Source organism: Microcebus murinus, chromosome X (assembly GCF_040939455.1).
Source record: "Microcebus murinus isolate Inina chromosome X, M.murinus_Inina_mat1.0, whole genome shotgun sequence".
Classification (NCBI taxonomy): Eukaryota; Metazoa; Chordata; class Mammalia; order Primates; family Cheirogaleidae; genus Microcebus; species Microcebus murinus.
The window spans coordinates 1,387,551-1,675,908 of NC_134136.1; the positions used below are offsets into that span (position 1 = coordinate 1,387,551).

The following is a 288,358-nucleotide window of genomic DNA, read 5'->3' on the forward strand; positions in this document are numbered from 1 at the left end:
CCTCAGTGCCAGTCGTCATATATCATTCTTCTTTTGGAATAATCCACATAAATGTAGTAGTCTCAAAAGTGAATTGATAGGCTTACCTCACTGACATGATCAGAGTCATAATTCATTTTCTTTCTAGATAGCAATGACTTTAGCTCCACCAGATTAGCTTCAATAGAGTGCATGTGCATCTCATCCCTTAAATGAAAAATGGAGAAGTGGGGAATCAACAAGCTCTGCTGCCAAGCAGGGTGAACATGGATGCAAAAAATGGTAAATGAGCTGCCGGGGGACAATCTTTGAGAAAATAACACAAACATAATAAATTTCACAGATTATAGCAGATCCTTGACCAAGAAACAATAAACCATATAGCATTTTCCAGTTAGAGATATTTTACTTCCAGACTATAAAGCCTTCTGCTATTCAGAAGATTTCAGTACATAATTCACTGGTTATGATTTAGCCAGAGTGGCCTGCATCCAAGTAACATGCCAGAGTTTTCAATCTGAAGAGGCCCAGAAAAGAAGGGTGGAGAAAAAAACACATTAGTTTGTTTGCTAGGAATCCTGAATAGGAAGTACCCTTTGACTCAGGAAAGCTTTTAGCCCACAGGATGCCTTTTTACCCAGGTGATTCCAGTTACAAATTATAAATCACTTCACTATCCTCAATTAGAAAAGAGTGAGATATGAGGTACTGCAAAATGTAACTAGCTAATCCAAATGATCATTAGGGTTCTTCCATCTATGAGATTCTATATACTTGCAACCTAGGCTTTGCAATTACTATATTCCTCCCAATGAACAACACTCAGTCTGAATCTCATCAATAGATGAGAGTCACAGACTTCAGGGAGTGGGACAGTTGTCAGTGCACAAAAACTTGTATATTTTGACTTTATAGTACAGCTCTTGACTGCATTTTATGGTGCCATTCATTAGGAAAAGCAGGTTCTCTGAGGACCCCTTATGATATTACTGTCAACTATTATTACTTAATCTGATTTCAAGAGCCCCAAATACCAGTAAATTGTTATAAGTCATTAACACAGGGAGTCTTTGGTCTTCCCGTTGGTGTTTTTGTTTGTTTGTTTGTTTATTTTTTGAGACAGAGTCTCACTCTGTTGCCCAGACTAGAGTGCCGTGGCATCAGCCTAGCTCAGAGCAACCTCAAACTCCTGGGCTCAAGCGATCCTCCTGCCACAGCCTCCCGAGTAGCTGGGACTACAGGCATGCGCCACCATGCCAGGCTATATATATTTGTCCAGGTAATTTCTTTCTATTTTTTTAGTAGAGATGGGGTCTTGCTGTTGCTCAGGCTGGGATTACAGGCGTGAGCCACTCCACCCGGCCCATAGCTTTCTCAGTGTAGCAGAACTTGAACTCAGCTTTGGTGACCAACTCAGGCATTTAGTGTTAAAGCTACTCAGAATAATCATTTCAGTTCACAGAGTTTCCATGATCAGATAAGGCTGTGAGATCCAGTGCCCTGAAGAATGATTATTTCATTGCTTAGAATAGTTCTGAAGTTTGAGATCAGGCTGAGCAAGCTCACAGGGCCCCCTTTTAGGTATATTTTTCAGAAGACTTCTATGTGAAAAGGTCTATCAAGGCCTACACCTGACCTTTTTCTCTCTGGAATTGGACAATAAATGAGGGTCAGTAGTAGGGAATAATACAAATATAAAATGATAAAGCATGTAAACAGACAAATGTAAGCCACTGCTGATGAAGGTGAAACTCAGACAGACACCCTTCCCCCACAACATGACACTCAGCATTTTCATGGGTAGAGATTTGCTGATGATAGTGCCTTTCTGGCTCCAATTTAGTAGTATTTCTGCTGAAGCACACACAACCTCCTAGTTTCAGGAAGTAAAGAAATCTCTTTTTTTGCCTGTGCCAAGCAGGTGGTTTTAACCTACTTATAGAGCTAATTTCAGATATAAGATGGAGGAGGAATTTACACTACAAATATCTGGCTTTCATTTTCAGAAGGTCACAAAGGGGGAAACCCTAAATATATTACCAAAAAGTGCATTTGTGGTATATACGAAACAACAATGTTTGGGAGGGGAGGTGCAAGGAAAATGTTTCCTTAATCACGTCTTGTTCCTCTCACCATAATATGACACTTCGGAATCACAGGTAATTTTCTAACCTCAGAAGAATATGCCTAAAAATCAACATCCAGATTTTGTCAGAAACACAAGCCATACATGAGAGTTAAGTTCCCAGTATGAGGCAGTGATTGTAATTTTGTACTTCTCTCAAAAAATGTCTGATTGGTTAAGATTTCAAAGTGATTGTAGACTCAATGTTCAACTGTACATCCATGAGTGTAGCAGAGAATTATGCTACCTATCAGCTAGATTTGAGAGCCACCAGCTGTATACTTGGATTTCCAAGTCCCTAGCACCATTCTAAATCATGTTTCTGGGCTTCTTAGAAAGGAAAGTGAAAGAATGGGCAGTGGTACCTTTCGAAGTCTCTATATGCTCTTGTTAATATAACCTTGACTTTTCTCAGGGATATATCCAAAGTGATTCCCAGACTATGATAAAATTAAAAAAATAAACATTTTCTTCAAAAACATGTGTAGGACTCCCTAGGTTACAGAAGGAAAAAATTCTATACCTGTTCAATATAGTATCACATTGAGTATCTGACTTGTCTTCAGTCAAGATTGGATCATTGACTTGAGAAGGAGAAGACACTAACTCCAAAGAAATATTTTTAGTTTCCTGTCCAAATGATTCCATGGTCATTAGTCCTTGGAAATCTGGTATAACCAAATCCAAATCAATGTCCAGTGAATCTTCACCCATAGGTACATCCTGAATTGGCATTTCAGGTTCTTTTCTGAGAAATAATCAACACAGAAAAATATTAATCCAATGTGTTGCAAGAACTCAAATTATATGGGCTGTAGTATATCCATTAGTTACATAGTATCAGCAGATTTGCAATATTTAGGCCAAATAACCAATAATGTGCCAACAAACCCTCATTTCATTTTATTTACATATCATATGATGCAATGTCCAAACATTCTGACAGACCAACCATTCAATTACCTTAATTTAATGAAAAAATAAAGACTTACCATAGCCAGAATGGCTCTTATAAAAAGGACAGACAGTAACAAGTGTTAGTGAGGATATAGAAAAATAGGAACCCCTACACATTGCTGGAGGAAATGAATGTGAAATGGGATATCCACTTTGGAAAAGAGTTTGGCAGTTTCTTAAAAAGTAAACATAATTTTCCATTCAATTCTATTCATTTCCAGAAATTCTATTTTAAGGTATCTACTCAAGAGAAATGCACAGACATTTCTGCATGAAGATTTTCCTGTGAATGTTCAGGGCAGCATAATTCATAATAGCAAAATAAATTTGGAAAACAACCAAAGTGCCCATTAACTGATGAACAAGTAAAATGTGGTATATCTATACAATGGTATATTATTTGGCAATAAAAAGAATTGAAGTACTGATCCATGCTATGCCATAGATGAACTTGAAAACACTATGCTAAGTGAAATAAGCCAGACACAAAAGACTACTTATTGCATTATTCCATTTATATGAAATGTCTAGAATAGTCAAATCTACAGAGACAGAAAGCAGATTAGTTAATGACCCTTATGGGGTGATGAAAATGTTCTAATATGGTATTATGGTTAAGGTTGCACAGCTTAGTAAACCCACTCCAAATCATTGAATTCTACACTTAAAATGAACAAATTTTATTATATATAAATTATATCTCCATAAAGTTTATTTATACACATATAAATTTTAGCTATATGTACGTATGTGTATATATGTATCTATCATACATATATTGTTTATCTATTTATTCATATATAGAGAGTTTAGTTTACTATATAGAGTTTATATATAGTTAAGTTTACTATGTAGCATGTATCAAATCACATAGCAATGCAATGGCACCACCAAATTCAGCACTCACAGCTCACAGCCCAAGTTTCCATTCTGTGGTTTAGGCACTAAATTCTGCCATCTCAATTTTGACTAGGAAAGAAAGAGAATGGGACAACTATTTGCTTTTCATTTAAAGGAGGAAGTCTAAAGAGAAGAAAAATGATTCCTGGATTGTTTCTTATATTGTTGACCACTTTATATAGGGCTCTGAAAAGAAGGATGAAAAGTTAAACTATAGCTTAGGAACTAGCATACAGATATAGTAAAGGTTAATTCTTTCATAGGATTAAATGTTTGTTTTCAATAGGATAATTTAGATAAGTAACCATATTCCATATTCTTTTTTATTTGATATTTTAGAAAACTTTGCTAATTTAGCTTCTAAGGTTCAATGTATGGATGTTCAAATATCATTTATTACTATATTTTATAATAATCTATTGTGTATTTTGAAATACTTAGAAGAGAATAATTTAAATGTTTAAATATTTAACATGATGGAAATCCCAATTACACAGATTTGATCTTTACAAATTATATTAATTTATTAAATTATCACATGTTCTCTGAAAATAAGTTCATCTATTATATATCAATAAAAATAAAATTAAAAAAATAAACATTTATTATAACATTCTAGATGCCATAAAATCTGCAATCTAGTAACTTCTTTTTCTCTGGTCTCTAGGAAAGCTTTTCTGGTACACTGTTTTTCAGATGTCATTAGTATATTCTGTGCCTCTGTGCACCTGGTGGATGTGACAAAAAGAATGTATACATGCCACTCTTCTGGGCCAACACCCAGCTAGATGGTTTTCATGCTGTTGGCTTTAGCAGGCAATACCTGTGCAAAAATTTAATTTAGGAACTGATGTTCTATATTCATATCTCCTCCTCCAAAAATATGACCTTCCCATTGTCTTGTTCCTTAAACACCTCAGTTCCCAGACACAATTGACTCAATGGCTTGCTTTTCTTTGTAATACCCAGGCTGTAGGATAGTCCTACTCATATCTGTAATGATCTTTCCCTCAAATACCTGATCTTTCCCAAAAGATTCTAGCCCCTCAGACTTCCTTTGAATACTCAAAAGATATTTAATAATATTTTGCTTCCTAAATAATCTTCCACTAGAAGCCTACTACTCTTGCAGTCTCCTCAGATATCCTCTTCCAAAATTCTCATCCTCCCCCACCAGACTTAATGATTCTCCACCTGGCCCTTCCTTCTACGCAAAAAGGCATCACTGTAACCTAGATGTTTAAACAAAGAACCCTCCTCAAAAGACATCTAGGTATCTGCCATCTATACAACACACTTAAAATGATATTTATATTTATTTTCCTATTTTCTTTAGCATGTACAGAAAATCCCAAATTTGCAGATTTATTTTTCCCAAATAGGTACTCCATATTTTATATTAAATTTATAGTATTTGCTAATTATGTTTTTGGTTTTTGTGAATGGAATATCTTTTTTTCCACCAAAATTTTTAACTGGCTATTGCTGACATATAGCAAAGGTCTTGATTTTAAACATATATTTTATATTAAGTAAGCTATATTTTAATATTTTATTTCAATAATCATACTACTGTATATATTTTTAACGGGCCAGCTGTCATTGCTTTGTTCTGCAGTTACAGGTCAAACTATTAACAGCTATTTTGCAAGTGTTTTTTGGTTGTCATAAGGGGAATTAGGCAAGAATATTGTTGGCAGTAATATTACCACTACTAAGAAATGCATGCATAATATATTGACAAGGTGTCAGGAGTATTATTTTTGTAACTGAAGAAAATCACTATTTGTTCACTTGAAAATAAAATATGCCCCATGTTTTAACTTAGCTGCAGTCCACATTGTATTTCATTACCAACACACTGCCAACAAGGTTGCTTACCCATCATCTCCACTTGCTTGGTCCACAGATGAAACTAAGTTTTTGGATTCATCTTTCAAAGTAGATAAGACACTGTCAAGGAGACTTTTATTTCTGTCTTCAAGAAGTGCATAACCATTTTTTAGAATCTCCATCTAAATAGGAGGGTTAGAGGAAATGACAGTTGATTATGTACTTCTTTATACATCTGGTCTTTCTCAGATCATATTTGATGTAATTTCCATTGAGAATATTTAACAATGGTATAAGAAATAATAGCAACAAGCACTGGAAATTTTATTGATGGTAAATGTTCTTCCTTTACCCACCCACCACCATCTTATCTCAGAATCGTACAGCTTCTTTCCTCTTCTCCTCTGGAATATGGAAATACTGACGAGCACATTTGGAAGTGGAAGCTCCAGATGTGACGGGTAATGACCTGTAATGAGACCCACATTTCGTTCCTGTTAGCTACCTGAATGTTGCAATTGTTAGACAACTCTGTTGTATGGAACTTAAATTTTAATCATTGTTTGTCATAATGGTTTCCATTAGACATAAATGTTTTAGGATCTCAAGCATCAAAGTGGGAAAAGGAAAAGATCCAGAACACTTAAAGGGGAGGTAGTTTACAAGAATTAGTGACAATTTGGAATTGTCCCTATATGTTAGCCTCCTTCTGAGTGTTTACATTAAGACATCCTAAAAGTTTGGATTTTTAAAGATACATTGGGTCAGATAAAACTAAAGCAAAGACCAAAAGGGGAAATCAGGTTCCTGGGAATAATGCCTGATTCCAGGGCTGGGGCAGGCAAAGTACAAATTGAGCCTGAGACATTCCTATTATGTCAAAAGTAAATGCTCAAAGGTAATGAGGATATATCTGTCAATGGATATATTCTAGTAATGGATTATAATCCTTTGAGTAAAATAAGAATCCATGATTCTATAGAGATACAAATAAATGAATAAATAAATAGGAAAAGCTCTTCATTATAGTAGAATGCAAAACAAAAACTTAGAAGAATGATGTAACTAGAAAATCACTGTTGTATAACCATTATAGTAATACACAATTTGGTTAAGTCATCAACGGATGCTAAAACGGATACAATTTTGAAGAACAGAACATTTATATAGACTCAAAGTATCTCACCACTATTTACTTATTAATTGCAGAAAATAAGGTAGTAGCTTAAGAGTGGAGAAACTTGGGGGACACAACCTTAAATAAGTGATCAAAGTTAACATCACCAATAATGAGGCAAACTGACATCAAGTGCCTCTGATATGATGCACCAAGAAGAACACAGTATCACTTCTTGGAATTACTCCCCAATATATTAATACACAGTCTGATTCTACTCATGACACTATACCAAATTCAAAGAGAGGGGAATTCTCCAAAAATTACTGGCCTGTACTCTTCAAAAATGTTGAGGTCAAGAATAACAAAGACAGGCTGAGGAACTGTTCCATATTAAAATAGAATTAAGAGACATAAGAACTAAATGCAATGTATAATCCTGGGTTGAATCATAGATTGGGAACAAGAGAGAAGAATGTGGCTATAAAGAACATTAGGAAGGCAACTGGTGACATTTAAGTATGGACAAGGGATTCACAAATAGCATTAAATCAATGCTAAGCTTCCTAATGTTGCTATTGTACAGTAGTTATATAAGAAAATGCCATTGTTCTTAGGAAATACACATTAAAGTATTTAGGGGTAAATGGGTACCATGTCTGCAATGTACTCTCAAAAGGTTGAGAAAAAAATGTGTGTACGTGTGTACGTGTGTATGTGTGTGTGTGTATGTGGATATGTGTTTAGAAAGAGGGATGAGAGGAGGAGAAGGGGAAAGTGAGAACACAATAAATAAAACAAAACATAAAGTTGGAAAATCTTGGGTAAAAGCTATATAGGAATGCTTCATAGCATTCTCATAAATTTTCTATTTTAATTACATCAAAATTTAAAATTACCAAGAAAACCAAAGATGGGAAGAAGGGCCCACTCAAATGGGAGGCAAATCTCTACAGTCAATGAGCCCATGGCTTTTAATTTTGACTCTATCATGTATTAACTATCTGACTTTGTACAACGGAGTTAAACTTGCCATGACTCAGTTTCCTCATCTGTGAAATGAGAATAATATTAGAGCCTATCTAACAGCATTTTTCTGAGAATTAAATGAGATAATTCATGCAAAGCACTAAGCATGGTATCCAGCACACTGTAAGTACTCAATAAACAGTAGTCATTAATTATAACCCATTCATTCTAAATTGCTTAATCAGGTCAGATGAATCAATCCAATAATTTAGGGCTTTGTGCCTGAAATACAACTAGATGGTATCCTACAATAAAATATCGTACAATTAGATACTCTGTATTCTAAGGACTTACACAAAATGCTACAAGCTTTGGTTGCAGAAGACCAGTTAGATAGAGCTGGGAACTCCTAGTCATATCAGGAATCGTAGGTGAAATGGTTTTGTTTACTCTGGGAAGGCTGATCTCTTGTGTATAAAACCTCTAGGGAAGTTCCATGGCTCCTTAACAAGGTGGAGTTAAGGAGTATCTTCCGATTCTAGGAGAATCTCAGGGGAGGTGTAAGAAGGGATCCAGTTCTACTTGGCTCCTTATAGCTGACTAGAAGCCTTAGAATGACTGGTACTTTATAGGCCTACATTAATTTCAGTAACACTCCTAGAATCACCTTAAGGATACAGACAGAAGCAACCTACAACCAAGAGCCAGCAACTAGGGTGCCCCTATTATGATCATGTCAGGGCAAGTTAGCTTGCTATCATTTTAAAAGTATGAAACCAAAAGGAAAAATACTATATACTGAACTGATGATGATATGTTTGGCTTTCCTTGGTAGGTATACTTTTTATTCTGACACAAAATTTATACATGCTGATTAACTGTTCTGATGTAAAAGATAAGAATAAGCTTGGAAAGAGAAAAATTATGAGACATGAGAGTAAAGGGGACTTCTGTAAACAAGAAAGTACTTGTAGTCAATAAATTCACCTTTTTCTATTCATGTCTACTATATAGTTTCCATTCATCAAACTCAAGATAAACTGGAGAATCTGAAAAATAATAGAATATTGTAATTAGGATATGACACTCAATATTTAGAAAAAACAATATTAAAGAAGAAGGTTTTAACATCCAACTAGGCACAACTAAAAATTTGTATATTTTCTTTTGGCCTTCACGGGACTTTACATTATAATTATTTTATATCTAAGCCAAAAATGTCATAGAATAGCTCTAATCAGTAATTTACAGAAAAGATTACAGAAAAGAATGGATAAGAACGCTTCAAAAGACTGAACCGGTACCTGTGTTAACAGCTGCTGTTGCTCGCAGTACTTCTGTCTTAGATTTGTCATTTCAATCCAAAGGGTTGCATATTCCCTGAAATATTAACAGATTCCCCAAATGAATCAGGACAGAAAGATGTCTATAGAATTTTGAAGATACAATATCTAATAATATATTGAACTTAGTTAATAGCATTCACAATTTTCTTCATGAGGATTATCCCTCTATTACTCTAACGAAATATTTCAAGCTTAAAATTTAACTACTTTCAATTTTTGTCAGTCAATAGTCCATACAAGTATCACATTAACATTACTGAAAGCACAGACTCCCTTAATACTCTTCTAGACTTGAGAATATGAGAATCATTGCAAACCAAGATAATACTAATGCAGATTCCTTACTAACAATCACAGGGGTAGAAAAATACTTCATAAAAAGCTGGAAAAACAACTAAATCTTGAGGCCAGTGAGTTTACACCAATATCTGTACTTCCACTGAATGATATGACAAGAGACACCTTGTGTCAGATTAAGAGACCACAACTTTCTTATATAGAATTAGTTTTAAATGTGATCTAACATAATCCAAGTAAAATATTTGGCTAGAAGAAACCTCAAAAGGCCATCTAGTTAACTACTGACCAACAGATTTTGGTCTGGTTTACCTATAAAACCAGCCAGAACTCACTGAAGCATCATCAACCACATGATATATAATATATGTATGTTAGGGTTAACATTGAACAACAGGCTGATATCCAAAATTAACATGAAGTGTTGGCTCATGGTCAATGTAAATGAAAACCTTGGCTTATATTCAATATTGATGAAAATGGAAGAAAAATACTTCCATTTCCCTCATTCCTTTTGTCTTTTCTCCCTCACTGGATGTGAAAAGTTTAATTTGCTAAGTCAACTGCAAAAGACAGAATCATGAAATTAAGAGTACATTTCCACTTCACTGAAAGATTGGCAGAGGAGTTCAAGTTTAATTTGAACACTGATGAACTTTTGCTGGCACATACACACACATATCTACTTTAAGGTAAATAATGGGTTAGTAACCTTTTTTCACAGGTATTATTGTGCAACTGTTTAACCATTTAAATTTTGCCTGAACAAAGATCTAGTATTAGAGGCATTGTATGCTATATTATTCACTCTGTGGTTCCTTATAAAGCACTGAAAAACATCTGAAAGTATCCATTTTGTGGAGAAAGTTGAAAAAAAGGCCAGAGAAATAAGTCATAGATTATGCTTGGACTTACCAAGAACTAGCAAATAAGCCAGGAATATAGTTCAGAGTACTTAAATCCAGAACCTATATATTTAACATCTTTTTCTGTTTTTCCAGTTTCAACTGGAAATTGCTATTTGATTACTCATACCTACATGGCAGTCTTGGATGCTGGTAATTTTATTTCTGATTTATACAGTGTTCTCCAGTCAGCCAGAGTTATGATCTGACCCACTGGAACATTAACAGCAGTCCAAACACTAAAGCATTTGATTCAGTGCTGTGGTTTTACTTAAAAGAAGTAAACCTCACTAAAGTGCCATGGAAAACAAGAGTTCAGTTTCTCAACTCAGAAGCAATCATCCTTAAAAACCTTGAGAACAGGCATTGGAAATCTTGATAGATACTCACTTCTTTAGTTCTGCAAATTTGGCATCCATATTGCTCTGCTTCTCTCTCATCTCTTGCACTTCAGCCATCATTCTCTGGAACTCATCAGGGTAGATTCTGACATCCTCAATTTTCATTGTTGGCACCTAAAATGGAAACAGAGTATAATTGGGTTGGTTAGAAATTTCACATACCATCTACTCTCCATTATGGTCACTAATGGAAGGGAAAAGAGGCATGACTAATTTAAAACATTAGACTAAAATTAACAAATGTGCCTCTTTTATAGCACTAGGCAAAGTATGCCTCATATTATATTTATTTCATAATTCTCATCTCTCCCGTTAATTTGAAAGCTTCTGGAATATTATAAATATAGTCTCCCATACCCTTCTTCCCAATTCCCAGAACAATATCTTACACATAGTAGGTAGACTTGCAATAAATATTTACTAAATTCAGCATATATTTTTGAATAAATTTTACATGTTAAGTAAGAACTGTAAGAGGACTGCAAGGATGAATAAGTCAGAGTTTCTATCCCTAAAGAATTTGAAATATCCTATAGGAAGAATAAAATATGTATACAAAGAACTATAATTCAATATTGAAAATATGAAAAAAATTTAGTGGAAGGGGGGAGGAGGGGAAAGGGGAAAGGTATGCACTTACACGGTGGGTGTGGTGCGCACCACCTGGAGGCTGGACACGCTAGAAGCTCTGGCATAGTGGGGTGGGGGAGGGCGGCAGGGGCAAGATATGTAACCCTAACAATATCTGTACCCCCATAATATGAAGTAATAAAAAAAGTAAATTAGGTTCAAGGAAGTAAAATTCTACAACACTTAAAAAAAATTTAGATGTGACTTTGACAGGCAGGGAAGTATATTAATTTAAAAACACAACCTCACACATGTCTCATTCTATTTAGACTTGAGCGCTGACCCTCTCACCCAGCTCTTTCCTGTTGAAAGTGATTATGAGCAGTGTTGAGGAGGAGGCTTTATCTCATGGATAATCTATAATGTGGTTAATTTTCAGAAAAATCCAAAGTAGACTATATAGTTTCATTTTATAGGTCCACTGGAATAGAAGCATGCTGAACTAGGTGTTTTATAAAATGAAGCACCATGAGAAAATTATATAGGTTACAGAATAAAGTCAGAATAAAGTCTGTAACAATGATGTGGTTCCACAAGTGGTGACTAAATAGACTTTAATGATTTGGATCTGCACTGTTTGAGTTTTCCTATAAGATACATTATCATTATATTTAATACATCTTTTAAAATCTTATTCATTAAGAATCTCATGATATATGCACAATAAAAATTTTCATTCAAATAGTTAATATAGATAAGAGAAACAATAAAAATAAAACTTTAGCAGAATGAAGCAACATATCACATTATCAATTACTCTAAATTGAAGCTTTATATTGTAATTACTGTGAATAGCCTGGGTTTAACAAGCAAAGAACTGTAGACTCTAGGTACCTCAAGTTGAAACTTGGGAAATATAAATAGAGACTTCCAACTTGTTTTTACCTGTTGTAAAGGTGTCTGAAGAGTAAGCTGAACTGTCAATGATCCCTCATGGAGTTAACAGATCAAGAGAGAAGGTTAGATATTTAGACATAAAAACATGAATATGAAAAGCTGTATATGATAAATGGCAAATGAGCAGCACAGATAATACATTTTATCAGCATTAAGAAGAGAAAGAAATCACATTTGAAATGAACCAGATGTCTGTTTTGATTCTGTGATAAAAAATGAATTGCTTATCATCTATTTAGTCCAGAACCTGGACTCAAAAAAAAGGAATTGCTTGTCATCTATTTAGTCCAGAACCTGGACCTGGTCATCTCTTTTGTGGATGGCATGTCCCAAATGCTCACTAAACCAATGGATGCAAAAGCCAACAAGCCATACAATACTAGAAAAATTATTTGAAATTTTTGTTTTCTTCCATAAGAAAATAGAAGAAAAATCTGGTATCTCTTTTAATATACCACAATTGTCATTTCATTAACTAATGGGATACAAGACCTATTGTTGCCTATGTAGAAGCTTTAAACTCAAATTAGTGGCCAGTTCATACATCTAAATATTAATCTCAATGAAACCAAAGAGATGAAGTGCTAAGTAGACTCAGATACATCTATATTTAGCTCCTTTCTAAATGGGATTGATACTGATTCATCCTAGTTTAGCTTTCTCCTTCATTATTTTATTTCACATAATGGGGAGGGTCATTCCAAGGTCACCACAACTAAAATATAGACCATAATGCTATGATATTATGAAAAAAGTACCATGTGAACCAAGTTTGATCTATTCTAATGGTTCTTAATCATCAGTCTTAGGACCCTTTTACACTCTTAAAACTTTTTAGGAACCCAAAGAGCTTCTGTTTATATGGGTTATATCTATCAATATTTACCATGTTAGAATTTAAAACTGGTAAAATTTTAAATATTTATTAATTTATTTAAATTATAATAATATGCACATTGCATATTAACATTACAATGATGACATTATTGTATATCATGTATCCTTAGGAAAATTCCACTGTAGTCATAAAAGAATGAAGAGTGAAAAAAGCAAATAATGTCTTAGTACTATTATGAAAATAGTTTTGACCTCGCAGGTTCCCTGAAAATGTCTCAAGATCTCAAATCATGCTTTGAGAACCACTGGTCTAAGTGATATTCCAAATCTTTCTGGTTTTGCTTTTGGTCTTGAGCTTCCAGTGTACAGACATCATCTGTATATAAAGTTCATGCAAAATATCAACACACATATCTCATAAGTGAGAAACTTAGTATTTTATATTCTGCCTTGACTTGTAAGAAGCTCTGAGTGTAAGCAGGTAGGTTCAGCAGATATTTTTCTCATTAAGAAAAATATCAAAATAAAGTTATTACTTCATAACTTATCCTAATCTCACGTGACTACTTCCTAAAATGGGCATATATCCCATCTTCATAGTAAAAAGCTACAAAAGTAATAAAACATGCCTTAGGAAGGGTGGTCATAAGTCTTTAAATAAATTGATATCTAAAGGTCATCTTTCTGGAGAACTAGAAAATGTACCTAGCAAATGAGTTTCCAATTGGCAAATTCCAAGTGCCAACACCTTGACCCTTAAGACTTAGAGAGATTGTAAAATGTTTAGATCAAGGAAATACAGGCTATAGCCCAAAATGCTATGAAAAATTGTGTGGCAATAGCTCCCCTACCTTGCGCTTAATATTTTCCAAAAGGCCAGATTCCCCCTTTTTGAAGAATGGATGTTGAAATTCCATAGCTACTTTCTTCACCTGGCCAGTCATTCTGCTATCCAATGTAATCACCTTTCGGAAACCATCTAGCAAAAAAACCAAAAACAAAACAATATAAAGAAAAAGGTAATAAAATAGACTGACAGGAGAGCTAAACTTATCAGAATAAAGAGACAATACTGCAAAATATTTGACTGCTACAAAGTACTGAATTGGTGCATAATAATAGCCTAATTTCAAACTTGGAAACTGAGATATCAATAACTCTTTCTACTGTTTTTACAGAACTTATAAATGATTCTAAGGTACTAATGGGAAAGCATGTACAGTCGAAATCTATATATAATCCTCAAGCCTCAGTTTAACCAATAACTTCAAATTTCTGCAACACCCACTATATCTTGCCCAAGGATTATGAGGTAAGAGAAAAATAAACTGACATGAAGCTTATCTCTTTTTAGTGCTCTGCTCACCTTTTTGGAAAAGACACAAAGGAAGACAGTATGAGAAGGGAGAAGAAACAAAGGGACTTGAAGAGTTAACAAATTAGAGCATTTGCAGCTGAATAATCAAGAAGTGGAGGGATTGCATATGTATGTGTATGTAGTTTTGATGTAAGAAAAAATGCTACAACCACGACTATATAACTAATCCAGAGGAGGCAAAGTAAGAACCAATAAGATATACTTTTTAAGAAAAGCAGAACTGCCACTTTCCAGGTACAATCTGGTGTACTGATTAATAGGGATTTTGGAAAGGATGGCAATGATAGCATAATGAGGTACTTTGAATTATTTGTTGAAACTAGATATGGCTTACCCATCTTGTTCCTTTAAGCTCATGTAGGAATCTAGATTTATGAACACATACAGATTCATAGTTCAGAGAAACTAAGCAAGGAAAGAAGAAAAGTATACTAGTAATTGTTAATCAGAGTGTATGTGTGTGTGTATACAAAAATACTGTTTCTTAAACATTATCACTTAATCATGTGTTAAGAAGTCTAACTTTCCCTATGTGCTTCCCCTCAGGAGGCAGTAGTTTCCAAAGATATCTGGAGAGATTCTGTCCTATTCCAGTTCAAGTAGTATTTCTTTTGTTTTTGTAAATGCCCTGATGAAGATGTGAATCACATCCTTTATAGCACCATAGTCTAGCAACAATACTTGGCATAGAAGTCTCATTCTTGGGCTTGAAATACCACTCAAAACTGCTTTTCTGGGTAGCAAAATGAAACTTCTTATTCGATATTTGAAACACAAGTCTGAAGAATTATTAAAATTTATGCTTTTAAATTGTCCTAGCTTTCAGAATTTTATAATTAAAAGATCAGCATAATTTAAGTGATAGAATAATAAACTCCTTCATAGTCTCCACTGTCTAGCATGAGGCATTTAAATGTATCTTGCTAGGGAGAAATCTACAGCTGAATTTAACCAAAGGCAACTTCAACTTTATAATTACTTCCTTTGAAATATTAGACTCTAGGCATTCATATGTCAATTCATTTAAGTAGTGATTATTTTCATTCTGTGGCCTAATTAGTCTCTATTTCCTGGTTAACTTGGAACAATAAATAAAATGTTCTTGCTATGGAAAAATCTGCAAATCAGACTACATTATCTCCATCTGGAAATCCCTCCACTGACTAAACTGGATATGGGAGGAAAACATAATTTTTTTCCTTAATCTTTTTTTAGATGCTGTATCACTGTATCTTTTCCCCTTATTTTTCTTTAGCAGTTTCCCCCTTTTAATCCTTAGCCATGAGCCCCACTATCCTCTATGCACTCATTTGAACTATTAATATCTTGTATACAATATTTTAAACACCATCCCACTACCTAAAAGAGTGAGAAATCCAAGGAGTTCCAGGTTGGAAAATGGCAGAGTAAAGGTGACCTCCTGGCTTCCCGCTCCCAGAGAAACAGGTGTAGAACTTGGCCTGCTATGCACGAAAGGATCACTACCCTGCAAGAACAGCATTGTAGAATAGCAGAGAAACAGTGTGGGGCACACAAAACAGGAAAAAAAGGTGAATGGGAGATAGGATCATGAGGTCTGCAGAATGGGAGAGAAACAATAGAGATTAGAGCATAGGACAACTGTGTTGGCCCGGCCAGCAAGTGAAGTGGGATCAGACCCACGGGAGATCTTCTTGCTTTTCCACTGACCTCCACACCCACACAGACAGGGACCTGCCTGAAGTCGGTGCAAAATCATGACATGAGACATGGGGCTCTGTGGAGCGGGGACAATAGCGGGAAGCATCTTGAACTCCCTAGAGCTCTGTGCCAGGACTGCACTGCGTCGGGGAGGGACTGGCCTGAGCTACCGCTTGAGGGAATTAGGAGACAGGCACCTGGCCTCTGGCAGTCAGCAGGACCAGAACAACGGAGTTGAACACTAAAAAAGGGACTCTATTCTGGAAACTGCTGCGAGTGAATAGGCCCGCTCAGGGTGGGTCAGAAAGAGCAAGAGCTCCTGATGGACAGGTACAAGATTGCTGGAGAGAGACAAAAAACAGACAACGGGCCATCCTGATGACTCAGCTCCCCAATCCAGCACCTGCCAACTCCTGAACAGTCGCCCCCAGTGCTAGCACTCTGCAAGATGGGTGGTCTCCATTTTGGGGGTCCACAACCCAGATGCTGTGGTGCACCATGGTGTTGGGCAGCACCCTTCTCCCAGTCCAGGGACTCTTGAGACAAGCTCCATCATTCCACGACCTATGGTCAACTAGCTAGGACCGTTTTGATAGGTGAATTCTGAATACTTCCCTAGTCATGGGAGGCCAACACCTGTAGGACTTACAGACACTGGGGCACTGGGTGGACTGGGGCACCACCCCTTTCCCTAGTAAGCAACTTTCACACTGAAAGTGGTAGGCTCCACTCTGGGAGGTAGAGAGAGACAAGAAAAGCCACTTTCCCTGTGCAACTGGTGTGAATCTGTGGGGCCTTGGCACAGATCAATAGTTGACAGCCCAGTGACTCTGCTTATCAAAGCAGCTTAGGTCATCCAGTAGGATTATAACTCCGGGACTGGATTTCCATGTCCTGTAGGCTGCCAACAGCAGGATTCGCAGTCAGGGAAGGAATATACTAGCAAGAGGCCACTGCAGGTACACCAAGTAACCCCTCCCATCAGGAGCAGTCTCCCAACTGTGGTAGAAGAAACCTAAACAATATATTAGTGGCTCTCCCAGCAGCAGATCAAGCAACCATAGAAGTACACGCATCCAGGCTGGTAGGCAGCAGCTGCAATCTGTCTTGCACCTAAACAACACCTACTGGTGCAGAATCCAAACAGGGCATGTCATTTTCCAAATGAAAATCGAAAGGTGGGAAGCAACAGTTGATCCAGATGGAAAGGAATCAGCAAAAGAACTCTGGAAATATGAAGAATCAAACAGAAAGCACAGCCCCAAAGGGGAACACCAGCTCTCTAGCAATAGACATTAACCACATTCAAAACACTAAAATGACAGAAGAATTTTGAACATGGATTGTAAGAAAACTCAGTGATATGCAAGACAAAATGGATAACCAACACAAAGAAACCACACACAAAAAAATTCATGTCTTGGAAGAGAAATTCACTAAAGAAATTCGAACTCTTAAAGAAAATTCAAACCGAACTCCTGGACATGAAGAATTTATTCAAGAAACTGCAAAACACAGTGGAAAGCCTCAAGAACAGGGTAGATCAAACAGAAGAAAGAATCTCAAGGAATGAAGATAAAATCATTCAATGAAATAAGTCAGTCACAGAGATACAGCAGAGAAATGAGAAAAGAGCAAAGCCTACAAGAAATGTGGGACTAAGTGAAGAAGCCTAACGTGAGAGTTATAGGCATCCCTGAGGGTATAAAGAAAATACACACTGTTCCATAAGCTATTTGAGGATATAATAGAGGAAAATTTCCCAGGCCTTGCTAAAAATCTAGATATCCAGGTACAAGAAGCTCAAAGGACTCTGAAGACACCATGACACACAGTCATCAGACTGACCAAAATAACCACCAAAGAGGCCCTCCTATGAGCTGTTAGGCAAAAGAAGCAGGTAACATATGAGGAAAGTCCATCCAAATAACGCCAGACTTCTCAACTGAAACTTTACAAGCAAGAAGAGACAGAAGCACCATTTTCACTCTTCTCAAACAGAATAATGCCCAGCCTAGAATCTTGTACCCTGCAAAACTAAGTTTTATATATGATGGAGAAATAAAGACATTCTCAGATAAGAAAAGACTGAGGGAATTCACCAAGACAAGACCTGCCCTCCAGGAAGTACTCAAAACAGTGTTACACACAGATTAGCACAATAAACACTGACGAATGTAAAATCACCCAAAAGCTAAAGGTCAATGCCAGACAGCACAATGGCTCAAGGGAGAAAACATGTACTCACCATCAAATTGGTTTAACTGATCAACACTTAAGTGCATATATAGGAATAACATTCATCAGGTGTCGGACAGATGGGAAGGGGTAGGATGGGATGCGTATATTCACACATAATGCATGCGATGTCACCATCTGGGGGATGGACACACTGGAAACTCTGACTCGGGTAGGGCAAGGGCAATATATGTAACATAAACATTTGTACCCATAATATGCTGAAAGAAAAAAGAAAAAAAGTGAGAAATCCTCTCTGAATTCTGAATTCTTGAATCATTTCCAATTTATATTTTACCACAGAAAAGGAAGAGCTATTACGGTCCCCTCTCTTTTGTGCCCTACCTTTCCAAACGGTATTTAGGACCCTCTTGAGTAGATCATACACTTTTGTCCTTATGTTTATATGCATAGCCTATCTGAGTGTATTTCCCTGACAATATACCAAAGGGAATTTTCTAGATAATATCTGTCCTCCATGGCAGGGTATATTATGCATAGTACAGAGACTTTGCTGGTACTCACTAAAACTAATAATAAATTTAAAAGGAATTTTCTAGCATAAGAAATTTATCATTTGCTTCAAAATGAGAACTGCTCCTGAGGTTTTCTTGGATTATGAGTTAAAGGCAAAAAAGAAAATTTAGGTAAACAGAGCCTGACATCCCCACCTTTTGGGGGAAAAGGAGTTAAACATGAGCTTCTGTAAGTCCATGCCTAATAGGGGAAGTTGCCCAGCTATATTTTAAAAGGGTACATATCTCTTTCAGGAATCACTTTCTGAAGCATTATTTATCCCTCATGTGGTGAAAGGTTTAATTTTCATTTGCAATTCCTGCATCCTCTATCAGAGAAGATAGCATAAAAGTTAATCACGTGGGGTTCTTACTTTTTCTTTTTGAAGACCCATATTTTTAAAAGAAAGATATATTTCCTTTTGACTTAGAATACATTCACAATAAATAAGGTAACATATGCCCCCATGGCCACTCTACTACAAAACTTTGAATTTTACGATCATTCATCCATTTAACAAACATTTATTGAACACTTATTCCATGTCAGGTAGTTGGCTAGTCTCTGTGGAGGATACACAGGTCAATAAGATGAAATTCCTCTCTGTAAGAAGCTAACAGTCTAGCAGACTGTTAGCAAAGACAAACACTTCACACCTATTGTAACACAACATGGTTGACCACTAGAGTAATGGCATGGACAAGTGCTTGGGAGCATGTAGGAAGGAACAATAAATTATGCTTGGGATGGATTGAGATATATCGGATATCTTCACAATGAAGTCCACAAAATAGGAAAATCCAGACTTGTCTTTCTGGAAAATTTGTCACAGGAATAAAAATACTCTCATAGAATTTCACAGGAAGAAAATCTGCACCAGAACATTTGATGAATCCAATGTATGTTGCTTTAATTTAAAACCCCTGCTAACATGTTGACATAGAAAATGAAAAAAAAAAAAACTAAAGAAAAGGCTAAGTCATTTGAGAGTGGATGATCATTAGCAGATGTAGTTTTCCTTCACATCTGTAAGTTCTCAAGGAACAAAACTGTGAGAAATAAATGCTGCTGTTGACCAAAGACATTTCTAAAGCAGAGATTTTTGAATCTTATAATGGCTGACAAATAATTTGTCTATAAAATAAATAATTTAATAAATAGGGAATGTGTGATAATAATTGTTATAAAAACACTATATCCTATCTAGACTCTTCAAAGTTTCTGCTTTAGAGATGAATAAGACACCCCACTCATCTCCCTCCTCTAAGAATTCACAACCTTTTAAAGGAGACATATATATACAAATAACTATAATAAAAAGTCAGGCTATATGGGGTGGGGGGGTGGGGAGTGACTGATATTCAGCACTGAGCTTCTTTTTGGGGTGACAGAAATACTCTAAAACTGTATTGAAATTATGGTTGCACAACTCTGGACATACTAAAAATCATGGATTTGACCACTTTAAATGGATGAATTGTACAGAAGGTGAGCTATATCTCAGTAAAAACAATCAGCCTATGATAAGCACTGTGTTTGTCTTATGAATGAAGTACTGTGGGCATATGTGAAAAAAAATTAATTCTGACTGGGAGCATATGAGATTTCTTGAAGGAAGTAATATTTGAGCTGGAACTTGAAAGATGAACAGAACTATGCTAAGCAGATACTAGGAATGTAGTGGGGGATGAAGGGTATTTCAGGCAAAACAAATGACATGAAAAAAGGCACTGATACAAGAAAGTCCATGATTGTGCAACAACACAATGTGTGGTCCATGGACGGGTGCTGGTCTGCAAACCATTTGTTATTGGTTGGTGATGATATAAGTGTAAAAACTGAGAGAAGTCCTTTAGAAACTTTTACAGTAATTTGTCATTGCTGTGAGCGAACATCATCACTTTTTTTAAAAATCAATTTTTATTGTATTTTTACAAAGTACAGGTTTGTCATAGTGCAGTGATGTCATCATAGCTTACTGCAACCTCAAAATCCTGAACTCAAGCAATCCTTTCACCTCAGCCTCTTGAGTAGATGGGACTACAGGCACATGCCACCATGCTTGGCTAATTTTTCTATTTTTTGTAGATACTGGGTCTCATTATGTTCCCCAGACTGGTCTCAAATTCCTGGACTCAAGCAATACTCCCACCTCTGCCTCTCCAGGTGCTGGGATCACAGGTGTGAAGCACCATGCTCAGCCTTGGAAATTGTTTTAAAAAGTGTCCTTTTCTGTAGTTTGAGAAAAATTGGCATAAGGCATGTAAAAGAGAATAACTATCCTGTATCCTGTGTGGTGGAAAGATGTGTGTTTGTGTCTGCGTGTGCGCATACACACACACACAACATGAATGAGAGCAGAGGTAGGGCAAGAAGGAATGTAAAACAGAGGGTAAGTCTGAACTGTAAAAGAATGTGAATGCCAGACTGAGGAGTTAGAGTTTATTTTGTGTACTCTGGTGGATACCAACTGAGATTTTTGAATGACACAATCAGATTTGTATTTTAAAAATAAAATAGACAGTAGTATGTATGACTTATTAGAACAAACAATGTGTATAATTTATTAGAATGAGGTAAAGGCTGGGATATCAGCTAAGAAGCTACTCTTGGACAGGGAGAGAGTGGAAAGGAAGGGTACTAGGAAAAAATAGGAGCTTGCTAATATTTCCTACATAAGCAGTAAGAAAATTAGGTTATATAAAATATTGTCAGTACGCAGTTGACTTTAGATTATAAGGCTGAGGGTGATTCCCACTTCTCCTTTTGTGGTTTTATTGTCTAAATTTTCTCTAATGGACAATTATCAGGTTCACACAATCTATGCAAATGCACACACACACATATATTAACCTTAAAAGGGAGGATTATTAATCTTTTACTGCCTATCCTAATAGTCAAGATGCATTTTCTTACCATGAACTTAGACTAATTTACTGTAATTTCTCATTCTTGAAATAATAAGGAGTATTTTTTCTTATCTATAAGCCACAACAATAAATACCAAATTCAAAATTTTTATAAAGGGAATGTATGTTACTCTAAAGCAAATTAGTTTAGAAATATGATATATCATAGAAGAGCAATAATTCAATGTAATTTTTCTATTTGAAATTCTTATTGAGTATATAACAACCACACTGTAGAATATTTAACTAAATATAAAAATAAGTTAAGTGTTGAAGAAAACACTAGGATGGTATGAGTAAGTGCATAAATGGTTTTCTATTCTTCAAAGTAACTAGGAAAATGCATTATGTCTCTAGTTATGTTGAGATAGGTTCAATAGCAAAGGCATAAAGTTGGAAGATGAAAATAAGAATGGGGGGTAACTATATTAACTCATTAGTTAATGAAGCAATCCTTAAATTAAACTTGTAGCAATATATATACCTTTGGTTGATATTCCTAAAATATTTAAAATGAAAATATTGTGTGTTGTTAATAAAGGTTCTGTGCTTCTAAACCTGTATGATTTAAAGCAGTGTATATATCCTATACTCCCTCCCATCGCCATTTTGAGGCTATTAAAATAACATTTTAAAGCAATTTTATATAAATGTTTATTTTTATTATAAAAATATGCTTATTATAAATATTTGAGAAAAATACAGAAAAACTGAAGCATCTTTTAAAAAGTGTATAAAGATGAGAGCAGCCTTGATAATGGTCTCATAGTATTACATAAGATGATAAAATATTATTTTAAATGTGGGAAAATATGACACAATGCTAGGTTAAAAATATGCAAGACACAAAATTTACAAAGAGTGTCCTAAGGTTACATATATACATATTTTTGTATACATTTATATATTTCTCAATTTTTCTATAATAGTAACTAAAAAGTTACATAGAAAAAATGGGGTTCCTGGCAGCAGTAAAACTCACATCTATGCAATTCCAAAGATTAGAAAGAGAAAAAAAATCTACTTAAATCAAAGTAATGGAGTCCAAACATGACTTGGCTAGTCGTATGACCTGGAACAAATATATTTAATCTCTTTGGGCCCCATTCCTTAGCTGTAACATAATAGGATTGAACTAAATAAATGCTTAGGTACCATTCAACTTTAAGATTCTTTAACTCAAAAGGATTAAGGCAGGTCTTGCCAGAAAGGAAATTTTTATGTTTGGAACCCCAATCAATAAACCAAGCTAAGCAGAGTTTTAATAATAAACTGTAGTAAAAACTCTGACTCAACTCAGAGTAATATTCATATGTTTAAAATGAAAGTGCTAATTTTTCTGTGATATTCCAATGAAATCTACTAATGCTTGCAGTAAGAAAACAAGCATACTTACACATATTGAGCTGCCGTATGAAGCTAGAGATATTGTTATGTTTGAAGTATTTTGGAAGTAGATCTTTGGCAAAGATTTGTTCATTCACAATGCGAAAGGTCTGACCATTCTAGAAATAAAGAAAGATAAAAAAAAAAATAGCCTTGAAATGTTGAAATGAAGTTTCAACAAAGCAACAATGCATCAGGAACAAAAAACTGGAAAGACTTATGAAAATGTAAAGCCATAAATATTCTCTCGTAGAGACAGAATATACCACAAAGAGAAACCATGTATAAATATGCAATGGATTTGACCACAAACCATGAAAACATATGTACATAAATAGCATACATTTAAAAATAGAAAGAAACAAAATTAAAAGGCAAAATACAAAATGGGGAAAATATTTTCAACACATATAACAAAGAACTGCTATTATTAACATGCGATGAGCTTTTACAAATTATTAAAAGACGATAACTCTATTAGAAAAAAAATGGAAAAAGACATGGAGAGGCAATTCAAAGATTTAGCCAATTAAGGTGTGAAAAAAAATTCAAAATGTAAATTAAAGCAGCAATGTGATATAATCTTTTGCCTATCAAATTGGCAAATATTAAGAACAATGTTAATCTACAGTGTTGGCAAGTTGGCAAGTGTCCATATAAACAGGAAAGCACACATTGTTGGTGGCAATTTAAATTATATTAACATTTCTATCAATATGTATTTAAAGCCTTAAAATAGTCAGTGTTTAGCTTAGAAATTTCACTTCTATAATGTATAGGGAATAATTATGGATATGTATCAAGATTTAGCTATAAGCTGTTACTTAAACAGTTTTCTATAATATTAAAAATTGGAAACAACCTAAATATTGTAAGAATGACTAAATTTTGATATATCCATACAAATGAATGTTATATATAGCCATAAAAATGAAGCTGTAGAATATTTAATGAACAGAAATATTCATAATGTATTTTAGGTAAAAAAAGCAAATTTCCAGACAGTATAAAATAAAATATTAATATATCATTTTATAAATAATAAAGATACCCACATATACAAAAGAATATACTGCAATTTTAATAATGGTTATCACTGGATGGTAACATTAATATTTTTGATTATTTTTATTTTCTAAATTTTCTACAACAAAAGTATACTACTTTTATAAAAAAGTTATTTTAAAGGTAGGCAAAGGTGATATACATATATTCTTGTATAATTGCTAATTCTCTTAAATTAGAAATTCAATAAATTTAATGAAATTATAGCAAAATAAATTAACTTTGATATCCTGTTACTAAAATTTCATTGTCTAATTTAACTAAAATTTAGATAAAACTTATTTGTCATTTCCCTATATTACCTAACAGATCAGTTCTTCAGAGATGAAATGGATCATCATAATCCCAAAAGGCACCAAGGGGACAAATCCAGGAATTTTAATTCATTCTATTTGTTCTCAGACTCCCCAAGACACTTTTATTGAAGGAGTGTATTATTGGCGAAAGGGGTTGTCTTTAACTGGCTTTGCTTCTCAAGAACACTTGGTGCTATTGATAAACCAAACTAAATTATTCTGAGGACCAGAATCCCCAGAATCTACTTCAGCTCAGGCTTATCCCAAAATTGACTGGCCTTCAGAGATAAGAGAGAATACCAGGGAATATCTGCAAAATGTAACATTAGTCTATCTATCTTCCCTTGATCAACCTTCAGTGGAGCTACAAATGATGACTCAATTAAAAGTAGTCAGGAAGTGAAAAAGCCCTAGAGCAAATTATCTGTAAACTGGATAAATGGTATATGCATAGTTAGTTGTTTGATAATATGTAATAAAAGTGAAAGCAAAATATGATGATGAACATTCTAATTTAATCACATTGTGGATTTTGGTCATTCTTAACTTTATGGAAATTAAAAAATGAATATTAAAAAAGAAACACATGAAAAAGATGAATTAGAAAGTGATTATCCATATTACAAAAAAAATGATAGTATAGGATGCCTTTAAGGGGTACACTTCCCTTCCCATGTTTACAACATTATTTGACTGAAAAGAACTCAAATGTCCAACAAATAGGGGTAAAAGATTAAGTCACCTATAGCATATTTGTATTATGGAATATTATGTAACTATTAAAAATGTTGTTTTAAAAAATAATTTCATGAGAAAATTTTCACAATGTAAAAATATACAAAATTTTTTTTGTTTGCTGTTTTAAAATATACAAAATTATATGCATCATATAATCTTTTATTTTTTTTCTTTCTTTCTCAAAATAAATATTGGCTTTATTCTGATTGTGAAAATGATATATTATTAGTATAAAAAATAAATAATACAGAAAAATAAAAGGTCAATGTCATAAAAAAAATCCCACCATCTAGAGATAACCACTGTTAACATTTTAAAGGACTCCCTTCCAAGATATCTGTCTACATATACACCGAACTATATGAATATATATACACACACAGTGAAATCTATATGTATACTGAAATGTATATATGCACACACTGAAATTTGTATACACACTGATATATACATAATAATCATATAAAAATGAGATTTTATTATAATAATTAAGTAGACTTAAGTAGAATAATGCTAAGTATGCTGTTCTACAAGTCTAATTCTATACAAAATTTATAAAAAATGTAAAGCAAATCAAGGACTCACTGCTCAGAAATAGCCACTGTTTAAAATTTTGTTATATTTACTTAAATCTACATTTTACAAAGTTTCTACAGTAAGTACACCTTATATTTAGGATTTTAAAACACTTAAAACTATTACTTGATTTTATAAACATACATACACAACTTTTCAGGAACTCAGCTACACCATAAAAGTTACCTGTATGATTATATCTCTGTTCCCAACAAACAATTTGTAAAAAATGCCTTATTACCTTACATTACTTTTTGTAGACTATAACTTTCCATTTCAGCTCCAGTCAGAGAGCTAAAATACTGCTGACAAATTTGCAAAGAAAAAGCTGGCTTCCACTTGGTCCTGAGTTAGCTTGGGAAGAAAGTATGCCAGCAAAGTAGGCAGATATACATCTCTAATAGAAACTTATTTTTTTAAATAAGGAGTGCCACTTCTAAATCACTACTGGTCCTGTAAATCAGTGCTTTCTGGAAACTCATTTGGCAATAAGAATTGTCTTTAAAATGTTTCTATCTTTGAACTTAGTACCTATTCTAGGGAATCTATTCCAAAGAAATTGAAACTATGACAAATATTTCTGTACAAATGTACTCATTGTGTCATCAAGGAATTATTTTATTTATTTATTTATTTTTGAGACAGAGTCTCACTCTGTTGCCCAGGCTAGCGTGCCGTGGCGTCAGCCTAGCTCACAGCAACCTCAAACTCCTGGGCTCAAGTGATCCTCCTGCCTCAGCCTCTCGAGTAGCTGAGACTACAGGCATGCGCCACCATGCCTGGCTAATTTTTTCTATGTATAATTTTAATTGGCCAATTATTTTCTATTTTTAGTAGAGACAGAGTCTCGCTCTTGCTCACGCTGGTCTCAAACTCCTGAGCTCAAACGATCCGCCCGCCTCGGCCTCCCAGAGTGCTAGGATTATAGGCGTGAGCCGCCATGTCCGGCCTGGAATTATTTTTAACAGTCGAAAATTAAAAAGAATATAAATACCTAAAATAGGTTTGCTAAGTAAATTCTTATACATCTAGATGGATTATTATATAGTCAGTAAAACAATATTTTAAAATGTTTAATACCATAAGAAATTGGTCAGAATACACTAATGAAAAAAATTACAAAAGTCTGCAGAATATGACCTCAATTTAGTAAATAAATGCATATTTGTAAATATATAATTACACACACATTATACACATAAAAATATGCAGGAATAAATAAATACATAGCTATATATGTAGATAAATATGTGTATATTAATACATATACCAATATAGAAAAGAATACTTAAAATTTGGGTTATATTTGAGTGCTGTAATTATAGTTGCTATTTTTTCCTTTCTGTGCCATATACATAAAATATACACACAGTTTTTCGAGATTCAGTGCTCTAGTACTTTCATTCATGGTATCTGAGGGAGCAATAATTCTAAAGATGATGTCGGTTTCAGTGAGTGTACCCAAATATCAATAGTTTTAACAAACATAATAACTTGCTTACCAGAAAAATCCAGGGTCACAAGCAATAGCTCTTAACTCAGAAAGGCACTAGGTGGCACTCTCTCCCACCCCACCCACCAACATCAGCTAGCTGCCTAAAAATGTTCTAGGTCCTCTCCCACTCCAACAGGAGCAACAGAGCTATACACATCCAAGTTTAATAACTTAGGTGCAGAGCCTGATTAGTACACAATGGAATGAAAACAGTGTTTTGTTTCACATGGGACTAAGACTGGGCTCAAAGTCCTTTTCATAATAATAAAAATAAACAAAGAGGATCATGCCATCCATTAGCACTATGCCAGAGAGCAATGATATCCCCTTTCTATGGCATAGCCAAACCATTAAAAAAAAAAAAAAACTCAGTTCACAAAGTGATGTATAAAGTAAACTGCTTCCTAAACTAACCAATAGCTTGATTTTGGGAGACAACAGAACTCTTGTAGGTTTATCCTCTATAGATAAACTAAAAAAAATCAACTTGATTTAATTAGTATTTTTCTTGTATCTTTCAACTTCTTAATTTGAAGTCCAAAGCTATAGGTATATGAGGTGATTGATGAGGTAAAGTGGATTGAAAAGTTAGTTACCAGCCAGGCCCAGTGGCTCATGCCTGTAATGCTAGCACTCTGAGAGGCTGAGGCAGGAGGATCACTTGAGGTCAGGAGTTAAAGACCACCCTGAGCAAGAGCAAGAGCCTGTCTCTTCTTTTAAACAAATTTAAAAGGTTAGTTACTACCCCCAATGCACTTTTAATGTAATAAGAGGCATAAAAACAATACATAAATAATCATAATACATGGGTGAATAAAATCAGTGAGGTACAGAGAAAGCATTTGAAATTCTTAAAGGAAGAGGAAATCTAATGTCTAACTTGGGCAGATTTTTCTTCCTTGAGGAGGTAGGATTTGAGGAATTTTGGAAGTTGGTTAGGATTTTAATAAGGAAAATATAGGTATATTCAGAGAGCAGCAAGCAATCTAATTTGGCTGGAACATAGAATACATGCAGGAAAGTAAAAAAGATCAGGAATTTTTGAGGAGTTTTTCTGTAATGAGGAGAGAAAAGGGATGGTAGATGGAGGGGGTAATGATATCAAAAGAAAATAAATTATGATGAGAAATAACGGCATGTTTGTGTGCTGATAGAGAAAGAGTTAAGGAAAATTGATAATACAGGAGAGAGAGAAAAGTTTCTGGAGAAATGTCCTTAAGAAGAGAAAATGAAATTAAGCATACATGTGGAGGGGTGTGCTCATCTAGTAGCACAGCAGGTCATCTATAGTAACAGGAGGTAAGGCAGAGTAAATAGAAAACTGATAACTAACAGTTGGATAGATGTGGTGTGGGATATTATAAAAATTCCATTTGCCCATTTATTTACTCAGTAAAACAACAAACAAAGTAATTGGCTGAGAGTAAGGCTGGGGGTGAAGATGCTGGAATTCTGAGAAAAGAAGGCATAAGAGTCATCTATGAAAGTTAGTGAATGAACTAGAGGAAAATGTAGTGTTATTCCCAGGTGGCTTTAAATACCTAACTGATGTTAGTTATCATAAGTTTGAAGTGAAACTACCCATCCATCATGGTTGTGTATTTTTATACAGCTACATTCAGCTGTGCAGGCAGAGGCATGGAGTAGATAAAAGGTTGGAATTGACTAGGGTGAGGATTGACTATTGAATATGAAAAAGTAAAAAACAAAAACAATTGGGGTGAGGGATTTAAGGGTCTATGCAAAGAAGAGATTGTTATTGATCATAGAATTTAGGTGGGAAAGGGGAAGTGGGGACATAAGGGAGAAGAGGGGCAGTGAAAAGGCAGTGGAACCAATGGGTATGAAGTTATACTTGGTGTGTTTTCCATCAGCACTGAATAATATAAATTAAATAGTGTATTTATTTATTTCATCCTAAAGTTAATAAGGTTAAATAACAAAACAGAATTTCACACACATCTTAACCTTCCTTGTATAATTCCAACTTTAAAAATGGCAACCCAATATACATGAATCCCATATTGATATAAATAAATGAATGACTGAATAAAGGAATTAGAGAGAAGAGACACATTTTTACAGAATAATCTAAAATAATATATGTAGGTATACTGCCATTCAGGAGGTGGAGCCTAATTCAACCTCCACCAACCACTTTGAGTATGGTCTGGACTTAGTGACTTACTTTCAAAGAATAGAACGTGGAAAGGTGAAGAGTAACTTTACAGGGGATAAACCTGAAAGATACTACCTCAGCCAGGTGATCAAGGTTAACATCACCAGTGGTAAATAATGTTGACAGCATGTATCCCTGGATATGATGTGATGCGGACAACACTTCACCTCTGTGGTATTCTTCCCCCAAATCTATAACTCAATTTAATCATGAGATAAACATTTGGTAAATACAAATTAAAGAACATTGAGGAACATCTTCAAAACTGTCAGTGTCACAAAAAACGAGAAAAGACTGAGAAGTTTTCACAGATGTAAATTATGCCCACCATGGCCAATTTCACTCTGTGATCAAATCACTGAATGCAAAGTTAGGGGATGAATGAAACTGGTTTTCATGAGTTCTTCTGAGCAGAATCAGCCCACTCCAGTGTACCACTGTTGATAAAGCATGAGTGCTTCAACATACACATTTACATGTCACATAGGGCAAAAATCATACAAAGCATAAAGAACAACTTTTGTCTATCATGTGTAAATGTGTCATAACATTTCAGTAGATCTTGTTGTGAAAGGCTCTAAAAGTTCAGTGATTGTAAAGAGGCTTACTTAAACTTCAATGCTTTAAATCAATAATATATTTTCTTCAACTATTTATTATAAAATGTTTTAAGTATATAGAAAAGTTGAACATTTATATCTTTATCACATAGATTCTATAATTAACTTTTTACTCTATTAGCTTTATATCAAACCTCTCTATACATTAATCCATCTTAATTTTTGAATGTTTTCCAAAGATGCAGACATCAGCACACTTCACATTTAAACACTTCAGCATGCATATCATTAACTTGGAGTTTGTTATTCACTTTTAAGTTTTTTAGGAAAAAAATAGATAAAATTTACATTTAGCAAAATGAACAAGCCTTAAATATACATTCAATGAGTTTTGGCAAATGCACATACCTGTAACCCAAACCTCATCAAGGTGTAGACTATTAGCGTTTCCTGAAAAAGTTTCCTCACTCGCTTTTCTAGTCAAACCTGGGTCCCTCAACAGAAGTATCTACTGTTTTGATTTTCTTTAACCATAGATTATCAACATGGTATTTACAAAAAATATGTTCCTAGGCTTAAAGAATTGGAATTAATTTTTAAAAAAGGCGATAGAACTGGAGAAATGGATCAGGAAAGAATGAAATGTAATGGAAAATAGTACTGTGTTGTGTAAACACACATTTTTCAAAAACTATCAGTTAAGTCATGAAGCTTCAAAGGCTCATGTTTCTCTTCAATTATGCTAAAAATCTCTTGTGTAACTAAAACCAATTGTTTATTGCTTTCATATTTTTTCTCAGAGTAGTTGTTTAATAAATATGAGCAACTAATATAAGGCTCTATACTTCACAATAAAGAATATCACATATATAGAGAGAGAGTTTTATCATTTACAAAGCACTTTCATATACATTCTTTCACAAATGCTTAGGCTGAAGCCATCTGGGCAGATGCATAGTCATGAAAATCCCAGAGAAAGGTACTAAAAGACTCAGTTTTTCCAAACTGTCTGAGCACACTTGTTTCTTTCCATGTTAAATAGTTTGCCTCAAGAGTTCTTGCCTTTTAGCCATATGTATAAAATAATTATAATTAAATGATATGACATCCAGGATTTGCTTCAAAATAATTATAGGGGGAGTAGGAAATAAGAAAGGTCATTAGTTGATCATTACTGAAGTGTCCTATGGATATTTGGCAGTTCATTGTACCACTTATTCTATATTTGTGTATGTTTAGGGTTTTTTTTAAGTAATAGAAAGTTAAAGAAAAAGTTTTATCCCAATTTACATAGATACTTTGCAAAGGTGAGTATCACCAGTTAGAGAATTGGCCATATTTCCCTTTAACGGATCTTACAGGGTTCTGTGAGTCCCAGTCAGGGTGATTAGAGGCTAGTACAAATCAGAATCCTAGCACACTGTCTGAGCAAGTATATGGTTGCCTGATTGGGCAACGTGCAAAGCTCACTGGGCGGGAAGAAGCTGACAATGCCTGGCGAGGCACGAGGTCCACCGCAAGAAAATTCTCTTAAGAACCTGTGAGAAAAGCTAGCCTTGCTAAAAGCATATAAGACACTGAATTTAGGTCAGCTTGGCAAGAAAGCTCCCATTATTTAAGAAAATAAACAACACAAAAAGTAACTTGTACGCCGAGAAGGGCAGAGCGCGTTGCTCACTAGTGTGTGTCCAGACACTTTCATTGTGAGGAGTTCCTCTTCTGGGTGAGAGACCTTTTACTCATATGCCACATGCTTAGCAATTCTGACAAGAATATATGCAGAAAACAAGGTTATCTTTTGTGGGGAACCATAGGGAAAGCCATGAGGTGAAACTGCCATATTGAAGAAAACTGAATTTGTGCGCCAAAGGAGTGTGGGGTAGGGAAAAGTTCCTCTGCCTCTCTGACTGACTAGACACCAAATCTTCCCACATTTGTGGGATGACCTTTTCTGAGTCCGCATCCCTCTCCTCACATTCATTCTTCTTCCTACACAGGCCTTTACCTCATTCCAGCCGATCACATCGTCCAAGACAGTGTCGTCCACTAACGCCCACAGCTTGGCGAGAAAGCCAGGAACGGCTAAACTGCAGGCTGCTTCCATGGTTCTGAGTGCTAGACCACGAGGAAGGCAAAGGCAGTAGTAACTGCAATGGTATGGGCTACCACTTTACTTGAGAGAACACGATGGGTCAAGGCAAAGAGTAGCGTGACTAAAAGCCAGTTAAGTCTTTCCCCACTTGGGGGCGGTGCCTGATTGCCCAAAGCTTAAACCTCATTGGCTGATTAAGCTATGGCGATTTCGAAGCCCTACTGCCACGTGACTGTTAGGTAACTTTGGGTAGAGGGCAACTTTTAAAGGGGCAGGGAAACATAGCCATGAGGAAACTTGTGTATGGGGCATAAGTTTTGACATTGCTTTTCTGTTTGTTCCTTCTCTGGCTCTCAGTACATAAGCAATGAGCAGGAACGACTTAAGCTTTTTTGAAACCCCCTTGTTCTCTTTACCGGTGGTTAGCAACTTATGGGTATGCCAATGCAAGGAACAGCATTACATGACGTGGGTCATACCTTTACACTGCACAGGGAATCACATTGTATGGCGTAGGTCACGAGCTGGCACCCAAGGGGCATGGCACTTCACTAGCTTAGCATCACATTACCTTTATGTTGCATGTATCTTGGTTTTGAACTTAATGGCATTACAAGGTGTTGCATTGCAGTGCATGGTTTTAATTGTTTCTCAGAAGAGATGGTGAGCATTCATGGCATACATTTTTGTCAGGAAGAAAGACTTCTGGAAGAAAGACTTAGGAGAGAGGCCTTCCCCTCCTCCTAGTGGTAAGATTGGGAAGAAGGAAATCGATGAGAAAGGAACTTGGGTAAAAAAGCCTAGTGTTTTTCATTTCTTATTTCCCTTTTCATTAGAAAATATTGGGTGGTTAAAATGCTATTTGTTCTATGAAGTCTTCTTGGATCTCCCTGATTGGTTCTGAAATTTGTCACTCCCTCCCTTATAGAGCTAATATTATTAATAATAACAATAATAAAAAGTAGTAGTAGTTTTCTCACTTATACATTGCTTGGATTTTAGTAACTTGTAGGCACGCATTCATACAATGTTAGAGGTGGAAGGGAACTTAAGGCTCAGTTCTCTCAGTTTTAAGGGGAGATAATTGAGGCCCAGCGCATCTTTTTGTTGACTAAATAGTAAATTGATTAAGGGTAGGCAGTGTGCCTCATTTTAAAAAATAAATGGTCATTCTTCAATGAAAATTGAATTACCAATTCCTAAGAGTGTTAATTAAAATTTAGAAAAAGATTGATATTTAGATTGAGATATATTTTCCCTTTTTGTACTTTTTATCCAATATTTATTATTTAATCTGTACCTCCCACTGTTCTTTGACCAATACTATTTGCTCAGTTGAATTCCCTTACTTATTTCTTAAAATCTTTTCAAATGAACTAAAGTTATATATAAATTAATACCTTTCCTTTTTTGTGTCAATGGTTTAGTGATCTCTAATAATAGAACTGGTTGGATTTAAAGGTCTCATGACTTCTCATGATTCCTTGCCTGAGAGCTTCATTTCTCTTTAATTTCTTCCTACCTCCTCCTCATTTGCTTTCTTTATTCTATGTCCCACCCATCTATCATTCAAAAATAAGCTAAGGAAGGCTTTGTAGGCCTTCTTTCATTCCAGCCTTCCCTAGTCTTGGCCTTCTCTAAGGGAAGCTCTACCAGACAATTAGCATGTTTGTCATGTAACATTGTATTATTTGTTTTTGCTAATAATTTAGATTTTTCTATCAATAAATAATTCTTATTATATATGATAATGCTTCATTTGTGAATTATTTCTCAAGTTAATGTCTTCACTCCCTAACTGGATTATAAACTTGTTAAAATCAAGACTATTTCATATAATATACTTTTTTGACATCTCCTTATAGCATAGCGCTAGGTACATAGTAGGTGCTCAGTAAATATTTGTTGATTGAACAGTGCTCTCTAGGCCATCCTTTCCTTTACAGCAATACTTCTCTATGTTCAATAATATTGGGATTGCTTTCCAACTGGTCTTTCTACCTCTATATTTTCTTCTCAAGGCCATCCTGTATACTTCTGCCAGATATAATTCCTCTGCTCAGAAAAATATGGTGGCTTTCCATTGTGTACCATATAAAGTTCATATTCCTTAGCATGGCATTCATTTCTCTCTTCACGGTGATCTAAATGTTCATTTCCTGCCTTAGCACCCACTATGTCCCCTCACATGATGTGTGATCCAGCCAAAAGGAAACACACACACACACACACACATTCCCCTAGGTGTATACTCTGAATTTTAAGTATAGTCAATCCTCCATATCCACTAGTTCCACATCTATGAATTCAACCAACCACAGATTTAAAATATTAAAGAAAACACAACAAAAATAACAATGTGACAATAAAAATAATGCAAATTAAAAAACAATACAGTATAATTACTACTTAGCATTTACATTGTATTAGTTATTATAAGTAATCTAGAGAGTATTTAAAGTATGCAGGAGGATATATACATAGGTTAGGTTATATGCAAATACTATGCCATTTTATACAAGGGACTTGAACATCCACAGATTTTGGAGTCCGTGAGGGATCCTGGAACCAACCCCTACAGATAACAAGGGACAACATAGGGAAAAGATCACTAGATTTGTATTTATAAAAATTATTATGGTTTCATAGCACAAAATTTATTTCAGGAGGAGTTTCAAGACTTTAGACAGGAAGCCCAGTTAGGAGATTGTGACAACAGTTCAGGTGAAAGATGATGGCATCTTAAACCAGTAGTAGCACACAGGATGAGCAGAAGTAATCCAAGTCTAGAAATATTTAGGAGGAAGGATCAACAGGACTAGATGATTGACTAGATGTGAGAAGTAAGGGAAAGGGGAGTATCAAATCAAGAATGACTCCTGGGTCTCTGGAGTGAGTGGAGGGTGGTACAATTCACTGAGATAGAGACTGCAATGAAAAGCAATATTGTGTGAGGGAACTGACAAGATGATGGATGCAGAAATGGAACCTTGAGTCTTGAGTGTTTGTGGGACATTTAAGTAAGAGCATCTGGTATTTGTATCTTCAAGCTCTGGAAAGACATTGAAGTGGGGATATAAATTAAGAGTCCTCAGCATGGTACAGCAAACCATGGCAGCAGATGAGCTTGCCCAAAGGGGGTGAATAGTAAGAGAAAGAAGTTTAAGAGAGAGCCAATATTTGAAATCAGCCTTTGAGGATGGAGGTAGAAGGAAAACTGAGACAGTGCAATGTCACAGAAGCCACTGGGTGAGTGCTTCAAGAGGTAAAGAGTGAATGACAGGGCTGGGCGCGGTGGCTTACACCTGTAATCCTAGCACTCTGGGAGGCCGAGGCGGATGGATCACTTGAGGTCAGGAGTCTGAGACCAGCCTGAGCAAGAGTGAGACCTTGTCTCTACTAAAAAAATAGAAAGAAATTAGCTGGACAACTAAAAAAAAAATAAATAATAATAATAATAAAATATATATATATATAAAATTAGCTGGGCATGGTGGCGCATGCTGTAGTCCCAGCCACTCAGGAGGCTGAGGCAGGAGGATTGCCTGAGCCCAGGAGTTTGAGGTTGCTGTGAGCTAAGCTGATGCCACAGCACTCTAGCCTGGGAAACTATCTTAAAACTAAACTAAACTAAAATAAAAATAAATATAAAGCATGATTGACAATGTTACATTTGAAAGATACTGACTGAGAAGTATTCAATGTATTTAGCAATAAGGATTCCTTCAGTGAGAACAGTTTCAGTGAAGTGATTGTGATGGAAGAGGAAGTAAAAATTATCATTGTGGGCTGAGGAATGTATAGGAGGTGAGGAAATGCTGTACATTGTTCTTCTGAGAAATTTGTCTCAGAATATGAGGAAAGGAAATAAAAGCATGTATGTTCTTTTCAGGTGGCAGACACTTGAGCATGCTTAATGGCAGGAATAATCCATTATAGAGAGATTAAAGATAGAAAAGGACAATATCAGGGATTGGCAAACATTTTCAGAAAATGGCAGATAGTAAATACGCTTGGCCTTGCAGGTCATTCAGTCTCTGTTGTAATTACTCCACTCTATCATTTTAGCACAAAAGCAGCCATACACAGTATTTAAATGGATGATCATGGGTTTGTTCCAATGCAACTTTATTTATAGATAATGAAATTTGAATTTCATATAAACTGCACATCAAAAAATATTCTTCTTTTTATATTATTTTCAACCATTAAAAAGTGTAAATTTTATTCTTAGCTTGTGAGCCTTACAAAAAGAGATGCCAAGCCATATTTGGCCCATGGACCTTTGTTTCCAGACCTCTAGATTAGGCAGTAGAGAAAGAGGATGCAAGTCATGGGAGGCCGACAAACCCAGAGAGAGGAACCAATCTTAGTAAGGGGGACATTTCTTCCTTTGTAATGGAAGGTAAAGAAGGAGAATGAGTGTAGTTGAAGTTAAGTTCTTGTATTTGTTGAGACAGTTTCTATCTGAGGGTACTTAACTTTAACAACACTCATTTGAGGGTTACCTGTTTTATTTAATTTAATCTTCACAACAATCAGTGTGTGGCGGGGTGGAGGATGGGGAGGGGATGACAGAAAAGGATTGAGTCTAAAATTTGAACGGAGAGATGACTAGACAGTAAACTAGGGAACTACAGAAGGCTGATAATCCAGTTGAGGTTAAGGAGTAGTTTGTTGGTTCAGTTAAAGATTGGGTAGAGTTGAGGATTTGGGCAAGAGATAGTTGAAGTGATATACTATTAATTATAACTGTTAAGGGAAAGAAATGAAAACACAAGAGGCCTACAAAATAAAAAGTAGTATATCATAGTACTTAAGAAAGTAGGTTCCGAAGAACTGGGTTCAAATTTTAACTCTACTGCTTATTATTTTTGTATCTTTGGGCAAATGACTTCACTTCTATGAGCTTCTGTTTCCTCATCTATAAAAGAATAATAAGAGCTCTTCTCTTATTGTTGTGAAGATTAAATTAGATAAAACAGGTGACCCTCAAACAACACAGGCTTGAACTGTGTGGGTTCACTTATATGTGGATTTTCCTCTGCCCTCTGCCACTCCTAAGACAGCAAGACTCACCCCTCCTCTTCCTTTTCCTCCTGAGCCTACTCAAAGGGAAGATAAGGAGTATGAAGACTTTTATGATGATCCACTTCTACTTAATGAATAGTAAATATATGTTCTCTTCCTCATGATTTTCTTAACAATATTTTCTTTTCTTGAGCTTTCTTTATTATAAGAATGCAGTATCTAATGCATTTAAAATACACCAGTCAACAGTAGCCTATTAGTAGTTAAGTTTTGGGGGAGACAAAAGTTATACACAGATTTTTGACTATATGAGAGTTAGTGCCACTAAACCTGGTGTTATTCAAGGGTCAACTGCACATGTAAAATCTTTAGTATAGCATCTAGTAGCTAGAAAATGCTCAACAAATCTTTTTATACATAGTGTGCCAGGGAACCAAAGCTGTTAGATATATGGGAAGTTATTAAGTGAAAGAGAAAGAAAAATAGGAGGATATGGTGAGTGAATAAGATTTTTGGTGAGCATTTGTGTTGTTTCCAAATCTTTGAAATTGTGTACTGTGTTGCTATAAACATTTGAGTGCAGGTGTCCTTTTTATAGAATGTCTTTTTTTCCCCTTTGGGTAAATACCCAGTACTGGGATTACTGAATCAAATGATAGTTGTATGTCTTTGAGGTATCTCCATACTGCTTTCCATAGAGGTCGTACTAATTTGCAGTCCCACCAGTACTGTGTGGATGTTTCTATTTCTGTGCATCCATGCCAACATTTATTGTTTGGGGACTTTTGTTTTCCTTTTTTGTTTTGTTATTTTGTTATTTTTTTATTTTAGCGTATTCTGGGGGTACAAGTGTTAAGGTTATGTATATTGCCCATGCCTACCCTCCCCCCTCGAGTTGGAGCTTCAAGTGTGTCCATCCCCCAAACGTTGCACATCTTACTCGACGTGTTTGTATATGCCCATCCCCCCTCCCCCCTCCTACCTCCCGACACCCGATAAATGTTACTCCTATATGTCCACTTAGGTGTTGATCTGTTAATACCAATTTGCTGGTGAGCATATGTGGTGCTTGTTTTTCCATTCTTGGGATACTTCATTTAGTAGAATGGGTTCCAACTCTATCTAGGAATATACAAGAGGTGCTATATCACCATTGTTTCTTAAAGCTGAGTAGTACTCCATGGTATACATATACCACATTTTATTAATCCACTCATGAATTGATGGGCACTTGGGTTGTTTCCACAGCTTTGCAATTGTGAATTGTGCTGCTATAAGCATTTGAGTGCAGGTGTCTTTTTTGTAGTGTCATTTGATCTTTTGGGTAGATGCCCAGTAATGGGATTGCTGGATCAAATGGTAGATCCACTTGTATCGCTTTGAGGTATCTCCATATTGTTTCCACAGAGGTTGAACTAGTTTGCAGTCCCACCAGCAGTGTAGGAGTGTTCCTCTCTCTCCGCATCCACGCCAGCATTTATTGTTTGAAGACTTTCTGATATAGGCCATTCTCACTGGAGTTAAGTGATATCTCATTGAGGTTTTGATTTGCATTTCCCTGATGATTAGAGATGTTGAGCATTTTTTCATATGTTTGTTGGCCATTAGTCTATATTCTTTTGAAAAGTTTCTGTTCATGTTCTTTGCTCACTTTTTAATAGGGTTGTTTGATTTTTTCTTGCTGATTTGCACGATTTCTTTATAGATTCTAGTTATCAGCCCTTTATCAGATGTGTAACATACGAATATATTCTTCCATTCTGTAGGTTGTCTGTTTGCCCTTGTGATAGTTTCCTTGGCTGTGCAGAATCTTTTTAATTAAATCAGGTCCCATTATTGATTTTTGTTGTTGCTGTGATTGTCTTTGGGGTCTTCTTCGTAAATTCTTTGCCTAGGCTGATGTCTGTAAGAGTTTTTCTAAAATTTTCTTCTAGAATTCTTGTGGTTTCTTGTCTTAATTTCAAGTATCTTATCCATCATGAGTTGATTTTTGTGAAAGGTGAGAGGTGTGGATCCTGTTTCAGTCTTCTACATGTGGCTATCCAGTTTTCCCAGCACAATTTATTGAATAAGGATTCTTTTCCCCAGTGTATGTTTTTGTCTGCTTTGTCAAAGGTTAGATGGCTAGATGGTTTTATATCTGGGTTCTCAGTTATCCATTGGTCTTTCTCCCTGTTCTTGTGCCAGTATCATGTTATTTTAGTTATTATAGATTTGTAGTATAGTTTGAAGTCTGGTAAATTGATGCCTCCTATTTTGTTCTTTCCAGTTAAGGTTGCTCTGGCTATACAGGGTGTCCTGTGGTTCCATACAAACTGTAGAGTTATTTTTTCTAGATGTGCAAAAAATGAAGTTGTTATTTTAATAGGGATTGCATTGAATGTGTAGATCACTTTAGCTAGTATAGAGATTTTAACAGTGTTGATTCTGCCAGGCGTGGTGGCTCATGCCTGTAATCCTGGCACTCTGGGAGGCAGAGGCAGGCAGATTGCTCGAGGTCAGGAGTTCAAAACCAGCCTGAGCAACAGAGAGACCCCGTGTCTACTATAAATAGAAAGAAATTAATTGGCCAACTAATATATATAGAAAAAATTAGCTGGGCATGGTGGCGCATGCCTGTAGTCCCAGCTACTTGAGAGGCTGAGGCAGTAGGATTGCTTGAGCCCAGGAGTTTGAGGTTGCTGTGAGCTAGGCTGATGCCACGGCACTCACTCTAGCCTGGGCAACAAAGCAAGACTCTGTCTCAAACCAAAACAAAACAGTGTTGATTCTACTTATCCATGAGCATATATTTTTCCATCTGTTTATGTCCTATACTATTTTCTTCCTCAAAATGTATAGCATGGAGTACTACTCAGCCATTAAAAAAAGATGAACTAATATCTATTGTATTATCCTGGATGGAGCTGGAAGCCATTCTTCTAAGCAAAGTATCACAAGAATGGAAAAACAAATACCACAGCATTAAATTGGAACTAATTGATTAACACTTATGTGCATGTATGGAAATAACATTCATTGTAAACCAAGCAGGTGGGAGGGTGGAGGAGGGGATGGGTACATTCGCACCTAATGTGTACAATACATACTATCTGGGGGATAGGTACACTTATAATTTTGACTTAAATAGTACAAAAGCAATTTACATAACCAAAATGTTTGTAGCTCTTAACATTCTGAAATAAAATAATTAAAATTAAAACGAAAAAATAAAACAACAACAGCAAAAGATTTTTGAATTCACTGTTTCTGAAGTAGGCCAGTTTTTTCTTCTTATTGGGTATTTGTGTATATTTTTTATATGCACAAAATATATGGGCCAGATGGACCAGAGCAGGAATCTACTAACTATGTCCCTGAAGCTCAAATCCAGCCTGTGATATATATGGCTTTTGAGACAAAAATGTTTTTTTATTTTTAAGGATACAAAACTAATAAAAAATAGAGGTAAGGTTTAAATTCCATTCTTTCTGTACCTTCTTTGTTGTAACAAAATAACAAAGATTATGTAACAGAAACTTAATGTGGCCTGTGAAGCCTAAAATTTACTCTCTAGGTCTTTATATAAAAGGTTTGCCAACTCCTGAACTAGAGCTATGATGTTCAGTAGGGTAGCCAGAAGCCACATGTGGCTATCTAAATTTAACTTAATTAAAATTAAATAGTATTAAGTTTCTCAGTTGCACTTATCATATTTCTAGTGCTCAATATCCATGTGTGACTAGTAGCTATTTTACTGCACATCATTGGATTAGAGGATTTTTGATAATAAGTAGCATGTATTTTAATTTATTCCTGCTCAGAATTGTACCTCAGTAAGTAGATCCTCAGTAAATATTGTTGGCTGGATGACCATACCATAATTTCAGCACTGAGCATTGATTAGGTATTGTATGTAGAGTGCTTGGAACTGCACCTGGGACATGCTAAGTATTTGGTACATTTTAGATAATATTGTTGTTGTTGCTGCTATTGGTATTATTTTAAGGCTTTGGTAGGGAAGGGGGTTTGTTCGAAGAGTTTAATAACTGCTCTTAAGGTGCTAATGTTGAAGTGAAGAACTGAAGATCACTTGCCCAAATGGCTTCCTGGTGGAATGGGGGACCCAGTTCCTAGCTTTACTTATTCTCTCCCCAATGGCCCTTTCATGAAAGCAGCTGCTCTGAGCTTCTGTTGGACAGACTGAGGACACATTTTGGACCACTGATCTGTTCTCAAGGGCGGCTCATGTATAGGGCCTAAATAGCTTTTGTTTAAGGTCAGTGTCATGGGCAGCAGGGACTGTAGGGCAAGAAGTAGTCTGTCGTCAGACTCCTGAGCTATAGTGAGTCCTGTAAAATATTGACTCAAAAATGAGATTCTAATTTCTATATTATCTGCATTGAGGTTGAAGGAAACTTCTAAACAATGTAATCCAGAGCTACTTGCTATTGATACTTAAAGCAGGAAAAGAAAATCATTAATTCTTTATAGCATTTTTACTCATTGTTCTGTGGTCAGAGCAAATTATTGATATGATGATGATGGTGGTGATTATGATGACAGCTAAGAATAGCTAATATTTATAACATGCTTAAACTTATGTCATTTAATGACTCTGTAAGGTAAGTTGTATTGTTAGGTAGGTAGGTACTGCTGTTAGATGAAACAAATGCAGCACAGAGAAGTTAAATAATTTGCCCAAGGTCACATAGCCAATTAATAGAAGAATCAGGCTCCAAACCTAGGCTGTCTTACTGCAGAGCCCATACTCTTAGCCACTCCAACATAATGCTATATATTTATGCTATATGTCTGCCTTAGTTAAAATCAGTAGCGCCCCATGAATATATGGTAATGTGATTTAATTTTATAATTCATTAAAAATATGTATTGAGAGCATTCTATGTAATAAATACTAGGCTTAGTCCAAGAGATGCAAAGGGGCATAAGGCTTGGTTCTTGCTCTTAAGAAGTTCATAAATCGAAAAAAGAGATGTAGACACATAAACAATTAAAAAGCAAAGAATTTAGTAAGTGATTTAAGGGAAATTTGACAAAGAATCAAAATATTTGCTGGGATACAAATGACTGTTGACTGTTGATTAAATGAGGTGGATCAGAGAAAGCCTCTGAGTCACATTTCATCTAGTTTTTGAAGGATGCTCAGGCTTGGAAAAATGTGGAAAGTGCATTCCAGGTAAAAGGCACAGTAGAAGCATAAATATTTAAGAATGACTTGGTGATAGTGCATGTGGTGAGTGGCAAGAAATGAGGCTAAGAATATAAAAAGGACATGAGATACTCTCCCATCTCCACCTCCTGTTGTGTGAGGATACAGCAGGAAGGTTGTCATCTGCAAACCAGGAAGAGTGGTCTCATCAGACCTGAGATCTGCTGATACCTTGATATTGGGCTGCCCAGACTCTGGAACTATGAGAAATAAATATTTGTTGTCTAAGCCACCCAGTTCATGGTATTTTGTTATAGTAGCATGGGATTAGTGGCAAGAAATAAGGCTGAGAATATGGATCCTTCCAACCAATGCATTTTGTTTAATTTGCTATTACTTCTTTCTAGAAACTGGTTGTGTTCCCCCTTTTTGAATAATAAAAATAATACACAATTATAGTAAATAGTTCAAACTGTATGGAAGGGTGTAAAGTAGAAAGAAAATGTTCTCCCCTTCCCCAACCTAAACCCTGTTAACACTAGCCAGTTTTATTATAAACTATATCTTATGTTTACTTCTAGCATTTTCTTTGTATGTATAAGCATATATGCCTGAATGTATGCATGTATGTGTTCAGATGGACCTGTTTTATTTGACATAAATGAGATAATATTAAATGTAATGTTCTGCAAATTGCTTTCTTAGTAAGTTCTACAAAGGTTTCTAGATAGCCCATCTCGTGTTTTAATTATTGCATATTTTTGTCAAATATATATAATTTTGCTTATATAATTACTATGGAACTTTGGTTGTTATATGTTTTCTTGTGATTATAAACTACTCAATAATTATGTTTGTGAATAAATATAAATATGTATGTATATATGTATGCATATTTGTGGACATATCTGCAGGTTAGATTCTTTGCCCTAGAATTAATGGGTTAGTGGGTATGGGTGTATCTATTTAGTATTTTTATCTATAATCACAAATTTTTCCTCAAAATTTTGTACTAGTTTCTAGTTGTGTCAGTTGATTGTTTTTGAAAGATATTTTCCAATATTCTAGTTAACACTAAGAATTATCAATCTTTTTGATCCTTGTCAATCTGATAGGTAAAATGTTCTTTGGTTTTATGTTGCATTTCTTTATTTTATGTTCATTGGCCATTTATATTTTTTATGACCTGCCTTTTTGTGTCCTTTGTATATTTTTCTATTGAGTTTGTTTCTCTTTTTCTTGCTGAGTTATAAGAAATCATTGTATATAAGGAAATGTATTAATTTTTTTATGGCTTCTGGATTTTGTCTCTCCCTCTCCAAGAATTCTAAAATATTTTACATGTTTTCTTTTAGTACTTTTATCTGCATTCATTTTAAAAATTGATTATTTGATCCATGCAAAGTTTATTTTGGCATAAGGACAAAGGCAGAGATTTCATTTTGTGTGTGTGTGTGTGTGTGTGTGTGTGTGTGTGTGTGTTTGTCAAAATGGCTAGCCAGATGTCCCAACAATCTATCTTTCTGCTATGTATTGAATCTATTTCTGGGCTCTGTTCAGTTGATTTTTTTCTCTCTCTTCCTTTGCTGGTACCAAATCCCTTTAATTGCTATAACTTTATAACATCCTGTAATGTCTAGTAGGGCCAGTACCTCTTTATAACTTTTCTTTTTCAGAAATTTTCTGGCTCTTCTTACATGTTTCATTTTCCAAGAGAACTTTAGTATCATTTTGTCAACTTCTTTAAAAAAATCATGTGTTTGTAGAGGGTGCTATCGTTGAATGTACAGATACGTTTAAAGAGAAAAACAATTTTGAGGCTTTGATCTTAGAATATGATGTGTCTTTTCAATTTTTTAAATTTTCATTTATTTTCCCTTGGTTGATTTTTAAAGTCTTCTTTGTATGGGTACAAATTTTTATCTTCTTATGTCATGGGAAAAAGCTATGTAAAGAGGCTCAGATCCTAACATCTTTAATTATTCTTATCTGGTCTAGACATCTCATTCATAAGGTATCTATAAAAGTGACACTATCCTTGTGTGACTGAAATAAATGTCTGGTTTGTGATGAGAAATTCTTTCTAGGTTACATACACATAGATCCTGGACTTTGGTTTACACCTACAACAATTTGCAGAGGCTGATGTTAACCTCTTCCTATCAGTTTCACATCCATCCTATCCCCATGTTTGGATGGACCCACCCCATTCCTAGCATGATATATGGATAAAGTACTTTTTTGCAGGGAGCTTTGGGGTGAGTCACTTACCTTTCTTGGAATTCTTATAAATTGTATTAATTAACTGTAGGCATGTCTGTTTCCTCTCCATCTGTCATTTTCTAGAAATTCATGGCTATTCTGCACCATTTGAAGTTGTACTTCAATGTATTTTTAAAGTATTTTCTTCTTTTCAAACTGTTTTTATTACCTCCACTTCAGCTCAGCACTCAGCTGCTGATTGCTCCACTTACTGCCATCCACTCTTTCACCACCCAGTCACAGTTTAAACCCTGTCATGTAGCTTTCATTATGACCTCTTCATGGAAATGGTTCTCTGAGAGGTCAGCAGTGACATTCTAATAACCAGAACCAATAGCCTTTTTGATGTCTTCATTTTCCTTGATATCTGTTGCATCTGACGTTGCTAATCACCCCCTGCCTCTTTAACTTTCGTTTGTAGCTCTGTTACTTTCCTTATTGTGCTCTCTCTCTCTCTCTCTCTCTCTCTGATAGGAGTGTTTCCAATTTTAGTCTTTTGCCATGGCTCTTGGATACCCTACCATTACCTAAACTTCAGCATTTTACCATACCTACACCACTACCCACCCTATCTCAGTTAATGACATTGCTCTTTTACCAATTACTCAGATTTGTAATCTTAAAGTTGAAAATTCCTTATCCATTATTCCCTATAACCAGCCAATCATTTGGTTCTCTCAATTTTTCCTTTATAATCTTTTTTCTTTTTAAAAATTTATTTCAACAGATTTAGGAGGTACATGTGGTCTTCTGTTACATGGATGAACTGTATAATGGTAGCTTTTAGTGTATCCATCACCCAAATATTGTATATTACAATCTTTTTTCTTAAAAAATATATTATGTGATATGTAAGATACACAAAGAGGTATAAAGAATCATCAAAAAAGTTTACCTCCAGCTTAATCAATGTAATATTACTGAAACAGTTAACATCCCTTTATTTTATCTATACCTCCCCTCACTGGAGGTAACTGTTATCTTGAATTTGATGTATATCATTTTCATAATTTTCTTTATTCTTTTACTATCTAGAAAGATATGTCCAAAACATATAGCATTGCTTTGCGTGTCTATATGTTTTATATAAATAATATCAGACTACATGCATTCTTCTATAACTTGTTTTTCATAAACACAAAACTGTCAGATTCATTTATGTTTATATATATAAACATATATAAAATAGGACTCTAGTTACTCCTTTTTGCTGCTATATAATATTGCATTGCATGATCTTTCATAGTCTATTCTACTGTTCATAGCCATTTGAATTATTTCTGATTTTTTGCTATTACAATATTGCTTCTGTATATGGGCAAGAGATTTAAGAGGTCTATGCCTAAGAATGAAATGACTATATTGTACATTATATGCACCCGCAACCTAACTAGATTTTGCCAAACATTCTACAAAGTGGTTATACCAATTTACAGTATCATCAGCAATGATTAAGAGGTTTCTATTATTTCATATCCTTGCCAATACTTTATATTGTCATTTTTTGTTTTTTACTTTTGACTTTCAAACATATACAAAAGTAGAGATAATAGTATAATGAACTTCTATGTAGAAATTACAGTTTCACCAATTATTAATACATCTATACTTCTTACATACCACTCAAACGACATATATAATAGCAAATTTCAGACATTAAATCTTCTCATCTATAAATATTTCAATAAAATATTGAAATTTTGAAATTTTCAATAAAATATTGAAATTTTGAAATTTTCAATAAAATATTGAAATATTTCAATAAAATATTATCTCTAAAAGATAATGAATTAAAAATGCATAACCCCAATACCATTACCACACCAAAATTTTTAATTATAATTCCTTAATATCATAAAATATTAAGTCAGAATTCAGATTTCTCTGATTTTCTCAATTTTAAAATAGATTTATGATTAAGTCAAGATCAAAACAAGGTTCATTTGGTTGATTTGCCTCTTGAGCATTTGGTTGATTTGCCCCTTGAGTCTTAAATCTATAGTCTCCCTCTCCCTGCTTTTCATTTCCATTTTTTTTTTTTTTTGAGACAGAGTCTCGCTTTGTTGCCCAGGCTAGAGTGAGTGCCATGGCGTCAGCCTAGCTCACAGCAACCTCAAACTCCTGGGCTCGAGCGATCCTTCTGCCTCAGCCTCCCGAGTAGCTGGGACTACAGGCATGTGCCACCATGCCCAGCTAATTTTTTATATATATATCAGTTGGCCAATTAATTTCTTTCTATTTATAGTAGAGATGGGGTCTTGCTCTTGCTCAGGCTGGTTTTGAGCTCCTGACCTTGAGCAATCCACCCGCCTCAGCCTCCCAGAGAGCTAGGATTACAGGCGTGAGTCACCGCGCCCGGCCTCCATTATTTTTTTTTTTTAAAACTCAAGTCTTCTGTAGAATTTCACACATTTTGTATTTCGGTTATTGCCATTTTATATGTTCATCTTTATTCCACCTTGTCTTCAAAGTGGTAACTTAGAACTGGTAGCTTTATCATATTTGGGTTTGATTTAGGGGGAACAATTACTTTTGTCACCTTAACTTGAGTCTCCGGCATTGTCATAAGGTTGTATGGTGTCCAATGTACCTGATTAAAATTATACTTTTATGACATTAAAAATACTAAAGGTGTACTAATTAAATGGCTTTTTAAATAAAATTATACTTTTATCACATTTCTTTTCTGGCATAAAATCTTCAGTGTCTCCCTATCATTAATCAACTGAAAAAGTTGTAATGTGCCAGGTTTTTATTCAAAGCCCTTCAAATCTGTCCCCAAGCTTGCATATCAAACTCACTCCACTTCTCTCCCCCAACCCCAATTTCCTAATGCCTTTTGAGCTCTGTGGCCTTCTTCTCCATCAAAATGCCATCCTTCCACCTTTAGCATAGTGCCTTCTTTTTTTTTCTCTATTTCCATCACTAAATCTTGGTCCCCAGTTTAGCCCTGCCACCTTTGTAAAACCTTCTCTAATACGGACAATCCACAGTAGTCTGACTCACCCGTCATCCATTAATTAATTTTATTCCCCAACCATTTTTGAGCATCCACTGTGAACTAATATAAAATTTTAAGGCTCATCCCACTCCTCACTGGCTGACTGAATGGATCCCTCGTGGCCAAAGGAATACCCTAAAACTAAATTGCCTGCCAGGAGGAGGGAGGTCAGACAGGCCTCATCATGTCTCCCTCTCTTCTTGGGCACATCCTTTGTAACCCATTAGCAAGCCTAAGGGTATGCAAGACAAACCTGCAGGTCCTTAATTTGCACAACAAATCTATGACCTGTAGCTTGTCTCTGATAACAGCTCCTTATCTTAAAACATTCCAAGCTTTTAGACAAAGCTTCATGTCTCTAACCTATTACAAGCCAAAGAATCTTTAACTCCACCTATAACCTGTAAGACCCCCTTTAGAGATGGCCTACCTTTTTGGGCCAAACCAATGTTTGCCTCCCACGCATTGATTGATGGCTTTACGTGTAACCCCTGTCTCCCTGAAATGTATAAAACCAAACTGTAACCCAGCCACAGCGAGTACCTTGCTCAAGGCTTCTTGGGCATGGCTCTGGGTCATCATGGTCCTCAAATTTGGCTCAGAGTAAATCTTTTTAAAATTATTTTGCTGAGTTTGGCATTTTTTTTTTCCATTAACACCACTATCAGCTGGGTCTGCTAAACTACTGCTTTTCCAAAGGATCATTTATTAATTTATTTGTGCACCAAAGTGTTTTTTATTAGTCACTATTTGCCAGACACAATGATTAGGTCTGGGTTATAGTCTAACATAGAAGACACACTAGCAAGTTGTTATAAAAGTGTTGATGAGTGTCTTGACAAAGGAATTCAAGATTACCCATCTATGGGCCATCACAAAGGTATGGCTCTGGAGTGGTTAAAAAGATGAGGGGATCCGAGGGGCCCTCACATTAGGAACTACATTCTCTAGTGTGAGAAGTGTCAATGGAAAAGCAGCCAAGCTCTGTAAAATAATTTAAAGAGGTTTTGTTCTGAGCCAAATTTGAGGACCATGGCCCAGAGCCATGCCCAAGAAGCCCTGAGCAAGTGGACTTGCTGTGGTTGGTTTACAGTTTGGTTTTATACATTTAAGGGAGACAGGGGTCACAGGTAAGGCCATAAATCAATGCATGGAAGGTGTATATTGATTTGGCCCAAAAAGATGGGACATCTCAAAGCTGGTGCTTATAGATTATACGTGGGGTTAAAGACTCTTTGATTTGTGGGTTGGTTAAAGAAATGAAGCTTTGTCTAAAAGCTCACAATGCTTTAAGTTAAGGAAGGAGGTCTTTTAATCAGAGAGAAGCCACTGCACAAATGCCCAGACTCAAGTGATTTGCTATGTATATTAAGGACCTGGGTTTGTTAATGAGTTACAAAGGATGTCTCCAAGAAGGGATGGGGCATGATGAGGCATGTCTGATCTCACTTCTCATGGATAGCAACTCAGTTTTAGGGTATCCCCTTGGCCAAGAGGGAGTGCATTCAGTCAGCTGGGGGTGGGGAACCTTAAGATTTTATTTTAATTCACAAAATCATGCACTTTGGAGTCAGAGAGAACAGAGTTTGTATCCTGGCTGGCTCCTTCTGAGCTATGTGACTTTGGGCAAGTCACTTAATCTTTCTGAGCCTCTGCTCTGGTTCCTCATTTGTAAAATAGACACAATAATGCTTCTACGATTGGAATATTGTGAGGATTAAATAAGCTGGCATTTGTGTGAACCCATACCACAGTGCTCAGCATGTTGGGGACCCCCCTCAAAGAATGTTCTTTTCCTTCCTATCTTCCCTACAGTAAAATTTCATGACAGTATAAGGCATCCCTGAGACCACACTTCTAAAGCCACAGCCCTCTCTTTTCACTCCCCAGACTACCCACGTCTGACCAGCAGACTCCCTCATGCTTTGGAAAGGTTACTCTGCATTGCTGTAATGTGTGACTGTCCTGAGATCACTCTAAGGACAGTGGTTCTTGAACTCTGGTTCCTGAATTGCACTTGCTGCCTTCTCCAGTCCTCCAAGGTAGTAGGGCTCAAACTTGAGCATGTGTTAGAATCCCTTGGACAGTTTGTTAAGACACTGAGTTTCTGTTTCCTATTAAGACACTGAGTTTCTGTTTTCATAAATCTTGGGTGAGGCACAGGAAATTGCATTTCTGACAAGTTCCCAGGTGATGCTAATGCTGCTGGTCTGAGGACCACACTTTGAGGGACACTGCTCTAAGGCACTGTTGCTCTGAAGCTCAACTGCACCAGCTCACTTGCATCTGCAGATTGATCCTTGAACTCCCAACTCTCCTAGTCTTGAGGCATCCACTTTTTGGCCTGTTAACTCCAATAATAAGTGGCATAAAATGAGAGTCACACTTAATTGAAGTTTATTAAAATAAGATTTTGAGGTGGTGCAGGGGAAAAAATGAACTGCAGACAAGCTGTGAATATTTTTCTAAAGGGGAAGTTGGAACCTTTAGCATTTTAAGATATGCAGAGACAAAGTGGTTACATTCTTGTGAAGCTCAGGAAATCTACATTTTACATAAAATAGGAAGAATGTTAAAAGGGAAAATGTTAGAAATGAAGCATCATTTATGTAGATGATGCTGGGTAAATGGAAGAGTGTCTGATTCTGTCTTGTCTCCAGTTCTGTTACCGATAAACTTGTAATTCATTATTAGTGTGGAATCAGATAGGCTTTAGTTTTAGGTGCTAGACATAGGTACAATTGGCATGTCCTTGCGTTTGGGAGGTTAGCAAGGAATTTCCTTAATGAATGATCTGTGTGAGGCCAGTTCTTCACAGGTGCCTGAGGCTTTTACCTTCCCTTTTGCATAAGGAGTTTGCAGGGGTGGCCCTGAGACTTTGATTTTCTTTTTACATTCTCCTCTGGTCTTCAAAATTCTTTCAGAGAAGGCATCGTAGAAGGCATGAGTTCATGGTTGCATTTCTTTAAATAGAATCCCACATCACTAGGAAGGTTCATTTTTAGGAGATCATGTTCCCCAGAGGAGAAAAAATTATTTCAAGAAGGACCAATGTCAAAAAAATTGTAAGTAAATAATAAAACTCAAAAATGATGGTAAGGATAGAATCTAATGAGTTCACCATATTTTTCTCTGAAATGTATGTAATTTTCTCTTCCTGCTTTTTCATTTTTATTAGAGACAATTCACAGTAAGACAAATTTTTTAAATAAATTTCAGTGTCATAATTGGTCTGATTATTTGCATGAAGTACAGGAAGAATAATTACTGGTCATATAGGCTTTTTTTTTTTTTTTAAATTGGCTTTGCTGGAACGTTTTTTCATAAGGAATTTCAGATTACTTAAAGTTCTGAGCCAAGCACTACCTATAGATATCTCTATGAATTGGGTAAATTCCTCTTTTCTCGAGGTCCCAAAAGTAACTTCAGGTTCCTGGCTCTGTCAGATAGTGACATTCTTTACCACATATCAGGAAATGTTATAGATGAGGTATCAGGTCAGTATTTTTATTTCCAGAGGGCTTTTTATTGGCCTTATAAAGTCAACCTGATTCCTCAGAGCAGTCTTGGCATATCTTAAAATGTGTCATACAGTCACAGCCTTGGTAAAATAACAAGAATCTCTAATTCTGTCCTGTTGTAAAAGAAAAATAGATTATTTTTTTTTAATAAGAGAAAGGTTTATTTACCAATACCATATGTGTAGAGAGAATCACATAGTGATCACCCAATATCCCAATGAAGGTCAGATTTTTTTTAAGTTCAGATGAAAAATAGATTCTTATTGAACTTATACAAATATCTATATTGACATAAAATAAGGATACTTATGAATAGTTTCCAAATTCTGGAGAAATGAAGTAGAAAGAAAAATAAATGTTTCAAATTGTTCACACAATATACTTTACCAATTTGTTGTAAGCTATGAATAACTGAAAAGGAAAAAAGTTTTCTTGACTTCTGCAAAACAAAACATAAAACGAATTAGCAATGTTTTAAATAGTCAAAAAATTTAGTTCAGTTCCATGTAATTAATTCTTGTTCTGCTTGAGGTTGAGTTAAAAATCCTCAAGAATGCATCAGGTTTTTTTTTATTATTATTAAAATAAGCCAGTTTCTTAGAGTCTAGATGAAGGTGTCCTCTAACTTTTTAAACAGGGGGCCAGTTCACTGTCCCTCAGACCATTGGAGAGTGAGCACCGTGAGCCCGGGACAAGTTGGCTGCTAAGCAGGACTGGCAGCAGCAGCAAAAACACCCAGTGGGCTGGACAATTGTGCGGGCCGTAATTTGAGGATGCCTGGCTGAAGGGCATCTAGCTCAGGTATCATCTAGATGCTAAACTCAAAGCACCTTCAGTTCAAATGGAAGTAGCTTTTAAACATAAGAACAAATGTTAATATTATATTTGCAACAGTTTATCCTGGAGTTTGGATGTCAGAAGGTGTGCTTTTAGGGACTCAAGAAAAAGGTGGTGGTAATTTCATTGAGTTCAAGTCAGAGAAATGGAAGAAGAGTTTGGAGACTTAAACTGGGAAATAATTCAGGATTTAGTACAAACTGAATGATCTCTAAAGAAAAATGCAGAACACCTGAGACTCATGATATCAATTATCTGGTAACATCCCACACCTTCCCATAAGCCTTTGATTGAACTGGTCTGGGGCAGGGCTTATGGGAAGGTGTGGGATGTTACCAGATAATTTCTTTGTCAATTGTGTCTTTAACCACAGTTATTCTAAGACTTTTTGCCATCCATAGACAATTATTATTTTACTTTAATTCTTCTAAAAAATAAATTTTTAACTAACCACAGTCCAAAATTTGCATATTCAAGAAAATTCATAAGAAGGACGCTGACAAGTATTCTTAAATACAGAAATTTGGTTATTTTTGTGACATACAACAATTTAACATAATAACCATAATTATTACTAATAACACATATCAAAGCATATCAGAATTTTAGGAATCTCATATAATTTTAGAACACATTAATAACAGGTGTTCTGCATTTTCCTACAGTCCCTTCCCCTAATTTGTGCCCCTTATTCACCCCTAGGAACTGCCCTCCTGCCCTGTATCTGCCACCTGCAGATTTGATCCCTGTCTAACATTTGCCCTGAAAGATATGGAGCCTGAAAAACTTTGGGGCTTGGGTCTGAAGGCCCATCTTCTGTAACTGCTTCAAGCTGAACAGGGATGATGTATTTCTCAGGCTCCATGGTCCCTGTAATAACAAAAGGCTATAGGCGGAAGACATGTGTGGTGAAGTCAAGTGGTTCCAGAGGTGTTGGTTGTGTAGGTTGTGAGATCTCTTGTCCCAGGATAGGGTGGAATCCTCAGGCCAACATAAATTTCACGTTGAATTGTTGAGCCTAGAAGTCAAACTTAATAAGCAAATTGAAAATGCAGGGACCAAATAGAAGGAGTAGCAAGATTGAGACTATTGGCCCAGGAGTGGCAACAACCAGGTTAGGCTTGATAGCCATTTAGCCTATTCAAATAGTTGCTTTACATTTGTTTTCACTACTACACATTATTAACGTAAGGGTAACAAGTTTTGTTAATGACTATACACATACCTCCTTGTTTTGCTAAGATGTAATCCAGGGCAATATAATTATTAAGAACCATATCATTAACAGATTTTGCCACCATCTCTTGGGCTCCTGAGTAGCTGGGTGAGGCTGTGCAGCAATAGCCACTCCCAACAATTTAGCCTTTTGGCAGTCCCTCTGTGTTATTTCCAGATCCTGGTTGTTGTAGACAGTGGAGGCCACTGGCAACAGTTGAGTAGTACCCATTTGGAGTCCTGATGTTAACTTTTGAAATTTCCTAAGGATTTAAAAAAAGACAGATTAATGAAATGGGTGTTAATCACTACTGCTGCCTTTGCCAAGTTAGGGTCCATGGTGGTAAAGGAGTCAGGGAGAGAGGGGTAGAGAGGAGGAATTGGCCACTCCCCTCTCCTTTACCTGATTTCTAAAGTTTGAGGCTTGTCCAGAGCTGAAGAGGCTCCAAGACTTTTTCCTGTCCCCCATGAACAGACACCTTTCCACACAGGATTTGCAATATTGGGGTTTATCTCTCAGGTATTTAATATATAAAAGCCTGAATATAAGGAGTTTCTGACCATTTCTCTTTCCCTCAAAAAAAAAGGTCTAATTGTAAGATGGTATTTGGGTTAAGACCCCTGTTCTCAGGCCAGGATTCTCTGTCTGGCAGCTGGTACTGGGACCAGGCTGTATTGCCGAATAATATTATTAAATAATTTCTTTTTACAGAGGCTGGCAAGTCCAAGGATCTTTCAGTTTTTTTAATAGGCATTCCAGAGAAGAGCTGGTGGGAACTGAGGCTCCTTGTCCCATGGAGCTTGCTTAGTTGGGCTGTGACCCATTCTATGGCGAAAGAAGAGAGACTAGAGAGGAGAGAAGGTAGTGGGCTACCTGGTGAACTAGGAATCCCCATGTCTGTCAGGTCAAGTTGCTTCGCAGTAGTCAACACCAGCCCAACAGCCAGGCATCCCCAGCCCAGTGTATCAGCTGGCTGACAATTCAGGTGTCCCTCTCCAGGGTGGCCTGGTTTACCACAGCAATACCACATACCATTTCTAACTGTCAGAGCTCTGAGGGCCCCAGTGAAACCTTTGCACCCGAGACCATGTGGCAGATGTTGGGGGCCAGAGGCAGCATAGGCTGCCCTTGGACATGCTGCTGTCCCCACTTACCCTCATTCCTTTGCCTCTGAGGCCACCCAAACCTTTGCCTCCCTATGATACCTGGCCCACACTATTTCCTGTTCTGCCTGGCCCATGCTATTTCCTGTTCTGCCTGGATCTCCACCAGCTTCCACAAGGCAAGGGCTGACCACTGGCTTAGCCAAAGGGGTTGCTGGGACCCCCTTTTTGGTCACACAACATAGCCAAAGAAATGTTTAAGGACTGCCCTCTTTGCCTCCATGGAATGAGGAGTAAAGAAAGTAGGTTGCCAGCTTAAACAATAACAGAGATAATGAAGGAGAGCAATAGAAGCCTGCCAGGTGGACAGGTCAGATTCCAGTACCCTATCCTGGTAAGCAAAGTTTCTTAAACAGAAAGGACAGGGACTCTTAGGTCTTCCCCATAATCTGATACCTTCCAGCGTGTCTGTGGTCCAAACCTGAGAGAGAAGAAAAGGAAGGAGTTGTTGCTTAAGTGAAGTAGTCAGACATATAGATTTTGTCATCTTACATTACTGAGGACCTGCAGAGCTTCAAAGAAACATTTCAGAGAGCTTTTCCCAGGATCTGCCCTTACAAAGTACATGCCCCCTTTTTACCCTTAGGGCCTATGTATGACCCACGTATTCCTAATTCCAGGGTGGAGAGCATGACTGTGGACATCTTTCAATTCCCAAGAGTGTTCCATCACTTCTTCAGCCTTTAAACAACTCACTCTCCATAAAGATTGGGCAGCCCATTGACTGAGAGTGGGGGGCCTGGGAGACCTGGTCCTTCTGAGGGCCTCTAAATATTTGCTCAAAACAGAGTTTATCTTTTTAATTATAACCAACTTGATCACATACAAAATTGTGTTAAAGGAGTTAGGTGCACTAACTTAACCATTTTATTTTCCCAGTGGGAAACACAAAAAGGAATGAGCAGAGATCTGATCTCTCAGCAACCAGAGAAGAGGTGGAGTACACAGGGGGTTTGTGTTTTACCTCCCACTCCAATTATGGAGATAGGAAAGAGAGGGAAACATAGGTCTGGGAAGAGCAGAGTGATTTGCTCTAATGTTAATAAAAGTTGATTTGTTTACCTGTAACAGAGAGACAGTTACCCAAGGCTCAGTCATCCCAGTGAGATGAAGTTGAACTTGTTTCAAAGCCAGGACTATCAGGCTGAAGTAGTCCTAGAGGGTTCATGGGTGTGAAGGATGCCAGCTCAGGGGGGCTCCCAATTCAGTGTCCCTACCTTTTGAAGACTGTAGAGTGCATAGCCTTAGTGAGCTCCACTCCCTGGGCCATTTGTTATTCTCGGGACCCAGAATTGTAGCAGAGGCAGGACACATTTCCTCAAAAAAAGCATGCTCCTGGTGTCTTATTGGCTGAGCCTCCAAGGTATTTCCATCTCTGAAAAACCTCTCCTATTGCAGTAGCCACCATTTGAAAAACTTCATTCTGCTCTGAGGGATGCTGTCAACTCCGCTTCCTTTCCCTCAGATCTTAGTTATCAAAGACCTTAAAAGCCAGGTTTTAAGTTCCACTTGTAGAGTCTGAGGCCCCTTTTGGCTTTTGGAGTTTGTGCCAAGTATCGGGGGCTGACTGGGAGATGAAATGCAATGCGAGGATAGTTTGCCTCTCCTTGGTGCCAGGACTTAAGCAATAAAGAGGTGAAAGGCTCAGGCAAGCATTAAAGGCTGAGTGATTTATGATGCCTCCTGACCTAGCAGGCTCCAAGTGAGAAAGTGGGTGCACAGGTGGGGTAGGAGTTTGGCTGGCCTGGGAAGTTGTGCAGGGATGAGAATGACAAGGGGTGGGGGCAGGGAGGCTGAAAGAAGGAAGTGAAAACAGTGAGAGAGAAATGTGAATATTTCTCCCAGGTTTCAGCACCAAAATGTCAAGGTTGGTTTTTGAAAGAGAAATGTTGTCCTGTTTCTTTGGCTCCTTGCTTAGAAGAATTGCAAGCAGAGTTGGTGTGACAGAGTGACCACAGATAGGAAGCAATTCCACATAGTTTTCATTGTAAAAAAAAGAAGAAAGAAAGAAAAATCTATACAATTGTAGAAAAGAAAGAAGCTACACAAAGTGAAACTATGTTCTAGAGAGAGGAACGGGCCAATATCCACAAGTGGAGAAAGATGTAAAGGACTCCCAGGTGGTTTCCTTTTATTGGCTTGGTCAGGGTTAGCAGTATGGGGGTGTGGGATATTGCCAGGTGATTGATAAATATGATTGTCAGGTGTTCTGTGTTTTCCTGCAGTCCCTTCCTCAAATTGGTCTCCTCCTTCTCTGCCCCTAGGAACCACTCTCCTGCCCTGTATCTGCCACCTGCAGATTTGATCCCTGCCTAACATATAAACCATATTTTGTTTGTCCATTTATTCATCAATGGACACCAAGGTTGATTCCATATCTTGACTATTGTGTATAATGCTGCAATGAACATGGTCATGTGGATAAGTCTTTGAGATCCAGATTTCATTACCTTTGGATATATATCCAAAAATGCGATTGCTGAATTATATGGTAGCTATATTTTTAATTTTTTGAGGAACCTCTGTACTGTTTTCCATAATGGCTATAACAATTTACATTCTCATCAATAGTGTACAGGGGTCCATTTTTACTACACCCTCACTAACTTTTTATCTTTTGTCTTTTTGATAATAACCATTCTAACAGGTGTGAGGTGATGTATCATTGTCATTTTACTACTGGGCATCTACCCGAAATATCAAAAGTCACTTTACGAAAAAGACACCTGCACTCAAATGTTCATAGCAGCACAATTCACAATTGCAAAGTTGTGGAAACAACCCAAGTGCCCATCAATTCATGAGTGGATTAATAAAATGTGGTATATGTATACCATGGAGTACTACTCAGCTTTAAGAAACAATGATGATATAGCACCTCTTGTATTTTTCTGGATAGAGCTGGAACCCATTCTACTAAGTGAAGTATCTCAAGAATGGAAAAACAAGCACCACATGTACTCACCAGAAAATTGGTATTAACTGATCAACACCTCAGTGGACACATAGGAATAACATCCATTGGGTGTCGGGCAGGTGGGAGGGGATGGATATATACATACACAATAAATGAGATGTGCAACGTTTGGGGAATGGTCACACTTGAGGCTCTGACTCGAGGGGGGAGGGGGGCATGGGCAATATTCATAACCTTAACACTTGTACCCTCATAATACACTAAAATAAAAGAATCATTGTCATTTTACTTTATATTTCCCTGACGATTAGTGATGTTGAGAATTTTTTATATACCTGTTGGCTATTTGTAAGTTTTCTTTTGAGAAATGTCTATTAAAGTCCTCTGCTCATATATTTTAAATTTCAAAATATTAATAGAATAAAAGTGTTTTTGTAACATGGATTAATTGAGTAATGCTGAAGTTAGGGCTTTTGTTATTTGTTTCCTTGCTATTAAGTTCCTTAGATTTTTTAATATTAGCTGCTTATCACATATACAGTTTACAAATATTTTTTCCAATTCTGTAGATTGTCTCTTTACTCTGTTGATTTTTTCCTTTGCTGTGCATAAGCTTTTTAGTTTGATGTAATTCCACATGTCTATTATTCCTTTTGTTGTCTGTGCTTTTGGAATCATATCCAAAATATCATTGCCAAGACCAATGTCAAGAAGTTTTCTCTTATGTTTTCTTCTAGTAGATCTATATTTTTAAACCTTATGTTTAAGTCTTTAATCCATTTTGAGTTGATTTTTTTTATTTTGACATATTATGGGGGCACAAATGTTTAGGTCACATGTGTTGCCTTTCCGCCCTTCCCCGCGGAGTCAGAGCTTCAAGCATGTCCATCCCCCAGATGGTGCCCATCACACTCATTATATATGCATATACCCATTCCCTCCTTCCCTCTCCCATCTGCCTGACACATGATAAATGTTATTCCTATACATCCACTTAGGTGTTGATCCATTAATAGCAATTTGCTAGTGAATACATGTGGTGCTTATTTTTCCATTCTTGGGATACTTCACTTAGTAGAATGGGTTCCAGCTCTATCCAGGAAAATACAAGACGTGTTAGATCACCATTGTTTCTTATAGCTGAATAGTACTCCATGCTAGACATACACCACATTTTATTAATCCACTCACGTATTGATGGGTTGTTTCCACAGCTTTGCAATTGTGAATTGTGCTGCTATAAATATTCAAGTGCAGGTGTCATTTTTATAGAGTGTCTTTTGTACTTTTGGGTAGATGACCAGTATTGGGATTGGTGGATCAAATGGTAGATCCAATTGTATCACTTTAAGGTATCTCCATATTGCTTTTCACAAGGGTTGAACTAGTTGGTAGTCCTACCAGCAATGTAGGAGTGTTCCTATTTCTCTGCATCCATGCCAACATTTATTGTTTTGGGACTTTTTGATAAAGGGCATTTACACTGGACATAAGTGATATCTCCTTGTGGTTTTGATTTGCATTTCCCTGATGATTAGAAATGTTGAACATTTTTTCATATCTTTGCTGGTCATTATTATGTCTTCTTTTGGAAAGTTTCTTATCATGTCCTTTGCCCACATTTTTTAGGGTCATTTGATTTTGTTCTTGCCGATTTTCCTGAGTTCTAAATAGATTCTAGTTATCAGCCCTTTATTGGATGTGTAGCTTGGGAAATTTTTCTCCCATTCTGTGGGTTGTCTGTATGCTCTCTTGACAGTTTCTTTGGCTGTGCAGAAGCTTTTTAACTTGATCAGGTCCATTTATTTATTTTTGTTGCTGCAGTGATTGCCTTTGGGGTCTTCTTCATAAATTCATTGCCTAGAGCAATGTTTATTTCCAACGTTTTCCTCTAGAATTCTAATAGTTTCACACCTTAGGTTTTAGTCAGATAACAAGCGTGAGTTGATTTTTGTGAGAGGTGAAAGATATGAATCCTGTTTCAGTCTTCTACATGTGGCTATCCAGTTTTACCAACACCATTTATTGAATAAGGATTCTTTTCCTCAGTGTATGTTTTTGTCTGCTTTGTCAAAGGTTAGATGGCTATATGAGGATGGTTTTATATCTGTGTTCTCAGTTCTGTTCGACTGGTCAATGTCCCTGTTCTTGTGCCAATCAAAGCTGTTTTAATTACTGTAGCCTTGCAGTATAGTTTGAAATCTGGTAAATTGATACCTCCCATTTTGTTTTTATTGCCTAGGATTGTTTTTGCTATGTGGGGTCTTCTCTTGTTCCATATGAAGCATAAAATTATTTTTTCTATATCTGTGAAAAATGACATTGGTATTTTAATAGGGATTGCATTGACTGTAGATCAATTTGAGTAGTACAGACATTTTTAAAATGTTGATTCTGCCAACTCACAAACATGGTATGGTTTTCCTTCTGTTTGCATCCTCTGCTGTTTCCTTCCTCAGTGCTTCATAGTTCTCCCTGTAGAGGTCTTTTACCTCCTTAGTTAAATGTATTTCTAGGTACTTTATTTTCTTTGTTGCTATTGTGAAGGTAATTGAGTCTTTGATTTGATTCTCACTAGGACTGTTGTTGAATACCTCTGATTTGTGTGTATTGATTTTGTTCCTGAGACTTTACTGAATTGATTTATCAATTCAAGGAGCCTCTTCGTTGAATCCTTCAGTTTTTCTAGATATAATGTCATATCATCAACAAACAGTGAGAGTTTGATCTTTACCGCCCCCATTTGGATGCCCTTAATTCCGCTCTCTTGTCAGATTGCTATGGCAAGGACTTCCAGCAAGGACTTTTATGTTGAATAGAAGTGGAGGTAGTGGGCAATCTTGCCTGGTTCCAGTTCTAAGTGGTAATGGTTTCAATTTTCACCCATTCAGTATGATGCTGGCTGTGTGTACGTCATATATGGCTTGTATCATTTTTAGGTAAGCCCCGTCTGTGCCTATTTTGTTAAGCATTCTTATCATAAAATGGTGTTAAGTTTTGCCAAATGTTTTTTCTGCATCTGTTGAGAGGATCATATGGTCTTTTTTTTTCTTCTTTTTTTTTTATTTCGGCATATTATGGGGGTACAGATTTTAAGGTTTCAATAAATGCCCATTTCTCCCCCTCCCCCCACAAGTCTGAGTCTCCATCATGACCATCCCCCAGATGGTGCACATCTCACTCATTATGTATGTATATACCCGCCCCCCTCAACACTGCCCAACACCCTATTACTGCAGTACCTATGTGACCACTTAGGTGCTGTTCAGTTAATACCAATTTGCTGGTGAGTATATGTGGTGCTTATTTTTCCATTCTTGGGAAACTTCACTTAATAGTATGGGTTCCAGCTCGAACCAGGAAAATATAAGATGTTCTATATCACCATTGTTTCTTAGAGCTGAATAGTACTCCATGGTATACATATACCACATTTTATTAATCCATTCTTGGATTGATGAGCACTTGGGCTGTTTCCACAGCCTTGCAATTATGAATTGTGCTGCTATAAACATTCGAGTGCAGGTGTCTTTTTTGTAGAGTGTCATTGGATCGTTTGGATAGATGCCCAGCAATGGGATTGCTGGATCAAATGGTAGAATCACTTGTATCGTTTTAAGGTATCTCCATATTTATTTCCACAGAGGTTGAACTAATTTGCAGTCCCACCAGCAGTGTAGGAGTATAGATTTTTTTAATTTCCATCTTGATTTCTTCATTTATGAAGTAATCATTTAGTATGAGGTTGTTTAATTTCCACGTTTTTGTGTAGAAATGTGAGTTTCTGTCAGGGTTGATTTCTACTTTTATTCCACTGTGATCTGAGAAGGTACATGGTATGATTTCTATTTTTTTAAATTTCTTGAGATTTACTTTGTGTCCTAGGATATGGTCAATCTTAGAGAATGTCCCATGAGCTGATGAGAAGAACGTATATTCAGTGGATTTGGGGTAGAATGTCCTGTAGATGTCAGTCAGACCCAGTTGTTCCAAGGTTTTGTTTAAGTCCATTATTTCTTTATTAATTTTCTGTTTGGAGGATCTATCTTGTGTCGTCAGTGGGGTGTTGAAATCTCCGGTGATTATGGAGTTGCTATTAATCCATTTGCTTAGATCCAGTAAGGTTTGCTTTATGAAACTGGGTGCCCCTAAGTTGGGTGCACATATATTTAAAATTGTTATCTCTTCTTGTTGAAGTGCGCCCTTCACCATTATATAATGACCCTCTTTGTCTTTCACTACTTTTGTTGGTTTAAAAACTAAATCATCTGAAATTAGAACTGCTACGCCAGCCTTCTTTTGGCTTCCACTTGCCTGGAATACTGATCTCCACCCTTTTACTTTTAGTCTATATGCATCCTTGCAGATTAGATGTGTTTCCTGAAGACAGCATATACTTGGCCTGTATTTTCTTATCCATTCAGCCAGCCTATGTCTCTTGAGTGGAGAGTTTAAGCCATTCACATTTATTGAGAGAACTGATAGGTAAGGTACATTACTGTTCATTCTGTTGGGTTGAATGTTGTTGCTTTGATTTCTCTGTTGAGTCATTGTATTATCTGGCCTTTAATCTTTTGGTTTTGGTTGTTTTTATATTCGTGAGTTTTTATTATGGTGTTCCGTGCCTAACACTGTTTTGAGTACTTCTTGTAGGGCTGGTCTTGTCTTGGTGAATTCTCTGAGACTTTGCTTGTCTGAGAATGTCTTTATTTCTCCTTCATATATGAAGCTTAGTTTTGCAGGGAATAAGATTCTAGGGTGGGCATTGTTTTGTTTGAGAGGAGTGAGATTGGAGCCACAGTCTCTCCTTGCTTGTAAAGTCTCATTAGAGAAGTCTGGTGTTATTAGAATTGGCTTTCCCTTGTATGTCACTTGCTTCTTTCATCTTACAGCTCTTAGAAGGGCCTCTTTAGTTGATATTTTGGTCAGTCTGATGACTGCATGTCGTGACGTCTTCCTGTTTGCATTGAATCTCCCAGGGGTCCTCTGAGCCTCTTGAACTTGTATATCGAGATTTTGAGCAAGGCCTGGGAAATTTTCCTCTGTTATATCTTCAAATAGCTTGTCCAACCCTTGGGTGTTGTCCTCTTCCCCTTCTGGTAACCCTATGACCATCACATTAGGTTTCTTCACATAATCCCACATCTTTTGTAGGCTTTGCTCTTTTCTCTTGTTTCTCTGCTATATCTCTGTGATGGTTTTATTTAGTTGGAGGGTGTTATCTTCAATCTCTGAGATTTTTTCTTCCGTTTGACCTACCCTGTTCTTGAGACTTTCCACTGTATTTTGTAGTTCCTTGAGTTGATTCTTCATTTCCAGGAGTTCAGTTAAACTTTTCTTCATTGTGTCTATTTCTTTAGTGAACTTTTGTTCTAGATCCTGGAGGCTTTTTGTGGTTTCTTTGTGTTGGTTATTGAGTTGTTGTTGCACGTTGGTGAGTGTTCTTATGATCCACATGCGAAATTCCTCTTCTGTCATTTTGGTTGCCTGATTTGGGTTGGTGTCCGTTTCTAGGGGGCTGGTGCTCCTCTTTGGGGGTGTGTTTTTCGTTTGGTTCTTCATATTTCCTGAGTTCCTTCGCTGATTTCTTCCCATGTCGATCAGTTGTTGTTTCTTTCCTTTAAGTTTTTGTTTGGGTATTCACACACCTTGTTTAGTTTCTGAACTGTTAGGTGGTGTCTGTGGGTGAGATTCGACCACTCCCTGTATAATGAGTCAGTGGGTGCTGTGAAAAGGCTGTGCAGGGTGCCGTCACTGTCAGTAGGTGGTGCTTGCTTGGAGGAACAGGCTATGCTGTTGTTTTTGTGTCCTGTTATCAGCTCTTGATCTGGGCAGAACTGGGTTGGGTAAGCCTGCCCTCAGGCACCTTCAATGCCATTAGCAGGGGTCAAAGTTCTGTTCTCTGCTCCCAGGAAACGCTGTCAGGGCGGGGCTGGAATGGCCCGGCTCAGCCAGAAAGTCTGCTTGTGGGGGTGGGGCCGTCTGAGACCCGCAGTCTGGAGTGGGTCTTGCTTCTTTCCACCCTCCCCAACTCCGCAGCTACTCCTGGGCCTCTGCCAGCAGGCCAGACCACACGCCACCAGGCCTCCCTGGACTGTGATGCGGGCCGGTAGGTTCCCTGCACAGGAACGCCACCTGGGCTGGCTGTATGGCCTCCTTTTGGGAGGAGGGTTGCCCTCTAGGATGCTGATCTGCCCCTGGTGGCACACACACCTCAGCAGGCTGTTCTCAAATATTCCTTCTGTGCCCCGGGAAATGGTAGACCTAGGTGCATGGGATCTGGTCTGCAGGTCTGACCTCTGGGTCCCAGAGTTCAAACTGTATCCCCACCAGGGAGAGGAGTTCCGGTCCCAATTCACCCAGAGGGAGCCCAAGCTGGGTCTATGTCTCTCAGCCTCTGAGTCGGCACTGTTCTCCTGGGAACACCGTGCCAGCAGCACCTGGGAGGGCGGGCGGGTAGGGAGCTCACAGTCTGAATTCCCCTGAGTCAGCTGTAGGGTCCCAAAAGGGAAGGTCCCATTCCCTGGAGGTGCCTCTGGCTGGTGGCTGTATTGTCTCTCTGGGCAGCCGCGGGTAGGGTCGGCGGAGGGGAGGAGGAGGCAATATGGCGCCTGCCGCACGGCTCGGGTCTGTGCACACGGAGGTGTCCCGAGGGATTTGGGAATCTGGTGCTGCATCTGCTACAGGCTCACCGCTAGCTGGCGGCGGCCGTCTTGGGCTGGTGTCCGCAAGTCTCTCCACCTGCTGGGGAGCCCACCAGCAGTCCCAAATGCAGGGGAGCAGAAAGATGATATATCCACCTACCCTTGCCGCTGGTCTCCAGGCTGCTCCGGTGGTCTCAGCTTCCAGTTTTCCTCCGCAGCCTCCTTCTGTGGAGTCTCCTGGGGTCTCAGGTACCCCTCCTTCCGGCCTCATCTGCTGTATGCTCGCTTTCTTGCTTCTTTTTTCTAATTTCTCCTATAATCTGTCTTTTCTGCAGAGACACTCTTTCTGGTGATGTTTCTCATCCGCCATCTTGATCCTCCTCTCATATGGTCTTTGTTTTTGCTTCTGCTTTGTGGTGAACTACATTTATAGATTTGTGTATGTTGAACCATCCCTGCATCGCTGGGATGAAGCCCACTTGGTCATGATGGATTATTTTCATGATAAGCATCTGGATTCAGTTAGCTAGGATTTTGTTGCAAATTTTTGCATCTATATTCATAAGGGATATTGGTCTGTAGTTTTCTTTTTTTGTTGTTGTTGTGTCCTTTCCTGGTTTTGGTATCAGGGTGATGTGGACTTCATAAAATGTGTTGGGGAGATTCCGTCCTTCTCGATGTTGTGGAATAATTTCTGCAGTATAGGCACCAGTTCTTCATAGTAGGTGTGATAAAATTTGTTGTAAAACCATCTGTTCTGGGACTTTTCTTTTTAGGAAAGTTTTTTATTGCTTCAACTTCAGTGCTTGATATTGGTCTCTTCAGGAATTCTGTTTCTTCCTGGTTGAGCCTAGGGAGGCTGTGTGTTTCTAAACATTTGTCCATTTCTCCCACATTTTCCAGTTTGTGTGCATAAAGGTTTTTGTAGTATTCATAAATTATATCTTGTATCTTCGTGGCATCAGTGGTAATTTCTCCATTTTTTCCCTAATGGAGCTCATTAGAGATTTCTCTTTTCTGCTTTTTGTTAGTCTAGCCAAAGGCGTGTCCATTTTGTTTATTTTTCAAAGAACCACCTTTTTATTTTATTAATCCTCCGTATAGTTTTCTTGTTGTCAATTTCATTTAGTTCTGATTTGATCTCATTAATTTCACATCTTGTACTGAATTTGGGTACGATTTGTTCTTCATTTTGCAGCTCTTTGAGTCAATTCATTATGTTGTCTATTTGTGACCTTTTTGTCTTTTGGACATAGACATTTGTGGAAATAAACTTTACTCTCAGAGCTGCTTTAGCTGTGTCCCACAGATTTTGTTAAGATGTTCTCCTTTGTCATTTAGTTCAAAGAATCTTTTGATTTCCATCTTGATTTCCTCATTTATGAAGAAATTGTTCAGCAGATGGTTATTAGTTTCCACAACTTTGTGTAGAAATGCGAGTTTCTGTTAGGGTGGATTTCTACTTTTTTTCCACTGTGATCTGAGAAGTTTCATGGTATAATTTCTATTTTTTGAGACATGCTTTGTGTCCTAGGATATGGTCAATCTTACAGAATGTCCCATGAGCTGAAGAGAAGAATGTATATTCAGTGGTTTTGGGATACAATGTCCTATAAATGTCTGTCAGGCCCATTTGTTCTAGAGTTCTGTTTAAGTCCATTATTTCTTTGTTAATTTTCTGTTTGGAGGATCTGTCCTGTGCTGTCAGTGGGGTGTTGAGGTCTGTGACTATTATGGTGTTGCTGTTTATCAATTTTTTTAGGTCAAGTAGAATGTGCTTTATGAATCTGGGTGCACTGACGTTAGTGCATACTTATTTAGAATTGTTATGTCTTCTTGTTGAACTCTACCCTTCATGATTATATAGTGATCCTCTTTGTGTTTCATTACTTTTGTTGGTTTAAAAACTAAGATATCTGAAATCAAAACTGCCATGCCAGGCTTCTTTTGGCTTCCATTTGCCCGAAATCTACTCCTTTACCTTTAGTCTAAATGCATCCTTGCAGGTTAGATGTGTTTTCTGAAGGCAGCAGATACTTGGCTTGTATTTTTTTTTTTTATCCACTTGGCCAGTCTATGTCTCTTGAGTGGGAGTTCAAGCCATTCATATTTATTGAAAGAACCGATAGGTGGGGGAAATTTCTGTTCATTCTGTTGGGTTCAACTTTGTTGCTTTGTTTTCTCTCTTGAGCCATTGTGGTATCTGGGCTTTGATCTTTAGCTTTGAGTAAATTTACATTCATGAGTGTTTATTGTGCTGATCCGTGGGTAACACTGTTTTGAGTACTTCTTGGAGGGCTGGCCTTGTCTTGGTGAATTCCCTCAGTCTTTGCTTATCTGAGAATGTCTTTATTTCTCCTTCATATATAAAACTTAGTTTTGCATTGTACGAGATTCTAGGCATTTAAGTTGATTTTTTATATATGACATAAGATAAGGGTCCAATTTCATTTTTCTGCATGTGGATACATAATTTTCCCTGTATCTTTTACTGATGAAACTATCTTTTCTCCTTTGTGTATTTTTGAGAGCTTTGTCAAAGACCAATTAGCATAAATGTGTGAATTTATCTGGGCTCTCTATTTTCTTCTATTGGTCTATATGCCTATTTTTATGTCAGCACCACAGTTTTGATTACTATAGCTTGGTAATATGTTTTTAAAATCCGTAAATATGATTCTTCCAGCTTTGTTCTACTCGATCAAGATCACTTTGGTTATTCTGGGTCTTTCATGGTTCCATGTGAATTTTAGAATTTTTTTCTCTATCTTTGAAAAATGCAATTAGAATATTGGTAGGGATTACACCAAACCTGTAGACTGTTTTGGGTAGTATGGATATTTTGACAATATTAATTTTTCCAATCAGTGAACATGGAAATATATTTCAATTTATTTATGTCTTCTACAACTTTTCAACAATATTTTATCATTTTCAGTGTACAGATCTTTCACCTTTTTGGTTAAATTTCTAAATATTTTATTGATTTTGATGCTATTGTAATATGAGCATATTCTTACTTATTTGGATAGTTTATTGTATATAGAAATGAAATTGATTTTTGTATTTTGACTTTGTATCCTGCAACTTCATTGAATATTTTAATTAGTTCTAATAGATTTTTGGTGGCATCTCTAGGGTTTCTATATATAAAATCATGTCTTTTGTTTGTTTGTTTTTTGAGACAGAGTCTCGCTTTGTTGCCCAAGTTAGAGTGAGTGCTGTGGTGTCAGCTAGCTCACAGCAACCTCAAACTCCTGAGCTGAAGCAATCCTGCTGCCTTAGCCTCCTGAGTAGCTGGGACTACATGCATGCAACACCATGCCCGGCTAATTTTTTTTTCTCTATATATTAGTTGGCCAATTAATTTCTTTCTATTTATAGTAGAGACAGGGTCTTGCTTTTGCTCAGGCTGGTTTTGAACTCCTGACCTCAAGCGATCCGCCCGCCTTGGCCTCCCAGAGTGCTAGGATTACAGCCGTGAGCCACCTCACCCAGCCTAAAATCATGTCTTTTGCAAACAGATAACTTTACTTTTTTCTGATTTAGACACTATTTCTTCTTGCCTAATTTCTCTGGCTAGAACTTCTAGTACTATTTATATATTGATTAGAACTAGCAAGAATGGCCATCGTTGTCTATCCCCTGATCCTAGAAGAAAACTTTTGAGATTTTCATTATTGACAATGATGTTAGCTGTGCTTTTCTTGTAAAAATTCCTTTATTATGTTGAGATATTTTACTTGTGTACCTAAATGTTGAGAGTTTTTAATCATGGAATAATACTGAATTTTGTCAAATGGTTTTCTGCATCTATTGAGATGATCATATGAGTTTTATCATTCATTCTTTTAATATGATGTGTCACATTTATTGACTTGCATATGTTGAACCACCCATGTATCCCTAGGTAAATCCCACTTCATCACAGTAGATGATTCTTTTAATGTGCTGTTGAATTTGGTTTGATAATATTTTATTAAGATTTTTCATGTATGTTTATGAGTGATATTCTACTGGAATTTTCTTTGCTTGTAATGTCCTTGTGTGGCTAGAGTATTAGGGAATGCTGGCCTTGAAAAGTGAGTTTCAAAGTATTTTCTCCTCTTAAATAATTTGGAAGACTTTAGAACGATTGGTGTTATTTTTTCTTTTCTTTTTTTTATAATTTTTCCTTTTATTTCCTCATATTATGGGGGTACAAATATTGTTAGGGTTACATATATTGCCCCTGCCACCCCTCCCCCACCCCACCATGCCAGAGCTTCAAGCGCGTACAACCCCCAGGTAGTGCGCTCCACACCCATTATGTAAGTATACACCCTTCCCCTCCTCCCCACTCCCACCTGCCCACCTCCCCAAATAGTTTTTTTTAGACATTTTGCTTACAATGTATATCTTTGTCTCTCCATAAAAAGGGTTAGAGGTAATCCCTTCCCCCTGACAATGCTTGCCACATCCCTAAAATGTGAGTCTCCCCACCCCCCAAATCCCTGGTGAATGCTACCATTATTTGAGCATCATAGTTTTAATCAGTCAGTACCAATTTGATGGCAAGTACATGTGGAGCCCATTTTCCAGATCTTGTGTCATCTTGCTTTGTATAACAGGCTTAAGCTTAATCCAGGATAGCATAAATGGTGCTAGCTCACTGTCGTTTCTTAGAATTGAGTAATATTCCATTATGAGCATATACCAAATTTTAATTATCCACTTATGAATTGATGGGCACTTGGGTTGTTTCCATGACCATGCAATAGTGAATTGTGCTGCCATAAACATTCGGGTGCAGATGTCTTTATAATAGAGTGACTTATGTTCTTTTGGGTAGATGCCCAACAATGCTATTGCTGGGTCGAATGGTATTTCTATTTGTAGCTGTTTGAGGTATCTCCAAATTCTTTTCCACAAAGGTTGCACTAATTTGCAGTCCCACCAGCAGTGTAAGAGTGTTCCTGTCTCTCTACATCCTCACCAGCATTTGTTGTTTTGGGATTTCTTGATACAGGCCATTCTCACTGGTGTTAAGTGATATCTCATTGTGGTTTTGATTTGCATTTCTCTAATGATTAGAGATGTTGAGCATTTTTTTATATGTTTGCAGGCCATTATTCTGTCTTCTTTGGAGAAGTTTCTGTTCATTTCCATTGACGTTATTTTTTCTTTAAATGTTTGTTAGAATTCACACATTGAAGCCATCAGGTACTGGGCTTTACTTTGATGGCAAGTTTTTGATTACTGTTTAAATCTCCTTACTCATTACTGATCTGTTCAGATTTTCTATTTCTTCATGATTAAGTCTTGGTAGGTTGTATGTGCCTAGGAATTTATCCATTTCTTCTAGGTCATACAATTTGTTGGCATATAATTGCTCATAGTAGTCTCTTATGATTCTATGGTATCAATTCTAATATATGTACTTTAATTTCTGATTTTATTTGAATATTTTATCTTTTTTCTTATTCTAGATAAAGATTTTTCAATTTTATCTTTCTTAAAAAAAGCCAACTCAGTTTTATTGAATTGCTATTGTTTTTCTAGTCTCTATTTCATTTATTTCTGCCATGAGCTTTATTATTTTCTTCATTGTAACTTTGGGCTTAGTTTGTTCTTTTGTTGTTCCCTGAGATATAAAGTTAAGTTGTTTATTTGAGATCTTTCTTTTTTTTTCTTAATGTAGTTGTTTATTGCTATAAACTTTTTTTCTTAAAACTGCTTTTTTGGCATCCCGTAAGTTTTAGTACGTGGTGTTATAATTTTCATTTGTCTCAATTTTTTAAATTCTCTTTTGATTTCTTTTTGACTTCCTGGTTATTCAGAAGTGGATTGTTTAGTTTCTACATATTTGCAAATTTTCAATTTTCCTCCTTTTATTGATTTTTAGTCTCATATCACTGTGGTCAGAGAAAATATTAACTTTGTGGTTTAGCATATGGTCTATCTTGGAAAATGTTCTGTGTGGACTGGAAAAGAATGTGTTATCTGCTGCTTTTGGAAGGAATGTTTTATAAATGTCTGTTATATCCATTTTGTCTGTAGTATTCAAGTCCATTGTTTCCCTATGCTTCTGTAAATATTCACATACCAATTTTTGTGTAGACATATGTTTTCTCCTCTCTTGGGTAAATACCTATTAGTGAAATTTTTAGGTTATATGATAACTCTATCTTTAACTATTCCAATAACTCCTGACTATTTTTCACAGTGGCTGTACCATTTTGCATTCCCACCAGCAATGTATAAGGGTTCCAATTTTTCCATATGCTTCCCAACATTTGTTATGTTTCATTTATTTATAGTCATGCTAGTGGATGTAAAGTAATATCTCATTGCATTGTGGTTTTGATTTGCATACTAATGTATGTAATGTCATTTGTATATATTCTTTGGAGAAATGTCCATTCGTGTCCTTTGCTTATCTTTCAACTGCATTATTTTTCTGTCCTTTTATTATTGAATTGTAATAGTTCTTTATATATTCTAGATACAAGTCTTTTATCAGATCTCAAATGTCAAATATGTAAAAATTTTCTTCCATTCTGTGAGTTGTCATTTTACTTTCTGGGTGTCCTTTGAAGCACATAATGTTTTATTTAGTTTTGATGAAGTCCAATTTATCTATTTTTTTCTTTTGTCTCTTGTGCTGTTATTGTCATATTAAAGAAATGTCTGAATTTCTGACTCAATGACTGACTCAATGTCATGAATATTTAAACCTATATTTTCTATTATAGGTTTTATAATTTTAGTTCATATCTTTAGGTCTTTGATTCATTTTGTGTTAATTTTTGGTATAAGGTAGGGGTTGATATTATTTCTTTTGAATGTGAATATCCAGTTGTCCCAGCAACCCTCATTGTGAAGATAATTCTTTCCCTGTTGAATTTTCTTGGCACCTAGTTGAAAATCACCAGATATCAAACCTGTTGGTGCCTTGATCTTGGACTCCCAGCCTCCAGAACTGTGAGAAATAAATTTTTTTCTTTATAAATTACCCAGTCTTAGGTATTTCATTATAGTAGCACAAATGGACTAAGATAAATCTGTAGATCAATTTTGGGTAATATTATCATCTTAAAATATTAAGGATCATGATCCATGAACATGGGACGTCTTTCTGTTTATTGAAGTATTCATTAATTTTTTAAACAAAGTTTTGTTCTTTCAGAGTATAAGTTTTACACTTATTTTGTTAAGTTAATTCCTAAGGGATTTTAAAAATGCCTATTGTAGATGCAATTGTTCTCTAATCTAATTTTCAGCTTGTTTACTGCTACTCAACTTTCCTCCATCTCCTTCTGCCTCCTTGATACTGGGTGATATTGACACTATCTTGCTGAGGCAATCGGACCACTGACTGCTTCTTTCAGGCAGGAATGGAAGAGCAGCTACTTGCTGGGACCTACTGACAGCACTAGAGCACTGTTAGGGGAAATCCAAGTTCCTCTGCCTCTGCCAAGTGGGAGATAGAAGATTAGCTCCCTTTTGGCCTCACTAATGTCACTTGCTTCTTTGGGGCAGGATTGGGGGGTGGGGTATTGGGTTTGAATATTAGCTAGAAGTGTGGCTGTGTTTTTTCCATTGGTGTTTGGCTAGAGTGGGGTAAGAATTGCCAGAAAGACTTTCTGTTGTTAGGCCAATCTTTGCTCAGGCCTTTGGATATAGGAAACAGACGTTTCTTAGAGCTTTTTTTAGTATGCCTATTGATAGTTGTAAGTAGGAGGATTTTGGAGTGTCTTGTGTAGTATGTATGGGGGCAATAAATAAACACAGGGAACTCACTGCCTTGTTCCTCAAGCCCTGAGGTTTCTAGATAGCCTGTCTTCTTTGTTCCAACATTTCAGAGACTTCCTATGTCTTTGTTGTTGTTGTTATGTTCGGGATTTTTTTAGTTGTAAATGGGAGAGCCTAGGAGGAATGAGTTATTCCATCTTGGCAGAACAGGAAGTTATATTCACTATTTTCTAGGAAAAAAAATTGTTCCATTATACCTTTATAATTGGTAGGCATCAAGACTTGAAAGGAAAACCAAAAAACAGTTCAACTAAAATGTCTCATCTTGTTTGTCATTAACTCATAGAACTCCAGAGCAGAAGAGACTCTTACATAATCTAGCCTCACTTTTTTAATTTTAAAGAGGGGAGACCAAGGCTCAAAAAAATAAGACTTCTGTAGTTTCCTGATCAGTCACTGGGGTGGATTAATAAAATGTGGTATATGTATACCATGGAGTACTATTCAGCTATAAGAAACAATGGTGATATAGAACCTCTTTGTATTTTCCTGGATAGAGCTGGAACCCATTCTAGTAAGTGAAGTATCCCAAGAATGGAAGCAATATACTCACCAGAAAACTGGTATTAACTGAGCAACATCTAAGTGGACACATAGGAACTACATTAATTGGGTAATGGGCAGGTGGGAGGGGGAGGAGGATGGGTATATACATACATAATGAGTGAGATGTACACCATGTGGGGTATGGTCATGCTGGAAACTCAGACTTGTGGGGGGAGGGGGGAAAGGGCATTATTTGAAACCTTAAAATTTGTATCCCCATAATATGCTGAAATAAAAACAAAAACAAAAACAAGACTTGCTCTAAAACATACAACAAATCAGAAATGTCATCAAGACTACAAACTAGTCATCTGAACTCTTAGCCCTTTTCACTAATCCATTTTGCCTCTCTCATCTACATTACTTAATATCTTCAAATGTCAATATATTATTTTTTAAAACTCATTTTTGTTGTTTGTCTTAGATTGTAAATGATCAGAGGGCACTTACATTTGTACCAGGCTTGACATAGTACCAGGAAGAACAAGGTGTTTAATTGTTGCTTTTTAATGATGATGATGATGATACACATTAGGGAAAAGGAAGAAAAAAGACCAAAGGTTTATTTACTTTCTAATAACTATTTAAGGAAGCCATTTGTCAACCACAGCCAATTCATCAAAGGCAAAGCCATCAGAAAGAATTTCAGCATTCCAGCTTCGAGTGTGGATTCAGGCTTGGGAATATTCAACACTGGCTCCATCTCAAAATCCTTTCACTCTTTATGATGGTGAAACTAAGCTTTTAGGTAAGGATCCTATATCCTTTCTCAGTTGAGTGAGTTATCAGAGTTCAGAAGAACCTGAATCTCTATATAAAAGTCTTGTTCATTATGATAACACTTTCTTATTCAAATTATCTCATTTGATCTTGAGAGACTCCAGGATGTGGATCTGGTGGCTAAGATTTTTTATTCCTTATTTAGAGGATGAGGATTGCAAGGCTATATTACTATTACATGAAAATTCTGAAGTCATAAGGAGAAGAAAATAGTGCCAAAGCCAGGACTAAATCCAGGCCTCCTGACTTCCCCCTATAGTATCATGTCACAGAAAAGAGAAATGAAGCAGAAAATACACATAATCATAATTTCTTAGTGTTTTCTCGGCCTTTTGAAGCAATCTTCCTCAATGACTTGGTTTACCCTGGGCAGCTATTTCCTGCCCAGCTATTGTAATATCTAGAGCAATTCCATTTAGTGTCACCAATTTTGCAAGAATGCAAAATTAATTTTTAAGGGAGAAATCTTTTAAAAATCACCATAAATAAGAGTGTGTAGCTCTAAGAGGAATGGAGATTGCCATTAAACACTGCAAGTTGATGAAAAGTTATATTTTAGAAAGGTTGGGAGATTGCAGTTTATAGTAAGTAGCCTAGCATTACAGATATTTGATCTCAGTTGGAGTTGTGTTAAAGATAAAGTCAGTGACAAATAAGGAAAGACAGAGACAGAGAGGCCAACAGAGATGCAGAGAAACAAAGGCAGAGACATATGCAGAAGCTAGCAACAGAAAAAGGAGAGAGTGATGAGAGATGATAGAGAAGGGAGTGAGATAGCTTGCAAAGTTGAAGAAGAAAGAGAAAATATGAGTGAGGAATAAGAGAAAAGAAAGAAAAAGATAGAAAAGAAAAAAACTCGGTAGAAAGTAGTGCAAGGAAATGGAATTAGTAGGAGAGAGGAATGAATGAGAAAAAGGAGAGAAGACAGATGGAGAAGGAAGAAAATACATATTTTTTAAGTAGGAGAACTATAGAATATACAAAAAAGAGGTAATCATGGTCATTTTTATTTTTTAATGCATTTCAGATATAGAACTATGTAATCAGGCACTAAGTTGTGGTCATAACCATGGCTGTAGAATGGTAATATAGGTGACTGGGGATGGTGAGCAGTGGAAGAATTTTAACAGAAGTCTTCTAAGTTACCACTTTTAAATATACAAAGCCTCATAAACACATTATCTTATAGAAATGACGTATTTAGGGTGCTCAGAGTTTATAACCTTTTTCTTTAATTTTGTTTTACCTGATAGCTCTGAAAGGAAAATTTACATGAGGCCTGTAAATTTACAGGGGGCTTGTAAATTTACAGGGGACTTGAAAGGAAACTAGTATAAAAATTCAAGTCATGGTTACATGTGTTTAGGTATTACATCACTGGTTTTCTTTCTAGCCTACTAATGGAATGGAATGTTTTGCTTAGTACTAAGTCATTTCTATGAATGATGGGAATTTTGATTTTGTATTTTACACTGATGACCCTTCATATTTCAGATCACATAACAGGTCTCTTTTTTCTAGAAAGTTCCCTTGTTGGTCAAAAATACTACATAAAAGGGGCTCAGCCTCACTTCTAGAAATTTCACTATATCCATCAAAAACTTCTCTCTTGATCAAGATTTATCTAGTAAAAAGTTTTGTTTTAAAAAACTGAGACAAAGTCTTTGCATTACCTAAAACCATGCCTTTTGCCATCATAGCCACTTTAAGCATTCATAAGACCATTAGATTTGAGTGGATCTACTTTATATGCTTTGTATTGTGTGCCAGCATTACTATTATATGGTCCATTCATCCAACAGATATTTACTCTCTGCAGAACATTATACCAGATTTTAAGAGATCCCAGTAATCCTGTTTTTACATAATATTCATATATTCTCATTCACATTGGGCTTGGAAATCAGACTTCTGCATCTATTCAATGGCCACTGTTCTTCTTTCTAGCAACAGGGGCAGTAAAGAAGGAAAGGTAAACATTTATGTGAGTCACCTAGCTAAATCCTGGTGATTAGGGAGGTGGTAGATAGCTAGATCACCCTCACATCTAAGACAAAACTCCCAAACTGAATTACTTACGAAATGTTATTGGACTAAAAGCTATACTACTTGGCACCAATACAAAATGCTCTAGGAATTTGGAGGATAAAGCAGTTCTTGAAGGCTGCAGTCAGGGAAGATTTTTCTGAACAAGGTGGGACTTCAATTTGTCTTTGAAGGATAGGAAGGAAATGGATTAGTGGAAATTGAGGGGAAGAACATTTTAAGTGGGATGAGGGTGGTGGGCAAAAAGGTTTATCCTCCTAAACTAGGCTCTGGGCATAAACTGACATTGCTTTTTGGCATCTATAATGTTCTTTTGCCTTACATTATTTTTATATCTGACCATTGCCTAAGAATGAAAAGTATCCTCGGGGGAAAGGGCATTTATTGAAACCTTAAAATTTGTACCCCCATAATATGCCGAAATAAAAAATAAATAAGAAAAAAGAAAAGTATCCTAAAAATTTCTTATAAAAACTGAAATGAATTAGAGGAGTAGAAATGATGGCTTCCTTTGACTAAAACATAGCAGTCAGAATTACTGGTCAAAATTATGCAGATTTCACAGATAATGCCAGCTGACCTTTATTGAGAAGCTTCCATGTCCTAGGAGTTCTTTTACATACCTACCATGTATTATTCGTGTAATCTTCACAATCTTCTGAGGTGCCTACTATAGTTATATCCAGTTTATAGATAAGGGAACTGAAGCACAGTGAGGTTTAAATAACTTCCTTAATGTCCACACCTAGGAAGGGACAGAAAATTGAAGTATGAGTGAAAGATTCAATTCCAGGTTGGCTGTCTCCAGAGCCTTAACACTAAATCAGTTCATTGGTTTGATTAGAAGTAAAAGGGACACTTTCTTGTCTTCTGAGGGCTATATATCAAGTATTAGGCCAAGTATTAGGAAAGGGTTGGTGGTAAAGAGCAGTAAATACTCATAGATCATGCCTGCCACATATAGTGTAGGTTCCTAATGGAGAGAATTATTTTCTCTCTCTCTCTCTCTCTCTCTCTCTCTCTCTCTATATATATATATATATATATATATATATATATAAAACATATAATTTTAATATTTTCAGATTTTATATTTAAAATTTTTGATTGACATATCATATACATTTCTGGGGTACCATGCAATATTTTGATATATGCATAAAATGTAGCATGATTAAATCAAGCTAATTAATGTATCCATCATATTCCTTATCTATCATTTTTTATGATGAGACATTTGAAATGTACTCTAGGTTGTTTCAAAGCTCACAATAACATTATTATTGTTTTTTTCTTTTCTTTTTATTTTTTTTTTGGTTTTTTTTTTATTTCGGCATATTATGGGGGTACAGATTTTAAGGTTTCAATAAATGCCCATTTCCCCCCCTCCCCCCACAAGTCTGAGTCTCCATCATGACCATCCCCTAGATGGTGCACATCTCACTCATTATGTATGTATATACCCGCCCCCCTCCCCCCTCCCATCTGCCCAATACCCTATTACTGTAGTACCTATGTGACCACTTAGGTGCTGTTCAGTTAATACCAATTTGCTGGTGAGTATATGTGGTGCTTGTTTGTCCATTCTTGAAAAACTTCACTTAATAGTATGGGTTCCAGCTCTAAACAGGAAAATATAAGATGTGCTATGTCACCATTGTTTCTTAGAGTTGAATAGTACTCCATGGTATACATATACCACATTTTATTAATCCATTCTTGGATTGATGAACACTTGGGCTGTTTCCACAGCCTTGCAATTATGAATTGTGCTGCTATAAATATTCGAGTGCAGGTGTCTTTTTTGTAGAGTGTCATTGGATCTTTTGGGTAGATGCCCAGCAATGGGATTGCTGGATCAAATGGTAGAATCACTTGTATCGCTTTAAGATATCTCCATATTGCTTTCCACAGAGGTTGAACTAGTTTGCAGTCCCACCAGCAGTGTAGGAGTGTTCCTCTCTCTCTGCAACCACGCCAGCATTTATTGTTTGGAGATTTTTTGATAAAGGCCATTCTCACTGGGGTTAAGTGATATCTCATTGTGGTTTTGATTTGCATTTCCCTGATGATTAGAGATGGTGAGCATTTTTTCATATGTTTGTTGGCCATTCTTCTGTCTTCTTTAGAAAAGTTTCTGTTCCAGTCCTTTGCCCACTTTTTAATGGGGTTATTTGATTTTTTTCTTCCTGATTTTCGTGAGTTCTAAGTATATTCTAGTTATCAGTCCCTTATCGGATGCACAGGATGCAAAAATTTTCTCCCATTCTGTAGGTTGTCTGTTTACTTTCATGACTATTTCTTTGGCTATGCAGAAGCTTTGTAGTTTGATCATGTCCCATTTATTTATTTTTGTTGCTGCTGTGATTGCCTTTGGGGACTTCTTCATAAACACTTTGCCCAGGCCGATGTCTAGGAGAGTGTTTCCAACTTTTTCCTCTAGAGTTCTAATAGTTTCATACCTTAGGTTTAAATCTGTTATCCAGCGTGAGTTGGTTTTTTTGAGAGGTGAAAGGTGTGGGTCCTGTTTTAGCCTTCTACAGGTGGCTATCCAGTTTTCCCAGCACCATTTATTGAAAAGGGATTCTTTTCCCCAGCGTATGTTTTTGTCTGCTTTGTCAAAGATTAGATGGCTATATGAGGATGGTTTTATATCAGGATTCTCACATCTGTTCCACTGGTCCATATTCCTATTTTTGTGCCAATACCAGTTTGATTTAATTACTACAGCTTTGTAGTATAATTTGATATCTGGCATATTAATGCCTCCCATTTTGTTTTTGTTGCCTAGAATTGCTCTTGATATTCGGGGTCTTCTTTGGTTCCATACGAAGCGTAAAATTATTTTTTCTATATCTGTGAAGTATGCTGATGGGATTTTAATAGGTATTGCATTGAATCTGTAGATCAGTTTGGGTAGTATAGACATTTTGATGATATTGAGTCTACCAATCCACGAGCATGGTATGGATTTCCAACTGTTTATATCCTTTGCTATTTCCTTCCTCAGTGTTTCATAGTTCTCCCTGTAGAGGTCTTTTACGTCCTTGGTTAAGTATATTCCTAGGTACTTTAATTTCTTTGTTGCTACTGTGAAGGGAATTGAGTCTTTGATTTGGTTGTCAATTGGATTGTTGTTGGCGTATATGAATGCCTCTGATTTCTGTGTATTGATTTTGTATCCTGAGACTTTACTAAATTCATTGATCAGTTCCAGGAGTTTCTTGGTTGAGTCTTTGGGGTTTTCTAGATACAATATCATATCATCAGCAAACAGTGAAAGTTTGATCTCTTCTGCCCCTATTTGGATACCTTTGATTCCATTTTCCTGTGTGATTGCTGTAGCCAAGACTTCCAGCACTATGTTGAACAGAAGTGGAGATAGTGGGCAGCCTTGTCTGGTTCCAGTTCTAAGTGGGAATGATTTCAATTTTTCCCCATTCAGTATGATGTTGGCTATGGGTCTGTCATATATGGCTTGTATCAATCATCATCATTCTATGCCTATTTTCTTAAGTGTTCGTATCATGAAAGGGTGTTGAATTTTGTCAAAAGCTTTTCCTGCATCTATTGAAAGAATCATGTGGTCTTTGTTTTTGCTTGGGTTTATGTGGTGAATTGCATTTATAGATTTACATATGTTGAACCATCCCTGCATCCCTGGGATGAAGCCCACTTGGTCGTGGTGGATTATTTTTTTGATAAGTGTCTGGATTCGGTTGGCTAAGATTTTGTTGAAAATTTTCGCATCTATATTCATTAGGGATATTGGTCTGTAGTTTTTTTTGTTGTTGTTGCATCCTTTCCTGGTTTTGGTATCAGAGTAATATTCACTTCATAAAAGGTGTCAGGGAGGTTTCCGTTCTTCTCGATGTTGTGGAATAGTTTCTGCAAGATAGGTACTAGTTCTTTGTAAGTGTGGTAAAATTCAGGTGTGAAGCCATCTGGACCGGGACTTTTATTTTTAGGGAGATTTTTAATTGCTGTTTCTATTTCAGCTCTTGAGATTGGTCTGTTCAGGGAATCTATTTCTTCCTTGTTGAGCCTAGGGAGGCTGTGTGTTTCTAGAAATTTGTCCATTTCCTCCATATTTTCCAGTTTGTGTGAATAAAGATTTTTGTAGTATTCATAAATTGTATCTTGTATCTATTTGGGATCAGTTGTGATATCTCCTTTTTTGTTCCTGATGGAGCTTATTAGAGATTTCTCTTTTCTGCTTTTCGTTAGCTTAGCCAATGGTGTGTCAATTTTGTTTATTTTTTCAAAGAACCAACTTTTTGTTTTATTAATCTCCTGAATAGCTTCCCTGTTTTCAATTTCGTTTAGTTCTGATTTGATCTTGTTGATTTCACTTCTTCTGCTGGGTTTGGGGTTGGTCTGTTCTTCTTTTTCCAGCTCTTTGAGTCGTTTCATTAGATTGTCTATTTGTGGTCTTCTTGTCTTTTGGTTATAGGCATTTATGGAGATAAACTTTCCTCTCAGAACTGCTTTAGCTGTGTCCCAGAGGAGTTGATAACTTGTCTCTCCATTGTCGTTTTCTTCACAGAATTTTTTCATTTCCATCTTGACTTCTTCATTTATGAAGTAATCATTTAGTAGGAGGTTGTTTAATTTCCACGTCTTTGTGTAGAAATGTGAGTGTCTGTTAGGGTTGATTTCTACTTTTATTCCACTGTGATCTGAGAAGGTACATGGTACAATTTCTGTTTTTTTAAATTCCTTGAGATTTACTTTGTGTCCTAGGATATGGTCAATCTTAGAGAATGTCCCGTGAGCTGATGAGAAGAAAGTATATTCAGTGGATTTTTGGTAGAATGTTCTGTAAATGTCAGTCAGACCCAATTGTTCTAGAGTTTTGTTTAAGTCCATTATTTCTTTATTAATTTTCTGTTTGGAGGATCTGTCTCGTGCCGTTAGTGGGGTGTTGAAATCTCCGGTGATTATGGAGTTGCTATTAATCCATTTGCTTAGCTCCAGTAAGGTTTGCTTTATGAATCTGGGTGTACCTACGTTGGGTGCATATATATTTAAAATTGTTATCTCTTCTTGTTGAACTGTGCCCTTCACCATTACATAATGACCCTCGTTGTCTTTCACTACTTTTGTTGCTTTAAAACTAGATCGTCTGAAATTAGAACTGCCACACCAGCCTTTTTTGGCTTGTATTTGCTTGGAATATTGATCTCCACCCTCTTATTTTTAGTCTATATGCATCCTTGCAGGTTAGATGTGTTTCCTGAAGACAGCATATACTTGGCCTGTATTTTCTTATCCATTCAGCCAGCCTATGTCTCTTGAGTGGAGAGTTTAAGCCATTCACATTTATTGAGAGAACTGATAGGTAAGGTAGATTACTGTTCATTCTGTTGGGTTGTATGTTGTTGCTATGATTTCTGTCTTGAGCCATTGTAATATTTGACCTTTAATGTCTTTGGGTTTTGGTTGTTTTTATATTCGTGGGTTATTATTATGATGTTCCGTGCGTAACGCTGTTTTAAGTACTTCTTGTAGGGCTTGTTGTCTTGGTGAATTCTCTGAGACTTTACTTGTCCAAGAATGTCTTTATTTCTCCTTCATATACAAAGCTTAGTTTTGCAGGGAATAATATTCTAGGCTGGGCATTGTTTTGTTTCAAAAGAGTGAGAATGGGGCCCCAGTCTCTTCTTGCTTGTAAAGTCTCATTAGAGAAGTCTGGTGTTATTCGAATTGGCTTTCCCTTTTATGTTACTTGCTTCTTTTGTCTTACAGCTCTTAGAAGGGCCTCTTTAGTTGATACTTTGGGCAGTCTGATGACTGCATGTCGTGATGTCTTCCTGTTTGCATTGAATCTCCCAGGGGTCCTCTGAGCCTCTTGAACTTGTATATCAAGATTTTTAGCAAGGCCTGGGAAATTTTCCTCTATTATATTTTCAAACAGCTTGTCCAACCCTTGGGTGTTGTCCTTTTCCCCTTCTGGTAACCCTATGACCCTCACATTAGGTTTCTTCACATAATCCCACATCTCTTGTAGGCTTTGCTCTTTTCTCTTGTTTCTCTGCTCTATTTCTGTGACTGATTTATTTAATTGGAGGGTGTTATCTTCAAGCTCTGAGATTCTTTCTTCTGTTTGATCTACCCTGTTCTTGAGACTTTCCACTGTATTTTGTAGTTCCTTGAATTGATTCTTCATTTCCAGGAGTTCAGTTAAACTTTTCTTCATTGTGTCTATTTCTTTTTCCATATCCTGGAGGCTAACATTATTATTGACCATAGTCACCATACTATTCAATACATCTCAAAACCTATTCTTCCTATCTATCTGAAACTTTGTACCTTTTGATCAACAACACCTCATTTCCTCTCCTCTCTTCCCAATGTTTGGGAACCATCGTTCTCCTCTCTACTTTTATGAGTTCCACTTTATTAGATACCACATAGAAGTGAGATAATGCCATAATTTATCTTTCTCTTCTTGGCTTATTTCACCCAGTACAGTGTCCTACAGAGTCACCCATATTGTTGCAAATGACAGATTTTCCCTCCTTTTTAAAGGCTATGTAATATTTCATTATGCATATATACCACATTTTCTTTTTCCATTCATCCATTGATGGACACCTAGATTATTTCCATATCTTTGCTATTGTGAATAATGCTGCAATGAATGTGGGAGTGTAAATGTTCCTTTGACATATTGATTTCAGTTCCTTTGAATATATAGCCAGAAGTAGGATTACTGGGCCATATAGTAATTTTATTTTTATTTGTTTAAGGAACCATCACATTATTTTCCATAATGGCTGTATTAATTTACATTCTCACCAACAGTATATAAGAATTTCATTTTCTCTGGATCTTTTCCAATACTTACCTTTCATCTTTTTGTTAAAAGCCATTCCAACAAGTGTGAGGTAATATCTCATTGTGTCTTTAATTTGCATTTCTTTAATGATTAGTGATGTTGAGAATTTTTTTCATGTGCCTATGGGTCATATGTATGTCTTCCTTTGGGAAATTTCTGCTCAGGTCCTTTGCCCACATTTTAATCAGGTTATATTTCTTGCTATTGAGCTGTTTGAGTTTCTTATATATTTTGTGTATTAACTATTTATAAGATATATGCTTTGCAAATATTTTCTCTCATTCTGTAGGTTGTCTCTTCACTTTATTAATTGTTTCTTTTGCTGTGCAGAAGCTTTTTAGTTTGATGACATATCATTTGTCAATTTTTGTTTTATTGCTGTGTTTTGGGTGTCCTATACAAAGAATTATTTCCCAGACAAATGTAGTGGAGATTTCCCCATATTTTCTTCAGTAGTTTTACACCTTTGGATCTTACATTTAAGGCTTCAGTCCATTCTGAATTGATTTTTGTACATGGTATATGATAAGAGTCCAATTTATTCTTCTGCATGTGGATATCCTGTTTTCCCAGCACCATTTATTAAAGAGATTGTTCTTTCTTCACTGTGTATTCCTGGCATATTTGTTCAAATCAATTGGCAGTAAGTGAGTGGGTTTATTACTGGGTTTTGTAGTCTATGCCATTGGTTGATGTGTTTATTTTTATGCCAGTACTATGCTATTTTGATTACAATCACTTAATAATATGTTTTGAAATCAGGGAGTGTGATACATTCAGCTTTTTTCTTTTTGCTCAAGGATATTTTGGTTATTCAGAGTTTTTTGTGGTTACATACACATTTGAGGATTGTTTTTTCCATTTCTGTAAAAAAATGACACTGGAATTTTGATAGAGATTTAATTTAATCTGCAGATCATTTTGACTAGTATGTACATTTTCACAATATTAATTGGCTTACCTAGACAAAAGTAGATAAATTCTTAAACACATACAAACTACCAGACTGAATCATGAAGAAATAGAAAAATCTGAATAGACTAATAATGAGTAAGGAGATTGAAATAGTAATAAAAAATTTTCCCATGAAAGAAAAGACCAGGACTGGACAGCTTCACTGCTGAAGTCTACTAAACATTTAAAGAAGAACTAGTACCAATTATTCTCAAACTCTGTCAAAAAAATCAAAGTAGAGGGAATATTTTCAAACTCACTTTAGAAGGGTAGCATTACCCTGATACCAAAACCAGACAAAGACACTACAAGAAAAGAAAATTATAAGCCAATACTCCTGATAAACATAGATGCAAAAATGATCAACGAATTATTAGCAAACTAAATAAAGAAACACATTAAATGAATCATTCACCATAATCAAGTGAGATTTATCCCTTAGATGTAAAGATGGTTCAACATATGCTAATTAATAAATGTGATACACCACATCAACAAAATGAAGGCTGAAAATCATATGACCATCTCAATAGATGCAGAGAAAGAATTTGACAAAATCTTACAAATTTTCATGATAAAAACACTTAGAAGATTAGGTACAGAGAGAATTTTCATCAACACAATAAAGACCATATATGACAAACCAATAGATAAAATCATTCTCAATGGTGAAATGTTGAAAATTTTTCCCCTAAGATCATGGACATGATAAGGATGTCCATTCTCATCACTTCTTTTCAACATAGTATTGGAAGTCCTAGACAGAGCAATTAGGCAAGAAAAAGAACTAAAAGATATCCTAATAGGAAAGGATGAAGAAAATTGTCTCTTTGCTAATGACATGATTTTATGTATAGAAAACTCTTAAGACTCCATAAAGAAACTTTTAGAGCTGATAAATTCAATAATGTTGCAGGATGAAAAATCAACACAAAAAACAGTAATGGTTATATATATTAGTAATGAACCATGTAAAAAGGAAATTAAGAAAACAATTACATTTACAATAGCAACAAAATTAAATACTTAGTCATAAGAGACTACTATGAGCAACTATATGCCAATAAATTAGAAAACCTAGAAGAAATGGATAAATTCCTAGACACATACAACTTACCAAGATTGAACCAGAAAGAAATCTAAAATCTGAATAAACCAATAACAGGTAACAAGATAGAGGCAGTAATAAAAAATCTCCCACCAAAGAAAAGCCTAGGACCTGATGGCATTACTGCTGAATTCTACCCAGCATTCAAAGAACTAATACCAATATTACTTAAACTACCCAAAAAGTCAATGAGGGAGGAATACTCCCAAACTCATTCTACAAGGCCTATATCAACCTGATACCAAAACCAGAAAAAGACAAAACAAAAAAAGAAAACCATAGACCAATATTCCTGATAAACTTGGATGCAAAATACTAGCAAACTGAATTCAACAACACATTAAAAAGATTATTCATCATGATCAAGTAGGATTCATGCCAGGCATGCAAGGATGGGTCAACATATGCAAATCATTCAATGTGATACATCATATCAACAGAAGGAAACACAAAAACCATATGATCATTTCAACTGATGCTGAAAAAGTATTTGATAAAATTCAACACCCTTCATGATAAAAACCCTCAAAAAACTGAGTATAGAAGGAACTTAGCACAACATGATAAAAGCCATATAGGACAGTCTCACAGCTAGTATCATTTTGAAATGGGGAAAAACTGGGAGCCTTTTCTCTAAGATCTGGAAAAAGACAAGGTTGACCACTTGCACCACTATTATTCAGCATAGTATTGAAAGTGCTAGCTAGAGGAATCAGACAAAAGAAAGAAAGAAAGATATCAAACTTGGAAAGGAAGAAGTCAAATTATCTTTGTTTGCAGATGATATAATCTTATATCTAGAAAACACAAAAGATTCCACAGAAAAACTATTAGAAAAACTATTAGACATAATCTTATATCTGGAGAAAACTGGAGATTCCACAGAAAAACTTTATTGAACTTATAAACAAATTCAGTAAAGTTGCAGAATACAAAATCAATATACAAAAATCAGTAGCATTTCTATATGTCAACAGTACACAATCTGAAAAAGAAACCAAGAAAGTAATCCTACTTATAATAGCTACAAATAAAATAAAATATCCATGAATAAACTTAACCAAAGAAGTAAAAGATCTCTATAATGAACACTATAAAACATTGATGAAAGAAATTGAGGATGGCATAAAACAATGGAAAGATATTCCATCACATGGATTAGAAGATCACTATTGTTAAAATGTCCATACTACCGAAAACTATATACAGATACAATGCAATCCCCATCAGAATACCAATGACATTTTCTACAGAAATAGAAAAAAATAATCCTAAAATTTATATGGAACCACAAAAGACTCAGAATAGCCAAAGCCATCCTGAGAAAAAAGAACAAACCTGGAAAAATCATATTACCTGACTTCAAATTATACTACAGAGCTTTAGTAACCCAAACAGCATAATACTGGTATAAAAACAGACATACGGAACAATGGAACAGAATAGAGAACCAAGAAATAAATCCACACATCTACAGTGAACTTATCTTTGACAAAGTTGTCAAGAACATAAAGTGGGGAAAAGACAGTCTCTTCAATAAATGATGCTGGGAAAACTGGATATCCATATGAAGAAGAATGAAACTATACCTTTATCTCTTGCCATATACAAAATTCAAATGAAAATGTATTAAACACTTAAATCTAAGACCTAAAACTATGAAACTACTAAAATAAAATATTGGTGGAAACACTTCAGGACATTGGTCTGGGCAAAGACTTCTTGAGTAATACCCTCAAAGGATAGGCAACCAAAGTAAAATTGGACAAAAGGGATCACTTTAAGCTAAAAACCTTCTGCACAGCAAAGGAAACAGTCAAAAAAGTAAAGAGACAACCCCAAAAATGGGTGAAAATATTAGCAAACTACCTGTCTGACAAGGGATTAATAACTAGAATATATAAGGAGCTCCAACAACTTAATCAGAAAAAAATCAAATAATCTGATTTAAAAATGTCCGAATAAACATTTCTCAAAAGAAGACATACAAATGGTCAATAGGTATATGAAAAAATGTTCATCATTAGTCATTAGAAAAATGCAAATGCTACAATGAGATATCATCTCACCCCAGTTAAAATGGCTTTTATCAGAAAGACAGGCAATAACAAATGCTGGCAAGGATGTGGAGAAGGGAATGCTCACACACTGTTGGTGGGAATATGAATTTGTGCAACCACTGTGGAGAACAATATGGAAGTTCCTTAAAACCTGAAAATAGAAATAACATATGATCCAGCAATCCCACTACTAGCTATATATCCCAAGAATGGAATTCAGTATATCAAAAAGATATCTGCATTGCCATAGTTATTGCAGCACTATTCACAATAGCCAAGATTTGGAATCAAACTAAGTGTCCATAAACAAATGAATGGCTAAAGAAATTGCAGTAGAAATTCAAGATGGCAGACGAGAAAAGCTGCCAGCAAGAGGGTTTCTGCAGAAAGACAGATTTTAGAAGAAAGTGAAAAAAAAAATCAATCAGACAAACATAGATCAGATGAGGGTCAGAAGGAAAGGTGCCTGAAACTACAGGAGACTTCACAGGAAGAAGTTGTGGAGGAGAACTGGAAAGAGAAAGGCACTGAGAGGCTTGGAGACCAGCGACAAGAGTAGGTGGAGCAGTTAACTTTTCCCTCCCTTGCATCTCGGACTGCTGGTGGGCTCCTGAGTGGTTGGAGAGACCTGCCAACACCAGCCCAGACATAGCTGCTGCCAGTGAGTGGTGAGCCTCTTGAGGACAGGGCACCAGGCTCCCAGCTTCCTCGGGTCACTTCCCTGGGTGCAGACCCTAGATGAACAGCAGGCGCCATATTGCTTCATTCTCTCCTTCCCCTTCCCTACCCGTGGGTGCCCAGAGAGACAATTTAGCCACCACCCAGCAGCATCTGCAGGGAACAAGACCTTTCCTTGTGGGGCCCTACAGTGGACTGAGGGCTACTCACACTGTGAGCTCCCTACCCAATACCCCTCCCAGGTGCTGCTTGCCTGGTGACACCAGGAGAGCACGAAAAATCCCGAGGTGGAGAGACATGGAAACAGCTTGGGCACCCCATTGGTGACTGGAGTCCAGCACTCCTCTTACTGGCAGGGTCAGGGATTGATCTCCAGGGCCCAGGAGACAGGCCTGCAGACCAGATCTCATACACCAGATCTCAATCACATTGCCCCGGGGCACAGAAGGGGTACTTGTGAACAAGCCTCTTGAGGTATGTGTGCCTTCAGGGACAGATTAGCATGCTTGGAGGGCAGACCTCCTCCCACAGGAGGGCCGCGTGCCCAGCCCAGGTTGTGATCATGGGCAGGGTACCTCCCAGCCTGCATCACAGCTAGCGGAGATCCACTAGCTTGAGGTACTGCCTACTGGCAAAGGCTCTGGAGAAACTGCAGAACAGGGGAGTGTGGAAAGGTGCAGGGCCTACTCCAGATTGCAGGTCTCAGCCCCACTCCCACACACAGACTTTTCAGCTGAGTGAGGTCATGTCAGCCTCTCCTTGGCAGCTTTGTCCAGAAGCAGAGAACAGACCTTTGCCCCTACTAGCACCATTTGTAGAACTTGAGGGTAGGCTTACCCAACCCAGCTCCACCCAGACTAATTCCCGGACCTGCCTTGACTGAGGTGGAGAATAAGGACACACCTGGAAGGCCCAAGGCCCCAGCCACCACCTGAGGCACAAGAGTGCCTCTCCAGAGGAACAAGAGCTGGTTAAAGGACCCCAAAACAACACTGCAAACTGCTCCTCCTAGCAAGCACCATGTACTGACAGGGAGCTTATTCAGCACACACGTTTAATGCATCTAATGACTCATCATAAAGGGTGTGGTCGAATCTCACCCACAAACACCACCTCCTGGCTCAGAGACTAAACAGGGCATGTCATTATAAAAAGTAAAATCTAAAGGCAAGAAGCAACAACTGATCCAGATGGGAAGGAATCAGTGAAAGAACTCTGGAAGTATGAACAATCAAATGGAATGCACACCACCAAATAGGAACACCAACTCTCTAGTAATGGACATTAATGAAATTCAGAACACTAAAATGACAGAAGCAGAATTTCAAGCATGGATTATAAGAAAACTCAATGATATGCAAGAAAAAATGGATAACAACACAAAGAAACCACAAAAAAATCCAGGACTTGTAAGAAAAATTCACTAAGGAAATTGAAATATTCAAAAAAAGGAAAGGAAAGGAAGGAAGGAAGGAAGGAAGGAAGGAAGGAAGGAAGGAAGGAAGAAAGAAAGAAAGAAAGAAAGAAAGAAAGAAAGAAAGAAAGAAAGAAAAGAAAAGAAAAGAAAAGAAAGAAAGATAGATCAACTGAACTCCTGGAAATGAATAATTCATTCAGGGAACTACAAAACACAGTGGAAAGCCTCAAGAACAGAGTAGATCAACAGAAGAAAGAATCTCAGGGATTAAAGATAACATCTTTCAATTAAATAAGTCAGTCACAGAGATAAAGCAGAGGAATAAAAGAAAAGAGCAAAGCCAATAAGAAATGTGGGATTATGTGAAGAACCCTAACGTGAGAGTTATGGTCATCCTGGAGGGTGAAGAAGAAAGCATGCAATGCTTGGATAAGCTATTTGAAGATATAATACAGAAAAATTTCCCAGGCATTGCTAAAATCTAGATATCCAGGTACAAGAAGCTCAAAGAACCCCTGGGAGATTCAATGCAAACAGGAAGACACAACAACATGCAGTCATCAGACTGACCAAAACATCCAATAAAGAGGTGCTTCTATAAGGTAAAAGAAACAAGTAACATACAAAGGAGAGGCCATCTGAATAATGCCAGACTTCTCCAGTAAACTGTATAAGCAAAAAGAGACTGGGGCCCCATTCTCACTCTTCTGAAATAGAATAATGCCCAGTGTAGAATCTTCTACCCTGCAAAACTAGGTTTTGTATACAAAGGAGAAATAAAGACATTCTCAGATAAGCAAAGATTGAGGGAATTCACCAAGACAAGACCAGCCCTCTAAGCAGTACAGAGTTACACAAAACAGAGTTACACACAGATACGCACAATAAACATGAATGTAAAACTACTCAAAAGCTAAAGATCAAAGCCAGATACCACATGACTCAAGAGAGAAAACAAAGAAACAAAGTTGAACCCAATAGAATGAACAGAAATTTCCCCCACCTATCGGTTCTCTCAATAAATTTGATTGGCTTGAACTCCCCACTTAAGAGACATAGGCTGGCTGAATGGATAAAAAATACAAGCCCAGTATCTTCTGTCTTCAGGAAACCCATGTAAGCCACAAGGATGCATTTAGACTGAAGGAAAAGGGATAGAAAACAATATTTCAAGCAAACAGAAGCCAAAAGAAGGCTGGCATGGCAGTTTTGATTTCAGATACCTTAGTTTTTAAACCAACAAAAGTAATGAAACACAAAGAGGATCACTATATAATCATGAAGGGTAGAGTTCAACAAGAAGACATAACAATTCTAAATAAGTATGCACTAACATCAGTGCACCCAGATTCATAAAGCACATTCTACTTGACCTAAAAAAATTGATAAACAGCAACACCATAATAGTCACAGACCTCAACACTCCACTGACAGCACAGGACAGATCCTCCAAACAGAAAATTAACAAAGAAATAATGAACTTAAACAGAACTCTAGAACAAATGGGCCTGACTGACATCTACAGGACATTGTACCCAAGACCCACTAAATATAAGTCCTTCTCATCAGCTCATGGGACATTCTGTAAGATTAATCATATCCTAGGACACAAAGCATGTCTCAAAAAATTTAAAAAAATAGAAATTATACCATGAAACTTCTCAGATCACAGTGGAAAAAAAGTAGAAATCCACCCTAACAGAAACTCGCATTTCTACACAAAGTTGTGGAAACTAAACAACCTTTTATTGAATGATTAATTAATATTTGAGGAAATCAAGATAGAAATCAAAAGATTCTTTGAACTAAATGACAAAGGAGACACAACTTAACAAAATCTGTGGGACACAGCTAAAGCAGCTCTGAGAGTAAAGTTTATTTCCACAAATGTCTATGTCCAAAAGACAAAATGGTCACAAACAGACAACATAATGAATTGACTCAAAGAGCTGCAAAAAGAAGAACAGACTATACCCAAACTCAGCACAAGACGTGAAAATTAATAAGATCAAATCAGAACTAAATGAAATTGACAACAAGAAAACTATATGGAAGATTAGTTTTAAAAAAAGTTGGTTCTTTGAAAACTAAGCAAAGTTAACACACCTTTGACTAGACTAACAAAAAACAGAAAAGAGAAATCTCTAATGAGCTCCATTAGGGAAAAAAAGGAGAAATTACCACTGATGCCATGAAGATAGAAGATATAATTTATGAATACTACAAAAACCTTTATGCACACAAACTGAAAATGTGGGAGAAATGGACAAATGTTTAGAAACACACAGCGTCCCTAGGCTCAACCAGAAAGAAATAGAATTCCTGAACAGACCAATTTCAAGTACTGAAATTTAAATGGAAATAAAAAACTTTCCTAAAAAGAATAGTCCAGGACCAGATGTTTTCACACCCGAATTTTACCAGAGCTACAAAGAAGATCTGGTGCCTATCCTGCAGAAATTATTCCACAACATCAAGAAGGATTAGATTCTCCCCAACACATTATATGAAGCCAACATAACCCTCATACCAAAACCAGGAAAGGACACAACAAAAAAAAGAAATGTACAGACAAATATCCCTTATGAATACAGATGAAAAATTTTCAACAAAATCCTAGCCAACTGAATACGTATGCTTATCAAGAAAATAATGCATTATGACCAAGTGGGTTTTATCGCAGCAATGTAGGGATGCTTCAACATACACAAATTTATAAATGTAACTCACCACATAAACAGAAGCAAAAACAAAGACCATATGATCCTCTCAATAGATGCAGAAAAACCATTTGACAAAATTCAACACCATTTTATGATAAGAATGCTTAACAAAATAGGTACAGACGGGGCTTACCTAAAAATGATATAAGCCATATATGACAAACACACAGCCTACATCATACTGAATGGGGAGAAACTGAAAGCATTCCCACTAAGAACCAGAACAAGGCAAGGTGGCCTACTAGCTCCATTTGTATTCAACAAAGTGCTGGAAATCCTAGCTATAGTAATCTGACAAAACAGTGGAATTAAGGGCATGTAAATGGTAGTAGAAGAAATCAAACTCTCACTGTTTGCTGATGATATGATATTATATCTAGAAACACCCAAGGATTCAACCAAGAGACTTCTGGAATTGTTAAATGAATTCAGTAGAGTCTCAGTATACAAAATCAATACACACAAATCAGAGTCATTCAAATATGTCAATAACAGTCAAACTGAGAACCAAATGAATGACTAAATTTCCCTGCACAATAGCAACAAAGAAAATAAAGTGTCTAGGAATATATTTAACTAACAAGGTAAAAGACCTCTACAGGGAGAACCATGAAACGCTTAGGAAGGAAATAGCAGAGAACATAAACAGGTGGAAAACCATACCATGCTCATGGGTCAGCAGAATCAACATTGTTAAAATGTCTATACTACCCAAAGTGACGTACAGAGAGTCAATGCAATCTCTATTAAAATACCATCATCATTTTTCACAGACATACAAAAAATGATTTTATGCTTCGTATGGAACCAGAGAAGACCCCATATAGCTAAATCAATACTAGGCAATAAAAACAAAATAGGAAGTATCAATTTACCAGACTTCAAAGTATACTACAAGGCTATAGTAATTAAAACAGCTTGGGACTGGCACAAGAACAGGGACATTGACCAGTGGAACAGAACTGAGGACACAGAAATAAAACCATCCTCATATACCCATCTAACCTTTGACAAAGCAGACAAAAACATACACTGGGGAAAAGAATCCATATTAAATAAATGGTGCTGGGAAACTGGATAGTCACATGTAGAAGACTGAACCAGGACCCACACCTTTCACCTCTCACAACAGTCAACTCATGCTAGGTAACAGACTTGAACCTAAGGTGTGAAACTATTAGAATTCTAGAGGAAAACGTTGGAAATACTCTTCTAGACATTGGCCTAGCCAAATAATTTATGAAGAAGACCCCAAAGGCAATCACAGCAGCAACAAAAATAAATAAATGGGACCTGATCAAATTTAAAAGCTTCTGCACAGCCAAAGAAACTGTCAAGAGAGCATACAGACAAACCACAGAATGGGAGAAAACTTTCCCAAGCTACACAACTGATAAAGGGCTTATAACTAGAATTTATTTAGAACTCAGAAACATCAGCAAGAAAAAAATCAAACAACTCTATCAAAATGTGGGCAAAGGACATGAATAGAAACTTTTCAAAAGAAGACAGAAAAATGGCCAACAAACATATGAAAAAATGCTCAACATCTCTAATCATGAGGGAAATGCAAATCAAAACCACAATGAGATATCACTTATCTCCTGTGCAAATGGCCTTTATCTAAAAGTCCCAAAACAATACATGTTAGTGTGGATGCAGAGAGATAGGAACACTCCTACACTGCTGGTGGGACTGCAAACTAGTTCAACCTCTGTTGAATGGAATATAGAGATACCTTAAAGAAATACAAGTAGATCTACAATTTGATCCAGCAATCCCATTACTGGACATCTACCCCAAAGAACAAAAGACATTCTATGAAAAAGACACCTGCACTTGAATGTTTATAGTGGCATCATTGCAAAGATGTGGAGTCAACTCAAATGCCCATCAATTTATGATTATGTTAACAAATGTGGTATATGTATACCGTGGAGTAGTACTATTCAGCTATAAGAAACAATGGTGATCTAGCACCTCTTGTATTTTCCTGGATAGAGCTGGAATATATACTACTAAGTCCAGTATCCCAAGAATGGAAAAATAAGCACCACATGTACTCACCAGCAAATTGGTATTAACTAATGAACACCTAAGTGGACATATAGGAATGACATTTATCAGGTGTCAGGCAGATGGGAGGGGGGAGTAACGGATGGGTCCATATATCCATAATGAGTGCAATGCACACTGTCTGGGGGATGGACTCACTTCAAGCTGTGACTGGTGGTGGAGGGGGGCAAGGGCAACTTATGTAACCTAAATAATTATACTCCCATAATATGCTGGAAAAAGTATATATATAAATATAAATAGCGGTACATATACTCAATGGAATATTATATGGCCATAAAAAGGAATGAAGTCTTGCCATTTGCAACAACATGGATAGATCTGGAGAATGTGGTGTTAAGTGAAATAAGCCATGCCCAGAAAGACACATCTCACATGTTCTCAGTCATATGTGGGAGCTAAATATTAAAACCAATTGTTCTCATGGAGACAGAGAATAGAATGATGGTTACCAGAGGCTGGGATGGTAGTGTGGGGAGTGGGGGATAAAGTGAGGATGGTGAATGGGTGCAAAAATATTGTTAGATACTTAGAATGAAAATATTTGCTAGCACAACAAAGTGACTATAATCAACAATAAGTTAGTGTATACTTTAAAATAAGTAACTAAAAGAGTGCAATTGGAATGTTCCTAACACAAAGAAATGATAAATTCCTGAGGTAGATACCCCAATTACCCTGATTTGATTAATTCACATTGTATGTATGCCTATATCAAAATATCACACGTACCTATAAAGATATATACAACTATTATCTACCCATAACAATTAAAACATTTAAAAATTTTTGAAAAGTAAAATAAAAGAAAAACAAAAATGAAGAAATGAAAGTGGAGTCTTTGTAATAATGATATTATTTAGTCATTTATGAAACTTATTCTGATAAACCACCTATTTATAATAACCTCTATCCCCTCTGAAATGTCATACCACTTTACATAGACCTCTATTCTCTCATTTACCATGTCTTTTGATACCAATGAAGTATTTTATTCATGCATTGTTTTATCCTTCTTATTTGCTGTGAGCTCCTTAGTATTGAGAGTGTGATGAAGGCAGAAGAAGAAAAAATAAGACTAACATGTACTGATTGCTTAGTACGTGCTAGGAATTTTTACAAAAATATTTCCATTTTCTTCTCACAGCCTGGTTTTCTGGATGACAAAACTGAGGCTTGAAGAACTCAACCGACTTCCCAAAGATTACATATTTTAGGGAGAGGCAGAGCCAAGAGTTAAACCAGGCTTGCCCATCCCCAGAGTCCACTATCAGTAAGCTAAATGAGAAAATAGAGGATGGTTGAAAGAAGGAGCTGATGACATTTATAGACCTGCTTTAGGAAGGTAGCTGGAAAGGAAGACATATTCAATGAACAGGGAGGGGAGAGGGAGCTTCCCCCAGTCAGGCAGGAAGGGTCTGGGGCAAAGGTGTTGGGAAGACTCTCAGAAAGACTCCACATGAATGAGGTACCAGGAGGATGAAGAAAATATTTTTTTTCTTTTGGCATATTATGGGGGTACAGATTTTAAGGTTTCAATAAATGTCTATTTCCCCCCTTCCCCCACAAGTCTGAGTCTCCATCATGACCATCCCCCAGATGGTGCACATCTCACTCATTATGTATGTATATACCCGCCCCCCTCCCCCCTGCCCAATACCCTATTACTGCAGTACCTATGTGACCACTTAGCTGCTGTTAAGTTAATACCAATTTGCTGGTGAGTATATGTGGTGCTTGTTTTTCCATTCTTGGGAAACTTCACTTAATAGTATGGGTTCCAGCTCTAACCAGGAAAATATAAAATGTGCTATGTCACCATTGTTTCTTAGAGCTGAATAGTACTCCATGGTATACATATACTACATTTTATTAATCCATTCTTGGATTGATGGGCACTTGGGCTGTTTCCACAGCCTTGCAATTATGAATTGTGCTGCTATAAATATTCACGTGCAGGTGTCTTTTTTGTAGAGTGTCTTTGGATCTTTTGGGTAGATGCCCAGCAATGAGATTGCTGGATCAAATGGTAGATTCACTTGTATCGCTTTAAGGTATCTCCATATTGCTTTCCACAGAGGTTGAACTAATTTGCAGTCCCACCAGCAGTGTAGGAGTATAGAAATTTTTATTTCCATCATGATTTCTTCCTTTATGAAGTAATCATTTAGTAGGAGGTTGTTTAATTTCCACGTTTTTGTGTAGAAATGTGAGTTTCTGTTAGGGTTGATTTCTACTTTTATTCAACTGTGATCTTAGAAGGTACATGGTATGATGCCTATTTTTTTAAATTTCTTGAGATTTACTTTGTGCCCTAGGATATGGTCAATCTTAGAGAATGTCCCATGAGCTGATGAGAAGAACGTATATTCAGTGGATTTTGGGTAGAATGTCCTATAGATGTCAGTCAAACCCAGTTGTTCCAAGGTTTTGTTTAAGTCCATTATTTCTTTATTAATTTTCTGTTTGGAGGATCTGTCTTGTGCCATCAGTGGGGTGTTGAAATCTCCGGTGATTATGGAGTTGCTATTAATCCATTTGCTTAGATCCAGTAAGGTTTGCTTTATGAAACTGGGTGGACCTAAGTTGGGTTCATATATATTTAAAATTGTTATCTCTTCTTGTTGAAGTGCGCCCTTCACCATTACATAATGACCCTCGTTGTCTTTCACTACTTTTGTTGGTTTAAAAACTAAATCGTCTGAAATTAGAACTGCAATGCCAGCCTTCTTTTGGCTTCCACTTGCCTGGAATACTGATCTCCACCCTTTTACTGTTAGTCTGTATGAATCCTTGCAGGTTAGATGTGTTTCCTGAAGACAGCATATACTTGGCCTGTATTTTCTTATCCATTCAGCCAGCCTATGTCTCTTGAGTGGAGAGTTTAAGCCATTCACATTTATTGAGAGAACTGATAGATAAGGTAGATTACTGTTCATTCTGTTGGGTTGGATGTTGTTGCTTTGATTTCTCTCTTGAGCCATTCATTGTATTATCTGGCCTTTAATCTTTTGGTTTTGGTTGTTTTTATATTCGTGAGTTTTTATTATGGTGTTCCATGCATAACACTGTTTTAAGTACTTCTTGTAGGGCTGGTCTTGTCTTGGTGAATTCTCTGAGACTTTGCTTGTCTGAGAATGTCTTTATTTCTCCTTCATATATGAAGCTTAGTTTTGTAGGGAATAAGATTCTAGGCTGGGCATTGTGTTGTTTCAGAAGAGTGAGAATGGGGCCCCAGTCTCTCCTTGCTTGTAAAGTCTCATTAGAGGAGTCTGGTGTTATTAGAATTGGCTTTCCCTTGTATGTCACTTGCTTCGTTCGTCTTATAGCTCTTAGAAGGGCCTCTTTAGTTGATATTTTGGTCAGTCTGATGACTGCATGTCGTGATGTCTTCCTGTTTGCATTGAATCTCCCAGGGGTCCTCTGAGCCTCTTGAACTTGTATATCGAGATTTTGAGCAAGGCCTGGGAAATTTTCCTCTGTTATATCTTCAAATAGCTTGTCCAACCCTTGAGTGTTGTCTTCTTCTCCTTCTGGTAACCCTATGACCCTCACATTAGGTTTCTTCACATAATCCCACATCTCTTGTAGGCTTTGCTCTTTTCTCTTGTTTGTTTGCTCTATCTCTGTGATGGTTTTATTTAGTTGGAGGGTGTTATCTTCAATCTCTGAGATTCTTTCTTCTGTTTGATCTACCCTGTTCTTGAGACTTTCCACTGTATAATGTAGTTCCCTGAATTGATTCTTCATTTCCAAGAGTTCAGTTAAACTTTTCTTCATTGTGTGTATTTCTTTTCTTTTTTTTTTTTTTTTTTTTTGAGACAGAGTCTCGCTTTGTTGTCCAGGCTAGAGTGAGTGCCGTGGCATCAGCCTAGCTCACAGCAACCTCAAACTCCTGGGCTTGAGTGATCCTTCTGCCTCGGCCTCCCGAGTAGCTGGGACTACAGGCATGCGCCACCATGCCCGGCTAATTTTATATATATATATCAGTTGGCCAATTACTTTCTTTCTATTTATAGTAGAGACGGGGTCTCGCTCTTGCTCAGGCTGGTTTTGAACTCCTGACCTTGAGCAATCCGCCCACCTCGGCCTCCCAAGAGCTAGGATTACAGGCGTGAGCCACAGCGCCCGGCCTGTGTGTATTTCTTTAGTGAACTTTTGTTCTAGGTCCTGGAGGCTTTTGGTGGTTTCTTTATGTTGGTTATTGAGTTGTTGTTGCAGTTCGGTGAGTGTTCTTATCATCCACATATGAAATTCCTCTTCTGTCATTTTGTTTGCCTGATTTGCGTTGGTGTCCGTTTCTAGGGGGCTGGTGCTCCTCTTTGGGGGTGTGTTTTCCATTTGGTTCTTCATATTTCCTGAGGTTTTTCGCTGATTTCTTCCCATGTTGATCAGTTTTTGTTTCTTTCCTGTAGGTTTTTGTTTGGGTATTCACACGCCTTGTTTAGTTTCTGAGCCGTTAGGTGGTGTCTGTGGGTGAGATTCGACCACTCCCTGTATATTGAGTCAGTGGGTGCCGTGAACAGGCTGTGCAGGATGCCGTCCCTGTCAGTAGGTGGCGCTTGCTTGGAGTAACAGGCTATGCTGTTGTTTTTGTGTCCTGTTATCAGCTCTTGTTCTGGGCAGAGCTGGGTTGGGTAAGCCTGCCCTCAGGCACCACCAATGCCATTAGCAGGGGTTAAAGTTCTGTTCTCTGCTTCCAGGAAAAGCTGTGAAGCTGTCAGGGCGGGGCTGGAATGGTCCCGCTCAGCCAGAAAGTCTGCTTGTGGGGGTGGCGCTGTCTTAGACCTGCAGTCTGGAGCAGGCCTCGCTTCTTTCCACCCTCCCCAACTCCGCAGCTACTCCTGGGCCTCTGCCAGCAGGCCAGACCACACGCCACCAGGCCTCCCTGGACTGTGATGCCGGCGGGGAGGTTCCCTGCGCAGGAACGCCACCTGGGATGGGCACATGGCCTCCCTTTGGTGGAAGGGTTGCCCTCTAGGACGCTGATCTGCCCCTGGAGGGACACACACCTCAGCAGGCTGTTCACAAATATCCCTTCTGTGCCCCGGGAAATGCTAGACCTGGGTGCAGGGGATCTGGTCTGCAGGTCCGACCTCTGGGTCCCAGAGTTCAAACTGTATCCCCACCAGGGAGAGGAGTTCCGGTCCCAATTCACCCACAGGGAGCCCAAGATGTGTCTGTGTCTCTCAGCCTCTAAGTTGGCACCGTTCTCCTGGGAACACCGTGCCAGCAGCACCTGGGAGAGCTGGCGGGTAGGCAGCTCACAGTCTGAGTTCCCCTTAGTCAGCTGTAGGGTCCCAAAAGGGAAGGTCCCATTCCCTGGAGGTGCCTCTGGCTGGTGGTTGTATTGTCTCTCTGGGCAGCCGCGGGTAGGGTCGGCGGAGGGGAGGAGAAGGCAATATGGCGCCTGCTGCGTGGCTCGGTTCTGTGCACACGGAGGTGCCGGGAGGGAGTTGGGAGTCTAGTGCCGCGTCCGCTACAGGCTCACCGCTAGCTGGCGGAGGACGTCTCTGGGGTGGTGTCTGCAGGTTTCTCCACCCGCTGGGGAGCCCACCAGCAGTCCCAAATGCAGGGGAGCGGAAAGGTGATTTATCTACCTACCCTTCCTGCTGGTCTCCGAGCTGCTCTGGCTGTCTCAGCTTCCAGTTTTCCTCCGTAGCCTCCTCCTGTGGAGTCTCCGGGGTCTCAGGTACCCCTCCTTCCGGCCCTCGTCTTCTGTATGCTCGCTTTCTTGCTTCTTTTTTCTTATTTCTGCTAGAATCTGTCTTTTTTGCAGAGACACTCTTTCTGGCGGTGTTTCTCGTCCGCCATCTTTATCCTCCTCGAAAATATATTTTTGAGCTAGGGCCTGAGAGTTGATGCCTCAAGACTAGGGAAGTTGGAAGCTCAAGGATCAATCTGCAGATGCAAGTGAGCTGGTAGGGTGAGCTTCAGAGCAACAGTGCCTTAGAGCAGAAGGAGCCAGCCAGGATGCAAACTCTTTCTGACTCAAATGTTCTTTCTGACTCAAATGCCATGTTTCTCGTACTAGACTATGTTGCCCTAAATATGAGGGTCGCTGGGATTCTCTCATCCTTTTAGCCACCACAGGGTCATGCTCTTGTGATGATGAATACACTGATAACCTGGAAGTACTGATTGACTAAATGAATGAATGAAAGAATGGGTTAGTGACAGAATTTAAGGACCTTTAAAGACCTTTAAGGGCCCCATTAAGGACCTTCTTGTTTTGTGCTTCTCAACTTGTTTTTAGTGTCCTAGAGGTTGCTGGTGCTCCAGCACTAACCACATTGTCTGTGAGGGTAGGCATGTCCAGTTCACAGTTCTCTGGGTCCCTTCAGCCTTACCTATTTCCTGTTTCCTTCCCAGCCTTATCTAGAATAGCTCTACTTCCGTCTTCCATAGATAGTAGGTGTTTACTAAGATACTGTCCGGGGAAAGGGTTCTGCTGTCAAAATTAATTTTTGAAAAGGGAAAACCTAGACAATATTTTTCAAGTTACAGGTGAAGAAACTGAGTCCCAGAAAGGCAAAAAGACTCATTCAGGATTACTAGGTGCTCTTTAGTAGCATTACTAGAATGTAAAGCTAGAACTCTTGAAACATTCTTCTTTTTTGCTATGAATTAATATAACTTGTAAGAATGAGAAAACAATAGTTTATATTTTTTCATTAAAATTTAAAAAATGACTCTCTTGTTAACTTTACCATGTTCCAGTGACTGTGCTAAATAGTTATTGTGTATAACCTTAAGTCTTCATAACAGCCTTATAAAATAGGTAGTTTTATTATCCCCATTTTACAGAGGTGAAAGCTGAGGTTTAGAAGGATAAAATTACTGTAGTCACAGAATCAGGAATGGCAGAGTTAGGATTTCATTCCATGATGTCTGATTCCAGTTTTCACACTCTTAATAATGATACTGTATTTCAAATGTCTTTATTACAAAAAAATGTCTATAATCTAACCTGCTTTTTATTTTTTGTAAATTAATTTTTACTGGAGTATATAGACAGACCTTGTAAGTTATAATTGTAGATTTGAGTAGTTATGACAGACAGAAACTGGATATTTGGCAAATAAAATATTTACTATCTTGCCCTTCACAGAAAATAATTTGCCAACCCTGGTCTACAGGCATCAACTTTAAAATGTTTTCCAAGTGACCCCTGAGAGAAGGCACCAGAAATGTGCCCAACATTTGATGAAGAGGTGGTTAATGTGTATCCTCTTAGTGAAATTGGTGAATAAATAATACAAGCCTGGAAACATGGCCTAGCTGGCCTCCTGCAGTCTTCACTATGTTGACTCACGTGAGTCTATAATGACCTGTTTCTTGTCTTTATGAGTCAGAGCAGAGGCCTTATCTCTCTTCCCCTCCCTGTCATAAATGACTTAGAGCCTGGACTTGGATCCCAGCTTAATGGGTTTGGTCCCCACCTTACTCCTCTAGTTTCAAGGTTCCCATCTGTGCCAGGCAGATATTGCCAGGAATTGCCGTGGTCTGATCTAGCTTTCTTTGACCACTGAACATTTCTGAGGGAGCCAAAGCTGGTGGCTCCTCCTTTCTCCTTACTGGTGCTTCTCCTTGGCTTGGCCTGGGCTGTAGTCCGTGGGGCAGCTCCTAAGTGTCTGAGCACCCTAAAGAACCTCTCATCGTTTATGACCTAGACTAAAGTTATCTTCCCTGGACTCTGCTCCAGATGCTTTAAATCAAGGAGAGAAAAATGTGTCGAGCCTGCCTGGAGAACAGCATCCGCTCCTAGCCAAGATCTCCTCATCACAAAGTAAGGATACCAGGTGGTAGAACTGCCATCATACCTGTTCTCTTCCTATACCTGGGTCTGGTGGGTAAATATAGTCCTTTTCAAAGAGACATATTTTTCTCAGCCTTATCATCATTAATTACTCTCCAACTGTTCTTTCCTTATACTTTGTGTCTTTAAAACCTCTTTCTCATCTACCTGTGATTTGTAGAACGTACTTTTTTCATGGACTCTAGATATGTAAATTTACAGAGCTGAGAGGTCCCACATCTAGTTCAAGGTCCTCATTTACAAATTTAGAGAGGCCCAGAGAAGGGAAGGGCCTGAGCTAAAGCCACACAGCCAATTACTGCCAGAACAATTGGAGCTGGAACCTAGGTCATTTGACTTAGGTCAGTGATTTTTCACTACCCTCTCTTTACAGCAGGCATAGGGATGACCTCTGGCTTAAAAAAAAAAAAAAAAAAAAAAGCAGATGCCAATTTCTCCCTGTATTTTTAGGGCCCATTTTGCTTTTTTTTTTTTTTTAAATTTCCTATTCTTCTGTGTCTTTTTAGATTTTAGGCTATTGACCTGTGTTAATACAGACCATCTTCTAGCTGCATCCTTTTCCTTCAGATGGAAAATGTTAATACAGGCTCAGGGTTTTACTCCAGAATCTGCTAGAAGTTACACAGGCAGAGTTAATGTATATTTAAAAAATCTAGCACTGACTGGTGGACAGTAGGAACTCAATAATTGTGAAGTCCCTTCCCCATACCTCAAAAGGGCTCTCTCGGTTTCTCTCCTAAGCAGAACAGTGTGGTAGTTTTGTGGCTAAAAGTCTAGACAGACCCAGCACAATTCTCCCCTCTTTTACTTCCTGTGTGACCTTAAACAAGTTACCACCCCTCTCAGAGCACTTTTTTCCTTAGTTATAAAATATAGAGAATTAGAGTATCCATTTCAGAGGATAGTTGTGAGACTTAAAATGAGTGGCTAACATGGGGCCTGGCTAGCATGTAGAAAAAAAGCTGTTTGCTTTATTGCCAGTTTTATTTTTTATCTATCACCAAGCAGCCATCACCCACGAAAATCAGGCAGGGCTGATAATTGTACTTCAGAGAAAGAAGGGAAAGAGTTGGTGGGGATGAAGGTTCTTCCTACTTCTAGTAATTCTTGCAAAGGGCCCCATTTCTTAAATGGGGCTGTTGGAATCTGCCTGTGAGCTTTGGTTGGCCACATTAACAATGTATTCTCCTCCGGATCTCAGCACAGGCCAACTAGCAAGCTGCGATAATAGAAGTGAAACCCACCCCGTTGTAATTCCTCCTGAGATCCTAACCAGGATTTAGAAAACACCCGGATATGCTCAAAGAACCGTCCCGGGTTTTGTACTAAACCAGGTCCTGGAAGGAACAGGACATTCCAGTAGTTTAGTTTCTGGAAAAGAGGGCACTTACCCTCCCCCTACTCACCCACATTAACCCCCACCAAATTTGAGTCCCGGATTTAATTTATGAGGAAGACCCTGTAATCCAGGATACTGACTGAGCACAGCTGGAAGGCTCAGGCTGGGGTCTGCAGTTCAGCATCAATGGTCCTCTGACATGAATATAGAAGGGTTTTCTCTAGCAAAGGTAAGCTTTCTTTCCTCTTTTTTCAAACCCTACCTCACATGCCTTCCTGTGTAAAAAAAAAAAAAACAAAAAAAACTTTATTCAGCTGGGTTTAGGGGAGTCCTGGACACTGGGAGAGAAAGACAGTGGCCGAGAAGCTAAAGCAAGTTTGTCTGGGGTGCAGGAAAGTTAAAGGAAACAATAGCTTCCTTTTGTTTCTCTCCCCCAAATGGCCAGGACCACAGTGGCTTGACTATTTCAGGGCCAATCCTGTAGTCATGGAGAATAGCTCATTTTCCTGTTGAAACAGCTTGCTTATCTTCTGTTTCACCGGTTGAGGAGTTTATTGAGGTAATGGATCTGAGAACTTCATAAATGGGAGGCTCAAACACTTACAAACAGCCATGTTTGGTTTCGTATTTTGAGACTAAATTAGTATAGAGCCAATAAATGCTAGCTGAACCAAGCTAAACATCTGAGTAATTTTTTTCACTCTGTAGTTAAATACCAGGAATCCTTTAGGAAACATGGGTTCAAATTCCGGTGTTGCCAGTAAACGGCTGCCTGACTTTGTGCAAACCCCTGCACCTCTTTGGTCCCAGTTTTCTGTATATCACATAGGGTGGTGGAAAAGATGGTTTCTAAAGGTTTTGTGGATATGTGAATCTATAATGCATCGTTTTTTCATTACTGATCATCTATTGTATGCCAAGAAAGCCCTTTGCTAGGGGCTCAAATATCCATTATTTTGTTTTAGCCTCAAAATGAACTGTGAAATAAATATCCCCATTTTTTTGGATGAGAAAACTGAGCCTCAGGTGAAATGATTTATTGAAAGGCCATACAGCTATTACAGGCAAGAGATAGTATTTGAATCAAGGTCTTTAACTTCACACCAGTCTGTTTTGTATAACAGAGTTAATAAAGCAAAGGACCAAAATGTGAATCTTGATGGAGGGTTCTATTAGGAAAGCTGCTGAGAGATTGGAGACAGGGCCCAAAGGATAGCTCAGTATTCCTTTATTGCATTGAGTAATACTTTGTCTAGTATGAGCCTGTCCAGTCCAATGTAGCCTAACTCAGAAGGAAGATGGAGGGAGAGAAAATAGCATTATCACGTTGAATGTACTTCTTGCAAATTCTAGCGGAAACAATGATGCAAATTGTCATCGATGATGGGAACCAGGCCCAGGTGACACTGGGATGACAGGAAAGTAAGGTAAAGGCAGGGGAGGCTTGACTTAATGCTGGCCAACCTTTTCTCCAGGTTGTAGCAAGGTCTCAGTGTACATTAACTAAATGTTAACTAATGTTAACTAAATGTCTAATTCCAAGTAGTCCAGAAATTCTTTCTTTTTTTCCCTTCTTTTGAATGTCTCTTCCTTCTGCCTTCCTTTTTACTTTAAAAAAATTTCTTTTTAACTTTTCCCCAGGATTCTTGCTCACCTTACCTATTTCAATCCTCCTTTACATTTCCTTTTCTCTTCTCTCATCAGTCTTGCTCTTCTCTGTGGGCTCAGCTGAGGAAAACATATCCTTGCCCAAGTGAAACATTTACACAGGGCTTTGATGTCTTTTATCTCATTTGATCATAATAAACTCATGAGGGGCCCAGAGATAGTCCCCATTTAAGAGATGAGGAAACTGAGGTACATGAATTTAAGTGACTTAAGGTCATATAGCCAATAAATGATGAACCCAGAGCTAGAATCTATTTTTTTTCCAGTGCCTGAACTCTTTCTACTTCACCATGAAATATACAAGTGGTTATAAAGAAATTTCACGGATTCTCCTTTTCTTCTGCTCCTTTTCTTCTGCTCTTATGGTGTATGCTATAACCAAATTCAGCAACAACAGCAATAACAACGACAAAGTCAGCTTTGAAGAGGAAAGAAAGGAGGTCAGTAATTAGAAGGCAGGAAAACTAATATTTATCAGGTGCTACTAAGTCCCCAGATGCTATGTAAATTTATTGTATTTAAGCACAGCTTAAAATGGCACTCAAACCTAAATTTATCTGACTCAAAAGTTCTGGTTCTTTACATTATACCATGTTGCTTCCAATGAGAGAATAATCTCAGCCGGGGATATATGCATTCTCATACCCATGTACATATGTCTGTATACATAGTCTGTGTCACTGTATATGGAAACTTATGAGTGTTATGTATGTTTGTGGCTACACATAAAATGGAAAATGTTTGTGACCCTGAGACGTTTCATTTCTAAACCGTTTTCTCATCTGTAATAATTATAGTCACTAATACTTTTTGATCACTTGTGCACTTAAGCACTCATTTGTGTTTTATGCACTTATAGGTCTGAATTTATTTAATCCTCACAACTCCATAAGGTAGCTAATAGTATTAGTTCCATTTTAAAGATAAAGATACCATGGCTAGAGAAATGAAAAAGTTTTCCAAGTTACACAGCTAGGAAAAGTGGAGCCAGGATTCATTTAGGTAGCCTAATTCCAAAGCCCATGCCCTGGATGCAAAATGGGAAAGAACAATCCTTATCTCTCAAGATCTTGAGAATTCAATAAGAGGGCAGATAGGAAAAAGACACTGATAGTGGCTTTTCTGCTAGGAGAATGCTACATAGCTTCTCTTGCCTCCCATATTTTATAGTCTAAGGTCCCTGGGGCCATTCCGAAGGCCTGTTCTAATCTCTCCCAGGAACATTTCCAAGTTTACCATGTACTTCTCTAATTGTGGAACTCTTACCTGGGACAATTTTCCATCTAGGTAGATGAGTTCAAGGTACAACTGCCTTGCTGACACCTCTCTGAGAAGGAAGCTTGTGTGACCATTGTATGTAGGTGCATATGATTGTACGTGTGATTCATCAGTGAATATGCATATTGGCAGCATGTGAGAACAGGAAGGGCTCTTTGAGAGCTCTTTATATACCACATTTTGTAGTTCTGCACTTGTGCATTTCATTACATTATCAAATTTCTGTGAACCCAAATGGCAAGAACTATATATTCCAGCTCTATATAGTCCATGAGTTTATAGATGAGGAAATTAAGGCTCACTAATGTGAATAAACTTTCCTAATGTCACTCTAAATGAGTGGCAGAAGTTGAACTAGAGTCAACTGGTGGGAAAATGTATGCTTGTGCCTCTTTATGTCACTTTAACAGTATCTGTTATGGCCCACCTACCAGACCCTTATCACCACATCTGGTACTAGATACACAGAGACCCCTAAGACATGATATCCTCTCAAAGAGTCTATAGTCTAATTCGGGAAATAAATACAGTTCACAAGGCAGCGCATCAGACAGCAAGATAGCAATAATACAAAGTCTGACTTAATCTAATTGGGTGCTATAGAGAATAAGTAGTTCTTCACAGGACAGTGATATGGAGAGGCTAAAGGTGGCCTTTTAGAGCAGTTGGGATTTAAGTTTGCCCTTCGACTAGAAATATAGAAAGTATGGTATGTGGGAGACTATAAAAATAAGTTAATAAACTGTAGCTAGGAGGGAGAAGGAAGAGAAAGGAAACTAGAAGTTACTGTTTGCTATGTTGCAAACACTGATTATACTGGGACTCTTTAATGTAAACTTTCTTAATTATTTCTCCAAGGCTAATATTAACATACCCACTTAAGAAAACAAGTTCAGAGTGGTTCAGTTCAGAGTGGTTAAGTAATACCCAGGGCTATACAGTGGTCAGTGGGAGAGCCAGGTTTTGGCAACAAGAACACAGAAATGAGTCCTTCCTTACACCAAGGGCTTTCTGCCAAATGTAATATGGAAACTGGGGATTAACATTTGAGTCACCTCTGTGTTTGGAAGGGCCTGAGAGTTTGTAAGGAAGTTTATAGGTCTGTTTCTTAATTAGGGTAAATATCTGAGCCTAGTTGGTATAAATATCTGAGGATTTCCTGTCTATATGTGAATGTGTACATAGCTTTGATTCTCTATTTTTTTTTTTTTATTTTGGCATATTATGGGGGTACAGAGATACCTTAAAGCGACACAAGTGAATATACCATTTGATCCAGCAATCCCATTGCTGGGCATCTACCCAAATGATCCAGTGACACTCTTCAAAAAAGACACCTGCACTCGAATGTTTATAACAGCACAATTCATAATTGCAAGGCTGTGGAAACAGCCCAAGTGCCCATCAATCCAAGAATGGATTAATAAAATGTGGTATATGTATACCATGGAGTACTATTCAGCTCTAAGAAACAACGGTGATATAGCACATCTTATATTTTCCTGGTTAGAGCTGGAACCCATACTACTAAGTGAAGTATCCCAAGAATGGAAAAACAAGCACCAGATATATTCTCTATTTTTGATTAATAGTGCCTATTTCATGTGTTTGGGTTGAAGATTTAGTGAAATAATTTATATAAAGCACTGAACATAGTGTTTAGTATGTAGTAATCTGTCAATGAATGGTAGCTATCATCATTATCATCATCATGATGAATGTAATCCATTCGGTATATCTCTGCCTATCTGAGCATGTATGTCTGCTTTTAAAGTGATCGTAGCTGTATGTAATTTCATGTTTCAGAGTGTATGTGTTTTTTCCTATATATGGCCATAGCTGTGGGCATATGTATGTTCTCTGTGTATATACATGTGAGTAGGCAAATATGTTTTTTTAGAAGGTTGTATAGCACAGTGATTGAGATCAGAGATGCTGGAGTCATACTTCCTAGGCTCAAATCCCAACTCTACCAATTGTTAACTAAATGGCCTTGTGTAAATTACTTTACATGTCTGTTCTGCAGTTTCTGCACTGTAATATCAGGATAAAAATGGCATCTACTTCATAGGGTGGTTGTGAGGATTAAATGATTTAAACTATGTAAAACACTTAGAATGGGTATACCAGGCACATACAATAAATATATAAATTTATTAATATTATTCTGAAAGTGACTAAGGCTTGGTGTGATAGAGTGGTTTTATGTGCAAATGAAAGTGTGTACATCTCTGCTTTTAGGTAAGACTGTGGGTGACTGTGTATGCAGGCATATGCATATGTGTGCTTACATGATATAATCTGTGTTTCTGAGTTTGACTGTAGCTGTGTGTGGCATGACTATTTCATCCCAGCCCCATGAAGTCTAACCTCTTGGCTTATGTAATGAAATGAGAGGCTAAGGTCTGTTTCTGACTCAGGATTACACCTGTGAAATGGGTTTGTGCATAGCTTTAGTAATCAGAGAACATTTCTCCTGAGAAGTTCAAAATATTTCCCTCTAATATTCTCATTTATTTTTTAACTTTCAAAGTATAACACACATTTAGAAAAGCACAAATTCTAAATTTATAGCTCAATGTATTTTCACAAGCTGAATACACTTATATAACCAGCATGTAGATCAAGAAACAGAACATCACCTAGAAGTCTTCCTCCTCTTCTCTTCCCAGTTACTGAGTCCTACTTGAAGGGCAAACACTATCCTTACTTCTGAGAGCATAGATTACTTTGACTGATTTTGTACTTTACATGAATGAAATCATACAGTATGTACTCTTTTGTGTCTGGTTTCTTTCTGCAACATTACATTTGTGAGAGGTACCCATATTGTGTGTAGTTGTAGCTTGTTCATTATTATTGTAATATAGAATTACAATATATGAATAAAATACAATTTACTCATTCATTCCAGTATTCATGGACATTTTGGCTGTTTGCATTTTGGGTTTATGAATATTCTAGTAAATGCCTTTTGTTGAATTCTCATTTGTTTGAAAATACAATTTATAAAGGGCAGGAAGTGGCAAAAGTGAGTCTTCCCTTTTTGCTTGTGGAAAACTAGAGGCAAAGGGAGAATTAGTGACTTGATTTAGGCACTGAGTATGTCAGTGGCCCAATCAGGCTTCTGGTGTCCATTTCCTGATTCTTGGGCCACAGCACATTCTTCTTTCTACACTGCTGGAGGAACTGGATGCAGATTTCTCTTCTGGAGGAAGTCACACACAATAATCAGCACAGCTGACTTTTTAACTTTGCCCTCCAAAGTCCAATGTACAGAGATCATTTAACACTTGTTGAACTGAAAGAAATCAGGTAAGTTAAAGAAACTGAACTAATTGGGATTTGCTTTCTCAGTTACTTATCTGGCTCTTGCCTTGTCAGTTTTCCAGACACATTCAAAACCCCTTTGTTCTCTTTCTTCCACATCATCAGCTTTCATTTGCCTGTTTCCCGGAGTAAATTGGGCTATGGAACCAGGCCACCTCCTCTGGGCTCTCCTATTCGTGCAATCCTTGTGGCCCCAAGTGACTGATGGTACCACTCGAGTTTACTACCTGGGCATCCGGGATGTGCAATGGAACTATGCTCCCAAGGGAAAGAATGTCATCACAAACCAGCCTCTGGACAATGACACGTAGGTTTAATCTCTAGTTAGGTTTAATCTATCTAGTGTTAGAGTCACAGAGTACTTGTATTAAAATTTTCCTTGAGGGAATTTATCCCCTATACCTAATATTTTGAAGTAATAGTCAACATTTATTAAGCTTTTACTATTTGCCAAGCTCTGTCCTAAGCTCTTTATGTATTCTTTTAGTCACCAATAACAACTGTCTGAGTTAGGAACTATGATTATCTCCATTTTACAGATGGGGAAATTGTACACAGAGAAGTTAAGTAACTTGTTCAATATGCCACAGATTTGGAAGTGGCAGAGTCAGCATTTAATCCAAGTAGCCTGGCTCTAGAGCTTGTGGTCATAACCACTATGCTCTAAGGCCTCCCATATATAGCAGGGCGATGCTAAGTCAGGCCACATCAATGAGGAGTTGACCATGTAAAAAGAGTAAGTCCACAATTGGTTGTCTTCTCATTACTATATATTACATTGAACCATGTGAAATTGCCTTTATTTTTTGTAGGTTAAAAGTGTTCAAATATTAGCAATTTCATATGCTTCCCATTTTCTAATGGTTAAACCTAAAGATTTCATGTTTTGATCAGTACAATCCCATTTATTCTTATTTTGTCTTATACAAAGAAGGACACTTTTGGTCAACCTCCTCTGGAAAAGAAATTTCCAGAGGTTTGAAGATGGGAGCAAAATTGTGACTCTCCTTTTTTGTCTTTCCCAGAGTGGCTTCCAGCTTCCTAAAGTCTGACAAGAACCGAATAGGGAGAAGCTACAAGAAGACCATCTATAAAGAATACAGGGATGACTCATACAGTGATGAAGTGGCCAAGCCTGCCTGGTTGGGCTTCCTGGGGCCAGTGTTGCAGGCTGAGGTGGGGGATGTCATCCTTATCCACCTGAAGAATTTTGCCACTCGTCCCTATACCATCCACCCCCATGGTGTTTTCTATGAGAAAGACTCTGAAGGTAAAGCATTCTACCCCTTCTTTCTCCCATTCCCAGCAAATATCATATTTCCTTTACTGCATCTGAGAGAAGAGATGGGAGCAAGGATTGTCTTTTCTTCCTTATTGATCTGAGGTGACAAAGACTCTGCTTAGAGTAAGCATGGCTGGGTCCTGGTATTACTTCTTCTTGGGCAAGTCATTACCTCTCTCTGGGCCTCAGATTCCTTATCAGGAATGTGAAGATACAATCTGCCTTTTGTCACAAGGAGCTACGTGAATGACATTTCCATAGGATATTTTAATATGCTTTGAAAAGAAAAGAGAGTACAGTGAATGGAAGGGATTATTTATTCTAGTGTCACAGTCTTCAGAAAGTTCCATACTTTTTACTAAGAGTGAGGTCAGCTTATTTATGTATAACTCCCATTGTCTCTGGCCCAATGGTCTATAATACTGACAACAGTGAGTAAGGAGAATAGAGAGGGAAGTAAGAAGATTCCAGCTTGGCCACTAACTCCCTATATGACCTTCATTGGACAAGTTACTCAGTTTTTTCTTTCCTACAATGGGGGAAGTAGACCAACTAATCACTAAGTTGACTTTAGAATGCAATTCTGATTTTCTGCTTTTTATTTTCCAAAGTGAGTGCTTGAAGGGAGGGAATTCTGTCTTCTCCTTTGCTTCTATGCTACTAGCTTTGCACTACCAGATCAGGCCAAGCAGCACTTTCCCTGGCCACAGCTCTTTCCCCGTGACTGCAACCTATCTCCACCTATGGTTGATGTGAGGACTGGGTTTTTGTTTTGTTTTGTTTTGTTTGTTTTTGGCTAAATATTTCCTGAATTTGTATTCTCAGGTTGTGAGGAATGTTTTGCTGGGCCTTAGAACACTATGTTTTACAAGACTGGGCCTACATGTCCCATATGTCAACCCTCTCTTGGTTTCTATATCTGCCATGCTCCCTCTCACTCATTCTAGGACTAGGCATGTGCAATTTCATTTTCTAGGCTCCCTATACCCAGATGGCTCCTCTGGACAGCTGAAAGCTGATGACTCTGTTCCCCCGGGGGGCAGCCATGTCTACAACTGGACCATTCCAGAAGGCCATGCACCTACCAATGCTGACCCAGCATGCCTCACCTGGATCTACCATTCACATGTAGATGCTCCACGAGACATTGCAACTGGCCTGATTGGACCCCTTATCACTTGTAAAAGAGGTACGGGCACCAGGAATGAGCTATGAGATGCAGTTTGGGATATCTGGGGAAGCAGTGATGTGGTTGAACCACCTATATGTAGGGAAGCAGCCCGAGTAGTGTTAATTCAGCACTCTTCTTTATTAGCAGGAATAAACCTTACCAAACTCCCTTTCCACTATTTTTTTTTCTATTTCATTACTTTTTTTCCTAAAAACAACCTGACAAAAAACAAAACAATATTTCTTCTTTCTTTTTTTTATTATTTTACCTTTAAATCTCAGATTAGTCAGATGAGAGTCAGGCCACATTGACGTAAGGTTTGTGATATGAGTTTAGGTATGGATAAGATGGAAAGTGTGGCCATAAGAGTTTGGGGTGGATTGAGGACTTAGTTAGGAATAGGATATGTTCAAGGAATGGTCAGGCCACCAAGGTGGCCTGCAACACCAGGGTGTTGCAGGAATGTGGTCAGGTTCAGGCCCTGGGTTGAATACATGGGCAGTGGTGGTAGAAAGGAATTATTCTGGATCCTCTGTGTCCCACCTTTAAGTTCTAGATTTAACTTAATTGATGGTTTTATCTAAGGGGGTTGGAAATAGAAATGAGCACCAGAAGGCTAATTCTGCTTTTCTGTTGCTGATGGATTCCCTAAGGCCCCTTTTCTTCCTATTCCTTTCTTATGAGTACCCCTTTCAGCTTACTGTTGCTAAGGAAGGGAGGTTCTCAAGAACACCTTTCTTACTTGCCCTAGGAGCCCTCAATGGGAACTCCCCTCCTCGGCGGCAGGATGTGGACCATGATTTCTTTCTGCTCTTCAGTGTGGTAGATGAGAACCTTAGCTGGCATCTTGATGAAAATATTGCCACTTACTGCTCAGATCCTGCCTTAGTGGACAAAGAAGATGAGGCCTTTCAGGAGAGCAACAGGATGCATGGTGAGCTGGGAGGAGGTGGCCACATTGTGACAGTGAACAATGATGGACGGCCTCCATTGGGCCTACTATTTGGTGGGTGCTTTCACATACCTGGTCCTTTTTAATACTTATAAGGACCAGGAGGAGTAAATGGTTTTTCCCTATTTTACCTGTAAGGACACTGTGGCTCCTAACACAATGTAGCAGATTAATGGCACAGCTAAAATTATAACCTTAATCTCCAGCTACCTTGTTTATATCCCCTGGCCTACTCTGGGCTTATATCCATTATGGAATTGACCATATTAATTAAATTAAAAACAAACTAAAGGCATGAGTGGAGAACCTGAGGCATTAGTGGAGAACTGATCTTGGGAATAGAAACAAGTTGATTTTGTTTTTGTTTCATTAAGGAAGTGATTTACTTACCTTTGGTGACAGGGGTGGGCTCAAAGCCACTTTGTCCCAAGGGGAGGTGAACATTCAGAGGTAAGATGTAAACGATGGCTTGGACAGCTCAAATTTCCCTTGAGTTTTTTTTTTTTTCCTTGAGTTTTATACCAATTGATTATAATAGCTACATTAATTAATCAGCTAATTAGACAATTGTCCTGTGGAAATTTCAGAAGAAACCTGTCTAAAAGGAAAGAATAGCCTACAAAGTAATCTCATTCCTTGGAGAGTTTCTTCAGATTATTGGTTTGGAATAGTGGCTTTAACTACTTAATAGTTCTGTGGACTTTGGAGAGGAGTAATTTCACCTCTCTGAGTATTAGTTTTCTCATTTTTTTTTTCTGTTGAATGACACTAATGACATCTGCCTATTTCTCAGGGCTATTTGTGAGATTTAAATAAGATAATGCATATGGGTCAGCACACTGTGTTCCTTAAAGCCCCATCTAAATGTTACCTGTTATTATTGTCTAATGGTAAGGCTTCTCTCTTTGGGATGCAGTTTCCTAACTCTGATATTTTCTTTGGGTTTTCTTTTGCAGCAATCAATGGCTTTGTCTTTGGGAATTTACCAGAGCTGAACATGTGTGCACAGAAGCGTGTGGCCTGGCATTTGTTTGGCATGGGCAATGAAGTGGATGTCCATACAGCTTTTTTCCATGGACAGATACTGACCACCCGTGGACACCGCACTGATGTTGCTCACATCTTTCCAGCCACCTTTGTGACTGCTGAGATGGTCCCCCAGGAGCTGGGCACCTGGTTAATTAGCTGTCAAGTGAATAGTCACTTTCAAGGTGAGGTCAAACATTTCTGACTTTTGGGGTGTAGGAGAGAGGTATCAATAATGGTCACCAGGAGCCTGGGCTTCTGGCCTAGAGCCATAATATAGGTTTTCTAGGTGAGGCATCTTAGTATAAAGGATGAAACACTAGACTAAAAGTTTGGGGACCTAGGTTCTTTCCTGGCTCTGCCATCAAATTGCTGGATAACCTTAGGTATGTCTCTTTGGGTTTAATCTTCCCAATTCAAATGTAAGGTGGCCTAGAGATGAATAGGTAGGCTCTTTTTTTTTTATTTCAGCATATTATGGGGGTACAGATTTTAAGGTTTCAATAAATGCCCTTTCCCCCCCTCTCCCCACAAGTCTGAGTCTCCAGCATGACCATCCCCCAGATGGTGCACATCTCACTCATTATGTATGTATATACCCGCCCCCCTCCCCCCTACCCAATACCCTATTACTGTAGTACCTATGTGTCCACTTAGGTGCTGTTCAGTTAATACCAGTTTGCTGGTAAGTATATGTGGTGCTTGTTTTTCCATTCTTGGGATACTTCACTTAGTAGTATAGGTTCCAGCTCTAACCAGGAAAATATAAGATGTGCTATATCACCGTTGTTTCTTAGAGCTGAATAGTACTCCATGGTATACATATACCACATTTTATTAATCGATTCTTAGATTGATGGGCACTTGGGCTGTTTCCACAGCCTTGCAATTATGAATTGTGCTGTTATAAACATTCGAGTGCAGGTGTCTTTTTTGTAGAGTGTCATTGGATCTTTTGGGTAGATGCCCAGCAATAGGATTGCTGGATCAAATGGTAGATTCACTTGTATCGCTTGAAGGTATCTCCATATTGCTTTCCATAGAGGTTGAACTAGTTTGCAGTCCCACCAGCAGTGTAGGGGTGTTCCTCTCACTCCGCATCAAGGCCAGCATTTGTTATTCGGAGAATTTTTGATAAAGGCCATTCTCACTGGAGTTAAGTGATATCTCATTGTGGTTTTGATTTGCATTTCCCTCATGATTAGAGATGTTGAGCATTTTTTCATATGTTTGTTGGCCATTCTTCTGTCTTCTTTAGAAAAGTTTCTGTTCAAGTCCTTTGCCCACGTTTTAATGGGGTTATTTGATTTTTTCTTGCTGATTTTCGTGAGTTCTAAGTATATTCTAGTTATCAGCCCCTCATCGGATGCATAGGATGCAAAAATTTTCTCCCATTCTGTAGGTTGTCTGTTTACACACATGACTCTTTCTTTGGCTGTGCAGAAGCTTTTTAGTTTGATCGTGTCCCATTTATTTATTTTTGTTGCTGCTTTGATTGCCTTTGGGGACTTCTTCATAAACTCTTTGCCTAGGCTGATGTCTAGGAGAGTGTTTCCAACATTTTCCTCCAGAATTCTAAAAGTTTCATACCTTAGGTTTAAGTCTGTTATCCAGCGTGAGTTGATTTTTGTGAGAGGTGAAAGGTGTGGGTCCTGCTTTAGCCTTCTATAGGTGGCTATCCAGTTTTCCCAGCACCATTTATTGAAAAGGGATTCTTTTACCCAGCATATGTTTTTATCTGCTTTGTCAAAGATTAGATGGCTACATGAGGATGGTTTTATATCAGGATTCTCAGATCTGTTCCACTGATCAATATTCCTATATTTGTGCCAATACAAGATTGTTTTAATTACTACAGCTTGGTAGTATAGTTTGATATGTGGCATATTAATACCTCCCATTTTGTTTTTGTTGCCTAGAATTACTTTGGATATTCAGGGTCTTCTTTGGTTCCATACGAACCGTAAAATTATTTTTTCTATATCAGTGAAGAATGCTGATGGGATTTTAATAGGTATTGCATTGAATCTGTAGATCAGTTTGGGTAGTATAGACCTTTTAATGATGTTGAGTCTGCCAAACCACGAGCATGGTATGGATTTCCATCTGTTTACATCCTCTGCTATTTCCTTCCTCAGTGTTTCATAGTTCTCCCTGTAGAGGTCTTTTACGTCCTTGGTTAGGTATATTCCTAGGTACTTTAATTTCTTTGTTGCTATTGTGAAGGGAATTGAGTCTTTAATTTGGTTCTCAATTTGATTGTTGTTGGCATATATGAATGCCTCTGATTTCTGTGTATTGATTTTGTATCCTGAGACGTTACTGAATTCATTGATCAGTTCCAGGAGTTTCTTGGTTGAATCTTTAGGGTTTTCTAAATATAATATCATATCATCAGCAAACAGTGGAAGTTTGATCTCTTCTGCCCCTATTTGGGTACCTTTAATTCCACTTTCCTGTCTGATTGCTGTAGCCAGGACTTCCAGCACTATATTGAATACAAGTGGAGATAGAGGGCAACCTTGTCTGGTTCCAGTTCTAAGTGGGAATGATTTCAATTTTCCCCCATTCAGTATGACGTTGGCTATGGGTCTGTCATATATGGCTTGTATCATTTTTAGGTATGTCCCTTCTATGCCTATTTTCTTAAGTGTTCGTAACATGAAAGGGTGTTGAATTTTGTCAAAAGCTTTTTCTGCATCTATTGAAAGAATCATGTGGTCTTTGTTTTTGCTTCTGTTTATGTGGTGAATTGCATTTATAGATTTACATATGTTGAACCATCCCTGTATCCCTGGGATGAAGCCCACTTGGTCGTGATGGATTATTTTTTTGATAAGCGTCTGGATTCGGTTAGCTAAGACTTTGTTGAAAAATTTTGCATCTATATTCATTAAGGATATTGGTCTGTAGTTTTCTTTTTTTTGTTGCATCCTTTCCTGGTTTTGGTATCAGAGTAATATTCGCTTCATAAAAGGTGTTGGGGAGGTTTCCGTTCTTCTCGATGTTGTGGAATCGTTTCTGCAAGATAGGTACTAGTTCTTCTTTGTAAGTGTGGTAAAATTCGGGTGTGAAACCATCTGGACCAGGACTTTTCTTTCTAGGGAGGTATTTAATTGCTGTTTCTATTTCAGCTCTTGAGATTGGTCTGTTCAAGGAATCTATTTCTTCCTTGTTGAGCCTAGGGAGGCTGTGTGTTTCTAGAAATTTGTCTATTTCCTCCACATTTTCCAGTTTGTGTGAATAAAGATTTTTGTAGTATTCATAAATTATATCTTGAATCTCTTTGGGATCAGTTGTGATATCTCCTTTTTTGTTCCTGATGGAGCTTATTAGAGATTTCTCTTTTCTGCTTTTCGTTAGCTTAGCCAGTGGTGTGTCAATTTTGTTTATTTTTTCAAAGAACCAAGTTTTTGTTTTATTAATCTCCTGAATAGCTTCCCTGTTTTCAATTTTGTTTAGTTCTGATTTGATCTTGTTGATTTCACTTCTTCTACTGGGTTTGGGGCTGGTCTGTTCTTCTTTTTCCAGCTCTTTGAGTCGTTTCATTAGATTGTCTATTTGTGATCTTTTTGACTTTTGGTTATAGGCATTTACGGAGATAAACTTTCCTCTCAGAAGTGCTTTAGCTGTGTCCCAGAGGAGTTGATAACTTCTCTCTCCATTGTCATTTTCTTCATAGAATTTTTTCATTTCCATCTTGATTTCTTCATTTATGAAGTAATCATTTAGTAGGAAGTTGTTTAAATTCCACGTTTTTGTGTAGAAATGTGAGTTTCTGTTAGGGTTGATTTCTACTTTTATTCCACTGTGATCTGAGAAGATACATGGTATGATTTCTATTTTTTTAAATTTCTTGAGGTTTACTTTGTGTCCTAGGATATGGTCAATCTTAGAGAATGTCCCGTGAGCTGATGAGAAGAACGTATATTCAGTGGATTTTTGGTAGAATGTTCTGTAAATGTCAGTCAGACCCAATTGTTCTAGAGTTTTGTTTAAGTCCATTATTTCTTTATTAATTTTCTGTTTGGAGGATCTGTCTTGTGCCGTCAGTGGGGTGTTGAAATCTCCAGTGATTATTGAGTTACTATTAATCCATTTGCTTAGCTCCAGTAAGGTTTGCTTTATGAATCTGGGTGCACCTAAGTTGGGTGCATATATATTTAATTGTTATCTCTTCTTGTTGAACTGTGCCCTTCACCATTATATAATGACCCTCTTTGTCTTTCACTACTTTTGTTGGTTTAAAAACTACATTGTCTGAAACTAGAGCTGCCACGCCTGCCTTCTTTTGGCTTCCACTTGCTTGGAATACTGATCTCCACCCTTTTATTTTTAGTCTATATGCATCCTTGCAGGTTAGATGTGTTTCCTGATGACAGTATAGACTTGGCCTGTATTTTCTTATCCATTCAGCCAGACTATGTCTCTTGAGTAGAGTTTAAGCCATTCACATTTATTGAGAGAACTGATAGGTAAGGTAGATTACTGTTCATTCTGTTGGGTTGGATGTTGTTGCTTTGATTTCTCTCCTGAGCCACTGTAATATCTGGCCTTTAATCTTTGGGTTTTGGTTGTTTTTATATTCATGAGTTTTTATTATGGTGTTCTGTGCATAACACTGTTTTGAGTACTTCTTGTAGGGCTGGTCTTGTCTTGGTGAATTCTCTGAGACTTTGCTTATCTGAGAATGTCTTTATTTCTCCTTCATATATGAAGCTTAGTTTTGCAGGGAATAAGATTCTAGGCTGGGCATTGTTTTGTTTCAGAAGAGTAAGAATGGGGCCCCAGTCTCTCCTTGCTTGTAAAGTCTCATTAGAGAAGTCTGGTGTTATTCGAATTGCTTTCTCTTGTATGTTACTTGCTTCTTTTGTCTTATAGCTCTTAGAAGGGCCTCTTTAGTTGATATTTTGGTCAGTCTGTGACTGCATGTTGTGACGTCTTCCTGTTTGCATTGAATCTCCCAGGGGTCCTCTCAGCTTCTTGAACTTGTATATCAAGATTTGTAGCAAGGCCCGGGAAATTTTCTTCTATTATATCTTCAAATAGCTTGTCCAACCCTTGAGGTGTTCTTCTTCCCCTTCTGGTAACACTATGACCCTCACAATAGGTTTCTTCACAAAATCCTACATCTCTTGTAGGCTTTGCTCTTTTCTCTTGTTTCTCTGCTCTATCTCTGTGAATGATTTCTTTAGTTGGAGGGTGTTATCTTCAAGCTCTGAGATTCTTTCTTCTGTTTGATCTACCCTGTTCTTGAGACTTTCCACTGTATTTTGTAGTTCCCTGAATTGATTCTTCATTTCCAGGAGTTCGGTTAAACTTTTCTTCATTGTGTCTATTTCTTTAGTGAACTTTGTTTCCAGGTCCTGCAGGCTTTTTGTGGTTTCTTTGTGTTGGTTAATGAGTTGTTCTTGAGGGTTGTTGAATTTTCTGATGATCCACATTCGAAATTCCTCTTCTGCCATTTTTGTTCCCTGATTTTGGTTGGTGTCTGTTTCTAGGGGGCTGGTGCTCCGTTTGAGGGTGTGTTTTCCATTTGGTTCTTCATATTTCCGGAGTTCCTTTGCTGATTTCTTCCCATGTCGATCAGTTTTTGTTTCTTTCCTGTAGGTTTTTGTTTGTGTTTTCACATGCCTTGTTTAGTTTCTGAGCTGGTAGGTGGTATCTGTGGGTGAGATTTGACCATTCCCTGTATAATGAGTCAGTATGTGCCATGAAAAGGGTGTGCAGGATGTCCTCCCTGTCAGTAGGTGGCGCTTGCTTGGAGGAACAGGCTATGCTGTTGTTTTTGTATCCTGTAACCAGCTCTTGTTCCTTAGAGAGGCACTCTAGTGCCTCAGGTGGTCGGTGGGGCCCTGGGACTTCCAGGTGTGTCCTTTTCTCCCCTTCAGTGAGGACTGGTCTAGGAGAGAGTCTGGGCAGAGCTGGATTGGGTAAGCCTGCCCTCAGGCACCACCAATGCCATTAGCACTGGTCAAAGTTCTGTTCTCTGCTTCCAGGAAAATCTGTCAGGGAGGGGCTGGAATGGCTCTGCTCAGTCAGAGAGTCTACGTGTGTGGTGGGGCTGTCTGAGACCCGCAGTCTGGAGCGGGTCTGGCTTCTTTCCACCATCCCCAACTCTGTGGCTACTTCTGGGCCTCTGCCCGCAGGCCAGACCACATGCCACCAGGCCTCCCCTGGCTGTGATGCCAGCCGGGAGGTTCCCTGCGCAGGAACGCCACCTGGGTTGGGTGTACGGTCTCCCTTTGGGAGGAGGGTTGCCCTCTATGACACTGATCTGCCCCTGAACGACACACACCTCAGTAGCTGTTCACGTATATCCCTCTGTGCCCTGGGCAATGCAAGACCTCAGTGCATGGGATCTGGTCTGCAGGTCTGACCTCTGGGTCCCAGAGTTCAAACTATATCCCCTCCAGGGAGAGGAGTGCCAGTCCCAATTCACCCACAGCTGTGTCTATGTCTCTCAGCCTCAGGGTCTGCCCTGTTCTCCTGGGATCACCGTGCCAGGGGCACCTGGGAGGGCTGGCGGGTAGAGAGCTCACAGTCTCAGTTCCCCTTAGTCAGCTGTAGGGCCCCAAAAGGGAAGGTCCCGTTCCCTGTAGGTGTCTCCGGCTGGTAGCTGTATTGTCTCTCTGGGCAGCTGCCGATAAGGTTGCGGGAGGGGAGAAGGAGGCAATATGGTGCCAGCCGCGCAGCTCGGGTCTGTGCATACAGAGGTGCCCCGAGGGAGTTGGGAGCCTGGTGCCGCGTCCGCTACTGGCTTACGGCTCACTGGTGGCAGCTGTTGCTGGGCTGGTGTCCGCAGGTCTCTCCACTCGCTGGGGAGCCCACCAGCAGTCTGAGATGCAGGGGAGGGGAAACGGCATATTCACCTACCCTTCCCGCTGGTCTCCGGGCTGCTCCGGCAGTCCCAGCTTCCAGTTCTCCTCCATGACCTCTTCCTGTGGAGTCTCCCGTGGTCTCAGGTATTCCTCCTTCCGACCCTCGTCCGATGTAGGCTCATCTTCTTGTTTCTTTCTTCTAATTTTTGCTAGAATCTGTCTTTTCTGCAGAGATACTCTGTCTGGTGGTGTTTCTCGTCATCATCTTGATTCCCTCCTCAATAGGTAGATTCTTAAGCAGCCTTTTTTTCCTCAGAATTCTAAGGAATTAAGACCTGGAGGCATTTTCATCTAATTGAACAAGGAGTGAAGGAGAGATTAGTAAAAGGAGAGTTTGGTTTCTGCAGGAGATCATTGAGTATTGTGGGTAAGTGATGACACTCTAGTTGGAACTCAACAGCAGTAGTAGAAGTTTTTTTTTTTTTTTCAGAAAAAAGTTAAAGTAATGGCATTTCAGAGAAATGCAATGAGGAGCAGCAGAGGGGAGAAAGAACATATAAGGCAATGGAAAGAGCACTAGATAAGTGACTGGACGGTTTGAGTTGTGGTCTTAGCTTTGTGAAAAACTCACTATAATGACTTCAGTCAAGTACTTTCCCATTTCTAGGCCTCATTTGCCATATCTATAATATATGGGGTTGGTCTAGATAGTCTCTAAAATCCTCTTTAGTTCTCACTTTGCAGAATTATTTGATGTGTTTAAGAGGATATAAGAAAAGTGATATGTATGTGTAAGTAGATTTCAATGGGTGAGGAGTTATAGACTGGTGGGACAATGAGTCTTGTGTGTTAGGTTTGACCTAAATAGGGGACAGTTATTTATGCTCCATCATACAGGGTCTGTCCTCAGCTACCAAACTTCCTGAGTAAGTGAGTATGAATATGGATTAGGGCCAGGGATGTAGCATGATAGTGGAACAAGCATGGACCTTAGAGCCAGACAAGCCTGGATTCAAATCCTGGTTCCACCACTTGCTTAGTCACCTTTGGTAAGTCATGTCATTTTTCTCTGAGTCACTGTTTCCTCATCTGGTGTTAACAATAATAATGCCTACCTCATAAAATTGTAATGAGGATTTAAAGAGATAGTGTGGTCTTGAATCTTAGAGACTAGGGGGATGATGTGACCAAGATAGTGGATATCTGTAGTTTAAAGACGGGAGCTGAAGTCTCAAATCCACTGATGACTACTTGTGTGATCTTGGGCAACTTAATCTCTCTGATCTTTAGTTTTCTTCATCTACAAAAGAGAATATTAAAAGTCTATTTCATACAATGGGTGTGAAGATTGATAGAAATAACCTATGTAAAGCACTCAACACAGGGCCTGGCATATAATATAACACATGTTCCTTCCTCCTCCTTCATATCTCAGATTTCTAATTTATAAATTTTGAATCTCCTTGTGGTGGTGGGACTCTAATGAGATAATGTATCTGAATGACTTCTGTAAGCTGCAAATCAGATATAAAAGACTGTCATCTATTGTCATTATGCCTCAATGTAGTATCTTCCAAATTTGAAGACATTACTTAGAATCTACATTTTCCTGGCAGTCAAAAGTCTGAAACTTCTTCATTGATAGAAGATTTTCAATTATTTTGGGAGCTTCCCAGTTTCTAAATAATTTGCTACTCCTTAATTTGATACTCCACCAGCCCCATGAAGTGGATTTTCCTATTCTCCCCATTTACAAAAGAAGGAAGCTCAGCCTGAGGAAGTGACTTGCCTAAGGTCCTATAGGTAGTGGTAAAGCTTGGGCTTGAAATCAGGTCTCCTCTCTTCATTCTCTGTAGTATTGCTATAATGTGAGCCTTATGGAATGGCAGGAATTAGGATCTGGTAAACCAGTCAGTGATGAATAGATGGAGGTACTTGAATTCCCTCACTTTCCCAGTCAAGCTCTTTAGGAGTAAGAGAAAGTGGCCAATTTCAGGGCAGGGATAAATGGACTAGTGGAGAGTGGGAGGAGGAAACACTAGAAGAAGGAGGAAGGTGAGTCCTCTGGGTAGAAATCGTATTGGGTAGAATGGGACCAGCCATTATTTTCTTCCTCCAGATGGCATGCAGGCACTCTACAAAGTCACGTCTTGCTCCACGGCCCCTCCTGTGGACCTGCTCACAGGAAAAATTCGGCAGTACTTCATTGAGGCCCATGAGATTCAATGGGACTATGGTCCAATGGGGCATGATGGGAGTACTGGAAAGAGTTTGAGAGAGCCGGGCAGGTAAGAGACAGTGGACTCCCTATCCCTATTCCTAGGCCCAGTCCCAAATGCCTATTATCTCCCTCCCCAAAATCTCTCACTTCACTTGGGGGTCTGAATCATTGTCTGGCTGGGGTTACATGACACAACTGTTAGCCAAGTATGTGTGGCTCCTTAGAGGGCTTGCTCTTGGGGAGCTATAAGTAGCAAAGCTTTTTGTAGGGTTTGTCATATCCCCAGCAAAGTGTCTAAGCAGAGTTTGAGGTTGGTTGGTCCTGCTATAATTACTGGCCATGTTCAGAAAGGAAATCCCAGGTGGGACCAGTTCTTGCATTAGTTGAACTGCCTTTCCTCTAGCTTTTCTTCATTTTAGCCATTTACATTCTTGCTCCTTCCTTTCTTTTCCATAGTCTGAAGGAAGCATTTCAGCAGGTGTATTAAAAACCATTCTGAAAGAAAAAACACTCTGAGAAATGTAGGAAGAATAGAAGCAACCTGCCCTGTGGGTATTCCATGCTCATCTTTTAGAAGGAATTTCTCCAAGTTCTCCTGACTCATCCATGACCCAGATGTGGACAGGATAGAGCAGGATGTTAGTGCCCTGCTCATTTGCTAGGTCTTAATTTATACTAACTCACTGGGCAATCAGTGATACTGGGTCTTTCACAGAAGAGGCCATTAGTAAATGACTAGGAGAGGGGAAGATACTAGGGCATTCATTATGTTTATTCTTGCAGCAGGAAATAATGGAATGAATATACAGAAAACTTGGGAAAGTTTTCAACTTGGCTCTTGAGTCCCAGCACAGTTTCTAGAATCTCTGACTGGGCTTGTTAACTTAGTGGGCTTTGATTAGCGTCATTAATAGTTAAGGATGGTTAAGGACAGATGTACATTGTATAATTCTGGAGGGCAGAACTGGTACCAGTGTCTGGAAGTTTCAAGCAAGAATATTACATCATACCTTAAAGAAGAACTCCAATAATTAAAGCTATTCAACAGTAATAGAGATTGCCTTCTCTGAAAAATGTGTTCCCTGCCTTTGGAAAGGCTCAAGCACAATCTATATGTCACTTACTAGTAGTGTCACCAAAGGATATATCTTCACGGATGAGAGTTAACCAGGGTGATCTCTGAGGTGCTTCCTGACCATAAAGATCCATAACTTGATGAGACTAAGGGTGATATTGGAGTCTATTTGATAATCAATAAAATCATATGACATTTGCCTCTTTATATGCCAGTGACTCAGACAAGTTCTTCCAGAAGAGTTCCAGCCGAATTGGAGGCACTTACTGGAAAGTCCGATATGAAGCCTTCCAAGATGAGACATTCCAAGAGAAGGTGCAGCTGGAAGAAGATAAGCATCTTGGAATCCTGGGTGAGGAATCTTTAACTTATAAAATTCATTGACTAGAGACAGAGGAATGAGGAGGACTTAGAAATTGGAGGCTAGACATGGCTCAGGGGCACACCGTAGAACAGCATCTTCAAAGTGAGTTCCAAGAGATAAGTGTTTTGTGGAAAAAAGTTATGGGTCTGAATTTGTTTGAAAAACATTAGATTAAAATAGTCAAATAGTATTTTTTGCTGTAGAACTTGTGAGAACCTTGGATTTATTTTTATTCATCATGAATCTTCATTGAACCTTTTCTTTGGTGAACATCTTCCTGTACCATTGTTGGACAGTTCATACTTCTAAAATTGCTTCTCTAGGAGTATTCTTGGAAGACTATATAAGGAAGCCATACTGGCCAGGTTCTTGACACTCTGGAGCCAGGAGCAGATTGGCATGACATACAGACATGGTTGCTGTCTCACCATAGTGAGGGACATAGAGCCATACTTAAAGTTTGACCTTGGAGACAGTATCCAGAAGGTCTAAAGCACAGTATTAAAAGAGTATAGAAAAGTTAGGTGTGTTTTAGTAACATGGTGGAACCAGGAAATAAAATAGATGAGATGAGAAAAAGGATTTGGAGATGAAAGTAACATAATGGACCGTATTCTGGGGATAGGTATGTGCCAGTTGATTCTAGATCTGAAAATGGAAAATAGGCCCTACATCAGCTGGATAGAAAGATATTAGGATGAGAAAACCATCTTAGGAAAGAGGGATGGTGGTGATTATGAAGGATATATCATTGGCCAGGGTTCCATATGGGTCTCTAGTCTTTGAGCAGAGGTGAGCATTAGATATGAAAATTGAGTAGGAAACCAAGTTAGAAACTCTGACCTAGTGTTAGAACCAGCATAAATGCTCAGTCTTGGTACTTTTGGTTAGCATCAAAGGTATCTCAAGCTAGGTTAGAGGTGGTGGGTAGTGAAGGATAGAAATGTCCAGGAGTTGTTGTTTGTGGCTAGATTGCTTAGTCTAGGACCCGGATAGAGGGTTTAATAATTTTCTTTTCTCAGAATTGGTTTCAGATTGAAGTCAGCTGACATCTTAGATGGGTCCCAGTAGGAAATGCATCTATGGGAGCTGGGACAATAAAATTAGGGGAAATGGGATTGGACCTGACATTGAGTAGAGTGAGAGAAAATCATGGCCTCAGGTCCTGGTTCTGCAGCTAATAAGCCTTTTAAATTTGAGTAGGTAAATTCTAGCTCTTTGAGCTGAAGTTTCCTCATCTATAATCTGGAAATAATAACCCCTGCCCTGTATGCCTTAGAATGATACTTGACAGTCAAAATGAGATAACAGATTTTATGGTCCATTTTATAACTATAATTTGAAATATATTTGGAAGGGATTATCTTATTATTGTAAAGAAAAGTTTTCTATCTTTTTCACTTTCTTTTTTTCTCTCTCCGTCTTCTATTGCCTTCCTCTCCTTTCATGTCTATCTTCATTCTCATTGACTCTCCTTCCCTTTTTCCAGGGCCAGTGATCCGGGCGGAGGTGGGTGACACTATCCAGGTGGTCTTCTACAACCGTGCCTCCCAGCCATTCAGCATGCAGCCCCACGGGGTCTTTTATAAGAAAGATTATGAGGGCACTGTGTACAATGATGGTGAGCCAGCAGGGTTCCTAACAAATGTGGGTTCCAGGTGGTAGCAGGTGTCTATAGAGGACAAATAAATGAGGGGTGGGGAGGGAGAAGGAGGTAGAATTAGTTGCCACATGTAGACATTGTTGAATGAATGAGTGAAATAATAGAAAAGCAGAGCTGGGCTCAATAATAAGAGATAATTTCTTTTAAATATATTCTAATTATAAATTACGTATATTATGGAATTTTGAAATACATAAAATTACAAAATAAATAAACATCATTCACGGATAAATTTCCATGTACATTTTGATATACCTATTCATGTTTTTCCGTGCTTATAAAGTATAGATAGGTATGAGATCATATGGTTTGTACAGTTTTGCATCCTACTATTCTTATCATTCTATTGTGTTTGTTTTCCCATGCCATTATAATCTTATAAACATTTTAATGACTGTATAATACTCTATCACATGGATTTGCCATAGTTTATTTACCATTATCCTCTATTATTTGGACATATGAGTTTTTTCAGTATTTTTGAATATTGTAAATCAGGTTGCAATGAATGAATGCATGCATCCTAGTTCACATTTCAGATTATTATCTCAGGAAAGAATCCTAGTAGTGGAATTATTGAGTAATTCATTTCTTGTTTTCTCTGAGACTATTAACACATGTTAATTCTAAGCCAAAAATATAAAAAAAATACTGAAAGCATAAAGGGCAAAGTTGCAGATAAATCCAAAATAAAAGAACATTCTACAAGGCAACTGGTCTAGTCTCTTCAAGAAATCAGGGTGGAGGGGATTAGAGACATAACAACCAAATGCAATCTACAAATCTTAACTGATTCTGGTGATAAAAATAGCTTTATGAGACATTTTGAAGATAATTGGAAAATGTTTTATTTATTTATTTATTTTTTTGAGACAGAGTCTCACTTTGTTGCCAGGCTAGAATGAATGCCATGGCGTCAGCATAGCTCACAGCAACCTCAAACTCCTGGGCTCAAGTGATCCTCCTGCCCCAGCTTCCCGAGTAGCTGGGACTACAGGCATGCACCACCATGCCTGGCTAATTTTTTCTATGTATATTAGTTGGCCAATTAATTTCTTTTTTATTTATAGTAGAGACAAGGTCTCGCTCTTGCTCAGGCTGGTTTCGAACTCCTGACCTTGAGCGATCCGCCCACCTCGGCCTCCCAGAGTGCTAGGATTACAGGCGTGAGTCACCACGCCCGGCCGGAAAATGTTTTATATAGACTGGATATTAGATAATGATGGGGAATTTTCTTAGTCATAATGGTATTTATATTAACATAGGAGATGCTTGCTGATGTATTTAGCAGTAAAATGTCATGATGTTTGCATTTTACTTCCAAATGATTCAACAAAAGCATACAAACAAAAATGGGGGTGTTTGTATAAATATACATACACAGATGTAGATAAATTAAAGATGGAAAAGTGTTAACAATAGACTCTGGATGGTAGGATGATCATTGTACTATTCTTTAGAGTTTTCTGAATGTTTTAAACTTTAAGGAGTTAGGAATAGTTAATGAATAGAAAAGACAGGTTAAAACCATCCCAAATTATACCCCCCCCATTGTTTTAAGCTATATTACAAAATATATCCTTGTATATGCTTCTTTGCACACTTTTATGATTATTTCTTCGGAATATATTTTTAAGGTATGGAATTGGCTGAGCACAGTGGCTCATACCTGTAATCCCAGAACCTTAGGAGGCTGAGGCAGGAGAATCACCTGAGCCCAGGAGTTTGAGGTTACAGTGAGTTGTGATTACGCCACTGTACTCCAGCCTGGGCAATGGTGCAAGACCCCATCTCTATTAAAAAAAAAAAAAAAAGATAAGGTATTGTTGTGTCAGAGGGTACACATATTAAAATTTTTGGTACCTACATTCAAATTGCTCTCAGGAGAGATTTGCAGTGTTATCAATTTGGATTTGAATCATTGAGGATGCCTTTTCTCACCTCACCAGCACTGGGGCAGTCTTTTTGATCTTGTCAAAATGATAGTTTTGTAGGGAAAGAATAACATCAATAAAACTCACTGTTGTTTTGATTTCCATTTGTTTGATTACTTTAGGTTGAACATTCTTTTCAATATTTAGTGCATATCTTTATTTGTGGACATGAACTTTTTATTTATTTATTTATTTCAGCATATTGTGGGGGTACAAATTTTAAGGTTTCGAATAATGCCCTTGCCCCCTCTCCCCCACAAGTCTGATCATCAAGCGTGATCATCCCCCAGATGGTACACATCTCACTCATTATGTAGCGGACTTGAACTTTTAAAATAAACAGCTTTTGATAAATTTTGTCAACATTATTTCCAAAATGGTTATTCTCATTTATACTCATCATTTTTATGGGTGAATGAGAGGGGTAGATGCCATCTGAACCACTCTTTGCCATCAATGATTATTATAAATTATAAAATCTTGGCTAATTTAATAGATAAAAGTTATCTAGATATTTTTATTTATATTTCTTTGTTTACTGATATCTCAAAAATTTAAAAGTATATTCCTGTGTATTGCTTTACCATGTCCTGCATCCATTTTAGAAATTATAGCATTAGTGTTTTTTCTTTTTTTTTTTTTTTTTTTTTTTTTTTGAGACAGAGTCTCGCTTTGTTGCCCAGGCTAGAGTGAGTGCCGTGGCGTCAGCCTAGCTCACAGCAACCTCAAACTCCTGGGCTCAAGTGATCCTTCTGCCTCAGCCTCCCGGGTAGCTGGGACTACAGGCATGCGCCACCATGCCCGGCTAATTTTTTTTTTATATATATATCAGTTGGCCAATTAATTTCTTTCTATTTATAGTAGAGACGGGGTCTCGCTCTTGCTCAGGCTGGTTTTGAACTCCTGACCTTGAGCAATCCGCCCGCCTCGACCTCCCAAGAGCTAGGATTACAGGCGTGAGCCACAGCGCCCGGCCAGCATTAGTGTTTTTTCATATATATACACACATACATATATAACCTATATGCACCCATACATACATGCATACATATAGAAAGGAAAAAGTACTCAACAATCAGACCTACTGAAAGGTGAAGTAGATTATAATGGCAGGTAGCAAATCTACCATCTCTGGAGAGTTTTAAGCAGAGGTAGGGAAATAAGAGCAGATCAATGTATTTTTTAAGTGAGGGGCATTCCAAATATATCTTAACATTCCTTTTAGTCCTGTGATCTATGGTTTTGGAAAATTGAAACAGGGAAGTTTAAATTGCCTTAGTTTATATAGCAAGCAATGGAAGAAGGATGAACTATAAACCACACTCTGGTCTCTTGTCTCCTAGACCAGTGTTCTCTACAATATTCAACATTCCACGTTGCTGCTGGTGCTCCAAAATGTCTTTGTAGTTTATGATCTTTATTCCACTGTTTGGAGATTATAGTTCTCACTCTCGTTAATGTAAGTAATGAATTTCATGTTTTCCCTGCAGGATCATCCCACCCTGGCTTGGTGGCCAAGCCCTTTGAGAAAGTAACATACCGCTGGACAGTGCCCCCTCATGCTGGTCCCACTGCTCAGGATCCTGCTTGTCTCACCTGGATGTACTTTTCTGCCATGGATCCCATCAGAGATACAAATTCTGGCCTGGTGGGCCCCCTGCTGGTGTGCAAGGCTGGTGCTTTGGGTGCAGATGGCAAGCAGGTAGTGCCAGGATGTCTAGCTGGGAAGCCTACTGGGAGGAGGATGAAGCTGTGTTGCTGGGTAGGAGTTAAGCAAGGAACTGGGTGAGGGAATAGAAGAAAAAATAATCAAGCTGCTGTATCAGAAATTAGTAATTGGTGACCATACACATCTTTCTTAACCTCTATTTCTATTTCATATCCACCCGTCATTATCATCATCTTCCTTCCTTCTCTCCTTCTTCTTTTTTTCTTTCTGTTCTTTCTTTCTTTTCTTTTCTTCTCACCTCTATGGCCCCTAACCCTTATATTTGCTGTCTACTTTTGTACTCAGTCCATCATTGCTAGCTGTAAAACCTTGGACAAGGCTACTTAATCTCTTTTTGACTCCGTTTTTCTCATCTGTGAAAAAGGGATTTACAATCTAAGAAGGTACCTTGGGTTTCTGTGAGAATTAATTTAAATAATCCATATAAAGTGCTTAGCACAGTGTTTGGCACATAGTAAGCACTCAGTAAAGGTTAACTATAATAATTATTAGTATTATTACTTTTCTTTTCTAATTTCCCTCTAGAGCCCTCCCCCACTCTCCTGGCCACCTTCCTCTACTTTTCTCCCCGACTGACTCCAGGCACTCTCCTATCAAATTCTGTACCTCTTACAGTCCTCATTCTGTGCTTTTTCCATACCCCCTTTCATAAATTCCTCCCCTCCAGTCTTGTCATTTTATTCTGAACTCTTTTTTCCATCTGTAATTTGTGGTTACCTGAGGAAAAACTGCCTAGAGACAATGGAAAGTTTGGGCAGGAGGTATGGGCTTGGCTCTGAGTCTGGAAAACGAAATGGGAAAGAACCAGGAATCCTTGGATCTACAGCTACACAGTCTGCAGCTATTGAAACCATTGTTATTCCTTCTCCTACTTTCCTCCACTGGGCCTGCAGAAAGGAGTGGATAAAGAATTTTTTCTCCTGTTCACTGTGTTGGATGAGAACAAAAGCTGGTACAGCAATGCCAATCAAGCGGCAGCTATGTTGGATTCCCGACTGCTCTCAGAGGATGTCAAGGGCTTCCAAGACTCCAATCGGATGCATGGTATGGGGAGTGCTTTTTCCCTGGGCTACAACTGAGATGTCCCAAGTAAAATCTAGCCCTAGCCATAATCATGACCAATCCTGAAAACACTGATTTCATTGACCACCTCTGTCCAAGATACAAGCTAGATTGAGGGATTCAACCTAAGACAATAGATCTTATACTTAGTACCTTCTTTTGCTGTGTCCTGTGTTACATACTACAGGGGGCACTGGATGAAAGTACTTTGAGAGGAGAACTGTGTACAAGTAGATTTACTAGAGAGTGTGAAGAATAGCTGAGTGATACTTTTCTACACTTATTTCCCTCTCCCCTTGCTCCTATCACCCTTTATCCCCAACCTCAAACTCCAGCCAAGTGGTGCTATTTTTTTGTCCATGAAGATACGTTATACTTTGCTGATTTCACATTTTGCAGTGCTATGCCCTTCACTTGAAATGTCACTCGTTACATCTTTGTCTTCAGCCTGTGGGAAATTCTGCCCTTTCTCTAAGGTCCTACTCAGAAGCTACCTCCTTCATGTGATAATTTCTTTATCATCCATACCCAGGGTGATAATACCCTCTTCTGAACTACCATTGTATTTTGATCAGACCATTTTAATAGAAAGATCCATATACTGCTCAATAGACTTCTGCTACAGTGTAGTCTCTTTAAAGATGAGTATTGTATGTTGCTTGCTCTGTATCCTCCACACTGTTTAATACATAATGTTTATTAAATTAGTGAACTACCAGATGAATTGATGGATGTGTGGTAAGTGAATGACGGAGAAGACATGGTCCTCATTTGCAAGGAGCTCCCAGCAATTTGCAATGAGATGAGACTAATAGCACCCATGATAATAATTATAGAATAATTTAAGATAGACTTTAATTAAGTACCGAATTATGTGGAGCAGCTTTTAAGAGACATAAGAGTTCAGAAGAGGAGAAAATTGCTGAGGAGCAATCAAATTAAAAGATTCTTGGAAGAAAGGAGTGCTTGAGGTAGGGCTTGAAGACTGAATAGGTTTGCAACCAATACATTATAGACAGGGGAAGCAAAACCAGGGCTTAGCAGTATTCCCATCAGCATTCCAGAGGCTTATCAAACTGGGTGACTCATTAAAGTTGATTCTAGTGGATGTGAGAGCATTAAAAAAGAGATCAGCATCAAACAGGTATCCCTGTATTTGGGGGAAGGGAGGAGAGAGTGTGGAACGTGGGAGGAGGACAAGAATGAGTGTGTTCTATTTTGGCTCCATCTCTTCGTTCCCATCACCACTTAGTTCCATTATTTGGAAAAAAGTAAGACAGTCTTGTGAACCAGGTTCACTTAAGTTTGAATTTACTGAGCATCTAATTGATATCAGGTAATGTGTCAGGTGTTCAGGCAGTCATATGGATACAGAAAAATATGATATGCTTCCTGCTAGGTCAATCTAGTGCAGGAAATAAGATTTCTAAGTAAATCATTAGACTCTGTGGTAAGTGATATTATAGAATTTCTAGGGTAAAATTCATGGAAATCAAAGACAGGCTTCACAGAAAAGATGATAATTGAGCTGGGACATGATGGATGAGTGGTAGGTTGCCATAGAGAGAGACTAGAAGGGAAATTTATTCCAGGAAGAGCAAATAGTATGTGAAAAGTCAATGGATGTTTTCTAAGCATATACTGTGTTTAAAGCCTTGGGGATGCAGAGATAGAACTCATAGGATAATGGTGTGTGTGTGAGAGTAGGTGGGAGGACAGACTGCAGGTAGGGGTACCAGGGAAGAGGCTATTGCAGTTCAGGCAAGAACCAGGTCAGTATCAGTGAAGATGAAGAGGAGGAGACAGACTAAGAGCTGAGGATGGAACTTTAGGGAACCCTAACACTTTATGGATAGGTGGAAAATGAGAACAAGATGAAGGAGCAATCAGAGAGGTTATAAGAGAACCAGAAAATGTAGTGCCACAGAAATCAAGGGAGAAGACTTTCAAGAGAGTGAGGATAGGAGACATTGGTATGTGAGTATATGTGTGTGGGGATTGGTGGGTAGGGAGGAGTTATGGTACTGGAGAGTAGTTCAGTGTTGTCAGGATATGGAGCATGGGAGAGGAGGGAGGAGTACCAGGTGAGGCCAGAAAGGCCAGTTGAGCCCTCATCCTAAAGACACAGATCTTCACAAGTAGAACTAAAGTGGCTTAAAGAAGAAGGCAGCAGAGTTGAGGATGACTGAACATGTTCAAATTGTGTACAACCATAGTACAGTGCTGATGCCATGCTGCTGGCTAGTAGTATGGTCTCATCTCCCCATCTTGTCTTGTGCTTTTGTTTTCCAGCCATTAATGGGTTTCTGTTCTCTAACCTGCCCAGGCTGGACATGTGCAAGGGTGACACGGTGGCCTGGCACCTGCTCAGCCTAGGTACAGAGACTGATGTACATGGGGTCATGTTCGAGGGCAACACCGTACAGCTTCAGGGCATGAGGAAGGGTGCAGCCATGCTCTTTCCTCACACCTTTGTCATGGCCATCATGCAGCCTGACAACCTTGGTAAGTACCTAAGCAGCTGGCCCTAGGCTCAGAGGCTTCCTTGGGTATGAGGCTGGGGATGGGGAAGAGGGAGGTCTGGGAAAGAGAAAAAAAGAGGGATGTTGAGAATGCTAGGGACATTTTCAAAATACTTTTGTCTTTTCCCTCTTCAATGTGCTCTCCATGTTCTGTTTATTTGGATTTTCTCCTTAGCTGAAAGCAGAATATAGTGCGTAGAAGACTGAGGAAGCTATTTTCCGGAACAACAGGAGAGAAGTAGGGATGCTGCTCAGCTTCAGGGCACTTCTTATGTGACAGAGGGTAGACTTGGCCACATAGCCCCTTGACCACATAGAGATTTTATATATACAGTCCTTATATTGGGGGGAGGTCGATGGGATGTACTTATGAGCACTCTCAACTCTGATATTCTGCAAAGATTTCTGCAAACTCTCTTCTGGTTGTGCGTGTGTGTGTTGCCATAACAGTTTCAGTCCAGGAATCAGAACACAGGATCCCTGGTCCAGGCTTTCATTAACTTGCTCTATAACATTGGTCTAGTGGGGTGGGGAACCTGCAGCCTTAAGGCGAAATGTGGCCTTTTAGGTCTTTAAGTGTGGCCTTTTGACTGAACCCAAATTTTGTAGAAAAAATTCTTTTATTAAAAGGGGTGCAGCAGAGAAAGATGAAGCTTTTATTCCCTCCTTTGGTGCTTATAAAAAAGAATCTTGAAATTAGAGGGCTGCAGGTTCTCCACCCCTGCAAGATATTTGACTAGACTACTTCTTCAGATGCCATCTATTTCTGGCATTTCATGAGTTATTTTTTCTTCGGTCCCTAAGGTGTATTCTTTTTCCAGCCAGTAGGTGGCAATAGTGTTTGTAAGAAAAATCTGTTGGTTCCATGCAGTTCCTACTAAGCTATTATCTTAGTTCGTAAATTCCATTCTCATTTGGGGAAAAAAATCCTTAAAACAAACCTTTTTGATAATTTAATAATTTCAGCCTGTCCCTGAGTTTGACAATCAGTGGACGTAAAGCTGGGGTCACCCTAGATGTCTTTAGGTCCTCATTTCTGCCCATCTATCCAGAATACTTTCTTGGACAGGGAGAGTTGTTAGCAAATTAAAAACATCAGTTAATGGAGCTGAAAGAAACAAAAGGAACAAGTTCTTGCTGTGTGATGTCGGAAACTTCTGAATAAGAAAGACCCTATTCTGTCGCCTTAGCCCCAAAGCAAAATCCCAGTTTTAAATTCCCTTCCTGCAAAACCAGCCAGACTCCCCAGCCAGGTCTATATGCCTCCCTAGGGCTCACTCTTACTTTGGATGAATTAAATTATTTTTGTGCCATACTAAGGCTCAAGGAGGGTGGCAGTGAATGACTTAAAAACATTCTGATGTGTAGTCTGGAAGGAGAGGAGGAGAATAGGTTTATAAAAGTAAAGGTTTCAAAGGTTACCCCCTTGGTCAAGATTCCAGAGTTTTCTTACTAGCAAAAGCACAAATCCTTCATTACCTTTGCATTTCCAGACCTTTAAAATTATTTCCTTTTTCTGAAGAGATCTGAGTCATAGAATATTGAAACTCATAGAGTTCTTTTGAGATAATCTCAATTCACTTGTTTTACTAATGGAGGGAAGGGACAGACCAGGAGGAGGGAAAATGTTTAGGTCAGTTAGAAATGTTGGCTCTATTTTTTTCACTTCTCCCTTTTGCCCCTTTTCTATCAAATTCTATTGATCCTTATTCCTAGCTAATCTCTTGAATCTGAGCTCTCCATTCTGTCCCTGGGGACTTGCTCTCTGATTAAGATTGAGAGAAACCAATGTGAGTACTTCTCCAAAGACAGAGCAAAGGTACCTGAGTTAATGGAAGAGTCAAGACCAGAATCTGGCTTTGGGATTCTGGAGAGAGGGATAGTGATGGGCAATAGTAAATATACATATGTGTTTGAGCAGCTCTGCAGATGGTTTGAAAACATCACCATGGAGATTTTTCAACGTGCTAGGTTTTGGATACTTATAATTATGTTTTAAAAAAATAGAAAAAAATGCCCAGAAAACATTTAGCAAAATGTTAAGAGTTTGAGTTGTGTAGGTCTCTTGGTAATGTTTTAATCCTCACCTCTTTTTTTCTTTGCTCTAAATTTTAATAATATTATATTTAACAGATAAATGGCATATTGTATTTTAAAATGTCACCCTGCATAATATGTCTCAGCTCTTCCAATAGAACTACTGGTACTAGGTCTTTACTAGCCAGGGGAAAGTGGTAAATAAAAAGGGTAAAGCTTGTAACATGTTACTTTACACCTAATTCATGTTAGATTTCTCAGCAGCAAAGACAATATATATTACTTCCCTGACCCCTGTTTAGGGTTTCTTTCCTCTCTTTTGCTCTTGGAGCTCTTTATTATTGCCCTCTTTTTCTCCTTTTCCCAACTTCTCTTTTCCTCCAACTCCTTTATCCTCCCTTCTTTTATTTTCTCCTTCTTCTTTCATTCTTTTTTCTTACCCTTTTTATACCATTCATCTTTCTTCTTCCTCCTCTTCGTTCCCTCCTTCATTCATTCTTTTTCTTCCATCTGCTTGTCTCCCATATTGCTCTTCATCTTTCTTTTCTTGTCATTTCTTCCTTCAGTTCTTTCTCTCTCTTATCTTCCATTTCTTATTTTACCTTATTTATTTTTCTTCCCTTGTCTCTTTTCTCCTTTCCCTATTTTCTTTCTTTTTTGATTCTTTCCCTCCTTTTTGCTTCCCTTCTCTCCATCCTCCTCCCTCCATTCTTCCTGTTTATTTTCTTTATCTTATTTTATTCATTTTATTTTTAATCTTTATTTCTTTTGCCTTTACCTTTCTCTTATTTTATTTTCTTCTTTTTTCTTTTCCTTAGTTCTATATTTTTACTTTCCTCTCTCCTTGTATTCCTCTATTTTTCTTCTTTTTTCTTCCTCATTTTTTAAATTTTCTTTTTATATTGCATTTTCTCAAAACATAGTAGAGACCTGTTCTCTTTCACTTGTTGGTTTAGGTGCTAGAGAATGTAAGGGTCAATAAGGCAGAGACGGTTAATGTGAAAGGGAGATAGGTCTGTGAACTTTAGTTGTCATAATGACTGGGGGTGTGGAGAGTATCATACTAACATTAGAGGGTAGGAATCAAAGATGCTAAAAATTTTCTGCAATATGTAGGACAGTCCTATGTAATGAAGGATAATCCCACTCAAATTGCCAATTGTGTTCCTGTTAAGGAATACCAAGATGTAGTGTTTAAGGGACATAGGAAATGACTAATGAGCCAGTTAGGAAAAGAGGAAAGCCCTTGCTGAGGAGTTAGGACTTTATTTTCTGGGTCATAAGAAGCCATAAAAGATTTTATTTCTTTTATTAAGATGATGAGTGACAGGATATGATTTTCATTTTTGTAAGTTTACTACAGGACAGTATGGATAATGGCCCTGAGTTCAAAGGAACCAGAACCAGGAAGGCACAGCTGAAACCCCTTGAAAGAGATGATAAAAGCCTGCCAATGAGTGCAGGCAGTGGGAATAGAGAGAAGGACAGGGTTAAAAGATATTTGGGAGAGAAGTGATAGGATGTTGCTGAGGGGCTGAGCAAAAAGAAAAGATGCCTGAGGTTTCCAGCTTGTATGCTAGGTGGGTGGTGGTGCCATCAACCAAATAAGCAAATACAGAAGCAGGGGTAGGATGGTAAGGTTTGGGTAAAAAGTATTCATTTGGGGGCATTTTAAGTTCCTGGTGAAATCCAGCTGGTGGGGAGTTCATGGTAGGTAGTTGTGGGTAGAAATTTAAAGCTTGGAGGAGAATGTCTTCTACTTATTCCCATCCCCTCAAGTGATCATCAGACTTTCTTCACACCAGACCCTGAGCCATGACTTTTGGACAGTGTATACAATCATCCCTTTGAATGCACATTAATTCACTCAACACATATTTATTGCTCATCTTTTAGGTACAAAGACAGGCACCGAGGTAAACAAGACAGACATGATCTTTGCTCTCTGTATATCCTCAACAAACACATAAATAAGATAATTTCAGATAGTGATACATGTCATGAATGAAGTAAAATACAGAAATGTGATAATATAATGGAGGCATTACTTTAGACAAGTTTTTCCAAGAAGGTCTCTCTAAGAATGTGACATTTAAACTGAGATTTAAATAATAATAATGAGTGTGGTGCGCACCGTCTGGGGGATGGACACACTTGAAGCTCTGACTCTGGTGTGTCAAGGGCAATATACGTAACCTAAACATTTGTGCCCCCATAATATGCTGAAATAAAGAAAAAAAAAGAAAGAAAGCCTGTATGGTTGGAGTGTTATGAGGTAGGGGAAGACTGACATGACATGAGGTCATAGAGGTTAGTAAGGGTCATATTATGTAGGGCCTTATAGCCCATAATCAGGAGTTTGAATTTTATTTTGGGTGTGGATGGAGCACTTAAAGCAAGGGAGCAATGTGCTCTGGATTATATCTGTTAAAGAACATCTTGTATCCTGTGTAGATAATAATTGAAGAAGCAGAAAGGACAATTGGGGGTCTATTGCAATTTTCCAGGTAAGAGATACTGGTGGCTTGAACTAGAGAAGTGGCAGTGGAAATGAAATAATTTTGAAGGAATTGCTGATAGGATTTACTCATGGAATAGATGTGGTGATGTAAGGGAAATAGAAGAGTTAGGAAGTAGATATGGAAAGGAGTTGTCCTCTTCTTTCAAGGTGCCCATAAACTAGTAGAAGGGACCATTTTAGAAGAGAGGAACACTTAGTCCTTAACCATGTGATATGATTCGGTAAAGTGCATTAGCAGTGGAGAGGCTAAGAATATAGAGGTTGATTTGGGCCAGAATAGTCAGGGAGGGCTTTCTGGAAGAGAAGAAGCATGAATTAGGTCTTGGATAATGAGTGAGCTCATATATATATATATATATATATATATATATATATATATATATATATATATATATATATAGTGGATGGGTACCTTCCAGATAGAGGGTAACAACATGAGTAAAAATGCCAAGATAGACGCAAAATGTTTGAGAGAAGTAGTTAGAAGTAGATTTAGTTGGAACACTAGTTGAGTTTGAGACGATATGTGGGAAGTGGGACTGGGTTTGGGACAAGCTGGTAGAAGGCTTTGAAAGCCAGGAAAAATAATTGTAGTGCTGGATAGACAGTAGGCAGCAAAGATAAGGGAATAATGAGAGTAGTGTTCTAAGAAAGTTAGCTTCTCTTGATCAACATTCTTTGAGTCTGAATGTCCTTGGCATAGACACCTGGAGCTTGAGACCTAGTCCAGGCATCTCCACAGTACAGATATTCAAGACTGATATCTGAACATTGTAATGTAAAGAAATGAGCAAAGTCACTTCTAAAGCTCTCTTATGTAAGCATCCTTGTGATCAAGAAGTAGTACACTAGTTTTTCATTACATGGATGAATTGCATAGTGGAGAAGGCAAGACTTTTAATATACCTGTCACCTGAATCCTCTCCTTTCCTCCCTCTTCTGAATCTCCAATGTCTATTAAGCCGCTCTGTGTGACAATACATACTCACTGTTTAGCTCCCACTTAAAAGTGAGAACATACAGTATTTGGTGTTTTGTTCCTGGATTGCTTCACTTATAATAATAGCCTCCAGTTCCATTCAAGTTGCTGCAGAAGACATTATTTCATTCTTTTTAATTAATGAATAGTATTCCATGGTGTGTGTATGTGTGTGTGTGTGTGTGTGTATCATGTTTTCTTTATTGGTTCTGTATCTTTGCAATTGTGAATTGTGCCACAATAAACATATGGGTGAAGATGTCTTTTTTTAAAAAAATAAAATGACTTCTTTACCTTTAGGTAGATCCCCAGAAGTGGGATTGCTATATTGAATGATAGATCTACTTTTATTTCTTTGAGAAATCTTCATACTGTTGTCCATAGAGGTTGTACTAATTTACATTCCCACCAAAGTATATATGTGTTCTCTTTTCACCACATACATGCCAACATCTATTGCTTTTTGACTTTTTAATAATGGCCATTCTGACAGGGGGAGGATGGTATTTCATTGTGGTTTTATTAATAATTTATATTTTCATAGGTATGTTGACCATTTGTATATCTTCTCTTAAAAAATGTTTGAGTCTTTTGCCTGCTTTTTAATGGGGTTATTTGTTTTTTTCTTGCTGATTTGAATTCCTTGTAAATTCTGGATATTAATCCTTTGTCACATGTATAGTTTGTGAATATTTTTTCCTATTCTGAAGGTTGTTTATGTACACTGTTGATTATTTCTTTTGGTGTGCAGAAACATTTTAGTTTAAGTCTCATTTATATATTTTTATTTTTGTTCTGTTGTATTTGCTTTTGGGGTCTTTGTCATAAATTGTTTGCCTAGGCCAATGTCCAGAAGAGTTTGTCCTGTTTTCTTCCACAATTTTTATGTTGTCGGGCCTTACATTGAGAAGTTCTTCTGTCTTTTTAAAAACTAACTATTTAATCCCACTTTTATTTATTTGGTACTTGGTAATAAAGGGACACAACTGGTCACTGCCTTTTTTGGAATAATTATTATAGCTTTATTATTTATAGCTTCACTTATTGAACATTTACTATGTACTGTGCTAAGCACTGTACATATATCATTGTGATTAATTCTAAAAACAACCAAATGAAGTGAGTAAAATGATCCTTGTTTTACTGATGAGGGAATTGAAACATATACAGGTTTAGAAATTGCCATGAGGTTTTTTTTATATATATATATATATATATATATATATATATATATATATATATATCAGCAATAAGTGACAGAGTTACCAACCATCCCACTTTGCCCAGTACTGAGGAATTTCTAGGGATATAGTACTTACAGTACTAAAATTAGAAATGCCCTGGGCAAACAGGAAGGTATTGATCATTCCAGTGGCAGAGTTTAATTTTTAGTTTTTATTGATGCATAGTAAACACACATAGTTTCAGGGTACATGATAATTTAATACATTCATATAATTTGTAAATCAAATTAGTGTACTTGGGATATCCATTACCTTAAGTATCTGTCTTTTCTTTAGGTTAGAACCATTTGAATTCTCCTCTTCTAGCTATTTTGAAATATACAGTAGATTATTGTAAACAATGTATCTTTGGAGCTGGAGCTCTTAACATCTGTGTTCATTAGTCTTAATAAACTTGTTATACTCTTTTTATCTAGTGCATAGAAGAGCCTTATCTGAGACTACCCATTCTCTGCAGTATGCCTGGGGAGAGGCAGGAAATCCCCCAGGCACTGCTCAGGGGTGTTCTGACACAGGTTTTGCTCTCTGATCCTCCCTCAGGGACATTTGAGATTTACTGTCAGGCAGGCAGCCATCGAGAAGCAGGGATGAGGGCAATTTATAATGTCTCCCAGTGTCCTGGCCGCAAAGCCACCCCTCGCCAACGCTACCAAGCTGCAAGAATCTACTACATCATGGCAGAAGAGGTGGAGTGGGACTATTGCCCTGACAGGAGCTGGGAACTAGAATGGCACAACCAGTCTGAGAAGGACAGGTAAGTCTTTAGAAAAGGAGAGATCCTACTTTCAGAGAATCACTTTACAGATGAGGATACTAAAACTGAAACGAGGAAGCACTTATCTAAGGTCGCCTATTATGATACCAACAGATCTGGGAGTAGGGACTAGAATGCAGGTCTTCTGAATTACAGCGCGGTGCTTCTATATTGGTATAATGTGGGGCTAAAGTAAAAGACCTTGCTCACACCTTCATCCTCTTAATATTTGCCTCTATTCCTTGAGTTAGCTGGAAGTACCTACCCTGGGACTTAAATTTCATATAGAATTTACTCAAGGGACTGAATGCCCCAAACTCACCTGTCCCTTGACAAAATGGCATTGCATTCATTAAGCACACTAGATATTAAGCAGAAAAACTCCAAAATGGCATAGTTTAAATAAGATAGAATTGTATTTCTTATTCATGTAATAGTACAGATATGAGCAGTCCAGGGCTGGTAGGTGAACTGTGTCATCCTCAACACTTATATTTGTCTCTGGAACCAAGATGCCTATTCTTCTTGTAGCCACTCCAAGCTATCAAGAAGGGAGAAAGAAGTCCCATGCTTAGCTGTAAACAAATCTGGGAAACATAATCTTTGGTTAGGTAGCCATGTGCTCAGCTAAAACTTAGGTGATTCTATTACTAAAGAGGAAGGAGGAGAAAATGGAAACTGAGGTTCAGATTAGCAGTTTCCACTAGTTTGTTTTCAGTGCTCTTACTGTCCTTTGCCAATTCTTGCCCTTTATATTGATTGTTGAAGGTTGAAGTCATCTTGCTAACTTGCTCTGGAAATTAGGGAAAATGACTTCCCCTCTCTGAGCCTGGGTTTAGTCATCTTTAACGTGATGTAGTATAGTTGAAAGAACAGGAATAGAGAGGAGGGAAGGAAGGAGCAGCAGACTTGAATCTAAGTCCTGGCTCCCTTTCTGGCTGATGGTGTCACTGTCAATAATTCTTGACATCTCTGGACCACTGAGTACACCTCTGGGACCTACCTACCCGATGGATCAATTAGGAATGTCAAATGATAAAATAAATGATAAAGCTGCTTGTAAACTGGAAAGCATCCCATAAGGAGAAATCTGTAACATTTCATTTCCTCCCTATTCTTTATCACTCACTATTCTTTATCCTCCAGGAGCAGCAGAAGTTAATACTTTTCTGTCACCTTGTACCTTGTCCTTTTATCAAACTAATTCCATCTGAGATATCATTAAGGCTGGAGCTGGAGCCCAGGGCTTCTGATTCTTAGCCCAGTGATCTTGCCATATTAATTGTACAACAAATTCCTAACTGGATGATGGCAAACAAGAAACACAAATAGATACTGAACCCTGTGATCTTTAATTATAGTTATGCAGCCAATGTATGAGCAATCCGACATTAGAAAGAATAGGTCCCCTTCTTTTATCTGTGACAGGAAGGTGGTTCTGACTTAGCTTCCTCATATATGAAAATGAGGGGATGAGGGTTGGGTACTGATACTACTCTTTGAATTTCTCTAGTTATGGTCACATTTTCCTGAGCAACAAGGACGGGCTCCTGGGTTCCAGATACAAGAAAGCTGTATTCAGGGAATACACTGATGGTACATTCAGGATCCCTCAGCCAAGGACTGGACCAGAGGAACACTTGGGAATCTTGGGTAAGGGAATTCCACTTCCCTCCTATTGTCTAGCAGCCTGAGCTGTTCCTAAGGCAGCTATGTCATATTAGGAAGGCCTCCCATCCCCCATTATCAATCTTATGATGTACTGGAATTATGGTCATATTTTATAAAACAGTCATGAAAATAAGCACTGAAAGGGGAAGAAGTGAATCATGAATTCTGCTGCAACTTAAACCAGGTTTTTCTAGGCTTTTTTTAAACCTTTGAAGTATGGAGGGCTCTGAGCATGATAGATTTTAATAGATACTAGAGGCAGGAGAACTTAGGAGCAGGCAAAAGTAGAAAAAAAAATGACACAGGGAACTAGTTTTACCCGTGAACTCCAGTTTAATTATTGCTGGAGATTGTTTTTCCTGAGGTATATCATTCAGACATTGCTGTAGATTTTCTTTTTTACCATTGTAGGGATCAATAGGTTTCTTCATTCTCATCCTGGCACAGAAGGGCCCGACTGGCCCCTGAAGAGATCCCAGCTATTTGGTATTCTGTGTCAAACTCTCCTTATCATCAATGATTCCACAGAGCCCTGATTCTCTATGGTCTTGGGCTATTATACATAGAGGGTTGGGGTGGGAAAAGTGGGGGTAATTGAAGGCATAGTCCTGTTATTGACGTACTTTCATCCTGTGGGTAGCAGTGTCAGTTTAAGGGCTTCTGAATCTAAAAATGGAGCCAGCCATGACTTTTGGTCTTCATAGGATCCTTTCTCAGGGCAAACTCCTAATACTATGGGGCTGCCATGTATGCCCCTTTGTTTAATGCCTCCTGTTCCACTCCTCCGCTAATGAGACTTTTACTCCTTTTGCTTATATTAGGTCCACTTATCAGAGGAGAAGTTGGTGATATCCTGACTGTGGTGTTCAAGAATAATGCCAGCCGTCCCTACTCTGTACATGCCCACGGTGTGCTAGAATCTAGTACTGGCTGGCCATTGTCTGCTGAGCCTGGTGAGTGGGGACACTTAGTAAAAGGATGAAGGATATGCAATACCTCTGCTTCACTCTTCTGATTTGCTCCTTAAAAAAGTATATTCTTAGACCCTGAAACAGGAACATTAGCAAAACTAAGCTATAGCCTGAGTTTGTGTCTATGAAATACTCATTCTCTCATTCCCAGAATAGGCTGTGGCTTAGTCTTGGCTAATATTCCTGTTTCAGATGTCTAAGAGCATACCCTTGGCTATAGTCTGAGTGCCTAATCTTGGCTAGAGAGTGATCTGGCCCAGACCCCAGACTGATCATGAACCCCTGCCATAGATAAAGTTCTTGTCTCCTTAGTACAAACTTAATTCTAACCCCACTCACATACTAAGCTCCTAATACTAAATGTAGAGTGGCCATATCTTGGCTACATTCTCTTCTTTTTTTTTTTTTTTTTTTTTGAGACAGAGTCTCGCTTTGTTGTCCAGGCTAGAGTGAGTGCCGTGGCGTCAGCCTAGCTCACAGCAACCTCAATCTCCTGGGCTTGAGCGATCCTTCTGCCTCAGCCTCCCGAGTAGCTGGGACTACAGGCATGAGCCACCATGCCCGGCTAATTTTTTATATATATATCAGTTGGCCAATTAATTTCTTTCTATTTATAGTAGAGACGGGGTCTCGCTCTTACTCAGGCTGGTTTTGAACTCCTGACCTTAAGCAATCCGCCCGCCTCGGCCTCCCAAGAGCTAGGATTACAGGCGTGAGCCACCGCGCCCGGCCTACATTCTCTTCTATTAATTTATTCATTGAGTAAATACTTACTGGAGGCCTATTTCTAGATTAGGAGATATCTCAGCTGAGACCTAAATCAATTTAGTAAAGAAGTTTTCAAATGTTAGCTTGCATTGGGATCACCCAGAAGGTTTGCTAAAATACAGGTTGCTGGGATCAACTCCCAAAGTCTCTAATTCAGTAAGTCTATGATAGGCCTCAATAATTTGCTAGTTCAAACAGGTAATTTGCTAGTTCAATCCAGGTGTTGCTCATGCTGTTATTTCAGGAACTACACTTTGAGAACAACTGACCTAAAGGATGAGAAGGAGGTGTGTGGATGAAGGGTAGTGTAGAAGAAATGCAGGTAAAAAGAAGTTCTAGAGGCAGGGAATGCAATGCATAAAGGCCCAGTGGTAAGAGAGATGAAAGTTGAAGTAGAGGAAAAGGGATGATTCTAAAAAGAACAGTGAGGTAACATAAATAGGATTTAGTGATTAATTGGATATTGAAGGTGAGAGAGATAAGGATTCTTGAATTACACCCATGTTTTTGTAGGAAAATTCTTTAATAATATCCAGATTTTGGGCTTGGACAAGCAGGTAAATAGTGATACTGTTCATCAAGATAGGGAACATGGGAGGAAGCTGACTTGAAATGGGGAGGGATTGGATGATGATAAGTTCACTTTTGAAGTTGTTGGATTTGGGATGTCTATAAGATGACCAAATACAGGTATCTATTAGATATAAATATCTGGAGTTCAGGAGAAAGGTATACTCTGAAGGAATGGATATAGGAAGCATTCACAGGTAGTAATTAAAAACATTGGAATGAACATATCCACCCCAGAAAAGTATATTAAATGAGACAGTAAGAGTCCTAAGATGAGACCCTGAATAAGACCATTTTTTTAGAATTTATAAATTATTTTATTTGATTTTTTAACTGACAAAAATTGTACATGGTGATGTTTTGATACATGGAATGTACAGTGACCAGATCAGGGTAATTAGTATATCCATCATCTCAAACATTTGTTTTTTTGCGTTGGGAACATTCAGTATCTTCCTCCTAGCTATTTGAAACTATGTAATACATTATCAGTAACTGTAGTCATCCTACATGGTATAGGACTAGGGTCCCCAACACCCGGACCATGGACTGGTATTGGTCCATGGCCTGTTAGGAACCAGGCTGAACAGCAGGAGGTAAGCAGCAGGCAAGCAAGCAAAGATTCATCTGTATTTATAGCCACTCCTCATGGCTGGCATCACTGCATAAGTTCCACCACCTGTCAGATAAGCTGTGGCATTAGATTCTCATAGGAGTGCAAACCCTACTGTAAACTGAGTATATGAGGGATGTAGGCTGCATACTCCTTATGAGAATCTAATGCCTGATGATCTGAGGTGGAGCTGAGGCGGTGATGCTAGTGCTGAGAAGCAACTACAAATACAGATTATCATTAGCAGAGAGGATTTGACTATACAGTAAATGTAATGTGCTTGAATCATCCCCAAACTATTCCCCCTCCTCAGTCCATGGAAAAATTGTCTTCCATGAAACGGGTCTCTGATGCCAAAAAGGTTGGGGACCTCTGGTATAGAACACTAGAACTTATTCTTCCTATCTAGCTGTAATTTTATATTCTTTAACAAATCTTTCCCTGTCCCTCCCTTCCCCCTACCCTTCCCAGCCTCTAGTATCCTCTATTCTGCTTTTTACTTCTATGAGATCAAACTTCTTTTTAGCTTCTATATGTGAGTGAGAACATGCAGTGTTTAAGTTTTTGCTCCTGATTTATTGTACTTTTTATAATGCCCCCTAGTTCCATCCATGTTGCTGCGAATGACATGGATTTCATTCTTTTTATGGCTGAATAGTATTCCATGGTGTATATATAAAACATATTTTCTATTTTAACATTAAATGTTTATTTGAAATAAAATTATTTTGTACATAAAGTTCAATAATATAAAAGTTGTATTCTGAAAAAAAGGCAGTAGACTCATCCAGGAAAAGGGGAAAAGCTTGTGCAGACCCAGAAAGGCACATAATATTCAGGGAAAAATAATCAAGATACCAGGATTAAACACTAGGCAGAAAAAGTTCATAAACCACCTCTGGGTAGTTATATGACATCACTCCTTATTTTAGTGAGGGGGGCCATTAAAGTTTTTTTTTTAGGAGGTGACCTTCATTTTATTTTATTTGTTTTAATTTTTATTTCAGGATATTATGAGGGTACAAACATTTTGGTTATATTTTCTGTCTTTGCTTCACCCAAGCAAGGATTAGAGATATGCCCTTCCCCTCTACAATGCTCACTGTGTCAATTAGTTGTGAATTTACCCCCCTAACCCCTTAATCCCTGAGGAATATTACTACTGTGTGAGTACCATAGTGTTGATCAGTCAGTGCAAATTTGATGGCGAGTACATGTGGAGCCTTCTGATCTTCTGATCTTGTGATACCTCACTTCGAATAATGGGCTCAAGCTCTATCCAGGAAAATATAAGAGGTGCTAGGACGCTGTCATTTCTTATAATTGAGTAATATTCCATTGTATACATATACCAAATTTGAATAATCCACTCATGAATCAACGGGCACTTGGGTTGTTTCCACATATTTGCAATAGTGAATTGTGCTGCCATAAACATTTGAGTGCAGATGTCTTTATTGTAGAATGTCTTCTTTTTCCCTTTGGATAGATGCCTAGTAGTGGAATTGCTGGATCAAATGGTATTTCTATTTTTAGCTCTTTGAGGTATCTCCAAATTCTTTTCCACAGAAGTTGTACTAATTTGCAGTCCCACCAGCAGTGTAAGAGGTTCTAATCTCTCCACATCCTTGCCAGAATTTGTTGTTTTGGGACTTTTTGATAGAGGCCATTCTAACTGGAGTTAGGTGATATCTCATAGCAGTTTTGATTTGCATTTCTCTAATGATTAGAGATGTTGAGCACTTTTTTATATGTTTGCTAGCCATTAGTTTGTCTTCTTTGGAAAAGTATCTGTTCATGTCCTTTGCCCATTTATTGATAGAGTTGTTTGATTTTTTCCTGTTGATTTCCTTAAGTCCTATATAGATTCTTGTTATCAGCCCTTTATCGGATGTGCAGAAAACAAACATTTTCTCCCATTCTGTAGGTTGTCTATTCACTCTATTGATAGTTTCCTTGGCTATGCAGAAGCTTTTTAAGTTGATCAGGTCCCATTTGTGTATTTTTGTTGCTGCTATGATTGCTTTGGGGGTCTTCTTCATAAATTCTTTACCTAGGCTGATGTCTAAAAGAGTCTTTCCAACATTTTCTTCCAGAATTCTTAAGGTTTCACACCTTAAGTTTAAGTCTGTTATCCAATGTAAGTTGATTTTTGTGAGAAGTGAGAGGTGGGATCCAGTTTTAATCTTCTACATGTAATTATCCAGTTTTCCCAGGACTACTCATTGAATAGAGATTCTTTTCCCCAATGTATACTTTTGTCTGCTTTGTCAAAGATTAGATGACAATATGAGGATGGTTTTATATCTGAGATCTTCGTCCTATTCCAAAGGTCTGTACCTCTGTTCTTGTGCCAATGCCATGCTGTTTTGGTTACTATAGACTTGTAGTAAAGTTTGAAGTCTGGCAGACTGATGCTTACCAATTTGTTCTTTTTGCTTAAGATTGCTTTGGCTACATGGGGTCTTCTCTGGTTCCAGACTAGAGAAGCGTAGAATTATTTTTTTCTAAATCTGTAAAGAATGATGGTGAAATGTTGATAGGGATTGCATTAATTCTGTAGATCACTTTAGCTAGAATGGACATTTTAATAATACTGATTCTACCAAGGAAGAACAAATTAATTCTAAACCTAGCAGAAGAAAGGAAATAACTTAGATCAGAGCAGAATTAAATGAAATTGAGAACAAAAGAACAGAAGATGGATAAAACCAAAAGCTGTTTTTTTGAAAAGATAAACAAAATTGGTAGCCCTCTTTCTAGATTGACAAGAACTAGAAAGGAAAGGAATTTAATAAACTTAATCAGAAACGGAAAGGGAGAGATCACTACAGATATCATGGAAATACAAAACATTATCTTTGAATACTATAAAAATCTATATGCCCCAAACTACAAAATATGGAGGAAATGGACAAATTCTTGTAAACACACTATCTCCCTAAGCTCAATCAGGAGGAAATAAAATTCCTGAATAGACCAATATTAAGTACAGAAATTGGAGCAGCAAAAAAAAAAAAAAAGTTTCAAAAAAATAAAGTCCCAGACCAGATGGGTTCACACCTGAATTTTACCAAACCTTCAAAGAAGAACTCATACCTATACTGCAGAAATTATTCCAAAATATTGAGGAGGATGATGTCCTCCCCAGCTCATTCTACAAAGCCAATATTACCTTGATGCCAAAGCCAGGAAAGGATATCATAAAAAAAAGAAAACTACAGAGCAATATCCCTTATGAATATAGATGCAAAAATCCTCAACAAATTTTAGCAAACGGAATCTAACAGCACATCAAAAAAATAATTCACCATGATCAGGTGGGCTTTATCTCAGGCATGCAAGACTGGTTCAACATATACAAATCTATAAATGTAATTCACCACATAAATAAAAGCAAGAACAAAGACCATATGATTCTCTCAATAGATGCAGAAAAGGCATTTGATAAAATCCAGCACACTTGTATGATAAAAACCCTTAACAAAATAGGCATAGATGGGACATTCCTTAAAATTATTAAGGGCATATATGATAAACCCACAGCCAATATCATATTGAATAAGGAAAAATTGAAAGCATTCCCACTTAGAACTGGAACCAGGCAAGTTTGCCCACTATCTCCACTTCTATTCAACATAGTGCTGGAAGTCCTTGCCAGAGCAATCAGACAAGAGAAGGGAATTAGGGAATTAAGGGTGTCCGAATGGAGGCAGAAGAGGTCAAACTCTCACTCTTTGCTGATGATGTGCTATTATATCTAGAAAATCACAAGGATTCAACCAAGAGACTCCTGGAATTGATAAACAAATTCAGTAAAGTCTCAGGATACAAAATTAATGCACACAAATCAGTGGCATTCATATATGCCAATAACAGTGAAGCCAAAAATTCAATCAAAGATGCAACACCTTTCACTATAGCATCTAAGAAAATTAAATATTTAGGAATATATTTAACAAAGGAGGTGAAAGATATTTATAGGGAGAACTACAAAACACTGAGAAAAGAATTTGTAGAAGATGTACACAGATGGAAATCCCTATCATGCTCATAGATTGGTAGAATAATTTCAAAAAACTATTTAATTTATATTTTTATTTCTTTTCTTGTTAGTTGATTTTTAGTTGTTTTATAGTTTCTTTCTTTCTTTTTCTCTGTCTTTGTCTTTGTGGTTTGCTGAGTTTCTGGCATGTTACCATTTAATTCCTTTCTCTTCTTCCTTTTTGTGATTGTTTTATAAGACCTTTGGGTTTTATGTTTTTGTGTGTTTTCATCATAGTGAATATTGACCTTTCATTTCCATATTTAAGACTACTTTGAGTATATTCTGTAAGGCTGGTCTAGTGATGATGAATTCTCTCAGCACTTGCTTGTCTGGGAAAGATTTTATTTCTCTTTCATTTATGAAGCTTATTCTCACAGGATATAAAATTCTTGGTTGACTTTTTTTCAGCACATTGAAAATGCCATCCCTTTTCTTCTGTTTTCTAAGGTTTCTGCTGAGAGATCTGCTATTAGTTTGATGGAGTTTCCTTTATATATGATTATATGCTTCTCTTTTACTAACCTTAAAATTCTCTCTTTCGTTTTGACTTTAATCATTCTGGTTACAATATGCCCTGGTAAAGTCCTTTCTGCAATGTATTTGCCTTGGGATTTGGCCTCCTGCATCTGAGTGTCTATATCTCTTGGTTGTCCAGGGAATTTTTCATCGATTATTTCCTGAAATAGTTCTTATAAACTTTTTGGTCTCTCTTTACCCTCAGAAACACCAGTAATTTGTAACTTCAGTCACTTTATGTAACACTAGATATCTCAAAGGCTTTGGTCATTCTTTTTAAATCTTTATTCCTTATTTTTGCTTTACTGGATTATTTCAAAAGACCTATCTTCAAGTTCTGAGATTCTTTCTTATATTTGATCTAGTCTATTCTTGAAGCTTTCACTTTTTCTCATTGAGCTTATTTATAAATAATATTTGGAATTATTTATCTGGCATTATGAGGAATTCTGTTTTTTGGGGTTTTTTTGTTGTTGTTTGTTTGTTTGTTTGTTTGTTTGTGACAGAGCCTTGCTCTGTTGCCCAGGCTAGAGTGCCATGGCATCAATCTATCAACCTAGCTCACAGCAACCTCAAATTCCTAGGCTTAAGCAATCTTTCTGCCTCAGCCTACTGAGAAGCTGGGACTACAGGCATGCACCACCATGCCCAGCTAATTTTGTTTATATATTTTTAGTTGTCCAGCTAATTTGTTTCTATTTTTAGTAGAGACAGGGTCTCACTCTTGCTCAGGCTGGTCTTGAACTCCTGAGCTCAAACTATCCTCCCTCCACAGCCTCCCAGAGTGCTAAGATTATAGGTGTGAGATACCGCACACAGCAAGGAATTCATTTTGATTGGGATGCATTGCTGGGCAATTGTTGTGATCCTTTGATGGTATCATATTTTCTTGCTTTTTCACATTTCCCGTGTCCTTCCATTGATATCTGCACATTTGATGTAGTGCTTGCCTGTTCTAATTTTTTGAAATTGTTTTCAAAGGGAAGAATATTTTCCTGAAGGTGTATATATATTGTTGGTTGAGTAGGAAACTTTGGCTTTGAATCTGGGTGTCTGCAGTAGTGTGACTTCTTGGGTAGTACACAGGATCAGTAGCATCTGTGATTTCCTTGGTGGCTTAGGGAATGGTTATTTGTTGGGGATGTGGTGAAGTTTTGCTGGGCATTTGAAAAGAAGCTGAGCCAGTCTTTGGACCCCGGTGGTGGAAGCAGTAGGCTGAATATGTCTGATTTTAGGCCTCAGAGTACTTATACTGGCAGCAGTATTGGTTTGTCCTAGAGGAACTTTTCTTTGGTCTTCGGGTGGCTTGCTCAGAAGCTAGTATTTGGAGCAGGGTACCAAGTATGTGGGTAGGTTCTCTAGTCCCCAGTCCCACAGCTGCCTGTAACAGGGTAGTGGGTATTTTTTTTTAAGTGTCCTTAGGATAAGCTGGTCCTCCTGTCTCTTCCTGGCCAGGTGGCAGCTACAGTCATATTACCTTGAACTCAGCCCACATGCAGGGCATGGCCCTGTTTTAAACTCTCAAAATGTTACCAAGTGTGGGCTTCCAATCAAATAGGGCAGCGCCCCTTTTAAGTAAGTTGCATGGGAATGAAACTGTGGGGAGTGCTGTCTACTCACATGTTTCACAGGACCCTGTAACAGGGTGGTAGAAATTTTTCTAGGTGTGTATAGGAGAGGGTGGACTTACCCGCTCCTTCTCAGCTGTCAGGGCTTCAGTTGCATCAGCCTGAACTCAGCCGGAGAATGGGGTGCTGCCCAGATCTAAACTCCCCAAATGGCATCTTAGACCTGTGACCAGAAAATATGAGGCCACTTCTAGGCCAACAGCATATAAAAGATGTTGAATGGAGTGCCGTCTGCTCATATCTCAGTCTCACTGCAGCTTGTAACTGGGCAGTGAGAATTTCCTCGGAGTAGGTAGAGAGCTTTGGGCTCCCTGTCCCTTATCAGCTGGGTGGAGCTATGGCTGCATCAGCCGAAATTCATTCCAAGGATGAGATGGTGCCAGGCTTCAAACTCCCAAAATTGTGCCCTGGGCCTTTGACCAGAAAGGGTGGGGCCCTTGTCAGGTGGCTGCACTGGCAAGAAACTGTGGGGAGCGTGTTTTTTTGAGACTTGGTCCCACGGCAACTGGCTGCAGGATGGTGGACACTGTCCCAGATGTTTTCTGGAAAGCCTTATTTCCCTGTCCCCTCCCAGGCAGGCAGAGGCTGCAGCCATATCAAGTCCAAACTTACTCTTTAGGATAGACATAGATCAATGGAATAGACTTGAGAGTCCAGAAATAAATGCTCACATTTATGGTCAATTGATTTTTAACCAGGATGCCAAGACCATTCAATGGAGAAAGACTAACATTTTCAACAAATGATGCTGGGGCAACTGGATGTCCATATTTCAAAACAGTGGAATTAGACTCCTACCTCACAGCATACAGAATAATAAACTCAAATAGAATAAGGCCTAAATGTGAAAGCTAAGACTATAAAACTCTTAGAAAATAACAAAGGAGGAAATCTTCATAACTTTGGATTAAGCAATGGTTTCTTAGATTCAACACCAAACGCACAATTGACCAAATAAAAAATAGGTAAATTGAACTACTTCAAAATTGAAAACTTCAATAAAAAGGACACCATAAAGAAAGTGAAATGACAACACACAGAATGTGAAAAAACTTGGCAATCATATATCTGATAAAGGACTTGTATCCAGAATACATAAGGAACTATAACTCAATGTCATTGTTGTTTGACAGTATTATTGTAAAAAATATAACCCGATTAAAAATGGACAAAGTATTTGAATAAACATTTCTCCTAATAAAATACTAAAAATGGCCAATAAGCACAAGAGAAGATGCTCAACATCATTAGCTATCAGAGAAATGTAAATCAAAAGTGCAATGAGATAACACTTCTGACTTGCTAGGATATCCAAAATAAATTTTTTTTAAAAGTAGACAATAGCTAATTTTCATGAGGCTGTTGAGACATTGGAACCCTCATAATGTTGCTGATGAGAATACAAACTGATACACTTGCTTTGGAAAGCAGTTTGGCAATTCCTGGAATGGTTAAACAGTTACCATATAAATCAGGAATTATACTCCTAGGTATATACCCAAGATAAAGGAAAACATATATCCACACAAAAACTTGGACACAGATGTTGATAGTGGCATTATTCATAATGGCCAAAATGTGGAAATGACCCAGATGTCCATCAACTGAATAATGAATGATTAAAATATTGTAGTATTAATATATTCATACAATGGAATACTGTTTGGCAATAAAAAGCAATTCAGCACTGACACATGCTACAATATTGGTGGACCATGAAAACATTATGCTAAATGAAAGAATCTAATCACAAAAGAAAATGTACTGTATAATTCAATTTTTACAAAATGTTCAGAATGGGCAAATCTATAGAGACACAAAGTAGATTAGAGATTGCTTTGGTGTGGGTAGGTGGATTAGGGAGTGAGAGGGGTAAAGGGGTTTTTATTGGTGGTAACAAGATATTTTAAAATGGATTGTGGTGGTGGTTACAAAATTCTGTGAATATACTAACAACACTGAATTGTACACTTTAAATGGGTGAATTGTATGGTATGTAAATTATATCTCAATCAAGTTGATATAAAAAAGATTAAGATAGCATAAATTGAAAGATAGATTGGAGAGGGCAAGGCTAGAAGCAGAGACATGTGTTAGGAGGTTTTGTAATAGCCCAGTTGAGAAAACAAGGGTCTAAACTAGTACAGGAGTAATGGGATTTAGGAGGTGGAGAGGATGGCTATAAACTATATTATAAAAGTAGAATCAATAAGACTTGTCATTTGGATAATGAATGTATGACGGTGAGGAGGCAAAGAAGACTAAAATTTTGAGACTGGGTAAGTAGGAGAGTGATGATGTTATTTGTAGATTCTGGGAGGACAGATTAAGAAACAGGGTTGTTTTTCAGAGGAAGCTGAATTCATAACACTTTCAGCTTTTGAGGTATTGCTAGGACAGTCTTTAAAAGATGCATAGTATCTAGTTGAAAATTTGGGATTGGAGGTTAGTAACAAAAGATGTTTGGCTGGAGCTAAATATTTAAATCATTAATGCATAGATCATAGTTTACATCAGAAAGTGACTGAAAGCATGCATGGAGAGACTGTGAAAAGAGAGAGGAAGAAAACAAGACAGGGCTTTGTGGAAACAACTGCATTTAGAAGGCAGCAGCAGGAATAATAGACCAAAATGGAGCCAAAAAGAGGACATTAAAAGTAGATAAAACAATAGCAGGGCTGCCTTACTGAAGGATTGTACCTGAGACTTTAAGGACTGGGAGAGAAGATGAGAATGGTTGAGAGGTTGAGGGTATCCTAGGAGGGAGAAGAGAAAGATCATAAAAGTGCTGGGACCTATCCACAACAGCCCCTTAGGGAGACCTGGGAGTTGAGAGAAATTTCTGATCTGGTCCAACTGGAGGTCTCCTGTTACCTTTTCTAGGTGAAGTACTCACTTATCAATGGAACATACCAGAGAGATCTGGCCCTGGTCCTAATGACTCTGCTTGTGTTTCCTGGATCTATTATTCTGCAGTGGATCCAATCAAGGTAAAGACAAAGTTTGCTACTTGGAGTTGAGTGTCAGAAATGGGCAAACTGCCTGGGAAAAAGAAGTTATTAACTAGATGTAATAAGAAGCCCACTCCTAAGATACTAGAGCCTAAGGTTTCGGAAAAATTCCTCAAATAGAGAGATGAAGGGAATAGGTAGCACCGGATATTTGTCCTGATGATTTTCTTCCTTGTCTCTTCTTTTTGCATCCTGTAAAGCAATATGCTTTCACTAAAAAAACCTAGGATTAGTTGTCTTGAGATTGGGATTCTAGTCCCAAATTTCGTTCTAGCATGCCTTCGGAGTGACTTTAGACAAGTCATTTTGCATGTGTTTACTTATCTGGAAAGTGAATCTATCTATCTAGCCACCTATCTACAGCCAGTCATCAGCAATCATTTATTGAGTGCCTACTACATTTTAGGTATTTCACTTGGTGCTTTAGATGATATAGATGTAAGATAACATTTTCCACCTTCACGGGGGAGAAGGTGATGGGTATATTCACACCTAATGGGTGCAGTGCGCACTGTCTGGGGAGTGAACATGCTTGAAGCTCTGACTCAGGCGGAGCAAAGGAAATATGTATAACCTAAACATTTGTGCCCCTATAATGTGCTAAAATGAAAAAAAAATAAATAAAAAAACCCATTCCCCACCTTCAAAAAGCATGGTCTAGTTGAGGAAGAGGGGAGCTAGAAAAGGCATCACAATAGAAGGTACATGTAGTCTGGGCCTTAAAAGCTGTATAACAGTATACTATCAGGTAAGGGATATGGTGAAGGGGAGGGCATTGCAGACAGAGAAAACAGTATGAAAAATGACACTGGGTTGTGGAAGTGCTTAGTTGATTTGGAGATCAATGGATAGTTCAGCCTAGCTAAGGCATAGGCTAGATAACATATCCTACCCAAGTTCAAAGATGATTATGAGACTAAATTTAGATAACATAGTGGGGTGCTTATAAGAAATTATGATGAAATGATGATGGGTACAGTGGGCTCGTATAAGAGTCTGGCTCCCTGCAGAGAGCTGCTACCTAGTACCAACCCCATCTCTTTCTTTCTCTGTCACTTCCTCCCTTCCTCAGGACATGTATAGTGGCCTGGTGGGGCCCTTGGTTATCTGCCGAAAGGGAATCCTGGAGTCCCATGGAGGACGGAGAGACATGGACCGGGAATTTGCATTATTATTTTTGATCTTTGATGAGAATCAATCTTGGTACCTGGAGGAAAATGTGGCAACCCATGGGCCCCAGGAGCGAGGCCATGTTAACCTACAGGATGAAACTTTCTTGGAGAGCAATAAAATGCATGGTCTGTAGAAACGAACCTACTCCTCTTCTAATGAAGTCCCTGCTGGTTGCATGGGGATATTTAATAGGCCCATTACTACTTAAGAGAGCATAATTCAAGAAAATATGGGAAGGTGGAATGGGGACAAATTAGAAGAAATATTTATTATTTTATACACACACACACATACATACACACACATATATGCACACACAAAGCAGATGTATGGTCTAGATTAGATCAGGTCCCTAGAAAGCAGGAAGCTGATGTAATAAATTTGCTGTAGTAGCACTGCAAATTTTAATGTATTAGAGAAGGCAAAATGGACATTTATGACCCTTAATGTACCTAGTATTATTAGTCTTCCAATATCATATTTTTTTTTACCACTCAAAATTTGGGATTTGCTTTCTCACTGGACTCCTATATAGACAGATGAAGACAGCTCATCTTTTATTCTGTTTTTAATACAAAGGTTCAATTTACAGATTGAGGAATTAGGGAAGAAAGCCTCAGAGAATAGCATACTAGATTTATGTGAGGTGCAAGAGAGAACTTTTTGATGCTTGAATAGATTTTGGAGGGAAATTATGCATCAAGCCTTCCTTTGCTCTAGAGGTCTGTGATCTGTGTAGCTGTAGCTTTTCAAAAACAAGAGAAAGAGAGAGCTTTAGTGCAGTAGAATGTATGAAGTGATCTCTCACCATCCCCTTTAGCCCAAGACTTCTTTGATCTAAGGATGAAGTGTAGCTTTGATGGTGACTCTAACAGAACTCAAAAGTAGTATTTCATTGTCCCACAGATTTTAGCTCTTTCTCCTTTATGGAGAGATGAGTGATTCACATTAGAACAGATAATTCAAAACTTACAAGGTGAACTTTTTAGCTCTTGTTAAATTGGAGAAATGACTCAGGACAAAAAGGGAATGAGGACAGAGTTAGGTCCTGTTAATGCATGTGTTTGGCTAATGCCCACATTAATCTGTTTATTTATATGTCTATTCATCCAAACTATTCAGGTATCAATCCATCCACCTATCCATCTAGCAGGTATTTATTGATAATTTTCTGAAATGATAGCACTGGAGATATAAAGATAAATAATGTTAGGGTCCAAGGGGACAAATAAATAATACCCGTCCCTTCCCTTTAAGATTCCTGAACCAACTGAGGAAGAGAGATACTGAAGATCAAATGTGAGCTTTATTACGGAGGATAATTGAAAAACTGAATTCAGTTCTATAACTAAATGGGCTTGCTAATACTCCTCTTGTGATGTATAGATTTTTCCACCTTGCAATTGACATAGATGGATAATAACTCTCCCCCTTGACAGAGGCAAAATCTTACAGTGATCAATTTTCACCCCTTTCAGTGGTTGGATTGATCAGAGAGAGAGAAGATCCAGAAAAGGATGAGCCGATCATGTTTAGTTTCTTCTCTCAAATTCACAATTTGATGGGGGTACACATAGAGACAGACTATAAATGATTGTTTCCCCTCTTAAGGAGTAAAGTGGAAATTACCTTTCCTCTGCGGGAACACAAGAAGTAGGGGGAAATTGTTCTGGGCAAAGTCCTAACAGTGTGAATTGATATGGCAATGAGTAGTTTGGTGTCTTTGGAGCATAGGATGTGGCTCAGGAAAAAATAGATCATGAGGCCCATGCATTAATGTCATTATTAATTCTAGTAATATGACAAGTCTTTTAAATATTCATTGTAGGCTCAGATGTCTGATGGGTGTTCTAAAAAAATACCAGGAAGCTATAGTACTGTAGTATACACATTCGTTTCCTGCTTACTAATAACCTATAGTCTAGTTGGGGATGTAAGCTTTCATACATTAAAAGATAGGTAAATGTAGAAAACAGTTTCTGGTGAATTCCAATGAGTTATACAAATAGTACTGGGGGAGTACAGAGTTAGAAGAGGATGTAGGGAATGGGTGGTATGAAATGGAGATAGGAAATCAGGAAATTCTTGGAGAAGGTAAAGATTTAACTTGGCTTTGAAAAGATGGATAAAAGGAGACAGGATTACTGGGAGGGAAGCATATAAACATAAATACACAAAGAACATGTGTGGACCATATAGGTAATGGTGAAGAAATTACCCTAATTGGAGTAGATGTGTTGGCTAGTGGGAGATGTCTCTGGGAAGGTGATTTGGAGCTATATTCTGAAGGACCTTGTTGGCTGAGCTAAGGAGACATGGACCTATTCTATTGGGCAGGAAAGAGCTACTAAAATATTTTAAGCAGCAGAATGACATGGTAGGATAGTTATTTAGAGAGATCATTCTGACAACATTGATGTGGAAGATATACTGGAAGGGGACAGATCAATAAGTTTGAGACAAGTTAGAAACCTATTGCTATCATAGATAACAGGGACTAGATCTGGACAGTGGCGATTAGGAGTCAAAAGGAGAGGTGTAAGAGACTTATTCTTCTTTTACAGCTATCAATGGGAAGCTCTATGCCAACCTCAGGGGTCTTACCATGTATCAAGGAGAACGAGTGGCCTGGTACATGCTGGCCATGGGCCAAGATATTGATCTACACACTGTCCACTTTCATGCAGAGAGCTTCCTCTATCGGGTGAGATGGAAAAAGGGCTGAGTCCCTCAAGGGTGATTACAGGGGTGCCTTGACAGTCATTGAGGAAGAGGGGGATAGAAAGAAACAAGGTAATACTCAGTTAAAAGAGGAGAGGTCTAGTACATGGAGCATTAGTGGGGAATTCTGGTCTGGTTGTATATCCTAGAATCAGTCACTTCCCTCTAGGCCTTAGTTTTTCCTTCTGATATGGAAGAGAAGTATTGGCTCATTTGTGGGGTAAAGAGATTGAAGGAACCAATGTAATCAGGTCAACAACTTGAGACTCAATGAGGAGTAATCCTAAGAGCAAGGAATTTCAGAGTGGCTTCTCAGAATCTCTGAAAGTCCTTAATGCATTATAAGAAGAAATTCAATTCAGGATTGAATATACATGGAAATATCTATCTATCTATCTGTGTGTGTATGTGTGTGTGTGTGTGTGTGTGTGTGTGTGTGTCTGTATAGATAGATAGATCTATATATAGAGAGATTGAGATTTATTCCTAGAAAAAGGGGGCAGATTTGGAGGCACTGAGATAGACATAGATATCTAGAAGTGATGATAAAGGAAGAGAATGTAATTTGAATGCATTTCTAAAGGAACTATGTGGCTCATTCCTAGGGGTCAAGGCTTAAACCAAATTCCCCAGTTTATAGCCTGCAGGAAAGTATGGAGGTACCAGTTTTGAGCCATCTACAGGATTTGAAATGTCTTCTACTTTGGGACACTTTAAGAAAAAGGAGAGAGTCAGTCTCAGTCTCCTGTTGATTTAGTTTGTGTGGGTGAGTTCATAGGAGAGATGGATAAAGTGGAATTTTAAAGCCACTCTTTGGTCTAGGAATCTTGGAGTCCTATATCCTTCATGTAGACATCACAAACTTTTAGTTCCTACAAGCTCTATACCCTTCACTTCTTCTCTTCCACTCCCAATCTCTCTTGCAGAATGGAGAGAGCTACCGGGCAGATGTGGTGGATCTGTTCCCAGGGACCTTTGAGGTTGTGGAGATGGTGGCCAGTAACCCTGGGACATGGCTGATGCACTGCCATGTGACTGACCATGTTCATGCTGGCATGGAGACGCTCTTCACTGTTTTGCCCCAAACAGGTAAAGCCTAACTGCCCAAGATGGATCATCTTCTACCATTTTATCTAGCCTATAGTAACAAGGTAATAACAAGAAACCTCTTCTATCTTTTCTGATCCCAGAAGAACCAGGTCTTAAGACAGAGCATGCTCCCCCTATAAGTATTTCCCCAACCAATATTTCTCAAGTTTCCATTGCCCCCCTGACAACTGTCCCTCTCTAATTACTTTGATACTTCTTGAGTTCACTTTGTTGACCAGCCTGAAACTGACTGGGCTGTATGCATCAATGCTTAGTGCAGATTTGCTTCCTTTGAAATTTTATACATATATATGTAAATATATATAATATAAAATTTCAAAGGAAGCAAACCTGCACTAATTTATATATACATTCACACATATATAAATGTATTATTTAGAATACATTAGAAGCACTATTTCAAGGAATATTGCTAATGAATCTCTTTTTTTTATTTATTTTTTTCAGCATATTATGGGGGTACAAATGTTAAGGTTACATATATTGTCCTTGCCCCCCCTCCAGTCAGAGCTTCAAACATGTCCGTCCCCCAGATTGTGTGCATTGCACTCATTGTATATGTATGTACCCATCCCCTCCCCCTACCTGCCTGACACCCGACAAATGTTATTCCTATATGTCCAGTTAGGTGTTGATTAGTTAATACCAGTTTTCTGGTGAGTACCTGTGGTGCTTATTTTTCCATTCTTGGGATACTTTGCTTAATAGAATGGGTTCCAGCTCTATCCAGGAAATACAAGAGGTGCTATATCACCATTGTTTTTTTGTGCCTCAGTAAAACTTCATGGTATACATATACCACATTTTATTAATCTGCTCATGTATTGATGGGCACTGGGTTGTTTCCACATCTTTGCAATTGTGAATTGTGCTGCTATACACATTCGAGTGGAGGTGTCTTTTTTATAGAGTGTCTTTTTTCTTTTGGGTAGATACCCAGTAGTGGGATTGCTGGATCAAATGGGAGATCCATTTGTATCACTTTAAGGTATCTCCATATTGCTTTCCACAGAGGTTGAACTAGTTTGCAGTCCCACCAGCAGTGTAGGAATGTTCCTATCTCTCCACATCCACACCAACATTTATTGTTTTGGGACTCATTAATAAAGGCCATTCTCACTGGAGATAAGCGATATCTCATTGTGGTTTTGATTTGCATTTCCCTGATGATTAGAGATGTTGAGCATTTTTTCATATGTTTGTTGGCCATTCTTCTGTCTTCTTTTGGAAAGTTTCTGTTCGTGTCTTTAGCCCACTTTTGATAGGGTTGTTTGATTTTTCTTTGCTGATTTCCATGAGTTCTAAATAGATTCTAATTATCATCCCCTTATTGGATGTGTAGCATGAGAAAATTTTCCCCCATTCTGTAGGTTGTCTGTTTGCTCTTGTGATAGTTTCTTTGGCTGTGCAGAAGCTTTTTAGTTTGATCAGGTCCCATTTATTTATTTTTGTTGTTGCTGTGATTGCCTTTGGGGTGTTCTTCATAAATTCTCTGTGTAGTCCAGTGTCTAGAGGAGTATTTCCAACATTTTCCTCTAGAATTCTAATAGTTTCATACCTTAGGTTTAAGTCTGTTACCCAGCGTGAGTTTATTTTTCTGAGAGGTGAAAGGTGTGGATCCTGCTTCAGTCTTCTACATGTGGCTATCCAGTTTTCCCAGCACCATTAATTGAATAAGGATTCTTTTCCCCAGTGTATGATTTTTTCTGCTTTGTTGAAGATTATATGGCTATATGAGGATGGTTTTATAACTGGGTTATCAGTTCTGTTCCACTGGTCTATGTCCCTGTTTTTGTGCCAATGCCAAGCTGATTTAATTACTGTAGCCTTGTAGTATACTTTGAAATCTGGCATATTGATACTTCCCATTTTGTTTTTATTGCTTAGAATTGCTTTTGATATATGGGGTCTTCTCTGGTTCCATATGAAGCATAAAATTATTTTTTCTATATCTGTGAAAAATGATGTTTGTATTTTAATAGGGATTGCATTGACTCTGTAGATCACTTTGGGTAGTATAGACATTTAACAATGTTAATTCTGCTGACCCATGAGCATGGTATGGATTTCCATTTGTTTACGTCCTCTGCTATTTCCTTCCTAAGAGTTTCATAGTTATCCCTGTAGAGGAAGATTTTAAATTTCTGAGATGGAACAATTTTTGATAATAAGTCCAATGTCACCATGGGAATAGTTGATAAAATTGGAGTAGACATAAAAGTCATCGGAGTTAAGATGTCCAGAAACTGTGAGGCTTGAGTCTTGAATGAGTCAACAATCATGGTGGGAATTGAGGAAGAGGAAGACTGTGCCAGGTCCAAAGACTTCTATGAATGAAGAGATCTTGTAACAGTAACAAAAAGTGGTTGTGATTTTTCTAGCCAAATAATATAAGCCTCAAAATAGATCTTTACAAAAAGAGGAGGAACAATGCTCTCAAAGCAGTTGTAAGAGGGTGAAATTAAGCACAGTCTTCAAAAGAGATCAGTGTTATTGAGAGAAGGAAAAAAAGAAGTATTTCTGAAAAGAGGTTGAATGTGTAGGGAGGTACATTTGACAAGGAGCTGGGACTTCCTGAAGGAAGGATGGAGAAGAAATGCCAAGAAATAAATAAATAATTGTAGAGAGGTGACTTAAATGTTGGACTCCTAAGCCTGTGCTCTTGCCTATACATTGTGTCACTGCTAAAATTCAAGTGAAACTAACCAATATTGACTTTGATCATAAAGTAGTTGATTCCACCTTCATTTTGTTTAGTATACCACAGAGAAATTTCTCCAGCCAATGCTGACCTCCCACAGGGAACCTACAGATTGCCAGGAAGAATAAAAGGGCTAACTAACCTCTTGTCTTTTTTCTCCCCAGAATACTTAAGCACTATCACCACCATCAACAAAGAGATTGAAAAAGGTAGGTAGAATGATACACAGACTGGATAGTTAGATATGGTATGTGTAGGGGGGTACCTCTAGCAGATGGGACTCACATGACTGAAGTGTGGGCATCACCATACTAGCAGAAAGAATCTGAGATTTCTTTAAGACTTTAGAAGCCAGGGAACCAAGGGTCAGCTTTCCTTAGCAGGTTTATTCTCTCTGGCTCCCAACCCCAACCTCCTGAGTTCGGGAAAACAGTGTCATTCTCAGTTGGAGGTTGCTGTCTTAGCCTCCCACCTAACGTATAAGGGGAAGGAAAGTCTTAGGTCCTGCTGGGTTAGGCATCAGAGGGTTGTAGCACAGACATGGATTCCCCACAGGGACGGTGTGAGACTAGAACAAATACCAGATGGTTTTCAAGAGCTTTTTTATTCTTGCCTTTTTCTCCTTCATCTATGGAATATCACACAGTTGAACCAGCCATGTCTGCCTTTCAAGAAAATAGTGATTATTGTCTTATGCAGCCTAGGTCCAAATAGTGTTCTTATTCTCCACCCCATTTATAACTGGACTAGGAAAGATTCAGAAAGTTGTAAGAGCTAAATGGGACATTAGAGATCATCAGTTTAGTCTGGAAGTTTTTCAGCTATGTTTGGAGAAGTCCTAATGATATAAGTAATTTATGAACTGTTAAGCAAGGGTCCAGGGTATGTCCTTGAGGGGATGGAGAGAGATAAGGTGAAGTTGAATGGATGGAGCTTCAGGTTGTGTTTCCTGCAACCCAAGTAGCTCATTTATTATACACACACACACACACACACACACACACACACACACACACATGTTTTCATATACATACTTTGTGTGTATATTTATATATGTACATATATATTTTGTGTACATGCATACATTCCTCATAAGCTCTCATTTGTTAAAAAGGTTCCACAATGGGGAAAATACCCTGAAAACTGTTGGTCTAATAAAACTCAATAATTTTCTACACAAGAAACTGAGAGATGGAAAGTGATTTGTTACAAAAGGAATAAGTGGTAGAATGTAAACTCAGAACAAGGATGTTTTCCAGCTTCTGTTTGAACTCATTACATTCCATCTTCTCTCAGTTCTGTTAGAACATTCATTCAGCCAGTTATACATTCATCAAACAGTTGTCAAGTATCACAGTTACCGAAATAAGTAAGACATAGTTGCTACTTTCTAGTGTCTAAAAGTGGAATGACATACCAAAACAATAATTGCAAAGCTGGATGCTATGTGTTGCACAAAATGGGCAAACAATAATAACAGCTAACATTGTGCATTTGCTATTTCTAGGTGCTATGCCAAATATTGTATAAGTATTAACTTACTTAAATCTGACAATAAGCCTCTGTGCTAGGCATGATTGTTATCCCCATTTTATAAAATAGGAAACAGATTAGATGGGGAATGAGAGATTAGGTCACTTGGCCCAAATCACACAGTAAGTAAATTGTGAGAGTACAAAGTACAGCACTTCGGAAACATAGAGGAAAGGACCTTTAATTGCCTAACTAAATTGAAGAAAACTTTGCAGAGACATGTAACATTTAAGCTGGGGCTAAAAAGATAAGGGGAAGGAAGAGTGTGTTTAGACAAAGGGAGTACCATGAGCAAGAGGATCACTTGTTTTAGAGAACAAAGAATAAGTTGATATGGCTGAAGAATAATAGATAAGACTAGATAGGTAGCGGACCCTAATTATGAGTATTGGAATGTCTGACTAAAGAGTGTGAGCTTTACACTGTAGGTTACTTGGGAACAATCAAATGTTTGTATGCCAGAAACTAACACAACCAGATATTTCACCTTGAAAGATCTGTGTGACATCAGTGTTAATATGACCCAAAGATATGAGAGACTATACAGCACAGTGTCAGATTGTTGTCATGATATAGTGGTCAAAATTAACATTGATAAGCTGGATGACTGAGTCAAACTTCTTTCTGGAGTTTTCCTTATTGCTTTCAATTCTACCCTCTGAAACCATGCAGACGAAGTCCAATTCTTCCTTGTTTTCTACATTTAGGCCTTTAGATACTTGAGGAAATAAATCAAGGGCCTTCCCACTCTGAGTCATAGCTCTTTCCATGGGTGAACTGGAACCACATTGATTCTCAAGGACCTTTTCAGCTGTAGCATCATGTTTCTATGATTATCTGTAACCTCTGAATGTGTCTTCATTAGATGGTTGTTTGAAAGTTAGGGACAGGTGTGCTGTCTTATTTGAATGGGATTTTGTCTCTGGGAGATGACTGAAAAAGGCAAACTTTTAGAATATTCTCTATCCCAGGATGCCCATTTTCCTTTTTTTCCATTTCAGCAGCAATCCCCAGAGACATTAGTGAAGGCAATGTGAGGATGCTGGGCATGCAGATCCCCATAAAGAATGTTGAGATGCTGACTTCTGTTTTGATTGCCATGGGTGTCATCCTCCTGCTCATTGCTGTGGCTCTTGGTGGTGTAGTTTGGTACCAGCATCGGCAAAGGAAGTTACGACGCAATAGGAGGTCCATCCTGGATGACAGCTTCAAGCTTCTGTCTCTAAAGCAGTAACAGCTGGAACCTGGGGATATCCTCAGGAAGCACATCTGAAGCGCACTCTCAGAAGGCCATGGACTAGCATCTAACCCCACTGTCAAAGGGGTATGAGTAGTGGAGAGGCAGAGAAAGGAATCAAACTTATCTGGGTATTTCTTCATTTATTTATTTACATGGAAATTATATGGTTTTATTTTTTCTTCAGTTTCTTTGTTCCACTTGGGCACCTGGGGATAAGTGACTACCCTAGTATCCTACATTGCAAATTTCAATGGCTATATTATATCACCTTCTTACACTTGGAAGGTCCGAAAATTCCTAGGAACTGATCCTTCTCACAAAGTAGATACTAAGAAAAAACTTCATTGATCAGGTTTCTACTGCTTTCAAGCGAGTTCACTTTGAACTGAGGCCAGGTGAGCTATGAAGATAACTCACATCTAAACAAAAGGCTAAGAACATAGTCATGTTGGGAAATTGGGGGTAGGGTTGGAATTGGGAATTCAAATTGAATATTGACTCTCCTTGGCAGTGAACTACTTTGGAGAAGTGGTGGATGGGCAACTACAACCTCTGGATTCAGAAGCTCCTTAGAGCTTCCAAGTTACTACACAGTGGCACTAACGGGAATATTGAGTGGCCTTTCCATGTTTTAGGCAACAAAATCTGTCTATTAAAGTACTTGTTAGAACACAAAAAGACTAAATTTTGTGACTTTGTTGGTACCTGTGGCTTCTAGGAGGTGTGACTATGATTGAAACAGAAAGCACGTGAGGCTGGACAGTGGAAAAGTATAGTTTGGATCTGTCTCTCATTTGTGGAGCCTGCAAGTTTGTGGTTTGGAGATGAGGAAACTGTCCCAGAGGAAACCTCAAAGTCAGAGTGATTAGTACCATCCTAGAGAAGGAACTATCCCATAGGTGACAAAAATTTTCTGATTGCTAAGAAAAGTTGCCAAAGGGAAATAGAAGTCTGAGAAAAGACTTAAACATGTCTACTGGACAAGGAGAGGTGGGCACATTGCTGATGGTCCCTTTTTGGTAGTCGGGATATGAAACATCTGCTTGCAACTTGGAAACCTCTTTATAAGACAGAGCCATATTCTTGGGTGTCTATAGCAGTATTCCTTTGTGACCTGCAAGTCTGAGCCTCTATGAAACCTTGGTCAGAAAGTGTAGACAAGTGATAGATTAGGTACGGGGTAAGAAGATCCACCCCCACTGCAGTCTCCACAATACTGTACCACCTGACAAGTGGAGAAACAGGGAGAGTAAAGATGATAACTGAAGTACATAGTGTTTTACACTTTACAAAGCATTCTAATTCCTGACTGAATTTGACTTAACTCATTTCTGTAGAGTGATATCCCAGTTTACATTTGAGTAAACAAAGGCTCATAGACATTAAGTAATATTATCCAAGACCACTCAACTAGAAGTTGACCAGGGATTTAAGTGTTCATCTATTTGACTGCAAATACCTGTTTCATTCTCCTATGTCATGGAAAAATCCACTAATCTTCATTTTTCTTACCTGTATTGATTCCAACTTTTCTGTCTGCCCAGCACCCTGTCTGCCTAGTTAGCAACCCTTTCTGATAAAATGTAGAAACCCACAGAGCTGGTATTTAGTTACCATATAATGTTGAACATCGGAGGAGGAAATACAAGCCAGAGCCTATCATTCATCTGTTTTATCATGGTCAGCAGCTTTCTGGAAAGCTTTACTGGAAATCTCAGAAACACAGTGAGAGTAGAGGAGGTGTTTAGATTGCTAGTTATCTAAGTGTTAGTATTTAAGCCATTGCAGAATCAATGCATTTAATATCAGCAGAACCCTTTAGGCCTGAAGTTAACATGGAGGCTCACAAAAACCATGTATACTCTGGTGACTCCAATAAATTAATGGTTTTCATTTATATGCGACCAGAAGGCCCTTGGCTTGGTTCCAGTCTTGAATCTGACAGACTAGGAGTGGTAGATAGGATGGGATGAATTTCTTCTTAGTACAAAATCCTGCCTTCGGGTCAAGGAATGAAAGTTCAATGCCTGCATATTTAAGAAAGGGTTTTCTGGTAGGTTTGCTTCATGTGGGGATATAAGGAAATATTTTGACAGTTAAGTGGCCATCCATACAATTGTTCAAGCCAGAAATTCCCAGTGCCAGCACATAAGTGAGTCTTTGTTTTACCTCCAAATACCTTTAGTCCATTCATTTGTTTCTATCTCCATTGCTATCACTTCAGTTTAAAACACAACCATTTGTTATCTAGACTACTATAGTAGCCTCCTGCTTACTTCCCTCACATTCTCTCTAGCCCCTAAAATTGATTCTTCACATACAAAAGTGATGTTTCGAGAATATAAATTAGGTTTTTAGTTTGGACAAAATGTCATAGACTTGTCTCTCCCTATCTCTCCCCAGAAATCATGAAAGAAACAATAGAAGTACCCCAAAAGGTAGAAAGAGGAAGGCAGATTGGCTAGGGACACAGGACTGGAAGAGCAACACAGCAACTTGGCATCTTATGACCCTCTACCCAGAAACAGAAGATGACTCATGCCCAGCATCTCCCAACTTAGCAAAAGGCATCCCAAGATGACAGGGGAGTCCTAGTGACAACTCCAGGTGGGTCTGAAAGTGCTGGAAAGGAAGATTGAGAAGGATCCTTGTTGATATTAAGTGGCCAGTGCAACTGCTCTTCATTTCTGCGAGCCAGCCTCCCCACCTGCCCCTCCAAAAAGACACCAGATAGCACCTGCCAAGGTGAACTTCAACACAGCAAGCTGTCCAATCCAGGAAACACTCTTTGTTCCTTCAAGCTGGAGAATACCTTTCCTTATCCAGAGTCACCAACTGGCTACGGCATGGATCAAAAGGAGGCTCAGTGACACCAGAAAAACCAAACCAAACAAAATAGCACATCAAAGTCTCTGAAAATTATGCCATCATTAGAGCACAAAATTATACCAGGACCTATGTGCTAAACCTAAACAGGGTGACTACCTGCTAAAATAGATTAATTAAATATGCCCCAGAGTTCCATTATACCAAGAACAAGGAAAATTACAACTTTTTTTTTTTCTTTTTAGACAGAGTCTTGCTCTGTCACCCAGGCTAGAGTGCCATGGCGTTAGCCTAGCTAACAGCAACCTCAAACTCCTGAGCTCAAGCAATCCTCCTGCCTCAGTCTCCAGAGTATCTGGGACTACAGGCATGTGCCACCATGACTGACTAATTTTTTCTATTTTTGGTAGCAACATGGTCTAGCTCTTGCTCAGGGTGGTCTCCAACTTTTGAGCTCAAACAATCCACCTGCCTCGGCCTCCCAGAGTGCTAGGATTACAAGTGTGAGCCACCGTGCCCAGCCAGATCATTACAACTTGAATGAGGAAAGGCAATCAACAGACACAAATACAAGGATAATTCAAATGTTGGAATTACCTGAAAAAGATTTTAAAGTAGCAGCCATCATAAAAAATGCTTCCATAAGCAATTATAAATGCTCTTGACATAAATGAAAAAATAAAAATTTTAACAAAGGCGTAGAAGTTTTAAAAAAAGGAAAGTATAAAAAAGTATAGAACTGGAAAATATAACTCAACTGAAAGATTCATTGGGTGAGCTCAATAGTAGAGGTAAGAGAAGATGGAATTAGTGAACTTGAGGCCACGTTGGTAGAATTTACTGAATCCAAACAACAGGGAACATAGGCTGAATGAACAGAGTCTAAGAAGCTCAGATGAGGAGGAAGAGGGTGCAACAGAAAGAATATTTGAAGAAAGAATGGTTGATAGCTTCCCAAACTTGGCAAAAGGTATAAGCCTACAGATTGAAGAAGCTGAGTGATCCTCACATAGGATGAACCTAAATAAATCTATACCCAGACACAGCATACTTGAATTCTAAAAAGTAAAGACAGAACAAAAAATGAAAACAACAACGACAGACAAACGAACAAACAAACAAACCCTGCATGTTACCTATATGGGAACAATAATTTGAATGACAGTGGGTATCTATATAAAGCCCTGGAAGAAGGAAGTGACATGACATTTTTTTAAGTGCTGAAAGTAATATAGACATACAGACATTCTCAGACTAAGGAAATCTAAGATAATTTTTTTTTTTACCCTCACATCTACCCTTAAGGAATGGCTAAAAGAAAGTTCTTCAAACAGAGAAGATGATAAAGGAAAAAATCGTGGAAAAGCAGAAAAAAAAGAAAAGAAACAGAAAAAGAAAACATCAAGGGGGAGGGTATATATAAGATCTGCACAATATAGTCAATCAACAGGACCTGACTGACATACATAAAACACTCCACCAAGAACAGCAGAATACACGTTTTCAAATAACCATGGAACATTTATGAAGATAGAACATATCCTAGACCATAAAGCAAACATCAGAGGGTTAATTTTTAACAATCATAAATTAAAAAAAATACATTTCTAAATCCATGGATCAAAGAAGTCTCAAAGGAAATTTAAAAATGCATGGAACTAATTGAAAATTAAAATACAACGCACCAAAACTTGTGAGATGCAGCCATAGCAGTGCTAAAGGGAATATTTTTAGAACTAAAATGCTTTTATTTGAAAATATCAAGCCTTGTTCCCTTCATAAATCCTCATGACTATTCCATTTCACAGTGATCTAAAATGTCTTAAAATGGTTAGTATTCACTTATCATTTACAATTCACTGCTTTGAACTGTTATGTAACTACTAATAAATTTTATTCTTATGGATGAGAAAACTGAGACTCAAAGAGACACAAAGCCTCTTGGAACACAAAGCCAAGGTGGGACTTAAATTGAGGTCTTCTGGCACTGATGAGTGCTCTTTCCATTACAATGTATTGCTTGTAATAAGTGCTGAATCTAAATGTATTGCATGGTGAGATGCAGCAAAAGCAGTATTCAGAAAACATTTTATAACATTGAAAGCATCTTTTATAAAAGAAGAAAAGGGTTGGTCTGATGGTAGTGAGGTATCAGAACGTATTGACATTATGATTATGGTCACTAAAGTTGATATACCTCTCCACCACCAAATTTGACTGGCTTTAAAAAAAGAAGAAAGGTTTAAAATTAATAATCTAAGCTTCCACTTTAGCTAACTAGAAAAAAGAGCCAATTAAATCAACAAAAGAAGCAAAAGAAAATAAATATAAAAATTAAACCAGAAATCAATGAAATCAATAGAGAAAATCAAGAAAACCAAAAGTAAGTTTTTCAAAAAGATCAATAGCCAGTCTAAAAGAGAAGATGCAAATTACTAATATTAAAAGTTAAAGAAGGGATATCACTGCAATTTCTAAAGACATTAAAAGGATAGTTAATATTGTAAATGATTCTATGCCTATAAATTTGATAACCTAGATGAAATGGACCAATGCTTTGAAAGACACAATCTTCTAAAATTCACACAAGAAGAAATAGACAATCTGAATAGGCCTATATCAAAGAAATTGAATCAATAATTAATGGCATTCTAAAAGAGAAAGCATTAGGCCCAGATGAATTTTCTGGTGAATTCTGTCAAACATTTAAGGAAGAAATTATACCAATTCTCCATCTCTTTCAGAAGAGGGAATACTTCTTAACTTATTCCATGTGACCAGCAGCATTACCCTAGTACCAAAACCAGACAAAGACATTGCAAGAAAATACAGCTAAACACCCTTTGCTATGTCTCATGAACATAGATGCAAAGTCCTCAAAAAAATATTACCAAATCAATCTAACAATGTATAGAAAGAATTATACACCCTGACCAAGTGGAATTTATTCCAAGTATGCAAAGCTCATTCAACATTTGAAAACCAATTAATGTAATTCATTACATCAATGGGCTAAGAAAAAAATCACATGCTCATATAAATAAATTCAAATAGCATTTGAGAAATTCCAACACTCACTCATAATAAAAAAGCAACTCCCAGCAAATTAGGAATAGAAAGAAACATCATTAACCTGATAAAGAAAATCTATAAAACCTCTAGCTAAGATCACAATGCTGAGAAAATAGACACCCTCCCACTAAGATCAGGAACAAGGCAAGATGTATCCTCTCACCACTCCTTTTTAACATCATACTACAAGTTCTAGCTAATGCAATAAGACAAAAAGGAAATAAAGGTTATACAGATTGGGGAGGAAGAAATAAAACTCTTTGTTCACAGATGAAATGATTGTCTATGTGGAAAATCTGAAAGAATAGACCAAAAAAAAAAAAAAAAAAACTAGAACTAATGAGCAATTATATCAGGGTTGCAGGATATAAGGTTAATATACAAAAACGTAGTCACATCCCTATAAACTGGCAATGCACAAGTGAAATATAAAATTAAAATCACATTACTGTTTACATTAGCACCCCCCAAATGAAATACTTAGGTATAAATCAAATCATATAAGATATATATGCTTTATATATAAATCATATATATCTTGTACATGTACAAGATATATATGAGGAAAACTACAAAACTCTGATGAAAGAAATCAAAGAGCTAATAAATAAATGAAGAAATAAATGGGAATAGTCAATATTGTCAAGATGTCTGTTCTTCCAAGTTTATATGTATATATTTAATGCAATTCCAATCAAAATTACATTGATTGTTATGTTGTGGATATCAACAAAGTGACTTTGAAGTTTATATGGAAAGCCAAAACAATATTAAAGGAAAAGAATAAAGTTGGAGGAGTGATACTATATGGCTTCAAGACTTGCTATAAAACTACAGTAATTGAGACAGTGTAATATTGGTGAAAGACTAGACAAATAGATCAATGAAGTAGAATATAGAGGTCATAAATAGACCCACATAAATATCAACATCTTTGACAAAGGAGCAAAGACAATACAACATTGAATACGATGTTAAATGTTGAATGATGTCAAAAATAATTAACAAGGTGCTGGCTAGAGGCTATGCAGGGTCTTGGAGGATCACTGCCAGGCCAGGTATTAACCAATTGACTCCTGATTGTGGGAAAACCTCAGGAGGACACTTGGATAAACCCAAGACAGTGCCTGTTTATCACCCATATTGTATGTACTTCAGTATTTAATTGGTAAGTTGTGTCCATCCATGACGATAGATCATCAGTATTGGTGGCATTCCGCTCCTTTCATTTGTTTCAAGAAAATTCATAATTGTACATTGAAGCATTTTTATGGTGACTGCTTTAAAATTCTTTTCAGATTAATACCAAGATCTGTGTCATCTCATTGACATCAGTTGATTGTCTTTTCTCACTTAAGTTGAAATTTTCCTAGTCCTTGTTATGAAACATGATTTAAAAAATTTTATCCTAGACATTTTGTATATAATATTATGAGACCCTGGATATATTTAAAATATTCTGTTTAGCAGGCCTCCTCTGACACCATACCTATGATGGGAGGGGAGGCACCCTATCATTACTACCAAGTGGTGGATTGAAATCCAATCTCCCACTCAACCTTCCTTGACAGCCCTGAGATGAGGAGTGCTTTCTAACTTTTGGGAAAAAGTGAGAGTTTCAGCTCTTCACTTGGCTTCTAATAATGCCACCCTGGCTAGAAGAAAAAGAAACACATTATTACTGCTTCCCATGTGGTCTCCACTGACATCTTTGTGTGGGAAGATGCCTTGTTACTTCTGGAGGGTAGGGAATATTCTGGGGCTCATTCAGCCTCTGTTGACACTGGGAGGTAGGGAATAGGAGGAGTGACTTGTCACCACTGGGTAGAAGTGTCCCAGACTCCAAAGAGGCCTCCATTGATATCATAGAGATATACTTGTTATCACAGGGTAGTAATAAAAGTCCCTAGTACTCATTTGGTCTATCTCTGATACCACTGAGACAGAAGGGGAAGGGATATCTCATTAAAGCAGGGCAAGGGTGGAAGTCTTAGCTTTCTGTGCCGCTTTTACTGACAAGGATGGGGATGGACCCATGGTTTTTCCACAATGTTTGGCTGAGGGTAGGGCGGTTACTGTCTAAAAGTTTTCTGTCTTCCTAGATTGCCCCTTTCCTTTCTTTTTCGCAGGCTTTTCTTTGGGGATTTTTGGTGTATACTTGTTAGAATTTCTGTGTTACTGGCTTTTCTCCGACCCAATCTGAGATGCATAAGGCAAAAAAACAACAACAACAACAACAAAAAAAAAACAAACCCAGGGAACTCATGTGTTGTTTATCAGGTTCCATGCTCCCAAATAGTCAACCTTTTCTCTATCTTTTAGGGCCTTCTCATATTAGTTTTATATATGATTCTCAGGAATTTTAGCTGCACTTAGCAGGGGGAATAGAGAAGTACATCTACTCCAATTTGGTCTGGAACCTAAAGCCTGTAATTGGTTTTTATGAAATAAGTTTGGATATAGCTTGCTTTGAAAGCCTGTGGACTCTGCCCAGGAAGCTGGCATATATTAGAAGTCATCTGCATTTGAGTTTAAGTTTATACCTGATCCTATAATTGGGATAATTTGTAAGGGACCATTTAATACAGATTAAGAAGAATGCAAATTTCACCCTCAGAAGCCAAGGGTTAAAAGAAGGCAAACCAATAATCCTATGGAGGCATCCTCTCTTGGCTTCTGCCTACAGATGGGGAGGCAGGAAACAGGCAGTTGGAGGATGTTTAAGAGACTTTTACAAGAGTAAATAGATTACCTGTGGGCATGATTTTTTTAAAAAGCTATTAGTAAGAGGGAAAAGTTTCCTATAGAGAAGAGGTTCTTAGCCCTGGCTACTCATTAAAATCACCTGGGGAGATTTTTTTTTTAAACTCTCCTATGTCAGAGCTGCACTCCAGACAGTTAAATCAGAATCTCTAGGGGTGAGGTCTAGGCTTCAGAATTTTCAAAATGCCCCAGATAATTCTAGTATAAAGCCAAGGTTAAAAATCACTGCTACAGGATTTTTTGACTAGAGCTAGGAAGGTTCAATTAATGTGAATTAGAAACACATCCAATACAAGGTGCTGGGGAGGTAGAATAAAGAAGAGATTAATCAGTGACTGGCAACAGAGGATTCATGAAAAAAGAGTCTTTAAACAAACCCAGGTGTTCTAAACTTTCTCCATATATGCTGTTCAATATAATATTGTTATTGTTATTATTAAATATAGTATTATATTATTCAATACAATATTGCTGAACATAAATTATGATGGTGTTTTTTTTTTCATTTCAAAATATTAATTAAGAGGATACAAGTGTTTTTGTTATATGGACACCTTGTATAATGCTTAAGTCAGAGCTTTTGGTGTGCCTATCACCAGAATAGTGTTCATTGTAATCAATAGTTAAGTTTTTATCCTAGACCTCCACTCTAATCCTACCTCTTTCTTGCTTTCTATTGTGCTTTACATTGTTTTGTGCCCAAATGTACCCATTGGTTAGCTCCCACTTATTAGAACCTATGGTGTTTGGTTTTCCATTTCTGAGATATTTCACTTAGGGTAATGGTCTCTAGTTCCATCCAAATTGCGTGTATGACATTATTTCATTCTTTTTTGTGGCCGAGTAGTACTCCATGGTGTGTGTGTGTGTGTGTGTGAGTGTGTGTGTGTGTGTGTGTATAACATAAAGCACATTTTCTTTATCCACTCATGAATTGATGGGCACTAAGGTTGATTCCACATCTTTGCAATTATGAATTGTGCTGCAATAAACATTCAAGTGCAGATGTCTCTTTGATAAAGTTATATTTCATTGTGTAGATACTCAGCAGTGGGATTGCTGGGTCAAATGGTAGGTATACATTTGTTTCATTGAGGAGTATCAATACTGTTTTTCATAGCAGTTATACTAATTTGCAGTCCCACCAATAGTGTGTAAAGATTCATTTCTCTCTGCATCCATACCAGCATTTATTTGTTTTTTTTTTGTTGTTGTTGTTCTTTTACTTTTTTAATGATGGCCATTATGATAGGGGTAAGTTGTATTTCATTGTAGTTTTAATTTACATTTCTCTGATGATTGGTGATGTTGAGCATTTTTTTTTTTTTTGAGACAGAGTTTCGCTTTGTTGCCCAGGCTAGAGTGAGTGCCGTGGCATCAGCCTAGCTCACAGCAACCTCAATCTCCTGGGCTCAGGCAATCCTCCTGCCTCAGCCTCCAGAGTAGCCGGGACTACAGGCATGTGCCACCATGCCCGGATAATTTTTTCTATATATATTAGTTGGCCAATTAATTTCTTTCTATTTATAGTAGAGACGGGGTATCACTCTTGCTCAGGCTGGTTTCAAACTCCTGACCTGGAGCAATCCGCCCACCTCGGCCTCCCTGAGTGCTAGGATTACAGGCGTGAGCCACCGCGGCCGGCCGATGTTGAGCATTTTTTATATGTTTGTCGGCCAGTTGTCTATCTTCTTTCGAAAAACTTCTTTTCATGTCTTTTGCCTATTTTTTGATGGAATTGTTTTTCTTTTCTCTTTTGCTGATTTGCTTGAATCCTTTGTAGATTATAGATATTATACCTTTGTCAGATGTAGAGTTTACAAATATTTTCTTCCATTCTGTAGCTTGTCTGTTCAATGTTTATTATTTCCTTCATTGTGCAGATGCTTTTTAATTTAATGAAGTTTCATTTATTTATTTTTGTTGTTGCTGTATTTGCCTTCTGGGTCTTAGTCAGAAAGTCTTTGCTTAGGCCATTGCTTAGGCCAATGTCTACAAGAGGTTTTCCTATTTTCTTCTAGACTTTTAAGATTTCATGCCTTAAATTTAAGTCTTTTATCTATCTTGAATTAATTTTTGTAATGGTGAGAGATAGGAGTCCTATTTCATTCTTCTGCATGTGGCTAAATAATTTTGCTATTTATTGAATAGAGCTTTGTTTCCCCAATGTATATTGTTGTCTGCTTTCTCGAAGATCTGTTGGTTGTAGGTAGATGGTTTTATTTCTGGGTTCTCTATTTGGTTCCATTGGTCTATGTCTCTACTTTTATACCAGTATCAGTTTTTTGTTGTTGTTGTCACTACAGACTTGTAGAATAATTTGAATGCAGGTAATGTGATTCTTCTAGATTTGCTCTTTTTGCTGAAATAGGGCTCTTTTTTGGTTCCAGATGAAGATGGTCCTAGGATTTTTTTCCCTAGATGTGTAAAATATGACATGGTATTTTTATGGGCATTGCATTGAATCTGTAAATCACTTTGGGAAGTATGGGCATTTTAACAATGTTGATTCTACCAATCCATTAGCAAGGGTTGTTTGTTCCATTTGTTTGTGTCATCTGTGATTTCTTTCATCAGTGTTTTGTTCCTCTCCTTGTAGAGATCTTTCACCTCCTTGGTTAAGCATATTCCTAGATATTTTATTTTCCTTGTGGCTTTATTTTCTTTGTGAATGCTATTGATTCCTTTATTTGACCTCCTCTTTCCCGATTTGGATGCCCATCATTTCTTTCTCTTGTCTGATTGCTCTGGCTAGGGCTTCCAATATTATGTTGACTAAAAGTGGTGACAGTGGGATACTTGTCTTGTTCTAGTTCTGGGGGGCAATGCTCCCAACTTTTCCCCATCCAGTATAATGTTGTCTGTGGGTTTGTCACATATGGCTTTTATAATTTTGAAGTATGTTCTTTCTATGCCTAGTTTATTACGGGTTTTTTATTATGAAAGGGTGCTAGACTTTATTAAATGTTTTTTCTGCATCTAGTGAGATGATCATAGGGTCTTTGTTTTCATTTATGCAGTGAATCAGATTTATTCATATGAGTATGTTAAACCATCCTTGCATCCATGGGATGAAACCCACTTTGTCATGGTGGATTATCTTTTTGATGTGCTATTTGCTTTGCTTGTATATTGTTGAGGATTTTCACATGTATTTCCATAATGGATATTCGTCTGTAGTTTTCTTTTTTTGTGTATTCATTTCTAGCTTTGGTATCAGGGACATACTGGCTTTATAGAATGAGTTAGGGAAGATTTCCTACTTCTAGATGTTATGGAATAATTTCTGTAGGATAGGTACCAGTTCTTTGTAGGTCTTGTAGAATTTGGCTGTGCAGGGCTTTTCTTTGTTAGGAGATATTTTTCTTACTGCTTCAATCTTGTTGCTCATTGCTGGTCTGTTCAGGATTTTTTTTTATTTTAGCATATTATGGGGGTACAAATGTTTAGGTTACGTGTGTTGCCTCCCCCCACCCCCCGGAGTCAGAGCTTCAAGCATGTCCATGCCCCAGACAGTGCACATCGCACTCATTATGTATGTATATACCCATCCCCTCCTCTCACCTACCACCTCCCACCTGCCCAATGCCCAATAAATGTTATTCCTATATGTCCATTTAGGTGTTGATCAGTTATTACCAATTTGCTGGTGAATACATGTGGTGCTCGTTTTTCCATTCTTGGGATACTTCACTTAGTAGAATGGGTTCCAGCTCTATCCAGAAAAAATACAAGAGGTGCTAGATCACCATTGTTTCTTATAGCTGAACTGTTCAGGATTTCTATTTCTTCCTGTTTCAGGCTTCGGAAGTTGAATGTTTTTAGGAATTTGTCCATTTCCTCTGGGTTTTCTAGTTTGTTTGTGTAGAGGTTTAAGTAGTATTCATGAATGATACTTTGTATTTATGCGGTTTCAGTTGTAATGTCTCCTTTTTCATTTCTGATTGAGGTTATTTGAGTCTTTTCTATTTCTGGTTAATCTGGCTAATGGTCTATTGATTTTGTTTATGTTTGCAAAGAATCGACTTTTTGTTTCATTGATCCTTTGTATTGTTTTTTCTTGTTTCCACTTTGTTTAGTTCTTTTTTTTTTCTTTCTCTGCTGCTGGCTTTGGGTTTGGTTTGATCTTCTTTTTCTAGTTCCTTCATATGAGACATTAGGTTGTTAATTTGTGATCGTTCTGTCTTTTTGATGTATGTATTTAAAGCTTTGAATTTTCTCCTTAGGGCTGCTTTTGCTGTATCCCATAGATTTTGAAAGCTTGTGTCCTCTTTGTCATTCAGTTCAAGGAGTCTTTTGGTTTTCATCTTAATTTTATCATTGACCCAGTGATCATTCAGCAGCAGGTTGTTTAATTTCCATGACTTTCTGTAGTTTTTAGTGTTTCTCTTGGAATTAATTTCTAGCTTTATTCCACAATGGTCTGAAAAGATATATGTTATGATTTTTTTTTTTAATTTGCTAAGACTTGTATTGTGGCCCAAGATATAAGCAATCTTAGAAAATGTCCCATATGTTGATGAGAAAAAATGTATATTCAGTAGTTTTGGGGCAGAATGTTTTGTTTGATCCATTTATTCTAGAGTCCTTGTTTAGGGTGTTTCTTTAATCATTCTCTGCTTTGATGTTTAGTTCTATCAGTGGGATGTTGAGGTTACCAGCAATTACAATGCAACTGTTTATTTCTTTGCTTACATCTAGAAGAATTTGCTTTATGAAACTGAGAATTTCTGTTAGGTTCATATATATTTAGCATTATCATGACTTCTTGTTGAATTGCTCCCTTTACCATTATATAATGACCATCTTTATATTATTTTATCATTATCTATTTAAAGTTTATTTTAGTTGATATCAGAATGGCTATACCTGCTTGTTTTTGGTTTCAATTTGCGTGGAATATTTTTTTCCATCCATTGACCTTGAGTCTGTGTGAGTGATTGTGGTTTAGATGTGTTTCCTGAAGACAGCAGATAGTTGGGATGTGCTAGTTCATCCATCAACCAGTCCATGTCTTTTGAGTGGCACATTCAGACCTTTCAGGTTGAGTGTTAGTATTTATATGTGGGATACTCTTTGGTTCATAATGTTGTGTGATACTTTATTGTTTTGTTTCCCATCTTGTGTTATTGTTTTATAAGAGCTGTGAACTATCACTTTTGGATGTTTTAACACTGGTGGGTATCTATTGTGTTGTTTCATGCATAATGCACTTTTGAGCATTTTTTGTAGGACAGGTCTAAGTAGTAATAAATTTCCTTTGTGTTTGATTGTCTTGAGAAGCATTTATTTCTGCATCACTTATGAAATTTACTTTTGAAGGATACAGAATTCTTGGCTGGCAGTTGTTTTGTTTAAGAAGATTAAAAATGGAACCCCAATCCCTTCTGTCTTATAGTCTTTACTGAGAAGTCTGCTATTATCCTAATGGTTTTTCCTTTGTAGTTTACTTGTTGCTTTCATCTTGGAGCTTGTAGAATTTTCTGCCTCATTTTGACTTTGGCCAAGTTGATGACTGTGTGTCTCAGAGATGTCCTATTTTCTATGAATCTTCCTAGTGTTCAATGAGTGTCTTGTAGCTGCATATTTGAATCTCTGGTGATACCAGAGTTCTCAATAATTTAATGTTGTTTAATGTCATTACTGATTTACTACTAACCATGAGATCTCATTTTATAGATAGCACATATGATCAGAAAAGCCCACCACAATCTATGTTTTTTTGTTGGCCCTACTTATGAGAAGCTCACCTTCTTAGATGCAGCTTCAGAACCTGAAAATAATCCCTAAAGGCAAATTGAATCAAATTTTATTAAAACGTCAGGATTAAAAAGAGATGATTCTAAAAGTGAATAGATCAAATCTCAGTGCTATGCTAAAAAAAAGAAAAAAAAATAAAAGTGAATAGAGATTATCAATAAATTCTATAGATTAAAAAAGATTCAAGCCTTTACTATTGACACTTTTGTATTCTAGTCACCATTTCTCGTTGTCTTCTCTGTCCTCCTCTTCTTTATGATTTCCTCTTCCTACCTTTCTACAGTAAAGGTAGGACTCATTCATTGCACAGTGTTGGAAAGGCTCCTAGAGATTGTAGAGCCTAATCTCCATTGTGCACCAAGGGAAAACTGAGGCCCAGCAAAGAGAAGAGTCTTGTTTAAGCTAGGGAATGGTAGAGGTGAAAGAACTCAGGTCTCCAACATGCTCCTTCTCTTTTTAAAATTCATTTTAATAGATTTAGGGGCACAAATGGGTTTTGTTACATGGATGAATTTTATAGTGGTGAAGTGTGGGCTTGTAGTGTACCTCTTACTCAAATAATATACATTGTACCCAATAATTTTTTACCCCTCACCTCCCCCAACCTCCCCTTTTCTGAGTTTCAAATGTACATTATACTATTCTGTATGACCATGCATACCCATGGGTTAGGTCCCACTTATAAGTAAGAACACTTATATGCTCGTTCAATCATATCATTGAGGCCAAGGAGACAGCCTAATCAATATGGTCACTAATACCATGTGAGAATTAGTATATTATGAGCTGAGGATATTTTTAAACTAGTATGTGATTCCTGGAAACTACTACAGAGACTCTCTGATGTAGCCTTCCAAGCTGGACACTATGAAGCACTCAATAGGGTAAACATTACCTTTTTTGAGGCTTATCTTAGAGAGGCAGCTGTGGCACAGTAGAAAGTGCTTGGGCCTCAGAGTCAGACAGAATTGGGCTGAAATTTCAGCACATCCTTTACTGCTGTTATAACTATAAGAAAATCACTAAACCTGTGTGACCCTCAGTTTCTTCTGTAAAATGAAGATTATAAAGAGCACCTATGACCTAGGAACAGCATGAGGACTGAATAAGACAAAATATGGAAGTGGGAAAGCATATGAGAGATGATCACTAAATATTAATTTTTATTCCCCTTCTCTTTAACTACACTATTCCTTGAAAAAAAGCTGTTAAGGAAAATAATTTGCTGTCAGTAGAAACCACAAGGAAAAAAAGGCTTTGTGGATGATAGCTATGTGACTGGGAAGCTGCCCTCAGTGGGGATCCATTTTGTTCAGGCATGCAGCATCTGAACTCCTGGCATGTATGTGCAGTTTCTGATGCTTTAAAAGGCTAACTGCTGGGTACACAAAAACTTGCCAATTACACTGGGAACATAAAGTAGTGTCATACCAGCCCAGAAATATGTAAATATTCCTAGTCCCTAAGAAAAAGGTTTATTAATAATCACTTAAGAATCCCTATTTCACAGCTTGATGATTTGTTGGTTGCTTTGACCCACTGTTCACATAGATCTGGTTTCCTTGTGTCCTTCTGGGTACAGAGTGGGAGTTTACTGCACTGTGACTGACACAGGTACATACTGATGTCAACTCCAAAACACACAAGGGTGGCCCATGTGCTTACCTTTCCTGTCTTCATTATTATCAATAAATTAGAGGATTCAAATAATCTCCTCCACTGTACCAGCATTCATAATTTTATCAGGTGAAAATGTAAGGCTCAGTAGGGCTTAAAAGAAGGCCTTTTCTGAAACAGAGGCAGGACAGATACACCACAAGCCCTGGCCTCTTACCTACTGGTAAGATTACTAGTCATTCCTCCTCAATTCTGTGGTGGCTCCCTCAGTAAGCCAGTTTGTAGCTTGTGATAATAATTTCCAATATCTCTTTTCCTATTCCTTCCCCTAAGGCTATCGTGGTTTCCTCTGTCCTTTTTCCTTTTGTCTGAGTAATACCTCCTAAGTCTTGCCCCTCTAAGTTCCTCCTACATGCTTTTTCTCCCTCTTCCCTCTAGGCTATGTAGAGTGTACAGAGCTCAAAAAGAAGAGAATTGAATGGGACTCTGGATCTGTTTCTTTCTTTTTCCCTGAATTGGGTAACTGAGAGCTGTGTGTGTGTGTGTGTGTGTGTGTGTGTGTGTGTGTGTGTGAGAGAGAGAGAGAGAGAGAGAGAGAGAGAGAGAGAGAAAGAGAGAAACTGAAATAGAGAGAGAGATCATTTATGGAATCATCCTTGGTAACACAGGTGTTTAGAAAGTAATTAAATTGGAAGGCCAGAGACAGTCTACTCAGAGATCAGTGATAAATATTTTCAAAAACAGCTTTACTGAAGTATATTTCACATATTACAAAATTCATTCATTTCAAGTATGCAAATTAAATTTTATTAACTTTATTGAGTGCTGCGGCTGTCACCATAACTCAATTTTAGGACATTTTAATCCTCTAAATAAGATCCCTCATGCCAATTAATATTTAATCCCTTTTCTCATGCCCAAGCAAACACTAATCTACTTTCTGTCTCTATTAACTTTCTTTTTACAGATATTTTATGTAATTGGAATCAAACAATATGTAGTCTCTTATATATGCCTTTATATTTACCTATGGTGTACCACGTGTCAGAAATTCAATTTTTTTCATTGCTGAATAGTATTCCATTATATTTGTATATGCCACACTTGTTTATCCATTCACTAGCTGATGGACATTTGGGTTGTTTCCACGTTTTGAATATTATAAATAATGTTTATATGAATATTTGTGTACAGGTATTTTATATATATGTATATATACATATGTTTTAAATTATCTTGGGTATATAGCTAGGAGTGGAATTATTGGATCATATGGTAACTTTAGCTTTAACTTTTAGATGAATTGCCAGACTATTTTCAAAAGTAGCTGTACCATGGTACAATCCCACCAGCAATGTATGAGACTTCTCATTTCTTCACATCTTTGCCAATGTGTGGTGTTATCTTTGCGGATGATATCATCTTATATTTAGGAAACCCCAAAGAGTCTGCCATGAGACTACTGGAATTGATAAACAAATTCAGCAAAGTCTCAGATTACAAAAATCAATGTACAGAAATCAGTAGCTTTCCTATATGCCAACAACAGTCAAACTGAGAACTAAACCAAAGACTAAATACCCTTCACAATAACAATAAAGAAAAGAAAATACCTAGGAATACATTTAACTAAGGAGGTGAAAGACTTCTACAGGGAGAGCTACAAAACACTGAGGAAGGAAATAGCAGAGGGCGTAAACAGGTGGAAAACCATACCATGCTCATGAGTCAATAGAATCAACATTGTTAAAATGTCTATACTACTCAAAGTGATCTACAGATTCAATGCAATCCCTATTAAAATACCAACGTTTTTCATAGATATAGAAAAAATCATTCTATACTCCACATGGAACTAGAGAAGACCCTATATAGCAAAAGCTATCTTAAGCAAAAGAACAAATTGGGAGGCATCCATTTACCATACCTCAAGCTATACTACAAGGCTATAGTAACTAAGACAGCATGGTATTGGCACAAGAACAGAGACATAGTCCAATGGAATATAACTGAGAACCCAGATATAAAACCATCCTCATATAGCCATCTAATCTTTGACAAAGCAGACAAAAACATACACTGGGAAAAAGAATCCTTATTCAATAAATGGTGTGGGGGAAACTGGATAGCCACAAGTAGAAGACTGAAATAGGATCCACACCTTTCACCTCTTAAAAAAATCAACTCACAGTGGATAACAGACATAAACTTAAGGCATGAAACTATATCAATTTTAGAAGAAAATGTTGGAAAAACTCTTATAGACATTGGCCTAGGCAAAGAATTTATGAAGAAGACCCCAAAGGCAATCACAGCAACAACAAAAATAAATAAATGGGACTTGATCCAATTAAAAAGCTTCTGCACACCCAAGGAAACTATCATGAGTGTCTGCATGCTACATATCCAATAAAGGACTGATAACTAGAATCTATATAGAACGCAGGAAAATCAGCAAGAAAAAATCAACCCTGTCAAAAAGTGGACAAAGGACATGAACAGAAACTTTTCAAAACAAGATAGACTAACGGTCAACAGACATATGAAAAAATGCTCAACATCTCTAATCATCAGGGAAATGCAAATCAAAACCACAATGAGATATCACTTAACTTCAGTGAGAATGGCCTTTATCCAAAAAGTCCCAAAACCATAAATGCTGGCATGGATGTGGAGAGATAGGAACACTCATACACTGCTGGTGGTACTGCAAACTAGTATAACCTCTGTGGAAAGCAATATGGATATACCTCAGAAAGAGTACAAGTAGTACTCCCATTTGACCCAGAAATCCCACTACTGGGCATCTACCCAAAGGACAAAAAGACATTCTATAAAAATGACATCTGCACTCAAATGTTTATAGCAGCATAATTCACAATTGGAAAGATGTGGAAACAACTGAAGTGCCCGTTAATACATGAGTGGATTAATAAAATGTGGTATATGTGTATCATGGAGTTCTACTCAGCCACAAAAAAACGGTGATCTAGCACCTCTTGTATTATCCTGGATGGAGTTGGAACCCATTCTACTAAGTTAAGTATCACAAGAATGGAAAAACAAGCATCACATGTACTCACCATCAAATTGGTATTAACGGATCAACACTTACGTGCACATATAGTGGTAACATTCATCGGGTGTCGGGCAGGTGGTGGGGGAGGAGGGGATGGGTATATTCACACCTAATTAGTGTGATGCATACCATCTCGGGGATGGACACGCTTGAAGCTCTGTCTTGGGTGAGGCAAGGGGAATATATGCAACCTAAATATTTATACCCCAATAATATGCTGAAATAAAAAAATGAAAATGAAAATGGGAAGAAACTTTATATGCCCAGCTATTAAATAAAATTATAGTAAAGCACAGCATTCACAATGATTTCTCTTTAGGTGGTGCCTTTAATTCAATGAGATTGTAAAACGCAAATATAGACCCTGAATTGGCAAGGCAGTGCTCTTAATGGGTAATCATCCAGATGGTCTAGCTTGAATATGCTTGTATTTTTTTAAAATTATGATCAAAATGAAAGCACTCACACACACACTTATAAACTTCGAGAGATTTTGTAGACCTCAGAGGACGTATGCATAGTCCTCTTGGGGCCATGGGACCCTGTCTAGAAGTGTTAGTTCAGAACACAACAGTTTCTAGTACATCTGCAGCCAGTTGAGAATCTAAATGTATAGCTGGGACTCAAGCATTACAAATGTGATGTATGTAACCTAAAACATTTGTACCCCCTTAATATTTTGAAATAAAGTATACAAAAATAAACAATTTAAAAAATAAAAAGAGAGCTTAGACTACAACCCAGATCTCCTGGGTGTCAAGTCAGTGACTGTGATCACCACTGGTGCTACATCCAATAATCAGAAACACATTTCCTTGCTGTATTCAGTGAGTAAAGATACACCAACCAAATGAGGAACCCTAGTTCTCTGAAAGGAGGGAAATAAACAAGGTATTTGTATGTATTCCTGTTTATTGGCTAATACGAAATGTTTGCAGAGCATCATAAACCAAAATCACAACCCATCTAGTATCCACACATGCATATGGCTCAAGATTTAATAAAATACCTATAAATAACCCATTTATGAGGAAAAATAGATAATTAAAATGTACCTACATTCAATGCAAAACACTAAAGACCTAAGTAGTGAGGCAGAGAGGGAAGCAGAAGGAGGACAGGAGAGATTATCATCTCAGCATGGGAGGGCTATGTGTTGGGGAGGGGGGTATTATAGTTTTGATCCCCTTATCTAGCCTGGATCTGAGAACCCTGGGGAAAGTTGCTCTCCCAGACTCCTCCTGTTAAAATCCAAGTCCAGGTGTATGGAGAGGAAAACAGTGAACCAAAAAACACAACTCATTCCCAGCAAACACTTCCCCTCCCTTATAAATAACTTTGTTTGCCAGTTCAAATATGGACAACTCAAGTATTTTCTAGGCTTAAGAGTATATTGAAAATGTTTCTATCAAGTGTACTTTGTGCTTCCACTGGCCAATATCCTCCAAGTAGAGGCAACACATAAAAGTACAGTGCTCAATCAAAGATGCCCTCACTTTAAAAGCAATGAAAAGGAAATCTTTGAAATACTATCCTGGTGCAAACACTTGAATATGACATTTGCCATGGACAAACAGTAATTATAAAAAAGGAAAGCATCCTTCACTTCATCTCTACCCAAAATACTTTAAAAAGCAAAGCAAAACAAAACTTCATTGTCCTCCCATTGCCAACTCCAGTCGTTAAACTTGAGAAAGTTGGAACCAACGTGATTCTGGGTATGGCTTGGGATGGTCATACAATCAATGTTCATGCCATGAGAAGGCACAGTGAAGAGGTGTGACTGTGTCACTTTATCATATTATTGTTATTATTATTGTGTTGCAATCACTATCTTTCCCACAGAGTAGCAGTGTTAGACTTGGGCTTGAACCACTGCCAGGCACATGGTGACCTTTGAATAACTGGGGTCTGTTCAAGCTGAATCACCCTTTGTTTGGGTACTAGTTCATTCCCTACCAGAAGGTGCAGACATAACTAAAAAGGTAAGTGAGATAAGAATAAACTGTCCCAGGGGGCAAAAAAAAAAAAAAAAAAAGAGCAGAGAGCCTGAAGGCTAAAGCCTAAAACCTTGGCTCCCACATATTTGGTAATACCTGTGTGAGGCCAGGCTGCTTGGTTGTCTTGTAATTCAATTGCTTCTCATCTCCAGTCCAGTACAAAGGGACCTTTTGGCTTTTTCCCAGGTGCTTTTAGCACCTTGATCAATGGGTTACCCTAGGGGCCCTTAATCAGTGCTTACGAGGCATTTAATAAAATACTAAAAGCAGAAATCTTGGTGTAGAGAGCACTCCTTTATCAGGCCTAGGACCTGGTGATGAAGTGAATTCTGCCTAATGTACTTAATTAACCACTAAGTACCTGTGGGCCAGGAACTAACTGTACATGCTTCAGAAAGATCCTGAGATAATAAAGAAGAATACAGCCTATAAGGAGCTTGTTTTTCTCTGGCCATGAGATGTATAGGTGTGGGCTAAAGGCAAAAAGACTGTTTACAAAGAATCAAAGAAAAAGGGATGGTGGGAGAGCTGGGATCCAACTGACATGTCAATAGAAAGATGTAGCAAGACCACTTTCCTCTCTACTCTCAGCCACCTCTAAATGGTTTGGGGGATGTCTTTTGGGGGACTGTTGGGAGGTAGTTTGGGAATCCCAGGCCCTGGAAGGAAGATTACTTTGGCTCAGAAATATTCTGTAAGGTTCCAAGAGGGCACACTTTAGTCCTTTTCCTTGTGGGGGTGGAGAGTTATATCACCTCAGATATAGGATAAGGCCTAGGAAATCCCAAGGGAAATTGCTTGCTCTGCCCTATGCTGCAACTTAGAACCATTGCTCTTCAAACATGCACAAGACCCTCCAGCTGATCCAGGGAGTGCAGTGAGCCTAGGAGAACCTGGAAGAAGGCAGAAGAAACCTTATAAGCTGTAGGGGGTGAGAGTTAGAGGGAGAGAAAAGCAAAAAATAAATAAATAAAAATCCCCCCAAACCCTTCATCTTGTCCCAGTTGGACTGAGACTCAGATGAAATCATGTGTTATTTTTTCATGTACAACTACACTGCTGCCTCAGTAGTACTCAATAAACTATGGGGCTAGTTGCTTTTCCTAGTGGTGGGAATGGGCTGTCTTAACCAATCTCTTAATGATGTTCCTTATTGACCTTTTAAAGATCATTTAGGCAGTGTCTAGTGAAAAGAAATAACAGGGCCCTTTGTTACCCCTGCCTTTCCCTCTGCCATAGCTAAGAGTATTTCTGCTCTACCTGTCCTTCCCTGGCTTCTACTCTCAGTCATGGGATCCACAGTTGGGCAGAGTGGTTATGTGGGACAGGCTGTCTTTCTCAAGTATGAACTGCTTTCAGTAAGTCACTACTATATGGGCCTGAGTTTCCTTATTTTTATAATAGGTATAATTTATGAATGAGCCTTTTTAAACTATAAAGCAACAAAGTGTTATTACTGACATTTTCACTCAAATAATTTACAATCTTTTAAAGACAGGAGAATTGTCCCCTCCACATTTAAATAAAGGTAAACCCTCAAGTCTCCCAAACTAAGATCAGAGACTCTTAAATTGCACAAAGGAGAAAGGGAGGTGGGGCAAGTAGGATGGATAGTCCTACTGGCTTCAGCCTTTATCCCCTGTTTCACACCTGAGGAGTGAAAAAAGATGGAGAGGAAGAAAGAGTCCTGTTTGGCCTTGTAACTCTTCTCACTTTCTGACCTCTTGTGAGACAGTGCTGAATGGAAAGTCTCTTAGCTTCTCACTGCGGTAAGACTTGGCATAGAAAGTACCAAACTGGCAGTAGGGAGAGGAAGGAACAGGAGGGAAGAGATCTGTATGGTGGGTAAGGATATTGCCTCATTCACAAGGCCTGTTTTGTCTATATATCTACCCCTTTTCATTCCAAAAAGAGTTGGTTTGTGGAACAGATATGTCAGGAAAACCAAAATACTCCTACCCTAAAACACTGTCTTCCAGAAATGAAGATTTCAAGATAATAAAGAGATCCTGAAGGCATCCTACCTAGCCTTGCTATTCATTCCTGCATCACTGAGTAATTTAAGGCCAATTACTTTCTGTCACTGGGTCTCAGGTTCCTCATCTGCAAACTGGGGATGATAATCTCTGCTTTGCCCACATCAGGGTCTCTGTAAAAATCCAATGAAATGATGCCTGTGAAAGCACATTGCAAAATGTAAAGTACAGCACCCATACACGTAGTGGATTCCAGCATTCTTAACCCAGGTCAATTGTGCCCTGTCTCCAGTCTTGTTTTTTACAAATTAAGTCACACCCGACATTCTGGACTACATAAGCTGCTTTCAAACAAAGGAGCCAGGTGCTCTACTCACCTGAGCAGTTTTCTCTTCCAAACCTGACCTACTATGAGGGAGTGGATATCAGCTCAAGTGGCCCATTATGAACATAAGAGGAGACTTAAAATCAGCTCATGATGCTCACACCTGAGCCCCAAGAGTGTCATTTGCCCTGTTCCACCAGAAAGCCATGGAGAAAGCAGTTCCATTTCATGCTGAGGAGCATGTGAAATTGGCAGTGAGGGCTCGAGAGATTAATTTGTTTCCTCTAAACTAAGAAAGCACCAAATGGTCCCTGAGCTGCCCTAGGGCCAGGCCTCAGTGAGAACTTTATGTCCTCAGTGCCCTTCTGCCTCCCAGACCTCAGGAACTTCACTGTCATCCCAAAGACCAAATATCTGAGCTCTGATTTGGTCCTGGGAATATAGACACTGACTTTTGAGCTTTAGAAGACCAGGAATCAGGAAGGAAAAAAAAAGAGGCAAAAGTACAAGGTAAATAAAAATGAACGGAACCCTTAGGAAGGACTATTTTAAAGATCAAAAAGACATTAATTTGAATCCCCACAAAAGAAGGGTGGAGACCTATTTGTGGGGATGAAGATCCTAGCAAATTTGCTGGCTCCAGAGCTGTTACAGTCACAGAAACCTAAGACATGAGTTGGGGAATCATAGCACCAGGCTTCCTCCAAAATGTGTGTGTATGTGTGTGTCTGTGTGTGTTGGGAGGGAGGCAGTGTGAAGAAGCTAAAATGGGAGAAGGATTTGATTTTTTTCCTTAAAGTGCTAGTTATATGTATCAATAGAGTTCCTGAGAGGCTCACCTGACCAAAAATGCAGGCAGAAAAACTCTACCCCATTCATTGTCATTTCCTCCCCTATTCTCTATAATCAAGTTTAGCTAGGAACCTGTCTTGTACTCCCATGACAAGGTAATCTGCCTCTCCAAACCAGAATAGGGAAGCGAGATATGCTGCAAGTGAGTCCTGGGAAAATGCTGGCGAATCAATCCTCTGATAGTATGGGATAGAATATACCCCATCTGTAGAATACTGGCTGTTGTGGATACCACATCCCATATTCTTGCTGCTGTTGTGGTGTAGAAACAAGGCAAGAGACTCCAGAGAGAACAACTGGGCAAGGCTGCCAGGAACACAAGAGACCTAAGGAGGGAGCAGAGCAAGTTAGAAACCTGTGGGGAAATCTCACTAGCTCCCACCCATCCCTACACCCCACAATCATGTGTTAGGCCAACAGCTTAGGATGCAATAGCACAAATCCATCACCTAGCTAGGGAGATGACAATTCTACCCTATTCTACATTGGCAAAACCATTCCTTATGAAACTTGGTTGACTTCTAAGCTCCACATATTTTTAAAGGAACCTAAAGTGGTGTTTTTCAGAAGGGATATACTTTCTTTAAACATCTGCAGGGCTATCACAAAGCATAGGAAGCAGATGAGATCTGTCTGGCCCAAGGAACAGAGCCAGGACACCCAGAAAGACAGAAAGTTTTCTCTTTATATTGAGCTCAAATCCACCAGTCATAGTTATAATATATATTCAGCAATAGTGAGCTCTCTGCCACTGCAAGTATGTGAGCAAGGACTATGCAAACACTTGGTGAGGATATTATAAAAGGAACCCAAGCATTGATTGAAGGCCTTGGGTAGGGAATGGACTAGGTAACCTTGAAGGTATCTAGGCACACTGATTTGATACCAGTCTTGGCTTTCTAATGTACATTGTTCCATTTTCCTAGGTAGGATATAGGCAGGGGGAAAGTCATTGGGGAACCCGGAAATGTATTGGCTGAAGAAATATGCAAATGGGCAGTGAAAGGTAGTTGGCTATTTGAAAAATAGGAATATACTCACACTCTTGCCTCATACTGCCTCACACTACTTTGAAAAAATAACATTGACTATGGGATAGTTGCAGAGGTGGAGTTGGATGAACTCTAAAATGGAGCCCCCAAACATGGCTTCTAGCCCAGTTCTGTCACTGATTTGCTTTGTGACTTTGAGCAAATTGCTTTCCATCTCTGCATCTCATTTCCTACCTCTGTAAAATGAGGCTAATACACCCTGATCTGCCAACCAGAAAGGCTGTTATGAAGATCAAATGAATGTAGTGGATGTAGAAGGGATATGTAAATTATGACTGGGGCAGGAAAGGGAATGAAAAACTAACATAGTTTAAACATCTCTAAGGCATCAGACACTGTAAAAGGTATTTGTGCATGCATTTTTCATTCAACACTCATAATAACTTATGAGATATATAGTGCTTTCTACTTTTTACAGATGAATGCTTTGAGGCTCAGATAGGTGAAAGGATTTATATAAGCTTTATATAGCTATTAAGGAATGAAAGTCAATTTGAAATATAGGGCTGTCGGATGATCAGGCTTGTATGTTTTTTCTGCTGTGCTACTCTGCTTGTACACATGAAGGAGTTCTGAGAGAGCTTGTAACAGGCCAGAATGTACAGACTAATGTCATGACAACCTAGCCAGTTCCGTGATAATTGCAGGCCCAAGAAGTATGATTTCTGACTGGCTTAAAAGATTAACACCAGCACTGTTATCCCTTCACCCACCAGTATTCTTAGCTTGCTGCTATTCTTTCATCCCTAGCCCTACTGAGCAGTAGCACTCCAGAGGGGAATTTTTTGAGGGTAGTCCCTAATTTGGGGTTTTTCTGCCCCACCTTTCTAGCTCACCTCAGTAGTGCTGAGGGTGGGGAACTTCAAAGGGCGCATTGAGCTCCAGCTTGTCTCCAGAGCTTTCAGCTGTTTTTTCCCCCAACGTCTCAGCTCCAATATAGGAGGCAGAGCTGGAAAACTTTTGCAGGTCCAGCTCTGTGCATTCAATGGGGTTGTGGACCCAGTGGGAGTGGCTCTCTGAGGCGCAGGAGGCCATGGTAAAGGACTCCTGTGTGGGGAAGCCACGAGTCGAGCTGCAGTCGTCCTCCAGGATGGGGTTAAGTGGCTGGGTCTCAAAGGTGCTCTCACTCACTGTGGACTCAGGGTTGGTCTCCTGGCCAGGTGGCATGGGGAAGAGCGATTCCTCCTCTGCTGCTTCATCAATCTCAAACTGCAGCGAATCTCCTGCAACTCAAAGCAGAAAGTCACTGGGTCACCCAAAGGCAGAGGCAATTCTCAGCAGGGCACCTGGTCCCTCAGATAAGGGAGGGATCTGGGAGGTGGTCCTCCCCTTCCCTTCCCTGAGGACCAGAGCACCTTAGCACCAGGCTGAAGTGACACAGTTGAGAAATATACTTACATTCAGAGAAAGAGAAACCCTTTGTGGAAAACAGAATTTTGACCCTCCCCCGCCACAATCTTCATTTCCTGGTGTTATATCTCTGCATATTATGTTATATGACAAAAGGGACTTTTCAGGAGGAATTAAGGTGATGGATCTTAAAATAGGGAGATCATCCTGGATTATCCAAATGGGTCCAATGTAATCATGTGTCCTTAAAAGCAGAAAAGGAAGGCAGAAGAGACAGAGTATCAGAGAGATGTAGTATGAGAAAAATTCAACACTCCACTGCTAGTCTTGAAAATAGAAGAGAGCTATGAGCTAAAGAATGTGAGCAGCATCTAGAAGGTGGGAATGGCCTTCAGCTCACAGACAGCAAGGAAATGTGACCTAAGTCCTATAACTGCATGCAACTGAATTCTGCCATCTGCTGGAATGATCAAGGAAACAGATTCTCCCCTCCAGAAAGGAGCCTCCAGAAAAAGAATACAACCCTGCCAACATCTTGGTCTTGGCCTTGAGAGACTCTAAGCAGAGACCCAGCACAGCGTGCTGAACTTCTGAGCTGAGGAAATTGTGAGATAATAAGCTATTAAATGTGTGGTAATATGTTATGGCAATGATAGAACAGTAATACACCCTTCATGCCTAAGTCTGATTCAACATCAGGTTACAAACTGAGAGCCTATGTGATGTGTGTTGTTTGACCTCCCCACTATGGTTGTGATTTTGTTCTTTATTCAAATTAATTTCTAATGTTTAACACGATTTCACACAAAAATCCAGATTTCTGGATTCTCTTGGAAATTGGGATTTTGCAACACCGAATATTCCCACATGATAACAAAGAGCTGGAGCTAAGTGGTAAATTCCCCTTTTAGTTAGGAGGTATGCTCTCTAGTTTTCCACAGTCCCTACTCCTCTCTCTTATACCTTACATTGCAGCTAATTCACACATTAATATCACCTACACAGCTCCAGTATGTGTATAAGTCAGTGACTATTGATAAACACCTTCCCCAAATGAGGAAATATCTAGCCTTCTTTCTCCCTATGAAGGCCATGAGGAAGCTGCATGCCCTCATATTCTGAAAAGAGTACCACATTATTACCCTGAGGATAGATGAGGAACAGAGAAGGGTTACCCATCTCTCTTCTCCTGAGGGAGGAGGAGAGAGACAGGCAGCTCTGATGTTCCTTCATCTTCATCTTGCTGGGCACTGAGCCCCAAATGACTCATTACCCATGTTTCATGCCCATGCTCAGGGACTGGGCAACAGCTCTTATCTGAGACACTGACCTCCAAAGTCAGAGACAGGATGGTCCACTGTGAGCTACAAGGTCCCAATGTCCCAGGAGCCACCAAAAGGTAGGAGATAGAAGTAGAGTTTTAGAAGGGTCATAAAGCGACAACAGTGTTCCCTTTGTATCCTGCTGCCCATAAAATGCTTGATTTATCTTCACTTAAGCCAGGGGTACAGCCAAATATACCTGTGAGGCTTTTTCAAGATCATATGGCAGACCCTAGAGACAAACTGACCAAGGCATGTCCATATAAGAGGAAAATTCTCACATAGATAGAGTTGCTTTGGACACAGTATCCAGTGAGCTGATGAGATGCCCTGAGCAGCCTTGTATCTAGTACACTTTATCCTCTTCCTTACTAAGTCAACTCCATTCACTAGTCTGAGTTCCTGTTTTGGTGTCCCTGCCTAGCTCTCAGTTTCCTTAATGGCACTGAAACTACACTGAACCCCAGTAGTTTTGGCTAGTGTTCTTACCCCTTATCTGGTCCTGAGCAGCCACCATCCCACCTCCCCAATCTTTGCCTTCAGTGAGCTGGACTTTCTGCCCTACATTCTTGTCTAATAGCTGAAGTTATGCTACATACATATCACAATGTTATTATGACTTTAAATATGACGTTTCATCTGAAATTTTACATGGCCATCTAGTATGGGCTGTGTCAGATCTCTTTAGGTATCAATACTGCCTGGGGAAAAAAGTCTAGGTTGCCAACTCCTCTGGACACTTGGCTTTTAGTTACCCCCATTTGGGGAATTATTATACTGAATAATTTATACAGAAGTTTCCGTAGACCTCATTCACTTTTATTATAGTCATGTCTCAGATATAGCCAGGCCTTCCTCCATTCCTGACATGTTCCATAATCTATATCTACTAGTATAGATATGCAGAATTGGAAAAGAACTTAAAACCAACTAACTCAATCCTACCTGTCCTTTTAAAGATTGGGAAGAAAGAGACCCAAAGAGGCTAGATCACTTGTCTAAGGTTACACAGTGATTTACAGGTAGATTTAGAACCTAGGTCTCAAGATTCCTTTCCTAAGGGATTTCCCACTATGCTGTACTCCTGCATGAATCCCTAAAACCTAATGAACAAGGTCCCCTAAACTCTCGGTGTCTGCCTTAGTCATCTCTGAAGTCCCATGCTTTCTGTTGCTATCCCTGATAGTTCTACTGGCCAACAGAAGACTATCCTTGAGGTTTTCCAGCATGGTAGGAAAGGCCCATCAACTCTCAACCCCAGAAAATCCTCTCTTCTTCCAATAACAGCTTGTTCTTGATTCATGTGAAATGTGAAGCAGCCACCCTTACCACGCTGGCAATGTCTGCTGAAGAACTGCTTGCAGTAGAGGAAGAGGAGCCCCAGGAAGGCCAGGGTAAACACCACTAGCAGACTGCTCACCAGTGCAACAAGTGTGGCCTCCTGAGGGGGCACTGTGGGTACATCTGCCTTCACTAAGCTCAACTGGAAGGCACCTGTGAGACAAAAACGTAGAGCATGTCAGTCAGTGTGGGTGGTTAACAGTCAGCTTGATGCTGGGCCTGAACTTCCTCAGGCTATCACTCCTCTCCCTAGGGCCGTTCCCAATTAGGCCTGCTATGCTAGTTTTACTTCTTTGTCGAGCAGGCAAAATTATAAAGAAAAAAGCAGAGAAACTTGCATATGCTGCTGGTATGGCATAAATTAGAACAATTAATTGAAGATGCACATATCCTATGGTCTTTCCATGCCACATCTAATTATACGACCTAGAAAAATAGAAACAAGCTAAAATGTTCATCAGTAGAGCACAGGATAAGTAAGTCATGATATAATCCTAAGATCCAAGTATATAGCACTTAAAGAAAAGGTCTTTATGGATTAATATAAATAATCCAGAGAAGAAAAAAGCAAATTTGGGAAAGAGAATATACAGCTTGATATCATTTGTATAAACCATTATAAAATATATAATAGCATATAGTGTTTATGAATATGTACATATATCACAAAAATACAATTATGAAAACGTTAGTAGAGAGTATGGCAGGGGCATAGTGCTCACCAATTATCCACATACTCCCCTGCATTCCCTTACGCCCTTGCAATAAGGCCATCAGAGTACTTCTGGCCAATGGACTGTGAGTGGAAATAATGTGTGTCACTTCCAGACTGAGTCAGTTAAGATCCAGTATGTCTCCTCCATCTCTTCCCTTGTCATATCGACTTGGAAGCCACATAGTCTAGAAGGCATAGTCACATGATGAAGGAAGACCCTCACATAGTGAAAAATAAACTTTTATTGTATTAAGTCACTGAGATTTGGGGGTTTGTTACTGTGGCATAATCTACCAACAGAATACATACAATTTCAGGATAGAGGTTGTATCTGGGGAGGTACGGAGAAAATGGGACTCACAGAGGATCTAAAAGGGAATTCAATTATACCTGTGGAATTTTTGTTCTTTTTAAAAAAATCTGAAGCAAATATATAAAACATTAAGATTTATTAATTATGGATATTGGGTAACTATGAATTTTATTTTATATTTTTCTGCATTTTTAAATATTTATATATGCTTGAAATATTTCATGATTATAAAAAATAATAATTAAAAAAACATGTGAGTAGCTAGATAGATGGTATATAGACAAAAACAACAGGCAAACCAGTAAATGGATAATGATATGTGTATAGATTAAACTCTAGTTCTTCATTCAGCCTTTTATAAGGTTTAAGCCCTAGGGACTCCTATACATTTCATATAGTAATTAATAATACTTCATAAGTGTACACATTATAATTTATACAATAATTGCTAATATCCATTATTTCATTATACCTAGACAGCCATCCCATAAGGTATGAAGAAAAGAAAAAAGAAAAATAATTACCACAAGTCACATTTTTTTCAGATGAGGCAAATGAGATTGAATTAGCTTGAATGATTTACAGAGGGTTACATAGATAATATGTTGTGAAACCAGGATTTTAATCTAACTAATTCCCTTGTCATTCTACAAGAAGGGATAGGAGAGGATAGGGAAAGTCTTTACTACCCTATCTTGCTGCCACCTGATGGGTTGAGGAGGAATGAGGAGAGGAGAACTGGATACACACACTGAACTTCAGATGTGGGGGTCTGCTTTGTGCATGGTATGCACTCTTGGTCCTGCAGGCCTCCAATGCGTGTCTTTCGGTAGAACCTGTGATCAGAGCAATTAGAAATGACAGAGTGATCAAACAAGCGACACACTTGGACTAGTTCTTCCTGGGATCATAGGCAGCTTCTAAGAGTTGTCCTACTAAAGTCAGCACCTACCCCTCCTTGTGAGCTCACTGCCTCTGTGTCTGATACTGATTCAGAGGCCCAGGCACTCTGCTTCCTCTATTCACCATACCCTATAGCAGGGGTCCCCAACCTATGGTGAGTTGTATCATTTCATTGTATACTACAATGTAATAATAATAGACATAAAGTACACAATAAATGTAATGTACTTGAATCATCTCTAAACCACCCCCACCCTGGTCCATGGAAAAACTGTCTTCCCTATAGCCAAAAGGAAAGCTAATCCCACAAAAGAGGAGAGCACTGCTTTGCAACCAATTGCTTCATAATTTATTTTAGGTCTACAGTAAAATTGACCTTGAATTTTGGGCCTGGACTAAGAGTGCCAGCATGATGAAAAAGCTGTTAAATACTCATCTGTGGCTCACAATGTGCTAGGCACTTTATAGAGAGATCTTGGGAAGATATTGTTTCTTTCTTTTGAGTACTTAAAAAGAATATGATATGGACAGTTAGAATACTTTAAGTAGGTTCTGAGAGGTGAGGATGAGAGAGACTTCCAAAGGCTAGAAAAGGCCTAGAAGAGCTTGGCTGATACAACAGGCTCACCTGGGCAGACAGTCCCCACAGACAGCATTAGAGGTAGCTGTGCAGTTGGCCTTCTGAACACGATTGATGACGGCACAGGTGATGCAAGTCTGACATCTGTGGTGGCCCCAGCTGCTTTTGTACCTGCGAGGGGGGCAGGTTGTGCAGTATGCGTCACCACCCTCTCCATAACCACAATCCTGCAGAGAGATGGGAATCATTAACATTGCTCTATAGGAGCTTGGAGAGAGGATCAGCTATGGGACAAGTAGACATGGTATAGAATAGTATTTTTCAAACTACAAGTTGCAACCCCATTATCAGGTCATAAAATCAAGAGGTCCTAACACCCGAGGAGATTGAAATAGATGGTCTCTACAGATTCTTCCAGCTCTGACAACCTAACCTCAATAGGAACAAGGCACCTGCCTGGTACCAGTCATAGCTCTTTCTCAGAGATACAACTCTAATTGTCAAGGGATATTAGCTATTTGCTAGTTGTAGCAGAAGTTGGATGATGGTTCACCAAAACTATTCTCAATTTCTCCTGGGAACACCACCACCAGACACTTCATAAAGCCACTGCAGTTAAGTGGGGCCACATGCCTGATTTCTAGCCAATGGACTATGTATAAAAATGATATGTATGCCACTCACAGTCCTGGACCCAAAACACCTCGTGTGTTCTACTTAATATTCTTTATATTTTCATTTTCTGGTGCATGTTGACACCCAGGGAAACCTTGGAATCAATATATTAAAAATGACAGAGGAAGGCAGTGAAATGGAGGAATAGGCAGCTTCAAGCTCTTATTTTCCCCCAGAAACAGAAAAATAAGTAGAAACTGTCAGACCCAATGTTGTCAGACTCCAGAAAACAGTCAAAGGTTTATATCAACCAAGCAAATGCTGAATTAAGAAAAAGTCCACTTGAAAATGATAGGAAAGTTCTGTGGTATTTTTACTTGCCCTTGTCACATACTTCACCCAAGATCAGTGGCAGTCCTAAAGTGGTAGAAGTCTTAAAGTAACATCAGCCTGTGTTCCCAGTTTGAGACTCTCATCCTTGGTTCCAAAGTGAGCAAGCAAAACTTATTCAGAAATTATTGTGTATGTCTGTTCTGACCTGAATGGGGCTACCTGAAGGACTGATACAAGGTGCTCATCTATATGTCACTCAATTCAGAATATAGACTGAAAATGCAATGAGCATTGTTTCAAAATGCTGCAAGGCAACTAACAAACCAAAGATGCATAGAGCAAAAAGACATACAACAGGTTGCCTGAATCTGAGAGCAAAAGCTGGGGGAAATTCTTTGAGAAATAAGAACATTTGAAAGCATCCATGTATATGGAGGAATTTTGAAGGTCACATGTATGTCCAGGAAAAGACAGATGCTCAGAATATACTAGTGCAGACCCAAGGCTTACATGTTGGGCTTATATGTTAGCCTAAGCTAAGTGCAAGTCTGGCTAAGTGCCCCAGCACAGAGCCAATCTACAAAGAAAGGGAGATGTGTAACTTTTTTGTTGTTGTTATTGTTCATTTTTTAAAACTTCTGGAATTCAAAGAAATCTCTGTCAAAACATTAGCTGAACACAAGCTAAATTAACACAGATTTTAATGACCACACATGACAAGGGATAGTGTCTCTTTGCAAAAATAGTTTGGAAAAATACCTAAACAGATGGACTACAATAGCCTTCAACAGTACAAAATGTAAAAGGAAAAAAAAAACAGGTAAATATGGGGAAAGGAGAGAATCTGACTTCCAGAGTTACTATATTACAATAAAAAAATGTCCAGTTTTCAACAACAACAAAAAAATCACAAAGCATGAAAAGAAATAGGAAAGTGTGGCCCATTCAAAGGAAAAAAAACAGAAACTGTACTTGAGAAAACTCAGACATTACACTTACTAGACAAAGACTAAAAGAACTATCTTACATATGCTCAAAGAAAAACATGGACGAAGAACAAAAAGAAATCAGGAAATAAATGTTTGAACAAAATGAGAATATCAATAATTATTTAATAATAATTGATATAATTAATTTAATTATTATTTAATAACAATTGATATAATTAGTTTAATTATTAAATTAATATAATTTAATGATAATTGATATAATATCAATATCAATTATTTTAAAAGGACCTAACAAAAGTACTGAAGCTGAAAATTAAAGCAAAGTAACTGAAATGAAAAAAAATCACTAGAGGATTTGAGTAAGTAGAAGAAAGAATAAGGCCGGGCGCGGTGGCTCACGCCTGTCATCCTAGCTCTCTGGGAGGCCGAGGCGGGCGGATTGCTCCAGGTCAGGAGTTCAAAACCAGCCTGAACAAGAGCGAGACCCCGTCTCTACTATAAATAGAAATAAATTAATTGGCCAACTGATATATATATATATAAATTAGCTGGGCATGGAGGTGCATGCCTGTAGTCCCAGCTACTCGGGAGGCTGAGGCAGCAGGATCGCTTGAGCCCAGGAGTTTGAGGTTGCTGTGAGCTAGGCTGACGCCATGGCACTCACTCTAGCCTGGACAACAAAGTGAGACTCTGTCTCAAAAAAAAAAAAAGAAGAAGAAAGAATAAGCAAAGTTGAAGGCAGGACAATTGAAATTATCATGTCTGAAGAAAAGAAAGTAGGCAAAAACCTAAGGAAACTATAGGACACCACCAATTTGACCAATATATACAATATGGAAGTCCCACCAGGAAAAGAGAGAGATAGAGCGGGAGAAAGAATATTTGAGGAAATAATGGCTGAAAACTTCCCAAATTTGGTTAAACACATAAATTTACACTTCCAAGATGCTCAAGTATATCTCCAAGTAGGATAAACTTGAAGAGGCCCACACTGAAACATATAAACAAAATGTTGATAGTCAAAGACAATAAGAAAATATTGAAAGCTGCAACAGTGAAATGACTTGTCAAGTACAAGGCATCCTCAATAAGATTAAAAACTGAGTTTTCTCTAGCTTTCTTTTGATTAATGTTTTCTTTTGTAAAAAAACAATTTTTATTCAGAAACTGCAGAGACTGGAAGTCAGTGGGTGGATATATTTAAGTGTAAAAAGAAAGTAGATTAGAGGGTAGAGGGTACCAGGGGCATTGGGGAAGGGGGAATGGAGATTTATTTCTTAATGGGTACAGAGTTTCTGTTTGGGGTGATGAAAATGTCTTGGAAACATAGTGGTGATGGTTGCACAACATTTTGAATGTGATTAATGCCGTTGAATTATACATTTTAAATGGTTAAAATAGCAAATTTGATATTATATATTTAGCCATAATTGTTAAAAATTAATAATGCAATATACCAAAAACCATTAAATTATACACTTTAAATGGACAAATTTTATGGTATGTGAACTATGTTTTAATAAAGCTGTTTTAAAAAATGACAGAGCCTTCATAAGCCTGGGTCCCTGAATGACCGAGAAAAATCCTCCCACTTCCCAAACTTGACTGGAGTTAGAGTCAGAAATAAACTCATAATCTGTTATGTCACCAAATTTTAGTATTTCTTTGTTACAGCAGTTAGCATTACCTGAACTAATACACTCGAAAAACTTTACTTTCCCAGAGGTTGGGAAAAGTGAGCATCAGCCAGCTTCTAAACACTCCTACTATATCCTGTCCCTTTGTTTGCTGACTCAGGCCTCATTCAATGCCTTACAGCCCCACTCAAAATTATCTCATCCACCAAAACCTAACTCTGATAAGTATTAGGGTCTGACACAGGCCCTAGCCATTTCACTCATGTTTTTTTTGGAAATCAACGGGCTTCTTGGAGCCTCTGCTGCCTTATGTGTACCATCAGAACGGTGTTAGCTGCCATATTTGCTTTATAGCATGCTCTGAGAATCAAAGTAATAGGAAATACAAGGTAGTGATGAAAAGCCCTGATCCAGGGTAAAGGAGTCCTTGCTTTAACTCCCATCTCTACCACTGTCCAGTCATAAAACCCTGAGCAAGTCACTAGGCTTAAAAATTTTTGTCAGTCAAATTAGAAATAATGCTACCTAACTCACACAAACACACTCACATGCATCTGATTATATTACAAAAATAAACAATAGAAGGATAAGTCATAAAACTAAAATGAAACCAAAAAAAGCAAAATATTGGGAGAAGGGGAATTATCTATGAGGGAAAGCAAGGAATATGCTGGATGTGACAAGGATACAAGTGAGACTTTTGTGAACATGCTCTTTATTTTATAGATTTGACTTTGGAAGATTTTAAATATTTTACATGAGTATAAATATTAGATTGAAAATGAAGCAATCCCTAAAATTCACAATTAAATGAAACACATTAGCCTAAAATGAATGAGTATACATATATATGTCTCTCTGTGTGTATAGTGCTTGTCACCATGCCCAGCACATAGTAAGTTCTCAAAGAACAAAGTAAGTCCTCAATGAATCTTAGGTTTTATTCTTATGGAAAACAACTTTTTACAATTCCCAGAGCACTGGAATCAGAAGACCTGAGCCTAACTCTTTTATTCACTTTCTAGAAAAGGGAGTGATGGGAGCTAGCTAGCATGTATTCAGAATCAACCAACAAGCTGATTGATTAATTGATTGGTTAACACTCCCCTTTACTTTATTGATTAATTCATAAAACATTTATTAAGCAACTACTATATGCCAGGATGCTATTCTGAATGTTGCCATTAAAGATTGAATCAATCAGACAAAAATCCATGTTCTCATGGATTTTTATATTTATTTATTATCCATAAAACCTTACAAAGGTGCATTATTATCCTGTTTCACAAATAAGCAAACTTGAGGCACAAATGATAGTGTTTACAAGTGGCCAGCCTAGGAAGCCTCTTCCCCATGGGCCTGAGATTCTTCATCCACAGCCAGAGACACAAGGCTGCAGGGGACACTGTAAGAGGGATTTCACCACAATTACCCAGCCCAAGACACTTCTTTGTCCTGCAGATCTGAGACTCTTCTCCCCGACATAGAGACAAGTGGCTGGGGTAAACTGACAAGTGATATTATACTATAACATTTGGTCTGTTGTGGGAAATGCCCTTCTTCCCCACAACTCAGACTTCTTTACCACAACGTAGGTGCCCCAGGTGACCTAACCGAAGAAAACTCCTTCCACATCTCAGGCAGCACCAGATAAACCACACATACCAAAAATCATACCACAAAGGCCCTAAAAATTAAATTATCTTTAGAATTGCAGCCCATAAAAGTAGGCTGGGATCTGTATGCTAAACAAAACAAAAAACTGCCTGCTAAAATAAAAAGATATAAATATGACCCTGAGTCTTCCAATATAATTGACAAAATGTCCAGAATACAACGAAAATTCACCCATGATAACAAGAATCAGGAAAATCACAACCTTAATGAGAAAAAGCCATCAACCAACACCAACACCTAGATAAATATGATGTTGGAATTATCTGACAAGGATCTTAAGGCACACATAATAAAAATATTTCAACAAGCAATTACAAATTCTCTTAAAATAAAAAAATTAGAAAATCTCATCAATTAAGCAAAAGTTATTTTTAAAAAAAGAACCAGATGGAAATTATAAAAATAAAAAAAGCAGAAAATAACTCACAGGGTGGGCTCAATAGTAGAGAATAGACAGATGATAGAATCAATGAACTTGAGAACAGAACAATAGAATTGATGCGATCTGAACAACAGGGAGAAAATAGACTGAAAATAAAATGAGCAAAACCTCAGAGACCTATGGAACTATAACAAAAGAGCAAACAATCATATTATCAGAGTCCCATGAAAAGAAAAGGAACTTCGTCTAAAAATATTTTCAAAGAAATAAAGGCTGAAAACTTTACATATTTGGCAAAAGACCTACAGGTTCAAGATTATGAACAAACTCTGAATAGAATGAATGAATGAATGAATAGAAACACACACCAATACACAGGATAATAAAACTTCTTAAAACTAAAGAAAAATAAAAAAATCTTGAAAATAGCCAAAACAAAATGGCATTACTTATGGAAGAGAAGAAATTCAAATGGCAGTGGATTTCTATATGAAGCCATAAAGAAGTTGCACATTTTTCAAGTGCTGGTAGAAAAGAACTGTCAACTGCAAATTGTATCTCCAATGAAAGTGTTCTTCAGGAATGAAGAGGGGATAAAAATATCCTCAGTCAAAGAAAAACTAAAAAAATTTGTTGCTAGTTGACTTACTCTTAAAGAACAGCTAAAGGGAGTTCTTCAAACAGAAAGAAAATAATTTTTTAAATAGAAGGAGAACTTGATTAAAGAAGGAAACTTGGCCAAGAGTTCAAGACCGGGGCAGGCAATAGTAAGACTTGTCTCTACAAAAAATTAAAAAAAAAAAAAATGCCAGATGTGGCAGAGTACACCTGTAGTCTCAGCAACTTGGGAGGCTAAGGCAGGAGGAGTGCTTGATGCCAGGAGTTTGAGTTTGCAGTAAGATATGATGACATCACTGTGCTCTAGCCTGGGCAATATCTTGAGACCCTATCTCAAAAACTAAAAATAAATAAAAATAAAAAGTCTCGGAAAGAAGAAGGAACACTGGAAGAGCAAGAATATGGGTATACAAAATGAACTTTCTCTTCATAAGTTTTAGAAATCATATTTGATGATTAAAACAAATATAACAAAAATTATTATGTCTGATATTCATGACAATGATATTTAAAAGTGGGGAGAGTAAGGGAACCTAAATGGAAGTGACTTTTCCATACTTCACTTGAAATGGCAAATAATTGCTACCATTAAACCCTGAGAAGTTACATGTGTATGCTGTAATACCCAGAACAACCTCTAAGAGATACAAAGATATACACTCAAAAACACTACAAATAAATCAAGATAGAATCCTAAACAAAATGTTCTTATAACCCACATGAAGGCAAGAAAAGACAAATAGTGGAATAAGAAACAGAAAAAAACAAGCAAACTAATAATAAAATGGCAGACTTAAGCTCTAATATATTAATAATTATCTTAAATACAAAGTGTCTAAATAAACTAACTAAAAGGAAGAGATTATCAATAGTGAAATAAAACCAAAGACTATCAAATTGTTCTCAACAATCATTTCTTAAATAAGTAGATACATCACTACTGAAGAAATTTACAAGGAGCAAATTATTATGAAAAAAATTACTGAGAATGCTCCTTCCTAATTTTGATGCTGACATCACTATGAAAATAATTATTTGTTCTAAATAAAATACTAATTTATAAAATATGAAAGAATGTTTAACTCAAAACTATAATCAAGAATGATTCGGGGGAGGGGTCGTGGGGAGGAATGGCAGGGGCAATATATGTAACCCTAACAATATTTGTACCCCCATAATATGAAAAAATAAAAAATTAAAAAATATATCAACATTAATAGGAGTTTAAAAGAAGTTGGTTCTAACTCTCATAGATGACTTCCAAGGGTTCAAGACTTCCATGGAGAAAATCACTTCGAAAGTGGTGAAAATAGAAGAGAATTAGACTAGAATTAGAAGTGGAGCCTGAAGATGTGACTGAATTGCTGCAATCTCATGATGAAACTTTAACATAGGAGGAGTTGCTTTTTACGGATGAGCGGAAGAAAGTGCTTTTTGAGATGGAATCTATACTTGTTGCGGATGCTGTGAACATTGTTAAAGTGACAAAGGATTTAGAATAGTGCATGAAATTAGTTGATAAAGCAGTGGCAGGGTTTGAGAGAGCTGATTGCAATTTTAAAAGAAGTTCTACTGTGGATAAAATGCTACTAAACAGCATCGTATGCTACAGAGAAATCTTCTGTGAAAGGAAGAGCCATTGATATGGCAAACTTTGTTGCTGTCTTATTTTAAGAAATTGCGACAGCCACTCCAATCTTCAGCAACCACCACCCTGAGTTAGTAGCCATCAACACTGAGGTAAGACCCTCCATCAGCAAAAAGATTATGACTTGCCAAAGACTCAGATAATTGCTATAATTTTTTTTTTTTTAGCAATGAAGCATTTTTAAATTAAGTACTTTTTCCTGGACTATGAAGAGGATTAGCAGGTGCACTTATTCATGTATATGCTCAGCCGTAAGTTCAACATTTACTGAGCCTCCTCGGTGTTCCATGCCTTGTGCCGGATGCTAAGTCACTCCTGCAACTCCTGCTACCTCATACAGCATCACCTCTGGTGACTGCCACAACAACCACCGTGACCTGGGCTCCTGCTAAGGTAGCGGACGCTGCGCTGAGCGCTCCCTGTATGTTACTTCATCCAGTCCTCAGAACAGCACAGTGAGGAGTTAATTCCATCTCTATTTTGCAGTTGAGAAAGACAAACCTTAGGAGATTAAGGGACATGTTGAAGGCTTTCCAACTAGGGATAAGTGTCAGAGTCTGGGTTTGAACTCAAGCCTTTCTGATCCTAAGGCAGAGAGATGAAAAAAGAGGAGTCACTATTCTCCAGTGTCTCATAGCTTTATTCCTTCTGATTTAAACATGATTCCAGGTAGGTAAAATGCATTATGTGTACGTCCAAACAAAGGCACACAGGAATATTCATGAATTTGGTTATCATTGTAATCTCAGAAATGACACGGAGGATGTGCAGGTGTGTCTTGTAAGTAAAGATGACTATAAGTTCTTGGATGCAACATCTCATTCTCTGGAGGGCTTCCAACGCCATTTCAGAGCTGTGCTCCCATCAGAGGGCAACTATCCAGCCAAGCCTTTGTTGTGACTGCACAGTTAACTGGAGGGAAGGAAGGTTGCCTCCCTTTCTCCTCCCACAGCTGGGTGAGGTGTCTCTTTCCTGAGCTCATCTGGGGCAAAAGAGGAATGGTGCCAGGGAGTGCCACCCAGCTGCACCGGTCGGTGCTGAAGAGCAGTTTTACATGCACAGTCTTTCCACTTGGTGAATTAATCCTTTTTCTTCAAAAGATGCCTCAGACAAATCGATGTCATTTTGGAACAAAGCGATTCAGGAAACACTTGGGAAAGTACTCACAAGAAATTGCTCTTGAGTGACTTTATCTCAAAGCATTGCTGAGGACGTGCTGTTATCAAATTAAATGGCAGACCTCAATGTATCCACTCTCCCAATAAGCCACATTTATGATCTTACAAAAGTGACATTTTCCTTGGCGTTGAAGTAGTATAGTTGGAAAGAAATAACTGTCGGTAACATTGTCAGTCCCTGGCATGCAAAGTCATTCTCTGCCATTAAACTTAGATGATGTCTTTGATGATGATCATCATCATCATAAAAAGAAAAAAAAAAAAAGAATGATTTATGAGGCCAGGTGTGGTGGCTCACGCCTGTAATCCTAGCACTCTGGGAGGCCAAGGCAGGTGGATTGCTCAAGGTCAGGAGTTCGAAACCACCCTGATCGAGACCCCATCTCTACTAAAAATAGAAAGAAATTAACTGACCAACTAAAAATATATATACAAAAAATTAGCCGGGCATGGTGGCGCATGCCTGTAGTCCCAGCTACTCGGGAGGCTGAGGCAGTAGGATCACTTGCGCCCAGGAGATTGAGGTTTCTGTGAGCTAGGCTGACCCCCTGGCACTCACTCTAGCCTGGGCAACAAAGTGAGACTCTGTCTAAAAAATAAAAAAGAATGACTTATGCTGGGAATGCATGATATTTTAATTAATATGTCATCAAAATAATATGTAAAAGGGAAAATACATGAAAAACTCTATAGGTGATGATAAAATGAAACAAAATTCAAAACCATTTTTTTTTAGAGACAGAGTCTCATTCTGTCACCCAGGCTGGAATGTAGTGGCATGATCAAAGCTCACTGCAACCTCTAACACCAGGGCTCAAGTGATCCTCCCACCTCAGACTCCCAAGTACTGGGATTACAGGCATATACCACCACACTCAGTTAATTGATTTTATTGATTCATTGATTGATTGATTGAGATGTAGTCTCGCTATGTTGCCTAGGCTGGTCTCAAACTCCTGGCCTCAAAGAATGTTCCTGCCTTGGCCTCCTAGAATGCTAGGATTACAGGCGTGAGCTACCATACCCAGGTGGATTTTAAAATATGTGTATGTATATATATATATATATATACACACACACATATATATATGAATGATTTAAAAAATACTCTGTATTCTGCTATATGTCTATCTCCTCAGGTATCTAATATAAGTGGAGAATGAACAATAAACAATGAATATTCAGAAAAAGAAGCAAACAGAAATAATGCACAAAATTAGAAATGCAAATGGACCCATAAACAGAAAAAAGTTGGTATATTTTCCCTATCAAATAGAAAAAAGTAAATACAAAATCCTCATAAAGTCCTCATGAATTAGTAATTTAATATTACAAAGGAAGAAATAAAATTAACATACAATGAAAACATGCATTATTCATTTGTGGTCAGGCTTCTGGGATATGGGAATTCTACACACTGTTGAAAATAATGTAACTCTAATGGAAATTAGTAAAAAAAATTCAGAAGTGTTATCTGCTAATATATTTCAAGAATCTTAAAACTGTATACATTATTTAGCTTGGTGATTATACTCTTATGTTCTTCCTGAGGAAATAGTGTCAATTTTCTTTAATTATTTATTTATAGTGATGTTTATAATTCATTAGTGAAATTTTAAAGTAAACAAAAGTAACTAAAAACAGAAGTCTGTCTCCAATGCTGCTGGCTGATTATCCAAACATCATTGCTCTTCATCTTCCTCACTAATATAACATTGATTTCATTCTAGATGACATGATGACCAGCCTCAAGAACAGATTCTTGATTGGTCTAAGTCAGTCATAGCAATCCCATTCTCATCTGGCAGATACTTACATCCAGCCTTCCTTCTAGCTAGAGACAGCTGCATCATCCAGTTCTGGATCATAAGACATAAGGGGAACTCTGCTGCAAAGCTTCTGAGAAAATACTTCCTCCTTAATAAAAGGAAAGCAATTTTGACCCCATTCCTGCTTTCTGATTTTGAGTATGTTGTGAAGATGTGATACTTTGAATGTGGCAACTATGTAGTGACAAGCATGAGGACAAAACAGCAAAGTGCCCAAGATGAAGATGAAAAAGAAGATCCCTGATGACAATGTTGACCTGCCCAACAAACCAAAAGGCTGCCTGCCTCCAGACTCTTCATTACATAAATAAATGTGCTTATGGTTCAAGTCACTGTTAAATTGCATGTTACCTTCAACTTAGTACATTCTAATTGATTCAGAGGTGAAATACTTTGCCCACAACCAAGATGGGACCCAAGCACATGTGTATCTGGCTCTAACATGCTTATATTTATTTTTAATGCACCATTGTGACTTTCAGCAAGTCACATCTCTTTGAACTTTAGTTGTCTCATCTATAAAGTGGGACTCATAATACCTTCTTAGTGGGATTGTTGTAAGAACCAAATGAGATAATGCACATGAGAGCTCTGTACTAAGCACAGGCTAGTAGACAAGTACAAACTATTTATATATTACACTTTTGCAGGAGCACGATATTGCAATTCGTTTTCTGTGAGCTTTCTAGTGGTGCAGAAGCAAATGTCAGTCAGAGAGGTGCTGAGCCAAGTGTAGATATTATCATGGGCTTCTTTTTTTTTTTTTTTTTTCATGGGCTTCTTTTTGAGTTTGGTAACAGCAGTTTGACAAATAGGCCTATTTTTCTCCCTTGGAGAAGTTCAGCTTTATAAATATGGATGATTTTAAAGGTAATGGCCATGCATGATAGGAACATTTGTAAGGCTTTTCATGAAGACTGATATAGTATTTAAAACAAATTTTTGTCAAGCCAAGCAGCTTATTCCATTGGGCCCATCCTGATATCCAGTATCACCTAACCTCTGGTGGTCTTTTCTTGGTCCTGAGATCCTTTATCAATCCTGTAGGTACACTACTGTGGGATACAATGTTATGTGTCAAGAATTAAAATTAGAGTCAGTGCTTGTATACCTTATATCCTATACCTTGGATATAACTTGGACCTTATTCTCTTCATTTCTGAAATAAACAGATAGGAAGAGGGTGGGCTAAATAATTGCTATATTGTCTCTCAGCCACAAGATCATGTCACTCTCCTACCCAAAACCCTCCAAAGAGTTTCTACTGCACTTAAAAAAAGGAAAATTTCTCCTAGACCTAAAGCCCCCACATGATTTGACCCATACCTTCCTGTTTATCTGGCCTCACTGTGGACCATTCTTCCTCTCACTTACCATATACCAGTTGCACTAACCTTCTTCCTCTTCCTTGACATGCCTAGTTCATTTTCACCTTGGAACTCTGCTTAAGCTGTACCCTCTTCTCCCCAGCCGTATCCTCTCCTTCTCCTTAGGGAGGCCTTCCCCTATTTCCTGATCTGAAATAGCCACCCAGTCACATCATCCTAATTTTCTTCTTGTCATATTTTTATATCAAGATTTCTCATTTATCTATGTATGTATCTCACTTATTTTTTGTTTCACTAATTAAAAAGTAAGGTTCATGAGGACAACAATTTCTGTTTTGCCATACCTGTGATGCCTACAACCATGCCTGCCACTTTGCAAGTGTTCAGTAAGTAATTGCTGGATGAATGAATGATTGCATAAAACAAGGTATGAGTGTGCAGAAACCACCTGACGATGTCTGCTTCCAGCTTTTGAACCCCAAGTAGGTAGGCATTGCTTTAATTGACAGATTAATGCTGAACAGTCCTCTTGGGCCTCTGCATTCCACATCGTGTCTTGAGATACCCTTTTATTTCTTGGAAACTTCCCCAATACTGATCCTGCTAGGCTGACTTCTTGCTGGAATTGTGACTACTACAGCATATACTCTTTGGATCCCATATTTTACCTGTTAAATCGAATCTTTCATAGGTGGGGCTGACTCCCCTAACCTTGCCCCCTTTTAGTTGTCAGGCTGGTTTTTAAGATGTGACAAAAGTAAGTATACGGACTAGGGAGACTTACCTTGGAGAGCTCCTGTCCAGGACCACACTGTTGGCAGGTAACACACCGTCCCCATTGGTCCCAGTACTCATTTTCTTGGCAATCCATGGTCAGAAGGCTGTGGGTACAAAACAAGAACTAGAGAGCTAGTAGGAAGGAATTGAAAGGTAAGTAATGGCTTCCATGTCATTTGGTTTCTGGGTTCTTTTAATCTAGTCTTTGGTTCTGAGTTAGAGGAGCTAAGGAAGCCAACCCCAAACATATAATGCTTATATAGCCCTGCCCATGTGCCAGGATCCCTTATAAAATGCTTTACATGAAATATCTCATTTAATTCTCAAAACAACCATATCTGGGATTATTATTAGCTCTAATTTACATATGAAGAAGCTGAGGCACAGAGGCCAAGGAACTTGATCAAATTCACAGTGGTTACATCAAGAACTGAACTGGTAAAGGAAATGGTAAAACAAGGAGTTGGCTTCTGCCAAGTGGGTAAAGAATAACCATAATACCTCACATGTCACACTTAACAGTATAGAAAGCACTTTCACATTTATTATTTGAGCTATACAACATTCCTGTAAGTAGTAGAGGGATTATCATCTTTATTTTGTAGATGATAAAGCTGCAACATGGTTTGCCTTTCCCAGCAGTGTCTTCAGTACCTCTGAAGACCATAGATTCTATTGCTTCTGTCCTAGGCAGAATGGGAAGGGAGGATGACCCAGCATATAGAAATATCTTGACGCACTAAGGTGTAGAGAAGAAGAAACATTATTCAGATAACATTTCTTGGAAGATAGATGTCATATGGCAGTAGCACTAGCATCAGGCTGAGAATTGGGGTATATGGATTCTAATCCTGGCTATAGGATAGTAAATAATCCTGTTGTTCAGGACTAAGAGGTTCCCCAGGACATGGAACTTTCAGTGGTAACACTTAGATAGTCCTAGGAAAACTGGGATAGTTGGTTACCCTACTTGGCTCCTTTCCTTTGAACCTATGATCTTGGATGAATGAATTTATCTTTTCTGGTCTTAGTTACTTAATCTGAGAAAAAGGGACAATATATTCTTCACCTACCTTATACAGCTCTTGGGAGGATTAAACTAGCTAAGGTTTATCACACTGTTCTGAAGGCTCTGAAGAGCTATTCAAAATAAGATAGAGTTAAGTATGCAGAGAAGTAGTCTTCCGCAAAGAAGAATTTTAATGAAGGAGGCCTAAGTAATTGATAGATGGGTCTTGTCTTGCTAAAAGAGAAAGGCAGGGTGAGATTATTTTACTCACTTATGACCCCATACCAGAGCAGCTGTCAAGTGGTTTCTATAAGTACTGAAAGTTCTCAATGTGTACTTCCAACCAGAAGAGAGGAGAGTGTGTACCTCAAGCGGCCTCCTCTACTGAAAAGTCCCTAATGGAGATGGGGTAAGTCATCCCGGCTGTCATTCTCACATAAGTGCACCTTTCCCACCATTACCTGGGCCATTTTTTCTCATTCCTTCATTCAGAGGATACTGGGCTACAAAATCCATTTTTGCACAAGCTAAGGACACTCCCTCTTGTGTTGTTTTGATTACTGGCCCATAGTGTTAGCCTCAGTAGACATACTCCCTTCCCCTTGATATTCACCCTTCTCACTGAATATAAAAACCATCAGTGGTCTCATAGCCCTCATGAAAGGAGAATTCAGCATCATGGGAACAGGGCCAGCATACTGGTCTGGACAACTCTCTTGTATCCTTTTTTTGTCCATAAAAACAGAAAAATATAGGCAGAAGCTAAACAGCAGCCCTCCTCTTGAGATAAGCTTGTGACACAGGCAACTAAAATCTCCATGGCAGCTGTTGCTGGCCTTTGAGGGTCTGAGACACCCTATTTCATGTGGTTTCTACTGCCCTACCCGTAAGATAAACATCACGTGGCATGAACCCCAACATATCCCTCTAACCATGGCTTTGAAACCTTTGTTTAGTCAAGGCAGGCTTATTGCCAAATCCCCATATCAGCACCTAGGGAATAAACAGAGGGCTTCTTTTTCTTTCTTTTTTGTCATACTGTTTATCCAAAGCATACAAATTAAATTATCTATTAAATTAGAAGCTTAACAAATTTCCTTTATTAAAGAAAACAAAGTCACTGACTCTAGAGTATTCTGAAGAAGTCAGGACATATGAGTAAAACTGCCTAATAAGAGTTAAATGTCATTATCCAGGGACAAAGTCAGACCTTATTTTTCCCTGTGGTCAGCAGTGATCTGTAGTAGATGTAACTGCCTTTTTATTTTAACAGACTATAAGGAAGAATAATTAGGTTTTGAGAAAATTAGAGCTACTCTAAGGTGTCCCATTACTGAAGCTAATACTCTTCTAAAGTATCACAGAGGATATGGCTGAATCTTCCCAAACTGCTGGTTAAGTTGGCAATGGAGACAGATCTATAAAATTCTCTAGAGACCACTGCATATTCAGTGCCTAGCCTTGCACATGGCACAGAGAATACTTTTGTTAGCTTGTCAACATACTATGTTGCCTGGACTATGGTTAATTATACATAGTTAACCATATTAAATAGTGTAGCCACCTAGATTATTTCTCTCTCACATAATGATTTTCCAAACAATGATAGTAACTCCACATTAAAGAAACAGTGAAGGTCTTAGGAACATATAGACTGGGGTTGAATCTTAACTCCATAACTTACTAGTTGTGTGTCATTAATCAAATGATTTTACCTTTCTCAGCATTAGTTTCCTCATCTGCAAAATGGAGATTTTTAATAATGCCTATCTTATTCAGGTAGGAGGATTTATAGAATTAATTTACAGAATCTAATATGATAATACATGTCGAAGAACCTAGTATAGGGCTTAATACTTATGAGACACTTGGTAATTAGTATCTTCCTTTCCCATTCCTCTGGTTTAGCAGGGTCCTTTCCCTTCTCCTCTTCAGGAGAGTGGGGAATACACTAAAAAGAGGGCACACTTGTCACTCTTGGGATTTATGGGGAAGAAAAGTGAAAAGCTTCTTCATAGACTCACTCCAGCTGGAGCATAAAGATCATATTTAAGATGTGGCACCACTACAGTTCCTCATGAACTGCAGCCACCAGTGACCTGAAGCTTAAGGACAGGATTTCCTACAACACCATCAGTAAGAGTAAAACTGAGTATGCTACCTTGGCTCAAAGAAACATTGTTCTCATTGTTTGCTGGATGTTCAAGTATTCCTATATATGATAAACTCAGTTGACAAAGGTTTGGAAGCTTTTCTGAGACAATTGCCTTTGAAACAGAAGTGCAAAAGAAATAAAAGAAGGAAGTGGTTGGGTTCCCCTTGTCTCCATACTCTAGAATGTAGCACATAATGGGGTTCTGCTTCTGCCAAAGCCCTCCAACCACACAGTTGTAGTATTTGCAGGCAACACCCTCAAATACTGCCTCCAACTTGTCCAACTTGCCCAGAGAATATCTGTCCTGTGTAACTCTTAGGAGTAGTTTGGGCATCAGATAAGGTAATATAAAGTGCTCTAAAAACTCATGTAGGTCTCATGCTGGGTTTTTTTGTTTCTTTGTTTATTTTTTATTGAAGTACAACAAATACACAGGAGGGAACACAAAGATTAAGTGAATCGATAAATTCTTACATATGTATATACTGATATAAACACCACCCAGATAAAGATACAGAACCTTTCCATTACCTCAGCAATCTCCCCCATGCACCCTCTCAGTCAATACCATCCCTTCCCCAGGTAATTGCAACTCTTGCTTCTATCACAATGATTAGTTTTACTTGTCCTTAAATTAATATAAACTGGAATCATACAAGATGCACTTTTTTGTTTCTGGCTTCTTTTGCTCAATATAATGTCTGTGATATTCATCCATTACATGTGTGTAGCAACTTTTGTGCATTACCATTGCCGTGTAGTACCCATTGTATGGATATTTCACAATTTATACATTTTTTTTCTTGATGGACATTGAGCTGTTTTTAATTTGGGATCATTATAAATAAAGTTGCTATACTATGGCCAATTGATTTTTAAAGAATGCCAAGACAGTTCAATGGGAATAGAATAGTCTTTTCAAAAAATGATGTTGGGGCAACTGTATGTCCACATGCAAAAGAATCAAATTGGACCTCTGCCTCCCATCATATACAAATTAACTCAAGATAGGCTAAAGCCCTAAATGAGAGAGCTAAAACTATAAAATGCTTATAAAAGTTTTCTTATGAGAAAACATAAAAATTCTATAATTTTTAAGTTTTTCCTTAAAAATATGTGTAAATCTTTGTGACATTAGGTTAAACAATGGTTTCTTGGGTGCAACACCAAAAATCCAAGCAACGAAAGAAAAAAAAAAAAGATAAAGGGCACTTAAATTTAAAAATTAAAAATAAAAACTTTTGTGCTTCAAAATACACTATTTAAAAAATTAAAAGAACCCACATAATGTGAGATAAAAATGTATAAGTCATATATCTGATAAGAGACTTGTACTTAAAAAACAGAGAACTCTTACAACTCAAAAATAAAAAGACAACCTAATTTAAAATGGGTAAAGTATTTGAGTAGATATTACCCCAAGAAGATATACAAATAGCCAATAAACACATGAAAATATGCTCAGCGTCATTAGCAATAAAGGGAATGCAAATCAAAATCCCAGTGAAATACCATTTACACCCACTAGTGTGGCTATAATAAAAATATGGGCAATCAAGTGTTGTCAAGGATATAGAAAAATTAGAACTCTCATATATTGTTTTTTTCCTACGTTTTGGCTGTTACGAATAATGCTGCTAATGTAAAATGGTGCAGCTCCTTTGTGAAACAGTCTGGCAGTTCCTCAAAACGTCAAACATAGAGTTACCACATAATCCAGCAATTTCACTCCTAGACAATTGAAAACATGTGTCCACACACACAAAAAAAGTAGATGAATGACTTTAGCAGCATTATTCACAACAGCCAAAAAGTAGAAAAAACCCAAATGTCCATCAATTGATGAGTGTATATACAAAATGCAGTCTCTTCATACAATGAAATATTGTTCAGCCAGAAAAAGGAACAAAGTACTTAAAATATTAGGTATCATGTATGAGCCATGAAAACATTATGCCAAGTGAAAGAAGCCAGACACAAAAGGTCAAATACTGTATGATTACATTTACATAAAATACCCAGAATAGGCAATCCATCGAGACAGAAAGTAGATTTAGTGGTTGCCAAGGGGTGGGGGAAGGGGAAATGGGGAGTGACTGGTTCGTGGGTATGAGCTTCTTTTGGGGTGATGAAAATCGTCTGGAATTAAATAGCAGTAATGTTTGTATAACTTTGTGAACATACTAAAAACCACCAGTGAATTATACACTTTAAAAGAGTGAATTTTAAGCTACGTAAACTATATCTCATTTTAAAAATTTATTTAATTTTTTATTTCAGCATATTATAGGGGTACAAATGTTTAGATTATGTGTTACCTTTCCCCCCCTTCCCCCCATCAGAGCTTCAAGCGTGTCCATCCCCTAGATGGTACACATAGCACTCATTGTGTATGTATACACCCATCCCCTTCTCCCCCCTCCCACCTGCCCGACACCCGATAAATGTTATTCCTATATGTCCACTTAGGTGTTGAGCGATGAAAACAATTTGATAAAATATGGTTCTTCAGCTTTTTCTTTAATACTGTGAACTACCCTACATTATTTCAATAGATATTGCCTAAGTTAGCTCTCAAATAACAAATTTTTAAAGCTGCTAAGGATATTATTATATAAACCTCCAACTATGATTTGTTTCACCTAACCTATTCAGTAAGTGCTGTATATATATTTATTGGGTTTAACCAGAGGGGCTGAAAAGTGGTAAAATGACTAGAGTGTCTCCTTATTTGGCCTGTCTCTGTCATGTAACTGCTCTTTTTGCCCATTCCCCAGTCCTGCTTCCCTAAGAAATAACTTAAAAGTGTAAGAATGCAGGCATACAGGGAAGAAGAGAAGCAAAGAGGCTGACTTTAACAGTAATCCCCACATTAGCTCATTGTGCCCCGAATGATTGATATTAGCCAAGTTTCTGCTGGATGTGAGGTACTCGGGCTGCTGGGGGTGCAGCTGCCTCTGGCCGCAACTTGCGGCTGCTGCTCTTCTCAACTTGCACGCATGCCTGTGGGGTGAAACATGCTCTCACTCTCTAGTATGGGTAGGCATGACAGGATGACAAATCTAAATTAAGAACTCAGGACTTCAGGATATTTGCTTTCCCTGGACAGTGCAGGAGGTGTGGGATTAAAAAGGGTAAGGAAGATAGCAGCTGGTTCATGCCCTGACCATTCCTCTCCTCGGAGCCCACCCACCCACGTGCATAGTACTGGCAAAAATCAAAGCAGTTGCTGCTCAGCCTAGCCTCAATAGCACTCCTTTCTTGAAAATGAAGCTTTCTCTTTCCCATAACATCCTTCCAAACTATCAAACATCATATCTTCCTCCTGCCCACTATTTGTGAATTTTTCATTTCCTGTTTTAGCTCCGTATGGTGAACGGTCCTAGGCCCAGCTCTGCCATCACGAGCACATCCCTTCCCAATGCTAGACACAAGGTCCCCCTTCGTACCATTAGGAAGTTGGTTTTGCCAATCTCTTAGACCAGTGCTTCTCAGTCTTGACTGTACCTTGGAGGCTACAAAATATACTGATACCTGGTGCCACACCTGAGATTCTGTATTAAATTAGTCACAGGTGTGGCCTGAACACATAAAATTTTTGCAGTTACCAATTGATTTTCATGTGCAGCCAATGCTGAAAATCACTGTTCTGAGGGGCTCTTTTGGGTCTGGCTGCGTCTGTTTCACCTAAATATAAGATACAGTCAGAAAAAGTTTTTCTATCCCTCTCATATTCAGAGGGAATCTGATGAGGAAGTAACTTGGGGTCTGCACATTTTTTTCTAGGAAGAATAGGGGATAAACATAAAGAAGCTGATGGTGGGGTTATTCTTTTAAAACACGTTAGATCATGTCATTTCCAGCCTCAAAATCCATCGATGGCTCCATCTTTCACTCATAATAAAATTTACATCCTACGTAGCTTTGGACATCACCCTACAGAAGAATGGGTAAATACAATCATAAAATGTGCACAGTGATGTATGGTATATTATAAAGCATGCATATGTAAAAACAAAACAAACTTAAGTCCTTATAATGGCCAGTGAGGCCTTAGATGATCTTCCTACCTCAACTTCTCCAATTATCTCTTTGGCCTTGTGCTCTACTACTCTTTTCCTTATTAACTTCACTCTAGCCATACCAGCCTCCTTGCTATTCTTCAAACTAACCAGGAATGCTCTCATCTTAAGGTCTTCACAGCTGCTGTTCCCAAATATGTTCTTCCCCAGAAATCCACATGACTACCTCCCTCATTTTCAGGTCTTTGTTTTTATATCATCTTCTTAGTAAGGCTACTCTGATTACTCTTTCAAAATTGTACCTTTCCTCCATACCACCTATCCCCCTTTCCTGTTTTATTCTTCTCCATAGCACTTAAGGCCTCCGATATATCATGTATCTTACTTATTTGCTTCTTTATTTCCTGTCCCCTCCCCAACTAGAATATAAGCACCATGAAACCACAATGCCTATTGTGTTTATTAATTCATTCCCAGTCCCTGGAACATAGTAGGCACTAAATAAATATGTGTTGGATGACTGAATGGTAAAAATAACTTACAGAATAATGGTAATAATCTTTGCCTGAATGAAAGTCTTCACAATTTGTAAAGGAATTTCTATCAATTAGCCCAGTAGATCCTCACAATAACTTTAGGAGGAAGCTAGGGATTATTATAATCAATTAACATATTTTTAAAAATTGAGGCTCAGATAGAAAGGATCCCCCTAAATTTATTTAGCTAGTAAGAAACAAAGCCAGAATTCAAAGGTAATTTAGGACCCATAAGTCTGTAATGCTTTGTAAGGCAGTACTGAATGCTAAAATAGGGAATGGAGATCCTCCCAGACTTCACTGAAATTTTATTTTTCTTCAGTAATATTTTAAGTGGGAAAAAAGCATTTTCTGAAAGTTAACTTGATTGTGCTTTAATGGTTTGACAGGGTTACTGCCCAAGCCTTAGGAGATAAGGACCAGGACAAAGGTGGTTACAATAGGAATAGCGAGGAAGTGATGGTAGGAGATACAGACCTTACAAAGTGAAGGCAAAGAGAAAGACACAAGTCAGAGAGGACTCTGAAAGTTCTTGCCTGGGAAACTAGAAGAACACTAAGGACATGAAGAGTAAAAGGGGAGTTTGTTGGTAGAAAAAAATATGTACTATTTTTTAATCATTTTGAGTATGGAGATTTGGAGGAGACAGAGTAACATATTCAGTGGTCATGCCAAGCAGGCAATCATAATATGCAGAACATAAGTTGGAGTTGGAGATGAGATGAATGCATGAAAAACAAACAAACAAAAAAAAACCAGAAAAGCAATTCTTGCTCATGGCTGCACATCAGAATCATCTGGGGTACTTAAAAAATATCTATGCCCTAGACTAACTAAATAAAAACCTCTGGGGGAGTGTTGAGAAATACTGACCTAGGTAAATCATGACACAGACTCAGATGGGTAAAGAATGCCAAGAACAAAACTTTGGGGGACACCCATATTTGAAAATGGAGGAGGAAGAATAGGCAGCAGCAACCAAGGGGAAGCCAGGGAAGAAAGAATAGACCCTGGATAGGGTAGTAAAGGATAATGTTTTAAGAAATAAGGGGTGAGCGATAGTGTCAGCTGTTAATACAGGGAGGTGGAGAAGGGTTAGGACTAGGGATACATTATTTTGATTTTATTTCATGGACATGTAATAAAAGTAAATTATCTTTTTATGTTCAAGTATGCTAAAATATCTGCCTAGAATAGAAATAACTCAGAGACCACTGGTGGTTACTACAGTTTTTATGGGTCTTATCTCTTCATTCCAAAGTGGCTAAAGAATTTTAACTGTTAGTGATAGCAACATCTGGTCCAGCAATGTCAGGATTAGCATATCAACAAGGGAGAATGAAGGAAGTTGTGTAAAATTAAAGAAGCCTCACCTATTTACCTTGTCCTTTATTCCAATGCACAGTGCGAGAGGCAATGCCCCAGCTGGGGTAGAAAAAGAAAAAAAAATCTTATTAAAAGCTTTTGTCACTGCACAAATAGAATTAATAACCAATTGAACTCAGCCACTTCCACTCAGCCAAAAGCATATGTTAACCATTTGAGTCAAATTCTTTGTCCTTCAAAATATGTGTGTGTATGCACACACACTCACAACAAACAAATCAGAAACTCAAAAGACAAATATAATTTACAAAACTATAAATTGAGTAGGAGAAAAAGCTAAAAAATAGAAATATTTGGTTAGTATCTGGAAACTGCTGAAAAATAATTGTTAAAGAGAAGGAGAAAGGAACTGTGTAGACAATAATAGAGGTATAATTTTAAAAGGGGGGGATGAAATTAAGACCAGCAAATATTTGGACTGATTTTTGAGGAGAAAGGATCCTTTAAATGATTGCTGAAACAATCTTCCCAAGTGGGAGCAACAGCACAGAAACTACCTGGATGATGTTCAAAGGAAAAATGAGATAATGTATGTGAGGATACTCTGGAAACTCCAGATTGTGCTACACATGTGAGAGGTTGCTATGATTATTGTTACTATCCCACCCAGAGCTGGGAAACAAAGGGCATTGGAGACAAGCCACAGGCCAGACCAACACTCAGCCAAAGTCTCTATTTTGCTCTGCTGTCACTCTAGTCATACTGGGAAATGAATTTATGGTATGATTTATTTGCAGGGCTGGGAACAGGATAAAATTCAGTCAAGTGCTCTAATTTTTTATTTCTATAAATATTTCTTGGTCTTGCCCCCCATTCTCTCCATGCTGTCCAATTTACCAAGCAATCTGTAATAGCTATATCTCTCTGAAAATGCCAATAAGAACAGTCCCTTTTTTCTCATAGCAATCCAAATACTATTAAGTACTCCATAGCGTCCTCATAGTTCAGGGAATAAAATATCCTAAAGGAGCAGGGATAAAAACCAGTGGGCATTTGCAAGCACAGCCCAGGGCTATATCCTTACAAAAGGACTGAATCAGCTCATAGAATGAGGCCTGTATATACAGGATGAGATACTGCTGCCAAAATATTTCTTGTTTTTTTTTCTAGGTTGCCCAACAAAAGGAAGAAAGGTATAGGATTTTGCAGAGTTGTGGAGGGAAGGTGAAACTGATAACAAGAAGCCTATGATGTCATATGTAATGCACACTCTGTGAGACCATTTTCAGACTCTGACAATCTTAGAGTCAAAAGGGAGTTTAAAACTCATCTTAGTCTCAGCTGCCTGTTACCCAGTGAAGAAATACCATCCAGCTCTACCTGAACTCCTTTAGTAACAGGCACCTCAGTACTCACAAGACATCACATTCCATTATACTTTATTTTCTTCTCCTCTTTGGCAACTGGTTAAGACTTGACACCATCAGATAATTGACTCCCACATAGAATCCCAAAAAGATCTTCAAGACAACATAACCCCATTCCCTAATGATACAGATGAGGAAATTGAGGCTCAGAGAAGGGATAAAATTTTTCCAAGGTCACATAGTTGTTCAGTGGCAGAGCTTGGACTAGAATTCAAGTCTCTATATTCAGGGCTCAGTGGCTTATTTTCCATATAGGACTGATTACTCAGTGACTATATTGCCAAGCCTCCAGCTTCTTTTTTCCTAACTCCCACAGCCCAATATTGGCTCATTTTATCCTCACCAGGAATAATTCCAAACAGTGGGCTGAGTCAGGGAGAGATGGCTCATGGAAGGAAAATAGTGTTGCTCATTCTTTTTGGTCTATGCATAATAGTGAGTAACAACCTCTTGGAAGTAATGACATCTTACTGTTTGATTTCACCATATATTGCATGTTAATTCCTTTATTTTTGATAATAGAATGATGTATTTTGGGATACCTGGGGGGATATCATAACTGTTATCACCCCAGGATGGGAAAGATGAATTTTTGGTCACTCCAAGACCACTTGACAAGAATGTTCTATGCTAGGCATTCTGTTAGGATTTAATGGCAAGAAGGAAAACCAGAGGTGAATAAAATATATTCTCTACCTTTAGGGGATCATGGTCTGGTCGGGGACACAGAAAATCTATACAGTTAGCTCTAATCCAAGATAGGCTACAGCCAGCCTCATATCTCCTATTAGCACAGAATAATAACTGTCCTTCCATTTAACACACTGATAGTGAAACTGACCTACATTCTTCCTGTTAAGCTCCCAGGGTAGAAATACATGGATGAAACCAGTATCTAGAAAGAAAGCAGAGAAAAACAGCTTCTGCTTCAATATCAAGCTCTGAGGGATGGCTCTAAAAGATGCCTCACATTCTGCAGGAGGCATTCAAGTGGAGCAGGTCAAGAAGACATTTAAGTCCGGTGCTGGTGGCTCACGCCTGTAATCCTAGCACTTTGGGAGGCTGAGGTGGGAGGATCGCTTGAGGCCAGGAGTTCGAGACCAGCCTGAAAAACACAGCAAGACCCCATCTCTTAAAAAATTAAAGTTAGCCAGGTATTGTGGCGCACACTTGTAGTCCCAGCTACACGGGAGACTGAGGCAGGAGGATTATTTGAACCCAGTAATCTGAGTTTGCAGTGAGCCATGATCATACCACTGCACTCCTGTCTGGGCAACAGAGTGAGACCCTGTCCCAAAACAAAACAACTAAAAGATATCTGAAGAGAGGAATTCTTTCAAAGAAAGAATAACTTCAATAAGGTAATTCCTTCTCTCCTTCCCTAGTGCCAGAGTTGGCCTAATTGCCTAGCTACCACCTTAAAGCCAAAATGCCATGGAAATAGAAAAAAACACACTGAACTTGGAGTAAGAAAAATCTGGCTTCCAATTCTGGCTCAGACACTTACTAAACAATCTCTGGAAAGTTTCATTTTCTCTTGGCCTCTTTGGCCAGTTGTACAATTAAAACAAGAAGATCTGCACATTCCCTAGTTAGATTAACAGTCATTAGGATAATAGGTTTGAAAATACTTGCCACACAGTGGGAAAAGTGATTAGGAAATAGTAAATTACAAAGAAATTTGTCACATTTACCCATGCTGTTCCTTTTGCAGTGTTCCTCATCACTATGAAGGTACCCCCATCACCCCAATTTGTATAGGTCAAAACCTCAGAGTTATATTTGACTTGACACCATGCCATATGAGACATGGTAGATGTAGCTGAGCTGTTTGACCTGGGAACAGAAGATGCAGGGAAATCTGGGCTCTGGTCTTCAAATCTCTGAAGGACTATAATAGAAGAAATAGAGCAGATTGTTCTGGGTGGCCCCAGGAGAATAACCAGGACATCTGGGTGAAAACTATAGGGAAATTAAGCTCAGCTTAACAAAAGGAAGAACTTTTAATACTCAAGGCTTTCCTTGAAGGAAATAAACTCAGAGAACAGTAAGGATCCTACCTCTAGAAGTGTTCAGGCAGAGAGACTAGCAAGGATGTTTTAAGGTGAACTCAATTGGGGTAAAATAAAATTATGATTACTGATATACTACTATGTGTCAGTGTGCTAGATCCTTTGTAGGGACTATGTCTTTTAATCCTCCCAACAACACTATAATGAGGTACTATTCTCCCTCCTTTCCAGGGTAGGAAACTGAGGCTCAAAGTTCAGTATTTCTCACTGGGCTTACTACTGGTATTATATAGTTGGGTGGGAGGAATATCTCTTTGCTGCATCAAACTGATTGGCACTAAATGCAGTAGTACCTCAATCCTTGTGTAAAAAAATACACCATATCCTCCACACATATTTCTAAATATCCTGTGGAAATACTGATCCTAGTTGGGAATTTAAGGTGCATAATGTGCTTAGGATCACAAACAACAGGTTAAGTAGCAGGCCCAGGACTTGAGAAAATAGCTGTGTCCAACTCAAAAGGCAAATATCCTTTCTATTGCATCATTTTCAGAAGGAGGATGGGAATGCACAACCTTTTAAGATCTAAGACAATCCCTAGAGATTCTGACTCTCTTATTCCTCCTTTTTCAATCTAATATAACTTACCAGTTTCAACTTTCTATTCCCACAGCCACCACCTCAGTCCTAGGACCTTCTCCCCTCTCTATATCTACTTTATCCACGTCTTGTGTGTCCCTATTCCAATCTGGCTGACTCATGATTACCAGATTATTCGCTCTGAAGTACAGATCTGATTTTTTCTTTGGCTGAGGAACTTTCAATGGCTTTCCAGATCAAAGAGAAACTGTAGCATCCAAAGTCTTTTGTGGTTTACCACCAATCTACCATGGTAACTTTAACTTCCACTTTTCCTCCAATGATGCTCTAAAATCCAGCTCAGCTGGTGTTCTTTTCTCACACCCTGAGCTTCCCTGCCTTCAAGCAGTTGTTCCTGTTGTTTTCTCTGCTTAAACTGCCTTCTCTCCTATCTCCACCTGTTGAAATCCTATCTGTGCTCAATGGTCTATCTTAAATAATAATAGTTAACATTTATTGAGTGCTTATTTTGGGCCAGCCACTGCGCTAAGTGTGTGAAAGTATTTTATATGGATTATCTCATTGAATCCTCACAACAACCCTATGAGGTAGGTGCTATTATTATCTCCACTTTAGCCTGGAGTTAATGGAAGCTCAGAGAGGGGGAAATAATTCTATTTGTCCAAGGTCAGACAAGTTAATAAACGGTAGGGATGGAATCTGAATTCAAGTAGTCTGGCTCTGGAGCCCTGAAAGTTTACAATTTCAAAGAACAATTAAAATACCTTTTGTGACTTTGTCTGGCTCCACTTGATATAATCCTTAACAACTTCAGAGCATTTTGATTGAACCTTTATAAACCTATCTTGTGTTATATTTATTGGTATTCTTATACCCATGTTGAGACTGTCAAGCCCCAGTGGGAACAGCCTATGTCTTAAGCATCTCACTGTCTCACACATGGTAGCACAGAGTAGGTGGTCAGTGAGTCAAGTTGAATTGAAGGTATGTTGGGGAGGAGGGAGGACAGGGGAGTCACCTAGGCGAGATGCTCCACACTGTCCTGCCCCAGCCACCCTGCATGTCATTGATCAGTGCTGCCAACACTTATCCAAATCAGACTCTGCAGTCTCTATTTTCCCAGCTCGGCTCTGGCGGGTCTCTTCTTGTCCCCCAGTTCTCACAGCTGCCTGGGTCTTGGCCAGTGTTTGGGGTCAGGCAGGATCAAAATATCACTGCCCTGGGCTCAGCTTCCAGGAGTGAGGGATCAAGTGAAACCCAGCCGGGCGGGTGAGGGAGTAGACTGGAGGTCCCCAAACAGAGCCAGCGTGCTCTTTACACAAGCCCTGACTTGCCCAGGAGCCACGTGGGTGGGTCAGCAGTTCTGTTTCCCTCTGGATGCTCCACATGTCTGATCCACTCCCTACTCTCCTCCCCCAATTCCCAGCCTCCTTCTCTTGCTTATCTTCCAACCCCAGATGCTCAAGGTGGATGGACATGTCTGGGCATGTTCCCAGAGGCCATCCGGGTCCAGTAATAGCCTACACAGGCAGGAACTGGCTTGCCAAGACCCTAGGGAATATCAGCTTAGGTCGCTGGCACCTCAGACAGTACTCTACAGGCAGAAATCGATGGACCCACAGATGTCCAGGGGCACCTTTCCAGCCATTCTGACTTTGTAGCACCCTAGCAGGGTTATCCTGACCCGATATTGTACTTCCACCCTTAGGTGCCGCAGGTCCCAGCCGCCTTGCCTGCCATGGGGTGTTCCCACACTTACCTTGTAACGGATGAATGGATGGATCGTGTCTCAACAACGGGATTCCCAGGCAAACACACCTCAGCGCAGAGCAGACATGCCACCCAGCGCCCTACCCCACGCTATCAGTCCCCAGCCAGCATACCACACTCACAGCCGATAAAATACGTTGCAATCAAAGTCGCACTCTAATCATTTCACATCCACATGTAGCAAAAACAGCCTAAACCCACCCTCTATTCCTTTCAAGCAACGCCTACTTCCCCCGCCCCCTCGAGGTTTCTGCAGCAGCTATTGGACTCCTCGAGTTTCTAGGCGTAGCTATGCAAACAAATCCCGCCTCTGAGAGCGACACTGTGAGGCTGGAGGGTAAACAGTGACCAAGCCACTGGTATGGCAGGAGCTGCAAAGCTCCGGGGACTGAAGAGGGGGTGAGAAGATTCTGACCCGGCCCAGTTTGTGGGAACAGAGGGAGGGTCAAGCGGTGGAAAGCACTGTGCAGATTCCGTGTTTTGTGACTCACAGCTGAATGCAGTTCAGCTGATCAAAGTTTTGTGCATTTGTTAGCAAGCCTGGAGTTTGACGGGGAAAATTAGAGTTGGAAAAGTAAGGGTTTTCAGACACATGGAGAAGCCACTTTCCATCTCTGGCCCTGTCCTTTCTTTTCCCCCCAATACTCCCTCATTCAGAGTGGTCGGCTTTTGCTAGGAGAGGAGAGGAGACATGAAGTGGAGAAACGATTACTAAAAATAAAGGAAAACTAGATTCTGGACTTGGCTCTGACCTTGAGCCAGCTCCTCACCATCTGTGAGTCCCCAAGTCTCTGTCTGTGCAAGAAGGGGATTGGACTACCTAGTCTCTAAGGGCCCTTCCAGTAATGACACTTTGGGAGTTTATGAACCTATGATCTCAGAGGCAACAGTAGGGAAGCCCTGAAATGTTACTAGTCCCTGACCTTGAAGAACAGGCAGAGGAGTTGGGGAAATAAGACAGACAGTATACAGCCAGAAAAGGCAAATGCTCTTCAATAGATTGGGAGGGTTAAAAAAAAGGAGGAAGAGCAAATAGCATTATGTATGTAGAGAGAGAAAAGCTTGAGCCAAGGTATGACGGAGGAGACCAAGCAATATGCCCCTTACTAGCTGTGTGTCCTGTGGCAAGTTACTTAACCACTTTGTGGTTCAGTGTTCTCTTCTGTAAAATGGGGACAATAATACTCCCTTCCTCATAGGATTATTTTGAAGATTACATGAATGGATACACAAAATAATGTTAATATGTATAGGAACTTAGAATACTTTCTGGGACATAGTAAGTAGCATACAATTGTTTATTAAATAAAAGAAATAAATGCACTTTAGGGCACCCTGACATCATTTGTGAGATTAAAATAAAAATACCTACCCTATGTACCCTGTCCTTTCCTAGATGAGGGGTCCTCTGCATTTCCTCTATCTTGCGCCTCCCAGAGAGGCTGGGTTACAGACAGTCCTGAAACTCTAGTGTAGTAGAAAGAATCCTAGCTTGGGATTTAGGAGTCTTGGCAAAACTAACTATATGTGTAAAGTCAGCTAAGTCTCTTCCTGTCTCTTAGCCTTCCTTTCTGCATCTGTAACCTGAAGAGGTTGTTGGACTAGACCTCAAAACTGTAGAGCAGTACTTCTCACACATTAATGTGCACACAAATCACCTAGGGATCCTGTTAAAACACAAATTCTGATTTAATAACTCTGGTGCAGGGCCGAGACTCTAACAAAGCTTTCAAGTGATACTGATGCTGCTGGGCCACAGACCATATATTCAGTAGAAAGGGTCTTGAAAGTGGACAGGAACAACATTTACTGAGCATCTGTAAATCATGCAAATGTGCCCCTTTATAGCTAACAACAGTCCTATATGGTAGGAATTATTATCCCCACTTTATAGATGAAGAGGCTCCTTGTACTCCATGATTCTGACTGGAAGTATGGGTGGAAACTTGAGCTAGAGGTATCAGGGAAATCTCAGAGTCCACAGCTGTTGCCTGATTATTTGTAAAATGACTATAAGCAGCAAATATGAAGCTACTGCCCTCTACCATAACTTGTCCAATAATATTATAATAATAGCTGCCCTTCACTGAACACTTGCCAGGCATTGTTCCAAATGTTTTATATGGATTAATTCATTTTTCATTCTCACAATAATCCATGAGGCCAAAAACATTGAAATAATCCTCACCTCATTTTTTTCTCACATCTCACATCCAATCCATCAGCACATCTGATCAGCCTGCCTCCAAGATATACTCTGAATCTTGCCACTTCTCAGCACCTTCACTGCAACTACTCTAGTGCAAGCCATCATTTCCTTTCACCCGAATTACTGCCATAGCTTCCAACAGGTGTCTTTGCTCTTGTCCTTATCCTACTTCAGTCAATTCTCGGTATAGCAGCCAGACATCAGTCTAAGTCTGTCCAAACCATCCTACTGCCTGGCTTCTTATTCAGAGTAAAATTCGAAGTCCTTAACTATAGTCTATAATAATCTGCAATCTATCCCAGTCCATCCCACCCCCACCAACCTGCCCATATATCTCTGATCTCATTTCCTATGACTCTTTTTGACCACCATACCCAGCCCTACTGGTCTCCTTGCTATTTCTTCCAACAATGTATATCCCAGACTCTTGTTGTTCCTTCAGCCTGCACAACTCTTCCCCCAGATATCTGCAAGTTTTCCTTCCCTCACTTCCTCCAGACCTCTGCTCAAATGTCACCTTATCAAACAGGACTTTCCTGAAAACCCTAAATTCTATAAGCTGATGGAATTGCCTAGGCCTTTTAAACTCCACTAGGTAGGTGAGTTTTCCTCAGCACTAGCCCCAAGGACCTGAGGTGCAGTGTGGCGATGGGTAGGGTTAAGGCTCTCAGCTGCTGCCATCCCTCAGCTCTTTCTCAGAAGTTACCTAGGGTCACTCAGGAGAGTACTGGCCTTAATTGTATCTCAGAGAAACCTGAATAGTCTCTAATTCTAGGGTCAAGCACAGGCAGAGTGACCTCTCATAGGAGAGCCTCATGGTTATCCAGATAGAATGTGTCCCTTACACGTCCTCTGAAGACTAGAAGCAGGGAGAAGAAACAGAGGCTGAAGCACCAGGGGACGCTGAGGCCTGTAGGGCAGCCCTTATGAACTTCAACATCTCTAGGGATGTCCCTGAAAACAAAATCAGCTTCTGGTACCCTTTAGTCAGCCTGTGGGATGTGTGTAGATAACCTTGGCCATAGATGTCTGATGCAATAGCATATACAGTCTGGGGTTTTCTGGATTAGAAAACTGGAGTATAAGAAAGAGTTACTTCTAGCCCTGGGAGTTTTCAAACTTCATTTGGGTCCTAGCACAGTTCAACAGTCTTTTCTCTCATCCTTAATCATCTTCCCTTCCACTTGCCCAATATGGCTGTTTCAGACTCATTTCTTGTAGTCAATTGCCCAACACTACTCCCAAACTCTTAGCAGATGACTTCACCTCCAGTTTCACTGAGAATGGAAAATGGGACTAGGCTTGAATTCTCTAAATAACTTCTGATCACTCCACCTTCAAGGTCACCCTTGTTTCTTATCTCAAAGATTCCTCCTGTCTCAGCTTCCTCCTGTCTCTCCTGTCACATCTGTTAACTTCTCTTGTCTGCTTTGCTTTGCTTTATCTTGTATCTTCATAGTCTCTCTTCCTCTGGTTCCTTCCCCTAAACTCTGTCTTTCCTTTCTGAGCCATGATTCATTGCATTCATATCCTCACCTCCACTTCTTCATTTCTTACTCACTACATTCTGCTCTCATCAAGATCACCCATGAAGTTATTGCTGCCAAACCATGGTTTATTCCTTTCTTCTTATTTGAATTTTCTAAAACATGCAAAATTGTTTGGCTCCTTTCCTTTCCTCATTCTCTTCCTTTAAATTTCATGGAACCCATGTCTCCTAGTTTCACTCCTTTCTCCATAATGTTTTCTGGATTCTCTTTCTCCACTTGCCCTAAAGTGTAAGGGCCTTCCAGAGTCCCCCACCCCACCATTGGTCCTCTTACCTGTTTCTAACTTCTCTCACTGAAGTGTGAATTTATGTGGCAAGGACCTTACAGATCATTTCACAGATTAATTCCCATATGCAAAACAGTACCTAGAGTATATCAAGTGCTCAATATATTTTTTACATATTTTATATATCAATACATCTGTTGAATAAATGAATTAATAAATGACTGAATGTGTGGGCCTAAGGAGGAGAATGCTCACATTTGAATTTTTCCTTCTATAATGAGCTCCCAAGCCTATAGTGGGCCATCATACAAAGAAGATGGAGAAAAAAGGATTGGAGCCCACATCCAAAATAATAACAATAGCCAACACTTGATCAGTACTTGATCTACTCTATATGTCAGGCCCTGTGATAAATGTTTTAATAAATGTTCTATATGCAATATCTCATCTAATTGTTGCAATAACCCTATAAGGTAAACACTGTGATATCACCCCTATTTCATAGATGAGGAAATTGAGGCACAGAAATTATAGGTAACTTGTCTATGGTGCCACAACCAATAAGTGGAAATTGATCTGGGACTCTCAAGAAATAACTAATATTGGCTGGGCGCCATGGCTCAGGCCAGTAATCCTGGCACTCTGGGAGGCTGAAGCAGGAGGATTGCTTGAAGGCAGGAGTCCAAGATCAGCCTGAGCAAGAGCAAGACCCCGTCTCTACTAAAAAATAGAAAGAAATTAGCTGGACAACTAACAATATACAGAGAAAAAATTAGCTGGGCGTGGTGGTGCATGCCTGTAGTCCCAGCTACTTGGGAGGCTGAGGCAGAAGGATCGCTTGAGCCCAGGAGTTTGAGGTTGCCATGAGCTACGCTGATGCCAAGGCACTCTAGCCCAGGCAACAGAGTGAGACTCTGTCTCAAAACAAAACAAAACAAAACAAAACAAAACAAAACAAAACAAACCAAACAAACCAAGAAATAGGTAATACCTAAATTTTCCACTGCCATACTCAAAAGTGCAATTCTTTTCCCCCTTCCCAATTAAAGGCTCTTCCCATCCTCCCTGGAGAGCTATACTAAGCCTCTATTTTTCCCCTAAAGTCCTTATTCTGCCACCTAATTCTCAGTTCCAAAAAAATGGACTCTGATCCTCTTCATCAAGAAAACAGATGCTACTAGGCATTTAGTCCCACTACCTTATTCTCTAACACCTGTAAGGTTCTCACTTCACCTATCCTGGCCTTTCCTCTTAGAACAGAAGAGGAGAGAATGAGTCTCTTCCCCTACCTTGTCCCCTACGGACCATTCTCCATCAATTATCTCCATTCTCTCTGGTATCATTATTATTTACTTTCCCTCTGGTGCCCCCTCCTTCTACCCACAAACATATTTTAATCTCTCCAACTGCAGAATAAAATCAAACCTTCTTTCACACTGCCTGTTCCTTATATAACAGCCTCATTTCTCTTCCTTTCTCAGTTAAGTTTCTGGCCAGAGTCATCTCCACTCATTGTTTCCATGTCTTCACTTTCCATTAGCTCCCCAACTTATTGTAATCTGGCTTCTAAGTCCATGAGCTCTTCCTGAAGCCAGAGGGGACCTCTTTACTGCCAATTTTTAGGAAACATTTTCACTCATTTTCTTATTTGATTTATCTGCAGCTTTTTCTAGTGTTGGTCACTCTTTTCTTTATGAAACATTCTTTCTTGTTTTGGAAAAAATAAACCTGTATCCTGGCTTCCTTCTATTATCTAATCCCTCCTTCTCAGATAGTGTCACTGGACATTCCCCCTTGTCTCACTCCATGAACATTTGGTGAGGCTGGGGCCCTCTTAGCTTACTTTATACATATTAAGTCATTTGTTCTGTAGAACAATCCTTTGAAGTAGGTGTTATTTTCTTTATTTTACACAGGAGGCAACTCAGGATCAAAGAAATTGACTGACTTACCCAAAGGCACACAGCAAGTGTAAGCTTAGTTCAGAATGAATGTCAGAATCTGATTCTAAAGATGTCACATCATATTGTCTTCATTCAGTGAGTAAGGACATGGCATAGCAGTAGAGTAGCTTTGGATTCTGAATTGGGATTCTATACCTGTCACTTACTAGCTTATATGCTGTGCGATCTTCGGCAAGTGATTTAACCTTTCTGAACCTCAGTGCTCTCATCTATAGAGAAAGAAACATGGCTTCTGGGAAGACTGATGAATAATGTTTACAGAATCCTTAACCCAGTTCCAGACACAGGAACTCAATAACTGAGATCTGTTAGGACGATGATGACAATGATACCTATAGTTATTAACATTTGCTCCCTGCTGTTCAGGGAGCTTGTGCCTTCCCCAAATTCACATGTTGAAACTTAATCCTGAATGGGAGCCCTCATGAATGGGATTATGCCCTTATAAGAAGATTGATATAAAACACAGAGATCCCTTGCCCCTTTCACTATGTGAGGACACAACAAGAAGATAAACATCCATCCATGAAGTAGAAAGTGGGCCCTCACCAGAAACTGAATCTGCTGGTGCCTTGATCTCAGATGATATAAGGAATAATTGGGTGCAGGCTCCAATGTAGAGGCTACAGGTGGAATTACTACTGATCCTTGTGGAAAAGGCCACTCCAGTGATATCTCTAGAAAGCAGTCAGCACCTAGGTGAGAGGAAAAGGTAGTCTGAGGGCCTGCTTGGGGATAGGGGTAGGGCAGAAAGAAAAGGTTGCCAGAAAAAGTGACTGCTCAGTCCTGTCAGATTTCCAGCTTTCTTTGAGTATTCAACTTTACTGCCAAGTGACCATCAGGTCCTATTCATATATCTTAACTAATTTTTCACAACAGCCTGCTGATATACGTACTGTGATTATTATCCTTACCTTTGAGATGAGAAATCAGGATACAGAAAGGCTAAGGAGCTTGTTCATGGTCATATACTCAGAAAACGACAATGGATTCAGGACTCTCATGCAGATCTGCCTGATGCCAGTGTGCTTTACCCCCACATCCTATATCATTGGCTCTAAAAGTGTGTGGTCTTCAACCAGCAGCACCATCATTGTCTGGAAATTTGTTTGAAATGCAAATTCTCTAGTCCTCCCCCAGACCTACTAAGTCATAAATTTCCCGGGGTGGGCCCAGAAATCTGTGTTTTAACAAACCTTCCAGGTGATTCTGACTCAATTTGAGTACCACTGTTCTAAAACAGTGTCCAAGTAAAATAACTTCTTTCTCAATCAGAGGCTTTTCTCATTCTCCCTGGAGAGCTATACTAAACGTCTACCTTTAGAAGTAAAGGTAAAGTTCCTATTTTGGCACCTAATTCTCAGCCCAGAAAAATGGACTCTTGTCCTCTTCATCAAGAAAACAGATGCTATTAGGTATTTAGTCCCTCCACCTTCTTCTTTAACACCTGTAATATTCTCTCTATTTTTATTCATCCTGGCCTTTCCTCTTGGGAGAGAAGAAGAGAGAATGAGACTCTTCCCCTAGCCTGTCCCCTATGAACCATTCTCCATCAATTATCACCACTGCCTCTGATATCATTATTAATTATTATATCTTCCCTCTGGCGCCCATTCCCTCTACCTACAAACATATTTAAATTCCTCTCATTGAAGGTGAAAAAACCTTCCCTCTACTTTTAAAAAAATTATTCCAAAATATTTTGTGGGTACAAATATTTTTGTTACATGGATACCTTGTATAAGGCTTAAGCCGGGATTTTAGTGTGCCCATCACCAGAATAGTGTTCATTGTACCCAATGGATAAGTTTTTACCCCTCACTCCCTGCAATTCTCCCCCTTCTTGATTTCCAAGGTCCTTTACATCTCTGTACACATGTGTGCCTATTGTTTAGCTGCAAGTTATTAGTGAGAATATGTGATGTTTGTTTTTTCATTCCTGATATACTTCACTTAGGCTAATGGTCTCCACTTCCATCCAAGTTGCTGCAAAAGACATGATTTCATTCCTTTTTATAGCTGAGTAGTACTCCATGGTATATATACCACATTTTCTTTATGCACTCATGAATTGATGAGCACTTAGGTCGATTCCACATCTTTGCAATTATGAATTATGCTGCAATAAACAATTGAGTACAGAAGAAAATGTAAGGACAATTCTTCTAGATATTGACCTAGATAAAGAATTTATGACTAAGTCCCAAAGGCAAATACAACAAAAATAAGTAAATGAGACTTAATTAAATTAAAAACTTCTGCAGAGCGAAGGGAATAATTAACAGAGTGAATAGGCAACTTATAGAATGGGCGAAAATATTTTGTGACTATACATACTATAAAGGGCTAATATACAGAATCTACAAAGAACTCAAATAAATCAGGAAGAAAAACAAACAAACCCATTAAAAAGTGGGACAAAGACATGAAAAGAAGTTTTTCAAAAGAAGATAGACAAATGGCCAACAAATACATGACAAAATGTTCAACATCATTAATCATCAGGAAAATGCAAATTAAAGCACAATGAGATATACTACCTTGCCCCTGTCAGAATGGCCATTATTAAGAAGTCAAAAAATAATAGATGCTGGTATGAATGCAGAGAAATAGGAATGCTTATAAACTGTGGGACTGCAGGTTAGTGCAGCTGTGCAAAACAGTATGGAAATTCCTCAAAGAAATAAACGTAGACTTACCATTCGATCCAGCAATCCTACTGCTGGGTATCTACTAAAAGGAAAAGACATCTCCCCTCTACTTTGACTCCTTAAATTACTGTGCTTCTGGGTTTATTTCAAGAGATAAAAATTCTCCAGCAATAATCCCGCACATACCTCGATTCAAACACTTCCCTTCATTCCCTCTGGCACCCTCATCCCTCTCACTTCAGCTCTCTATCTATAGAAAACCAGCCTCACTAAGCTCACTAGTGTTCCCATACCCACCTATAAATAACTCTTCATTACCAGAACGCTGCTAGTTGGCATGTTTTCCCTGTTCAATTACAGAATTTTCACTCTCATCAATCAATACTGAACTTGGATTAAGGTATACTAGAAAGGGCATGGGATTTAGTGAGGAAAGTACTGAGTTCCAAACCTGAGTTCTCCACCTACTGTTTGACTATGGGTAAATGTCTTCATATGAAATATGAGTATAATGTTAAGTTTCCAGAACTTTTGTGATAATCAAATGTGTTTGTAAGTATTCAATAATTGTGACTATCAATCTATCATCGTATCTCATATTAGGGATGCTCCTACTATTCCTGAGTGTAATCTTAATGTCATTTCTTCTAGAGCAACCTGCACCCCTAATACCTTTTGCCTTGCCATCATCACTGGGTGTTTCTAGCTGTGGAGGAGCCTGTGGACCAGGAGCTATAGAGAAACAACTGACCAGGTGGTGACTCTCTGCTTACCAACTACTCTCACCAAACAGCTCATATAAAGGCTAACAAGGAGCATCCCTATTTTCCTTGCACTGCTCAAGGAGAGGAAGCCTTACCACTTCAATCTTCAGGAACATGCCCCAATCAGATGCTCCTCAGTCTTCTGGCCTCACTTTCTCTCCAGTTTCTTTCTTCCTGCTGCTCTTATGAGCCTTTTCCCCCAAGATCCTTAATTTTGTTATCCCACCTTCTCCATATCTCCTTCTTTGTTTTATTTTACAAATTCTAATACCTCAGGCTTTGGCTGGCTGCTAACAAAAGCTTTCTGCCTAGTATCTACTCTAAGGAAAGGAAAAAGAGTGAGCTCTGATCCTGTGAGTGAACGATAAGTGTTAAAGATTCCAATACATTCACACCACCAGTGAAAGCTACTAAAAATTTTAACATTAGTTATTGTCTTAGTCCACTTTGTGTTTCTATAACAGAATACCACAGAGTGGGTAATTTCTAAAGAAAAGACATGTGTTTCCCACAGTTCTGAAGGCTGGGAAGACTAGAATCAAGGCACTGGCATCTGATATATAATGAGGGACTTCTCGCTGCATCCTCACACAGAAGACGGGCAAGAAAGCTAGTTAACCTAAGAACGCTGCATAACGCCTCTTTTGTAAGGGCCTTAATCCTATTCATGAGGGGGGAGCCCTTATGGCCTAATGACTCCTTGAGGGCCCCACCTCTTAATAGTATCACATTGGCAACACCTGAATTTTAGAGGGGATACACTTGAACCCTAACATTCTGCCCCCAACCCCCCAAATTCATGCCCTTTTTACACACAAAATATATTCATTCCATCACAATACCCTCAAGTCTTAACTCATTTTGTCACTGCATCAAAAGTCTAAAGTCCAGAGTTTCATCGGAATCAGATAATGGGTGAGACTCAAGGCATAATTCATCCTGAAGCAAACTGCTCTTGAGCTGTGAACCTATAAAATTAAACAAGTTTTGTCTTCCAAAATATAATAGTGGGACTGGCAAAGGACAAACATTCCCATTTCAAAAGGGAGCAATAGGAAAGAAGAAAGGAATAACAGGTCCCTTACAAGTAAGTCCAAAATGCAACAAAGCAAGCAACATTAAAATTTTAGGCTTCTTTGACTCCATGGCCTGCCTTCTGGACACACTGGGGTGGCAGTTGGGTCCCAAGTCCTCAGGAAATCCCACCCCTAAAGTTTTGCTAGGAGCAACCCACATAGCAGCTCTTACAGGTTGGAGCCCAGTGTCCGCAGTTCTCCCAGGTTGGCATTGCTTGCTGGTGTCTCTACAGTTGTAGGTTCTCAGGGGTAGTCCTGCTCCCATGGCTCTACTAGGCATCGCTCTACGAGGAGCTCCCTGAGGTGGTTCTGCCCTTGCAACAGGTTTCTGCCTGTGCCCCAAAACTAAGACATCTTTTGAATTCCAGGCGGAGGTAGCCAAGCCCCCACAGCTCTTGCACTCTGTGAGCCTGAAAAATTAGCACCACATGGTACCATCAAGATTTGCAGTTTGTACCTTCTGGGGAAGCAGCCCGAGCTTCACTTGGAGCCATGCACTGGAGCACTATACTGGAACGCAGATAGGAGAGATTTGAGGTGGTCTTGGGTAGTGAGACCTGATTGAGGTCCATGGGTACCTAGGGTCTTTCCCTTGAAACCATTATGGCCTCTACTCCCTGGCACTGTAGGCCAATGATGGGCATGGCAGGCTTAAGATATCTGAAATGCCTTCAGGATTATTCTGTCATTGTCTTGATGAATAGCATCTGGCTCCCTTCTATCCATACTAATCTCCTTTTCAAAAGGTTGTTTGGCCATACCCTTGGTTTTTCTCTCCTAAACATGGTTTTTTTTTTTTTTTTTTTTTTTTTTTTTTTTTACTCTTTACATAGCCAGGCTAAGAATTTTCCAAATCTTTACATTCTGCTTCCCTTTTGACTGAAATTTTGTCTTTAAATCATTTTCCTCTCCTCACATTTTACAATAAGTAGTTAAGAGAAGCCATATAATACCCTCAATACTTTGCTGCTCAGAATTTTTTTTCTCTGAGATATCCTAGTTCATCACTCTTAAGTTTTGCCTTCTACAAAGTCCTAGGACATGGACATAAATCAGCCAAGTGCTTAACCACTATATAATAAGGATGACCTTTACTCTTGTTTCCAATGCCTTATTCTTCAGTTCCATCTGACACCTCATCAGAATAGTCTTCACTGTCCATATTTCTATCAGCAATCACTTCAAAACTGTTCCAGCCTCATCTATTTGTTATTGCAATACCTCACTCCTCAATACCAATTTCTTAGTCTCTTTGTGTTGCTACGATAAAATACCTGAGATTGAGTAATTTATAAAGGACAAACATTTATTTCCCACAGTTCTAGTGGCTGAGAAGTAATATTGGATATGAGGAGATTAGCTGGGAGCCTACTGCAGTAGTCCAGGAAACAGATAATGTTGTTTGGACTTGGATGGAATTGGTAAGAAATGGTTAGATTCTGTATTTGCTTTGGAGGTAAGATTTCTTTCTAACCCATACATTCTGTGCTACTATGATTTTATAGGCATTTCATCATTTCAATCAACAAGTACTTATTTAGTGCCTTCTGTGTGCTAACTATTGTGCTGGGTGCTGTGGATACACCAGTGAATAAGAGAAAAAAGTTGCTAGTTCTCATAGAACTTATTCTAGAGAGGGGAGAATGACAAATTAACAAATATCATCAAGATAATTTCAGATATAAGTAGTGGGAAGGGGGCTAATAGGTCATTTTAGATAGGGTAGTCCACAAAGACCTCTCCCAGTAGGTGATATTTGAATAAATTTTTTAATGTTAAGGAACCAGTCCTGTGAGATCTAGGGGAGAAGGCTCAAGACAGATGAAATAGCAATTTGCAAAGGTGGGAACGAGTCAGTTGGGTTAAATGAATAAAAAAAGCCAGTGTGATTTTGGCATAGTTGATAAGGAGTTGAGATGTCATACTGAGCCTTGTCTACCAAGATAATAAATTTTTATTTTATCCTGAGTGAGAAAAGACATTTGGAGGGTTTCATAAAAGCAATATGATCTGATTTATGTGGAACAGATTTGTTGAACAGTGCCACTCAGCAGAGTACAGGTATAAAACAATTTTGCTTTTCTTCAATACCTTTTTGTGCTACATCAAGTTCTCTTTCTTTGTTGAGTAACAAATCTCTTAACCACTTTGTTATGGCGCTCACCAGCCGCAAAACCTTGCCCACAGCCGGCACTCACAGTCCGCACGATAGTCTGTGCTGTGCATTGATGACGAATCTGTTTTGCTCTTGTGTGATGAGGAAAGCTTGAAAGCACTGAAAGATTGTTTTACTTTACAGGCAGCTTTACTTGTAATGTAAATATCAGAATACGTAACATATACATATATGTTTTCATTACGTTATTTTTAAATGTTCACAATTTTATTTTGATATATTACAAATTTAAAAAGTCATATCACGGCTGTGGCTAAAGTCGCTGTGTGCGTTCATCTGTGGCTGTCAACTACAGTCGACGCTGGTCCTGAAGTGTTTAAGGACATCTTGAGCAGCTTCCATAACTACCCGGTCACATTATTAAAAGTCAACTCAATCTAAAATCATAATCTTATGTCAGGTTCAAAGCATTCCCTTCTGCATCACAGGCCAGGTATGTAGTTTGAGGGGCTTAAATTGTAAAGATTATGTAGAATGTTTTTCCCTTCTCCTCCCTCTAGAATTGGTGTGTCTGTGTGTATGTGTGTGTGTGTGTGTAGGGGGTGTCAAGTTCTGGAGATACTTTCTCCCTTCCCTTTTCAGTACCCAACTACTTTGGTTCAGGGGAATGGAAAGGAAACAGGGCAGTAAGAGCAAATACCTGTTAACTGCTAACATGGTGGTCCTTTCTGTTGGTTTTATTGCCATCTCAGGATAATTGGATATTGATGCCCATTGAGTTTCTGAGGTTTGCTTATGAGTTATTAGGGACTTCTCTACTGGTTAGTTTCCTAATGTGAGAGATCCAACTCCAGCTCATTCTCTTCCAACCTCTCTCAACTGCCACTCCCACCTATAAACTCCAAAGCCTCTTGCTGCTGGGGAGCACTTACCTTGTAGCAAGACAGCACAAGTTTAACCATCCTCTGGAGTGACCACTTGATGGATAGGAAACTCATTTATCCTTGCAGACTGGGGAATAAGATGTTAGTTTTAACATTTTTAAGACTCTCGTAAATGTTCTGAGTGATTCTCTTGTCTGGAAGCACCATCTCACTTGCCTCAAGGGTAAGGGCACTCCCACATCTAACCAATGAAAATGAAGGAAAAAAACCGACTGTATTATCCATTAGGCCAATGATGTATGAGTTTTAGAGTCCTTCTCCCTAGAACTGCTTACATGCTGGGTGGTGACAGAGGTACTGAAGTTGATTGAGACAAGGCTGGTGTTGCCACCTCCCAGAAAGTCCTTGAGAGCATATTTGGCCCCAATTGTTGGCAATATTTTTTTTAGAATGAGGTATTTCACATCCCTCCCTCTCTTCTTCCTCCTCTTCCTTTTTCTTCTTCTTCATTTTCTTCATATTTCCTTTCTTTTCTTTCCTTTTTTAGTCCTTCTGTAGGTCTTCATTATCAAGATCAGGGCAATAAGAAAATTCACACTTACCACCCTGTAATATAGTTTTATTAAAAATAATTACTCTGGCTTCTGTGTGGTGAATGGATTATAGGGGGAAAAGTGGAAGTAGAAAGACTATTAGGAGGCTATTGCAGAGAGGTGATGAGGAATAGTAGTAGTAGTTAGATTCAGAAGACATTGCATTTTGGATGTAGAGTTGACCTTACATGTCAATGGAATGCATGTGGTAAAACACAAATCAAAGATGACTGCTAGGTTTTTGCCTTGAACAACTGACTGGAAGGTGGTGCCAATTACTGAGATGAATAACAAAAAGAGAAGGACTGGTTTAGATGAGAGTTGTGTTTTGGCCATGTTAAGTTTGAGATGCCTATTAACCACAATGGGAGACATCTGAGTAAGAAGAACAAAATGAAATTAGATTTTGGTGTCATTGGATTGGCTACAGCATCAGTTTTATAGGTGTCTGGTTTATCTGTAATATGATACTCATGTGGCACCTAATTCAGCCTATGAGTCAGAACTTCAGTCTTTGCAGGTACCTTTTCAGTAATGTCATGTTTTTCTTCACAAATGCAACCATTCTGGCTTACCTTCATCTACCAACAAAAGGTCTTCTGTGCAATAGTAAATACCAATATGCTGAGCAAAAGCTTTTCACACATCTCAGTGTCAGGACACGTTTAGAACAGTATTACTGAATATAAACCATCCTTCCTTTTCATTACCCTGCCATCCAAGGACTTGACTGAGTTAGCTAAAGAAAGACAAGGACATAGGGATGGTCACTGGGAACAGCAAGAGACAAGACAATCTATGTAGAGGGGGCAGATGGACACTGCTTGCCAAAGAAACTTTTTGGGATTGTGAGAGTCAATCAGCTTCACAATTGTCTCACCTATGACTCCTTTATAATTACTAGTCCTGGTTCCAAATATCTTCTAGGGTTCCAGTTTCAGGTAAGCCTATACTCTTAATTAGGTCACCAAGTACATTGTACTGGAGCCCTTTTACAACATTTTCAATCCAGGAGACCAGAAGAGCAATAGTAAATAACAATAAACTGAGCAAGAGGCCTTCACAGATTTCAGACAAGGAAAGACCTCCTCTGTTCAATGTTTTCTCTTTAAGTATTCTTCCTCCTTATAGTATACTGAATGAATGGCAGTCCCCCAAAAGAGGAAAAGTGTCTTTACAGATGTAATTAAGTTAAGGATCTTGAGATGAAATCAAGATTATCCAGATGGGCCCTTCCTAATTCCTATGACAATTGTCCTTTTAAGAGATACACACAGGAGAGACACACAGTGAGAAGGAAAAGGCTATGTAAAGGTGGAGGCAGAGATTGGAGTTATGCATCCACAAGCAAAGAAACATCCAGAGCCACCAAAAGCTAGAAGAGTCAAGGAAGGATTCTCCCCTAGAGCTATGAGCTGAAGTGCATCCCTGCTAAAACCTTGATTTCTGACATCTGTCTGGTCTCCAGAACTGTGAAAAAATGAATTTTCGTTGTTTAAGGCACCAAGTTTGTGGTAATTTGTTATGTCAGCCTTAGCAAACACCATCTCACTTTATGTTCTCTTACAAAAGCATCACATATATGCATACACATGCACAGCTCACATGTACAGCTCAATGAATTTTCATAAACTGAACATGCTCAAGTAATCAGTACCTAGGTCAACATACAAAAACACCAGCACAGAAGAATTTCCCTTGGTGCCCTATTTATTCTAGTAACTATTCACTCTAAGGGTAGCCATTTTTAGCACTTTTGACAGCATACATTAGTTTTACCTGTTTTTGTGGTTTATATGAATCGAAGCATACAGTTTGTACTCGTTTGTTTATGGCTCCCTTTGCTTGATTGTGAGATTATTCCATATTGTTGCATGTAATTGCAGAAGTTTCATTTTTATTCTTGTAGAATATTTCTTATATAGAATGTTTTTTAATTATTTTATCCATTCTGCTATTGTTGTACATATGGGGAGTTTCCAGGTCTGGGCTATTATAGTGCTGTTATGAAAATTCTTAAACATGTCTTTTGATGAGCATTTTTTTGTTGCTTAGATACCTATGATTAGAACCACTAGGTAATAGGGTATGCTTGTGTTCAGTTTTAGAAGATACAGTCAAACAGTTTTCCCAAGTGATCATATCAATTTTCACTCCTACCAATAGTGTATAAAAGTTTCAGCTGCTCTGTATCCTCACCAAAACTTGGTGTTTTCTATCTTTTTAATTTTAGTCAATCTGATGAGTGTTCAGTGTTACCTTACTGTGGTTTCAATTTGGATTTCCCTGATGACTAATAAAATTGGGTACTTCTTCATGTGCTTACTGGGCATTGGGCCACCTTTTCTGTCAAATACTTTCAAGTCTTTTGTCTGTTTTTCCAATACATTGTTTTTTGTTTTTTTTTATTTCGGCATATTATGGGGGTACAGATTTTAAGGTTTCAATAAATGCCCATTTCACCCCCACCCCCCAAAAGTCTGAGTCTCCATCATGACCATCCCCCAGATGGTGCACATCTCACTCATTATGTATGTATACACCCGCCCCCCTCCCCCCTCCCACCTGCCCAATACCCTATTACTGTAGCACCTATGTGTCCACTTAGGTGCTACTCAGTTAATACCAGTTTGCTGGAGAATATATCTGGTGCTTGTTTTTCCATTCTTGGGATACTTCACTTAGTAGTATGGGTTCCAGCTCTAACCAGGAAAATATAAGATGTGCTATATCACCATTGTTTCTTAGAGCTGAATAGTACTCCATGGTATACATATACCACATTTTATTAATCCATTCTTGGATTGATGGGCACTTGGGCTGTTTCTACAGCCTTGCAATTATGAATTGTGCTGCTATAAACATTTGAGTGCAGGTGTCTTTTTTGTAGAGTGTCATTGGATCATTTGGGTAGATGCCCAGCAATGGGATTGATGGATCAAATGGTAGATTCACTTGTATCGCTTTAAGGTATCTCCATATTGCTTTCCACAGAGGTTGAACTAGTTTGCAGTCCCACCAGCAGGGTAGGAGTGTTCCTCTCTCTCCGCAACCACGCCAGCATTTATTGTTTGGAGATTTTTTGATAAAGGCCATTCTCACTGGGGTTAAGTGATATCTCATTGTGGTTTTGATTTGGGTTTCCTTGATGATTAGAGATGGTGAGCATTTTTTCATATGTTTGTTGGCCATTCTTCTGTCTTCTTTAGAAAAGTTTCTGTTCAAGTCCTTTGCCCACTTTTTAATGGGGTTATTTGATTTTTTCTTCCTGATTTTCATGAGTTCTAAGTATATTCTAGTTATCAGTCCCTTATCGGATGCATAGGATGCAAAAATTTTCTCCCATTCTGTAGGTTGTCTGTTTACTTTCATGACTATTAATTTGGCTGTGCAGAAGCTTTGTAGTTTGATCATGTACCATTTATTTATTTTTGTTGTTGCTGTGATTGCCTTTGGGGACTTCTTCATAAACTCTTTGCCCAGGCCGATGTCTAGGAGAGTGTTTCCAACTTTTTCCTCTAGAGTTCTAATAGTTTCATACCTTAGGTTTAAGTCTGTTATCCAGTGTGAGTTGGTTTTTGTGAGAGGTGAAAGGTGTGGGTCCTGTTTTAGCCTTCTACAGGTGGCTATCCAGTTTTCCCAGCACCATTGATTGAAGAAGGATTCTTTTCCCCAGCGTATGTTTTTGTCTGCTTTGTCAAAGATTAGATGGCTATATGAGGATGGTTTTATATCAGGATTCTCACATCTGTTCCACTGGTCCATATTCCTATTTTTGTGCCAATACCATATTGATTTAATTGCTACAGCTTTGTAGTATAGTTTGATATCTGGCATATTAATGCCTCCCATTTTGTTTTTGTTGCCTAGAATTGCTCTTGATATTCGGGGTCTTCTTTGGTTCCATACGAAGCGTAAAATTATTTTTTCTATGTCTGTGAAGAATGCTGATGGGATTTTTTTTTTTTTTTTTTGAGACAGAGTCTAGCTTTGTTGCCCAGGCTAGAGTGAGTGCCATGGCATCAGCCTAGCTCACAGCAACCTCAAACTCCTAGGCTCGAGCGATCCTTCTGCCTCAGCCTCCCAAGTAGCTGGGACTACAGGCATGCGCCACCATGCCCGGCTAATTTTTTTATATATATATATATATATCAGTTGGCCAATTAATTTCTTTGTATTTATAGTGGAGACGGGGTCTCACTCTTGCTCAGGCTGGTTTTGAACTCCTGACCTTGAGCAATCCGCCCGCCTCAGCCTCCCAAGAGCTAGGATTACAGGCGTGAGCCACCGCGCCCGGCTCGCTAATGGGATTTTAATAGGTATTGCATTGAATCTGTAGATCAGTTTGGGTAGTATAGACATTTTGATGATATTGAGTCTGCCGATCCACGAGCATGGTATGGATTCCCATCTGTATACATCCTCTGCTATTTCCTTCCTCAGTGTTTCATAGTTCTCCCTGTAGAGGTCTTTTACATCCTTGGTTAAGTATATTCCTAGGTACTTTAATTTCTTTGTTGCTATTGTGAAGGGAATTGAGTCTTTGATTTGGTTCTCAATTAGATTGTTGTTGGCGTATATGAATGCCTCTGATTTCTGTGTATTGATTTTGTATCCTTAGACTTTACTAAATTCATTGATCAGTTCCAGGATTTTCTTGGTTGAATCCTTGGGGTTTTCTAGATACAATATCATATCATCAGCAAACAGTGAAAGTTTGATCTCTTCTGCTCCTATTTGGATACATTTGATTCCATTTTCCTGTCTGATTGCTGTAGCCAAGACTTCCAGCACTATGTTGAACAGAAGTGGAGATAGTGGGCAGCCTTGTCTGGTTCCAGTTCTAAGTGGGAATGATTTCAATTTTTCCCCATTCAGTACGATGTTGGCTATGGGTCTGTCATATATGGCTTGTATCATTTTTAGGTATGTCCCTTCTATACCTATTTTCTTTTTTTTTTTGAGACAGAGTCTAGCTTTGTTGCCCAGGCTAGAGTGAGTGCCATGGCATCAGCCTAGCTCACAGCAACCTCAAACTCCTGGGCTCAAGCAATCCTCCTGCCTCAGCCTCCCGAGTAGTTGGGACTACAGGCATTCGCCACCATGCCCGGCTAATTTTTTCTATATATATTAGTTGGCCAATTAATTTTTCTATTTATAGTAGAGACGGGGTCTCGCTCTTGCTCAGGTTAGTTTCAAACTCCTGAACTCAAACGATCCGCCCGGCTCGGCCTCCCAGAGAGCTAGGATTACAGGCATGAGCCACCGCGCCCGGCCTATGCCTATTTTCTTAAGTGTTCGTATCATGAAAGGGTGTTGAATTTTGTCAAAAACTTTTTCTGCATCTATTGAAAGAATCATGTGGTCTTTGTTTTTGCTTCTGTTTATGTGGTGAATTGCATTTATAGATTTACGTATGTTGAACCATCCCTGCATCCCTGGGATGAAGCCCACTTGGTCGTGGTGGATTATTTTTTCGATAAGTGTCTGGATTCGGTTAGCTAAGATTTTGTTGAAAATTTTTGCATCTATATTCATTAGGGATATTGGTCTGTAGTTTTCTTTTTTGTTGCATCCTTTCCTGGTTTTGGTATCAGAGTAATATTCGCTTCATAATAGGTGTCGGGGAGGTTTCCGTTCTGGAATAGTTTCTGCAAGATAGGTACTAGTTCTTCTTTGTAAGTGTGGTAAAATTCAGGTGTGAAGCCATCTGGACCGGGACTTTTCTTTTTCGGGAGGTTTTTAACTGCTGTTTCTATTTCAGCTGTTGATATTGGTCTGTTCAGAGAATCTATTTCTTCCTGGTTGAGCCTAGGGAGGCTGTGTGTTTCTAGAAATTTGTCCATTTCCTCCACATTTTCCAGTTTGTGTGCATAAAGATTTTTGTAGTATTCATAAATTGTATCTTGTATCTCTTTGGGATCAGTTGTGATATCTCCTTTTTTGTTCCTGATGGAGCTTATTAGAGATTTCTCTTTTCTGCTTTTCGTTAGCTTAGCCAGTGGTGTGCCAATTTTGTTTATTTTTTCAAAGAACCAACTTTTTGTTTTATTAATCTCCTGAATAGCTTCCCTGTTTTCAATTTCATTTAGTTCTGATTTGATTTTGTTGATTTCACTTCTTCTGCTGGGTTTGGGGTTGGTCTGCTCTTCTTTTTCCAGCTCTTTAAGTCGTTTCATTAGATTGTCTATTTGTAATCTTCTTGTCTTTTGGTTATAGGCATTTATGGAAATAAACTTTCCTCTCAGAACTGCTTTAGCTGTGTCCCAGAGGAGTTGATAACTTGTCTCTCCATTGTGGTTTTCTTCATATAATTTTTTAATTTCCATCTTGATTTCTTCATTTATGAAGTAATCATTTAGTAGGAGGTTGTTTAATTTCCACGTTTTTGTGTAGAAATGTGTGTTTCTGTTAGGGTTGATTTCTAGTTTTATTCCACTGTGATCTGAGAAGGTACATGGTATGATTTCTATTCTTTTAAATTTCTTGAGATTTTCTTTGTGTCCTAGGATATGGTCAATCTTAGAGAATGTCCCGTGAGCTGATGAGAAGAAAGTATATTCAGTGGATTTTGGGTAGAATGTTCTGTAAATGTCAGTCAGACCCAATTGTTCTAGAGTTTTGTTTAAGTCCATTATTTCTTTATTAATTTTCTGTTTGGAGGATCTGTCTCGTGCCGTCAGTGGGTGTTGAAATCTCCGGCAATTATGGAGTTGCTATTAATCCATTTGCTTAGCTCTAGAAAGGTTTGCTTTATGAATCTTGGTGCACCTATGTTGGGTGCATATATATTTAAAATTGTTATCTCTTCTTGTTGGACTGTGCCCTTCATCTTTATATAATGACGCTCTTTGTCTTTCACTACTTTTGTTGGTTTAAAAACTAAATCGTCTGAAATTAGAACTGCCACACCAGCCTTCTTTTGGCTATTATTTGCTTGGAATATTGATCTCCACCCTTTTATTTTTAGTCTATATGCATCCTTGCAGGTTAGATGTGTTTCCTGAAGACAGCATATACTTGGCCTCTATTTTCTTATCCATTCAGCCAGCCTATGTCTCTTGAGTGGAGAGTTTAAGCCATTCACATTTATTGAGAGAACTGATAGGTAAGGTAGATTACTGATCATTCTGTTGGGTTGGATGTTGTTGCTATGATTTCTGTCTTGAGCCATTGTATTATCTGGACTTTAATATCTTTGGGTTTTGGTTGTTTTTATATTCGTGGGTTATTATTATGATGTTCCGTGCGTAACGCTATTTTAAGTACTTCTTGTAGGGCTGGTCTTGTCTTGGTGAATTCTCTGAGCCTTTGCTTGTCTGAGAATGTTTTTATTTCTCCTTCATATATGAAGCTTAGTTTTGCAGTGAATAATATTCTAGGCTGGGCATTGTTTTGTTTCAAAAGAGTGAGAATGGGGCCCGAGTTTCTCCTTGCTTGTAAAGTCTCATTAGAAAAGTCTGATGTTATTCAAATTGGCTTTCCCTTGTATGTTACTTGCTTTTTTTGTCTCACAGCTCTTAGAAGGGCCTCTTTAGTTGATATTTTGGTCAGTCGGATGACTGCATGTCGTGACGTCTTCCTGTTTGCATTGAATCTCCCAGGGGTCCTCTGAGCTTCTTGAACTTGTATATCGAGATTTTGAGCAAGGCCTGGGAAATTTTCCTCTATTATATCTTCAAACAGCTTGTCCAACCCTTGAGTGTTGTCTTCTTCCCCTTCTTGTAACCCTATGACCCTCACATTAGGTTTCTTCACATAATCCCACAGCTCTTGTAGGCTTTGCTCTTTTCTCTTGTTTCTCTGCTCTATTTCTGTGACTGATTTATTTAATTGGAGGGTGTTATCTTCAAGCTCTGAGATTCTTTCTTCTGTTTGATCTACCCTGTTCTTGAGACTTTCCACTGTATTTTGTAGTTCCTTGAATTGATTCTTCATTTCCAGGAGTTCGGTTACACTTTTCTTCATTGTGTCTATTTCTTTTCCCATATCCTGGAGGCTTTTTTGGTTTCCTTGTGTTGGTTATTGAGTTGTTGTTGCAGCTGTGTGAGTGTTCTTATGATCCACCTACGAAATTCCTCTTCTGTCACATTGGTTGCCTGATTTCGGTTGGTGTCCGTTTCTAGGGGGCTGGTGCTCCTCTTTGGGGGTGTGTTTTCTGTTTGGTTCTTCATATTTCCTTAGGTCTTTCGCTGATTTCTTTCCATGTCAATCAGTTGTTGTTTCTTTCCTTAAGTTATTGTTTGGGTATTCACACACCTTGTTTAGTTTCTGAGGCGTTAGGTGGTGTCTGTGGGTGAAATTGGACCACTCCCTGTATGTTGAGTCAGTGGGGGGTGTGGAAAGGCTGTGCAAGATGCCGTCCCTGTCAGTAGGTGGCATTTTCTTGGAGCAACAGGCTATGCTGTTGATTTTGTGACCTGTTATCAGCTCTTGTTCTGGGCGGAGCTGGGTTGGGTAAGCCTTCCCTCAGGCCGTTAGCAGGGGTCAAAGTTCTGTTCTCTGCTTCCAGGGAAAGCATTCAGCGAGGGGCTGGAATGGTCCCGCTCAGCCAGAAAGTCTGTGTGTGGGGGTGGGGCTGTCTGAGACCCACAGTCTGGAGCGGGCCTCGCTTCCTTCCACTCTCCCCAACTCCGCAGCTACTCCTGGGCCTCTGCCAGCAGGCCAGACCACAAGCCACCAGGCTTCCCCGGACTGTGATGCCGGCAGGGAGGTTCCCTGCACAGGAACGCCACCTGGGTTGCGCGCACGGCCTCCTCCTGGGAGGAGGGTTGCCCTCTAGGATGCCGATCCGCCCCTGCAGGCACACACACCTCAGTAGGCTGTTCACGTATAACCCTTCTGTGCCCTGGGCAATGCTAGCCCTCGGCGCAGGGGATCTGGTCTGCAGGTCCGACCTCTGGGTCCCAGAGTTGAAACTGTATCCCCACCAGGGAGAGGATTTCTGGTCCCAATTCACCCACAGGGTACCCCAAGCGTGGTCTATGTCTCTCAGCCTCTGAGTCTGCACTGTTCTCCTGGGAACACCGTGCCAGCAGCACCTGGGAGGGCGGGCGGGTAGGGAACTCACAGTCTGAGTTCCCCTCAGTCAGCTGTAGGGACCCAAAAGGGAAGGTCCCGTTCCCTGGAGGTGCCTCTGGCTGGTGGCTGTATTGTCTCTCTGGGCAGCCGCGGGTAGGGTCGGCGGAGGGGAGGAGGAGGCAATATGGCACCTGCCGCGCGGCTCAGGTCTGTGCACACGGAGGTGCCCGGAGGAAGTTGGGAACCTGGTGCCACGTCCGCTACAGGCTCACTGCTGGCTGGCTGCGGCTGTCTGTGGGCTGGTGTCCGCAGGTCTCTCCACCCGCTGGGGAGCCCACCAGCATTCCCAAATGCAGGGGAGGGGAAACAGCAAATCCACCTACCCTTGCCGCTGGTCTCTGGGCTGCTCCGGTGGTCTCAGCCTCCAGTTCTCCTCCGCAGCCTCCTCCCGTGGAGTCTCCCGGGGTCTCAGGTACCCCTCCTTCCAACCCTCGTCCGCTGTATGCTCGTCTCCTTCTTCTTTCTTCTAATTTCTGCTAGAATCTGTCTTTTCTGCAGAGACACTCTGTCTGGCGGTGTTTTTCGTCCGCCATCTTGCTCCACCAATACATTGTTTTTTATATTAGTTTGCAGAAGCCATTTATATATTCTAGATATGAGTCCTTTGTTGGATATATTACAAATATCTTCTCCAACATAGTAGGTTGCCTTTTCTCTCTTGACATTACATATTTTAATAAATAGAAATTCCTAATTTTAATTTAGTTCATATTATCAAATTTTACCTTTAATAATGGGGCTTTTGTGTCCTGTTTTAGAAATCTTTGCCTAGTCCAAAGTTATGAAAGTGTTTTCTGTTTTTTCTTAATGGCTTTATTGTTTTCCCTTGACATTTAGATCTGCAGTACATCTCAAATTGATTTCCAGGTGTGGAATCATAGAGGTTATGATATTGTCTTCCCCATATGGCAATCCAATTCATACACCACCATTTATTGAAAAGATCATTATTTCTTCATTGCACTGTGGTTCATCTTTGGCATAAATCGGTTGACTATATATATATGCATAGATCTGTTTCTGGACTATCTATTCTGCTCCATTGGTCACTTTCTTTATCCTTGTGCCAGTACCATATTGTCTTATTTATCATAGTTTTATGTTAGGTTATGAAATCTGGTAGTATAAGTCCTCTAGCTTTGTTCTTCTTCAAGACTGCCTTGGTTATTTCTAGGCCTTTGAAATTCTATGTATTGTTTAAAAGTGAGCTGACAATTTTGGCCCAAAACACCTTTTACTTGGGATTGTGTTAAATCCATATGTTAATTTGGGGAGAACTGACATCTTTATAATATTAAGTCTATCAATCCATGAACATAATGTATCTCTCCATTTATTTAGGCCTTCTTTTTCTCAATCACGGTTTGTTTTAAGTATAGAGTCTTGCAATTCTTTCATTAGATTTGCTTCTAAGTATTTGGTAGTTTTGATGCTAATGTAAATGGCAACCTTTTATAATTTAAATTGCTATTATTGCTGGTATGTATAAATATAATTGACTTTTCTATACTGACCTTGCATCCAGGAACCCTGCAAAATATACTTATTAATTCTAATAATTTATAGATTCTTTTAGATTTTATATATACACAAACGTATCATATGAGAATAACAGTTTTACATTTTCCTTTCTAATCCTTATGTCTTTTCTTTTTCTTATCCTATTGCACTGACTAGAACTCCAATATAATGTTGAATAGAATAGTGATAGCAGGCATTCTTTAATTATTCCTGATCTCAGGAGGAAGGTTTTCAATACTTCACTACTAAGTATATGATGTTTGCCATAGGTTTCTGCAGATTTTCTTAATCAAATTACCTTTTATTCCTACTCTGCTAAGAGTTTTTATCCTGTATGGGTGTTGAATTTTTTCAAATGTTTTCCTGCATCTCCTAAGATGACCACACAATTTTCTCCTTTTTTTATTAATGATGAAGAATGTTATATCATCCTTGCATTCCTAGAACAAATTCCATTTGCTTGTGACACATTTTCCTTTATATATACTTGGGTTCAATTTGGTAATACTTTGTGTAGTATTTTCTCATCCATGTTCATAAGAGATAAGTTTGTAGTTTTGCTTCATTGTAATGTCCTTACTGCTTTGTTTTCCATGTTGATTCAATGGCATGATAACTAAGTTAATGAAGCATATCCTAAGGAAGCCTGCCTCATCCTCAGGATGTTAGATAGGCCTTACTTGATAAGCATCCTTTGGGCTCTCATATTTTCTGCCTGAGGTTCAGCAACTTGGCCAGTAAAGGGCATTGCCTTTTTGTTAGTCACTTCCTCTCCCTGCCCCTTATATGGCTAGGGAGGATGGCAAGCCCTGCTGAAATCTCTTGGGTTGATTTCTTCCCTAGTGTAGGCGGGAGGAGGGTAAAAGGACTACTGTTCTTTGTTCTGTCTCCTGTCTAGGGAAGCCCATCTTTTTCAGGCAAGATTGAGGCTGGGTTAGCTTATCCCTTGTAAACTTCCTACACATCCTCCCCTCACAGCTTGCAGGGGTCCTACCCTCAGGTTTTAGCCAGGTGGCCCAAGGTAAAGGGCTTCTATTATTCCTCACTTCACCAAAAGTGAGTCTGGCCTGAGGGCAAAATAGACAGGGTCAGCTCTCTTGTGATATATATGACCTATCTTTGTGCAAGTGAGAAACCTGTGGCTCCCTGCTTATTCCTTGTCCACCTAGCTTTCTCTTAGGGCTAATGAAGATGTCTCTTAAGACTAATGATGCTTCTCACTTGAAAGAGTTAGCTTATTGAGTTTTATCCCCATGCACAGAGGCCAGAACACATTTTCATCCCAATTGAAGGGACTGGTTCTGAATGGCCAGGCCTATTTTACTGATTGGAAGATCTGAGAGGGCTACAGAATGTAGTTTAGGAGGCTAGATAGATATGGCAAGAAGAAAATGACTTGGTTCAAGAAGGATGAAAGGAGGTTCAAAGGAGGTTCAGTGGCTTGTTGAGCTCAAGCTAAACTACACCTGCTATACTGGCTGGTGAATTCAGGTTCTGATTTACAGGGTGGTGGTCTGCCAGGTTTATTGTGCTCAGGAGTCAACCAAAAATGTTTGAGAAGGTAGGAATCATGGAGGTTTACCCTGACTGCAGATAGTTAGCCTGTTAGACCTTTCTGTAGGGGAAGGAAATTCACATTTTCTAAATACCTATCGCACCCTGCACTCCGAACTCCTATTTTATGTATCCATCTTATCTACATGTCACAATAACTCTACTATGTATGTATTATTATCACAATTTTACAGAGAAGAAAACTGAGGCCCTGATAGCATGATGTAAATTGCCAAAGGTCCTATAGTTAGGAAATGGGATACTGATTTGATTCCAAGTGTACTTGATTTCATACTTGTGTCCAATACTGGAGCCAGGATGCTTTTGGTTATAAGTGACAGAAACCCAACTCAGTCTAACTTAGGAAAAACCCACCTAAACAAAAAAGGCAGTTATTAGCTTTCTTCTAGAAAGAAATTAATGAGATAATCTAGGGAGAAGTACTAAAGTAATTCATGAAATCAAAGTAAGAGCTGCAGGAACCAAAATTTTGGTAACTATAACCAGGGACTCAAAGCTGCTAGGCCTCTCTTTTGCTCAGCTTATCTCTCATGTTTGCTTCTCTATGCAAGTTTCTTTTATGTTGTCTTCTCTCAGATAGGCTTTGTCCACTTGGCAGGAAACATAGCTGCCAAAATTATTCTTTTAGCAACTTCAATGAAAAAAAATTCTTTCTCCTAGGATCTACATATCTCAATGAAAGGCTCAGATTAGCCCTGCTTGAGCTGGACCAATCACTGTTTCCAGAAGTGGGCTATTTTATTTGGCCAGGAGTGGATCACATGCCCACCTAGTTGGGGAGAATCTGGTATAATAATAAGGGGAATAAAAAAAGAAAGGGCACATAACAAAAAGTAACTCCTACAAACTAACCATTACATATGCTTTTCCCACTATACTAGGGACTAGTGCAGTGTTCAGCAAACTCTTTTTGTCAAGGGCCAGATAGTAAGTATTTTTAGGCTTTGCAGGCCCACATTGTCTCTTTTACTTCTTCCTCTTTTTATTCTCCTTGCAATCCTTTCAATATGTGAAAACCATTTTTAGCTCATAGGCCATACCAAAGTAGGCCTTAAGCTGGATATGGTCTGGCTGGCCAATTTCTAAGTCTTGATTTAATGAATCTAAATAAGGATCCATGCCTGATCCATACTGAAACTGAGCATGCTATCATATCTTGTAATTTAGTGAACTGCATACTGGGAGTATTCAAACCTACAGCTAAATTCATTTACTGAAAAAGGTAGACTTTTTCAAGTCCATCCAACCAGTAAGTGCTATAGCCAGGATTCAGAAACAAGTCTCTCTAACTACCAAACCAAAGGTCTTTACATTAATTTTAGCGTGTCAATTGTAGGTTCTGTAGTTGAGGGTGGGGTGGTCAGTCCAGCAAGCACAGCAACAGCTGATACCTTCCTATGGTCATAAAAGCAAGGTAGTCATAATTATCTTTTGGATATCACATCTATTTCTATGAAGTCACCTGGTATTTTTACATTTTCTTATGTTACACTGACTTTTAATAACCAGCATGGGAATATCTTTTTACCAAGCAATGTTAGCCAAAGGAGATATCAAGTTATTTTAATATACGCTAAAGGATGTTTGCTTCAATGTTATTAGCATTTTATTCCTTTGAGCTCCTGTGGTTTTGTGCTACAGTGATTTGGGAGTAGGGATAATTAACCCAAAGTAGATTTTGAAACAACAAAATATTGTTTTGATGAAAGTATATAGGCAGGTATACCTTCTCTCTCTGTTTTTCTGTTTTCCCATACAACAGAAAACTTGAAGCAGATGGAAGATTGATGTCATGTTTTTAAGAGTGTTGTCTTCTTTTGACAATGATGAATATGTAGCCTTTGAAGTATATCCTTCCAAAAATAAACTAGCACACATTCTCTCACATCATCTGGCATTGAGTTTTCTGCTTTATCTTCTGAGGTCTGGTGGGGGTCACAAACTCAAGAAAATGAAGAAAACTTATTTTCTGTGCACCGCCTATATGCCAGGTCCTTTCCTAAAACAACTCTGTAAGTTAGGTAGTATAATTATTCCATTTTAATGTTATTCATTTTTATATGTGTGCTAAGTTCTTAATTATCCCCATTTATGAAGAACTTGAGACTCAGGGAAAGGAAGTGACTTGTTCAAGGTTACACAGCATGGCCAGAGCCAAGATATAACCTCAAGTCAGTCAGATACAAAAATTTTGTTTTTTTTCCCCCAATATGCCATGCTCCCAAGCAATTATTCTCTGATACCTTCAACTCCTGGAGTAGAGCAGGGAATAGGGCTTTATATTTATGAAGTTTCAATATTAGCATTTTGGCACCTTTAAGGGTCCTGGAGTTATTCATTATAAGGATTTAGAGTACAATGAGTCATGAGGCATTTTTCACCATATGAAAAATGCCTTTTTGAAGACCTACTTGGCCCCTGTGAACTCACTTCTTTGCTCACAGCAAGGGAATGCAGGGTAACTCTCCAGCCCACCCCTATACCTTATCTTGGTTCTCTCACAGTCCTCATGCTGGGGAGTTACCCTGCATTCAATATAAACCCCTATTCCCAGGGCTACTGGAATATGGAGAAAGACCAGTGTAATCAGATTGAAGGTATCAAGGAGAAGATAAACAGATTGAATAAAAACAAAGGAAAAATGTAGAAGAATATAAAATTGTGGTCCAAGTAAATATAATTGTATTTAAGATACTATAAGTGGATCAATTCCAGGTGACAACAGGTCCAAAGGATAACCTTGAGTCAAGATGATATTCATTTGTTTTAGTAGTCATATCACACTGCTTGTTCATAGTGAGCTTTCTGACAGCTAAAACTCCTAAGTGAAAGTTCTCACACACATACTAGAATATGCCATGTTTTCTTCACCCTGAACTTGGATAGCTGTATTTTGGACTCTCATGAAGAATTTTGCATTTATATAATCATTATTATATTTGTCTTAATTAGATCCACCTGTGGAGATTTTTTTTTTTGATCTTACCTTTTTCATCAAGCTTATTTGCTTTCCCTTCCAGTTTTATAATAGTCAGGTAGGCAGTTTTATAACATAACATGGACACACATTCTAGATCTGCCTGCAAGTAGGAATTAAATCAATTTAACAAGTTAATTAAATATTAACTTGTTAACAAGAAATTAAATATTTAACAAGTTAATTAAAAATATATAGCTCTCAGTACCCTCTATGTGGAAAGCCCTACACTAGACATTATTGAAGGGTATAAAAGAAAGAAATATTCAATCCACTAATTAATGAACCTTGTGGAAAGCTACACTCTGGGGGAATTGCAAAGATGTGAAGCATTGATATTTGTTGATGGGCTAGGGGCTAGGCAGTAAACTAGGCAGGTAGCCTATGATAGTCATTTGATTGTCACAATAACTACAGGTGATATATTATACTTATTTTGAAGATGTGGAAATTAAGACTTACAGAGGGTTAAACAACTTAAAGTTACAAAGAAAGCTAAGGCAGCACAGGGACTTGAAACTAGTTATTTCTGGCCCTAAAGTCCATCCTCTTTCCATTATAGTGTGGGAGAGAAAATAAAGTCCCTGCACTTGGGCAGCTCACAGTCTATTTAAAAGACAATAGCTCCCTAATTGTTTCATGTAAAAATCTTAAGAAGTAAATTGTCTTTGCCTCAAGGACAGTGACACTCATCTTTGCTGGACTAGGCAGGTCTAGTGTAGTAATTAAGAACACTGATTATAGAGTCAGACTGTATGATTCATCCATCCTTCCATATAGCCATCATATATACATTAAGTGCTTACTATGCACTAGGGACGAATACATAGATACAGGTATGAATAAATACATGAAATTCCTACCTTTTTGGTGCTTTCAGCCTGATTGTGGAGAAAGGCAATAAATAAGTCAACAAATTAAGAAACTTTTAAGAAATAATACATACTATGAAGAAAAACAAAGCAGGGTCAGGAGAATGTTAGGGGTGTATATATATAAATGCTATTTTTCATAAGGTGGTCAGAGAAATTCTCAAAGTGACATTTGAATAGATATTTGAATGATGTTAAGGAGTCAGCCCTGAGAATAAATCTGGGAAAATAGAATTCCTGGCAAAGGGAATAGCAAGTGGAAAGACCATGAGGTTGGTCTGTCTGAGGAACAGCAAGAAAGCCATTGTGGCTAGGGCAGGCTGAAGGCGCTAAAGAGTTGTTCTATATAAGATTTGTGATGTAGGCAGGAGCTATTTTTCCTCCTCTGTAAACTGTGGGTAAAAATAGTATTTATGTGGCTAGAGTAAGGAATAAATGAGATAATGCATATTAAGACCTTGATACAAGTCTGGCACATAGCAAGTGCTCAAAAACTGATACATGCCATCATTGTTATTATTATCAGGCTCGTCATGCCTAGTTTTGCCACACAAGTGGCAGAGTTTGAATTAGAGGTATGAGTCAGAGCAAGGAACTCTCAGTGAAGCAGGCAGAGACAAGAGCATTAGCAGAAATGAGGCAGCCAGAAATAGGAAGCCAGATCTGCCTCCTTTACTGGCACAAATAGACTAGCATGCCATCAGAGTGACTGATAATTAGTATGAGAGAGAAAGAGCTGAATACAACTAAATCATAATGGCTCACAAGAGGAAGGGCACTGGCCTGAGAGTCAGGAGGCTTTGTCTTCTCATCTATAGAACAGAAATAATAACTACCTTATAAAGTTGATAAGATCAATTAAAGTACCTAACACAGAGCTGGCATGTAAGGAGGACAGAAAACAGTTTTGTTTTCTTCCTGCTTCCTGCAATTCTCAGGATGGAAACAAAAGCCAGTTGTCTATTGTTAAGAACTATGGTGCATGAAGAGCCTTTGGGATAGAGAACTCTGTTATCTATGACACATTTACTCCACAGATGTAAGTCTCAATTGCTAGATGACATTTTTGATAATTGCCTCAGGCTTCCTCTGTTTTCATCCTCATCTGTTTGTCAAATTCTTGGCTCTCTATTGAAGCCCACTGACTCTAACCTCACCAGGATTCAGAATTCTTCTATACTTTCTCTTCCTGCACTTGGGTCCCTGACTTGCATTTGGCTTTGCATGCATCTCTGGTTCCTGATGCCACCTTATATTTTAGGGAGAAAATGAAGATTTCCTGGCCCTGAAGAATCTACTCCCAATTTCACTTCCATAATGGGGCAGGGAAGAGAGGGAGTGGAATGTGGGAACCTATTCATACAAGGTTCTCACCATCAGCACAGGACCACTTCATCATTACATGAATGTTCACTGTCCCTGCATTCATCTAAGAAGGAGGGTAACTCAGTACTAAACCTCCTCACTCTACCCCACCTCCACACGCATATATTTGTTAATTTTTTTCTACTTATGATAGAGAAGGGAAAGGGAAGGTACTTCTTTGGCACTTCTTGTCTCAAGCCAGAATTGGTCTGCACTATGGGGCAGTGTAAATGTGCAGAAATTAGTAGATCCAGCTATCACCAAAGTCAAGAAAGTAGAGCCAGAAGAAATGATGCAAGAGATAAGTCATTTTAACTACTTTCTGGAGTTAAGTGAGGCATTAGTAATAGATAATTAGAAAGTATTTTGAATTAGAGCATTCAGTTTGTGTCTAACTTCTCACTAAACCTCCTCTTTGTCCTCCAGGTCATAGTAAATTTGACCTTGACTTAAAACTCCTGGAAAAAGAAATTAACCAGTTGAGTCACTGCTGCTTGGGAACATACTATAACAGGAACCAGAATAATCAGGAAGAATGTATTAGCCAAATCATTCTGGTAAGACTGTAGTTTGTGGCTTGAAAACAGTAACCAGTAAACCCTGACTAGTTCATTATATAATGCTGAGAAAACAGTCCAGCATTTTTCTGAGTAAGGAAAAGATTTTTTGTAAACCCATTTTAAAATTTTCCTATATACCACATAGGCTATGTGTTTATGGGGTTGATGTGTGTGTGACTGTGGCTTGATAAGATAGTTGAAAGTATTTATAAGGAATACTCACTTTGATGTGGAAGTCATATAAATATGATGGCAAAAGGTTTGCTATATGTCATCTTGTAAAGAGACACAAGATTGGAAATTTAGGAAATGATGGAATGCACTGGGTCCTTAGAAGAGAGGGAAAAAGAAAGTGTTAATGATTAATTTTTAATTCCAGTAAGAAGTGAGCACTGGATTAAGCTCAAGGTACACTGAATATTATTCCTGTATGTCCACTTAAGTGTTGATCTGTTAATACCAATTTGCTGGCGAGTACATGTGGTGCTTGTTTTTCCATTCTTGAGATACTTCACTTAGTAGAATGGGTTCCAGCTCCATCCAGGAAAATACAAGAGGTGCTAGATCACCATTGTTTCTTAGAGCTGAATAGTACTCCATGGTATACATATACCACATTTTATTAATCCACTCATGTATTGATGGGCACTTGGGTTGTTTCCACAGCTTTGCAATTGTGAATTGTGCTGCTATAAACATCCTAGTACAGATGTATTTTTTATAGAATGTCATTTCTATAAAATGCCCAGTAGATGCCCAGTAATGGGATTGATGGATCAAATCATATTTCTACTTTTAGTTCTTTGAGGTATTTCCATCAGGATCAAATAACCTTCCTTTCTCGATTTGCCTCAAAAGCATCCTAACTGTTCTCCCTAATTCTCTGATTTGTTATTCAGCAGGTAGAGCGATCTTTTAAAAATCCAGCTTTTACCAAGTTATATCCCTGATGACAACCCGTCAGTAGCTTCCCATTAGTCTTAGGAAAAAGTCAAAATGATTTCTGTGGCCTATAAAGCTCCTGCCTTGTATCATGCCACTGTGTCCTGTGTGCTTCATAAATGCCAACCACACAATGACCTTCCTTTTTGATCCTCAAATATACCACCCTTCTCACTGCCTCAGGACCTTGTGCACATGCTCTATCCTCTAGCAGAACTCTCTTGCTTCTCATTATTTAATTAATTCTTATTTATTTCTCAGCCTTCAACTTAAAGATCACATTTTCAGGGAAGTCTTCTATGATTCCAGACTATGTCAGGTTCCATGCTATGTGCTCTCATAGCACACTGCTCTTCTCATTTTCAGAATTTAAAATTATAATTAATTAACATTAGATAATTACAAATTAAGACAACGAGATTCACACTATTAGAATAGCAAAAGTCCAAAACATTGACAAAACTAAAAGAAGATGTGAAACAATAGGAACTTTCATTCATTCCTGGTAGAAAGGCAAAATGACAGCCATGCGGAAGACAGTTCGGCAGTATCTTACAAGACTAAACATAGTCTTACTACATGAACCAGTAATCATGGTACTAGATATTTACCCAAATGAACTGAAAATACATCCACACAAAACCTGCATATGAATATTTACAACAGCTTTATTCATAATTGTCCCAAACTGGAAGCTACCAAGATAGTCTTCAATAGGTAGATGGATAAACTGATACATTCATACATGGGAATATTATTCAACAATGAAAAGAAATGAGCTATCAAGCCAGAAAAAGACAAGGTGAAATCTTAAATGCATATTGGTAAGTGAAAGAACCCAATCTGAAAATGGTACTGACTGAGGGCTGGATGTGGTGGCTCATGCCTATAATCCCAGCAGGGGAGACAGGAGAATTGCTTGAGGCCAGGCATTCAAGACAAGCCTGGGCAACAGAGAGACTCTGTATCTATAAAAAATAAAAAAAATTATCTAGGCATGGTGGTGCACACCTGTAGTTCCAGCTGAAGCAGGAGGATTGCTTGAGCTTAGGAGTTTGAGGTTGCAGTGAGCTATGATGACTCCACTGTGCTCTAGCCCAGGTAACACAGTGAGAATTTGTCTTAAAAAATGCTACATACAGTATGATTACAACTGTGTGACATTCTGGAAAAGACAAAATTATACTGACTATAAAAAGATCAGTAGTTGTCAGGAGTTGTGGAGAGATAGATGAATAGGTGGAACCCAGGTATTTTTAGGGCAGTGAAGCTATGTTCTATTATATTATAATGGTAAATATATAGCTTTATGCATTTGGCAATCCCATAGAACTGTGTAATACAAAGAGTGAACCCTAATGTTAACTATGAGCTTAAGTTAAAATAATGTATCACCGCTGATTCATCAATTGGAACAAATGTACCTCAATAATGCAAGATGTTATAGCAGCACAATTCATAATTGCAAGGCTGTGGAAACAGCCCAAGTGCCCATCAATCCAAGAATGGATTAATAAAATGTGGTATATGTATACCATGGAGTACTATTCAGCTCTAAGAAACAACGGCGATATAGCACATCTTATATTTTCCTGGTTAGAGCTGGAACCCATACTACTAAGTGAAGTATCCCAAGAATGGAAAAACAAGCACCAGATATATTCTCCAGCAAACTGGTATTAACTGAGTAGCACCTAAGTGGACACATAGGTACTACAGTAATAGGATATTGGGCAGGTGGAAGGGGGGAGGGGGGCGGGTATATACATACATAATGAGTGAGATGTGCACCATCTGGGGGATGGCCATGATGGAGACTCAGACTTTTGGGGGGAGGGGGGGGAATGGGAATTTATTGAAACCTTAAAATCTGTACCCCCATAATATGCCGAAATAAAAAAAAATAATGCAAGATGTTAATAATAGAGAAGGCAGAGGGAGTGGGGCTGGACAAGGAATATATGAAAACTCTCTGTACTTTCCTTACAATGTTTTTGCAAACCTAAGGGTGATGTAAAAACAAAGTCTATGAGTTAAAATATCATTTATAATTTAAAAATAGAATTAATTTAGTACATAAATCATGGCTTAGTATTGGGCTTGGTATGGAATAAAAGCTTCATGAAAGCAAGCACTGTGCTAGGGACCGAATAGGTACTTTATCCACGGCACCTAGCATAATGCTGAGAACAAAATAGTTTCTCATTTGTTTGTATTTGTTACATTGTTTTTGTATTTGTTACATTGCTGTTTGTATTTGTTACATTGATAAATTCAGCTAGAAGGAGGAATCAAGAATTGCAGCAAATTTTTGGCTTTGGTGACTCGGTTGGGTGGTAGCACTTTATATTCAAGACAAGGGGAAATTATAAATTTAGTTTTAGGAGTTGGAGGTGCTTGTGAGACATATGGTAGGCAGTTTGATTGTGGATCTGGAGTTGAGGAAAGCAGCCTGGGATGTGGACATAAATTTAATAGCCATTGGCTCCAGGTGTTGGTTGAAGCTGAGTGAGGGAATGAGATTATCCAGGGAATGAATGTAACATAAATAGAGAGGGCCAAGGACATATCTTTGCAGAACATCAACACTTAAGTGATAGGCAGGAGAAAATAAAACATAGTGGGAAAGGGAGTAGGAAAGAACAGAGAAGCTATAGAAAAACAAAAACAGTATGGTACTTTAGAGCCAAGAGTCAATAGGATTAAAAGTAGCACATGGGTCAGGTAAGAAAAGGACTGAAGAATGCCCACTGGCTTTGCCAACAACAAGCAACAAATAAAATACTTAGGAAAGTGAACCGATAATTGAAGCAAAATTTAAGGCTTCGAAACCCTGAATACACAACCCTGTTCCTCAAAGGCTGCTGAGAAGAGAAATAGAGACAGGGTGATAGCTGGAAAGAAACCAGTGTCAAAGAAAGATTTTAATTTTTTTAAACATGTGAAAAACCTGAGAGAGTCTGAATATTACCAGGGAACATCATAATGAAGTTACCCTTCTATAAATGAGATTGGGTTGCCCAATATACAATTGGTACCCTGTTACATGTGTTTAAGCTCAGGCTGGATACAGAAACATCTGACGATGTCTTTTCTCAACTATAGAATGAGAATCAAGGTTTGAAGGTTTAATCTAAGTTTCCATAAGGCCCTTTGCACCAGTCCATCATGGCAAAGTGGAAGAAAGAGCACTAAGCCAAGAACCTGGCAGACTTGGCTCTAGAATCCCAAATTTGTCATTGACTAGCTGGACAAACTCATACAAGTTATTTAGTTTGTCTATGTCCCAATCTTCCTCATGTGTAAATCAACTTCATAAAATCATAACAACATCAAAGGAGAGAATGGATATTGTAACAATATGAGGTGTTATAATGCATGCCCAAGGGTTACTGAACTCTTGAGTATTTTAACTAATAAACATTTATAACATTTTTTAGTTAATAAATTCATTTTACAATATCCCTGTGAAGCATGCACTGCTTAAAGATAAAGAAACTGAGTCACAGACAAGTTGAGTTGCTTGCCTAAGATCACATAGCAAGGGATTAAAGGAAAGATGTGAAACCAGAAAGTCTGGCTCTAGAGTTTATGTTATTTTTATGCTATGTTATCCTGGGCCCAGAACCCCATGCTCTAATGTAAATATTCACCAACTTCTTTGGAAAAATCAGATGAAAACTATGGACTTCCTTTACCCCCTAACGCACAGAAACGTACACATGTATGTTTTTAAATGCCATTTCCAGGAATTCACCCCCTGCTCTTCACGACTGTCACAAACCCTTGTCATACAGCTCAATCAGGGATCTCAGATGAAAGTCCTATCTTTAAAGTTTAAATTCCTCCATTCCTAAACTCTGACTGAAACCCTATTTTCTAGAACAGCCCTCTACTGCCGCCTATTGGACAGTCCGTGGTAATGACAAGAAAATCGCCATACCTGTCCCTTACAGACCTCTTCTCACTTTCCAAAGAACTTCCAAAAGACGGTTCTCTCATGGCTCCCATCTCTGAAGCCCCAACCACAGAGGCTGGGACAGGGCGTCCAGTCTCCAGATAGAGCTGCCGAGTCCTTCCCGTCATGCTCTGTGGCACAGCGTTATGGAGTGTCTCGCCATTTTAGTTTCTTTCTAACTGTTTGCGTCACCAGGAAGTAGGGAGACAGCCTTTGGGATTCTGCAGCGGGCGCTTGAGTACATCTTTTTCAGCCCAAGACTTAAGTTTTCGTCAAATAGTCTTGCGCAGCATATCGGTCATTTGGTCTATGGACTGTGTAAACCAGGGTGGTCCTCTAAGATTATAGTGGAGCTGAAAAATTCCTAATGTGTGTGTGTGTTTGGGTCTTTGTTTTATTTATTTTTTTAAGATACTGAGTCTCGCTATGTATCCCAGGCTAGCCAGCTTTAAGTAATCCTACCCCCTCAGCCTCCCAAGTAGCTGGGAATACAGAAAGAAGCAAACAAACAACAACAAAAAAAACCACAAACAAATAAAAAACCTTATAGAATAAGGATATAAAGGAAGAAAATATTTTTGTGCAGTTGTACATATTTCTGTTTTAAGGTAAATGTTATGACAGAAAAGTCAAAAAGTTAAAAAACTTAAAGTCTATAAAGTAAAAAAAAATCCAGTAAGTGAAGTTAAAGTTATTGAAGGCAGAAAATTTTAAAAATAAATTTACTGGATCAAATGGTGAATCTATTTGTATCTCTTTGAGGTATCTCCATATTACTTTCCACAGAGGTTGTACTAGTTTGCAGTCCTACCAGCAGTGTAGGAGTGTTCCTCTCTCTGGAATTTAAATCCTGATGCCAACAATTATTAGTTTAGGGGATTTGGACAAATCTCTTAAAATGGTAATAGCAACATGATTTACCTAGTAGAATGGTTCTGAGGTTTCATGAGATAAACTAAACTTGTTTGTCTTTATGTATCTGTTTAGTTTATAATTAAAGGATTTTAAAAAGTAAAAATATAAAAATAAAAAATAATAAAATAAATTTAGTGCAGCCTAAGTGTACAGTGACTATAAAGTCTACAGTAGTGTATAGTAATGTCTTAGGCCCTCACATTCACTCACCACTCACTTGCTGACTCACCCAGTCCTGTAAGCTCCTTTCATGGTAAGTGCCTTATATACATGTACCATTTTTAAATCTCTTATACCATTTTTACTGTTCTTTTTCTACGTTTAAGTACTTGCCATTGTTTTACAATTGCCTACAGTATTCAGCACAGTAACATGTTATACAGATTTGTAGCCTGGGAGCAATACGCTATACTATTTTGCCTAGATGTGTAGTAGGATATACATACCATCTAGGTTTGTGTCAGTACACTCTGATATTTTCAAAACAATGAAATCAACTAAAGATGCATATCTCAGAACATATCCCTGTTGTTAAGCATTACATTACTGTGGAAATCTAAACTTTCTTGTTCTTTTGAGATTAGACCACCTGTTTCCTTTGCAGACTGGATATGCTTCTCTAGCATGCACTACTTTCAACCATTTTACCATTCACTATTCCTTGACCTTCTGACTTTCTTTGGTTGTTTTTAGCCATAAGGTTTGCAAAACACTGGAGTTATGAATGTGGAAAAAACAAAGCCCCCCCCCCAGACCCTAGTTTAAGATCCCCTCTTCTAATCCCTCAGTATCTTGTAACCCTTCATGCTGACCACCTTCTAGTGGTCAGCTCAATCAGGGATCTCAGACAAAAAGTCTTCCAAACCTGGCAGTAGTAATCAGAATTGGACTTGGAATCAGGTTAGACATGCTTTAGATTTAAAGCTTTGCCACTTTATTAGCTCTGTGACCTGTCACTTGACCTACTGGAGTCTCAGTCTATGAAATTAGAAGGGTATTGGTAAATATTGGAGGATCTCTATGGGCCTTTTCTGTTTTGATCTGCTAGGATTCTAGAAGTCTTTTCTATTGTTTACACTCCACTTACAATGTAGTCCACCTCCACCTTTACTCATTCATATAGAAATAAATACACAATAAATATTTGTTGAATGAATGTTGTTGCATCCCTGGTGCTATAACAATGCCTGGAATATAGTAGGTGTTCAATGAATATTGAATGAATAAACAAATGAATTTGCAAAATATCATCAGTCTCCACAATATCTCTTGCATCCTTTTCTTCCTTCTTCAGTATCTAGACAAGCACCTCTACCTGGATTATGAGGAAATCTCTTAACTAGTTTCCCATACCTAGTCTTTCTCCCACTAAAGTAATTTTGCTTAAAACACGATTTTGCAATGCTATTCTCTATTCCAAAAATTTCCAAGACTCTCTATTGCCTACAGAATCAAGTCTGAACTGCTTCACAAGGCAATCAAGACCCTTCTCCAACCTGACCCTTAATTACCCTAATGCTCCAGGCAACCAAAATTACTTCCTATTTTTTTGCTATGTCCTACTTTCCCTACTCCATACGCATCAAGACCAAAGAAGAGATAGTAATGACCTCAATGAGGCCAGCTCAGGCAGTAGGGATGAAGAAAATGGGATAGATTTGAAGAGATGCACACTGAAATGGCAGGTTGGTCTTAGTCCTGTTTCCTTCATTTCACAGTCACTGCCAAACTCCTTTATTTTTATATATTTATTTATTTATTGAGACAGAGTCTCGCTTTGTTGCCCAGGCTAGAGTAAGTGCCGTGGCGTCAGCCTAGCTCACAGCAACCTCAAATTCCTGAGCTCAAGCGATCCTGCTGCCTCAGCCTCCCGAGTAACTGGGACTACAGGCATGCACCACCATGCCCAGCTAATTTTTTCTATATATATTAGTTGGCCAATTAATTTATTTCTATTTATAGTAGAGACAGGGTCTTGCTCTTGCACAGGCTGGTTCGAACTCCTGACCTCAAGCAATCCGCCTGCCTCAGCCTCCCAGAGTGCTAGGATTACAGGCGTGAACGCCCGGCCTGCCAAACTCCTTTAAAGAATTCTTCCCCCCGGGCCGGGCGTGGTGGCTCACGCCTGTAATCCTAGCACTTTGGGAGGCCGAGGCGGGCGGATTGCTCGAGGTCAGGAGTTCGAAACCAGCCTGAGCGAGATCCCGTCTCTACCAAAAATAGAAAGAAATTAATTGACCAACTAAAAATATATATACAAAAAATTAGCCGGGCATGGTGGCGCATGCCTGTAGTCCCAGCTACTCGGGAGGCTGAGGCAGTAGGATCGCTTGAGCCCAGGAGATTGAGGTTGCTGTGAGCCAGGCTGACGCCACGGCACTCACTCTAGCCTGGGCAACAAAGTGAGACTCTGTCTAAAAAAAAAAAAAAAAAAAAAAAAAAGAATTCTTCCCCTCATTCTAGAAATAATACTATCCAACAATTATTGGATGCTTCTTGTGTGCCAAACATTGTTCTAAGTATGTTGCATGCATTAATGCCTTTAAGCAGATTTAGGATAAGTCAACCTTATCAAGGTCAACTAACCAGTAAAAATATCAGAGCTGGGACTCGACCCAGGTAGACTGACCCTAGCTTGAACTACTTCAGTACATTACCAGATCCTTGTCTTGGCTACTGTGATACTTCCTGTCTCTAATTTTCTATTTCTTTTTGTGATAACATCATATCCCCTTATTCATTGGCTCTTGCCATTCCAAAATTTGGAAATCCCACAAAATTTTGCTTTTTGTCCCTCTTTCTCTTTAGGCTAGACTAGGTAATATTTATTGATCAGAGTGTGTGTCAGAGATAGCCCTTCATATACTTATATGCTTTATCTCCCTGACTCCTTTCAGCATTATCTCTATTTTACAGCTGAGGAAATCAAGGCACAGAGAAGTGAGGTAACTTGACCAATGTCACACAGCTGATAAATGGCAGAACTTGAATTGGAACTCAGGCAGTCTGACTCTAGAGACCACAACCTTTTGGTTCAAACATTTGTGTTATTTTATTTTGTAATCCAAAAGCAGACTCTAGAGTTAGGTTGCTGGATTCAAATCCCAGCTTTACCACTTTCTACTTGTGTGACCCTGGAGAAGTGACTTCACCTCTCTTATCCTTAGTTTCTTCATCTACAAAACAGGAGAACAATAATAAGGCTGATATGAAGATTGAATGAGATCATTTATGTAAGACACTTAGAATATTGTCTGAAACAAGGTAAGTAGTATGTAAATGTTATCTATTATTATTTCCTAAATAAAATTAACCCTGTTCAGCTCAGCAGGCAATGTTGGTGGGAAAACCTAGCTCAGCCTTTTTTTTTTTTTTTTTTGACACTTTCTAAGATTACACAGAAGCACCAGGTTTAAGCAGTCCAGAAAAAAATGGGACATTTAGTCTTCAGCAGTCCTTCATAGTTGCCCTCTGGTGCTCCATGGTCGTGTCCCAAGTGGTCCATTCCAAGACCTTGTAATCCTTCAGTGCTAAGCCCCAAAAAGGAGTTCACACTCTGATTTATGATGCTATACTGCCCTCTTCTGTGCATTATGGGTAATGAGTAACTATGAAACTTAAAGGCTGAGTTTTACACATGCTTAATAAATGATAGTGATTTTTTTTTATTAGCTTTTACATTCACCCTTATAAGGATGACTCCTAACCTTTATTGTAGCCATGAGGAAATCTGAATAGAGGGAATAAGTATGTTAACCAAGGGCACATAAATAGTAAGTAATGAAAATCTGAATTTGAATCCAAGCCTTGGTAATTTTCATATTCCCAACCTTTTCGTTTTATGTCTTTTTTACCCTTTCTGAATATGTTCAGTGATAATTAATGTCTGTTGCCTACTTCGAAATATGTTTAAGTCTTCCTGTATTCTAGCATATTGTGTTGTACTTCTGTGTTGACTATTTTCAAGTTGTCTATGGAGGCATGTATTATCCAATCTCCTAGATTTTTAAGGTAGCTAAATGAAAGGAATGGGTTTTCCAATTCCTTGCTGGATTTCCAAGATAGTTACTATTTAGTCAGAATCTACAGAAATCCAAGAAACTCAGTTAAAAGGACAATGGAGAAGAGCAAGCACTAAGATAAATTACTCATGGTCTCTAGTACAGGGTACTTTATAATAATAGGTATTTAAGAAAGTTAACATCTTGAGATTAAGATCTGTTTCTTATGAAACATGACATCCCTCACAACCTAGCTCAGTGCCAGACTTATGGTAAGGACTCAGTAAATATTTGTTGGATTGTCATTTAGAGTTTGCTGATAGGCATAAGACAGTCTTAATCAAGTAATAATATATTTTTTTCTGGATGGCCAGGAAAGGAGATATTCTAATAATTGAGATTTGCAAATCATGAAAAATTTAACCATTTACATGTTAAACTGTATTTTAATATTTTAAATGAGAAACATTGCAAAATTAATAATAAAATTTTTGCTTTTAATGTACTAAAATATGTGATGTAATTTCATTTTTCCTAGTAAACTGGGGGGTCAGCAATAAGAATAATCAGTGTTATGTATTGCTATATATTGAGCCATATATACATACACACACACACATATATATATATTTGTCTGTGTCACAGAACTTATCAGATAATGAGCCTAAAACAAATAACTTATTTCATTTTTTAATTTTTTGCTTTCTTCGCCAAAAGTTGAGAAATGTGTGGTTAAGTAGAATACAGGATACAGTAACATGATTGAGATTTTTTAAGACTTAATGAGTAAATCAAAACTCAATGTAGCTGTCTGAAAGTGAAATCCTCAACAAAATCTTAGCAAATTGAATACAACAGGACATCAGAATAATAATTCATTATGACCAGGTGGGCTTTATCCCACAGATGCAAAGTTGGTTCAACATACGCAAATCTATAAATGCAATTCACCACATAAATAAAAGCACGAACAAAGACCATATGATTCTCTCAATAGATACAGAAAAAGCATTTGACAAAATCCAGCACACTTTTATGATAAAAACTCTTAAAAAAATAATCATAGATGGGCCAGAACTTATAGCCACATATAATAAACCCACAGCCAATATCATACTGAATGCTTCAGGCTGAGAGAGCAATATTTTCTTTTATTCTTTATTTCAGCATATTACGGGGGATACAAATGTTTAGGTTACATATATTGCCCTTGCCCCACCCAAGTCAGACCTTCAAGCATGTCCATCCCCCAGACGGTGCACACCCCAACCCATTATGTATATATATAACCATCCCCTCCTCCCCCTCCAATCTGCCCAACACCCGATGAACGTTATTCCTGTATGTCCACTTAGGTGTTGATCAGTTAATACCAATTTGCTTGTGAGTACATGTGGTGCTTATTTTTCCATTCTTGGGATACTTCACTTAGTACAATGGGCTCCAGCTCCATCCAGGAAAATACAAGATGTGCTATATCACCATTGTTTCTTATAGCTGAGTAGTACTCCATGGTGTAAATATACCACATTTTATCAATTCACTCATGGATTGATGGGCACTTGGGTTGTTTCCACATCTTTGCAATTGTGAATTGTACTGCTACAAACATTCTGGTGCAGATGTCTTTTTTATAGAATGTCTTCTTTTCCTTTGAGTAGACGCCCAGTGATAGGATTGCTGGATCAAATGATAGATGTACTTATATCTCTTTGAGGTATCTACATATTACTTTCCATAAAGGTTGTACTAGTTTGTAGTCCCACCAGCAATGTAGGAGTTTTCCTATCTCTCTGCATCCACACCAATATTTATTATTTTGGGACTTTTTGATAAAGGCCATTCTCACTGGAGTTAAGTGGTATCTCATTGTGATTTTGATTTGCATTTCCCTGATGATTAGAGATGTTGAGCATTTTTTCGTATGTTTCTTGGCCATTAGTCTGTCTTCTTATCTGATTAAGGGCTGATAACTAGAATCTATATAGAACCCAGGAAGTCATCAAGAAAAAAATCAATGAAACAATCCCATTACAAAGTAGGCAAAGGACATGAACAGAAACTTATCAAATACTATTCTGTCTTTATTGTGAAGACCATGTCATTTTTATCCTTTATTCTGTTGTTATATGTAATGTATTACATTAATTGATTTTCACATGTTAAGCCAACCTTACATTTCTGGAATGAATTCCACTTAGTCATCCCTATATTCCTAGATTTGATTTACTACTCTTTTGTTGAGTATTTTTGTTTGTATATTCATAAGTGATAGTGGTCTGTAATTTTTATTTCTTGTAATGTCTTTGTTTGGTTTGGGAATATGGGTAATATTGGTCTCATAGAATTAGTTAGGAAGTGTTCTCAAGTTGAGATTTTCCATGTTCTTTGCATGACAAGTGATTTTTTTTTTATTTCAGGGTATTATGTGGGTACATACACTTTAGTGACATAAATTGCCTTTGCACCACCCTACAAGCATGCCCATCCCCCAGGCAGCATTCACTGCATTTGTTAGGTATGGATTTACCCGTGCTCTCTTCCCCCTCCCACCTGCTGAACACCTTATGAATGTTACTTCCCATATGTGCACATTAATGTTGATCAGTTAGTACCAGTTTGCTGGTGAGTACACGTGGTGCTTGTTTTTCCATTCTTGTGGTACTTCACTTAGAAGAATGGGCTCCAGCTCTATCCAGGATAATACAAATATTTTTATATTATATCTTGGACTTTTTGTTTATTATGATAGGAGACTCTATATTGTATTTAACTGTCATTTTTTAAATTTCAGTAATTTACCTTGTTTATGTACAGCACAGAAGTTCAAGTAGAAGTGGATGGTCAGCTTTCTTCTGGGCCTCACTGCTATCACCCTAGCAAATGAAGAGGTTAAACCTTCACCAACTTGCCCTGCCTCATTGTCAGGGAGTGGGGGTTGAAATTTAGTGTCCTAATTGGCCCTGATTACACTTCCCAGAAAAATTAGAGTATTGACTCATATCATGTATTGTTTCTGTTTGAGAGCTGGAAATTAAGATCCCCATTGTGTCCCACTGACATGAGGGAGGGGAATGGTGAGGAAGAAGGACAAGGAGAGAAGTGATGTGTCAACTACTGTCACTTTGCACTGCCTCTTTTTGATCCATTGCCACTGGGTTGGAATGGAATATTAGCACTCAGCTGTGCACTGACACTGGTAGGGATGGGCAGGAAGTGAAATGCTGATGAATACTGCCTACCTAGAACTACCTTACTCTGCCTTCTTGCTGCCAGATGGGGATGGAAGTTTAGCTTCCTCCTGGGTCCTGCTGATATGAGGAAGCAGAATGCCAATGAATACCACCTCTCACCATATCACATTACCTCATTCTGCCTTGTTGCTGTTTGGTGGAAGTGGAAAGTCAGAATTCCCCTAAGTCTTGCTGATACTGGGGTAGGGGTGAGGAGTGAGTACTGACTAGTACTGCCCCATGTCACTTTTCTCTGTTTCATTGCTGCTGAGTAGGGATTGAAGTTCAGCATCACCACCACCTGGGCCCTGATGACACACCCCCAGCAAAAGCAGAGCACCAACTCACAATACCATGTACTGGTGTAGGTACCAGTAGGTAGGTACCAGCACAAGAAGTTCAGCTTCTTGCCAAGCCCTGCTCATACTACATTGGCAGAGAAAGTAGAATGCTGACCAGCAGTGCCTTGTGCTACCTTGTTCTGCCTCCTTGTTGCCAGTTTTTTCTAGGAGTTCAGGTCTCTGCTTGGGCCTGCTGACAATGGGTGGAGGGGTACTGGGTGGAGAAAACTTTTCTTTTGTTGTTTGGCTAGAGAAGGAAGATATTATTTTTAAAAAATTTCTGTTATGCTATGCCACCCTTATCCCAATCCTTTGGCTATAAGGAACAGGATTTTCTTGAATTTTTTTATATGTGCCTATTATATGTTTTAGGAAGCAGTCTTCTTAGAGTGGTCCATCTTGGATATATTAGAGCCTAAAAGGAAACCAAAGGGGTTTCCACCACATTGTTGTTCAAGCCTGAAGATCCTAGGGAACTTGCTACTCCTTTCCACAATGTAGAGTCTTTTTATGTTTGTTTCTTTTATTATAACCAGGGTTTTCTTAGTTGTTAAGAAAGAATAGTGAGGAATGGAATGACTACTCCATCTTGGCCAGAAATGGAAGTTAGAAATCAGTGTTTTAATAAGCCCTCCAGTTGATTCTGATGTATGCTTAAGTTTGAGAACCACTGGTTTTGCACATTTGCCCAACCTATCCCTCTCCATATGATGCCAATTTCAGTTTGATTTAGAACTATGGAATCTCAGTGTTGGGTGAAACTGCAAAAGACCTACCTTCACTCCTTAAATATCTGAACCTTGGAAACCTAACAAGTGGTTCTAAGACCTCAACTTAGATATATCCAGTAATAGAGATTTCACCTGCTACCAAGACAGCCCATTCCATCTTGGACCAACTAGTTTTGAAAGTTCTTCCTTGTTCTCAGCTTAAAGTTATCTCTAAAGTTTATATCCATGCATTTCAGCTTTGGCCTTCTGTCAGGCATCAAACCTTCAGAGCTCTGAAGACAGAGACTAAATTCCCCGAAGTCTCCTCGAAGCCAAACAGCCCCAGCTCAAGGGAATTGGTTTCTGATCCCTTCAGCCAAGTGGCCTCCCTGTGGGTATATTCTTGTTTCTCTGGATCCCCCTTAACGTGTGGTACCTAGATGGAGTCTGAACAAATAGAGTATCACCTTTTTAGTTCTGAGTCAATATTCCTGAAATGTATTTCACTGAACACTGGTCACATAAAATATTCTGCAAAGAAAATTTCTGTGTTCAAATAAGTTTGGGAAATACTGCATGTTATAATTCTTTCTTGGAGAGTCACAATGTACATCGGTATCTTAGAGAATTGAGAAATCTGTCAGTAAAGAAAGCAACTTAATTTCCTTTAGCTTAGCATTTCCCAAATGTATGTAAATAGAAGGCTTCCACCCACCACATTAACACCTATTAGTTCACAGACAAGACTTTCTTTGAGAATCTCTTTTATATGCATGATATGTGGTTTTGAAATTAATTTACTCATTTTTTCAAATAAATATGAATTGCCATTTGTTAGACTGAATACTATAACTGTTCAAACATTATTTAGTTATGTTTCTATTCATACAATTTAAAATGCATTTTTTTGTTAACCACATCTTTCAAGTAACTCATACTGTGTTTGCAGGTAAATAAAGGCTATAAGCTTTCTTTACAAATAAATGCCAATGCTAAACCTTATTTTTTTTTCCTTTGGTACTATTGTTTTGTTATAATTGTTGTTTGCTTGTTTTTGTTTTTAGAAACAAGCACATAGCCCAGCATGCATATTCCAATTAAACTTCTTTTTCTTGTTTTTGACCCATCATCCCAGGTTCTCCACACCTTTTTGGGGTACTTAATCCTACCAAAAGCCCTTGTTCCACAATGAACTCTGCAGAATGTGTGCTTAACTGACTTAGCTCTGGTAGGATAGAGAAGAGTTTCACACCCATCACAGCTGAGATGAGTTCAGCAAACTCCTTTGTTGGGTGCAGCAAATCTTTGACTGAGGATATGGATAATGACCATCAGGTATACTTTTATAGATGCTTAGGGATAGCCTCTTTGGAGCCTGGAAGGTGCAATTAGTAAACCTCTTAAGACCCATGCCAAACCAAGGATTCTGTGAGATTGAATCCATAGCCTAGAATAATGGTAATGATAATGATATTCCAAGCCCTTACATGTGCATGGCACTTTACTTTTTTTGAAGCATTTCACATCAATTTCTCTTTTTTATATCAAAATATTAAGGGAGTACAAATGTTTTTGTTACATGGATACCTTGCATAAAGCTTAAGTCAGGGCTTTTAGTGTGCCCATCACGAAAATAATGTCCATTATACTAGATAAATCAGTTTTTACCCCTCACCCCTCCCACCTTCTCCCTTTCTTGGTTTCCAATGTCCTTTACATGTCTTTGTGCCCGTGTGTCCTCATCACTTATCTCCCAATTATTAGATAGTACATGTGGTGTTTGTTTTTCTGTTCCTGAGATACTTAACTTAGGATAAAAGTCTCTAGTTTCATCCAAGTTGCTGCAAAAGACATTATTTAATTCTTTTTTATACCTGGGTAGTACTTCATGGTGTGTATGTGTATATCTCTCTCTATAAAACATATAACACACACACACACACACACATATATATATATAAACATTTTATTGCGGAGCAAGATGGCGGACGAATAACACCGCCAGACAGAGTGTCTCTGCAGAAAAGACAGATTCTAGCAGAAATTAGAGGAAAGAAGCAAGAAGACGAGCATACAGCAGACAAGGGCCGGAAGGAGGGGTACCTGAGACCCCGGGAGACTCCAAGGGAGGAGGCTGCGGAGGAGAACTGGAGGCTGAGACCACCGGAGCAGCCTGGAGACCAGCGGCAAGGGTAGGTGGATTTGCTGTTTCCCCTCCCCTGCATTCGGGACTGCTGGTGGGCTCCCCAGCGGGTGGAGAGACCTGCGGACATCAGCCCAGAGACCGCCGCCGCCTGCCAACGGTGAACCTGTAGCAGACGTGGCACCAGGTTCCCAACTTCCTCCAGGCACCTCCGTGTACACGGACCCGAGCCGCGCCGCAGGCGCCATATTGCCTCCTCCTCCCCTCCGCCGACCCTACCCGCGGCTGCCCAGAGAGACAATACAGCCACCAGCCAGAGGCACCTCCAGGGAACGGGACCTTCCCGTTTGGGACCCCGCCCGCCCTCCCAGGTGCTGCTGGCACCGTGTTCCCAGGAAAATGGTGCCGACTCAGAGGCTGAGAGACATAGACCCAGCTTGGGCTCCCTGTGGGTGAATTAGGACCGGAAATCCTCTCCCTGGTGGGAATACAGTCTGAACTCTGGGACCCAGAGGTCGGACCTGCAGACCAGATCCCCTGCACCGAGGGCTAGCATTGCCTGGGGCACAGAAGGGTTATACGTGAACAGCCTACTGAGGTGTGTGTGCCTGCAGGGGCGGATCAGCATCCTAGAGGGCAACCCCCCTCCCAGGAGGAGGCCGTGCGCCCAACCCAGGTGGCGTTCCTGTGCAGGGAACCTCCCCGCTGGCATCACAGTGCGGGGAGGCCTGGTGGTTTCTGGTCTGGCCTGCTGGCAGAAGCCCAGGAGTAGCTGCGGAGTTGGGGAGGGTGGAAAGAAGCGAGGCCTGCTCCAGACTGCAGGTCTCAGACAGCCCCACCCCCACACACAGACTTTCTGGCTGAGTGGGACCATTCCAGCCCCGCCCTGACAGCTTTCCCTGGAAGCAGAAAACAGAACTTTGACCCCTGCTAACGGCCTGAGGGCAGACTTACCCAACCAAGCTCCGCCCAGAACAAGAGCTGTTAACAGGACACAAAATCAACAGTATACCCTGTTCCTGTAAGAAAACGCCACCTACTGACAGGGACGGCATCTTGCACAGCCTTTCCACGGCACCCACTGACTCAATATACAGGGAGTGGTACAATTTCACCCACAGGCACCACCTAACGCCTCAGAAACTAAACAAGGTGTGTGAATACCCAAACAATAACCTAAGGAAAGAAACAACAACTGATCGACATGGGAAGAAATCAGCGAAAGAACTCAGGAAATATGAAGAACCAAACGGAAAACACACCCCCAAAGAGGAGCACCAGCCCCCTAGAAACAGACACCGACCAAAATCAGGCTACCAATATGACAGAAGAGGAATTTCGTATGTGGATCATAAGAACACTCACCCAGCTGCAACAACAACTCAATAACCAACACAAAGAAACGACAAAAAGTCTCCAGGATATGGGAAAATAAATAGACACATTGAAGAAAAGTGTAACCGAACTCCTGGAAATGAAGAATCAATTCAAGGAACTACAAAATACAGTGGAAAGTCTCAAGAACAGGGTAGATCAAACAGAAGAAAGAATCTCAGAGCTTGAAGATAACACCCTCCAATTAAATAAATCAGTCACAGAAATAGAGCAGAGAAACAAGAGAAAAGAGCAAAGCCTACAAGAGCTGTGGGATTATGTGAAGAAACCTAATGTGAGGGTCATAGGGTTACAAGAAGGGGAAGAAGACAACACTCAAGGGTTGGACAAGCTGTTTGAAGATATAATAGAGGAAAATTTCCCAGGCCTTGCTCAAAATCTCGATATACAAGTTCAAGAAGCTCAGAGGACCCCTGGGAGATTCAACGCAAACAGGAAGACGTCACGACATGCAGTCATCAGACAGACCAAAGTATCAACTAAAGAGGCCCTTCTAAGAGCTGTAAGACAAAAGAAGCAAGTAACATACAAGGGAAAGCCAATTTGAATAACATCAGACTTCTCTAATGAGACTTTACAAGCAAGGAGAGACTGGGGCCCCATTCTACTCTTTTAAAACAAAACAATGCCCAGCCTAGAATATTATTCCCTGCAAAACTAAGCTTAGTATATGAAGGAGAAATAAAAACATTCTCAGACAAGCAAAGGCTCAGAGAATTCACCAAGACAAGACCAGCCCTACAAGAAGTACTTAAAACAGAATTATGCACGGAACATCATAATAATAACCCACGAATATAAAAACAACCAAAACCCAAAGATATTAAAGGCCAGATATTACAATGGCTCAAGACAGAAATCATAGCAACAACATCCAACCCAACAGAATGAACAGTAATCTACCTTACCTATCAGTTCTCTCAATAAATGTGAATGGCTTAAACTCTCCACTCAAGAGACATAGGCTGGCTGAATGGATAAGAAAATACAGGCCAAGTATATGCTGTCTTCAGGAAACACATCTAACCTGCAAGGATGCATATAGACTAAAAATAAAAGGGTGGAGATCAATATTCCAAGCAAATAGAAGCCAAAAGAAGGCTGGTGTGGCAGTTCTAATTTCAGACGATTTAGTTTTTAAACCAACAAAAGTAGTAAAAGACAAAGAGGGTCATTATATAATGGTGAAGGGCACAGTCCAACAAGAAGAGATAACAATTTTAAATATATATGCACCCAACTTAGGTGCACCCGGATTCATAAAGCAAACCTTACTGGAGCTAAGAAAATGGATTAATAGCAACTCCATAATCGCCAGAGATTTCAACACCCACTGACGGCATGAGACAGATCCTCCAAAGAGAAAATTAATAAAGAAATAATGGACTTAAACAAAACTCTAGAACAATTGGGTCTGACAGACATCTACAGAACATTCTACCCAAAATCCACTGAATATACGTTCTTCTCATCAGCTCACGGGACATTCTCTAAGATTGACCATATCGTAGGACACAAAGAAAATCTCAGAAAATTTAAAAAAATAGAAATCATACCATGTATCTTCTCAGATCACAGTGGAATAAAACTAGAAATCAACCCTAACAGAAACACACATTTCTACACAAAAACGTGGAAATTAAACAACCTCCTACTAAATGATTACTTCGTAAATGAAGAAATCAATGACGGAAATGAAAAAGTTCTATGAAGAAAACGACAATGGAGAGACAAGTTATCAACTCCTCTGGGACACAGCTAAAGCAGTTCTGAGAGGAAAGTTTATCTCCATAAATGCCTATAACCAAAAGACAAGAAGATCACAAATAGACAATCTAATGAAATGACTCAAAGAGCTGGAAGAGAAGAACAGACCAACCCCAAACCCAGCAGAAGAAGTGAAATCAACAAGATCAAATCAGAACTAAACGAAATTGAAAACAGGAAAGCTATTCAGGAGATTAATAAAACAAAAAGTTGGTTCTTTGAAAAAATAAACAAAATTGACACACCATTGGCTAAGCTAACGAAAAGCAGAAAAGACAAATCTCTAATAAGCTCCATCAGGAATAACAAAGGAGATATCACAACTGATCCCAAAGAGATACAAGATACAATTTATGAATACTACAAAAAACTTTATGCACACAAACTGGAAAATGTGGAGGAAATGGACAAATTTCTAGAAACACACAGCCTCCCTAGGCTCAACCAGGAAGAAACAGATTCCCTGAACAGACCAATCTCAACAGCTGAAATAGAAACAGCAATTAAAAGTCTCCCTAAAAAGAAAAGTCCCGGTCCAGATGGCTTCACACCTGAATTTTACCATACTTACAAAGAAGAACTAGTACCTATCTTGCAGAAACTATTCCACAACATCGAAAAGAACGGAAACCTCCTCGACACCTTTTATGAAGCGAATATTACTCTGATACCCAAACCAGGAAAGGATGCAACAAAAAAAGAAAACTACAGACCAATATCCCTAATGAATATAGATGCAAAAATTTTCAACAAAATCTTAGCTAACTGAATCCAGACACTTATCGAAAAAATAATCCACCACGACCAAGTGGGCTTCATCCCCAGATGCAGGGATGGTTCAAGATGCGTAAATCTATAAATGCAATTCACCACATAAACAGAAGCAAAAATAAAGACCACATGATTCTTTCAATAGATACAGAAAAAGCTTCTGACAAAATTCAACACCCTTTCATGATACGAACACTTAAGAAAATAGGCATAGAAGGGACATACCTAAAAATGATACAAGCCATATATGACAGACCCATAGCCAACATCATACTGAATGGGGAAAAATTGAAATCATTCCCACTTAGAACTGGAACCAGACAAGGCTGCCCACTATCTCCACTTCTGTTCAACATAGTGCTGGAAGTCTTGGCTACAGCAATCACACAGGAAAATGGTATCAAAGGTATCAAAATAGGGGCAGAAGTGATCAAACTTTCACTGTTTGCTGATGATATGATATTGTATCTAGGAAACCCCAAGGATTCAACCAAGAAACTTCTGGAACTGATCAATGAATTTAGTAAAGTCTCAGGATACAAAATCAATACACAGAAATCAGAGGCATTCATATACGCCAACAACAATCTAATTGAGAACCAAATCAAAGACTCAATTCCCTTCACAATAGCAACAAGGAAATTAAAGTACCTAGGAATTTACTTAACCAAGGATGTAAAAGACCTCTACAGGGAGAACTATGAAACACTGAGGAAGGAAATAGCAGAGGATGTAAACAGATGGGAATCCATACCATTCTCGTGGATCGGCAGACTCAATATCATCAAAATGTCTATACTACCCAAACTGATCTACAGATTCAATGCAATACCTATTAAAATCCCATCAGCATTCTTCACAGATATAGAAAAAATAATTTTACGCTTCGTATGGAACCAAAGAAGACCCCGAATATCAAGAGCAATTCTAGGCAACAAAAACAAAATGGGAGGCATTAATATGCCAGATATCAAACTATACTACAAAGCTGTAGTAAACAATATGGTATTAAACAATATGTATTAAAACAATATGGTATTGGCACAAAAACAGGAATATTGACCAGTGGAACAGATGTGAGAATCCTGATATAAAACCATCCTCATATAGCCATCTAATCTTTGACAAAGCAGACAAAAACATACGCTGGGGAAAAGAATCCCTCTTCAATCAATGGTGCTGGGAAAACTGGATAGCCACCTGTAGAAGGCTAAAACGGGACCCTCACCTTTCACCTCTCACAAAAACCAACTCACGGTGGATAACAGACTTAAACCTAAGATATGAAACTATTAGAACTCTAGAGGAAAAAGTTGGAAACACTCTCCTAGACATCGGCCTGGGCAAAGAGTTTATGAAGAAGTCCCCAAAGGCAATCACAGCAGCAACAAAAATAAATAAATGGGACATGATCAAACTACAAAGCTTCTGCACAGCCAAAGAAATAGTCATGAAAGTAAACAGACAACCTACAGAATGGGAGAAAATTTTTGCATCCTATGCATCCGATAAGGGACTGATAACTAGAATATACTTAGAACTCACGAAAATTAGGAAGAAAAAATCAAATAACCCCATTAAAAAGTGGGCAAAGGATTTGAACAGAAATTTTTCTAAAGAAGACAGAAGAATGGCCAACAAACATATGAAGAAATGCTCAACATCTCTAATCATCAGAGAAATGCAAATCAAAACCACAATGAGATGTCACTTAACCCCAGTGAGAATGGCCTTTATCAAAAAATCTCCAAACAATAAATGCTGGCGTGGTTGCAGAGAGAGAGGAACACTCCTACACTGCTGGTGGGACTGCAAACTAGTTCAACCTCTGTGGAAAGCAATATGGAGATACCTTAAAGCGATACAAGTGAATCTACCATTTGATCCAGCAATCCCATTGCTGGGCATCTACCCAAATGATCCAGTGACACTCTACAAAAAAGACACCTGCACTCGAATGTTTATAGCAGCACAATTCATAATTGCAAGGCTGTAGAAACAGCCCAAGTGCCCATCAATCCAAGAATGGATTAATAAAATGTGATATATGTATACCATGGAGTACTATTCAGCTCTAAGAAACAATGGTGATATAGCACATCTTATATTTTCCTGGTTAGAGCTGGAACCCATACTACTAAGTGAAGTATCCCAAGAATGGAAAAACAAGCACCAGATATATTCTCCAGCAAACTGGTATTAACTGAGTAGCACCTAAGTGGACACATAGGTGCTACAGTAATAGGGTATTGGGCAGGTGGGAGGGGGGAGGGGGGCGGGTATATACATACATAATGAGTGAGATGTGCACCATCTAGGGGATGGTCATGATGGAGACTCAGACTTTTGGGGGGAGGGGGGAAATGGGCATTTATTGAAACCTTAAAATCTGTACCCCCATAATATGCCAAAATAAAAAAAAATACATTTTATTTATCTGTTCATGAATTAATGGGCATATAGGTTGATTCCACATTTTTGCATTTAGCATTTACACATAGATTTCTAAGTTGATCCTAAGAACAACCAATGCAACAGGCAGGGTAGGTTACGATTGGACTTGACACTGGGTATCACTTCTTCCTCTTGAATACTAAGATTAGAGGAGTCCACTGGGGGTTACTTGGATCAAACCCCTAGCTTTGTGTAGGACTCACTCAATCATACCACATATGGGTATAGTGTAGCAGTTGCTAACATCACATCTGTTTCAATAAGCAGGTTTTTAAAATCACATGGTGACTAGTACAACTTTTGAGACTGTATCCATTTGCATCGCCTCTCCCAGTCCACATTCTTTAATAGAGAAGTTTGTAATTTGAGACCTCCACTTTTTTTCTGATCCTTTATTGCACATTCATCTTTAATATGAATTCTGGTTCAACTCCCTATATAATCCTGAGTTGTTCCCTTACACTTTTGGACTTCTGTTTTTTTTTTTTTTTTTTAATCTATAACGTCATTGGAGGTTGGAGCAGGGTGAATTGAACTAGCTATAGGACCATGGATTTTCATGGGGAGAGTCTCAGGGAATGAGAGGGCTGACAAGGCAAGATTCTGAGCATTCTTTTTATTTACTTAAACCAGAGCAGCACGGCTTTTTAATGTATTTTATAAGTGAGGGTTCCATTTCTTGGGGAAAAAAGGACAAAAAAACCCGCAAACTTTGGATTAAACTTTGACCTTTTATGGTTTTATGATCTAGAATCCAGGATGTTCAGTAGCAAAGTGGAAAGAAAATGGGATTTAGTATCTATCAAGCTTGGATCTGGAAACTGGGACTTACTAGCTATGTGCTCTTAAGCAAGTTATTAATTCACTGATCTCAGATTTCTCATCTAAAATATGAAAATGTTGGGTTGTTGTGAGAGTTTAATAAAGTAGTGGCTATTATTCACTTAATTCTTATTCATGTCAAACAGTGTGCCAGTTTCTTCACATATATTACATAAGTTTTCTTCATAGAACTTGTTACTACCAGACATAGTATACATTTTTATATCATCTTGTTTGTTGTTTTTCCCCACTCCATAAACAGGAAGCTTGGCTGTCTTGTTCAATATTGTCATATGTCATACCTACACTGATTTTATAAGATGTTGTCACCATTTTAAAGATGAAGAAATCTAGATTCAGGGAAAAAAAATAACGTTCCCCAAATCACACAATTGATAAGTGGTAGAGAGAGGTGGTATTCAAACTCAGGTCTGCATGATTCCTAAGCAATACTTTTAAGCTCTGTGCTCTGTGGCCCTCCCACCTGGTGCTAATGCTTGTCAAAGGTTTGCCTATGTAAAATCTGTCCCACATCCCTACCCCCAAATATCAGTGGAACTCTAAGTATGTCTGTCTAGTAACAAAGTTCTCTCTTCCTATTCTATTTTTACCCCCTGTCTCCATGTTGTCTATTTGTGACTCTTTTTTCCCTTCTAGGATATCGTGGTAATCAGAAGGCACTTGCTCACACAGTTGGTTAAGCTTTGGGGTAATGGTGGAGAATAATTTCAGTAGCAAAAATAGCCCAAATGGCTGGCTTTCAAATTTTGGCTGGGGCACCTGGAATTTAAATTTATTCCACTGGGTGGGGACCTTTCACTACGTTTCATGTTACTTGGCGCATCACTGATGGAATTTCCCTTAGTGTAGATCTAAATAAATTGTGGATTACAGGGGAAAGGCTGGAAGGAGGGAAGAATAAGATTAATGAGGCCTAGGCATGCTTTCCTTAGTACCAGGGAGGCCTGAACTATCAGCAAGTTCAACAAAAAGGAGTTTGTTTGTTGTTGTTCTCTTGACCCTAACGATAGAATCTCACTTATATCTTGGAAATGAGAGGGAAATACAGTCCAGTTGAATTTAGAGTAGCTTAGCAGTCTTTTAGGCATTTTACTGGAAGCTAAAGGTTTGACTACATAAAAAAGATAGCTATATATACTTACAGAAGTCTTCAGGAGACACAGAGCCTTAAGGCCAATGGTGTGTCTGTGGTTTCAACAATAGGAAGAGAGAGCAATGGGGCTTTAACTTGGATACAACAGGAAATCTATTGCTTTTATGGTTTTCTGAAGGGAAGGCAATGTTGGGAATGGTCCTGGCTTTAGACCGTTTGGTGAATATAAGTCTACCTTGGCTTGAAAGACTTAAGGGCAGGTTTCTAAATGCCCAGTATTGAGATGAGGAGCCTGTGTCTTGTATAGCATAAAGAGTTACTGGAAAAGTGTACGCTCCTAAAGTTCCCACAACTTCTCACACCCATCACGAAAATTCATACCATTAATCTGAATAATACATCTCCACAAGGTCCTCCTTAAAAGCACTGAGTATAAGGAGCACTGTATAGAATAAATTTGAGGGATATTTTGGAAGGAATGAGCATGGTCTGTTAGCTGGGCAGTAAGAGACAGGAGTTGGACAGTGGATAACATAATGCTTTACTTCCCTGCGTCTGTTTTGAATGTGGATAGATTTTGGCCCCTGGAAGCTCAGGAAGACATATTTTAGCTTGATACAAGAAATAATTTTCAAAGTCAATGTGGCAGATTAAAGAAGACCACAAATTCTTTTATACTCCTTTAATTGAGAGATGTCATCTATGTCCCCTTTACTTGACTCTGGGTAGGTTCTGTGACTGCTTCAATCAATACAATATGGTAAAAGTGGTCCTATGCCAGTGTCAGGGTCTAGACTCCAATGCAGTTTTCAATTAATGTCCCTTTAACGCTCTCTAGGGACCCTGGGTTGTCATATAAGAACTCTAAATAGCCTGAGATCACCATGCTGAAAAGAACATATATAGGTAACCCAGTCTACAGTCTCAGCTGACCTCAGCTTTTCAGCATTCCCAGTCAAGGAATCAAGTATATGAATAAAGCCATCTGGGCCCCTCCAGACAAGCACATTTCTCAGCTGAATACCACAAGTGACCTCAGTCAACTAAGGTAGAGCAGAAGAGTCACCCAGCCAGACCCTACCTAAATTTCTAACCAATAAAAATCATGAGGTATAATAAAATGACTATGTTTTAAGCTACAAAGTTTTGGGGGAGTAATTCGAATGTATTAATATAACCAGAACAGTCAGAGATATGCAAAGATGAACTAGGCTGCCTCTAGTCCCTGTAGGTAATGAAGTTTCTGACACTAGAAAGGTGCAGGCAGAGTCTGAATAGCCACTGAAGGGAATGTTTTAGAAGACATCTCAGTAATAGGGGAAAAATACTGTTTGACTAGGTCATTAGTTTTTAAACATGGCTTCCCCTCACAATCTCCTGGAATGCTTGTTTAGAACACAAATTCTTGAACCCTGTATTTGTCAGGGTTCTCCATAGAAAAAGAACCAATAGAATGTTTGTTTGCTAATTTTAAGGAATTGGCTCATGTAATTATGGAGGCTTGTCTAGTCTAAAATCTGATGGGGGAGACTGGCAGGCAAGAGATTCAGGAAAGAGTTGTGGTTTGAGTCCACAGGTAGTCTGCTAGAGAACCCAGAAGAGCTGATGTTGCAGATGACATCTGAAAACAGTCTACTAGAGAATACTTTCTTTCTCAGGGAGGTCAGCCTTTTGTTCTGTTCAGGCCTTCAATCGATTGGATAAGACACACCCACATTATAGACAGCAATCTGCTTATTTAAGATCTACTAATTTAAATATAAATCTCATCCACAAACATCTTCATGGGAACATCAGGAATCATGTTTGACCAACTATCTGAGCACTGTGGCCCAGCCAAAGTTGACAGGTAACATTAACCATCACAGCCTGCCTCCATTCCCACCTCCCCCCACACACATTCCAATTTAGTAGGCCTGGAATGACCTCAGAAATTTGTATTTTTAGCAAGCTCCTTGGATGATTCTGATTCTCAGCCATGTTTGGCACCCTCTGTACATGTTTATAAGGTTTCTTCTAGTCCTGAATCTGTGAAGAAGTTGATGTTGAAGTAATATAGTTAAATTTCTTCGCACAAGCACCTTTGCATTGGACTGGTCCATTAGAATGTCGATTCATGCTCAACACTGGAGAAAATTTTCTAGCTGTCACTACTAGCTCAGTCCCTGTGACTTCTCTAGCTTTTTCCATAGACCTAGGTCCCAAGCTGAGGTACCTGAAAGCTTTACTGTGAAAATAAAAAAAGTAATTTTACACATTCCTTCGTTTATAGATAAGACTACATTTTCGTGCTCAAAGAAGGATAAATATGTGGCTTCCATCCAAAGAGAAATGTGGTTTTCTTCTGTTAATCCAAGATATGATGGCCCATGTAATTAGTCTTCTATCTTGAATTCCAGCTGACTTTTCTTTGCTGAGCCTTGCTATTTGAGTGGAGAGAATAATTATAATAATAGTAATTATAATAGCTGATGTTATTACAATAGTAATTATAGTAGCCAACAATTATAATTAATAATAGCTAATAGTAAATGCATAAAATGCATTTTATGCATTTACTATGTGGTAGGTAGTTTTCCAAATGCTTTTGAGTTCATTTAAAAATTACAACAGCCGTATGGTATATAGTATGTACTCTTCCCACTGTCATTTTTCACCTTAGGAAACTGAGGCACGAGAAAGTGCTTTTCCATACTTACAGAGCTAATAAATGGCAAAATTAGGATTTGAATCCAGAAACCCAAGCTCACAAGCCTGTCCTTTAAATTATTATGTTAAACCTTTCCTGGCTTTAGAGGCCCACTTATCTTGAAGCAGGTCTCCATAAGGAGTTAACTAGGCTCCACTGGTTTCCATCAGCATTATTCTACCAGCTTCCATTCCCAAGAACCCGTGGGTCTTGGAGACTCTCAACAGCTCCTGAATAGATCGCTTAGGTACTCCTACTTGCCAGACCCCATCACAAAGAGTCAGAGAACCACAGACCATTTGGTGCTATAGTTATCTAATCAAGTGGTTCCAAGCCAGGATGATTATTAGAATGACCAGTGAAATAAGTTAAAATGCTGATTCCCATACACCACCATAAGCCTAGTGAATTAGAATCTTTGCAGGTGGGAATTGGGAACCTGCATTGTTAACTGACTATTCTGATGATCAGTCAAATTTAGGAAATGATCTACTGCAACACTCTCCATTTTAATGGTCTCTAAAATATTTCTACTGCATATTCTTTCAGCCCTTGTTTGTACCCTCTGCCCTTTTCCACTCCCAAACCTCACTAACACACATATGTTCTACCATCATAAGTCAGAGTTAAGATCTAATATATCTTTAATTAAATAGATCTAATAATCTTCAATTATATACTTGAGGAGTGCTGTCCAATTTCTTCTATGTCTTCTGTTATTTGAGGTAAATAACCTATCCTCAGCTCATTATAGCTTCTCATATTACAGTTTTGAGTCCCTGAATCCTTCTTATTCTCCTCTGGGCATGTTCCACTTCATAGTTTGGTCCTACTTAGAGTATGACATTCTGATCAGGACAAAGTAGTTCAGATGTGGTCTGACAATTGCTGACAACTCTCTCCTCCCACACTCTGGACATTCTATACCTACTAATACATCCTAAGGTTGTGTTAGTATTTGGAGCAGCCCATCATCCTCAGCATTCATGAGGACTTGCAAACATCTACTCCCTCCTTTAATTCTTCTTCATGGTAGGATATGAGTGTAATCTTCTCATGTAAAAATGTTGTAATAGGATAAATAATGCCCCCCATAAAGATACCCACATCTTAATGACCTGAATCTGTGAACATCTTACCTTATATGGAAAAAGGCATTATATAAATGTGATTAATGTAATAGTCTTAAAGTGGGAAGATTATCCTGGATTACTTGGATGGTCTAAACGTAATCATAAGGTTCCTTATAAGAGGGAGGCAGGAGGCTCAGAGTGAGAGAGAAATTTGAAGATTCTATCTTTCTTGTTTCAAGATAGAGGAAGGGGACCATGAGTCAAGAAATGAAGATGACCTTTTGAAGCTGGAAAAGCAAAGAAAATGGCTTCTCCCTTCAAACCTCCAGAAAGTAACTGAGCCCTGCCAACAGCTTGATTTTAATCCAGTGCAATCTCCATTGGACTGCTGGCTTCTAGAACTATAAGATAATACGATTCTTATTGTTTGTTTTATTGTTTACTAAGTTATGGCAATTTGTTACAGTAGCAATAGGAAACTAATACAAATCAGCTGTTTTGTAGGAACTTTAGAATAGCAGAGTTGGAAGAGGAGACAATCTAGCCCAACCAATGGGGACACAGAGGCTCGGAGCAGGAAAGATGCTTATCCAAAGTCGCACAACAAGTTATTGGTAGGCCTGTGACTAGAATCTGGGTCTCCTGCATTTGGAGCTAGGGCAAATTTCACCACCTGTTAGCTACCTCTCATGGAATAAGACAGAACTCAAAGGCACGTAGACAGAATTATGGGGTTGAGAAACCAAGACTTCCAGAGTATGAAACTAGTGGAAAAGCACTATTCCGAAGTGCCAGAGTGAGTTAATGCCAGAGCCAAGCCTGTGACCTAGGTTCCAGATTCTTACATCTCCATTGCACCAGATTGCCTATTGCCTGTCTTTGGACCAAACACATGTCTCATTTCCTTTAATCATTTGCAGCCATTTCCCCCATGTATCAAGGTCTATTTACTTATGTAGTTCTGTGTTACTGATTGAAATTGAGGGGGAGGCAGAGGAAAAATCACTCACCTGGTCTCTGTGCCAACACAGGTTTTCCCACAGTGGCAGAACACTTGACACTTGGAAGCATTTCACTTTGCAGCTGACCTTTGTAAATGTCTATTTTGTATTGGTTTTGTTTAATAGGAAAATAAAAATTTAATTTTAAACTCCAAAGTTTTCTTTAGCTCATTTTGCCTATAGAAAATGAATGCAAATAATTTTGCTATCTGCTCCTTTTCTAAGCTACTGGCTCCTTGGGAGCTCAGGGGGAAACTGAGGTGCAAATGTTGATGAGCATGTTCAAATAATAAAGAGATGGGGAAAAGTTACAGGACTAGGAGGCTTTATTTGGAAGATTCTATCACAGACCCTGGATTCAGAGATATCTGGGTTCAAATCCTAACTCCATGACTCATTAAGTATGTCAATTTTAGCAAGTCACTTCACTTCTTGGTGAGTTTCCTCATCTGTAAAGTGGTATTAGCGATGGCATTTACCTTTTATATTTCTTGAGAAGATTAAAAAAGATATTGCACATAAAAGGTTTAGTAGAGTATTTGGCACAGAGAGAGAACTCAAGAAATGTACCTGTTATGATTTTGCTGTTGTTGTTTCACATTGCAGAAATGAAAACCTCTGGGATATCCAGAACAAGCTGATAAGACAAAGAACGCCGCCTAGATCTTTCCATAGCTCCAGGAAGTACTGAGTGCTCTAGGTTGGTAGACATATGGGCTCACTAGATATTCACTCCCAGGGTCAGCCCAGAGCCAGATGTTATAGTAGATAACTACAACTCTGGCCTGGGAATTAAGAATCCTAGATTCTAGTCTCATATTTGTCACTGAGTGTTCAGTGACATATTTGCTCAGTGACAAATATGACAAATTACTACCTCCCCTAGGCTTCAATATCCTCATTCATAAAATAGGAGAACAGATTTGGTTATTAATTCAGTCACTCCTTTATTCATTCTAACACATCCAACAACTGATACTCACACTCTGATTTAAAACGTATAGACAATGAGAAGCCCTTTGACAGGGCAGTGAAATTGTCAAATTCATGTTTCCTAGCTAGATCACACTACAAAATGTGGAGAATGATCTGGAAGGGGAAAAAAGGGTGCCAAGAAACCTTTTAGGAGGTTGGTGCGATGTTCTATGCAAATAATGGTGAGGACTTGAATTGGAGCAGAAGCGGGAGCACAAAAAAGCTTGCTAACCACTGTGTAAACTCTTTGTATCATACATGGCAGCACTGGACCATGTGGCTGATTCTCCCAAGAAGTATTTTCAGAATGAGTTGACCTCATTGTATATATCTTCATATACTACCATGTCACTTTTGCACATTTCAAAAATGATGTCAGTGTGACACACATTGGGAGGATTGGTCTCAGGAGTGTGAAAAGCACGGAGCACTTCAGCTTGCAACCAGCTGTCATCCTGGCTTTTCCCCAGTGGAAACCAAAAAGTACCACACTTCAAATAAGCTTTTACAGGAAGGCCAAAGTGTGCATCATGCTTAGGCATGGGGTGGACTGCGATAGGGGTGTTGAGGAGGACTTCAAAGGCTACTGCAATTAGTGTCTATGCTAATGAACACCTAGACTCATTTGTCACCAGCATTTAGTGTTGATTGTGCTCTATGATGTAACAATACATTTTAAATTTTGTTTATAAGATTGAAACATTTTTCCTGATTATTAAAGAAATTCATTTTCATTGTGGAAAATGTATAAAGTACAGAAAGCTGAACATTTATAACAAAAATTTACTGAATGTTCACATCATGTAACAGACACTGCTAATAATCATGTTGCATGCATTATCTAACATAACCTCATAACAGTCCTGTGAGGCATATACTCATAAGTTCTCCATTTTTAGGCAGGAAATCTGAGATTCAAAGTGACTTGCTTGAGCTCATACAGACAATAAGTGGTAGAGCTAGGATTTGAGGCCCAATCTCTCCAACTTTAAAGTTTTGTCAGTTTTTAACTATTTTCTTACAAAAAGATAAGCATGCACACTAAGAAAAACCCACTACTTATTGCACCATTCAGAGGCAAACACTACTAATATTTGGGCATGTTTTCTTCCAGTCTGTTTTATATGTTTTAAAAAATTATATATTTGAGAGACAACAAGCTTTTTTTTTTTAGCATTTCTTTTTCTTTATTTCAAGGTATTATGAGGGTACAAATTTTTTGGTTACATTTTATGTCTTTGCCTCACCCAAGTGATGGTTAGAGGCATGCCTTTCCCTTCTACAATGCTTACTGCGTCCTTTAGTTGTGAGTTTATCCCCCCCCAAACCCCTAATCCCTGGAGAATTACTACCATGTGAGCACCATAGTGTTAATCAGTCAATCCCAATTTCATGGTAAGTACAGTGGAGCCTATTCTTCCTATCTTGTGATACCTCACTTCAGATAATGGTCTCAAGCTCGATCCAGGAAAATATAAGAGGTGCTACATCATGGTCATTTCTTATAATTGAGTAATATTTCATTGTATACATATACCAAATTTTATTAATCCACTCATGAATTGATGGGTACTTGGGTTGTTTCCACATTCATGCAATAGTGAATTGTGCTGCTATAAACATTTGGGTGCAGATGTCTTTATTATAGAATGTCCTTTGCTATTTTGAGTAGATGCCTAATAGTGATATGGCTGGATCAAATGGTATTTCTATTTTTAGTGTTTTGAAGTATCTCTAAATTCTTTTCCACAGAAGCTGCACTAATTTGCAGTCCCACCAGCAGTGTAAGAGTGTTCCTGTCTCTCCACATAGTCGCCAGCATTTGTTGTTTTGGCATTTCTTGATACAGGCCAATCTCACTGGAGTTAGGTGATATCTTGTGGTTTTGATTTGCATTTCTCTAATGATTATAGATGTTGAGCATTTTTTATATGTTTGCTGGTCATTATTCTGTCTTTTTTTGAAAACTTTCTATTCATTGCCATTGCCCATTTATTGATGGGGTTGTTTGACTTTTTCTTATTGATTCGTTTATGTTCTAGACAGATTCTTGTTATCAGGCCATTATCGGATATTTTCTCCCATTCTGTAGGCTGTTTATTTACTCTAATGATAGTTTGCTTAGCTGTGCAAAAGGTTTTTAATTTCATAAGATCCCATTTATTTATTTTTGTTGTGCTATGATTGCTTTGTGGGTCTTCTTCAAAAATTCATTGCCTAGGCCGATGTCCGAAAGCTTCGTCCCCACATCTTCTAGAA

At 38.4% G+C, this 288,358-nt stretch overlaps 2 protein-coding genes across 6 annotated transcripts; one reads left to right on the forward strand and one right to left on the reverse strand.

Moving 5' to 3' along the window:
• Window positions 1-102,230: 102,230 nt before the first annotated feature.
• HEPH (hephaestin) lies at window positions 102,231-167,157 on the forward strand. 2 transcript variants are annotated; one of them, XM_012738779.3, is made up of 21 exons: window positions 102,231-102,455; window positions 108,608-108,809; window positions 109,528-109,772; window positions 110,761-110,973; window positions 111,707-111,889; window positions 112,864-113,118; window positions 121,874-122,042; window positions 123,266-123,402; window positions 124,904-125,035; window positions 128,502-128,713; window positions 129,634-129,784; window positions 132,095-132,307; window positions 139,646-139,859; window positions 141,373-141,512; window positions 142,352-142,483; window positions 153,528-153,634; window positions 154,728-154,953; window positions 157,393-157,532; window positions 158,476-158,638; window positions 161,525-161,569; window positions 163,898-164,878. In XM_012738779.3, exons 2-21 carry the CDS (start codon window positions 108,643-108,645, stop codon window positions 164,125-164,127), a joined length of 3,474 nt encoding a protein of 1,157 aa, XP_012594233.1. In that variant the 5' UTR covers window positions 102,231-102,455; window positions 108,608-108,642; the 3' UTR covers window positions 164,128-164,878. The 2 variants fall into 2 exon arrangements, with proteins under 2 accessions (XP_012594233.1, XP_012594230.1); XM_012738776.3 differs by having other exon boundaries at window positions 102,232-102,455; window positions 163,895-167,157.
• A 12,013-nt stretch (window positions 167,158-179,170) lies between these two features.
• Window positions 179,171-224,014, reverse strand: EDA2R (ectodysplasin A2 receptor). 4 transcript variants are annotated; one of them, XM_075999600.1, is made up of 8 exons: window positions 223,801-224,014; window positions 218,047-218,098; window positions 208,959-209,055; window positions 196,028-196,206; window positions 195,247-195,332; window positions 193,457-193,621; window positions 190,292-190,678; window positions 179,171-188,729 (listed from the first exon to the last, which is right to left on the reverse strand). In XM_075999600.1, the coding sequence occupies exons 3-7, from the start codon at window positions 209,043-209,045 to the stop codon at window positions 190,293-190,295; spliced, it is 903 nt and encodes a 300-aa protein (XP_075855715.1). In that variant the 5' UTR covers window positions 209,046-209,055; window positions 218,047-218,098; window positions 223,801-224,014; the 3' UTR covers window positions 179,171-188,729; window position 190,292. The 4 variants fall into 4 exon arrangements, with proteins under 4 accessions (XP_075855715.1, XP_012594227.1, XP_012594228.1 ...); XM_012738773.3 differs by having other exon boundaries at window positions 190,292-190,684; XM_012738774.3 differs by lacking the exon at window positions 218,047-218,098 and having other exon boundaries at window positions 190,292-190,684.
• Window positions 224,015-288,358: the final 64,344 nt, after the last annotated feature.

Coding starts and splice junctions, on each gene's coding strand:
- HEPH (XM_012738776.3), top strand. CDS start 108,643: ATGGAACCAGGCCACCTCCTCTGGGCTCTCCTATTCGTGCAATCCTTG. Junction 141,513..142,351: donor GGAACACTTGGGAATCTTGG/GTAAGGGAATTC, acceptor TGCTTATATTAG/GTCCACTTATCAGAGGAGAA. Junction 161,570..163,894: donor CAACAAAGAGATTGAAAAAG/GTAGGTAGAATG, acceptor TTTCCATTTCAG/CAGCAATCCCCAGAGACATT.
- EDA2R (XM_012738774.3), bottom strand. CDS start 209,045: ATGGATTGCCAAGAAAATGAGTACTGGGACCAATGGGGACGGTGTGTT. Junction 196,207..208,958: donor CTGGACAGGAGCTCTCCAAG/GTAAGTCTCCCT, acceptor ATCTCTCTGCAG/GATTGTGGTTATGGAGAGGG. Junction 190,685..193,456: donor CAGCAGACATTGCCAGCGTG/GTAAGGGTGGCT, acceptor TTCTGCTTTGAG/TTGCAGGAGATTCGCTGCAG.